At 35.5% G+C, this 288,358-nt stretch overlaps 2 protein-coding genes across 2 annotated transcripts; one reads left to right on the plus strand and one right to left on the minus strand.

The window, feature by feature from the left end:
• Positions 1-12,602: 12,602 nt before the first annotated feature.
• On the minus strand, positions 12,603-211,236 carry LOC135844993 (uncharacterized). Its single transcript, XM_065363419.1, has 7 exons — positions 211,113-211,236; positions 196,469-197,026; positions 132,405-132,610; positions 36,815-36,950; positions 23,973-24,106; positions 23,641-23,881; positions 12,603-13,573 (listed from the first exon to the last, which is right to left on the minus strand). The coding sequence occupies exons 2-7, from the start codon at positions 196,515-196,517 to the stop codon at positions 13,491-13,493; spliced, it is 849 nt and encodes a 282-aa protein (XP_065219491.1). The 5' UTR covers positions 196,518-197,026; positions 211,113-211,236; the 3' UTR covers positions 12,603-13,490.
• Positions 24,714-26,005, plus strand: LOC135844994 (uncharacterized). The gene is made up of 3 exons (XM_065363421.1): positions 24,714-24,865; positions 25,045-25,370; positions 25,597-26,005. Exons 2-3 carry the CDS (start codon positions 25,064-25,066, stop codon positions 25,890-25,892), a joined length of 603 nt encoding a protein of 200 aa, XP_065219493.1. The 5' UTR covers positions 24,714-24,865; positions 25,045-25,063; the 3' UTR covers positions 25,893-26,005.
• Positions 211,237-288,358: the final 77,122 nt, after the last annotated feature.

Consider the following 288,358-nt stretch of genomic DNA (forward strand, 5'->3'; position numbering starts at 1 on the left):
TGGAGTGCAGAGTAAATTTCGGCTTTCCATCTCCACTTGATGAAATTTTAGTTGAAGAGGTGAGGGGGTTAGGACATGCTGTCTCAGTCTGCCTTTGTTTCTTTCGAATCGTGGAGGGAGTTTCAGTTCAAAAGGTAGCACAGTGAAGTGATTTGAATGCACAATTCTTCATTCCTGGCGCAGAACCCGCTCACAAACATTTTAAGATTCGTGACGTTGAACTAAACATTTGATAGCACATTTCTCAATTTCTAAACGCATTATCCTTAGGTACTATACCTATACACAAATAACAAAAAATTATGGTTGGCCAAAGGGAAACTTGCTGGAGGCTTTATGTCCTGAAACGAACAGTTCTCGAACTGAAGAAATGGAGGGTAAATATTCGCACTCGTTCATTCCATTTTAAAATAAAAAAAATGTTTGAAAATATCTTATAAAAAAATCGCCATAGTTAGAAACATTCTTTTCGATTTTAAAAAATTTATCAAAAATCCAAAAATCTTGGCGAACTCTTCATTCCTGGCGCAAAACTCGCTTTCCTTAAAGTCAAAATTCCTCATCATTGCTCTGTGGACAATTGTGAACCAAGACTAAACATTCATTTGATAATACATTTCTCGATTTCTAAACATGCTTTCTCACATTCCTACCCAGATATAGCAAAAATATGTATAATCCTTGGAGGAGGGGGAAGAGTACCTAAATGAAAATTTCCAACATCTGAGTTTCAACTTGACGATCAATTTTTTATGCAAGAGGAAAAGCAGAACGAACGGTCTTTTTCCTTTTCTGTTTGTTCTGAGGCTATTGGTCTTCGAAGTCGAAATTTTCCTCCTGGCGCAGAACCCGCTTCCCTCTATGGAGAAAAATTCTCATCGCTTCCCCTCAGCAATAAGTGGATCATGACTAAATATCCACGTATTTTCTATGGTTACTTTTTCAGTGTGTGTCTCGCACCTTGATCCGTTTGAATTAACTATGTATTATAATATCTAAAATTTTAGTAATGAAGGTTTTTGAACACGCTCTTCTAATTTGTATCTCAGTTTCATTCTAATCACAGTGTTAGTTGGAGGTTTTTTCTTTAATTAGGTAAATAGGAAAGTTCGTCACTCTTTTCCTCTTATGTTTGAAAAAGTTTTCTTGAAAGAGTAATTTTTCACACTGTCTCTTCTCCAGATACTTCCATAAAAACAAAGTGATTTCCTGGGAACTAATCCTGTGATAACAGTTAGGAACGATTTAGAATGCATCCGTGTTCCACCTAATTGGCCAGTAATAGGTAGTGTAGGTACTCATCATTTGAAAATATTATCGGTCATCTTACTCTTCATTTTTCACCAATTGAACGCTCAATGCTGATTGAAAGAGAACCTAAGGAAATATATGGCACAATCTTCTCATATGTATCATGTTACGATAATCCGAAACGTTGATGTTCCAGAACGCGTGCAGGTGTATCTGGGCATCTACGCTATTCTCCGGCGTATTCGACGAAGACGAGAGGATGAAGAACGAGAAACCGAACAGTACATACGAATTTTGGTTCAATAATTCCGAAGACATGATTTCTCTCTCGCTCTCTCGTTTGTCCTTGCATGTACGATAGCCTCAAACCAACCACTTCATCAAAGTTTCAAACTTTCAATTAAAGTTTATATAAAAGTTGGATGTTAATGGTATTAAAGCGAGCTTCTTACTCGATTAGAAAGTTGCTGCAGCTCGTTGTTAAGTACCCCGTCGTCTTGCTTAAAAACAGATCTCAGCCTGTACTAACCTCCGCACTCTGCCATTGCTCCGGCTACCGTATCCACCTAGTTTTGCTCGTATCCAATTTATTACCAACTCAGCCGCTCACCGCTTTCGGCGCTTTTCATATTTTCTTATACGAGTTTAATAATCTTTCATAATTAGTTTCTTATTGAGGTATTTTCGAACTAGAGGCGTTTCTCGGCCCCTATTTCAAAGATAAGAAATACGCTAGATATACTCTCATCGTACTAGAGGCTGCTGCGTATTTGCGATGCTGATGCCGCTGCATCCAGACGTCCGTCCTCCTCCGTCCGATGTAAACTTTTAATTCGAATTTTTCTCGCTAATTTTCCCGTCTGATGAGAAAATTTTTTCAGTTCCTGTTTAGTATGCGCGCGTCTTGGAAGCATAATATACCTACCTATTAATAATTGTCTTTCCGGGATTCTTTTTTAAATTGATGAAGAGGGAATGGAAAACGACTACCAGGTTGGTCGTCGTGAGGATTTTTGTACTGTCAAAAAAACACAAAATGATCACTCGTTCGTTTCTGTGAATGTACCCACGCTAAAATATCTCGATGAATACATTTTTTCCCCATCACAAACACCATACTCGATATGTACTTTGTTATGCACCGTGCCTAAGATTTAAATATACATATTTGTATTTTAAATCAAATTCAATCTTTGTACGTATAGCATTCTTATACAAAATAATAATAAAGAAACACCGGCAAAACAGATAACCCCAGCGACATAAGGAAATTTCACTTTTCTGGCGCGAAATTCGACGCGTATAAGGGCGGAATAATATTGCAAATGTACCAAATACGTATATTAGCATTGCAAATCTCATCGCAAATTCGTTTCCAAAAGGTTTTAAGCGTCTTAAATCAATGAAAGGTTTTATAGGTGTATTTTGAATATTTTAAAACGCGCCCTCCGCTCTTCCATCATTGTACCTAGCACCCACTACCATACCTATTCCATCGCACAATCAGATTAAGCAAACGCGATTGAACGCGCACCTCCCACTTCGTCTTCGCACCCCAAACACACCGCCGCCGACAAGAAGCTAACATTTTCGTATACAAATTTTAATTATCCTCGGTGAAGTATGCTAATTACACAACGGGTACCCGGATGATACTGAAAAATTACCAGTCGACTAGAACCGTCGTCGCGAGGTATTTCGCCCAAATTCTACGTAATTTTCACCATTCTCGTCCTAGTTGTTCTTTTGTTTCGCTGCGGTGGTTTACACGAATTATATGTACAAAGACGAGATGATGCTATTTGTTGGAGAATTTTTTTCCACCAACGAAAAATAGTACGCGTAGCTGGGTATGTAGTAATATTTCTCTCGACGAGAGGTTGGTTTCACGTGTTTTTTTTTCTTTTACCTATTTATTTTGTTAGTACGGTTTTGGTGAGGTGATTTAATGAGGAGGATGGTATCGTTGCTTTAGTTGCAACTTAATTCAAATTGAGAGAATACTGGGATAGCGATTTTTATTGAAAAGAAAATTGTCGGAAAAATAACAACTCTTTTCAAAAAGGTCATCGCAGGATGAGGTAGGTGAATCAGCTTAGAAAAACCTGTTCAACCCATCGACTCCAATTGAGAGGGAATTTGGCGCACTGAACAGCACATCACTCACATCGAAGAATCAAATTTTATTAGCTGCAAAAGTTAATTTTTCAATTTTGGGTGAATTTCTCAAAATACTGGAAATATCATCTCATCAGTATGTCTCTATAAAAAGTGTAGAGAGACGATAGGTGGGATCTTAGTCCTCCATATAGGGAGGATTTAGTTCCTGGTACCTGTCCTGGGTATGCTCAGCTAATTAATACCCTTCACAATCCCTCATACAGGTTGTGCATATGTTACTTAGCTTCCTTACAATAACATAAAGGCGATAAATCACTTTCAACACTTTATTGGGGTACTTCAGTGAACATATTTAGGTAAGCACTGTCATCGTCGTGGTTCCTTGTCCTTAACAGGACATTGGAAATCACATTTTTGTGGTACCCTAACAGGGTGAGGTGAATGCCTATTGCCACAGAAATTATTCTGGGCAGACGCGGACTGGGTCAAAAGGGCTCACTGGAAAATCTCGAATGAGATTCGCTCGAGCGAAAATTTTTTGAAAAAAGTGGTCCAAAAAAATGGAAAAAGTCCATTTTTGCATGTTTATCTTAAGTTTTTGCTCGCGAGAGCCCATTGTCTACCCCAAGGACCCATTTTTTTTGGAGGGACCCACTGGGAAACTCCCGGTATCCCGGTAGGGCCAGTCCATGCCTGATTCTGGGGAATCGACATTGTTTTGAGCTTTCACGTAGTAGTTTCCTGTTGCTTTCAACGCTATCTACAAAGTAGCTCATACATCACTAGCCGGATTTTTACAACCCTGAGTTCCGTAATCACCTCTACCTATAGTTGCTCAACCAGTTACAGCTTTTTGATACCAGCAACAGATTGTGTGCATTTCTGTTGCCGCTAATGTTCTGGTGCTTGGAGCTTAACGTGTACGGTGTAATAGATGTTGAATGCACCTACAATATATACCTACATTACACATTAACGCCGGCGTCTCTAGTGGGATGTGAACCCAGAACCTCTGTTCAGAAGGCCATGGCTCAACCCACTATGCCACCGAGTGTCCAGGTCCAGGTAAGCACTACTAATAGGTAATACCTAGAGCTATAAGTACACAGTCACGCATCTGTGCAGTTCTACTCAAGGCTTGTTGTCCCAACATCATCCAGAGGAGCGATTACTCTAAGCGACCTAACATAAGACAACTGCGAAGCGGACACGGCAGGCTGTTTTGGTCGTCCACATTTCACGGAACTAATCCGCTAGATAGCACTGCACCAGCAGTGTTACCGACGACCAAGGACATAAATATTCCCTACTAAGCGGAGTACTTTGGGTCGTCATTTACCCTCTACAAAACAGTACCTAGTTAAATCAATTGAAACTGTATTGGGAATCAAAGTGGGATGTCACAATTATGTCACACTTCACAGCTGATTTTTACTGGATTTCACGTGAATCATTTGGTCCCAAACAAAACTGTAGTCCCATAAAGGCTGGTACACACGATCCAATATATTTGACAAACCAGGTTTGTCAAATTGATAAAATTTATCAAAATATATTTGGTTGCATGGAAAGTAGATCATGTAAACGCTCTGATAATCTAAGTTTTTTTTTTCAAATTTTCAACATTTTCTTGATTGATGACACCAATTCTGAAAATAGAAATTATTTATATTTTCAGAATTATTTTCAGAGTTGTGTCTATGGTGTCTCCGATCAACAAAACGTTAAAAATTTGAGAAAGACATCATCAGAGCATCCACACAACCAAATATGTTTGATAAAATTCGAATTGGATTTGACAAATCGAGTTTGTCAAATTTATTGGATCATGTGTACGCTCCTTAAGAAACCATGTAAAAATGGTATGTTTGTCGTTCAAATTTCTCAATGAATGAGAAACTTGTTGATAAAAAACTTAATTAAAACAAAAATTCAGACTTTCTAACATATATTATAAAACAAGCTTTTTTCAACACGACATTTCAGAGAAAATTGAAACAGAAAAGTAGCAAATTTACATGCAATCTTATGGAACGCTTCCGCAGGTTGGGACCAAATGAGATTGTTTACTTATGGGCACACAATCACATACGTACGTTTTACAGCACACAAAGATCCGCTTCGATTCCCAATAGGTAGTTGTTTTGTGCAATTTAGATTATGAAGTTGATCGTCTCCCCTCCCCATCGATTGTGACCATTCTGGGGTTGCAATCTAGTCCATCTAGCAAAAGTTGACTTTTCTCCAGTGATTTCAAATCGCTGCACAGGGTATCAGTAATCAACTTAGACTGCTGAGAATCAAATTTCAGGTATCGCATTACTCAAGTTTGACATTCTGAATCGCAAATCTGAGATGAACGTTAGAAAAGTGCATTTTTTCATAAGCTGAGAATCTCGTCAACTCTTTAAAAATTTGGAATCACTGTTAAGCTGATCTGGAGCCTCCGGACAAAATTGAATTTCATTTCTCCAGCTTACTGGAAAGTTTTCAGAAGATGTTAAACATCTAGATACGATACCTAAATACTACGTATAATCAATTTCATCTGCTGAAAATTCATTTCTGTCTCGAGTTTGACATTCTAAATAGGTAGATTAGAGTAGATTAATTTTTAAAAATTTCCAAAATTGTCCACTTTTTTCAGAAAATAATTTGAAACTTCCTCTAATACTTCACAAAGTCGCCCCTCCCCCACTTGAATTCAACTACTTTTGAGCTGATCGAGTGCACCCAGAAAAAAAATAGTGGATTCTTAAACGTGCTGGAAAATGGAATCATTTGCAAAACTGAGTGATTATGAACATTTTTGAATTCGAGATTTTCAAATTGGTAGAAAAAAATTACACCACTCAACCCATTCGCTTAAAGGTTCTAGTACAGCGGAAATTTCGATTTGGCCTTTGACCTGAATATTTTGAGTTTTATTATTCATGTTTATTTCTCAAATTTTAGTGCTACCCGAACGATGATTTTTGAGCCCATAAGCAGCTTTCCATCCAAACCCTGGTGGGTATAGTACCTCCCAAAATGTGTTTTTCAGAAGTTTCACGTTATCTCATACAGCCTAGTCCACAGATTGACTTGAAATAGCCTCAAATTAGGTATGAGCTGAACGTTGACCTTGAAATTTATTTTAAGAGTTCAAATTGCCGAGGAAAATAAGAAAACCAAAAATATTATCATTTTCATATTTTTTAGAATGTGTTCTACTATTGATAGGTATCTAACTACTTTTTTTTCCGAAATGTATTTTCCAAAATTTCAATTGTTCGTATCCAGGTTACTTTTGGAGCTGACAAGCTTGGAATCCCATGATGAACATCTAAAATGGCCGTCAGGATTCCCAATATAGCCAGAATGTAAAATGATGGGTGCTATAATTCATTTTAGTCTTTTCAGAGTTAGTGATAATAAAGTTCAAGAAATTAGAATTCATCTACAGCTCATAAATTCATTTATGAACTGATGAACATGGAATTTTGACAGTAACCGATGAAAATGGTCAATAAGTTCACCAATAAACTAGTTAGGTACCTATGATTTAAGTTATAAGTCTCAATATCTTCATTGAAATTCCGGAAGAAAATTGAAAATTAATTGCTGGAAGTTTTCGAGTCACCCTCACTCAAATTTGGTTATTTTCGAGGTGAGCATTTTCATAAACTTTACCTACCTAGCATACATTCCAACGAATAAATCACTTATAAAACATAGGATTTTCTCATTTTTTCAGGAAATTAATCCTAAAATTGATATTCTTGGGATTCGACGACAGTGGCTTAAAACTGGGTGCCTAAAAGATCACCATTGAATACCATCCAAAGTTACAGATGGTGAAGTTAATTTTTAGACTAGTTATTCCTTCACATTAATTTAAAACGATCGGAGAAAATTGAAAACCCGTTGGAGGCTTCACAATAAACTCCGGGCCTGAAATGTTGATTAGATACAGGATTTTTAGCGCATACCTGATCTTACAATATCACAGACTCACAGAGGTATTCAAATCAAAAGTTTTCGGTTCAAATGGTGTTAAAATGGTTTTATGAGACGATAGAGCAACGCTTGCCATTCAAAAAATGCTGAAAAATTATCAGTTGTAGAAAACATAACATAGCCTATAGGTACTTAAAAACGCGAAATTGATTTTTCAAACCTTCCTCCAGAATTTGGGCCTTCCCCCCCACAGGAATTAGAAATTTTTAAAAAGGGTTTTAAGGCCCAGTATGTTGAGGTTGACAAAATTCAGAAAAATTCAGAGTTATTGTCCTCTAAGGTACCTCCTCTTTTACACCAAAAGTCAATCCTTTTAGAACAGTCGAGATGAAACCCGCACAACGAGTGATTTTTTCTTCAATATTTTGTTGAGAAAGGGCAAAGCGAATATTAGGAAAACATTTTTTAATAACAGAGGCAATTTTTGATTATCATAGTAAAACTGCTAAAAATGCATTTTCCACTAAAACTTTCCAAGTAGTCTTCATTAGTATAGTATTGTTTAAAGTCCACTTTTTTATTTTTATATACGTAGATACGTCATACCTATCAAATGGTCCCTTTTTCAGTATTTTTACGGTTAAAAAAATAAAAATAATTACCTACAGGCAAAAAGAAAAAAAATCAATAAAATAATTGTACGAGCTTTATACCCATCTCACCATTCGACAACAGCGAATCGCGATGCAATAAAAGTTTAATCAGGTTTACAAATAATTCTTCAGGAATCACTGCATCCTCCTCTGAGAATAAAACTATACGTTTCTCGGAAAATGGAACGACAGAGCTAAGTAGGTACACCGAGTACCTACATCATGATGTTGGGAAAATCTACTAAACTACCCATACTTATAACTTTCAGGTCTCCGTTGCTAGACGATAGTTATACTTACCTACAATTGCAAAATTACTGCTTAATTTTATAATCGAGTCACAGATGAATGAATCACATATCTTGAAAGTTAAACTAGATAGTAGGTATATAAGACGATACGGAGAACGTTAGTCTCGATGGAGTACCAGCAACGTAACAAGTACCGAAGTATTTCCACGAAAGGGGTTTCAAAATTCGAATTGCTCGACGTTCACGTGGCAGTATAGTAATTTCTCGAGTACCTAGAAAGTGACCAGAGAACTTGAAAATTATGGGTACAGAATGTGGTAGGTATTTGGTACACTGTACATTACATTTTGAAGTACCTACTATAGGTGTAGGCACCTTCGGAGAAGTTCTCTATGCTTTCCCAATGCGAAGGTAGGTACCATACATAGATACCTAAGTTATAGGTGATGATACCGGTATAGTACCAGCGCTGTCAAAAAAACACTTTCAGCTGACAATATTGTGTCTGAGACTTATGAAGACAGTGACATTTAAAAGTTTTTTACGATATTGGTATTTGTTGTGGTACTGAGGTTTCATTTTTTGTAAATGATTTGGAGATTTTTGTGAAAAATAGCCTGCTTTGAAAAAGAGAACTTCGTGCTCTTCAATTTACCTCCATCTTATTTTTTCAAAGGAATAATAAATACCTTGGTACTGTTAGGTACGTTCTACATAGGCTGCAACTTGCAACTCCTAATAATTATGTCTTACTACGGTAATGACGTAGAATTTTTGTTCTGATCAAAACAATTCGTGGGAATGGGTTCGGAAATTCAGTATTCGGGGTAGCGTCATTCGGGTATTATTTATTTGTGATAAAAGTTTTTAGTACAAAAATTTGGCTCTTACGTTGAGGCCGAGACTTTTTTTTGAAGACTTGCTGCTCGCTTTTGTCCTATTGTGAAAATTAACTGGACTGTGTCAAAAGTAGGTATACGCTCCCCCCCCCAAAAAAAAAGAACTCGGTGAATGGGATGCTCATAAAATTATGTATTTAAATAATAGGTACGTAATAATAATTGTGAAATAAAATTATAAAATAACAACCATGCGTATTGCATATGTTGATGTAATATACTATTACTGATTATAATATAAACAAATATGCCTAAAAGTTGAATTTCGACCGTCCAAGAAAAAAGGCACCTTACGTTACTTTTTTATATTTTGAGAAAAACTGATTTAACGTTTTATCACTGTTCACTCTGAATTCACTCGCACGAAGAAACAATACATAAGTATATTTGACTGCAATTTGACACTAGGTCCTTTTCTTCGTGGGCATGAAAACACATTGGTCCCTCTTTTCACGGATTGCTCATTTTTGTGCATGCGACCTGGGGAGAGCTTCCACTGAAAGAGAAGTCTCCTGAAGGGATACCCTATTCGCTCATAATTCATTTTGGCTAAAGTATGACATAAGATCCCTTTCTTTGTGGACGGTCACAATGATAAAATAAAGTTAAAAAATAACAATAAAATAACCTAGAATTGAAAATGTTTTTCTAAAAATGAGGGTGAAGGAGGGTCTGGAGAATCTCATAGTAGGATGGTATGGACAAATTATGAAAGGTGAACAGAAATATTTCAGAGTATCGTAACTATGCCAAAATGTAGGGAAAAGTTCGAAGTTTCTGAGGGTATTATCAACATATCTAACTCAAAAACAATTATAGACTGGGTGATGTAGAGATGGAAGAAAATGTCCAGACCATCCTACATATTATCTCCTATACTTAGCAGTAGGTATGTAGGAATATATTTATCTCATTGAACTTGACCACAAGGCACGTTCTGTACTTGCAGCCACGTACAATAAGATAAATACATTTTTACATACTGCTATAGAGCTCCCAACTGCCCTAAAAAAAGGCCAAAATTTTGAAAAAATGTGAAAAGTCGAGTGACATAGTGAATGGTATGTTTTCGAAATCGCTGAGTACGAATATGAACTTATTTTTTGTCTACAACCCCTCAAAGCCTTTCTGTGCCCCGAAATGAGGGTCACAATTTTGAAAAATCGTGAAATTCCTCCAGGGGTAGGAGAGTCGGTTTTTTTTTGGTGGTTCAGAGGGTCCATCCGAACAAATTCCCGAAGAAAAAATTTATGTGCCAATTTTTTCCTTTTTAAAACCGCTATTTGCCCGCTCTATAATCAGTGTAGGCGAAATAGCATTTAAAAAAACATTTTTACCTATCCAAGATTTTTTGCGGGAAATTGTCGAGGATGACCTCCTGAATAATTTCCGAGAGTTACCACCCCGTACCCGTCTTGCTAATTTTTTATGGAGGGCTGAACCACCCCAAAATGGGTTTTTCGCAGATTTCTCCTCAGGGGTTGATTTTACGTCGAAAACAATTCAGTACTTTTTTATTTTACGTCAAATTTTCGATCTAGTGATATATCAACTGTCCTTCTACCCCCAAGTCTGAGGAGAAATCTGCGAAAAAACCATTTGGGAGGGAGGGTTCAGCCCCCATAAAAATTAGCAAGAGGGGTACGGGGTGGTAACTCTCAGGAATTATTCAGGGGGTCACCCTCGACGATTTCCCGCAAAAAATCTTGGCTAGGTAAAAATGTTTTTTTTTTAGTGCGATTTTTAAGCTAATTCGCCTACACTACCTAACTATTAACATTCTGAAAAAACGAAAATATATACCAATAAGATTGGCAAAAATAATAATGGTAAAAATTTGTATCATTTTTGAAAACAATTGACAAAATTTTAATTTTTGAAAAAATTGACAACATTTTTCTGTGAAACTCTTCACAGTGATGTGAAATTTTTTACCTCTCCAGAACGAGCATTTAGTCCAAAATTTTCTCAAAAAGTGCCGAACAATGTTACCTCATCTTTGTAACTGCGAAACTGTGACGATGCAATGTGATAAAAAGAAAAATTTTGAAAACTTTGGGTGCATTTTTTTTCAACATGGCAAACGGTAAACTGATAACACTGTGATGAAAAAGAAAAAGAAAGAAAAGCGTTGCCGATCAAAGTTACCCCCTCCCCATCCCATTTCAAAGTTACAACGATTCATTGGTATATAAAATGTAAATCGATGCGTATAATTATGAAGAACACTCGAGTGTGGTTGCATTGAATTACACAAGAACTATAAATACGAAGGGGAAGACAGTTTAATTAAAATTATTTTACCAAGTAGGTACCCGTAAAATGTAATTTTAATTAAATAGCTTTTCAATAATATTTCGCAAAAGAGAGGCGAAAAACCGCAAAGATATACAAGAGTGTGGTACCTACCTCCTATAATAACCACGATAGAGAACTTACCTGCCTTAATTTTCCAAGATTATAAATACTCTGAAGCTAAACCACAAGTGTAAAAGTCATCGGTGTTTACATATTCATCAATTTTTTTTTTTACTTCTGGTCACAATACATTTGTAGATATCTACCATAAAGCTCGTGTGCTTGATATATGTACCTGTACTACCTACCGTCGCGTCGTCGTATACGAAGTTACATAAGCCATCCAGACCATATCATACGTATATACTTTTTGCACACACGACCAAACTTTTCGGAGAGGTTAGGCAAAAAACGCATTTATAATTTTGCTCGTACAGCATACTTACATGTGAGTATTATATATACTGTGTGTGCACATGGTATCAACTATATACCCCTTAATAGAAAACAACGAAACACATTTTGCATAAAACAAACATCAGATTAGGATGTACCTACTATACCTGTACCTTTAGTGTAGCTGGTTCATTTTGAATTCCAAACACAGCGATGTGGCCTTTTTACTTCAAGTTTAACAAGGCCTTAAAAATTTCCCTACCGAGAGACTGTCTTCATTTTAGAGTTGAGAGTTGAGAATAGCGTAAATTTTTCTTGTATGTACCTACCACCTACCTAGTTATCTGTAAAGTTCGTGGTTGCAGGTTTGATATGAAAATTTTAAACCCATTTAATATCTCAATTTTGAAAACTTCACAAATTTGCTCAAAAAATTTTTAAATAAAAAACCCTTTTAAAATCAGAATTCATACCTAATAGCCAGGTGAATTGGCTAAAAAATATAAATTTCCAGATTTTTTTCCTGCCTTTTACTGGCAGTGGTGAAAGATGATTTTAAAGTTGATCAACATAATGTGTTATCTAAAAATGTAAGATTCTTACGTACTTTGATCGTTTCTTACATCTTTGGAAAGAATTTTAAAACAATGAAGAAGTAGATTAATATGGCTACAATGATGTAATGGTCACACACATTGTGTATTTTCGAAGGAAATTTCAATTCAATACTCCACGTACAGAACATCCGGCATATGTAACCATATTTCAAAATACCTAAATAAAATTCCAAAAAATAAACATGGCAACATCAATTTATTCGAGAATTAATGTTTTAAACCATTGTACACAACGACGAATCAATTAATTATAAAATACATAACCATTCGTAAATATTTAGGTAGGTATCATAGGTACAAATAATTTCATACTTGAAGTATGTATAGGTAATATTATTTCGAAATTACACGCAAAAAAAAAACTATAATACAAACGGTAATTTCGATAAATACCTACATTTTGTATTCCACGAGTACGAGAAAAATTCACAAGTAGGCATTAGAAAAATTTTGTTTCCCTTTTTTCGATAGGTAGGTAGCAAAATCTCGAAATAATTATCTATATTAATAACGACATGGTTACATTATTTTTTTCTATAACAAAAAAAAAAAAAAAAACTTAGGTAAAACGTTTTTGGAAAAATATATCAGAATTTTAATATACACATTGCACAATTACAACAGGCTATAAAAATCAAGTATAGGGAAAAGCTGTATAAAATCGCGCGCGTATAAATTGCGAATCTGCAACCTTGAAAAATAAATTGGTTACAGGAGTAATGACAGAGAATAACAAACCGAGAAAATTAAACAAATCACAAACATCGAATTGAAAAATAAAAATAATAATTATAAAAAAATCGAACAAAACTTTGTAACACTCGAAATAGGTACATTATATATTAATTTAAAGAAAACTGAGGGGAAAACAGTTAACATGGTAAAAATTTTCTTTTAAATTTATATCTTCGTACACGTATAGGTAAGGTAGTAGGTAAACCTCGTTCGACAGTTTGTTTGAATTTTTACTACAAAAATATAATACACGTAACCTTTATACACGAGTGAGTTCGACTGTCAATGTCGGTCGCAGGCTTAACTCATAAAACATCGCAACGTCTGCTGCTATCTTCCATAAATGAATTTTGAAATAAATAAAATATTGCATAGACGTAGAACCCTATTGACGTTTATTCTACTGCAACGATCTGTAACACAACAACATATATACACACGTAGAAAATAAAAATCTATAATATTATACAAAAGGGTGAGAGGAAGAGGGTAGAGGGTAGAGGGAAGAGAAGCTGGAAATAATATTTGCATCAGCCAGTCAGCCATCCAGCCAGCCAGCCAACAACAACATCATCATAATATACTCGTATACACAGCACACCGCATCGTATATGTTCCATAAATGGAATATGAATTCCTACAAGGCTAAAATGTCATTTGCAACTAATTTACTTTTCAATAACCGTTCACAAACGATTTATTTCACAAACGATTTAACATTTTTATTCCGCTTTTGAGAATATAGAGACGATGACGATGACGACGAAAGAGTATCCTTCTACCTACTCAACTCTTCTCTTCCCACCACCGTTGAACCTAAACTCTAGCCGACATGACATTTTTTTGCCTTTTTCTTGCTTGCTTTCTTCCATCTCCAGCAGTTAGTCAGTTTATTTGGCCGGATGCTGCGATTTTTCTCTTACCGATAGAATATACGATACTTTTTCTATGGGCTGCTTTATATTATTCGCATTCACACTGTCATCGGTGTTTCCGAAATCATCGAGTATGGATAAGAAACGCGATGCAAGCGTATTGTCGGCTCTTTCTTCTCAAGAAATGAGCGAAACGTCGTCGCTTCTTTCGATATTTCTCAATAATACTCTCGACTCAACAACTACCTATCTTCTGTACTTTTTCTTTTTATTGAGATTTCGCGAGATACTGTACGCGAATCGAATCGAATTGCATCATCGTTGTCGTCATCGTGCTATATTGTAGTGTTTTGTATACCTACTCGTACCTACCTACCTACCTACCTATCTATCTATGTAAAAAGCTTACGTTAGACGCGAGCTGTGTGTTATGTTGATTCAACGAATGAGAAAAGCGCGAGATTCGAAAAGGATGTAGGTGAATTTCTATCAGTATTACCAATAGAACGTAAAAGCATTTCATTTTTTTCGTAGAGAAAAAACGCATATTAGAACAGATTTACGCTTCGCTATTTTATTGCGAATTGTCAAAAAACAATTGCCTCATACTTGAAAAAAAAAATATCAAAGTAGGTATTTAGACCAAATCCAATGAAAACCTCCACTTTGAGTTGAAAGTCGTTCTGAAAAAATGTTAGCTCTGTAGAAGCCCATAGAGGAGAGGTATGAATCCTCAAAAAGAAGGCTTTTATGAGGGAGGGGGACTGTTTTTATGACTTTATCCCTTACCCAGTCTGTTTAAGGAAAAATAGTGCAATTCCAAAAGATATTATTTGAGATTTTACGCAGGGCCGTAGAGAAGGAGGGCAAATGGGGCAATTTGCCCCGGGCCCTCGTTTTTCAGAGGGTCTTCATTTTTTGAGAAAGCTTAATAAGTTGGCAATTGACAAATTCAAATGTTCAATGATGAACTGACGAACTCTAAAATTTGTAAATTGTGTCTAAGATTGCTAAAAACCATTATTTTTCAAACGTAATTTCCCAAAAAAATGTTCGCATTTTTGGCTTTTCTCTTCGTATTTTTAAATTTCAAAACACTCTTCACAAATCAAACTAACATTACTTGTCATCATGTTATTACAAATATAAGTTACTTTTGTTTAAACATATTGCATTGGTTGGGGGGGGGAGTGTGGAAATTTTTCATGAGGCCCTCATTTTTTTGCCCCAGGCCCTCGCTGGCTCTCTACGGCCCTGATTTTACGTCGAACTGTGCCATTGTAAATTTTCCATCAAAATCCAAGACCTCGTTTTGGAGATCTTTAATGAGCAGTTGAAAATGTGCAAATCGCTTATTCTAGGGTGAATTCGTGTTTTGAAAGTATTTGCTGATTGCTTGTAAGATAAGTATTTCGCATTAATTATGTCAACACATATCGGACGATGAATCATGACGATGAATCATTTTGAAGCTAAAGAATTATTTTACAGTGCAGTGGTGGTCATTTTTAGCACACTATTTTAGAGTTATTCTTGCAAAATTTGAAAAAAAAAAAAAAAAAAAAAAAACAGAATTCGACAATTATGGTCAAAAATTTAAAATAATTCACCCGGTCTACCCTTAATCATCTATAAATTTAAAAGAATTATTTAGTCACATTTTATAGTCATAAAACTTGAAGGTTCACGAAGGATTTGATTACTTGCTTAAATTTCACCCCCACTTTCTGTAAGCAAACTGAAAATTGAGCAGATTGAATCTTTATTGCTTTCAAATGTCTTGAAAGAATCAATGCTTGAAAAATAACCCATTTGAAGTTATGAATCGTGGGAAAAAACTGGAGGAGGTTAGGATGAAATTTTAAAGTCCCTTTTAATTCTTTTGAGGTGGATTTTTCTAAGACTATCTGATCCTGAAAATCGTAAAAATTGAAAATGAATCAACAACTCAGATTTTTTATGGTAATCATTTTGAAAGTGTTGCTTCATTTTTCAAAGTGAAAGGAACTGCTTATTTGAAACAATTTTTAGGATAGAAAATGTAGCACCAAATAATTGGTAAAATTTCATAAATTTGGATGGAAAATTAAAATACTTGATGAAAAAATATAAGCCTGAGTGTAAGCTGAACTTTCAAGTTATGCGCTACTCGAATTTTTAAAAATTGAATCCACATTTTGAAATAGGTAAGTAAGATTTTTTGGAAGTTTTTTTCCCCAAAATAATAATCTGAAAATTTCCAGTTGATATCGAATAACCAGAAAATTCTTGGCTCCTGGACATTTTATTGAGCATATGTTAGATTGGCAACCCTGAATATATAATGTATAACAAATCAAAGGGGTCATGCTTTGCCAACATACCTACTCATTTTGGTATCACAAAATCTCAGCAAAAAGTGTTCGGGAAGGGAACCTTCTTTTGCAATAATTCCTCCCCTTCTTCGCCCACAAAAAGTCCTAAATCAAAAAATAAAAGTATCTTAAACAGCTGACAATATTTTGTACGATAAGTGAAACAAAAGAAAATTGAAAAAGGAAATATACAACAATACTGCACTAAGTCAAATTTCAGTCACTGAATTCCATTTTAAAACTTTAGGTGTACATTTAAAAAGTCAAATTCGCCTTTTTCACAGAAGAATTAAGATTTTAAAAAGTCGAGAGAACTCGGAAAGCTGAATTTTTATTCATAGTCTATCTTATTTTTCATCTTTGTAATCGATTGGTAGTTGTATTGAGTGATTTTAGAGCCTCGAACAGTAGATTTTATAATTTCTTTTGATGAAACGATGCTGAATTTCATTTTGAAAATCTACTGGAGGAAAATCCTACAAGACTTAAAACATTCACCAATCGAGTCAAGTGATAAAAAACAAGACACGAACGATACTTTAATTTTATCAAATTCTGGTCTTTTTCACAAAAAAGCAAATAGATCATCTGAACTTTCAAAAATTTGCCAGAAACCTAAAAATAAATTTATCAGCTTAAATAGGACTTTGTGGTCTATTTTTAGACGTTCTCTCTTAACGAGAATAGCCATAACATTGACAACTTTATTGCATGTAAGTAAGCGACCTCATTTATTGAAGAAAGATCTGAGATTGTTTATTCAGTCTCTTATGCAGGAATGTTCGATAAGTTGCCTAATTTTCCCAGAAGTAGGAAAATGTTTGGAACTTTTTTTCACCAAAAAGTGCCAAAAGCATTGTAATTTTTCATTTGAAACTGCCTACCAAAAATTAGTGAAATTTCATCAAAGTTTGGGAGGATTCACGAAAAGTTGCTTGGAACATCCTTAAAAAATTGCAGGTAAAAATGACATAAAAAATAATGCTTAAAAGCATCAAAATCATTAAAAATTACAAAACACTGACAACATTAGAAAAATTTGCCAAAATTTGTTAAAATTTGCATAGAACATGAAAACGTTTTACAATGACATGAAATTGAGAAATGCATAAGTAAAAATCACTCAAAATCACCAAATTGATACATTTTAATTTCAGTCGTAAAAGTTTTGGAAATATGCCTATTGCAAGCTTCAAACTGGACGTTTAGATTTTAGTCAAGAATTTTTTTGCTTGCTAACATTTTTAGCTGGGTACCTACGTTTTTTCAATTTTCGAGGAATTAAGTAGGTATGCTTTGTTCAAATTGAAATATTTTTAAAAAATTGAGCCCCCCTCCCTACTAATGTGGTTTTTTTTATCATATATTGAGTATTTTTGAAGATTCGTGATACGTATTTTTGAACAAATTCGTTCAATTTGAAAAAGTCACTCCAAAAAAGTTTTCGAAAAATTCAAAATAGGTAAACTACTTTTTCTGATAGACACATTTTAGACCAGTAAATTTTGTAAACATTTTTGTAAGAACAGCGACCTCTGTGATGCTGCAAATGGCGTAAATTCTCAATTTATTTGGACCAAAAAAAATCAAATTAACTGTCAGTACGCACAGGTGATAAATGATTGAATCTACATATTTTGAGAGATCTATTTAATGAATTCTCCAAAAAATTTTCCCAATAATTTTTGCAAATTAATTCCCATTCTCTTTCACTTTTATTAATCCTGCAACATCTCAATTAAAAAATCACCTTCGTACCATCATTCGCTCTGCGAAACAAATCCAGCGCACGATATCCCACGTACTCGTACCTAAACCAACCTATCTCACTCAAATATACCGCAACACGAACCTAATGCGACCTTGTTGGCCGTAATCGTCCCCATAAAAAGACCTTTTTATACCGATACCACACACAGTTTATCCGTAGATAGGTAAGTTAAACACCGCGTATTCTGTTGGCGCGCAAATTACACGTATATTATCTAGACAAAATAAAAGTCAAACGTTCGAGCATTAATCACTAAAATGGAAATTAATTACCAACCATATACAAATAGCATATGGGAAAACCTTGGCTATCTCGGCTCTCACTCTTCGGTAATCTCGTACCTAAGTATATGATGCTAACTTAGCGTAAAAAGTCGCACAAATACAACGATTACATCGTAAAAGACGACTACGACTTGTACATACGTTTGCCCGGCGAAAAACACTTAAGAAATTAAATACGGTATAAAACGCGTCATGTGCCGCGCGGCGCACTTCAAGTCGACGATGAGAGGTAGGTATACACGCTACGATAACGGGAACAAACGCGCGACAGACAAAATTATACATCGTATCTCTATCTCTTTCTATATCTATTATTCCTTTATACGAGTACCTAACTCAGCTTTCCCTGCGTGTACTGTGTACGTGAAAGAGATTATGTAAGGGCACACGAGAAGGCAGTATGTTGGTCTGAAAATGAAATGTGTAACTTATAACGTCGCCAATTATCGTACTTAGTCGTCGTCTTCTTCTTTCGTATAGTCGTCATAAAATCCTTCGCAAACTGAATAAACGAATGACTTTATCCTTAATTTTCGTTTCGAGACAGCGTAATACTTGTAAGTACGAAGACATCCTTCAAAAATGAAAATAACACAATGACCTATATTTTTCTTTCTTATCCCCTTATAGATGCAGTAGGTGTACGTGTGCAATTCGTTCCACAAGCAAAGATTCCAAGAGAAGTCTTCAATTTTCCATTTGGGAAATGGTAGAAAAATGAATTCTCAAGGGAACCAATATCAATTGATTATTCAGGCATCGATTTTGATCATTTCTTTTACCACACAGCAAGAAGGCATGAGAACTGATAGGGGATTTTTTCAGACTAACAAAGGAATCTCTTGAGGTGTCACACTCCGATTTGAACGAGTCCGTGATTTTTGGAAAGAGCATAGTCTAAAACCCCCAAAACTAAATTTTCAGCTGCCCAAATTCATTTTTCGATTTTTGGCGAATTTTTGGAAATTCAAAATTTATTGTTTTTGGCGATTTATGCTTTTTTAAAAAAAAAGTACGTACTTGATCAATAAAAATGGTCAAAATAAGTCCCAAAACTAATATTAATTACCTAAATACAGATTTCGCCATTTCCAGCCATTCTGGAGGCTCCAGCGCAATTTTTCAATTTCTCCAGAATTTTCAATTTGCTCCCGGAGACGTGAATATGAAGTTGGGCAGCTAAAAATCGAGTTGAGTGTTACACTTGACCTGTTTAACGAGTTATCCACATTTGAGCCGATTCTGGAGGGGACACCTCAAGAGTGGTTTTTTGACCAACTTTTTTTCAAAATAAAAATACCTATCCAAAAATCAAAAATTTCCCGTTTGCGAGAAAATTTTTGAAATTTGCGCGAATCGCTGTATTTTATCACCAATCAACCCCACGAGAGCGAATTTCGCCATTTCCAGCCTTTCTGGGCCCTCCCTTTAATTTTTGGATATTTTTATTTTGAAAAAAAGCTGGTCAATACATAAAACACTCTTGAGGTTTCCTCTCCAGAATCGGCTCAAATGTAGATAAACTCGTTAAACACGTCGAATATAACACACAACTCGATTTTTAGCTGCCCAACTTCATATTCACGCCTTCTGGAGCAAATTAAAAATTCTGGTGAAATTGAAAAATTGCGCGGGAGGCTCCAGAATGGCTGGAAATAGCGAAATTTGGATTTATGGGGAATTGATATCAGTTTTAGGATTTATTTTGATCATTTTTACTGATCATGTACGTACTTTTTTGAAAAAAATATAAATCACCAAAAACAGTCAATTTTGAATTTTCAAACGATCGCCAAATATCGAGATATGAAGTTGGGCAGCTGAAATTTTGGGTTTGGGGGTTTTAGAACATGCTCTTTTAAAAAATCGCAGTCCCGCTCAAATCGCAGGCGGACACTTCAAGAGTTTCCCTTATTAGACTGAAAAAGAGCTTTTGGGCCTCCTTAAAAACTCAAAATGTGCGATTGGGTAGGTATGTAGTTACTGATTGAGGGATCTTCTCTTTCCAAGTCCACATTCTTACTTTGTACATTACAAAATGTGCCTCAAGGGTCCTTTCAGACATTAGTGAGATAGATGCGCATTTTTAGGCCCAAATTTTCCGAAAAATCAATAAAATTTCAAAGTGCAATTAAGTACAAATTTTTCTTTAAAAATGTCTTAAAATCTCGAAATGTGTATGATTGGGCATCTACAGTTCTGGAAATCTTCTTTCTAGACGTACAAGCAACACGTCTCAAGGGCACTTTTAACGTAAGTACCTAAGTGAAAAGAAGTGCAAGCACTTTCTGAATATAAATATTTCCCAAAAATTCCTTGAACTCTGGGAATGCACTCTTAAGAAACTACAATTGTAGGAATTTTTTTCTTTTTAGCTCATAGGCTCACATTCAACACAAAAAGTTGAAGGAAGTGCATTTTTCTGTATAGCTTAAATTTTTTCCAATTATGTGGAAGTCTTATTTTTAACAAGGGAACCATTTCCACTTTTGTCATGAATTTTAAAAATTCTTAGATAAGAATTTAGAAAGAGCACGTCAAAAAACCAACAAATCAAAAATTTCAGCTGCCTGAATTGATTTTCAAGTTTTTGACAATTTTTTAGAATATCAGATTGAAAAAACATTCTAAAAATATTTTTCCCAATCAAATCCCAATGAATTTATGAAACAACATACCTACCTAATCTGACGAAGGAATCTCTTGATATGTCTACCTCTGATTTGAATGGAACTAAGGTTTTTGAAAAGAAGATGGTCTGAAATTTCCATTACCAAAATTTCAGCTGCTCAAACAGATTTTTTTGATTTCTGTGAATTTTTGAAAATCCAAAATTTGACTGCTTTCGGGGATTTCTGCTGGTTTTTTTTTTCAGTTGTATCTATTTTCATTTAGTAAAAATTATGAAAGTTGGCCCCGAAATTAATATGAACTCCCCAAAACAAATTTCATCATTTCCAGTAATTCTGGATCATTTGAAGCGATTTTCGATTTTTCCAAAAAATTTTAATTTCTTCAGAATGCGTGGAAATTAATATTTAAGCAGCTAAAAATCGAGTTGTGGTGTATTCTTAACTCGTTTAACGAGTTTATCCACATTTGGTGCGATTTACAAGCGGACCAGCTCGAGTCTGTGTTTATAAGTTCAGCAAGAAAAAAATTCGAAAAAATAAAAAATTTTCTGTTCGTAAAGAATTTTTTTAAAGTACGAGGGGCGGTGTTTTATCTGAAAATAGCTCTTTAAATCCAAACTTCATCATTTAAAGGCATTTTAAAACCTTCAGCGTGGTTTTTGATTTCTTCAGAATTTTGAAATTTCTCCGTAAAGTAAGGAAATTATTGATTTTCGCTGATAGAAATTGAGTTGTGGCCTATCCTTGCACTGTTAAACGAGTTTATCCATACTTGAACCAATTTCCTGGTGGAATTCTTGAAAGAGTTTTATGATCAGCACTTTTTGATTTGGTACTTATTCACATTCTGCATCAAGTAAATATTGAAAGAAACAGGAAAAGTGTTGAACTGTGGATAAACTTTCTAAAGAGGCTATAGAATGTGCCACAACTCGATTTTAGTATCCAAAAACAACTTCCATACCTGAGAGACTCAAAAATTCTGGAGAAATCGAATGTAGCTCTGCGAATGCTCCAGAATGGCTCGAAATGGTGAAATTTGGATTTGAAGGGATTAGTTTTGGAAAATATAAAGCCATTCTTGCAAATTTCAAAATTCCCTACAAATGGAAATTTTTTGATTTTTTTGTTTTTTTCTCTGCTATGCTGAACGAAATTACACAAGTGCTCATCTGGAAATCGACTCACATATATAATGTATATGAATGAACTCGTCGTTATAATAGGTCAAGCATAAGCCAAAACGTTGATTTTTATCTGCCCACATATTCAATTTCCTCACCCTCTGGAGAAATGCAATACTTTTTTTGGAGAAATTGAAAATCATACTGGAGTTTCCAAAATAGTGAAATTCAGTTTAGGAGGGGGAGAATATTAGGTTCAGTACTCATTTCCATAATTTAATTTATGATGGATAAATATACCCATTAGTATGTACATTGTTTTAAGCATATACTTAATCGCGAAAATACATGGTTCGTTTTCAAACTTCAAAAATTTACTAAAAAATGAAAAATCAATTTTCGCAGCCGAAATAAGAGTTTTTATGAATTTTTTTGGGGATTGATTTTCAAAATTCATCGACGCATAATTTTTCAGGAAGTTGCTGAGCTCAAGATAGGTTACCTATGATACCGACAAGAGGGTGTGATTCTGTGATGGGACACCCAGTATACATTGGCCCAGCTGATTCTGATTTTTTAATACCGGTCATTTTCAAAGCAATCGACGATAACCACCAATTTGAAACCAAACTCGACCAAAATTACCATGGGCATTATTTGCTGAATAAATTTCAATTCTTTTAGTATCTACGTATTCTTCTCCAACGACTACTCCCAAGCCAGATGTTGATCTTTAGCGACCTCTTCATTACATTTTCTTTTACCACAGTTGCGGGCAAAGTATTCTACGTCACAATTTTGAGAGTTGTAAAACTTAGGAAACTTCGACGTGGCAACTTTGAACAAGAAAAGATCTCGGTTCGGCGAAACGTCAAAGAAGAGGGAAAGAAAGTGCCCGCGTTCAAGACGACTGTAGCTTTTTAAACCGTTGTCATATGCTTTTAATAGAACGTACATATAGCCTTTGGGTTAAGTACAAAACTTAGGACGAAGAAAGAGACATAGAAAACGACGAGGTCGTCTTAAAACTGACGAAATTTCTACTAAACTATTTAATTTAAAAAGAACTCCTCGACGTGTATCTACTCGTACTATTCGGTATTCGTTCGTCTCGATACCGAAAAAACCGCACATAACACGCGTGTTCGTCTTCGCCGAGGAGGAAAAGAAAAAAAGACAGCGTGCAAATCTGAAAAGTTACCGAAGCTCGCACAGCGATACCAGATAGCTCTTTTTCTTTTCACGTAGAGGAGAAAACTCGGCGGGATAAATTAAAAAGTTGGCGGGTTAGAGTTTCCTCTGTGAGAGTCTCTCTCTCTTTCAATGGGCTTCTACAGTGTTGTAATTCTGACTCGATTAAAAGGTACAATACGGAGAGGAAAAAAACACCCAATACACCCATTATAAAATTTATATAAAGTACATGGCGTACTACTTACTGTGAGAAGGCATCGAAGATGGACTAAGCACAGGAGCTAGCTGAGGTCTATCATCCTCTACTTCGATTACAGCAGTATCCTGGTACAGATCGTATTGATTTGCTAGGCATTTAATACGCATTTTACCTTCTTTGAAGTGTTTCGATTTCGCATATATTTCCAATCTGGATTTAATCGTTTCCAAGCCGTTGGCTTCTTTTAATATGGCGTGTGAAATGGTCGGCGAATGTGCGTCGTTCATCTTAAAAACCATTCAAATACACCAATATAAGTTTAAAGGTTCGACATGCCTATACCTAAAGCTCCGGGAGACCTTTAACACCATTACTCACCTGAACCGAGTTAATAAACCAGGTAATATTTGGAGCCGGATATCCATTATATGATGTACAATTGACCCGGACAAGTTCATTGATCGAGTACTTTGATTTCTCTATGGTCAATATAGGCTTAGATTTTGGCTCCTCTGCGAAACAAAAATAAAAACAAAGATATAAAAAAAAATAGATTACAATCATCAATAACGTAGAGATTGTAGACCGCACCTGGGCCCATATAAACTACACGTTTCTACATTTCCAGAGGGGTTTTTACTCGCTCGTATAGTACCACTTACTCACGTAGCAAATAAAAACACCTAATTTACGAATTTATATACCGAGGTGCACTTTAGACTTTTAATCTCTTAAACGAAGTTCCGGGTAATTTATTTCCATTTAGTAAAAAGTCCTCGTAGCATCAACTCGTCCCAAGAAAGGTTTTCTTTTCACTTTTGATAGGGTTTCACCTCGAGAGGCCTATTAACTTGTTCTGTACGAATGGAATGCTTAAAAGTTGTAGGTACAATTACCCATCAATTGAGAATCTACCGTGGCACGTACCAGCTTTAATTACTTTCCGCAATAATTATCGAAATTATTGATCAACGGGTTTGCTTCAGTGTGCAATTTTGCACCGTTAATTTTTGATTTATTTACATGTAGGTACCTATCTCGATCGTTGTCTCGATTACGGTTAAATACCGTTCTTCGGTATGATTTTCTAATTAGATACAGTTATGACGATGTAATGTAATTCGATGTTTTATGGGTAAATTTTTTTATGTCCTTGTTTACAGCTTCTGTGATAACCTAGTACGAAGCGAAAATCATTAGTCGATGAAATAAACGCATACGAGAAGTGATAGTGTACTAGATATATTTACTCCATTTTCTGCAGAAAACTGGTAAGTGGTACCTATCTTTACCATTTTATTTCATAGTCACGTTATATTACCTACCTGGTCCTACCTATCAAAAATTTGCAAAAAATATCCATCTTTTGGGTCTCTCCCTCCCTCTCCCCCCCATCCCAAAAAATCTTAAATAATGTAAGATTTTGTTTGACTGTTTTTTGAACCCACAGGAGCATAAAAAATTTCATCATGAATTACCTCATTTTCATAGTTATCTTAATAATACCAACCATAATTGCTGAAAATTCTTTGAAAAGAATGAAAAAATATGTGGATGAAGAATACGAGAATGTAATGCACCTGTTGGAATTATTGATCGAGCAAAAGATGCATGTGATGCCAGATGATCCTAAATGTTTATCACCTACAATTAAATTCGGAGCTCCGAAAATACGAGAATATCTGAACCGTTACACTTGTTGGAGATACGCCGAAGACGAACGATTAAACGCAATTCGTGATTCTGAGAAAATGGACGATCATCAAATCGAAGAAGGTTAGAAGTTTAAGAAATTATAAAAATTGATTTTTGGGCGAGTGTGTAGGAAGTATAGGTATACTTAGAGAGGGGAACTTGAATGCAAATGAATGTATATATTTGAAAAAAATAAAGGATCGACAGGTATCTTGGCCTGTTGAAGTGATTTTCGATGATTCTCAAAATTTTATTTTCCAAGTTCCAAAATTAATATCTGATCTAAGTACCTATTGTTTTTCTACAGAATTGCAGAATTTGAACATCACACTGCACAGATTACGAGACATATACGAATCTCTGCACATAGCAAAAAGCACTGTGCACTACATCAGAAACGAACTTGAACAGGATATACGTAAACATAATTTGGAAGAACAATATGACATCGAAGGTGAATTCAAAATGGAATGTGATTCGCTGAAAGGGATGTTTATTTCAACAGCACAGTTGGCGAGACGACTTGTGCCACCTTCATTGAAGCACTCGCTGTCGTCCATCAACAGTCCAATTATTCGATTAAAGCTTCCAAAGTCTAACTGAAGATCTATGAGAGCTCAAGTGAATATGAATCTAAACGTAGTTACAACTTATTTTTTGACATTTGAATGAAATTCAATTTTTTTATATGTATTAAAAAAAAAGATCTATTTGAAGTGATTTTTTTAAAATTTTTGTTTCTTTTGTTTTTTAAATTCAAGCAGAATACCCCTCTCTCACATCGAAGCCAAGAACTTTTTCATACCTGAGTATTAAAAAAGATGAACGAACGGAATCAAAAATCCGATTCATTTTTTCATGTTTTGATTTTTTTACGTGATTTTTTTTAGGTAAGTACCTAACTACTTGCAAAGCACATATTTGTAGAAGTAGTTTTTTCAATAGGTAATTAAAAAACAAAAGTTTTCAATTTCGAATTCATTTAAATGATTTAATGCATATTTTCCATATTTTTTGGGGGGGGGGGAGGAATATTTTGAATTTTTCAACTATTGTGTATTTAAACTTGAAATCATATTTCTAACCCTCCCAAGAACTTCACAATATTGACAAATGAAGTGAATATGGGTATACATCTGAATCGAACAATTCAATATCTTTCTTTTTCAAGAAATATTTCCTCAGCTTTTTATAGTTTTTTAGAGTATATTTTTTTTTGTTTTTTTTTTCCTTCAAATTTTTAAACAGTTAAAGAGGCATTACCTACTTAAAAAGGATGACGTTATATTTACGCCACTTTTTTTCATTTATATTCCCTTTTTATATTTCAATGAAATTCCTCTCATTTCTTCTCTCAATAAAAAAAAAATCATACCAACTTAATATGTATTCAGAAATTTTGAGCTGAAAGTCATGCAGTGAAATTTTAGCAACGCCCAGTTGACCACATGCTAGCAAAAAGCTAGCGTTTTATTCGCGTTTTGATAAGTTGCTAGCAATTTACTCGCTTTTTGTGGCCAGCAATAATTGTCTCGCTAAAAGTAAGCGATTTTCTTGCAGTTTTTCGCTAGCAAATTCAATTCTAGCAATTTTCGAGCTGTTTTCCAGCGACTCTCAGCTAGCTTTTACTTCACTTTAACTTGCTCGCCTTATGCTAGCGTATTACTGGCGGATACTTGCTCGCAATTCTATGCTAGGACAGTTCAAGCAATATTCTCGCATATCTCAGCTAGCTTTTACTTCACTTCATACATGCTCGCCTGATGCTAGCGTATCACTGATGGATATTTGCTTGCAATTCTATGCCAAGAAAGTTCAAGCAATATTCTCGCATATCTCAGCTAGCTTTTGCCTCGCTCTATACCTGCTCGCTTAATGTCAGCGTATCACTGACTAATATGTACCTGCTCACAGTTTCATGATAGGAAACTTCAGGTAATATTCTTGCATCTCTGAGCTAGCATTTACTTAGCCATCTGGCTCTAGAAAAATGTAAGCATATCTCTAGTTTCTGCATCTGGTGACTTGGCGTTTTTTTTGTAGTCAAATGATAGGAACGTGCTACCAGATCTTACGCATTTCTCACCAATAAACCTTTTTCTGCGTTATTTATTGTAGCAAAATGCGAGCAAGTATCTTTTACATCCCTCAGCGCGCATATAAAAATCATTAAAAATATTCCTGCATATGACAATAGGAGTAATTACACCCCCCCCCCCGCCGATCTTCCGGGGCAACTTTTTTCTTAAAGGGGACAACAAAATTTCATCAAATGGACATGGAAAGCTGTAATTTACTCTACACTCCAATTTTAACACCCTCTGAAGACGACTTCAGGTGGGTTCAAGTCATTTTAGAGCCTCCAGTAGGCTTTTGAAACTTGAATTAATTCCCACAACATTAATTTATCAATTGGAGTTGGCAAGCTGAAATTTACTTCGCAGGTTTCAAATGGTTTTGAAGCTTCCAGCTACTTTTAGGAAATTCCAATTTTCCAAAAAACGCCATACAACCTTCGAAAAGTCGCTGGAGGCTCCAAAACGACTTGAAATCCACAAGCAGTCGACTTCGTAGCGTATTAAAATTAGTTTGCAGAATGAATTTCAACTCTCCATCTTAGTTTGATGAAATTTTGAGTTTCAAAAATCTGCTGGAGGCTCCAGAACTGCTCAAAACAAGTTGAAACCGTTTCCCATCGATTTGGCATGTCGAAAATAGGGTATATCCCAAATTTCAGGTTTCTTGGTCAATTTGGTAAAATTTTGATTTTTTCTCACATTTTGGCCAAAATTTGATTTTTGAAAATTCACCAAAAATCGAAAAAGGTACTTTATTACCACTTGAAATTTTGACAGGTGATGAATTTTTGCATGATCTTTCGATCTACGTTTGTAAGGTTTGAAAATTTTCGTGCACGTCCTATGTTGAAACGCAAAATCTGCGATTTCGGCTGACCTTTCAATCAAAATGGCCGCCATTTTGTAAGTAAGGGCAATTTTTTTTCAGCAAGTTTGCTTTAAAATGTTCCTTAGGATGTCCCCTTATAAGGAAAAAGTTGCCCCGGAGGATCGGCAGGGGGTGCAATTACTCCCATTGCCGTAGACTAAAATGTTGTTCAAATGTTTTTGAAATTTTTCATTTTCATGGTTTGTTTGATACTTCATTTTCAAAGTTTAAATTTTGACAATTTTTCTATTTAAAAAAAAACGTCATTTTTTATTCGGGCCGAGCACTGTTATTGTGCTACAGTTTGCGTCCTCGTACCACACACTGATAAGATAAGGCAAGCGGGAGACCGCTTGAATTTTAACATTGCTTCTTATGGGACATTACCGTTTCTGTTCGATTTTTAATAAAATGCTGAAGAATGTTAGTTTTTCAGCCAATTTGAGTAGAAGTTTTGTATTCCTCTTGAAATTTAGTACCAGAATATGTACTTACTTCTTTGCTTTGTTTGTTATGAGATGCGTAATCGTTAATTATCACTCGTGATTCGTGATATTATTAGACTTTTATCGCCATTTTTCATCACATTTATGATCAAAGAAACATTCAGAGCCCATTAAATTACAATTACAATACGTCATTTTAAAGGTAATTTCACGAGGAAAACAAAAATTCAGATGATTTTCTTCCGAAAATCAACACTTTTGAAGATTTTATCGAAAAATGTATGAAAACTGAGCTCCTTCCATAAGAAGCAATGTTAAAATTTTACGTGTCTCCCGCTTGCCTTATCTTATCAGTGTGTGGTACGAGGACGCAAACTGTAGCACAATAACAGTGCTCAGCCCGAATTTAATAAAGAGATTTTTCAACCTAAGCGCTAGCATAATGCTAGCGAATTGCTAGCGTCGATCTCTCTCATGGTATAGTTTGCTACTCTTAGATAAAGTGTGTCATCAAGTTGAATATAAGCTCAAGGTGGTATCTTATTGAAAAGTAAGAAGAGTGACATCACTCTTCTTATACTATCCCAAGATGCTAGCGTTATGCTAGCTCTGAGCTGGAACAGTCGCCTAATTTTTGGAATTTCCTGGAAAACTACCACCTGTTAAAGGTAAACACCCAGAATTTTTAAAAATTAACTAATAGTAATTACTTTACTGATCAAAGTTTTTCTACGCTAGCAAATTGCTAGCTTCTTGCTAGCATAATTTGCGCTAGCGTAAATGGTGCCGGAATATGAGACACTTTTTGCAAAAATTTCTAGCAAATCAGTCGCGATTTAGTCGCATGTACATAACAGAATGCAGAGCAAAGTGCCAACAAAATGCTAGCTTTTTGCTAGCTTTGTGCCAGCTACGTGCTAGCTATTTGTGCGCAATTCTGCTACTCTAATGCGACCTAATCGCAACTGATTTGCTAGCATTTTTTAAAAAAAGTGTCTCAAATTCCGGCACCATTTACGCTAGCACAAAATTTGCTAGCATTTGGTCAACTGGGCGTTGGCAACCTGAAGAGGACATCGGTGGGTAATGGGTCTTCAAAAAGAAGTAATTTTCGAAAGAATTGTGTATTTTTGCTCTAGTCCCAACCCAACCTGCTTTGAAAAAAATGGTAAATTTTCAAAAAACCTACAAAACAGTTTTCAACGTAAGTAGTTATATTATTCATTTTTTGGTTCATTTTTCAAAATTAGATAGGTATTTAATTTTTTTCACAAAATCTGTTTGTACGTACTCAATCCTTTCAATTTGCTACTTGAACAAAAATCCATATCAAGACATTTTATTTTTTTGTAATATCTACCTACCTACCTACCTACCTATTAACCCACTCCCATGGTCAAAAATGAATTTCCACCATCAACCCCCCCCCAGATTTTTCGAAATATTGATAATCCTTTAAATTTCAAACACAGGCAACACCTTCACATGATAGGTTCCTGTTTGCATCTAGGCCATCCACTCACCGGGCACCCTGTATAAATGGCGTTCTAAAGATAACTGACTTGTCAACTGGTAAGTAAACAACTCACGCTGAAAACAAATACGTACCTACCACCTACCTACATACGTTTTCCTATACCTTTTGATTCAAAAGAACAATAAGTTCTGCTCCTCAAAAAAAAATCAATCTACCTCAAAAAGGGTCATACTTACCTAGGTATTCCCGGGTAAAATAGGTGAAATTCCTCTGTCCTTGGATTTTTGAAATTTTAATGAAACATTGTTGGGTACTTCTTTAAAAAATGTGGAGTCAAAAAAATGTTGCTGTTTGCCCAAAATTGTAAAAAATTCTCACTTTTGAATAAAATTTGTATTGGGCATCTCCCCTCTTTCAATGTGACCCTTAGGAGGGTCCAACTGCTAATCTAACTTCATATTATTCGTGTTCAGCTATTTCAATTCATGTGATAACGACACCCATGCATATTGTCGATCGTATTTCCACCCAAAATTGGGGAGGGGGGTGATGGCCCCAAAATTGGGGTTTTAAGAAACTGGTTGGTTTTCTATTGTTTTTGGAGACCCTCATGCAAAATTGCAGAGTTATATAACTGACAATATCACTTTTTTTGGTGGTGCCATGACACAAAAAACACAATTTTGAGAGTTCTTTGAGTTTTTGAAGATGGCCTACACGAAAGAAAAATTTGAAAAAAATACCAATTATGGAACTCATGCAGATATATTTTAGAAAGAAAACAAATTTAGTGGGAGAGCCAAAAAATTTTTTAAAAATCCACGTTGCTGGACTCATGTCTCTTCTATATATTTTGGGTGAATTCAAAATTTTTTATTCACAATTCGTTGAAGCATTCTTAAAGTAAAGGAAAAATACTCGTGTAACTATGTATTTCGAACAATTTTTTTTTCTCTCAAAAATTTACAAAACATCATTACCAAAAAAAATCTTTTAATGCATATACTTAATGTCTATGAATTTTAGAAGAGATTTTTAAAAAAATTTTCTTGACTAATTTTTTTTAGAATTTGAACACACATACCCTTTTTTAATTAATGAATTGAACTTATAACTTATAGCCCCTTCAATTCAAAAGGTAGTCAAGCATATTAACTAGTGCTCAGACCAAGTAGCCTACTCAATAATAGATGGAACGAGGTCAGTCACCTATCAAACTTCCTCTATACAGTGATTTTAAAATGCTGAAAATTTTTTCTCTACAGTTATCCGCCTTTTCATGATTGAAAAAAAATCTCTTAGCGATACTTTGTCACCCTCATCAAAATTTTCAACACCTCGATCTTCACTTACCTCCCCTTCAGCCACTCACTCTTATTTCCATTTCTGTAATCGTTCGTGTTGCCATTGGTGCGCCAATAATTTCCCAAATACACATCTCGATGAGCCGCTTCGATTCAACGAAAAGAACTCAGCCTCATCGTTCTTCTTGCTCTACAGTCCGACTTGATTTATCGATACACTCGACGAGTGCAATAAACAATATCATCTTTGCTATAAATATTACCAGCGTATTTCGACACTCGCAAAGGAATCAGAAACGCGAACGCGAACCATTAGTCGTACATATGAAAAAAATTCTACGCGCCGTTTTATATGGTGACATCTTAATCATAAATTACACAAGCTCGGGGTATTCTCTATGCTCTGCTTGCCATGTACATACAACCAAATACAAAGACAGAAACTACGAGATGTTTACTTTTTGCAGTCGAGAAAAACCACCACCACCATCTCCACCTGCACCCTTTTCTCTATCTCGTATCGATATTTAATTTTTCTAATAGAGGTAAAATTTACGACCTCGATGGAGTAAAAGCTTATCTATATAGCAGCCGAATCGATGATGATGATGACGACGACGTCAAATACTCGAAAAGCTCGGTTCGGCTTTAGATAGAAAAAAAAACACCATTAAATGGCAATTAAGAAAAGGAAAAAATCCTCCTGGGTGGTAATTACCTTTTTATACAGGCTATTTTCGTTATAATACCTCGATGACGCGTTAAAAATATGATCGAAGGATGGCTGGGTAGATATATGGGGAAGTTACGCTCTCTTTTTTTTTCTAATGGAATAGATTAGGTAGGTAGCATATAGCACATATTCAAACACATACAGAGCGAGAATGTCTCGAACTCTTCGTTAGGACTAAAGAAGAAGGATTTTTATTGAATTGTGCCACGAAAGCTAGCGTAATATTTTCCAAAACGGTATATGGTACTCAGATTGTCGACTTTTGCTCCATTATTCTTTTCTAACCAAACAGGAAACGAGAAAATCCATCGGTGATCTTTAATAGGTTAAGAAAAAGCCTCGACGTACGAGTAGGCCGAGGTTATCGACAATGAACCGAAAAATCAATCATTTTTCAAAACACAATAACTCGACTTTTATTTTCCTATAGTATACTCATTTACAGTACAATAACGAAACCAGTGACAGGAGATTGGAGGCAGAATTGTGGGAGAACTTCGACGAGCTATATTACCTAAAGAACTCAAATACGCGAACATCGAGAGAAGAGCCAGAAAAGACCGCAACCATAACATGAAAAACCTGCGAACCTCCATTGTACGGACGTTATTACCGTAAAGCTGGCTGCTTTTTTTTTCTTCACTCTACACCACGTTCGAATTTTTTTTTGCACGCGCTTTGTCCCTCCTCCGAGCTTTTTTTTCTCCTGCGAACCAAAATAATTCCACCGAAGTCCATTTTTCAAACCGAAAAAAAAATCCCTCGCAACAATAACGTTCGGAATTGGACGTTCATTAAGTGAAAACCTTTTATACGGCTGTACTTCGCATCGTCATCGACCCCCTCTGCCCCCCACACCTGCTACCGTCGCTGACAAAGCTACAAAAGCTGGTAAAATGAAACCAAACGAGCAATTAATACCCTTTTTGATTACTATTCTCTTTGAAAATCTCCCCCAGCAAAACAAGGACCTGCTCGACGTAATGTTACCCATCCTTCTGGTGCCCGTGGAACCTGCCCCCCTCACGTCGTCGTTCTTCTCGCGTATATACGAACGGTATTTCGAAGAATTACTCGCTGAAATCCCGGCCGCCGCCGGTGCTTTTGACCAGAGAAAGCCGATTTGTTAATTATTAAGGAACACGATGACGCTCGGTGCACATATTCTACAATAAATTCTGTCGCTAAAATCAACTCTCGAAGATTAGATACATGTAAAGGGGTGTGTAGGTGTGCACCTTGGGTATTTTACTCGCTAGGAAGGTATTTTTGTGTGGATTGTAGGTTATATCTTATTGTAGTATAGTTGAACAAGCACGTGTGTGGCGTATTTGTACAAATTGTAAAACAATTGAAAGACGGTTCATTCTAGAATCCATCATAGATTTTTGACCATGTCCATAGTTTATCTCAATTTTCAATCAATTTCATAGATACGTTCCATGTCGACCGGATACGAGAAAAAAAATCTCAATATCAAATTCAAATCTTGGACCCTTTTTTTTAGAGGTTTTATGTACCTACAACTAGATAAGTACTTGAAATACAAACATTTGACTTTTCCATATGCGTACTAAAAAGTTTATTTTCCAAGTGATGAAAGTTACCACTTTTGCTTCAGAAAGAACTTTCATGACACCTTGAATATGCATTTTGTTTTTTTTTAAGACACCCACACAAAACTCGAACTCATGCCAAGGAGGAAGTGCTCGCTATAGTCATCGCCCTCACCTATCAGAGAAAACGAAAGGCCAAATTGAAAATGAGAACAAAAATGACGTAAAAATATGAGATAAAATAAAATTAAAATCAAAAACTCAAAATTAAAAACAAAAAATAAAATCAAAAACTCAAAATTATTCTGAAAGTTTTGAAAATTAGATACTTACTATCTAAAGAAAATGAAAGTACGAGGTCTGACAATTTGAAAACGAGACTTTTGCCATTGCGCGAGTTGTAGTTACATTAGAACAACGGACGAGGTCTCATTTGAAAAAGGAGTGGATGTTCTATTACTGTACAAAATTTCAAGTTGATTGGATGACTTTTGCGTGTTTTACAGCCTCTCAAAGTTGGCAACTTTTTTACCCTTGTCGTGAAAATGAGTGTTGCAAATTTTTTCTTGAAGGAATTTTTGCCTCCTCAAGACATCTCAGTGCCTCCTCAGCATTTCTACTCCCCAGATTCAATTCCTAGTAACCTTTACTTCGTTCTCAGAAAGTTTTTACCTGAAAATCGAAATTCATTTCATTATTGAGCATGACTGAAGGGCCTCCACTCAAATTTTGAGGAAGCTGCCTCTGAATAAGGCCGTACAGATTTTTGAAGGACATTTTGGAGAATAATTGCGGGGCATTCTGTTGAAGGATGACTACGCTGAAGATATATGAGGCCAACCTCCTCCAAAAATTATTTTACACTCAGCTCAGAGGGCGTTTCCTCACAACCATTAAGCAACGATTTCCCCATGACCTACTATTTGTGAGGTTTTGATTGAGTGAGCTTCCTCCAACAGTTCCTTATCTCTTTTAAACATCATTTTTGACTTTTTTGGACTTCCACCACTCCTCTAATTCACAGTCGCATCTCCCAGAATCGAAGACCCTCCTCAAGACTTCCCTCAAAGTTTCACGACGAGGGTAAGAAAGTTGCCAACTTTGAGAGGCTGCAAAACACACAAAAATCATCCAATCAACTTGAAATTTTGTACAGTAATAGAAAATCCACTTCTTTTTCAAATGAGACCTCGTCCGTTGTTCTAATGTAACTACAACTCGCGCAATGGCAAAAGTCTCGTTTTCAAATTGTCAGACCTCGTAAAACCTGAAATTCAGAAATTATTAGATTCAAAAAGTTGAAATGAAAACCTAGATCTGTCAAATTAAAATTGAGAATTCAAAATAAAATCGAAAACCGAAAACTAAATTGAACATTCTGAAAATTGCATCAAAAAGTAAAATTGAAAAAAAAACTTGAAGTGAAACCAAAAACGCTAAAAATTGAATCAAAAACTGAAAACGAAATAGAAAATCCTGAAAGTAAAATTAAAAACTGGACATGGCCAAAATTAGGAGCTGAAACTGAAATTGAAAATTACTCGCTTTGAAAAATCATCATTTGCCAACCTGAAATGACTCAATGTGAGGCCTAAATTTGAATTTTTTTTACAACTTTCAATTTCAGTTTCAGCTTTTAACTTTGACTATTATCAGTTTTCAAATTTTATTTTCAGGATTTTCTCTTTCGTTTTCAGTTTTTGATTTCTTTTCAGAGTTTTTGGTTTATTTTCATTTCTTGATATAAATTTGACATTTTTAGGGTTATTTTCAGTTTATTAATCCATAAATTTCTGAATTTTCAGTTTTAAGGTCACTTTTATTTTGGGAGGATCTAATTTTTAAATTTTCAGAATAATTTTCAGTTTTTGATTTCATTTTTTGTTCATAATTTTATTTTCCGCTTTTAACTTCAATTTTGTTTTATATGCTCACCTATTTTATTTTACTTTTACAATTTTCAGTTCTATGTTCAGTTTTTGATTATAGTCCAAGACCTGTACCTACTGTGATTGCCCCGAAATAACTAAAAGCTGGGACTGGTCTCAAAAGTTGAAAATCATTTTTTAACCAATTTTATAGCTTTTTATGCAAATTTAGCACAAAAATATGAAATTTATTGCGAAATTTGACCCTCCTTTGAACCAGTCTGGCGGGGCTTTTTAGCAGCACTTTAGGGTTGGCAGACCTACATATTCAGATTCACCGCAAACAATTCTATAATTTGGCACCAATTTGAGCCATCAGTTTTCTCGGCCAAAAGTTCAGAAAAATTGTGAACTTTTGAGCTTTTGCTGAGCTCTAAAGCAGCAGCTGCGGATTGGCAGACCGAGTGCTTTTAAAATAGGGGTCTGTATACTAACTTTTGAGACCAGTCCCAGCTTTCAGTTATTTCGGGGCAATCGCAGTAGGTATAGCAGTTTTTGATTTAATTTTCGGGTTTTAATTTTATTTTCAGACTTGATTTCAATTTCAATTCTTCATTTTATTTTCAGCAATTCAGTTTACTTTCACAGTTTTTGATTTCAGTTTAAGGTTTTGATCCCACTCGTATTTTTAAATGTTCTCAGTTTCACTATTTTTGATTTTTGATCAAATTCTTGAAATTTTCCATTTATTTTTCAGTTTTCCATTTCATTTTCACTTCTTGATCTTATTTCAGGGGTTCATTCTCAATTTTCAATCCATTTTCAGAGTTTCTAGTCTTACTTTCATTATTGGTTGCATTTTCGGTTTTCGATTTTATTTTCAATTTTTGATCTAATTTTCACAAGTTTCAAATTTTATTTTCGGTTTTTGATATTAATTTACAATTTTTTATTTCTCCTTCAATTAAATCACATAAATATTTAATGTTGCTGTCAATAGGCAAGATCGAGGGTGGTTAGTTTGCGCCTTGCATAGTTTTAGTTATGCAACACTTTCAGCAAGGCAGAGTTTTCCTGTAAAATAGAGCAACCAATGAGACGTATCTCTTTTTTTTTTTAAATTTCGCACGCAATAAAATACCCATTTTCATTCTTAAACACTTAATCGTCCGATTTAAGTAACCAAGATACTCACCTATAACAACAACCAGTGCAGATTTGATATCGGTATGAAAACTAGGCGCATCGGCGGAAACTTCGCATTTGTAATATCCGGTCATCTCGCGTTGAACTTCATTCAGCGCTACCTGCTTTTCGTTCGATTTAGAAATCTGAAACGAAACACGTTAAACACATAACGTTAATTTTCGATTCGAATACTAGCACAGTGGAAAGTGAAGGAGAGAGAGAAACAGAGGGAGTCATTCGTCCTCATCCGCATATACGTAACTATACGGCGCGGTGTAAGTACTCGAATGTGCAGGGGGATGGCATCGGGATGGTATTTCGATAACAGCATAATTCCGGGTTATAAGTTGGTCGTCGGTTAAATCTGAAGGGAATAATACGAGGGCGATGAAAGATTATATCATTTTGACAATAAGCACGACGCTCGAAGCTTCTAACCGGGTCTTTTCTCGTTAGATTAGCTTTTTAGCTGGCGCGATGATGGATGTGGCACGTATATATCGCTGCACGAGTCCGCTCCCAACCTCGCAGCATCAGCGTCCACTATTCGCATATACATTCTCACCATACTACGAGTAGGTATACTCTACGAATACTGCTCGTATAGTATATATGTAGTAGTACACTACATACTACGAATATATCGAGGATTACCTTCTAATATTTGGAATTACAGCGTGTCCGCGCGTTTTCGTCTTTCTTTTCACACCATTTAGACATGTACCTAACCTACACACGTCCACCGATAATAAGTATAATCCGCTCAAAAAGCGGCACATTTTCCTTCTCTATAGCTTACAGAAATTCCGACATATACGTGGCATCAAGAGCGCCTTCTTCTTCAAATCGTGTTGCTCAGGTATTTTAAGAGGCATAGTTAAATTTTTTTTTATTGGGGTAAAATGTTGCGTTTGGTGGTCCTGAAATTGGGTGGAATTTTTTTCATTCAAAACTGACTGGAAAATTAAAAATTTGAAAGTCTGAAAGTTGAAAAATTCTTTCTTTTAAGTGAATGGACCATATTTATTTTTTTGCCCCTAAGTGACATCTAACGTGAGGCAGTGCACGCTGTAATTAAAACGCAATTACTCAAGTAGTTCTCTGAGTAAATATAATTAAATGCCAAAATTTGGACCAAAAAAAGACAAAAAAGGGGGGAAAGCTCACATCAAAAGCGAAGCTGACATCAATTTTATTGATTTTTTTTACAACCTTTGGAAAAAAATTTTGAATTTTAAAAATTGAACAATGGGAAAGATAACACTTTAGATGATGCATTTTCAAATTTTAGTTGAAAGGTTTTTATGACCCATTGTCAAACACCCCACTACCTACTTCATAAATTATACATAATAATAAGAAATTGGGAATCCCTGGTCTGTTTTTACCAATTTGCAACCAATGAATTTGAAAAGGCAGCGAGGTGAAGAAAGAGTGGAGGTTGAATAATTTTAAAAATTGAATTATGAGTAGGATAACTTTTAGATATTAGGATCCAGAAAACAGATTTTCACAACCCATCAGGAAAGATAGGTAAAACCCCCATGTTTACAGATTTGGGAAATTATGATGAATAAATAACAGAAACTCCTGGTGAACCTGTAACCAAGAAGTTGCCAGGAATCACCAAGGAGTCACCAAGACATTCAAAAACATTTTCAAAGGACCTGAGAACATTCTGGTGGTTTTTTCACCAGCCATTTCGTAGGTATTAAAAAAGACAATAAACCCACTTGGTGACTTCTGGTGAATCCGTCAACAAGAAGTCACCAGACATCCAATAAAATTTTTAAAAGCTCTAATGACATTCTAAAGTGGTCTTCGCCAACAATTCGTCATAAAAATTTTAAAAAACAACCTGGTGACTTCTGATGAATCTGTCACCAAGAACTCACCAGAATTCACTAAGGAGTTACCAGACATTCCAAAAAAATTTCAAAAGCTCTGAGGACATTCTGGTAGGTTTTTCACTAACAATTCGCCATAAAAAAGACAAAAAAAACAATTTGGTGACTTCTGGTGAATCTATCACTAGAATTCACAAAAGAGTCACCAGACATTCAAAAAATTGTCAAGTGACATGAGGATATTCTGGTGATTTCTTCATCAACAACCACCATAAAAAAGACATGAAACTCACTTGATGACTTCTGGTGAATCTGTCACCAAGAAGTCAACAGAAATCACCAAGGAGTCATCAGACATTCAAAAATAATTTCTAGGGCCATGAGGACATTTTGGTAATTTTTTCATCATAAAATCACTTATAAAAAAGTCAAAAACTCACTAGGTTACTTCTGGGGAATCTGTCACCAGAATTCACCAAGGAGACACCAAACATACAAAAATTTTTTTTAAGGGGCATGAGGACATTCTAGTGATTTCTTCAACAACAATTCGCCATAAAAAATACAAAAAAACCACTTATGGACTTCTAGCAAATTTGTCATCAAGATGTCACCAATATTCACAAAGGAGTCGCCGGACATTCAATAAAATTTCCAAATCTCTGAGGACATTTTGGTGGGGTTTTCATCAACAATTCGCCTTAAAAAAGACATAAAACTCACTTGGTGACTTCTGGTGAATCTGTCTCCAGAATTCATCAAGGAGACACCAAACATTCAAAAATGATTTCTAGGGTCATGAGAACATTCTCGTGGTTTTTTCATCAACCATTCGTATTTAAAAAAGACAAAACAACTTGGTGACTTCTGGTGAATCTGTTACCAGAATTCACCAAGGAGTCACCAGACATTCAAAAAAATTTTCAAAGGCTCTGAGGACATTCTGATGGGTTTTTCACCAACGATAATTCGCCTCAATAAAGACAAAAAAACAACTTGGTGACTTCTGGTGAATCTGTCACCAAGCACCAAGGAGTCACCAGGCATTCAAAAAAGTTTTCAAAAGCTCTGATGGCATTCTGAAGGGGGTTTCACCAACAATTTGCCATAAAAAGACAAGAAAGAACTTGGTGACTTCTGGGGAATCTGTTACCAGAATTCACCAAGGAGTCACCAGACATTCAAAAAATTTTCAAAGGCTCTGAGGTCATTCTGGTGGGGTTTTCACCAACAATAATTTGCCTTAATAAAGACAAAAAAACAGCTTGGTGACTTCTGGTGAATCTGTCACCAAGGAGTCACCTGACATTCAAAAATAATTTCTGGGGTCATGAGAACATTCTGGTGATTTTTTAATCATAAATTCACTTATAAAAAAGTCAAAAACTCACTTGGTGATTTCTGGTGAATCTGTCACCAAGAAGTCACCAGAATTCACCAAGGAGTCATCAGACGTTCGAAAACATTTCTAGGGTCATTTTATTCACGTTTTAAATTAACAAGCTGGCTCCTTGGTGTAGCAAGTTCTCTACCATAGCTGCAATCCGCCAATGTTTGATCAAAATGCTCAAGGTACATACTACTTATCTGGAAATGAATTTTATGAAGTTGGGTCAATCGAATACTTTTTCAAATGTATTGAAATAGGTGATCTACGTTATGTATTAACGAAGTTATTTTTGAATTTCTGTCAGTTCTGCTGCTTTCAATTGTCTGCAGCAATGTAAACTATGAATTGAGCAAACTAGAACACTCTATAATATATTATTCTTAGGCCTGTGTTCAATACAGTGTGACTAAATCGCATCATCATTTTTAACATCGAGCATATCCTCACAACTGAGTGATTTCCTGTGTTCATAATATGTTTAAATTCCATTCAGCTTACTGAGATATGCATTCTCGTTCATAATAAATGTATCTATATATTTTTTAAGTCCTCTCGTAAAAACTCCAGAATGACTTTGTAATATACGATCTTTTTTTACACGATGGCGTCTGGGGGACGTTTATAAAAGGTACAGCTATAACCTTCGGTAGCAGAAAAATGTACGAATGATATAGTATATTAGGGCACCCGTTCGCCGAAAGATGAAGAACGGCTGAGACGGCGAGGAGGAGCAGAAGACGAATTCGCGTCATCGTTGTGGCGTCAGCGTCAACGATGAGGGACCGCCAGTCATCGCCATCGGGTTGACGACGAGGTTTGGTGCGTGTACGCGATTACACCGAAATACTACGTATATGAGGGATTTTTATAGTGATGGATGGTTTGCAATACGTTTCGTGACTGATGACGTATAAAGCGTTATATAAGGCACAACATTTATACGTATAGGATGGGTATGAGGGGCGGCGGCGGTGAGAAATCGGTACTGTACACGTATATTTTCGTATTACACGCTGCCGGAGAGGAATATCCTATATATGTGGTGGAAACAAGATGATATGAGGAAGCTGGAGCAGTAGAGAGGACCAAAGGACGACGCCGTCATCGTGGTTCGTCGTCGTCGTCGTCGTCGTAGTCGTCGCGTTGTCGGTAACATATCATACGTTATGTGACAAACACGTCGACAGTGGTTGTTCTTAATTACATTCATATCACTGCGCTGCGTCGTCGGATGTGCGGACGACGCGACGTTTCACTTGCGGAACGTTTCCTTTCGGTTTAATTTGTCATTATTAAAGTTTAAAGTTATAGATGTCATTTATAGTGCAAATTTATTTGACGTTTTGTGTGATAGTTGATGGGATAGTGAGGCTGAATATCTTTTGTCGTTTGTGATACCACCTTCGTCGTAAGGTATATGTCGAGCATGAGAGTGGCTTTGTGCGGCATGTACATATGATGAGTACCTATGTCGACGACTGTACGTTGAGGAAGATTTCGTTCGTAACTTTCCATCAAAAGAAGGTTTTGTTCAGTGCTTCCGCCTGTTTTCATTCCCTCAAATTAATAAAATGTTTGTGGTGAAGTGTATCTGAGGGTACCAAATTAATTTCTTTTCGGTGGAACAGGAGCCCCCTCCCACAAAATACAATTCTGAAATTTTGAGATCTCGTGCACAATCTTTGATTTGATTTTTGTTTTGTTTTTGTCGATGATTTCATCGAAAAATCACGAATTAAAAATTCTTCATGAATTATCAACATTTAGCATTTGCGATTTTTAAAAACTTTTTTCCATAAAAAAATCACTGTCAATCAATTGTTTATTTGGAAATTTTTGCCAAAATTTGCCAAAAATACGTGGGCTTATAATGATTTTTTGCTCCAAATCTCTCTAAACGAAGATCAGCTCTAATTTTGCTTTAAATGGTTCAGATCTCAAAAAATCTTCAAAACGAAAAAAAAAGAAAAAATTGAAACTTTTTGAAAACATTTATTGCTTTTGTTCCTCCTTATTTCTCTATATTTTCTCAACAGGCGGGTGAATGAGATTTTTTGGCACGACCAGCATTACAAAAGAGATGCGCCATAATAGATTTTTTTTTTTGATTTTTTAGAGCAGGCAAATAAAAATGACAAAAACATCTACTGCAGTATAATACACCATCAAACGTTTCAGAAACTGAAATTCACTTTGCAATTTTTGGTGAATTTTTAAAAATTAAAATTTCGGAAATTTATCAAAATACTTTAAAACTATGACTAATTTGAGTTGGAACATTGAAATTTGGTTAATGCCTTAGCCTGTTTTTAATATTGGTTCTTAACCATCATTAATCAAATCGGAGGATCGAAGATAGGCTTCAAACAAAATTTCAGCTCTCTAGGTCAATTTTGTAAAATTTTAATTTTTCTCATTTTTGGGTTAAATTTGGATTTTTAAAAATTTACCAAAAATCGAAAAATGAATTTCAGCACCTGAAACTTTGGCTGGTGGTGTATTTTGAGATGCTATAAAAAAAAAATTAAAAAATGCACAAGTATTTTTGTAAGTTTTTTGAAGAAGTGAGGCTGTTACAAATTCTGAATCTTGCAGGTAGTTGACTATGAGAAGGCATTTGACAGTGTTAAGTGGAAGATCCTGTGACAAAACCTCAAAAAGCTCGGAGTACCAGTGCACCTTGTCAGTCTCATGAAGAGCTTGTAGGAGGACAATGTGGCGCAAGTAAGAGTAGAAGGAGAGCTCACCAATTAAATCCATACAGCAAAAGGAGTGAGATGAAGGTGCATAATCAAGCCAATTCGATCTTCAACACATGAAGAATGGGTAATGAGAACAGCCCTAGAGAATTGGGAAAAAAGTGTCACAATTAAAGGAAAGAAAATATCGAACATACAGTATGTGGGTGACAGCACCTTGCTAGTGAAGACATCAGAAGAGCTGAGGGAAATGCGCCAGAAGATTGGAAAAGCCAGCAACGAGGCAGGTCTGAAGGTCAACAAAGGAAAATAATGATAATTGATAGGAAGTGCAAGAACAGATCTGAAATTTTGGAGATAGATGGCATAGAGGTAGTATGGGACTTTGTGTACCTTGGTTCGTTGATAACGAGTTAGGAAGGCTTTAGCTTCCCTATTGACAATTTTACTAGCAGAATGCTAGCATTAGTAGCACCCACCTAGCATGAGTAGCAGGAAACTAGCATGATACTAGCGTTATGCTAGCATGAAATGAACTAGCATAACATGCTAGCAAAATGCCAGCTTATTACTAGCATGATACAAACTAGCAAGCAGTATGTTAGCAATGAGCTAGCTACATGCTAGCAACATAATTACCGAATGAAGCTAGCATTTCCCGCTAGCAAAATGCTATCATATATCTAGTATGAGATGAGCTAGCACAATGCATGCTAGCGATATGCTAGTTAAACCATTGCCCCTTAATTACCAAGTGATGCTAGCAGTTCATACTAGCATGATGCTATCATATCGCTAGCATGGGGTGAGCTAGCAAAATGTATGCGAGCAATGTGCTAATCAAACCCTTGCCTCATAATTACCTAGTAATGCTAGCTGTCCCTGCTAGCATTATGCTATCATATCGCTAATGTGAGATTATCTAGCAAAATGTATGCCAGGGATATGCTAGTTGAAACCCAGCACCATAATTATCAAGTAGGTAATCCCAGCAGCTCCTGCTAGCAAAATTCTACCATAATACTAGCCTGAGATGATCTAGCAAAATGTATGCTAGCAACATGCTAGTTATATCCTAGCATCATAATTACCGACCGATGCTGGAAGTTTCTCCTAGCATAAAGCTACCATGTTGCTAGCATGTTATGAGCTAGTAAAAAGTACACTAGCCATACACTAATTAATCCATAGCAGAATAATTATCTTATCAACAATTTTACTAGCAGAATGCTAGCATGGTGCTAGCATGCAATCAACTAGCAGATTACCAGTTAGAATGGTGTTAGCACTTAGCACTTTGCCAGCAGACATTTTATTGGAAAATTCATCCTAGCATAGAACTGGTATGATGCTAGCATGCGGTGAACTAGCAAAAGACAGGCCAGCAATTTGCTGGTTACATGCTAGCAGCATAACCACCGAGTAAAGCTAGCAGTCACTACTAGCATATTGCTAGTACATTGCTAGCACCCTGTACTGGTGCTAGCAAGAGGTGAACTAGCAAAAGGCATGCTAGCAATCTGCTAGTTACATGCTAGAAATACAATCACAGGTAAACTTGCACTAGTCTACTGCTAGCGCTATTCTAACCTTGGTAAAGCTAGCAGTCAAAGTACTAGCATGGTGCTGGATTTTTGTTAAAAGACATTCTTACCCAGGTGCTAGCAGTCAAGTGCTAGCATAATGCTAGCAAATTGCTAGCGTTGTTCTTTGTCATGATACATTTAACTTCTCTTAGATGAAGTATGTAGTCAAGTCGAATATAAGCTCAATACAGTTTCCTGTTTAAATTATAAGAAGAGTGAAGTTGGCAAACTATAATCACTCAGTTTATACTAGCACAAGATGCTAGTGCAATGCTAGTTCTAAACTAGCATTGTAGGGCAATTGCCCGATATTTTTGGGAAACTTACCATTATTAATTAAAAATACCCTATTCTTTTATAAAGAAATTAATACCTACTCTTCTAGCATTATACCTTATTATACTCATGCTAGCATATGCTAGCAAAAAGCTAGCAAGATCATACTAGCACCAGTAGCACCATTTTGAACACCTACACTAGCATATCTGCTAGCAAACTGACGCTAGCATAATGCTAGTCCCCCTGCTAGAATTATGCCAATTGTATGCCAGCATATGCTAGAAATATGCTAGCATGACTATGCTAGCACCAATGGCACCATTTTGAACACCTGTACTAGCATATCTGCTAGCAAACCATCGCTAGCATAATGCTAGAAAAATGCTGCTAGCGTGGTGCTAGTACCATTTTCCTAGCATTGTGCTAGCAACAATTTGCTAGCAGATATGCTAGGAAAGGTGTTCAAAATGGTGCAACCAGTGCTAGCATAGTCATGCTAGCACTGTTGCTAGCATTCTGCCACTTGAAATTGTCAATAGGGTTAGCTGGAGAAATCAGGCGAAGGTTGGCCATGCAGCCACGACTTCACAAACGTCACAAAACTCAGAATTGTAAAAACTCTAGTCTTCTCCATCTTCCTGTATGCGCCATAATGCTGGACAATACGCAAGGCACATCAAGACAAAATCGATGCATTTGAAATGTACCTACTGCTACAGACACATGTTAAGGATATCGCGGGTTCAGAAAAGAACAAACGCGTTAATAGACGATTTCAATGAAACGTCACAATGACGTCACTTGATGGACAGCTGCAACGTGATTGGCTAATAGTATAGTGACAAATGTTCGAAAGCGCTTTTGACAACATTTTCAGCCCTCAATTAGCATTACGTTAAATGGGGAATTTAAAATCTATAAAGAAATAAGGAGAAATCTTGTTCGATATTAGGGTCTTTTTCAACGCAGAATCCGAATTCAACAAGCGTTTTCCTTATTTCTTTATAGATTTTAAATTCCCCATTTAACGTAATGCTAATTGAGGGCCAAAATTGTTTGTTGATAATGAAACTGACCAATCACAGCACATGAAATCGTCTATACTCAAACAATTGGGAGTAAAGAAGAGACTTGGAACAGTCATCAAGAGACAGAAATTACACTATTTTGAACATATTGTGAGACAAGACAACCTGGAAAAGCTACGAGGTATAGTCAATAAGTAAGTTTCACATAGCTGAAAAATTATGAACACGCGGATATTTTTTGACCAAAATTGGAGAGAATATAGTTCAAACATTCAACCAGATCTTACAAAATTTATTTTGCATTTGAGTGTGTTGTTCGTATTTTACAGCTTGATTAGTAAAGTGCTGATAAAAAAATGTCGTCCAAATGTGGTGTTATTTGGCCGAAAAAAAATTTGTAGTTGTAATATTTATGACTAAACTTTATCAAGAATTACTCAAACCATATCGTAGGTACTACCCTAGTGACAAAATATGAGAGCGTTTCCGCTAGCGACTTTTTAGGACCACTTTGCTATAGCGTTTCCGCTAGCAGATAGCGAAAACGCTCTACAAGGTATGCTATTCACCGTAGGGGGTAATGTGTAGCTGGAACATGTAACCAAACAAAAGAAAAAGATTCCTTTTGTGACAAAACTACAACCACAATTAACAGAAATATGAATGTGTAGGCTAGGTGCCTAGGTAGTATGTTGTAGTTGCACAGAAAAGTCATTATCTCCCCCTTACACTCCAACTGACGAGTGATGGAACCTGTTTTCTTCTCTACTTTCTCTGGGATGTTTAGTTTGGTTCTTGCTGATCTCCTCCTACCCCGCGTATCTGGTACTGATGTAGGGATGTTTGTCAACTTCATTTACAGGAGTACACCACTAGTGCAGGTTTAGAAATTGGTATTAGATTAAGCATATATGGCAATCGATCCTTGTTCAGGGAGGTAATTTTTTTTGATCAATTTCGAGAAATTTATCCACCCAAACATATGTATGTGTAGCCAATAATTTTTCAAATTTTTTGAGATGTGTTTGAACAGTACGTGATATGTTTATGATAGTGAAATATTTTTTTTAAAAAGAAATTGATCATTTGTGAAACATTTCCAGCAAAAAGAAAAACATGCTGCTTTTCATGGGTTTCTGAAACTGAAAGTGCTTCACACTAATAAAAAGATATGTACTTACTTAATCGCATACCTAAGCACATATATCCACACAATCATTAAGAGGAAAAGACAAGCGATTTGGGGTACATAGCAGTCAAAATTTTCAGGTGTTTTTGAGTCAAAAACAATCTTCAAATTTTAGTCCCAAAAAATTGTAATAAATGGACAATAGTTTCACTTGAATTTAAAGGCACACAAAATCCTCACAAAAAAAGGATAGAGCTTTGAAATTCGCATTATCGGCTAATTCCTAATTCCTTGGATTTTTTAGTCAGAAAACTGTAATTTTATTTTTATCCAAAACTAAAGACTCAATAAATAAAATTTTTCAGGGAGGGAGATGGAAAAAAATGAAATTTTTCAACCCTGTTGAATGAAGCATCAAAATAAATGTTTTTCAACCTTCTAAATTTAAATCCATTTTAGAATTAATTATTTAATTCAAGTTCCTTTTCGCGAAAAATTCAACAGCAAAACGTTAAAAGATGTTTTCGTAGCTAAACTATTCCAAATTCTAACATGCATCATAAAAACGCCAGCGAAAAAGCGAAATGCTGAAGTAAATTAATACCTGAAATAGCGTTTTCGCTTTTCGCTCTCAAAAACGCCAGCGTTTTCGCTTTTCGCCCACAAAAATGCTCTGTGATAAAAACTGGCAGTAGCGTTTTCGCTATCCGCTGTCATTTCCGCCATGTGAAAAGAACTCCAGATAGCGTTTTTAATGGCGAAAAGCGAAAACGCTAGCGACTTTTTAGGACAAACTAGCTATCCGCCAGCGTTTTCGCTAGCGGATCGCGTTTTTCGTTGTCAATTGGGTAATGTTATTTCAAGTTAAGACGTTATTTGCCGCTGTAAATTGTCCATGTGATGGTCGCAAAATTTCTTGTGCTGAGTGACTCTTGACAATGCCGACATTTGGCAGATTATCACTGAACAATCTACTTCATTTGGATTTTGATTGAATCAAAATAATGTTACTATGTTATGTCTTGAGTGGTTTTCAATCAATTGAAAAAATTCTGAAACAAATAATTTTACCTACAATACTCATGGATACAGTTTTTCTCTGGGGTGTGAGGGGCGAAGTTCAGGCTCCAATTTTTTTTTAGAGATAGCCAACAATAATATTTTTTCTCAAACAAAATTGCCTAGGTAACCCAAAAATTCAAAAACAAAATAAAAATGAACTAGAGAATAAAAATTACACGTTTGATTACTATTATCCTCACCAGTATAAATTTCTCACCACTACCCAAGCACATTTCCATTTCACTCAATATCTATTCGATATCCATTTCGAAGCAGGAAAAACTTTAAACATCAAACCGCCGCATCAAATTTAGGTTATATCCATTTGGAAAACTTCTCCACAAATGAATATACCGCATCGCCACAATCAAAGCCAATGCTTCTATCCTACCATCATACAGCGAAAGCTCACCACGGCAAAGTGAATTGGCGCGTAAAACTTGCAACATTTTCAAAAAAAAAGTCTGTACCCGCAAACTATCGCGCCTGAATTCCACGCAAATTACCCCTAAAACCTTTACAATGCCAGTAAGCTAACAAATTAAGCGCACTTTTCTCTCATAAATGAAAAAGACGAAAAAAATTCTCAACGAAATAAGTCCTCTTATAACGAGCCTAAACGGATGATACAGCCACAAGGTGACGACGCAATTTCCACCCCCTCCTCCACGTCTGTAATACTTTTGCGAACGGAGCCTAGTTTTTTTTTAATTCAAAATCTTTTTACGCGTTATTTTAACAGGGTTTCCCTTCCACCTTCGTCTCTAAAAAAAGTCGAAAAAACGAAAGAAAAGAAGGAGAAAACTTTAACGTAGAAAATATATATCTTTAGTGAGCGACGGTTTTCAAACGAGTAGCAATATCATAAAAGTATGATTGGCGGGTTTCAGATGTCGCTTTTAACTTGTATATTAAATTTCTAGTTCTTTTCAGATTTCGCCTTGAAAAAAAAAGCGCCAGGGAGAGAGAAGTATAACGACGAAGAAGAAAAAAGCCAGCTCCGGTACCAAAAGAAAAACGTGATATTCATTCGCCAAAGAAGAAAGTAGCAAAGGAGTTTAAAAAGCTTTTTATTTCTTTTGATTCCGTTGTAATGTTTTCTTTTTTGTAATTCATTTTTACTCGAGGTTTTTCTTTTCTACGCCCCTTCCTCGTCATCCCCTTCACCTAAGTGTGTGTGTGTGTGTTTTTTTACGTTTGGGAATATTTTAGGCACATTTTACCTACTTCATTTTTTTTTTCAGATTCGACCGTATTAATTCTAAAGTGTTTTCGTTTTTTTCTGGTGTTGGTACTTGTTTGAGAAATTCTTCAACTTATTATTTTTCTCCCCTTTTTTTCATTCTTTGTTGGATATATTTTCTTCCTTTTTTCACTTTTTTCAATACCTGTAAGTTTTTCCACTTGATTTTTTCCCTCTTGTAAAATACTACGTTTTTCTAATATGGTTTAAAAATGTGTCGCAAATTTGTAATTGAACTCTTTTTTTACTGGTTTTTTTATGTTTGGGAGTCTGGAGAGAAGTAGAGATTTATTTTACCATCAATATAGTTTTTTCGGTCGATTATAAGTAGTTATGTATTGATAAAAAAGTACAAATGGTTCAATTTTCTCAACTCCTTCCTAATTGTAAGATGGCAAATTTTTACAACTCATAGGTGAAAATTTTGGATCAAAAATGAGAGAAGTAAAAAATAAAAATTTTGCCAAATCGACCTGAAAAGCTGAATCCGGAATATACCTACCCACTCGTACATCATATTTTCGACCTGCCAAATTGATTGGAAACAGTTTTGAGCCATTTTGAGCACTTCTGGCAATCAATTGGGTCACTGACAAGGACCAATTTCGAGCATAGGTACATGCTTAAGGTGATTTGAACAAATTTTATGGCATCTTTTGAGAACTGAAATTTTCAAAAAATCGCTGAAAGCTCCAAAACGACTTGAAACTTTTGTAGCTGATTTAAAAGTGTGTTGAAATTATTGTTTAGTGTAAATTTCGGCTCTCCAACTTCATTCGGAAAAAATTTGTAGAGATTTCAGTTTCAAAAATCAGCTGGAGGCTCCAGAACTGCTCAAAATGATTCAAATTCGTTTCCAATACATTTGGCTGCCTGGGAAGTCTAAAATAGGGTACATCTCAAATTTCAGCTTTCTAGATCAATTTGGTAATATTTTTTTGATGTGGCTTCGTCCGGTTCAAAAAGTTTTGTGTGAGACTTGTGTTGGACTGGCTTGTCAATCAAAATGGTCACCATTTTGTGGGGGATGGGGCGGTATTTTAAGAAATATCGAGACTCAGACTCACAATTGAATTCACTAAATTTTATCGAATCTGAAATAGGAACAAATAATAAAATCGCTTTCCATAATGAGTCAAGTTCTTTATTTTCTTTAGACCTTGAAAGTTGAAACAATTCATTTTGAAACACTTCCCTCTCACTTTTCTACTCTACGAGTAAAACGGACCAGAATATCTTAATATCTTAGCAAACTTTTCTGCCTTTATAGTTTAGCCATAGGCAGCCAAATTCGCATCCAACTTTATGGAAAAATTTCATCGATCAATCGAACGAGTTCGACCTACTCAAACGGTCATTCAAATTACCGGAGAAAATTCGATTTTGGCGCGCGTGTTGCGATTTAACTACCATGACTTCGAAGCTTGCCTGCCTACTTAACTACGTCAAACTATTGTATAACGACGAAGCAGCTCGACGCGATGTGTATTAATTGAATTATAATAAATTCGAAAAAGCCACCAGATCAATCAAGTTGTCGGGTACAAAAGAAATTATATAGACGTATTTTGAAACTTATCAAATGACCGAGTTGCGTATAGCTTTCTCTGTTTCAGAATGAAACGATGGGAACGCGAAATTCAGAATACCTCTATAAGAAAGAAGAGGTGGGGTGGTGGTGGCGGAGACAGTACGATGGCGATGCCTGCAGCTGGTAAAAGGGTGAGAGAAATCTTGGAAAACTTAGCTTTGTAGTATAGCTACCTGCGTTTAAAGGAAGGTTACACCACGTCTTCGCTGTACACAGCGTATTTTATACGCTACAATTTCCTTATTAAGACCATTTAGTGGAAATTTAGCTGTCGGCTCTGTAAGCTCTACCTTTTCCTTAACCGCGTACTTCTTGTAAACTTAGTCGGCGTGGCGATGGCAGAGGGAAAAAAAGTACGAAATATGTTCCAAAGGTGATTTTTTTTTCATACTCTTTCGTTATATTTTGTCATCACCTGTTTCATTTTTTTGAAAGCTGTGCGAGCCATTATGCGAAAAAATAAACCATTCGAGAACGAGACAACGTACACGACTCGTACAAATTGTGTAGACACATACTCTTACTTACGAATTACTACACATTGCACAGCGTTGAAAAAATTAATACCGAAATATCAACACTCTGGTATCCTCGTTCGTCGTTGCAAACAATGTACCATACGATACGAGTAGCTGGTGTAAGAAATATAACACGTTTACGATGCTTAAAAAAAAAGAAGTCGCGAGGAGAGGAGGTAGAAAAAAAGGTCGACTCACAATACACAAAAGGTCGACAACATTACGCTCTCGCCTCTTTACTACTTTATTATTATTTTTCTCTATGTAAAATAATAATAAAGAAAAGCGAAAAAACACACGCACACTGAGCAAGAGAAACGCCAAAACCGTCGTCCCAACACGGACATTAATTCTGGACCCTTTGGCTCTCGGTCTGTGTGTGAAAAAAAAAAAAAAAAACGAACAGCATCGCCACATTAAGCGTGTCCGGAAAAGGAAAAAAAGGGGGTTTTGGGAGTAGATATAAGAAGTTTAGATATATGTATACCAAAAATACACGCAATAAAAGTAATTCCGACCCCATAAATAAAAAATATTGTTCCATATGTATAGGCCCTGCATAGTGTAGGGTAATTTTGGCTATATAACTGAATATGAGAGAACCACTTCGATCCTTTCCATACGCAGTTGGACAAATTTTTGGAATATTGGAAAGACCTCGAAAAATAATATTTGATCAAATTTTTCAATGTTTTAGAGTTCGAGATCATTTTTCGAATTTTTAAGAAATACCCTCATTGCCCACAATACCCAAAATGGAGAAGAAATGTATCAGTTCAAAGTCACACTCAATTAGGCATGGAGCTGAAATGGAGAAATTTTGATTAAAGCTAAATAAAAATAACCAGATCGTTGATTTTCTTTTTAAAATTTTCAAATTTAATCTGGATTTGAAACAAAAAAATTGAAAATTAGATGCAGATTGTTCTTGAAAAATTTTCAAAATCAAACAAAAAAATTGGATTATTACCAATCTGAAAATAGGTACATCTTAAGGCAAAATTCCATGAATTGAAGTTTGTATTTTAATCAATGATAAATGAAAAATTCACATTTGACCCTCTTCCTGCGATTTTTTGAAATACTTTGCTTCCCAAAATTCCAGTTTTCTGATTTCAAATTGAGGGGTGAATTTTGATTTGTTTTGAAATGTTTATACAAGGAATAGGGACATTTTTGGAAATTTTTCTCTATAGCTTGGTGAAAACCCCCACTTACACCAACACTTTCGCCGGCCATGCAACCATTATCTGGAAATCAAAAAATACCCCAATCGACTAAAAACAATCACCGCCGCAGGGGTTCGCATGTGCCTAGACAACAGAATAGAGCAATGAGCTCATATAGTGTATCGAACCCGAACCATATAAAAAGTTGGCATTCTTCGATAAATTTTACACATTCAAATTAATTATACGTTCCATTATTCGGTACCTATTGAAACAATGAACAGATAACAATACGACGACTTCGACGCAGACTACAGGGCGAGAAAGGGTTATAGAGTGAGAGAGTGAGAAAGAGAGCCATTCACACAATGACGACGACGACGACAACAACAACATCGGCAGAGAGAAAAATCGTCAGTCGAACTTCTCGCCGTACAGCTTTCGCCGTCGCACAGTATTTCACTATACTATACGCTATATCGCAGTCGTCGGCGGCAACGTCCGATTGAAACTCTCTAAATTGCTTTCATTTACGCTTCGATTGGATTAGGACGAGCGGTCGGTGCAGGATTACCTAATATCGTCGACTTGTCACCCGCTGAATTCCACCATTTTGCGCACCGAATGAGAATAACTTCGTCGTAATAAATTACCGCCCACAAAAATATAATTATCTAACGTTGACTAAAATTTACCAAATCGAGGTGTACGTATACGATAGGCTAGGTCTTTCCTTTTTTTTCCTATTTCTATCTCGCTTTTTCTTCATTTAATTGAGAGTCCGAAAAGATAAGATGATCCGAAAAGGGGATTTTTTTTCTTTTTTTTTGGTAGTGTGTGAGGAGCTACAGAGTGTCACAGTCGTGGTTCGTAGGAAAGTAACTTAAAGGGTAATTAACTCGAAGGCCAGTTTGTCTTATTGATTTCCTATTTGTCTATATTGAACTCAATTTTGTGAGGTATCGTTGTCGATTTTCTTAATAATGTTGTCGAGCTATTTTTCATGTTTTTCTTGGGGGGATAGATTTTTGATACGTACATGTACCTACCTACTGGGTATAAGTCAACAAAAATTGATGTTAGATTATGTTCAGGGCAATGGGTCCTCTAGAGAAGCCATTTTTGAAAGAATTATGTTTTTTTCATTCCAGCTCCTACTCGACTTGCTATAGAAAAATGGCCCAGTCCTAAAAGATGGTACTTATTTGAGATTCTGTGTCGATCTATACCATTGCCATAAAAATTGAAGACTTTTGTTAGGATTTTATACTGAGCACCCTTATTTTTGGGTAAACTCGTGTATTGAAAAAAAAATTATCATTTCTAAAACTAAGTATGGTCATACAGTAGACTTCCGATTATCCGAACTAATTGGGGAATTGCGTTGTCCGGATAATTGAAAATCCGGATAATACGGATTAATATTTTTTTGGTTGAATTTCAGTGGAAAATGACTGTTTTTTTGATGATAATGGTGAATTTTTGTATTTTTTTATAAAAAGTGCAAAGGATAAATTTCATTTCTTCACAAAATAGAGAAAAACAAACCAAAAACAAAGATTACCAAAATTTTTGACCATGTACTCGTAAATAATTTGTGTATGTTTGTCCGGATAATACGGATTTTGTTCGGATAATCAAAAAATCGGATAATAGGGAGAATTTTTTTTCATTCGGATAATACGGCTGTTCGGATAATCGGAGGTCGGATAATCGGAAGTACACTGTAATTAGGTACCAATTTCAAAAAATAAAAAAGATAAAAAAAAATAGGTCTATTGATTCCAATTTTTTTTCAGTTCATTGAAAATTGATCATATTACTGAGGTAGTTGATGGTCTAGATGCGGGTGATAGTGTTATATACCTTGATCTCAGTAAGGCATTTGACATGGTTGATATTGGGATTCTTTTACAGAAGCTCTGGAACTGTGAGATAAGGGGCGTGCAGCATGACTGGTTCAGATCCTACTTGGAGGGAAGAACTCAAGCTGTTAAAGTTGGGAATAAAATTGGGAATTTCTTACCTGTAGTGCATGGGGTACCACAGGGCAGCATACTAGGACCAATCCTCTTTTTAATTTACATTAATGACATTTTCGAACTACAATTAAATGGGACATTATATGGATTTGCAGACGATACAACTTTAGTAAATAGGGCCAAAAATCAAGATGATCTTATTAAGTTTATTAATGAAGATTTGAAATTATTGGGAGGCTGGTTCTAGCAACATAAATTAAAACCAAATTCATCCAAATCAAAATTGTTAAGTTTTGGCTATAGGGGTTCCCCTGACCTGGGGGTCTAGGTGCTACATCCATGAAAGCCCAGATTGTGGGGCTCCATGTGGCTACACACCCCTGTCACAAGTTGAGTCAACTCGGTACCTCGGAATAATGATTGATTCTAAATTGATCTGGAAAGAACAGAGTTTATGCTTACAAACTAAACTTAGAAAACTAAACTACAGGGGGGGGGGGCAAAAGTCAGCTGGCGGCGATGCAAACGGCGCATGCGTCAGTTTTACTGCAGTGGCTTCGCTTAACACCACGTTACCTAGCAACGCGACTGGTTGGCAACATGTTTATTGTAATATCGGTGCTTTTTGTTGTGTTTTTCGTGTTTAAATGAGATTTCTTGGAAAAATGAGTTCTTAAAAAGGAAAAATTTCAATTTTTGAAAAAAATTTTGAGTTGTTTGGTTTCATTAAAAGTGATCTGGAGGCGGAAAAAAGCATTCTACGGGAAAATGAAGTCGAGGAAAATTGTAGAGAATTAAATTTCCAATCGACATAATGTCGTTAGATTTTTTCTAAAATGCTTAGTTTTCGAGTTTTTTTCAAAAAACTAAAATTTTGTGAAATGTGCGAATTCCATTTTTCTGTAGTGTTTCATTTTGATATGAAGACCACATGATAGTCACTCGCATTGTCAAATCCGTCGAAAAACATTATTTAAAGTGTATTAGGGTCAGTGGTGACCATTTTGAGCACTTTCACTAAACATTTTCGCGTTATAATTGAATAAAAGTGAAATTTTGGAATTTTTTTTTTCTAATTTTGCAAATTTGCCACCTGACTTTTGCCTCCCCCCCACTGTATTTGATTTGATTCCTGGCACAACATTTTGGCACTCAACACATGGTAAAAATTTATTATGCTCTCTATCAATCTGTGCTCTAGTATGGCTTGTTCATTTGGGGGGGGGGCAGCGGACTGTCACTTAGAACCTATCCATATTCTACAAAAATGGGCAGTTAGGAGCATTATAGGTAAAAAAAAGGGGGGAAAGTACAAAAAATGATTTTCAAAAACTAGAAATTCTGCCTATTCAAAAACTCTATCAAGTCCAGGCAATTGGCTGTATACAAAGGAATTGGTCCACATTTAGAGTTTATGTGAATGAGAGGGGGAGAAAAATTGATAACACCATTGCTCCCCTACCTAGGTACCGACGAGACAGATCTGGTGCCCAGGCTCTGTGGTGTTTGCCGAAGCTGTTCAATGCAGTGATGAGTAGAGGTTTGCATGGGCTCTTGGCTGGCACTAGTCCGATGGTTACTGGAGAGTGAAAACACCTTACAGACTACTGAGTAATATTACGTCACATGTCTGCCCTCTGTTTGCTTATAGTATGTGAGGTCCTGTTATTCTGCTGTGGATGTACTCATTTTATATTCTAGGATGATAAATGAATTTGTTGTTACACTTTCCTGTGTGTTCATTATTTTTATCTTTTAGTTTTGTTTTATACTCTTTCATTTGCTTATTTACGTATTTATTTTTCATTTTTTGGTTTGTTTTGTTTGTTTCGCTTTCTTTTTTCTCTCCTCCTTCAATCTATTAATTTTTTTTCTCACATGAACAATGTTATCATGGAGGCCCCCTCGCTCGCGTCATTGCGCATAGGGGGGGATATTTTGTAATTTTGAAAAAAATTGCTATAATTGGCCAAAAAATTGGCACCACTGTATTCTGATTTCATGAAATTTTTAGGAAACGGGAATTTCTAAAGGACCACTGGAGGCTCCAAAACGACTTGAAACCACTTTCTGTCGACTCAAGCATGTTAAAAAAATATTTATTTTAGAAAACAACACACAAATCGCCTGACTTGGTCAAATTTGTATTTTTAAAAATAGGCCCTAAACTTGTGGAGTGCAAAATTTTGGTTGTGGGAGTTTAAGACCATGATATTTCCAAAAATCTTGATCTTGTTCAAATCGAAGGCAGACTCCTCGAGAGGTTCCCTCATAAGAAGTTGGTGATTCGTGATTCGTGGATCATAATGAGTAGGTACCTACCTACGTAATTTGAGTAGCCTACGTCTACTTCTGTTTTTCCTATCCATGAACCGCATACCTACTTGTCAACGAGCGAGGACAACTTTTCGTCCAAGTGGATCTAAAAATTGTTGTCTTTCGAGAAAAAATTTTCATCAATAAAAAAAACTCATCAACATTTAGCATTTTGAGCAGACACAAAATACCCATTCTAATAAAAATTAAAATAAAAAGTTGTGACCTCCATTTCTGTTTTTTCGATTGTCTCGCACACCGTCATAATCCTACGTATTATTACACCGTGATATAAAAAACAAGAACAAAAAACAAAACGAAAATCGTTCTTAAAAAATATAATTTACGGTATTTCATTGTTTCATATCAATAGTAAAAATTAATTTAAGTTCTGGATAATTTTAAATCAAATATAAACGCAACCTCAGCTTTACCCGAATGTAAACAAAATAATTTCCTTTTTTTCCGGTTTATACTATACGAGTATACACCAAGTCCGCAAAACAGTTCAGTGATAGGGTTTATTTATATTCGTTCATAAACAAGGGAAAATACAATTTCTATAATACTGACCCTTTTTTTTTTTCAAAAAAAACCCCTGCGCGAATTCTCGTTCCAAAAAATCGCCAGTTCTTTCTCCCTTTGCTCTTGTTCAGTACACTTTTTTTTAATTTAGTGCCAGAATTACGCTTTTATGCAATACGCTATACCGCATAAAGTTCTATTTACATTTAGCTGCGCTTATTATGGCAGTTTTTATCAAACGTATTTTGTAAACATTTGAGCGAATGATATCACTTTGATTATTACTCTATATACAGCTTACGCCTATAGAAGAGACGGGGAAGAAAGGTGGTAAAAAATACAAGCATTTATTTTCAATATCCCTTCATACGTGTTGTATCAAAAAAGTAAAAAAAAGAGAAAAAAACACGCTACGGCTTTAGTAAATATTTTAATTTACTAAAGCTGTAATGAGAGAATCGCCATTTCGCTTATCACGGTAGCACGCATTGAAAAAAACGCCAGCCTCATCTCGTTTCATCCAGAGATTTGTATGGTGTACAAGCCGCAAAAAACAAATCACTTCAAAGCTCGGGTGAAAATTCGCCCCTTTTCACCTCTTCTACGGCATGTTGTTCAATTACTTCGCAAACAAAGAATCACCTAGATAGGTCTACGGCTTGCGCTTTGTTCAACACTTCGACTAACGACAAATTTTCGGGCCGAGTTGTTTGAAATGTCGCATTTCTATACACACAGACACACTCATACAAATGAAATATCCCCTTATATTCCTACACAGTTTTGCTTGTCGCTTGGTTTGCGAAGGAGAGAAAAGCAGGGCATGTTGTGAACATTTTTTTAAAAACACTCTTCTGTCGCATACGACGACCCTTGATTACCACCTCACACACGTCCAGACTATGGTGTGAAATACGTAGGTAGGGGTGTAGGAATGGTACCAGACGAGGTACCGCCAACATAACCACGCATTGGTCGTATGGTATCGGAAAGAGGAAAAAAATAAACACATTTTGGTTAACTTTGGCCCTGCGGCACATAATGAACAAGCTTTAATATGAAAAAGGATTTAATCTACAAAGGCCACTCTACGCTTTATGTAGCTGTTTCGAATACAAAACTTTGGTCCACTCTTTTATACCTATAATACTACCGTATAACTATACCATAATATAATGTACCTAGCTCATAGACATACCCATACGTTACGAGTTTTACTACACATATACGAGTAGTATAACACAAATTTAACGCAGTAAGAAAGGGACGTGTAATTCAACTCGAATACAACGATTTAACACGGTATGACGGGAATATTTAATTATTTCGAAGAAGCTTTTTCGGTCAGCCAATGTTCGCATCGCAGCTTGGCGACGTGTTTTTTCTCCTCATTTTCCTCTCCTGCAATTGTGCAGACCACGTAGAACGTAGGTATACCTATGTATGAAGTTTTTTGTTTTTACACGTGTAAGTATTATCTAACGAACAAAGCATTCACTCACTTTGTTTGTTCGTCGAAATTCAAAACGTTCAATTTATGAATCGATTATTTCAAAGATTAAAAATGCTAAAAATTAGGCAAAGAAAACAGGACAAAAACAAAATACAAGCTAGCAGAAAACATACCATATGCACTGGAGTAAGCCAACACCAGCGCAAAAACAGAATAATCAGGACCATTAGGCACCCTGTGATCGCATTTCTGCTCAATGTGCAACTTCTGAAAAAATTCTCTTCCAAGTTTTGAAGTTTACAAAGAAAATCGATTGATTTTTCATCGGGTATGGAAAAAAAATACAAAAAAGCTGAATATTATGAGTAGGTAGAGTTGTTGACTAAAGACAAATACCTATAAGAAATACTTAGGGTGGATCATGGAAATTTTTTTTGGAAGATTTTGAACAAATTCCTCGGAGACTTCAATTTCGAGTTTAATATCTATCAATCAGAAAATTTGTTGGCTCCGTAGGTGACTCTGGAAGGGAGCCATAAAATTCATCAAAGAGGAGGAATTTTCAAAAAAAAGTACTGTTTTTTCACTCTAGTCCCAACACAGCCTGTTTGAGGAAAAATGGACCCGTCAAAAAAGATAGTTCCTATTTGAGATTCTTCGTTGATCTAGGTCATGGTCATTGTCATCAAAATCCAAGACTACTAAAAGGTTCTACTGAAAGGTTGAAAATTTGCAAACAGGTATATTGCTTATTTTTGGGTGAATTCCTCATTGTGTATTTAAAAATTTGTTCTTCTCAATATAATTTTGCATTAATTAAGCCAAAAATGTCCCGCGAGGGCACAGGTTGTTGTCGCTAGAGGTAGTCTCTAGGTAGTAGCTCAGATCATCAAGAGAAGCCCATCCCCCAGGACAGATGAGAAGGTGAAGACAACACCAGGGGTATTCTGCGCGTCCACGTCATGCAGGGTGGTAACATGTTTCTGTTTGATGGACTTGGAATCCATAAACATGGCTAAAGCAGAATTCTCCAGTTGGTGGAACGACAGGGAGGGGTGGCAAATTGAAGGCCAAGCCTCTACATAAATACAGATTACAAACAAGAATGCATTCAGCTGCAGAACACTAACACACCTCACTCGTTCCAGCCCCAGGGAAGCGCAAGAGCTTCAGAGTGAGTAGGTGAATACCAGCACCTAAAAACTGGCAAATTTGGCTAAAGGAGTAAACCCCAACAGAAAATCATGGTGGAAGGCAATGGGAAACCAACACCGTTATATTTCCCTAGACTTATATGGACATCAATTTAGCAATGGCCTTAAGTCTCTGTCAGGCTGATCCTCATCTGCCAAGGCAGTCAGATAGAATGCTAAGAATACGTGGAGTCAAAACAAGGTGGAACAACATCAATGTCACAACCTGGAATGTACAAACTTTGTATAAAGTTGGACAACTCTCTAATGTAATTAAAAAAGCCAGGAGATTGCAAATTGACGTGTTATGCCTGGTAAACACGTTCCAATATATTTGATAAACCAGATTGGCCAAATTGAATAAAATTTATCAAAATATATTTGGTTGCATGGAAAGTCAAATATATTAGATCATGTAAACGCTCTGATAATCTACATTTTTTTTCTTCAGATTTTCAATGTTTTGTTGATCAGTGACACCAATTCAGAAAATAGGTAGAAATTATTTATATTTTCAGAATCATTTTCAGAGTTGGTGTCTATGGTGTCTCCAATCAACAAAATGTTAAAAATTTGAGAAAGACATCATCAGAGCGTCCACACAACCAAATATGTTTGATTAAATTCAATTTGATTTGACAAATCGAGTTTGTCAAATATATTGGAACGTGTGTACCAAGCTTTAGGAGTAAGTGAGACCCAATGGACTGGAAATGGTAGAAACTGGGTAGATAAAGAATATGAAATGATCTATGCTGGGAAAGACACACACGAACAAGGTATGGGTATTATAATTACATACCAGAATCAGCAATAAAATCAGTGCCATGATTCCAAAATCAGAGAGGGTACTACTCGTGAGATTGGAGGTCAAGCCAAAACCAATTGTGATAATTTATGTTTATCACAGATTGGAAAGGCAAAAAACGCTTTCAACAACCTTGCCAATGTGCTGGGAAATCGAACAATGAGTATAGATCTGAGGAATAGAATTATGCGATGCTGCATATGGACCGTTCTGAAGTATTCCTGGGAAACATGGACCATGAGTGCAGAATGCGAGAATAAAGTATCCGCTTTCAAGATTTGGTGCTATTGAAGGCTACTACGGATCTCATGGAAGGACTTCATTACCAACAAGGAAGTATTAGCAAGAATAGTAGAGGAGCAGAAAGTCGTAGTTGAAGATATCAAAACCAGAAAGCTAAAGTATATTACTAATAAAAAACGAGAAAATGGTATTTTCATGCTAGAGGTACAGGGGAAAATCCAAGGAAGATCGATGAGAGGGAGGAAACAATCGGAGCTGTTAACAACAAACTCACCGGCCAACTCTCCCTGCAAGACCCTGAAAGAAACGATTAGATATGCTAGATACCGGCTAATATAGATGGAAGTATACGCTATCTCCTGTAAAGGAGTGCGACTACGACAACAAAGCCAAAAATATGGAAAGATATGATTTCTGAAACTTGGTAGATATTTTAGATTGCAGTGATACCAATTTTTTGGCGATCATTTACGATTTCAAACAGAACAAAAAAAAAAAATGTTTTTGTGCATTTTTCCAAATCTTTTAAATTGACAATGGTACATAATTATAATGACCAAAAAAATTGGCACTACTGTGTTCCAAAATATTCCCTCAGTTTCAGAAATGATGTGTAATGGAGAAGGTGGGTTTAAAATTACAAGAATCCCAAATCACATCGAGGGGCTCCCTTGTAAATACAGAAAAGAATCTCTATACTGCCAGATTTCGTATTTCTATGTTGATATTTCTTTGGATTTTCTCCAAAACCATTCTGATCATTTTTTTATTCAAGATAATATTCGCTGCAATCCTAATAACGTAATAATAACAATTTTTGGGGTAAATGGGTACGATGGATGGATTGAATGGAATGGAAAAAATGAGACAATATATGCATTCGTATTCGGCGTTTTTAAAAACATGTGAAACGATATGTCACACAATTTTATACTTGAAAAAAAGATGTACTCTCAGCTATTTCATTTCTAAAAATCGTATTTTGCCCTTCCCCTTGGTAAATCTCATCTGCGTCATCTTCTGCGATCATAATGTACTTCTTTCATTACAGTAATGGATCGTGTAATTTCATCAATTTGCATGAAACCCGCAAGTAAGTATTTACTCGTGATAACCATGTACCTCCAGCATCAGCAATCCGGATGCATTTAGTTGTCCGAAAGCATTTACTTTTCAAATATAACTACTATTCTGTAAATAAAAAGATTTTCGTACGGTGTTTTTCATCGCGATGCTCGTATTTTCTTGCGAAAAAATAAAGAAGGTATTTGCGGTCTTAGGTATGGAGATATTTATGGGTTTGCGGGGTTTTAAGTCTGGATGTGTTTACCATGTCTTGTGTGTCCTTTTTTCGCTCTCTTCTTCACCCACTCTATGATATCTTTCCTCTTGCTGATATTGTAATGTATGTGAAAGTACCTACCCATGGTATGTAGTCTTCAGAATGTTGCCATGTTATAGAATGTAGGTAGTAGAGGTAGCTTGGTACTATAGGTGTACAGTGCACAGTTGTGAGATACATTTATGTGGTGGAAATTCACGGATCAAGTTGAAAATAATTCTTTGGGTAGGTATTCGCGCGAGGATGCGGGTTTTCTACCGCTTTCTTATATTGGTTCATTGTAACTTGTTTTATATGTGACCTTTTGTCACTGGGGTCAGAATGGTTTGTAGAAACTGCAAATAACATTAGCATATCTGTGACATGTGGATTTATTCAGTTTTATTACAGTATTCGAGCTTAGTATTTGTTTTTGTATCCTATATACCTAGTTGAAAATTGCCAGTGCAAAAGCAAGGTAGAGAAATGTTTGAGGACGAGGTTTATTTGACAGAATTGTCTTAGCTCAATATAATATTTTTCTGGGAGGTATCAATTACCTTTACCCAAATATTTCAGCTGAATTAGAACATCCACTAAGAAAAATTTCCTTCTTTGCTGTTTTTTTCTATGTGCTCAAACCCAAACAATGGAACTATTATAATCATCACTTCGGTTTATTCATTTATTCTGTTTTGGTTTGGCACTTGAGCTTGTGGTCAGATTCAAAGGATATACCTACTGTAGCAGATATGATATTAAGCTTACAACATTTAATCATAACGATGCAAATTTTCTCACTTACACAAATGTAAAGCCAACTTAGCTATAGAATTACAAAGTAAATTACACGAATAAAGTATACCGAATTACATAATGGCTAACGACGAGGAAGACGGCGGCAACTTCAGTGCAACGATTCCGTGAATACGACGAGAAATACGTTTACATGAGAAAATATGGACTTAACAAAATACAGGAAGCGTACTTACTCGAGGAACGAGCGAACAAGTCTAAAGTTTGACATTACAGATACAAGCAGATGGGACGAGAGATACGGTGTGTGGTGGTAGAAAAACGTAAATAGCGGAAAACCTATGCTGTACGATAAAATGGACATTTAATAGAGATATTTTCTAACGGCCAGAGCGTAGAAAAGTTTCACACTGTAAGTATATAGTGTACATCGTGTAGTCACTGGCAAACGGCTTTTTAAGAGCGAAAACTCTCGAGCACCTTAACATGTGCCCTGGATAACTGGACTTCTGTCAATAAAATGAAATATAACGCCTATTACCGAAGAGAAATGAGAACGATCTTGATATCGCCGTTCAAAAGGTACATTGAAACACTCTTTATAGTGCGCCTAAGAATTGCGCGACGCTCTGTGTGTGTGTAGCAATAACACAAAAGACTATTTTTTTTTCACTCTTACTCTTTTTTCTATCCGTATAAGGTACTATGCCGTACTGTGTACTTTATCACAAGTGTATATACAGAATCGATAAGTATTCTTGGACTAGTGAGTATGGTGTATGTAGACATATGAGAAAAATAAGGGAATTTTGAGCTTTTTTTTTTTACATTGAAGAGGTTTCGATGTGTAGAGAGAGTGTTTTGAAAAGAGGTGATGCCAAGAGAACAGTTTTAAATGGAGTGTAGTTCATATAGTGAATGAAGATACTAAAATGGTAGGTATTCAAATTGAGTCGGCTGTTGTGAAGAGGATTTTGTTTTGTTGTTTACCTGGTTGCCTCTCACCTTGATTTCATTTTATGGAAATTGAATACGTAGATATTATAATCAGTCTATACCTGTCTTTTTTTTTCTATATATACATTTTTTATTTGACCTCACAAGGAAGATACATATCTCAACTGGTACAAAATTTTTTAAACGGGATAAAGCTATAGATCGAAAGATCATGCTTACAAAAATATCATCAGCCTAAATTTCAGGTGCCAGAGTGCATTTTTTTAATATGAATTCCTGAAAATTAAATTCAGGCCATAACATAGGAAAACAACAAAATTTCATCAAATTGACCCAAAAAGTTGAAATTTAATATGTTGGTACCTTATTTTTGGCCCACTATAAATCGATTGGAAACGTTTTGAAATCATTATGAGCTGTTTTGCAGCATTCGGCAGATTTTTGAAAAGTCGACATTTCCACAAACATATTCTATATGTTTTACAGTTTCAACATGCTGAGTCGACCAGATGGGATCGCGGGTTCTGTTTTGATTCAGGTTCAGTGGAAATAATCGGGATCTTTGGGGGTCAGGGATCAGGATCGGGTTTGGACCACCATCTCAGTCAGTGGCCCCCTTTGACCAATCACACGCTATTTCTCTAAAATTGGTGTGTTTCGGTTCAAAATTATATTTTTATCTAGCGATTTCACTGAAAAAAAAACAACTTGAAAATCGACTCAGAACATTAAGATTAGGAAATATCAAAGAAATTTCGATTGATTTTTACCTTCTCAATTTCATAACATTGTGAATTTTTGTTAATGAAATCTCTAGAATTGCTTAGAATAATTTGTAACCGTTTCCAATCGATATTACTGCTCTAAAATATGGTATCTATACCTACTAAAGTCAGCTTTCTTGGTCAATTTTGCAAAATGTTGGATTCGTTGTGTTTTTGGCCGAAATTCTATTCTCAAAAATTCACTAAGAATCAAAAAATTACTTTTAGCACTTGAAATTTTGACAAAAAATAAATTGTTATTCGCATTCAGAGCTCCCAGACACGAGTCTTTTAATTTTCAGGAAATATATGGATCGTCAATTAAGAGGGTGGGGGGGGGTGTAGGAGTATAGAATCATAAAAATGAGATGATATTCATATTTATCGCTCCCAGAAACCTAATTAATTTCATGTCACACTATTTTTATAATTTTTAGTAAATTAAGATTACCTACCCATTAGAGAGCGTCAGCGCTTTTGAAAACGTATGAAATGCATTTTGACCAAAAGCTTTAAGCTTTGCACCTCCCCCCTCCCATAACATGAAATTTTGCTGTCTTTTTTATTTTCTGTTTTTAATCCTCAAACATCAGTATTTAGAAAATTTTCGAATTGAAGCTTCTAAAAAAGCTCAACTTGAAGCTTTTGAATTTTTTAGCAAGTCATTTTGCACCTACTCTGGTCATATTTATCTTTCACACGCTGTGAACTGCAACTGCATTTTTCCAAGTTGCCGCAGTCACGAGTAATGAGACTTCAGAGTTGGGCATTTAAGACGAGAAATTTCAATTGCTGACAAAAAAGCACTCCACATGTCTAAAGGTGGGTTCAGGAGCCAATTATAGAGGATTTATTTTTACTGATGAGTAAAAGCATGTATTACGTAGTATAAAATGAAATCACATAATTATTATACCTCTAAATCGATGGATGACCAATTTTCGAGTTGCTCTTATTTATTTGTCATTCGTGTTAATAAAATTGCATAACCAGTTTGCCGTAAAAACACTATCAAATTATTTTTCGTTACGTTCCCGCATTGCATACGACGATCAAGGGCGTTTCAATCGCTGTAAAACATTTACAAAATCCCTAAATTGTTGATTTTATGATTTATGGGTTAAAAATGTAAAAAATTATATTTTCTCGCTTAAAAAAAAAAAAAAATGAAGAATTCGTAAAAATTGTATAAAGGCCATATGGGATAAGAATGGTGATTTGGCCCCCGAAAGCTTTGAAATTGAAGATTGATATTATTTTGCATGGTAGATATGTACCATCGAAAAAACTTCATGTGCGAAATTTTAGACCCTCAGACCCCCCTTCTCCATCTTTAAGATATCCTCCTTTTTGTGAAATAGAGATAAAAGTGTTCTCAGCTCCATGAGAACCAATTTTTGCAATTTTTTAGTATGTGATAGGTATCTATGGGGATCATCTCTGAAAAAATGAACATCCCCCTCCACTAATAATTTCCCCTCAAAATGGTGTTTTTTAACTTTATCTATTTTCTGGGGGATGGGGGTATGATGATAAATGAGCACACCTACGAAACTGGCATTTTTAAACAGAGGTATTTTTGATCCTCAGATTTTTTCAGAAACATTTTTTGGATGGGCCGTGGTCAAAAATTATAAAAACTGGAGGGGGACGAGTAAAATAATCATTTTTTTTTGAAAAAATCAATTTTGATGACTAAGGTGTTCTTTTTGCATAATTTCATGCCTCTGAACACGAATATCAAGTCAATATTGAAATTGTACTTCTTTTACCCCCTCTCCCCACCAAAACCCATGTTCAAAGGGTATACCTACCCGAGGGTTAAGAGTGATGAACCGATCCTCGGCTCGGATTTTGAATATAATCCAAAGTTATCATTATAACACAAATTTTGTCCTCCCCTCCCCCTCCCTCTACATTTGAGAAAATCGCGATTTCCATGTTAAAAAATCCTATTCCTCGACCTCTTCCCCAAAAATGTTGAAATTTTGGTGGTGTGTTGGGAACATGGAGACTACTTCGTAGAAATTTTTTCAGATATTTTTTACACTGCATTCAAGCCAAAAAGGTCATGAGAAAACTTTGAATTTCCGTAGCTCAGCACCTAAAAGACTTTCAGGCAAAATTTCCCCACCAAAAACTGTGTTTTAGACTGTATTAATTTTCGGTAATTTTTTCCGATTTTTTTGAGTAGTGAACCTTGATTAAACATTTTTAAAAACCAGAGAAGAGACCAGAAAATCAGAATTTCTTGGAAAAATCAATTTTTATGAATAATGGGTGAATTGGCCTCCGAGATTAGCAACGCTGATTCATCATTCTTAACTCACTTAGCTCATTGTTCACAAAACTTCGTAATTTTCATAACTTAGGTTTTGGTATTTTCACATGAAAAATACCCCTTCTCCACACAATTCCGATTCCTCGTGTATCTTCCATGTGTCGTTCAACGCAGTACCTAATAAATTGTTTAGCCCTTGACCATGATCACGACATATTTCCCGCATCACAACTTCCTCTTCAACATCCTTGCAGAAAATTCGACTCTAAATCCGAGTACATCGATGCAATCTGCGATACACGTCGCAGCGGAAAGGCTCGACTCGTGGCGGTTTTTCCTCCGTTTTTTTCACCCGAAACGAAGCGATGCGACAGCCGCCGAGAGCGAGAACGTATTCGACGGTAATTTCGTCGTTTATTACTAGAATAAATAAAAACCCGTTATGTAAATAAGGACGTTTGTAAATGTGCTAGTTGGCGAGGCGACGAAAAAAAATTCTCTGCGGTGATGTTGCCGTCGTGTTCCGGTAAGGCAGTCGCGACCGCCCAAGGTGGGAGCATGGTAGCGGGGGAGACAGTTGGATGTACGATGAGTAAAACACCCGCCGATGATCGTAGAGCTGTGTGTACGTCTACGTAGGTAGTGTGTATTTTTAGTATGCAACCAATGAATTTTTACGTCGAGAGAGAAAAGTTTTTCTACCACTTTGTCGAAAGATATAGTACGGTGAAAGGCAAAAAAAAAAGGAGTATGGAAAGAAAAAAATTGTAAATACTACTCTCGGTACTACACCACCTAATTCGAAATTGCATATTTTTATGAAGGTGTTAGCAGATGAAGCTGCGAGAGAGATGGTAAAAATTTCCAGATATATATTGGTACGCTTTCAACGTTTCATACAATGTTTGTTTTATCAGCACTGTACAGATAATACAATTATTGCGTACGCGCGGGGAAATAGACGTAGCAAGAGCGGAATTTCAAGTTTCACCGCAGCAGCGCGTTCTTTTTAAATATAAATCAAATTTTATATTATTAAAGTTTCACTCGACGAATAGCTCGGTGCTCTTTCGAACCCACCACCACGTTGAACTACACGTCTCGACTCCAGACGTAGGTAGGTGCAGGTGGAACGAAGAGCAGCGCGAGAAGCAAAGGGCAGATTTATGTGAACGAACCGCCGGCGCGAGCTATATCTAATTGAAATTAATCTCAGCCACTTTGGTGTTTTCTTTTTAAAAAGCTTAAAGTATTCAAAAACTTTTGCACGTTTTCGTCATCGCTTCTACATACATACGTGTGTATATATTCGAAAGTAACTACGTACAAATGCAATGGCAGCTTCAACTATGGCTCTTGTTGCTTAAGATAGAGTTCATGCGTGTATTTTGTGTACACTATAACGAGTACAATGTGTTTGTTTATCGTTTATATAGATAGCTCAAAGCTTCGAGAAGTACTTCGATCAACTCGATAAAAACTAGAGTACCTATACAGTGTCATAGTAAAAAGGTTTTACATGCCATAGATCGTACTTATCGTACGTTAGAATCTAGATACCTAGACTACGACATCGAATAATTAATCCCAGCATACTAAAATTTAATTAGAAGTTGACAAAAGTTACCCATTTATATTTTTTTCTCCCTACTGAAACTATTGTATCATTGGTTCCTATCCAATATCCATCAGCTTCAAAGATCGAGTTCGATAATTAGCTATCGAATGGACTCTCAGAAGCAGAAAACTGTGTAGCAGATTCGCCCCGAAACAAAACGCAATGCGGACCAATGAAATATGCGAGAGAAACGACTATATAATTTGCATGATTTCCATAAGTTACATAAAGTTGGTAAAGTTATCGAGCTTTTAATTAGAATACACCGAGGGTAGGTACTAGGTAGCGCAACGGCCCTGTAGTTCGTAAGGTAGGTAATTACTACATAATAGCTGTTTTACGCGCTTAAATTCGATAAATGTTGACAAAATTCGCAGCTTTAAAACGGCGCCTGGCGCACAACTCCGTAGGTAATTATTGACTGCAAAGATTCATCGGTGAGGGATGGGAGGAGAGGAGAGCTTTTATCGAGTTAGTACCGGTGCTTGAGAACTGTGTGGGATGGATGATACGAATATTTATACGCTTAGTTTAAGTTTCGAAGATATAAAAACGATTGCCAAACTTGCCATATAAGGTCAATGTGGGGTGTAAAGGGGGCGGGGTAAGTAATTGTGAACGAGGCATTTTGCTTTTTTTAAAAAATTGTTCAACCACATGAAATTGATCCTTTACTATATTCTTTTGAACTTACAAATCCTTCAATTTATTCTATAATCCTTTAATGTAAAGAGAATTTTAAGTCAATCAGTTTTTATTAAATCAGCTGTTATACGTATGAGAGGAAATTTTGTAATTTTTTTAAAAAGAATATTCTAAAAAAATTTTAATAGGTATCAGGATTTTGTGCGAGCAGTAAATAGCTTTTCAAGCTGAAAATTGTCCAAGAACTACATTTAAAAAATGTTTTCTACTTTTTTGCCAAAATTTTGAAAAAATACAACTTGTTTGTGAAAACCAGTGCTGCGGAAACGAAACGGAAACGGGAAGAACGCCGAAATATGAGGTAACGAAAACGAAACGCAAATAGAAACAGAAACGGAAATCAAGTGGAGAGTGTTCGTTTCTGTTTTTGAACATTTTTTTCATTTTTTAGTAGGATTTTCATAAAAAATGTAAAATTTTCCCTCGCATTCTTGTTTTTTTTTGCACTTAAATTTTCTGATGTGAAAACTCGATCCAGCTACATTCATTCTTTTTCCTCCCATAAACACGTTATCATTACCTACAAAATAAGAAACATAACCTTTCGAATTCTACATAAACCTCCTTACGAAGGATGTAATAATCTAGTACATAGTTAAAAACACCCTCGCACCCCCCCCCCCCCAAAAAAAATAAAATAAAATAAAATTTTTTGACTTCGAACGGGATACCTAATATAAGTAGAAAAATATGGAAACGGAAACGGAAACGGAAACAGCAACGGAAATGGAAACGTTTTTTCAGAATTTTTGCAGAATTGGTAAAAATAAACAAAATCATGTTTTTTGTTTTGTCAAAATTGCCAAAAAAGCCTTGTGTTTTTTTTAAGCCAAAGTTGTAGAAAAAAAATCTTTTTTTTTGAGCCGCAGAAAGTCTTACTTTTTTGTTGCAAAACATTTTTTTTTTTTACAAAATCATTTTCGTAAAAATTGCCAAAAGCCTATTTTCTTGTCAAAATAAAATTGCTGAATGCGAAAAAATATTTTATTAGCCAATATCTATTTATTTTCAAAAAAAAAACTTCACAAAAAATCTGTATTTTGTCAAAGTGGCAAAAAAATGGTTTTAAATAAAATTATAATAAAATCCTATTTTTTTTTTTTTTTTTTTTTTTTTGAGAATAGCGAAAAATTTGGACCTGAGCAAGTGAGCACCACACACTGATTAAAATGGTGCCTGTCTCAAACACAGTTATATTTTTGGCCAGAATGTGGAGTAGGTTTCTTGTTTGTTATTTGAAAATATTGGAAATATTGAATTATTTGAAACTCCCACTGTGTTTGTTTCAACCACAGATCCATACTTGGGTCTAAAAACACCCATGATTGAAACCGTGTTTGTTTCAAGCACTGGTGTTTTCACTTCTGATTGTTTGATTTTGGCTAGAAAGTAAAGTCCGGGTCTCTTGTTGGTTTTTAAAAATTTTGGAAATATTGAATTTGAAACACATAGTTATGAATTGAAGAATGAATGGAAGAAAGAAAGAACAGAAAGAGCTGACGAAAAGACAAAAAGACGAAAAGACGAAAATACAAATGAAATGAATGAATGAATGAATGAATGAATGAATGAAGGAATGCACAAATTACCTAATGGAAAAATATTTTTAAAAAAAATTCAGAATTGAAATAAAATATTATAAAATTTTAGTATTCAGTTCAGGTATTTAGTTATGTATTCAGTTCAATTCAGTTCTGTACTTTATTCTGTCCAGTTCAGCATTCATTTCGGGTTCCAATGAAAGATGGTTAAGGGTTCAAATAAAAATTTTTAATTTTTTTTGAAAAATAATGTTTCTCCATCGCTTGATTGGTTTTTGAAAATTTTTGAAATAATAAATTTGAAATAACCACTGTGTTTGTCTCAACCAAAGGTCCATACCTACTTGGGTGTGAACACACCCACTGGTTGAAACAGTATCTTGAATCAACCTCTGGTGTTTTCAATTCTGATTGTTTGATTTTGGCTATAGAAAGTGAAGTGGGTCTCTCGTTGGTTTTTAAAAATTTTGAAATATTGAATTTGAAACACATAGTTACCTACCCAAGATATATTTTTTTTCCAAAAGTCTAGGTAGTTTTTTTTGCCAAAATCTGAAGAAAAATATTTTTTTATTCTTGACATGATTTGTTCAAAATTCTTATTGCCAAATTGCAAACAAATTTTACTTCTCAATCAAAACACCATTCAATTTTTCATGGGCAACCGGGCAAGGCTTTTCAAATTTGTTGACAAATCCACTTGTTAGCGTCGCATCATCCTTAATTACCTCATACCCAAAATTCCGAGTAATTTACCTGAATGAATCCTTAATATCTTAAATTTACAGTAGTTCACCTGAAATTTCCAGTCACTCCCCTGAAATTACCAGTTCCTAATTTACTTGAAATTACCAGTATCCAATTTACTTGAAATTACGAGTAATCTACCTAAAATTACCAGTATAGTTTACCTAAAATTACTAGTAAATTCGCTCACTAGTGCATCAATAAAAATAACTTTGATTGAAAAAGTTATTATTACGTACCTACATTTCCTTTCAGAAATGTGCGAGACGGATTTTTCATAATCATTCAAAATTCTTGTCATTGACAAAAGAAGAAAAAAAATCAGACTTGAAAATCTGTCCCAAGGTTTTTCATTTGCGATTGCGACCTTGCTTTAGGTACAAAAAAAAAAGGTAAGAAATCGTGGAAGTGTTTTATAATTGCGACAACTTTTGCGAAAATGTTACCAAGTTTTTTAATTATTAACGTTGTAGGTAGGTACCTAATTTCTAACTTAGCCGCGAGCCACCTATTACAATTTACTCGACGATGTTTTGGAAATAATCCAGCATGATTGTTCGCAAAGTAATATACTTACAAATGTAAGTGAAAATTTTGCCAGAGACTTGTTGCTTTCTCTTTGAACGATTTAAAGCTTGTCATCATTTTATACCTACAGAGCATATCCGCAAAATGATTACTTATGCAATCGAGTTTCTTTTATTATTGGGTAAGTATTATTAATCGAATCATGCTTGTTCATAGCTCTTTTTTCTACATCAATAACCATTTTTATTGTATTCGGTAACTGTACGATTACCATTTGTCAGAATGAAGCTGGATCTTATACAATGCTATACCATAATACTGATACCTACTATACCTATACTTGTGAAATACGCGTGCACAACTTAACACAATGTTCAAAAAGGGTGAATAATTTAATTACAATACGAATCGTTGGTATATAAAACATTGTATCGTGTTTTAGGGCTGCTTGACTTTTGAAAAGAAATAAACATAAAAGAATACAATATATATGCGATTGTACGAGACGATGAGGAAGGGATAAAGGTACAAGAGTAAGAATGACTTAGTACAGAAAGTTGCACCTACTTCAGTCTATCTATCCGCTCAACAGTCATAGGAAGAGCAAAGAGAGAGAATTCGTAGTAATTCTTTTCAACAGAAGACGACGAAAAAAAAAACACACACAGTAAAACGAAGGAGAGAAAAAAAGAAATGCTTAATACAATTTGCGGACGTGGCAAATGTGTCGGGGGGGGGGGAGGCAGGGAGAGTAGGAATAGGAGGTGTGTATTCTGTGCGACGGAAGTAAAAGCTCTTTCGTTCGTTTCGGTGCGGTAATTTTTTTTCTGTAGGTATTCGCGTTAGGTGGTTTTTTTCTCTCCTCCTGTTTCCTCCGCCTCTTCCTTATAGGTAGTATACAGCACCTTTCCAAGATGGCACAGAGCATTTGAGTTTTCAGCGGTTACGCGCCACGACGATGAGGAAGAACAATTTAACATTATTTCATTTGTATGGGTGCGCGAATGTGTTCAGCATAGAGTATACTCGGGAGGAAATTTAAAATAAGAGCTAAGTGTAGGTGTACAATACGTAAGGTTCAAATTTAGCGGCGGTTTTGGGCTCTTCGCGTAGTATTATACTGTATACGACGAGACTCTGTATGGAAGTCGAGTATTTCACGAAATAAACGTGTCAAACGCACACGCTTCCTTCGTCATTGGTATACAGTTTACACCTCAAAAATGGGGTTACACATAGAACAGCATTGCGTTGTGTTGGTACATATTTGCACAGCGAAGCAATGTGTAGGTTATAAGGTGCGACAAGAGATCGGAAATGTTGCGAGTAATGGCGGTAAGTGAGAAAGAAAGGGGAAAGAGGCCGCCATCGTCGTAATTGTTTTGGTAATTCTACTATGCAAAGGCAAATGCTCGGTGAATATGTTGTAGGTACGTCTACGAATATGCCCCTTATTGAAATTACGATGACGATACGAATTGTATAAACAATCTAGTTGACGTCTCGACGCGAATGTGAATGTGCTATGGCAGAATGAAACGATTTTTTAAGGTTTAAAACGTTTTAGCCGGATTTTCTTCGACTAAGAAGGTTATTGCGAGGGATCAATTTATGTGAGAGAAGTATAAGAAGAGGTGTCAGAATATTTGCAAATATTATTTTAGCAGATGGTTTTCTTCGCCTATTTCGTGTTTCAATGAAAATGATAAGGGTGTTAATAAAATTACATAGACAAGTTGCTGTAAGAAGATATCAAGCTGTTCTGCATGGCTCATTTTACATGGGATCGTGAGGTTTTGTTACCCCACTAATTAAAAAATCATTTTCATTCCCTCAGATTAGCTTGTAGAACGTGAGATAAGAGAGGGTTCTGTTTAACAATGACAATTTTTGGTGACATGGGTCAATTTTTTGATTCTCAATCCTATAATATATTCTAAACGACGAATTTGTTTGAGCCAATAGAACGAAAATTTATCATAGGAGACTTTTTTTTTTGGTGAGAGGGGGATAATTTTCAAAAGTTGAAGGCGAGAGTAAAGCTTATTGAATCTGACCTCCCGAGTAAAGATTGATTAGCTGAAGTACCATTTCCTCGAATAAGAATGTGGCAAAACCAGAGAGGGAATTACTGGTATTCACTACTTGGTGGACTTTTTTGGTAAATTACTGGTAATTTCTGGTATTACTACGTATAGTATGTTCTGGTAAAATACCCGGAAATTTTACTAGGTAAATAACTGATAATTTCAGGTAAATTACTGGTAATTTCAGGTACATTACTGGTAATTTCAGGTACATTACTGGTAATTTCAGGTAAATTACTGGTAATTTCAGGTAAATTACTGGTAATTTCAGGTAAATTACTGGTAATTTCAGGTAAATTACTGGTAATTTCCGGTAAATTGTTAGTAATTTCAGGTAAATTACGGGTAATATCAAGTAAATTAGTGGTAATTTCAGGTAAATTACTGGTAATTTCGGCTATTACTATAGCATGTTCTGGTAAAATACCCGGAAATTTTACTAGGTAAATAACTGGTAATCTTAGGGAAAATATTACTGGTAATTTCAGGAAAATTATGGATAATTTTGGCTCAATTACTGATAGCTTTCGCTGAATTACTGGTAATATCAGGTAAATTACTGGTAATATCAGGTAAATTACCGGTAATTTTAGGTAAATTACTGGTAATTTCAGGTAAACTACTGGTAATTTCAGGTAAATTAGGCACTGGCTTTTTTAGATAAGTGACTGGAAATTTCAGGTGAACTACTGCAAATTTACAGTAAGGTGCACCGGGGTAAGTCAGAAAACTTGCTCTAGCGCCTAGAGGTTTATATCTGCTGAAGTGCTATAAACTACCCCTACTTCATCATGATGTAAAAATTTTTGTGATCAAGTTTCATTTTAGATGTCTTTGGTTCAATTGTAGGTATTTTGTTGTTGTTTTGAACTCGTTTTCAAATACAGACTTTCTATCGCTTAGTTTTTCGCATATAGCGGACGAACTGTGCATCCTTGTGAAAATCTGATGAGAGTGATCTGAAAGGGAATTAAATTCTCTACTACGTAGTGTCCATGCAATTTTTCTAGGACGCTCTGTTTATGAGCTACACCTCTGAAAAGTTTAGCCTGTTCTGACTTCCCCCAATTTGGGGTAAGTCAGAACAATTTATATTTTATTCCACTAAGCGAGAGCTACTGTGTCAATCACGCTCAAATTTTTACCATAGGTTAAGAACCCTTATGGGAACCTACATAATAAATTTGATCCATATTGGTTCATTAGAAGGGGAGTAACAGCTGGTCAAAGTGACTTACCCCGGTGCACCTTACCTAATTAAGGATTCATGCAGGTAAATTACTCGAAATTTGGGTTAAGAGATAATTAAAGATTATTTTTGTTAAATTACAGGTGATTTCAGGTAAATTACTAATTTAATTATAACTTATTAAGTTATTGCCTTTTTTTGGTAAATTACAAGTATTTTTCTGATAAATTAAGCGAGTGCTCATTTTATATGGTAAATTACGAAAAATTGTCGATAGATAGGTACCTGTAAAACCAGTTTTATTTTTTTATTTTTTTTGAAAAGTACTAAAAAATTTTGGTAAATTACACGACGTTATTTTTTTTGTGGGAAGAGGGTCTATTAAAAATTTTAAAACGTTGGTTTCAGTTACGCTGATGAGTTTCTGAAATTACATATATGTATCAAACATTTCGTCAGACTTCTAAAAATGAAAAAATTCTGTAGAGTTCCCACGTATTAGTGCCATTTTTATGATCAAATCTTGAGCAAAAATATAGGCATCCATGATTGACTTACCTACCGTCATACCGTCAAGTTTTATGGGATGAGGTGAAAATTCAACAAAATTCAAATAGGTACTCGATAGTCTATTCTGCAATTTTCATCATAAAAATTGAGCTTTAATAATAACTTCTTCGATGCAGTTTTCACGAACATACTCCGCCCTTAATTTCAGATTTACTGATCTAAAAAAATCGTTTCTAAAATATTTAATAAGCACAGCAGGTATCTAAGACTTATGTACTATGCACTTTGCAGGTACCTAGGTAGTTATTCACCGACGTAACTTAATTTTAAAATTTCATTTATGCACCCAATTTTTCCTTTAACGATGACTTTTGGTAGGTAGTTCGTTGGCAAAACACAGATACTCCTACCTTAACTCGCCTATATTGGGCCGCCATACACCAGGCAACAGACATCGGTGACTTTAAACTAATATGCCAAGAGCATAAAATATTTTCTTATTTAAGAAATAAAGCACGTTTTAACTGCTCCGCCAGGTATGCGAATGTTCTTTATCATGGGAAGTATTTCCACATTCATGATTCTCACAGAACGACCTCCTTTTTTTCTCCTCGCTCCTCTTTTCGTTCTTTTTGTCTTACTGACATTAGTGTTGTTCCGAGCAAAATACGTGACTGAACTTCAAACTGCTATGTAGCCTTTTTTTTCCATTGGCTTTTCTTTTCCTCTTCGTCATCGTCGTAGTCGTCGCCGTGAAAAACTTTCATCTGTATAGTGCGTTTCTCGTGCTTTTTTTGTGTCGTTGTCTTTTTTTAACCAGCTTCTCTGTCTTACTGTCTCGTTCTTTATTATCATTCAAACTTCCTTTTTTTCTCTCCTTTTCTTCCTGCCAACTTTTTACCTTTAATAAGTTATTATTTTTGTTACTCGTTTTCTCTCTGATGCCGTATATCTTTCGCTATATACTTTTTCTCGACACTATAAAAAATATTAATAAATTTTTCATTTTACAGTTTTTTTGTAATTTTTATTTTATTTTTATTTGACGTTTTATAGTATTTAATTAATGTCAATTTTTTTCCATTTTCGGTCTCGATGTTATTAATTTGTAAAAGTGGCTAATGGTTCTTTTCACCCCCTTCTTCTCCATCCTTACTCGCTGAATCCCTTTTACGAGCTATGATCCTTTTCTATATACGAAGAGTGTGCCCTCTCTCTTGTTTTACATTCCGTCTGCCTTATTTCAGTTATGTCGTCCTGGTTTCTCTGTTCCAGTAACATTGTAATTATACGAGTTTTTAATTAAAAAATATTTATATTCTGTAATTTTTTTTTTCAATTTTACGTCGAAGCATCGTCGAATTTTATTGAACGATAGAGTGTATGATGTTTATATTTTGTAGGCTATATTACGCAACATTTGCGTTATTCCGATGGAAATACAGCGATTGTTTGTTCAAAGAATTTACCAATTGATTGATTTCCATTTTTTTTTTTTTTGCAACATAGTTCTCAGATATTGGGTGATTATCCAGTTGTTTTTACACAACTTACCTATTGAGTTTTTGAGCAAATTTTTCAGTCATTTTCTTAATGCAATAATTAGAAATCATCGAGAAAAATATTCCCGAAGGTCATTCCAAATGACACGTGTCCAGTGTATAATTCAAAACATACGTAGGAGTACATCGCGCCTACAATATCATTAAAACATCAAAACAAGACACGAGTATGATGAGATGACGCAAAATATTTTCCTCGTTCTTAATTTCAGATCATTTTTCTCAATTTTTCGTGATTTTTCCCCCTTAACCGTGTTCAATTACGATACAGTTACGTGGTAAACGAGGGAAAATCGCAGCAAGGTCGTCATTGCGTTGACCGAGGCGGAATACCATCGAGAAGGGAGTCGTTAAATGCGTACAAATTTCGACCTTCGTTACCCATAAAAGGCCTTGAACGACTGGAAAGCTAAGTGGCAATATCATTTGTACGCGAGTCGAAGAGAAAAAAGAACTACACTGTTGGATAAGGGTAACAAAACAAGGCGAAATTTCAACTTTGGTGTTAATAAAATCGCCCTCCAGGGATACGATAGTTTGCGGGGTAATTGAGCGATTCGTGGGGAGTGGTGGTGGCGGCGAGTTTTTAGTGCCTTGCGAATTGTCTCTTTAGTGTTGATAAAATCGTCTATACTCGAATGACGCGGCGCAGCGGCGGGTACAACCGAATGCCTATTTCCAGTTTAATAAAATTCGATATATACGAGTACGCTTCGTAGTATACTAACGAGAGACGCGATCTTTGCACATATAAGAAAGAGAAAACAACACGAGCAAAGCGTTACACCGCAACAAAGGCCAATCTTACGTAAAATATCTCAGCCATGATCAACATAGTCATGCCAGAATTAGCTTAAAGAAGCAACTCCGTTGATGGTAATTACAGTATTACAGTATATTAAGAAATGGGCTACGTAGTCGTCTTGAGGACTATGTCAAGGTTGAAAAACTTGTCCCAAAACTTTAATGCCTCTCGTATGTCTACATCTCTCTATAGTTTTCTGCACCCTTTCCAAGCTACTACGCTGAAAGACGTGCATCTAATTACCATCATTGCTTTACCCTTTTCGCAGCAGCTAACACACGACGTACGAGAAAGCCTATACGTACTATATCTACACGGTAATCTAATTTAGAAAGGTTTATTATTACGTTACGTACTGCAGTCGATGTACGATACAGTGTTCTAATTGTTTTATAAAAGTTACTAACTCGCAGGACGAGATACGTGTGCATTTTTACTCGCAATGATGGGATTTATGGTACCTACAATGTTGAAAAGAGAATTGCCGCAGCCTTTTACCGGCTCACTGTACTGTAGGCTGGATTAATGGCTGTAGGTGAGTTGATTCCCTCAGGAGTAGTCGAATTGATTCCCACACGTTGCTTCCGCCAGTGTCAAAATTGATTCCCAGGTCCTCTTTGACTGGGTACGAATTGATTCCAGCGTCGTTTTTGCCTGTTAATAAACTGATTCGATTTCACATACTGAACGTACCCATTCACACTCTTGATTTTTTCTATTGAGTAACGCTGGAGAGCCAGAATCTGAACCGTGCTAGTCAAATTTTGGTATTTTTTTGCTGTAATGAATTCAATCCCTAAAATGAATTTAGAGACAAGATGGGAATCAATTCCACCATTTTTCGTGTTTTGGGAATGAAATCACCAACTCCCGGATTAATTACAAGGGTTGTTCAGAAAATGACTTCTGAAAGTTCGAAAGTTCTTCTGCTCAATCGACTTTGGTCTTGGTGACGATTTACAACTTTATTTATTACTTTGGAATTTAAGCTCTGGCTCAAAATCATGCATCTAGGACTCGTCGATGAATACTGTTTGATCCAAAAATGTATTCAACTCCTCGATGCAGCGGTCAAAATACATTCGAACAATGTAGGTACGAATTAATGTGACGGTGCCTCTAATTTTAAATAGATTTTCTATATACCTAGGTAAGATCCATTCATAAGTTTTTCAATTTTTCCCCTGAATTTTGTTCACAAGAAAAATGTTTTCTCATAAAATGGTCGGGTCGAGAAAATTGAAAACCTAATCATTACTTAGGCCATGTGAAAAACCAAATATTCAGTAAAAAATTCTAGAGACCTTCTTTGAAGATTTTTTTCACCACTCGAAAAGTACTAAAAATTTTCAAAAAGGTATAGAATAGTATCTCAAAATTTCAGGGGAAAAGTAAAAAATGTGAAATTACCAAGGATGTGCAGTCTGAAAAATGAAAAGTACTTTTCTTTCACTAAAAAGTTGAAAAAAATTTCACTTTTCAGTTTTTACTAAAAAAAAAGCAAGTGACCAATCAACTTACTCATCAAAGAACACTGAACTCATTGATGAAGTCAACTATCAAGTTTCACTCTCTCCACTCCTCCACTTTCCCCTCAACCGAAAATACTAACGTTAGATTTGTAATCGATAGGTTCAAAAACGTATTTATCACACAGTATTATGGTCACAGTTTACATGTTTACCCCTTCCAAGTTTTCTACACTCCGATCAGATTTGTAATCTGTACTGTCAAAAACATGCATGTTCCAAGATTTTGGTCAATTCTTTTGATGACGTTGAATTATGCGTAGAAAGGGCTAGAAAAATGGATGGAACCTCAAGAATTCTTGGAAAAGGTGTATTTTGTATAGGGGGAGACAAGAGAGTTCCTCATCACTCGACCTCAGCGGCATTCTCATAACTACTTTCAAGCAAAAAGTATAAAATATGCACACCCAATTTGCCAAGTTCATAGCCATCCCAACTTACCTCAATTTTAAAATGCAATTCAATATTTTTCACAATTTTTTTTATCAAAACTGAAAACCCTAAAAATGTTAGAGACTCTAAAAAGGCTCAAAACCATCACCTATCACTATTCGACTAAGTAGATGAAAAAATATGATTTTGTTTTTTTGTGTGTTTTAGATACCTTAGGCAAAAAATACATCAATTTGAAGCTCTTACAGAGAGCTTTAAAATGAGACCACACGATTTACTTTTCACACTTTTTATAATTATCTTTTCACTTTTCATTTTTCCTGCTTCATTGATTATGAAAAAGCCTTTGACAATGCCAAGTGGAAGATATTATGGGAAAACCTTGGAAAAATGGAAGTACCAAAACACCTGATAAACCTAATGAAGAACCTGTACAGAGACAACAACACACAGGTAAAGGTAGATGGGGAATTGACTAATCACTTCATGACCTGCAAAGGAGTGAGACAGGGATGCATTCTCAGCCCAATATTGTTCAATGCATATGGAGAATGGATAATGAGGGAAGCTTTAGAGGGATGGAAGAAGGGAGTTACACTAGGAGGCAGGAAAATATTAAATCTGAGATACGCAGATAACACCACAATACTGGCTGAAAACATCGATAACATAAAGGAGATCATGGGCAAGATTGAACAAGTTAGTCTTGCCAGGGGTCCGAAGGTGAACAAATCAAAGATCAAGATGATGATAATAAACAGGGTGAACAACAACCAATCTGAGCTATAGGAGATAGATGGAATAGAAGTGGTACAAGACTTTGTGTATTTAGGCTCCCTAAAAACGGACACCCTATTGACAAAAATTGTGCATACAACATGCTGAAATGCATGCTTTTTTGCATATCACACGCATGCATGAATTAAAAGTATGTACAAAAAGTGCGGACATTTTAGCAGAAAAATTGCTCAAACTCACTGGCAATACCATCTACTGATTAATTGTGAATTTTAAGACATTCTAATAGATAATTTTTTCAAAAAAGTTGAAAAAAAATTTAAAAATTTCCGGAGGGTGCAGGGATTAATCCCAGATTCCTGCAATGTGCGACCGCTTAACTCACTCGGCCACCTCCCAGCTTAATAGATTAGAGGTTATTTTTGCATAAATGTTATCAATTTTTGGACTTGAAAAAATGTTTACTCACTGGTGCATTTTAGAAAATACTTGGTTGCTAGATTGCTTCTGTTTAGCATGCGAAAATGTACATTTTTAACGCAATAATGCACGCTTTTACACCAGTCCAAAATCACACACTGTTATGCATGCTTTTCAGCATAATTTTGTCAATAGGGCAGTGGAGGTTCAGAAGATGAGATAAGAAGATGTGCATCAATTGCAAAAACAGCTGTAGGAAAATGAGCTACCAAATCTTGAAAAGCCATGAAATCACCAAGAGAACAAAATCTAAGATTGTAAAAATGCTCATATTCTCAATATTCCTGTATGCCTCTGAGATGTGGACAGTGAAGAAAACAGACCAGAGCCGGATAGATGCATTTGAAATGCGCTGCTATAGACAAATGCTTAGAATCTCCCCTATTGACAAAATTATGCATAAAAACAGGCGTGTAGATGCGTAATGCGTGAATTTGGACTTTTTTCAAAACAAAACATGCGATTCAGCCTGCGATTAGCATGTGTAAAAGCAATGTTAAAGCATGTAAAATAACAGAAAAATTCAAAAAAATGTCTGCCCTGGGTGGGAATCGAACCAGGGACCCGCCGCGCACCATTTCCGTTTTTCCGCATCATATAACCAACTTGGCCACTTCGCCACTTGCGAAGAGTGAAGTTATTTCCGCATAAATGCTTGTGCGTTGTGAAATTATTAAATTTTTAAATTTTTCTTCCAAGTCTAAAAAGTGCAAACATTTATGGGGAAATAACTCCACTCTTTGCAAGAAGCGAAGTGGCCGAGTTGGTTAGGTGATGCGGTAAAACAGAAACTGCGGGTCCCAGGTTCGATTCCCACCAAGGGCAGAAATTTTTTTAAATTTTTCTTCTATTTTACATGCTTTAACATTGCTTTTACGCATGTTATTCGCAGGCTGAATCACATGCTTTTTTTGAAAAAAGTCCAAATTCACGCATGCTTGTGCTATTCATAAAAGCATGCGTTTTAGCATGCTATCGCATAATTTTTGTCAATAGGGTCATGGACTAAGAAAAGAACAAACAGGTCAATACTGGAAGAGCTAGGTGTGAAAGATAGATTCAGCGCCATTATAAGAAGGAGGATCCTGAGATATACTGTGACAAGCCAACCTAGAGAAGCTGACTGTACAAGGACAAATAGAGGGGAAGAGGTCGCGTGGGAGATCGCCCACAAGAAACCTTATCAAAAAGGCTACAGGGCTCACTCTTAGGGAATGCACCAGTTAGGCCAAAGACAGAGAAGGTTGGAGGCAGCTGATTGGGGAGGCTCCATAGTCACGATGCTCGGATATGAGTGAACGATGAAGAAGAAGAAACAATTGAGGACTTGTAGGACCATTTTCAATATTTCAAAATCAATTTTGAAAATTAAGAAAACGGAAAAATTTGGCAAACCTTTACTTACACGACAAATTTTATAAACAAATAAAAGCTCAAAATCAAACTACCTACATACTTAAGTGGAAAAGTGAAAATCAGTGCCATTTAAACTGTCCACAAACTTTAGCACATATATTGATCCACTTGACCATTACATATCATCCCATCTTTCCAAAATCATTTTTGTTGCTTTGGAATCGTAGGTAATACCTAGACATAGGTACCTATTTCCTCATCGATTTCATTATTGAAAATTAGTAAAATTCACATCTCGTTTTAAGAAAAAATTGAAAGTGCTAAGTATATATATTTTTGAAATAATGAGTTGACTGCAGATAGTTTCAAGCCTTTTTCGAGCCTCCAGCAACTATTTGGAAATTCCAGCTCTCAAAAAAAATCCCAAAAATCTGCTCAATCCAACTTTCGCATACAAGCAGCAACCTTTGAAAATCTTATAATTTCTCAAATATGGCCACAGGCTTCAGAATGGCTTGAAACCACTTCCAATCGATTAAGAATACTGACATTAGCAACTCATAGAGGAAATGCTTGTGATCCAACTTCATTGAGGAAGATTTTGTGGATATTCAAAACGAAAATCTTCCGAGCGAGCTTTAAGCGAACAGCTCAAAACGATTCAAAGTCGTTTCCAATTGATTCAAGGGAGGGGAAGGACAGCTAAAAATAGATCAGGGGTCAATAAATATCGGTAGTATACCTACGGTAATTTGGTAACATTTTTCATTTTTTGCTCTTTTGAAATTTAATTTTTGAAAATTCATTAAAAATCAAAAATGTACCTACTTTGGCTTCTAAAATTTTGGGATGGTCGTATAAGTATTTATCTGCATTGATTTTTCAACATTTAGGAATCTTTGTCGGTCTAAACAAATTTACATAAGGTAGGTAGGTAGAGGTACATATATATGTTGTGTACCAAGTCCGAAATTGTACAATTCGGGGTTGGTACAGCCAATTTTGTACCATCTCCGAAGTGTCCGGACCAAGCGTGAATATTACTTTTTCACCGGACTTGGTTTGTACCATGCCCGGAGAGTCCGGACAAAGTGTTCGACTTGGTACAATTGTGTTGTGCAAAGTCCGAAATATGGTTTTATAGTGAATGAATTCGAATTTTACACCCCTTTATACACCACACATATTGAACCAAATGAAAGGAAATTTAAAGATGACTCTAAAATACACCACCAGCAAAATTTTCAGGTGCTGAAATTCATTTTTGATTTTTGGGGATTTTTTCAAGATTCAAATATTGCTATGCTCACTTCTCAAGAAAAAAAATAAAGGGTCGTATTTATGCACAGGCAAATTAAAATTTAGCATAAACTCGGATTAGCCATCGATCTTTATGACCTTTTCGATCGATTTTTTCAAAACCATTTTTTACACTTCAAATCCAAAATTTTTTTAATTTTTTTAAAAATTAATGGAGAAATCAGCTATTAACTCAGAAAAATGGTACAAACCAAATTTCAGTCTTTCACGACAATTTGGTAAAATTTTGACTTCGAAAAATCCATAAAAAAATGAATTTGGAATCTAAAGTTGTAGTGCATAGTTTTCAAATGAGTAAGGTACGAGAATTTCACGACTCGAGAAGTTGAAAATAGAGAGTAAAAACCAAAAACCAAATTTCAGCATTTTAGTTGGTACCTCAATCTGATCTTTTTATTTTTTTTCTTGAGACGTGAGTGTAGCGATATTTGAATCTTTAAAAATTCCCCAAAAATCAACAAAAATGAATTTCAGAAAATTTTGCTGGTGGTGTATTTTAGAGTCATCTTTAAATTTCCTTTTATTTGGTTCAATATGTGTGGTATAAAGGGGTGTAAAATTCGAATTCATTCACTATAAAACTATATTTCGGACTTTGCACAACACAATTGTACCAAGTCGAACACTTTGTCCGGACCCTCCGGGCATGGTGCAAACCAAGTCCGATGAAAAAGTAATATTCACGCCTGGTCTGGACACTTCGGAGATGGTACAAAATTGGCTGTACCAACCCCGAATTGTACAATTTCGGACTTGGTACACAACATATACATAATTGTATTCTCAGTTCGGTCACTATCACTTCGAGAACACCCCCGCAGAAAAAATAGCGCATACCTACATACTTATCTCATTGTCAGAATGATATCTACTTACATATGGATAACCCATCGAGTTATATTCGAAGAAAATGAAAAAACGTAGAATACTTATATGACATTGGATGATGGTATAGCATTACAAAATAATCAGAATTGAATATTCAATAAAAAGGTACAACTACGAGTTTTAATGGAACAAAATGGCGAGATTATTTTACTCATCGTGACACAATAATGATCCCATACGACTCGAGGAGAGTAAGGAAACGGGTTAAAGTCCTGGAATATATAACCTGGAGCTTGAAAGTATGCAGGATTCATGATACCAGCATCATTAGTAGAAAAACATGGAATAAAGATGCGGATAATTGTTTCTCAAAACGTTGTAAAAATCGAATACTTTTACCGATAGTCATCGTGTTCACTTGTTATTCGATATTGAAAATGTTGTAAAAGAAGTGCAGCAAAAGGTATCCGAGAATGTTAGGTAAGTATCAGTAGGGCACGTTAAATTTCATTTTACTGCATGTAGGTATTACAAGATGATATTATGCATATAAACCCTGTTCCTTCTCTACTCGCTGCATCATGTTCGATAATGGGTCCGCTTATATGCAAATACCGCGAAGAATTTTTCATCGCGACGAAGCTATAGCTAAATTTAACTCGAGGGGGTTTAAGATTGGTTGGCGAATGCTTTATAAAATTGTACAAATATATACAAGTAAGCGGTGAATTTCTCGAGATGCGAGCATGCAAAGCAAACAAAGAGCGGATTTTTATGTTGGGTCGTCGAGCGAAAAGAAAACCACCAATTTACCCTCTCATTCGACGTGTTTTTCTTCTCTTTATATTTCGCAGTACGCCAAACAAAACTCAACAAGTGAACGAACCGAGGTTTTGTTTGACGAAAGCAATAAATTAATAGGCTTTATTAGTGTAGAGCGGAACAAAGTCGAGAAGAGATGAAAGAGTCGAGTGCGGAGCCCTGCAGTGCGCTTATATCGAAGAAAAGCTCTAAGATGAAGTCGATGCCCTGGAAAGATAACCTCGCCTGTGCGTTTGCTTTTGTCCACAAGCTGCTGGTGCTTTTCGTTAAACTAAAGACCAAAATCTTAGAGCGTTATTTGAGATTAAAAGGGAACCGTGACCAGTGCCGACCACGCTGTGGAAACCTAATCGCACAGCGTCTATATATAAGACTGATAAAGGCGTTCGATGATTCGTATATTTACTAAAATAAAACAGACGACCTTGATGAATTACCAATTCTTTGCAAAGAAGAAGACGAAACGCGATAATCCGTCGCCTGTGAAATTAGCCGAACATACGATGAAGGCGACGCGACGGTGGCCGTCAAACAGATGAAATAAACTCGGCAAATTGCACGACTCGAGACGAGACGATCCGATCCAAAACCTAAAGTAGATCGGATATCTTCGATACGATTTTATATGTTGTATGTATAGCGTACTTAATACTCTGGTGTGCTTTCAAACACTGAAAACTGGAAAACTGGAAAACTGCACCCTTGTAAGACGCTCTCATAATACGATAAAAGCATTTTTACGATTATAGAATATATATCACTTTCGTATAATCCAATTCTTCTCCATTGTTTAAGTTTATAGCCGCACAAAAGACGACAACGACGACCAAGACGTCGAGAGCAACGAATAAAACTTCCAAATTTACTCGCGAGCGCTCGTCAATGTGTATCGATAATAAAAATAACGAGGAAAAAAAAGTTGAACGGAAAAAATTAATTCTTTAAAGTGTACAAGACTTCCAAAGCGCTTTACTTTGAACTACTGCGAGTTTCCAATGTATCTACGTATTTGAAGAGCGAATGCCACCACTAACGATGAACGAAGACTGGAGGCAAATTTTGAGTCATGCTTGATTTGAATTGAAAATACGAAACATCCTGCCACTGCCAATTCCACTAAGAGTGAGTTGTGGATATTGCTCGAGCTGACTATCTAATCCAATTATTCCGCGGGGTAAATGAATTAATTTTTTTATCTAAACGCCAAACGGTGACCCGGTGCATGGTATTTTTCCAAATTTCAACCATTATCATGTTTTTATAGAGAGAAATTTATTCTTGTTACGGACCAAACGTATATTTCCAGTTTATAGGTAAAACACTCGGTTGAACGAACATATGTAATGAAATTGATTTTTCTTAATCATAATAGAATCTTATGGCAAAAAATCCCACTGGATTTCGAAAAAAATCATTGTTGTGATGACAATTACTCCAAAAATGTTTCTAAAAATCACCCCTTCCTCCCTAAGAAACAAACAAATAATTGTAGATTTTAAAAAAAAGACACACAATCATGAACAAAGTAGGTAGGTAGGTACTTATAATTTTTCTTAATTTACAACCTGTGGATAAACTTGGAAAAAATAAGTGAATAAAAATTAACTTATCTGATTTTGTGTTTCGAAAACAGTGATTTTATCATTTTATTTCGGTATCCTTCAGGCCCATTAAATTTTAACAAAAAAAATCCTTGAAGAAAAATCTTCAAAAGTTGTAACAAAGAGAGCCTTTTCGAATTCTTAATCATCATTTTCATTCATATATACAAACTACAAAGGTATAATTATGTTGCTGAGATGCGAACTAAGGTGCACGAGTGGACCGTATTTCGTTTTTTTTTGTTTTTTTCAAATTTATTGGAGACTGACAAAAAATCATGACCAATTAACAACCTCGCCAAACCGTCGAAAAAATTGAAAATTTTTAGGTTCACGTTCACTTACACCTTCCCGGTGAGAACTTGAAAGAAATTCTTCAAATGTTTAAAAAAAAATTTTAATAATTTTTCCTGACTCAAGTGGTTCCATGATGTCTGTAGTATTTTCACATCATCAAATTTAAATCATCAGAGAAGCTCAATGCTCAGCTCAGGAGTTCTCAAAATAGGTATGTGTAGGTATAAGTATTTGCTTATTAAAAATAATATACCTAAATGATAATTTGGGAATTATATTTTCCTCATGATGTCAAAACTGAGATTGAACAACCAGGTTCCTAGATTATGTTTATAAGTGATAGTGGACCTCAAAAAATCACTTGGAAAAGAATGACGATTTTTTTTTCAAACTTTCACTTTTCAGCTCTTACTGGGAGAGGAGAAAGAGTTGATCATTCGCCTACAGATTCGAATTTTTTCCACTTTCTATTGATGATCATAACTTTTTTCTATGCTTCGATCAAATTTTTAAAAAAAATTGAAAGAGACCCACCCTATAATGAAAACTTATACGCAGTACTGTAGAAAGTGGAGAGTAATTGATTCCAAGGGCCGGATTTGTAGAGGCATTGACAGATCGTACAAATATCAAATTTTCAAAATTAAATTAAAAATTTTAAAAAATTAATAAAAATAAGTGGTCAAAAAATATTACCTAGGTAACTCACAAGGGAGCTACTCAAGGTCTGACAAGCCGATCGAAAAAATTTTTTCACAGGCGGATAGAGCATCAAAAAATATATTATGAGCCAAAATTTTAGCTGCTGAAGTTGACGGGGGGGGGGGAGTTACGGGGGTTTGAATATCGAAAAATCACAAAAATATACAAAAATACACTGAAAAAAGTATAAAAATTGAAATCAGTCATTCGGCACCCTGTTCGCTTCAGCAGCTAATTTTTTGGCCATGATCTACCATCGATATATGCCGCCTTATAGTGGACAAGTCGCAGCGATCTGCGTGTAAGACCTTAGGGGTGAATTTTTCCCCACCCCCTAATTTTGGGTGAAACTTTCGAAAGAAAATCTGGGGCATGTGATATATCGAATTGTATGTTTTTGGTGACGCTGAACACGAATATGACGTCAGATTTTTGATTGAACCCCATCCACGGCCCCCAGCACCTCCCCAAGGGGGGTAAAAGTTCAAAAAAGTGATTTATTCGTGCGACACATGAAAGTAGTATGTTTCTTGTGACGCTGAATACGAATATGACGTCAGATTTTTGATTGGACAAGTCGCTGCGATCCGTGTGTAACACCTTGGGGATGAATTTTTCACTTAGGTATTAAAAAGAATAAAAAATGAAGAATCAAAATAACTCGCCACCCTATTTGCTTTGCAGCTAATTAGGCGTCATATATCGATGGTAGATCATGGCCAAAAAATTAGCTGCTGAAGCGAACAGGGTGCCGAATGATTTCAATTTTTATACTTTTTTCAGTGTATTTTTGTGATTTTTCGATATTCAAACCCCCGTAACTTTTCCCACCGTCAACTTCAGCAGCTAAAATGTTGGCTCATAATATATTTTTTGATGCTCTATCCTCCTGTGAAAAATTTTTTTTGATCGGCTTGTCAGACCTTGGGTAGCTCCCTTGTCAGTAATTTTCCCACGAGTGAATTTTGAGCCAATTACTAATGAAGGAGGGAGGAGGAGAGAAGAAGGGGCAAAATGGCATTCACTAGGACCGGTTTTGGCTCATGCTGGCCCTACCTGTTAGGCAGTTTACAAAAAAATAGCTGTCTGGCCAAAAAATTGAAGAGCCTGAAATTGCAAATTGATTGGCATTTTCATGTTCCTAGACAAAAAAATGTCCCCTTCTCCAAAAATCGTTCGCCGATCAATTTTCAAATTCAAAATTCGTTCCTAGGAGATTCTTTTTTTGAATAAGTATCTATTGATTTTTTCCAAATTTCTTTCACATTTCTGAAAAAATACACATTTTTAGAGGTTTTAGAGCTTCCAGTCGATTTTTGAAAGCTGAAACATACTCTATATACCCTAATTTTAACATGCTGAGTCCATCGGAAGCGATTTCAAGCTATTCTGAAGCCTCCAGCCTTATTGTGAATTATTCAATATTATGCATTTTCAAAAATTGCGATAATAACTGTTGAAATAAACTTTTTTCAAGTTGTACCTAATTTGAGCATGAAAATTGCCACCTGTGAAATCTGTCACTGCAGAAAACTGTCCGTTCCTGATCCGAGCTAATCTCCATTCTTCAGTCTGATTTTTTTCGTGGGAAAAATGCCAAATTTACAACACATATTTTCAGTTTTCTTTCAAGTGTTTGATCTCATGGGGAAAAAAATAAATTTCTCATTCTCGCTCGAAACTTGAAATAATAAAGTAACTTAGATGTAAAAAAAATCAGCTAGAATAGTTTTTGAAAAAAAAATGAACATTACCTACACCTTTTGCTGACAATTCCCACCAAAAATTTTTCAATTTTTTTATGATTGAAAATAAAGTTGAACGCATTTACTTAACTTAAGCTTTCTATCTAACGATTCGGAATATTCATTATTGTCAATCACGGCGGAATCTCCCCCTTCGACACATCTGCTGTCTCCTTTGATAGTCTGTTTGATTCTTACGTCTTTGAAAAAATTCAAAAACGCTGGGCTGAGAAGAATCTTCGATTGGAAGCAATAAACTACCCCCAAGAAGAATCGAAAGCGTGTGGTTATATTGTCGTTGTAATGAAGCTATTTGAAGTAATAGTAGCTATCAGTTTGCCACCCTTTTATCTTTGCCATGTCCCTTTTCCTTTTTGCGAGCATGGTAATTGATGTAGTGCCTTGCAGCGTGTGTCAAACTTCGCTCCAGTGTGATGAAGTTCTCGGTAAGTTGAGATGTGTCCCTATATTTTGTGGCATGTTCATGAGATAAAAGTCAAACTAAATCTTAGAGAGAAGGTAGATAGCTGGGAATCTGTATAGGGTAAGTATCCATAACTTTGCACAGTAGGTAGTATAGTTTTGTTATAGGTGGGTATACCTTCGTTTTGGTATTTGGATGGGTAGGATATGGTGGAAATATTGTTTTAGTGAAAATTGAGACGTAAAGACTGAAATGAAAGAACTTCTTAATAATTCATACCTTTTTTATTTCAGCTTTCATGAATTTATAGTAATATAACATCTTAAAATGTTCATGAAGCGAATTTTTCAAAGCATTGGATTCTTAGATTCCTTCCTCTCGCCCTCTTTTCGTCTTTGAGTGAAAAAATTGCATAAGAAACCGTGAAACGTTTTTCAAGTTATCCTTTTTTCTTCTGAGTTTCAAAAATAATTAAAGTCAATTGTCGAAAATCACCCATCCCCTTCCCTCTCCTACTTCATGTATCTCTAAACCATCTTTAGCACATTTTACAATTAAATTCTTCGCTTTTCATCCAACCATTCGAACCAATTCCGTATCTAGTTGGCGTCTTGGCTGCACATTAAATAAAGTACTCGTATCTCGTTGGAGGATCACCCGATGTCAATACCTATTTCCAGTTACTGTCGCGAATAAAAATAACACTAGAATCGAATCAAAGGCAAGATACCCAATAAGATGAGAGTAGAATAGAGAAACGTCGCGTTGCATCTCTTATAAGAAAAAACCAATTTAGAATCCGTTTCGAATTAAAATTACCCGGCGAGAATATTCATTTTTCGAAAACTCGACAATTTCCATTCCCCTAGAAGAAAAACATCCAAGAAGACGAAACGTTCCAAGGGGAATTTTAAAAAGACGCGACGACGACGTATCATTTACCTATCTACTCTTACTCGGGCTACGAAAAATTCCCCGGTAATTACCTTCTAATTGAAAAATGTTTGTTTTTACGAATAATTCCGTAATTTCAACCACCCCTCCGTCTCCTTCCAGCAACGAGGCAATGTGAGCCGCCACGAGACACACGAACGAACGCAACCAGAAAGAAAAACACACCATCTCTGGTAATTAAAAAAGTTTCTCCAACGTCGAAAAACGCAAAAGGTACATAGCAAGTTTTGAAGTTGCTATTTCATCGCAGTCATTTGTTAATTCAACTTTTATTTACGAGTACCTCCTCCCACGCATCTGCTGCGGGGTCCTTTTCTACCATCTTGCGGATGCAGCTCGGTTTCAATGCAACATAGTCGGCGTATTAGGTAGAGGTACCTAACCTACGAATACTGGTGCACTTGTATACAAATTCGCTTCCTATCATCTTCCCAGCTCCCCCATCCGCTTGCCTTTTATTTCATTCTCCTCTCCTGCTCATTCTCGATGTACTTTTGGGTTCGAATACCGGTATATATGTGTACTTTATACACACGTACATGGCAGAAATAGCGCACCGAATGCGAATTGGCGCAGTGGCTAGCCGCTTGCAAATGAAAATATTTAAACACTGTAAATAGGCTGAAGCCAGCTTCATTGCTCTTTCAGCATACACTTGTTCGGTCCACACACAGGCACACTACACTTGGAAAAACACATCGAGCTCTTTTTGTACTTTTCTATTCACCGCGAGCTTCATTTTACTAAAAACCACGTCCACCTAGAATACGAATCCGCCACTTATTTACCATTAGCTGGTATTCGTATATTAGTTAAATTACTCTGACCTCTCGTATACAACATAGCTACATCGGCTTAATCGCATAAGTACTTTGCACGTTGACCAGAAAAAAAAAACTACCAAGAAAATTATAGGCAGTAGGACATTTATCTTAGATTTTCAACTTTCCAACCTCCAACTCTACACTTCTGCCCCTGTTACTGATAAACTTTCATTCCAAGAACGCATCGAACTACTCTATAAACACAAACGTCCAAACCAGGCTCGATAAATTTAAATTTCCCCTTATCCACTTTATACTAACGCGAGCTTTCAATTTCTCAACATCGTAATTTATAACATCGTTTTTGGCTCGTGATGAATTGTGAAAGTTTTTAAAGTATGAAAAAAAAGAAGAGGTCGAAAAGCTGACGTAACTTTTCGGCCGAATTTTCTTATACTAAATAGTTTTAAATGCGAAGATTACGTGACGTGATATTTTATACGCCCAATTAGGTGAAAAAATGACAGTTTGAAAAATTAATTTGAAAAGAGAGAGATAGCAGGATGGTGGGTTGTGAACGTGAATTTTTTTTAAAAGCTTATCAAGGACGTTTCATCAAATTTCAGTTTTCTCGAAACATTTGAGTGAGCTTCACGGAGAAGGCAAAATATTGCAAACTGAGAATTAATTACAATATTATTTTGAAAAAAAAAAAAATTGTAAGAGTTGTGAAAGGAAGGACCATGTAAATGGCTGAGGTGAAATAGGATTGTCAATTTACAGACCACCTGATTTCAATTTGAGAAAAACATGGATCTTATTATTGATACCCATTAAACTCGAAATTCCAAAATTTTTGTAAAAAATTCAAAAAAATAATGTGACTAGAAATTGACTCTAGAATTTAGATGAATTATTTGAAAATTTCTGGAGAAAGAGAATATACTAGCAAGAAATTTCCTATTCTTTGGAATTAATCACAGTGAAAATTTTTCGATGTTTGTAAAATTTTGGAATTAATGAACTCTTGTCGCTGGAAATTGGTGATTATTTGTTTGTTTCGAGTGAATTTTTGTTTACATCTGTGAATAAGAATCCAAAGAACAACGAGGCAAATATTGACAATTTGAGAAATATGGACTATATACCTAATCTTTAATAAAATAGGTGAACTGAATTGGGAATTGACTGGCAGTAAACTACTTAATTCATCGTCTAACAAATTGACCAATTAGAATTCTCATACGTTGAAGGGTGGGTAAAATCACCAAAAATGGTGAAGTCAAAGAAATTGACATAGGAGCCTCTCTTTCACAGTCATCAGGTAATTGTCAACTAATGGGGGGAAGGGGAGGCGGGAAAATATCAAGACGACTCTTACTTTAATACTAGGTGGTAAAATAGCACATATATTACACATCAAGGGAGGTAAAATAAATAATGTCTCAGAGCGCATGTAATTAACTTTTTGCCCCCACCCACAAACTTCTTGGTTTCGATGAAAAAAAGATCCCCGAATTTCAGCTCTCCAGCTTGAAATTTCCAAGTTGAAAAAATCAAAAAATGAAAAAAATCTATCCAAGAATTTTTCATTTATGCTTCAGAATTCTTCAAAATGATCCCTTTTTCAAGAAAAAACCTCCCTCAGTCCCCAGACAACATTGTTTGGTTTGTATAGATCCCCACAAAGTTGAAAAAATATTGTTGGGGGGGGGGGAATCAAGTGAGAAGTTTTCTTAAAAAGAGATTAATAAAAAGGATTTCTGAACAGAAAATATTTTTTTTTCAATTTTTAAATTTTTATTTTTTTTCAATTTTTCTAATTTTGAAGGGCTTTATGCAAAGGAAAAAATTCAAACGGTTTTCTCTCAAATTACTGTAGGAGGCTTATTTTATTTTGATATGTTATACACTTTTGATTTCCTATCAAACTGATTCCTAGTTTGAGTTTTTTCCTCGTCTTCTTCACCCCCACCAACCTCTTCTAAAAACTTGATCATTCGCAAATGTAGAGTCAAGGTCATCTTCACTAAAGGCTCTTTAATCCAACGTCAAATCCAAGCCCAAATATCAAATTTGAGCAGATTTTGTTGAACTTCCTTCGGCTGAAATGACCTTAGCAGTTAAATGAAAAAATAAAATGAATTTTGAAAAATTTTGACCTGCCAACATGATGAAAATCGAAAATCAGACTAAAAATAAAAAATGAGATATCTATCAATATTTTCTGTGTTCAACTAAAATGCTTCGTTAATTTCCCAAAAAATCCACACGTTGGCTTTGAATAGTGCTACATACAAATGAGTAAAAACAAATTTTCCAATCGAGCTTTTATTTATGAAGTTCTATCACTCTAAATTTCAAACACATTTTTCTTGAAACTACAAAATTTGTAGAAGTCTCTTTTTTTATTTGCAGGACTAAGTTTCTGTTATTTTTATTATAAGTGCCAGGGAGCCAATAGGGAAGCCTACAAAAAACTATTTTTTTTCGGATTTGAATTACAGTTGCATTTGAGGCCCAATTTTGACATAAGTGGGAATAACTGTAATTTTGAGAGGCCCAACCATTTAAAAAAATTGCCTCAAAACATCAGAATGTATGATTGGGCAGATATCAATCTATTTTTTTCTTTCAAAATCTTATGCTAACTACATCAACTTATTTTGAAGACTCCTTTCGACATTATTGAGAAAAAATCTTTTGGACCCGCATTTTTCAAAAAAAAAATTCTTTTATTTGTGAATCTCATTTCAACAACATGCAAACAAGTTTTGAGAGCCCTTTTTCACATTACATAGTAGAAAAAGTGTATTTTTGGGGTCGACATTTTTTTCAAAAAAGGTCCTCAAGTTTCAAAATATGGGATTGGATATATCTACTTATCACAATTTTAGGAACCTTGAAGGCAACTTCCGACAAAAAGGAGAAAAAAATGCATTTTTGGCCCACATTTCCTCAAAGAAAAATTCTAAATTCATGAAAATGTGTGATCAAATCTGATGATTTTTTTTCTACGTCATGTCAAGTGAGTCCTCTCTGATCGGATACAAAATCATGCACCCACTCATGTATGGGGCACATTTACGCTTCTCTCCAACCATTCACATTACAACACTTCTATCACAACTCCATCCATCCCAATAGCCTCACATCTCGGAAGAAAATCCATCCAACAAATTCTTCGATATAGTTCGAGGCTTTTAAATTCATTTCGCTGGTTTATCTCGTGCGCGCACCAGCCTCTCTCTCTCATTCTTTGCCACAGCACAGCATTGACGATCTCGTCATTCTAATGAGTTTACAAATTACCCGAGCTCGGTTCCGGTATACTCGTTCTATCTTTCTCGAGACATTTCCACGATACAGACGAGAGTGAAATAGAGCCAGTTTCGCGCACCGATGCTCCCTGCTCGTCATCGTCGTCGTTCGCTCGTCAATCTAAAAGATACGTCTGCTCGTGGCTGGTACAAAATACGCGTTATAATAAAAAAAAAAGAACGAAAGAAAGAAAGCAGCTTCGAATTTCAACATTAATGAAATTACCGCCGCTCACGCCGACAATAAAAGTTTCTTTCCCATTGTACCGAGTATTTTGTCCATTTAACCTCGTGCCACCCCAATTCTTACGAATAGCCTTATATAGTATACCTTGGCTATACTCATCCATCTGCTGTCTTCGGATGGTCGTAAGCTTTCAAACGCAATTACCTCTCGGCCAGTAAACGTAAAGTATCGAATGATATTAAAAATTACTCGAGTAAGTATTTACACTGGCTCGTCTTAATAATACCGTCACTCGTAGTCACCCTCTTACTACACTTCCCCTTCTTCGTCTCCGCGTCATAACTTATCCACTTCCGCGAGAACGTTTGGTAACCGTTCTTCTCGCTCGTTCCTTGTATATCGCATCCATATCTACGGCAAATTAGTTAGGCAACTTTATCAACATCGCGAATAGTAATATTTAAACGGCAACGAAATACGCAATTCATTTAACGCGCCCGCTGAAATGCTGTGTAACGAAAATCGCTCGTTTGGTGAACAACGTGGTCGGGGCGAAGAGGCGCCGCTTCTCCAGACCGCATTTCAGTCATCAAAATAGGATTAGCAACAAAAGGATTAGTGTAGCTATTAATATACGCTATATATATGTATACTAGAGAGAATCAATGGTGGATGCAGACACAGCAACGAAGAGAAACAGCAGGGCACAAAGTATATCGGGATCGGGTAGGTATACCTACCTACAATTTTATACTATGAAATCTTCTCGAGCCTGCGACCCCTCCTCTTCACCTTATCCACTTCCTGTTCCTCGTTCGCATCTCTCATCTGTGTATACTATAGCGTTTTCGATATCATCGAAACGATTCGGTGGCATATTTGGAAATTTTAGTACGTTTTAATAAACCGACGACGACGCCGACGATTCGTTTACGCCACACCAAATTCGCGTATGTGTAACTTTACGCTTATTAATACTAAAGGGTTTGAAAGGTTGTGAAAGGGAAGGAACAGCAGAATGAACCTGCCCACACTCAGTCTCACCGTCAGTCAAGTTGAAATCCACGTTTTCATTTTGGTCGATGTTAGCGAGAAAATACTTCTACGAGTTTTGTATTTTGTGGGGTCAAATAATTGATTGTGGGCGGATTTCGAGTACCTATGGATAAAATTCTGGGATGGAGTAGGTATTTATGTATTTTCAATTCTGTGCGTTGATTTTCTTTTCTGAAATTTTGGAAAAATTTTGCTAAATTTCAGAAATTTCATTGTAATGCTACTTAAATTTGTGAGCTTTCTTGAACGAATTTATCAGAGATCCTTGGATCAATGATTTTGAAATTAGTTTTATTTCACAAAAGAATTTATAAACACACTTTTGGGCAGTTTTAATGAAAAGTAAGATTTTTTGACAGTTATTTTGGCAAAGAAAAAATACAATTTTTTTAAAGTATCGCTGAAAAGCAAAATTTTTTGGCGAGGAATCATTTATTTTTCTAGGCAATAATTTTTTTGTTGGTCAACATTTTATTTGGACGTGGATTACATTTCTTTAACCGCTATATGAAATTGAATTGTCATTTGTATCAACCCGTAGAATAATTGTCGACGTCAACATTTGCATCAACTATGTTTTTTTCCAACATAATGATGGAAAAGTGACCGATTAGTTATCTAGTAGGAATCTTCTGTCCGTAAAGAAGTCGGGCTAATGAAAATCTCCGAAATTTTTTCATCATTTCTGATACCTTGACATACCATCTCGACACGTAAATGTTAATTTCAATGCTCAAAATTTGCATCTACAACTCGTATGTTGACCAATTTTTCAGAATTGAAATTTCTGTTTTAGTGCTTAAAAGTTTGGCAAACATTTCAAAATATTATCTTGTTTAAAGAGAAAAACAAAATTTTAATGGCATTGATAAAAATACTTATTCACTTTTCCCTAGTTTGGAGTCGTCGATGTTATGTCACTGTGAAAGTTGATTATCCAAAAATACATCAACACCAACATGGACCAAATTTTTAAAGATTTCTCAGGAAAATTACGTTGATATTGTGGATGTAATTTGTTGATGTCAAATTTCACATCAACATTAACATCGACATGTTGTCAACATGAAAATGTATTAGTTTAGTAGGTACTCTTAGATAAAGTATTGCACCTTTCTTAATAATAAGGACTTTAATGATCAACTTCTAGATTGTACAGACTTTCTGTCTGAACTTCTCGGAGGTGGCCTCTGCATCGATGCTACTTTCAGCACTAGCAATAACTACCTAAGAAAAATCATTTTTGGAAAAAAATTTTCAATTTTGAAACTAAAATTTCATAACTTTATGTAGCAGGAGGTCGATGTAAATTTCAATGCCAATGTCGATCCATCCACATCCGTCACATTTGGATCCTACATCACATCGGTGTAAATTTCAACCCTGTGTAGAGCCAGTTGTTGACAATGTTGATCAGCATTGGTCGACAATTGCATTGACAATTGGCTTGACATAGGGTCAAAATTCACATCAACAATATGTGGAATCTAAAAGTGACAGATGTGGATGGGTTGACATTCACATCAAAATTAGCATGGTCATTGTTGTACAGGAAGTACATACCTAAATTGTCCTGTTGAATTGTTAACAATTTTGTCATTGAAATACTATATTTGTGATTTGATGCAAAATCGACTCAATATCTGTTTCGATGACTTTGAGTACTTTCTATCAACACTTTCTTCTAATCAATCTTGTGTCAAGCTTATGAAAAACGACATTAAATCTTCAAAAAATCACTCTTCATATTCTAGTGCATATGTATGCAAATTTATTATGCGAATTGATAATTAAAATGATTTGATGGGAAAATCCCTGCAACTCAACTCTCCCACAACACAAAAATTGAGTTGAGATGGCCCCTTACTTGGCTGTTGCCAAACTTTAGGCCAAGGTGGACAGCATTGCTGAGTGGGCTCATAATTGGAAAATCAAGCTGAACAAAGTCAAGTCTGTCAGAGTGGATTTTGCTCTGCGGAAGCATAGCTACTGCCCCACAACTATTGAAGGAAACCCAGTTCCTCTCACCTCCAGTGCAAGGTACCTAGGACTACATCTTGACTTCAAGCTAAACTGGTAGGAACGTGTCAGAAAAAAGAGAACACAACTAAACCTACTTTTAAAGAACTTCCAGTGGCTCACTGGCAGGCGCTCCCTAGTGAGCCTGGCCAATAAGAAACTCATCTACACATCTACGTTCCTACCTATGTGGACTTATGGGTGCGAAATCTGGGGTACTACAAAAAAGTTCAACAGACTGGCCATTGAACCATTCCAAAACAGAATTATGAAATTAATGTCTAAGTATTTTCAAGACACAATCAATAAATATTTCACATCAAGTTTTCACAAAAATTTTCGCTTTTTTGTCAGAAATTTCTAAAAACCATCACTTTTTCACAATAATTCCCAAAAAGTCCTGCTTTTTACATTTTATCATTTTGACAAAAAATCAATGAAAAATAGATCCAACTTCTGATTTAAAAAGTTGTCGATTAGATATATGTAATATGTAGGTAAGTACCACAATTTTGCAACAACTTTGAATCAATTCTTGACATATTTTCATTTGAGCAAAAAATTGATAAAAAATGAATCCAACTTCGAAATTGAAAAAAAGGCATCAATCTCATGATTATTACAAATTTAGAATAATTTTGAATCTATTTTCACATAATTTTTATGACTTGGTGAAAATCGACCTACAACTGACTTCAACTTCTGTATGCATAATTGATGTCTATAGAGAAAGAAAAAGCAACCAACATTTGAAGTCAAGTTTAGGCCTTGAGCAAGAAATCAACCTCAAATCGACTTGAATTTTCAACATGAAATCGTCACCGATTAAAGTACTACAATGTAGGAAGATGATTAAGTTTCCATCAATCTTACATTTCGTTTAAAATTCTTGAAAACTATCAGTCGATTATTTTGATATTTGATATTTTTTGTCGATTCTCAGAACTCAACACAGAGTAATGAGTGGTAGGGGGAGAGGGCTTAAATGCTCCAAAATTTCAAAAATGCGTATTTTTGTAATTTATGCATGTATACCTATTGTCATCACATTGACTTCTCAGACTGCTAATTTGAAATTTTAATGAAACATTATTTTTTCGCTCTTTCCAATCCTCATTCCTCTTTTTTTTTTTTTACAATTTGTATTTCTGAGGATAACAAAACAAAGAGTAGACTTGAATCGGTCCATTATCTTACACAGTTACATCCATCTCATACAGTCAACCATTTATATCACGAGATATTTCGCCAGCCAAAAACGCCGGCCGCATTTCGACTAAATTACACTCGGCAAGTATTCCCAGTATCCCAGACACGCTGCGACGATGACGACAAGCCTTCAAAGCGTCGCATCGGAACGCGACATCCGGCTCGACAGTATCATTACATCAGGGTCACAAACCAGCTCTCGCAAAATCCCATCTAATCTAAATCAACTTAATAGCAAAACTTTTTCAATCTTAACCCCGGCCAGCGATGTAAATAAAAAGTAACCTCGACGACACCATCATTACTCACGTCAAACTTCAGGTAAAGAAATCGTCTCCTAATATAACACATTAACGTAAACTCAGCACATAATTTAAAAGCGTGGAGTGGCGCATGGCAGCGGGAGGGGGGTGGGAGAGCGCCGCCGCCATAGTCGTATTTCGAACTGTAGAATAGAGAAGGAAAAAACAAGAGTCAGCATCGTACTCTTTTCCTCCTCACTGTATAATGTTTATCGCTCGGCTTGTGCTTTTTAACAGTAAAAAAAACCTCGCTGATCGTCGTCCGAGAGAGCTCATCAATTAAATCATATAAAAAAACATTAAACAAAAGCTTTGAATTCGATAACGATCTTAACCTGTCAACGGTACAAAAATTAAGCTGAAATCGTTATTTTTGCAGCTTCGAACGAAAGAGAATTATTTCTCTTGAGAAATTTTTATACTCTGTTTCGTCCGAGTTGAAAAACTTTTTAAAAACATCGTTTACTCCCGGTTCTCTGCCTTTCTCTTTCTGACTCTGTGTCGTGCCCCTCTGGACCTTATAGTCGCGTCTCGTCTGCACCTCCTCGGCGCTCCTTTGCTGTTCTATACGATCTCGTAACTTGTATTATATACGAAGAAATATTTGATTTCATTTGTTAAATCACCAAAGAACTGGATTTAATGTGCTGGAAGAAAGCGAAGTACAATTTCCTCTTGCGATTTCTTTTTTTTTTCGACCATCTCACTCGCTCTTTCGAACCCATCGCCTATCGACCAAACTCTACAACTGAAGAAAGAATGGCGAAAAAATCAAAAAACAAAATAACAAAAGAACGCGAAGCGAAAGAAAGAAAGAAAGAATGGGAAAAAAAGAGGAAATTTTCTTAACTAACGCGGACTTAGTTAACTAACATAACTTAGTAACATAGATTTATGGCGTTAAGTTTAGACTTTAAAAGGATCTTTATGTTTAGACCTCACAACCTTTTTTATACAAAAAGAAAGCGATACATATATATAAACGTTCGTATCCGCGAAATGAGCCAACCGAACAACCAAAAGAAGTAAAAAAAAAAAAAAAATACTCACATATACTACACAGCCACCACGCCACGAAAAATAAGAACAACCAGGCAAAGGGGGTAAAAAAAAGACGACCATATAAAACACAAAACGAACAACCATCATCGTAGCAACGTCCTCTCCACCCGGACCCCTCGAACCAGCGAAGTTTTTGTTTTGGCGCCGTCATAAAAATGGAAATTCTGTAGAAAAATGTGGAAAACTACCTTCGCGAAGAGAATGTTCGCGATGGAAACAATGGTACATGCAACTTTTCTCTATTCCTACTATAGCAAAAACCGAAAAACTTTCGAATATACTTTAAAACATCGAAAGCAGTTAAATGGGACACAACGCAACGTTTTCAGATTGTAACGTGATATCGTAATTTGAACAGTTTTCCAAGCCCAGAGATTTTCACTAAACGATAATATTTTAGATATGGAACATTACTTTTGCCAAGGGCAGCGCCTTTCCGCCTTTCTTCTGCGCTTTCACGTTCGCTATCTGTTGTAGAAAATCTTCTGACAAATTCCTCCAGCATTTTCGAGCCAGAAGAAAAAAATGAAAGAAGATTGTATTAAAACGAGACGTTATTTTATAATCGTCCGATTAAAAACGCGGTTTCCTTTTTCATGCGATAAACGTGGTATCTCTATAAGAGGATATCAAGTTGTACGATCATCTGTAACACGTGGTTGAAAAGTAGCCAAAGTGGTCGACGAGTAAAAAAGAGCGTTGTAATTGTAATCGAATAACACGAAAATGGACACCTTTAACACTTTCTTTTTCCTTTCTTTTTTTTAGAACGGTTTTTTGTGTAAAAAAAAAAGAGGATTAAATGCCAAATAAAAGGGCGTTACGTCTATCATCGGTTTATTTTCTGCTTTCTAGTTCGAGGAAAAATAACCATGTTTTGTTATTGTAGCAAGTTATGTGTAGTTATACCCTTGATAACATGACGATCTTAACAATAAAAGTATTTTTCTCTGGTTTGAAAAAAAAATTAATAATGACGGAAGGCTTTTCTTTTTTTTTATGCGTTAGAGAACAAATGTCTGAATGTCTCATAAAGAGGGAAAAGTTTATGGATCAAACAGTATACTTACGAACGGGATTAAAGAAATTTCGCTTTTTTAAAATCCGTTGAATAATGATTATTTTTTCAGATCGTTTGATGACTTCCATATAGATTTTGAAAATTGAATCACAATCACATTAAAAGCCAACCAATCAATTTAATTTTGTCAAGTACCTTCTTACATATTTTCCCACCCTTCAGCAGGACCAAATCGAGATATCGAATCCAAAAAATATAGAATGAACTGAGCGACTTCAAATTAATAGGGATTCACATGCCACATCATATTTTCAGAATTTTTCGATTTTTTTTCTTCAAAATTTCAGGTAGAAGCAGTATGAGAAGGCGCATCTACGTATTAGCCACTCAAAAATCTCAAAAGTATCGTCACACGTCCCCTCCTCCTTTTTCCGATGTATTAACCACGTTTAAGGGCACTATGATGAGAGGCTTAGAAGAGATTGGATCGAAAAATAAACCAGTATTCGAACTCAGCTTCTTCAAATTCATTTTCATAACTTTTAAAATTATGACAACCTTTCATCTTCTTTAATTGTATCTCCTGGGGTGAAAATTATGTTCCAAGGTTAACCACTTCACTGACTTCACGATAGATAATTTTCAGGTATTAAAAAGCCCACATGACAAAAAAGTATCTGATAATAAATCAAGTAGGTACCAATTTTTTCAACAATTGAGAAATTTCACCGGTTCCTCCCTACTCATCTCACATACTTAAACCCCTTATGCTTGAACCGTTTCTAAATTATTAATTTCAATTTCAAGTCGATTTTTTTGGTGGAACGAAATTTTTGGTTGCTAAAAATGTTGGATTGCATCAATTTAATCCTTTTACCTCCACGAACTTTTATACGGTTAAAAATTAAGGGGTCCCATGGAAAAGGGGCCTTGGTAATTTTTTTTGTTTTTCTGATTTTTACAATTCTGAATTATATTCAAAATTATTTTTCAAATAATTCCACCATATTCAGTGATATTGAAGCGTTCTTCCGTGAAAAAAAAAATAATTAGAGAATGTTTGCTTTACAGAAAAAATTTCAAGTCCATTTGAACTTATAAAAATCAGTAAAAAAATTGACCAGGGCCTCTTTTCCATGGAGCCCCTCAATTATTAGCTCTGAGGTTTTCTTCTTAATTACACATTTATTTTCCTGTGTTAATGTCTAGGAAGCCAACCCGAGATGAAACCTGCAGAAAGAATTGGAATAGGTGCTGATTTTCAAAATTTTGGGATGTTAGCTTTCTCCTCAGGTTATCTCTAAAACCTTTGTCTTCTCTAAATTTTTGAAAATTCAACATGATTTAAATTTTATTTTTCATGTTTGAATACTAACCCTTGACTTTTCAATAAAATAGGTAGATATAAATAAATTATGATAACCCAGATTGGGGAAGAAATTCTCTCAATGATCTACAATTCCAGAACCAGAATGATATAGGTAGGTAGGTGTAACTTTTTGAGAAATTGAGAAAATTTCATGCATTTTTTTCAGCTTTCATTGAAATTCTTCTTCTAAATATTTAATGTCACGCATGGAGAAACAACAAAAATAAGGCTCAAAAAGGGAATAAGACAGGGAGATGCTCTTTCACCTAAATTGTTCACAGCCACACTCTATAACAGCATCAGAGATATACTATGGGGAGAAGGAGGACTGGAGATCTCTGGAGAAAAGTTGACCCATTTGCTATATGCGGATGATGTGGTGCTGATAGCACAGGATATGGACGAACTTCAGGGAATGCTGGACAAGGTGAGAGATGCATGCCTAGAAGTAGGACTGAAAATTAATAAAGGGAAGACCAAGACTATGTGCAATGGGTTTGTAACTGATAAAAAGTGTGTCCAGCTGGAGGATGATGAAATTGAAATGGTAGATGGATTTGTGTACCTCGGCCAAGATATGACTATGAATAATGATTTCAACAGAGAGATATCCAGGAGAATAAAGGCATCATGGGCAGCATACTCAAGGCTGCGAGGAATTATCAGAGAGAAATCAATACCAATGTGTCTGAGAAGGAAGGTAGCCAATCAATGCATCATCCCAGTGGCCTCATATGCTAGTGAGACATGGGCATTGACAAAGAAGCTGGAAGATCGAATTGTCAAGATGCAGAGGCATATGGAGAGGTCAATGCTGGGGATAACGCTGCGAGACAAATGGACAGTGGAGAAAATTCGGGAGACCACAGGGGTGACTGACATTATGGAGACAGCTAAGCGGAGTAAGTGGCGCTGGGCTGGTCATGTTGCCAGGAGTGGGGGTCAACAATGGGTGGTAAAGACTACTCAGTGGAGACCAGACAGAAAGCGGGCACTGGGGAGACCGAAACGGAGATGGGAGGATGAGATATGGACATGTGATGGAGAGTGGTGGAGTACAGCCCAAGACCGAAGCTCGTGGAAAGAAGTTGGGGAGGCCTTCATCCAGCAGTGGATTGATAAAAAGGGCTAAAAAGAAGAAGAAGAAGAAGAAGAAGAAGAAGAAGAAAAAATTCCATAGAAACTCTACCCATTAAGAATGTTGTTCCAGGAGCATCCATAATATAGAATGGAACGCTCATTAATGAAGGTCCCAATCTCATTAGCACTTGGACAATATGAGTAGCAGCAGTAATTAAAGAATTATCTGCGAGTTTGAGTTGGACTTTCTTTTGTACCTAATCTAATGAAATTGATGTAATGGAGGGCTTCCTTTAATAGCGTTTTTAGTACCAATTTTGTCATAACGTTTGGAAGTGCCCTAGTATTCAATTGCAATGCCATTTTTCTTTTTCCGATAATTACAGGCACGACGCACGCAGGGTCATCTGTGCACTGTGTTACTATTTGACGTGTGATATTTGGTTCAGGTTCATTACTGTGAATTATCGCATTGTCAATTGCATCAATGGATGTAAGATTTTGTTTTTTTGGATTCATGAGAGGTTCTTTATTTTTACGTTTTTTAGCATTTCTTTCATTTAATCGATATTCATTAATTTTGGATGTGAATAATTCGCCTAAATTTTGAGTGGATATCGCTCAAGGGTCGTTTTGTAATTCTTTGAAAGCAGCCCTTATGATTCTAAACCCCACTAGAATGTGTGTTGTATTTTTTCGATAACCTAAGTGAAAGTTTTCCTATGCATGAAGTTAAAATTTTTACTTAGACAAAAAATGCAATACACCTTCTTACCACATTTTGATGCTATTTTGCCAACAACCGATGTCAACTCAGTGTCAAAATGTGACTTGCGTTGTACTTAATTTGGGAGGTTATTTTTATGCTTCATCCCCTTCTTCCAGGGGCAAAGCGACCAGGGTGTGAGGGGTTCTATCCCCTCCTCCTAGGCATTTTGTAAGTTGGTAAAAGTTGGAAAAAGTTGGCAATTTTGAATGTTCAATGATGAACTGGCAACGCTTAAATTGTAAATTGTGTTTACAATTTATTGTTAAAACTACAAGTATTATTTTTCAAACTAAATTTCTCAAGAAAATTTCGTTTTTACTCCACTTAGGCAATATTTTAGGCTTCTCTTGATATTTTTTAATGTTGAAAAATTTTTCATAATCATTTTTCAATTTTGCTTGCTTCTTAATGAATAATAAAAAATAAATTACTTTCAACACAATTGAAAAATCTGAACAAATTATCAAAACCTTTTTCACACCTTCAAAGTAGAGGAAAAAATTCAGGGTGTATCTTATGGAAATAGTAACCAGCTATCTTGGTGGAAAATTTGCGATTGTACAGTTGACATTTTCAAGATCTCCCCCCCCCTCTGGTGAAATTGGGTTGCTCTGCCCCTCCCTTCTTTCATAAAAATACTGCTTTGCTTTTCCAAGGGAACATTTACAACTCGTCAACTCCAATTCAGAGTTGAAGTTTGGCTCATTGAAAGATCATTTCACACTGACCTCAAGATTATGATAAGTATGTAGGTAGGTAATTATTGATTAAATCCTACAAAAACAGCGAATTGATTGTCACCAATTTAGAACCGATCTGAAGGAATCTAGCCCAAGTTGACTTTTCTCCAGCAACTTCAAATCGCTCCACGATGCATCGTAATCAACTTCAGCAGATAAAAATATAACTCTGTGGTAAGTTCGAATTTGCGAATCTATTAGGGCAGGCAAATCAAAAAACCGAGTTGACAAGTTGAAAAATGCCAAGGTATTATAAATCAAAATTCAGGATTGGATTCACATTTTCTAAACTATTTCTTCTCACATTACCCTCAATCCATGTGCGTTTCTTAGATTTTCGTGACGAATAATTTCATCACCAGTTGCCGGCTCGACGAATCTACCAAGACATAACCTAGAGCACAAATGATAGATATACGCTGCCAAGGGTTCAAGGGTGTAAATTTGTAATCATATTTTTACGTGGAATATTCGTCGTCTCATCGTCGTAGGTGGTTTCATACGTGCATCTAGTAGTAGGGCTACAAGGATGGCGTATACTTTAAGTGGCATTAGGATGGCAATAACGATCGTATTTGTGTATGCATTAGGCTTTCTAAATCGTGATTAATGGCGTGTACACGAGCCAAAGGTGGCGCGTAGCGTAGCTGCTATCTTTTCTGCATGTAGTACCTAGACCTACCTACTCGTATGCATATCGTACAAGAAAAGCACTAGAGAAGAGATGGTCGTCCTTTTTTCATATATTATTTTTTTATTTATTTATTCGAACGCGAGGCTACTGCCACATACTAGTCGACTTTCTGGTGCTGCTGTACTCGTATACGTATATGTTTTGCCATGCACGAGGATGACAGTGTACGTACCTCACTGCGATGTCGTGTAATAAAATAAATGTTTTATCTACATTGAAAAGGTACACCCTCTGTTGTTACATCCCTCAGTTCTTGGATGCTGGGTATTCGGGTACACGGTCTGTAGACATGTACGTTGAAGGTGGTAAGCTCTATACCCGTGTCCAAATGCCAGGATATCTCCGCACGATGCTCATATAGTTCATAGCTAGGTACTCCACACTCGACATTGTTGCTGCGTTTTTTTTTGCGATGGAAAATTTTTTAATATGCATGGAAAAGGTCGTCAGTGTCGTCGGTTTGTGTGAGAGCGTGCACTGGTGGTTTTTTTCCTTTTTCCCAAACGAATGCGTGGATAGATATAGCTGGGTACTATACGTATTTTTGGACAAGACACGTGCGACGTAATATCAACGATATTCGAGTCACAACAGCCCTAAGACTATTCAACGGTGATGGATATAAAAGCAAGATTTATGCGTTTGAGGTGACTCGTGAGTAGTTACGTGTGTAGCTGTAGAGATTGGAAAGAGGATAAAGCAGACGAACGCTGGAGGAATGGAGGTTTTTTTCCCGGATTTTTTTTACTGCGGCCTAATCAAATGAAAACACTGTTTTAAATTGGAATTGTTGAATGAAAAATTTCGTCGCCCTGGGTAATTATAATTGAATACTTGCTTATTACAGCGAGTTTCATTTTTCTTTTCATTCTTTTTGTTATAAAAAAAAAAAATGCTAATTAAAGGCTGCCGTGTGTGCCAAGGTCAAGGTTATTCATTTTGTAAATTTGAAACACGAAACAAGCTTCGTTTTTATTATCGTCGAATAATTATACTGAGATGGTATTCTTTTATATTGCCTTTTTTTTTTTGTCAATTTTGAGATGTTTTTATAATGTTGAAATTTTTTGTAGCAAAGGTGATACGAAAGAAGCAGCGTTATTTTTGGTGAAATTGACTTTTGACTTTTTTCTATTTGAAAAATAAAGATAACAATGATGTAATTCTTTGTTCAGCTCTGTAATATCTCAGTCAATACGTTGCCCTATCTGGGCCAAAAAATTGTAAAAATACAGTAAACGCTGATTTGAAACGACAACAAAAAAATTTAATATGAACTTTCTTATGATTCGCGCCCAGTTGTGAAATTTGTCTTGAAATTAGTAGGTATATCTACTCAGTAATTTAAAAAATATATATATTTTGTCGATTGTTTTCACAATGAAAATAAACCGTTCAACTTTCGAATGGCTGCCTCTGTAATTCTTTTCAAAGGGGTAACTTTTCAACAATGAATCTCTTGAAATTTAAACAAAAAATTAACAGTTCCATTGAAAAAAAAAATGTATATTTTGATAAATTCTATAATTTGTACCTATCTTTTCTCTTCATTTTACAGAAATGGATCACAAAAAAAATATCGAGAAATTTTGGCCATATTTCTTGAGGGTTCTGGGAAATATTTATTTCGAGTTGAAAATAACCAAGAAAAAATTTCAGCTGCACAGGTGCCCTTGAAAAGGAGGAGGTATTTTTGGAAAAATCTTGGTTTTTTCGCTCAATAGCGTCTACACTCAACCTGCATTTAGAAAAATGGCCCAGTTCCAAACGATGGTGTTTAAGATTTTGCGTTGAATTGGGTTATTGCCATCAAAATCCCAGACCACTTTTGGAGTTCTAATGAGTGATTAAAAATTTGCAAATCGGTATTTTTCATGTTTTGTCATATTATGCCAAAACATCAAAACATAATTTTTTGAACAGGGGAAATATTTTGGAACGCAGTAAAGCCAGTTTTTTGATTATTATTGCACATTTCAAAAATAAAAAAAATGATAATTTTTGGGTATGTTGTATGTAGTTTACTTCATCTGTTGAAATTGGCAATTATTATTGACCGAAAAATTGGCACTACTGCGTTCCAAAATATTGTCCCAGTTTCGAAAAAGATGTTTCGTCAGGTTTTGACATAATTAATGCTGAAGATTCAAAAAAAAAGAAAAATTTGGGGTTGAAAGAAAATTACTCAGTTTAAAAATTTATCTAACAAAAAAAGTTGAACCAAAAATGAAAAAAAAATCAAAACCACCGAATTGACCTAGAAAACTGAAATTCGAGATACACTCTATTTTTGATCCGCCAAATCGATTGGAAATGGTTTCGAGCCGTTTCGGGTAATTTCTACTAAATGAATGAAATTGAATCGGTCAGATGTGTAATCGGTCAAGTAGATCATCAACAAGCATCAACCACGAGCATACAAACTAAAGTTGATATGACATATTTTATTTTTTTTTGATTTTTTAATTTTTTTTTTGAAAAACTGTAATTTGTAAAAGGTTTTTGGAGGCTACAAAGTGGCTTGAAACCACCTGCAATCAATTCAGCATGTTGGAATTAAGGTGTAAAGTGTTTTTTAATTTTCCAATTTCATTTGATGAAATTTTGGGAAAATTTCAAGTTTCAAAATTTGCTGCAGGCTTCAGACTGATTGAAACTACTAGAAATGGCTCGAAACCAATTCCAATCGATTTGATGGGTCAAAAATAAGGGACACTCATTATTTCAGGTTTGTAGGTCAATTTAGTGACATTTTGATTTTTTCTCACTTCTGGCTCGAATTTGATTTTTTTTTTAAATCACCAAAAATGAAAAATGCACTTGAGCATCTGAAATTAGCTGAGACTGATATGAGGAAATATGCCTTCATCGCCTAAGCGATGATTAAATTAATCATCACCATAGAGATGATGAATAAAATAACTCCCTTAAACTGCAAGTTCGGTAATGTGTTAACTCCTACTACTGTGCTACTCCTACTACGTAGCTATAACGTAATCGCGCGCAGCAAACGCATAGAACGCATCCGATGCACCCAAAAATAGTATAAATAGAGCAACACGGACGCGAGCCAAACTAGTTGTATTTAAAATGGGCTGAACTTCCAAATAAGTTGAGCTTCCATACGATCTTGGACTCGGCGATCCGGATAGCTGGTTCTTGGTCAAAAGTGTACTTATGTAGATACGAGTAGATGAAGTCCTCTATAGGGGGTTCATCCCTTTTATTCAGTCTTCGCCCACTTTTAGTGGTTAATATGTTTCTCGTTTTCGTGATTTAAATTATCGTATACGTAATTAATCGCGTCCACACCGGATATCATCTGATTATGCTGGCCATCGGAGATAGTCCTAGAAGAATAGGTACCTCGTGTATTACATTGCTGTCGACCGGCCTAGTATTAGTGAGCCACCCTGAAAGAGACAGTAGAAGCGGACATTATGTGAGCCTTGGTGAGTAAATCTCACTACTATTTCCGAAATTGCATGCAATTTCTAGGGTATCTAATTACCCACCTTCAGTAATCCATTAACGCGCGTCGTAAGGTATAAGCTTGTGCATGTACCTATTATAGAACAACCCTATAGTTATTCTATACTTCTTTATCTTTGTACCCGTTTTAATATGCATTTGATTTTATTATGTCTAATTAACAATAAACATATTATCACTTTAGTGTAATTAATATGAGTTTTATTGGTAATTAGAGATTTTACTGTGAAGAATGAGCTGCATGACTGAAACCTCTCCGATATTTTGAGCTAACCAGGCGAGGCAATTATTCACTACCTTAGGGAATATTTCTTGACTTAATCACGTAGGTAGGAATTCTAATAAAAATCATCTATATCAATCCTGTAAGATCTCACTCTATCATATTGGCGCCTAACTTCCGCGTAATTCTCATGAAAATTGCAAAATTTTCATTCCAACTTACTAAAATACCCACCCTTAAAAATCTAAATTTTTTCCAAAATCTTCAAACTTTTCGATTTTTTCAAATTTTGTCAAACTCGAATTCCAAATGGTTCTCCTAAAGAACACAATTCGAGTGAAAAAACATGATTTTCCAAGATATGTTGCATGTCAAAATTGACTAATCACTTAGTCTGGCGCCTGACGTGGATGAACCTCTCTAGAAAAAATCATACATGCCACAAATCTTCGAAAACTCATAAACTAAAAAATTTAAATTTACCAAAAATTAAATTTTGATCTTTCTTGAATCCAAAAAGCTCGAAAAACGAGCATAATTCAAGCCAAAAATTACGTTTCAAGGATAAGCCTTTGACCTTTGAATCTCAAAGGCCACAGTGTCTTACAAAAATTAAATTTTGACCTTTCTTGAATCCAAAAAGCTTGAAAAACGAGCATAATTCAAGCTAAAAAATTACGTTTCAATGATAAGCCTTTGACCTTTGAACTCAAAGGCCACTGTATCTTAAAAAATTAATTTTTGAACTTTCTTGAATTCAAAAAGCTCTTGAAAAATGAGCATTATTCAAACTAAAAATTACGTTTTGAATTAATCTAAATTATAACCTTCCAAAATTTTTGATTTTTTTTTTCGTTTTGATTTTTTTTAAACTCTTGTACTCCACTAAAAATACGTTTTTTGCCTCGAAGTCTCGTAGATAGGTCTTTAGGTAAAATGATAGCTCATATTTTAGTGAGAAAAGTTTCAGTACATAATGCTTACTAACACAATGCTAAAATAATGTAGTATATTTCTATGTACATAAAATGAATTTTTCCAAACACTCTTTCGTGCATAAATTGCGAATAGGGGCAGGAAAAGATTCTAAAATACTTTTCGATTCATGATTTGTAAAAATACAAGTCCGAGTCAAAATAATAAATTCTTTTAAAAAACGAAAGTGGTTACTACTCACTGACCTACATGGTGGGTAGGGTTCCGCGGCTATATCATGCCAACCGAGAAAAAACTCCCTGCTGAGCAAGGTGTAAAACCTGACTAGTCTCGAGGGAGATAATTATCTCGAGAATCATGGTAGAATCGCGGTGCCCTGGTCACTGTGTGTTTCTAAAGAATATCATTCATAAAACAATAACCAAAATAAAATCTACGTAAAATTTTGGCTTTGTAAAAAATTAATCTCTGACTTACATGGTGGGTAGGGTATTGCAGCTATATTGTGCCAATTGAGAAAAAACTCCTCATGAGCAAGGTGTAAAACCTGACTAGCCTCAAGGGAGACAATTATCTTGAGAATCACAGTAGAATTGTGGTACCCTGGTTACTGTGTATTTTCTGAGAACATTAATCTCGAAATTATCACCAAAGTTTCATCTAAATAAAACTTTGGCTTTATAAAAATTGCTAGTCTCTGTCTCACGTAATGAGTAAAGGATCGCAGCTATATTGTGCCAATCGAGAGGGCTTCCCCCAATGAGCAAGATGCAAAATCTGACTAGTCTCATGGGTGATAGTCATCTCGAGAATCACAATAGAATGGTGATACCTCATTCATTGTGTACTTTTGAAAAGTCTCAAATTAAAATTCTAAAAAATTGCTACTCTCATAAGACTCTCATGAAGGATATTTTACCCACAGAGAATCATGGTACTCCCCATGAGCGATTGGTAAGTTTGTCTCCTAAAGTGGATACTCTACCATCATGTGGGTCTAACCTTGAGAAATAGCAACCTAAAAATTTCCATAAATAACATAAAAACTTGAAAAACGTCTATATAAACGATAGAACAAATTTTTTCAAACACCTTTGTGTGCAAAAATTTAGAATAGGGACTAGAAAAAAAAAAAAAAAAAAATTCTAGATAAGACCATTTGACTCGCGATTCGTAACAGTACAAGTCCGAATCGAAATAGTTTAAATATTTTTAAAATCAATTTACTTGTTTCTGGACCTAACTAACACATTTGTGGTGTATTTTCGGACATTTCTATGAAAGTTACGATGACGAAAATCTGAAAATACAACACAAATAAGAAAAAAAATTCTTCTGAGGCTAATTTTGTTCCAAATGGAACAGATTAGCCATCTGACGAATTCGGACCTAAAATCAGGGCAAAATTGCTATTTTTTGCCAAGTTCGAAGATGAAAATCTGACAACTTGGCAGAAAAGTGCAAAATTACCCACAAAAAAGCAAAGCATAAAACTTTGATCTTTTTATGCTCATAGCAAAAGTGTTCAAAATTCCGAAAACGTCAGTATAGTTAGGTTGAGAAGAAATTCACTCAAACTCATTCCTCCCATATGGAGTACAATGACAACTTGAGTGAGGCCAACCAGTTTTAAACTCATCAAAATGTCATAATTTTGATGAAAATTTTTTGGCCACTTTAATCTAGTTATTCTATGTACCTAGTAACATTTTAACAGCTTGGTGTATAGGTAAAATAAGCAGTCTAGCTCATTTTATTCAAGTAGGTACCTAGAAACGAATTTATTTCTTCCTTTTTACAGACGAAAATCTGTAGAAAAATGGAATAAGTTCAGATTATAAATAGTTCGTTGATTTTCTTTCTGTAAAAATCTTCTCAAGTTACCAGTGAGAAAATGATCAAATAGCCTGCATGATTTGGGTCATTTGATCGAATTCCACACTGGCTACGTTTTATGTAAAAAAGTATCTATCTGCTCACTCTATTTTGAATCTCTGTAAGTTCAAAATTTCGAAAATCTAGCCCAAAAAGATCGTTGCAAAGACTCGAAATCTCCGAGGAAACTTTTTAAAAATCATAGGATAAAAAATATCTAAGTTCTCAGTAGAAAAGAGCGCGATCTTTTTCCATATAAAATGCATAGATATCATACCTATAGAGAATCTTCTTTGTATCCAGCTCATATAGCCGCATACACGTGCCATGGCCTTACAGAGCCTTTACTTTTGAATAGAATTCTTTGTTTAAAATCTCCGAGCCGAAATATTCTCACGAAATCATAGCGCCAGTAGATAGTCATAAAAATTAATAAGCAAGAGACTCGAACATCTTTCGTTCAAGGCGTTGACATTTATTGCTTTAGCAATAAAAACTATCACTATTTGGTCACTTTATTACACCTATTTAACCAAAACATACAGAATCTTCTCGGATACCTGAGAACACCTTTTTGATATAATAAAAATGTCATCATTTGATTACATTTTTTCTTACCTATTTTTTGGATATAATAAAAACGTCTAGATTCAACTACTTTATTACACCTGGTTGCTGGAGCATATAGATGCCCGGCAACGAATACGTAAACGACTACTGTATACAGCATAGATACATAAAGGCTACCTTTATTTTCTCACATGTAAAAACTAACCATACTAATAGCCATATAATTGATTGAATTAACGTTTTAATATTTTTTGCTTTTCTATACTGATCACATAGGAGACTGGAGAATATTAACATGCAATAATTCAAATATTCTGCTTGACATTTTGACAGTTTTTTACAATTTATTACCATTCAATATTTTTCTGACATTTGTATTATTCTTATACCTACAAGTATAAGAAAACGAAAACAGACATAAATACAGTAGCTAAATGCTCCGATTCATTTTTCAAAATCTATTAATTCAATCATTAATCTGTCAGCCTGATTGTTCTATGCATGTGTACATACTAACAATAGACAAATACTCCGAGTAATTTTTCCAAAATTCAATAAATCTAGCCATTAATCTGTCAGCTTCATTGTTCTATGCTTACACATATACTAACAACCCTTAAAATAATCCAATTAACTTCTCAAATTTATTGATTCTGTCAGTCTTTATTTTTCTATACTTACAAATAGAACCAAATAGAAATCACATGCTAACAATAGTTAAATAGTCAGATCCATTTTTTGTGCAATTAATTCATATTTTTGATTGTTTTCTGACAGATTTATGTTTCTTACAATTCAGCCAACTTACACATTTACAATATTCTTACTACCATAAATTGCAGATACCAGACATTAATTGCTACTATTTCTGACAAAAATACAACATCTTGACGGATTTATTGGTCAAAAATAGGGATGATCCAATATAAATCAAGTAGCTAAATGCATCAGAGCTATAAATTTCATCCAAAAATGAGAAAAATGAGCTTGAAATAGACTTTTATAACCCAAAGCGAGAAAATTTAGCGTGAGAAAGCACATAGAGCTTAATTCTCACGATCTTTTGTGGGAAAAGGACTACAATGAAGTTCCCACCAAACCTCCAGATTTCCACTTCTCTTTTTTGTCAAAATAGGCATCCAAAAACACTATATAAACTCAAGCTATTTGATCAGTTCAACTATTCTCTGTGTGACTTTTGAACAAGTTAGACTTTCGCGTTGGACTTTCGTTCGCACTTAGTATTTCGTGATTCTATGAACACTCCTCCAGCTTTGAACACACGCAGTAGGGTGAGTAGAAAACCTTGTAAATTTTTCGAATTTCGTAAACGTGATCGGAAATCGGTTTTAAATAACATCAGTGAAATGGAACAGGAAAATAGCCAAAATTCCACTCACTCCGTCTTTAGTGATCATTCTCAGGCATATGCTAAAGAGCATGTATATGAGGATATGAGTGACTTACAAACCCCAAGTGACGAAGGGATAGGTACCCAACAGTACTCTCGCCCCTTTGAACCAGAACTTTTTAAAGATACTACCAACGAGCAAGTATTTGCAATTTTTCAAAAAACTTGGGACTGGAATGAAAAAATTGATACCGAAGTGAAAAAGAATTTTGAAAATCAAAAAGATAAAATTCAAAATGCCACAAAGGTAGCATGCGAGGCAAAGGGAATTGGAATTTATGTCAACTCTAAGCTTGCTGATCTCGCGACGCAAGCTCATAACAACCTAAAAGAAGCAGGAACCTGGGTTGATGAGTTGAAAGAGAAATTAAAATCTACTCGCGTTGCTCTGATCGAAACAAATAATGCCACGAAAGGGAATACTTTGGACTTGCAACGAATTTCTGAAACAATTGACAAAATTTGTCAAGAAACTAAAAAGCGTGACGAAGGTTGTGCTCAAATTGTCGAAGAAATTAATAACATCAAAGAGAAAATCCAATATACTCCCTCGGCAAGTGGCTCAAAAGTTAAATCTCTCGCGATTGATGCAGGATCTATAAAAAGTGCAGGTATTACTTTCACAGACGACCAACTGCACTTTCCGCATGAATTCTTAGACGAATTTGATGCGTATTTTTCGGAAACAAATGTAGCTGAAAGACATAAGATTCTGGCATTTAAAGGGGTGATTAATACAAAAACTCGTAAATCATTTCTTGAGACTGTACGAAACGTACGAAATTACCGCGAATTGAAAAATAAATTTCTGGACTTCTACTGGGATCGCAGAGCTCAAAATGAAGCAATGAAAGCTTGCAGATATGAGTTCAACTCTGCGGAAGACCTCAAAGATATGGCGAATAAAATGGCCAGATGGGCGAAATCACTTCGAAATCATCGCCATAGAAGTGAGGATGAAATTATCGACATCCTGATAGGGAAAGCTCCAGAAAATTACCAGACTAGACTAATGGAAGAGGGACAGTCTATGGATGATTTTCTTGAAAAATTGTCCAATTTGGCTAGAATTCAATACGATCCTGAAAATGAAGTACCTGTTAGGTTTCAACGAAATTATAGACGTAAATTTGATGACCCTCCCGTACCCGCGCCTGTAAATAATTCGCGATACACTAATAAGGGCACACCTTCAAATGAGCAGTTACTGGCAATTTATAATCTCATCTCGCAGAAGGGGATTCCGAAAAATTTTAATGAAAATTTCACCAACAATCGCCAGCCAGTTCAAAATGAAAAACCATTTACGTTCTCACCACCAACTTCGTCGAATCTTCCTGCAACGACTTATCCTCCGAAGGATAAGCCAGAACAGAAAACGATACTTCAAAACCCCAATCAAGTAAAAAACCCAAATACGACTACTTCAAATCCAACACCCAAGCCATTTGGTATCGATAAAAATGGCAATTTGACAATTAACAGATTTAGACCAAAAACTCAATCTAACACACCCGCGGCTGCCGTACAAGCAGTAGAATTTGATCAAGATTTGGATGAATATGTTGTAAACCAACCACCCCCAGAAGATTTAAATGATCAGGTGGCGACATGCAACATGTTGAACACAATCTTCGCAGATGCGCCGGAAGAGTTAGATTTGCAAACGATTACTGCTGCCTTGCAATTAATGACAACCTCTCCCTCCGATGATGATGAAAGCTCTGCTTCGGGAAACGAAAGCCACTAGGTAGCCGAGGGGCAACTCCTAGTGCCTTCACAGCCCCCTCAGAATTAATTTTGGAAAAATATATTTGGGTTGGTGATGGGTTGAGCCATTATATAGCACGCGGCGAAGTAACGTTATCAAACCATTTACCTGACCATTTACGCGATCAATTAGCCCTCGAAGAATTACACCGTAGGTTACAGAGGGCTAATTTCCCGAAAAAATCTCACTTTATAGTCTCTGCAGGTCAGTTAGAATTCAATTTTTCGCGCAAACCGTATCACATCATTGAAAAACAGCTACACAACATAACCGACTTATTACTTGACAAGGGTGCACAGAGCATAATTCTATTATTCCCTCTGGTAAAACCACGCACACCAGATGAATATGATATAAAATTGTCTCGTTATGTCGACTTCAAGAACATATATGTACGTGTAGCCAACAATCCTAAGATAAAATTCTTACGTATGCCAGCTATGAGCTTTTTGGAAACAGAAATTATTCATAGTCAGGGTAAACAATACACCAGACCCAGAGTTGGTGCACGCAAAGAATTACTGCCAATAGAACAAAAATTTCACTATGTCTCCGCAATAAAACGATATTTCCCTTCAATCACGGAATACCGCGACGTCCGCAATTTACTCATCTCAGAGATAGCACGAATCGAATCATTCAAAGAAAGAATGGCGACACTTCCCACTCAAGCAGAAGTAGAATACTTGGGAAGTGACACCAATGAAAACACAACAGAAGCTCCAATTTATCAAATTTTAACGCTCAAAATCACAGATTTAGGCAATAGACTCAAACCAGAAAGAAAAATTAAGAACGCGATTCGCAATCTCTATAACGACCCTGCAATTCTATCAGATTCACCAACAGCTATGAGTTTGGGTGAAATATTAGTCGCAAAAATCAATGAACAACGTTTCCATAAAATGAAGAAAAAACAAAATATCAAGTTCATTGATGCGATAGACAACACTTCTCTCAAGAACGAGGAGCCTGACCCAACAACTTCCTCTCAACTTGTGACTCAAAAAACTAATGACCCTGCGTGTGTCATACCAGTCACCATTGGCGCAAGAAAGGTTGCGTTACAACTTGATACAGGGGCACTTCCCAATGTGCTCTCTCGTTTAATGGTCAAAACATTCCTTGAAGAGGCTCCAAATTGGGTGAAATTCATCAAACTCAAAAAACAAGTCCAACTCAGATTGGCCAATAATTCGCTAATTCCATCTGCGACACATATCATTGAACTTCAAATGATACTTGGAAACGAAATGATAAAGGTGCCATTTTACATCATTGACGCACCAGGTCAGACATTTATTTTGGGCAGAATTACAATGGATTACTTAAAAATGAAATTGAATGTCCCCAAACGACTCGTAAAATGTAGACCAGAATTTTGTGAAAGATTCACAATACCGTTCATGCACACTGATGAATTTCAAAGTGCATTGACGGTATTCTCGTTGGTTACTAACGAACAAGAATATGAAACATTTTCCGAAGATATGTCTGACACTCACTATACGATCATTGAGCAAGAAATTCATGAAGAGCGTAGATTGGCTCAACGTACTTTTAAAGAAAACCTACGGGCTGATCTGAATATGGCTCTTGAAAATGGATCAATTACATTACAACAAGCGATCCGAGGATTCGATAGACTGCAGCACTTTGCCGATATTTTTGACCTCAACCCTGGTAAATACACAAGAGAGCAGGTTAAATTCACGTTTCAAGAAGGAAACACACACCTGCAACCATGGAGAGGGGAAAAATTTCGACCTAGCAAAAAATTATTGCCTGCTTTACGCAAAGCAATAACTAAAATGCTCGCTCTCGGTATCATCGAGTATTCACACTCATGCTATATTAACACCTTAGCACCTGTAGTTAAGAAAAATGGAGATATTCGCTTATGTCTCGACGCTGACGAACTCAATAAATTCCTAGTCAATGTCTTAACTGAGCCAAATACAATCGCAAGCATGCTCTATGACAATGCTGGCGACAAGTTCTTTTGCACCCTCGACTTCACCGCAGGCTTTTGGCAACTTGAACTTGATTTGGAATCACGTAAATTTACTGCTTTTCAAGTTGAAGGGCAAGTGTACGAATTCACCAGGCTACCTTATGGGCTCAAAATCTCATCAGGTGAGTTCGTACACATGATTAATCAAGTCATTGAAAATGAGGACGGAATTACAAAATACATCGACGACATAAAAATATCAGGAACAACTTTTGAGGAAACTATCAAAAGACTTGAAAAAGTCTTTCACCTCATAAGAGAGCACGGTCTGAAGCTAAATCCAACAAAAACTCAATTTTTCAAAAATTGCGCTGATCATCTTGGTTTCGTAATTTCAGATAAAGGAATTGGAAAACAAAGTGAAAAAATTAGAAAACTAGAGGAATTTGAAAAGAAACACACTAAACGAGGAAAATTCTCTCTATCCAAAAAGAACGACATTTTGGCTTTAGTTGGCAATACCGGCCTCTACAGGGATTTTATTCCTGAATATTCCCAAATTGTAAACCCCATTTACCATCTTACGAAAGGTGATGTACCTGTCGAATGGACAGAAAAACAACAAAAAGCCTTTGAGACCTTGAAAGCTGAATTCAAGAAGGACTTCAAACTACAACAAGCTCCAAAGGAAGGTGATCTGTTCTTGGACACCCAACTCTCTGATGACTCGATGAACGGAGTACTATTTTATATGGTCGAGAATGACAAACGAATCATCATGTTCATCTCGATAGCATTTAAAGAGCACCAGAAAAACTTCACCTTATTTGACCGAGAAATTATGTGTTTGGTAAAATGTGTTCAAAAATTACAAATGTGGCTACATGGTCGACGAGTCCATGTCAGATCTAACCTTTTACCAATAATCAACCGATTTCGAGAAATTGCTCAAACCCACCGAAAGGCGGCTCACTGGGTAACTGTTCTAAATTGTTACGATATTATTTATGATATGAATTTTTCAAACAAGGCCCTTTATAAAATAAAGGCACCTGAATTAGAAGTTCACAATGTTGAAATTCCGGATGACTCAGATCCAACAGAGCTGGAACCATTTGAACCTCAAACTGAGCCATTGGAACCTCACTCACAAGAATTTGAGACAGGAATTGCACCCCTGGAAGTCAAATTTCTTGCTGAAAATATTCCTGAACTTCATAAACGTCTCAGAAACATCTCGTCATATCAACAGACAGACACGACGTGTAAAAAACTCATTGAAATTCTTGAGGAAAGTATCCCGGCGAATAATAAAAAGCAAAGAGATGCTCAGAAAAACAAACTTTCGAAATTTGAAATATTCAAAAATGTCAGAGGGGAGAAAATTCTCATGAAAAAATTAGAAAACGGTTCAAAAGTGCCCTGCCTGCCTAATGAGCTTTTCTATGACACTGTTGATTACCTACATTGCGTATATGGCCATGTAGGATCTACCAAACTTGACGTAATATTTCGCAGGATATTTTATCACAACAATTCATTGGCGTATATTCGCGAAATTTGCAACGTATGTATTGTCTGTAAGGTCAATAAGAACTACGCAAATCATAAGACTATTGAATATGCACACATTGAAGCATACGCACTCGGAGATGTTCTATCAGTCGATTTGCTTGGACCTTTACCTGCAATGAAAAATGACCCAAAATACCTCTTGGTCACAAAAGATGTTTTCACGAACCGGACGTGGCTACGAACATTATACAATATCAAGAAAAAATCAGTCTGCCAACAAATGGCTACGGTGATTTTTGATATTGAAAGCCACAAGGTAAACATCAAGAAAATAATAACAGACAATGGCTCACAATTCATCTCCAGTTCCTGGTACAATTTACTCGAAGAACACCAAATTCAAGCGGCTCACACCAGTACATACAATCCACAATCTTCATCCGTGGAAAGGACGATGCGCTGGATTGGAGACAAACTACGAGTAAAAATTAATAAGAACCACAATCCTTACCGTTCACATCTTGGATGGCAAGATATTATCTCTGAAATTGAGGATGAATTGAACAATACACCAACTTCATTTGGATTTAAACCCAATGAAGCCTGGGGCATCGCAGATGTTATTGGATTACAAATACCCCAGACGTGTGTAAAGTTCAACTTCAGGAAAGAACTCATCAAAATTCATGAGAAAATGATCAAACGCGAAATTCCATCTGTCTCGACTGAAAAATGTCTCGAGGAAACGTTAAATCCCGATATTGACTTGATATTTGACACAGATGGTTACGTCCGTGTTACAGCGGATGGAGCCTGTTCAAAAAACGGTGACGCGAATGCAATTGCTGGAATAGGTATTTGTTTTGCGCCAGACTCAATTTTAAATATTTCAGAACGTATAACGAGCACTCAATACCCAATTTCGAATAATCTTGCTGAATTAATTGCAATCCGTACCGCTTTGCAAGTACTTAAAGAAAATGATATCCAAAAAGTAAAATTATTGAGTGACTCGAATTACGCAATAAAAGCGCTCAACAATACCTGCTCATTATGGCAAACCAACAACTGGAAAAATTCCCGGAATAAACCAGTTCACCATGAACATCTATTCAAGGAAATTCTCGAACTTCGTAAAGAGTTCGAAAAAGTCGAATTCATCCATGTTTTTGCAAGAAAACATGAGTTTACCAACATCATCGCTGATTCATTAGCTAAAAAGGCTGTCTATACTATCGAGCAAGACAACCAAAAGATAAATGAAATGACCCCCCGTCAATTAGTTGAGACTTTTATTCGAGAAAAAAGAAGGCTGAAGAAAATAGAAGAAGAGTACGCCTTCAATAAAAGTCACCCCGACCCAACATTCTTTAAGAAAGGAGATTGGGTTTTAATGGCCAATCACAAACAATCATCTTTCGCCAAACAAACTTCCGGCAAATTATATGAAAAGAAAACTGGACCATACATCGTTGTCCAAAGAAATGGCCATAACTGCTATCTTTTGGAACCAACTGATGACGATGAAATTAACAGAGTAGCAAACATTCGCCAATTGACTCTTTTTATTACAAAAGAGAACTTAGAAAAGTTGAGAAGCGAAGTTTGCCTTAAATCTAGCATTGACTCTCGCTCATTAGAGCAAAGAATCAAAGAATTTCTTACTGACTATCGAAATGAATCTGAAATCGACAGTGAAGATGATGAACTATACCTCGATTCAGATCAAGAAGATGACACTGAAATTGTAATCAGTAAGAAAGACTTTCGAAAAGCGTCTCAAGTGGTCTTACAAGAAGTAGCAAAATCAGCTCGTGAAAAACGTGCTGAAGCACGAAATAAACGACCTGAAAAGGCGCAAGCTACAACACATGCGTCTCAAGACTCAATTCTTTCGCAATCCCAACCCTCTACTTCAGGGGCACAGGATGAACCCCCCAGCGTAATAAAAAGAGCAAGAGGTCGTCCACGTAAGAATAGGGCAATTGAATCTTCGTCTCAAGAGACTATTTCGACAATCGATGATAGCCAAGACAGTCAGGATAGCCAAGATTCTGACGATGAAATATTTTTGGATGCTCCTATGACGCTCCAAAATTCACCTGATAATGACCTCTCCAATGCTCAAAACCCATTGGACACCCCACCTGACTCTGTAATTCCAGAATCGCAACCTAGCGAAACTTCAAACGTTCCTAGGGCAGGGGCAAGTGCTCAAAGGCCTACCTCATTACCAACTAGGACACGATCTGAACGAGTTCTCGCTAGATTACGGACGAAACCAGCGACACACTGGAAAAAACAGCTCGAGACAAAATTCCTAAATTACGTATCTGATAGCGATCAAGAGCCTATTGCTCGTTTTTATGAGATGGTTCCTGATGAAAAATCAGACGATGAAGGAAACCAACCATGGAAAACCTAATGCTTTGCAGAAAATCCACCACTTTATCGTTGTGAATTGAAAGATGTACAAAAATTCCCCTATCATATGTCCTGCTACATCTTTCGACCTCAACAACAACCACTCATTAAGACTGAAAAGTGTACAAAAACCCCAAGATCATATGTCCTGATACACTTTTCAGCCATAACAAAAACTCAAGAGATGAAAAATAATCTCACCAATAGTTAATCATTGCAATTAAAAATGCGCAAGATCACAAGATCTATGTCCTGTGACATTTCTTAATTACAACATACACCCAACAAGCAAAGCATTAAGGATAAGTCAGTGTAAATATTTTTTTTTTTGAGTCTTATAACCCTTTCTACTATCCTATTGTGGTATGTATACTTTTACAGATAGAAAATTACAATCTAAAATTGCTTGGAAGTACACCAAAAAATACCTTATCATATGTCCTCGTGCATTTCCAAGTGAAAACATTTTCTTTTCCTCTAAATTCAAAATTATATTCGATCATTAATTCATTTTTTGTCCTCGGTACCTTATCTATAAGTAAGTATTCTAAGACATTTACCAAGATCGATGTTTTGAACTCGTAATTTGGACACTAAGTAAAATACTATCTTACATCGCTTGGAGATACGCTAAATACCCTATCCTATGTCCTGACGTACTTTCAAGCTATACTGCTCTTTTAACGTAAATGTAAAAATCACTTGATTTCATTATCACAAATACACACAATAACCGATTCCTTTTTATGTTAATCGTAGTTCTAGCCCTTGGTAAAATACACCACGGATACGTAGCAGGTAGACGAACCCGGAACCCAACTGTGTCGTTTACGTACACAAACATCAACAACGCATCTTCACACCCCGAGTTTGTTACTCCAAAACGGTCAGCGAGTGTGACATTGACCCTACTACATCTCGTCAACACAGAGCGCAGACACCCGCATATGACAGCTGGAGAAGAATACGCAAACGAACCCAAATAAACATGTACACAGATTGGTCCGCGATTTGCTACCCGATGACTTGGGAAAAGAATACGCTTATCAAGTAAATTAAATACGATTCACGAGTATTCCATGAAATAATTCTCTTCACAATAGCCCATATACCTATCTTCTTTTCATAAAATACGAATTCAAATACTCGCAAACATACCTAGATCTAGGTCCTGGTATGTTATAGAATGATATTTCTCCTAAACTTATCCATATAGTACACCCTTGTTCAAACACACCTTACAATATACCTACTTCCACTCAACCCAGAAATCATTTTTTTTTTTTTTTCCTTTTCCTATTAAAATCTTCGACTCGTAATCGTAGGTATAATATAAGCTGTACATATATGTAACCTTAATTAAAAATCTCTCGCACACAGCATTTACTGCCCAACAACAGTAAATGCCCTTACGTAATATTCTACACAGTGTGTTTATTGTTTCAGTATACGCCACAATATGTAAATATCATGCCACTATAGGATACTGTACCATGTCCCCTAATAAAACCAGAACGATCTTCTCTAAAAATTGATAACCGCATGGTTCCCAGCGCAGCACAGAAGACAATTTTGGTCAACGGCGCGAGTAAATAGGATTGCTAGCTGCTCATAAAAACGTCAAATAAGTTAGTACCTCGTTAAGATATCAAGTAAGGTACAAAAATTCGAGCAACACCGGCAGCATTATAGATGAAATAATCGTCTACAGTGCAAGCGATAAGCCTGCATTACTTCGACGATTCATAGCGATCTCTACGAATTCGCTACTTTGAAAACTGAACGATGTGCAAAATTCCATGCATTTTATTCGTCTGGCAATCTTGATTTTTTTGTATAGTCAGCTTTTTTCGGAAAATTCAGTTCATAGAAACTTAGAATGAAGTCCAGACGAAGCGCTACCACATCCAGAGAAACCATTCGATAAAATAGTCAAAAGCCATAAAAACTTCAACAGACGGCGATACTTGTCACTCATATTTTTCTCTCTTATATTCGATTATTTTATTTTTTGATAATTACCTCGCCTTCTTATCTACTTCTCACACACAAGTGTTCTTACAATCATATACGCACCAAAATTTTATGGATTTGGAGGTGGGGACGATTTTTTCACCTATCTGTATCATCCAAAAAGATAGAAAACTGAAATAAAGGTGCTACCTTTTCTCGAATCTCACCTCATTATATGTAGTGCTGGGATCCATACGACACCTCTCGACTTAGCTGTGGTAAGTTTTGACTCTACTTTACCTATTCGATCCGAGTTTGCTTTACAGTTCAACTTGATCTGACTGGCTTATATTTGAGTAGGTTAGTTGGATCTTTTGCATCGAATTCGCGAGTGATTATTTGTACCTTTGCACCAAAATATTCAGTTTTGTTATTTTCTCCAATTTTTTCCTCAAAAATCTAGATTTTGAATACAATTCCACCCGATCAATTTTCGATCAAATTTTTTAAAAATTTCCTTGTTGACAATCTCTTGTTTCAATCGAATTATTCAGATTAATTTTGTATCGAACCACTTCAACTAATCTTTGAATTTTTCGACCAATTTTGATCAGATTTTTTTCGACCATTTTTCCAAAAAATTTATTCGATTATTCGAATATTTTCCCGAACAATTTTCAAATCTTTAATCATCGCAGTTTGATTTCCTAGAAATCATGTCGTATTGCGAGATTATTTGCGACCAGTGCAAGCTATCTTTAGCACTGCCTGGACCATTTGCAAGGGCAATTCATGACGATATTTACATAACAGCATGTAGACACCTTTTCCATTTTGGATGCCTATATCGCTTGTATATAAATTCCACTACTAGAACAGAACAAGGTGCACAATGTGTCCCCTGTCCTCATCCGTCATGTAAGCAAATGATCTTAGGATCTGATTCTTTCTTTGTGGACCAATCCTTACGAATATTCCAAGTACTCAACACTGACTCTAGAGTCCAGTCTCTCGTGAATCAACTCGCATTACAACGAGATTACATCACACGTATCGAGATGGTGATGATTAACGAGAATATTGAACTAAAAAATCAGCTAGAGGAGTATCGACGAGAACACTTCAATTTAATGACTCGATACAACTTGCTCCTAGATCATCAAATAGGCAACCTATTTTCGAACATACGCCCGAGAATAAATTCGTCAAACAATCCTCAACCCTCTTCTTCTCAAACTGCATCCGTCATGCCACAATCTTCGACTTCAAATTCCGATGTACCGCAGTTTACATCCCCCCCACCACTGTGGCGAAAATTTCAAAGTTCAGCACAACCTCTCTTCGCAAAACCACAAGCTTCTTGTGATTCTGCACTGATTCAAAGACCAGAGCCTGTAGAGACCCCAATTCCAACGATTGTCACTCCTCGACAACAAACTGTCCACGCTGGTTCATTAACCCAACCCATAATCTCTCAGCTCAAATATGTAGACGTAGTTGGAACACCTTCCACTTCGTCAGACAGCTCTAGAGCCTCAGGTTCCGGCATTAGTACGACTTCGGATCGCGTAGCTCCTACGACACTACGATCCAAAATTTTCCCCCCAAAGCCAAAAAAGGGCACTTCTGCTGACAAGCGCCTTTTTCATAAAAATTATAGAGCCCGGTTCGGCTCCGATTCAGCTGAAATAGAACCTTTCTATCCCATTAATTCGTACCCGCATGGCTTTACGGCAGCAGGATACGAAATTTTGGACGATGCTTATATCATCGTATTTTTGGCCTATAATATCCTAATTATGGGGGATGGACACGCTGATGGTATCGCAAGATACTTAAGTGTATCTAAACCCTATGAAAACCTGGTTGACATAGAAATGTACCGTAGAGACCTTCTAGCTTCTGAATTACTCTTATATCTCGAAACGTTCTTAAAACTCCCAAAACGAATTATGATGTCAATTGGGAATTTTGACGTACAAAGAGGTACGTCATATGGACAATTCTTCAATATATTCCAAGCTATTATTCTATTATTCAAAAAACTAAAAGTGCAAGAACTCATAATCCTTCCACTTATCCCTCACAAGAAAGTCAATCAGGAACAATTTTCAGAAATTAACAGAGCTTTAAATTACGATTGGGAAAGAACTCTTGGAGCTAGAATAACTAGAATTCCACATATTTTCGAAGAATTCCATACAGATAGGGCAGGAATCGACCAATATGGCCCATTCTACCCATCCAACCAATATGCCAACGTGCTTCTAGCCCTCAGAAATGAGCTTATCCCAGACGTACTTCCCAGACACCCTACAAGCCAATCTCCCAGACCCCCTACACCTGATGTTGAAATTCCTCCAAATAATACTCTTCCTTTACTACCACTGGATCTTCGAATTCCCAGAATTTGCTTGACCCCTGTTAAAATAGATCCTCCTCCTACCACGACTTCATCTACTAAATTATCCCAAACTACAACCCTTTCCACCCCCTCTACCTCTTCTTGTTCAAGCAGAACAGATCTAGCGGTGCAAAGTGTACAAATTTCCACCGAAAAGAATGCAAACAATCTCGGAAAGAAAGGTAAACCACGCCGTGTAGAACGTCGTAAACGCGATGAGGAGGAAAGCTTAGTTCGAAATGTACGACGACGCACCGATCCCATCGTGCGTATGGTAGAAGAAGCTATAGAGCAGGTGGAAAAAACCAGCATGCCACCAGTTAATGTGCCACGCGACCGCGCGGCTCGTATGTTTGCTTCTGATTCCAGGTCATCTTTAAATGATCAACGAACGCCATCACGAGATGATGAGACAGAGAAAAAGGAGGCTGAGAAAGACATCAATTCATCAGGCCAAAACCAGTAGAGCTCTGGATCACTGGGATTGGATCGCAGTTGTAAAAATTGAATTTTCCATATACTTATTAACCGATTATATTTAACCCTAGATTTAAATATAAAAGTAGAACATTACTAACGTTTCAGACGCTCATCTATAAACAAGCTACACAAGTGAGTATTTTTCGAAAAACATACTAATAGTTTGCTTCCCCACAGAATTATTATGACTCGAAAACAACACAGTCCAGAGTAATGATCCCATGCTAATTGACGACTTTGAGAGATGTTTAACTCGAAAAAAGCTGAGATTCCTTGATAATGATACTGTTGGTGACCAAACAACTACAACTTCCCATCACACAATACCACTACTTCTTCAACAAATAATTTTCACAAATCAACATTATTCAATAGTTCATATTTTTGCATTCTTTACAATATTTGTCTTTTATATGCATTCATATTCAAATTCTGTATCACGTGTCTACTTTTATACATTTAGTTTTATGCCATGCACATATATTATCCCTTTAGAATTAGACGAATATCTTAGAATTACGCAAAACAATAGAATTAAGCAAAATCCTAGGATTAAGCAAAATTTTTCTTTTCTCCCTGAAACTTTTCGCAATTTTTTCATACAACTTTTTACATTTATTCTCTGTTCTCTACAATGTTAGATTCATGTTTTTACACATTTATTCTCATGCCATGTACATATAGTATGCCTTTAAAATTAATCTTAGAATTACACAAAACGGTAGAATTAAGCAAAATTTTTGAAACTACATGCACTTTCGGAAAGATAGGGCCGCATAATGTACAAATTAGAACACACAGTGACGTTAATCAACTTTTCTTAGCTTTCGAACTTTTTTCAACTTTATACTTTTGGTCGTCACATCTGAACAAAAATTAGGGAACAAAAATTTAAAATCTGCAATATGACAATTGTAAAACTTTCTATAAAAGAAGCTAGCTTTTCGTCTCCGTCATATTTGCAAGAAATAGGAAATCTTCAGAAATTTATAGGTCAAATTACCATAATGACACTTAATGACCAAGAACCACTCACATTAGCAGAGCACATACTTCGCGTATTTATTCTATCCAGTTATAAGGAAAACCTTCAGTTCATACCCATTAAGACATTTAGGATACATTTGGCTACATAACAAAAAAGAGAAGGGCCATTTCGGAACTCAAAAATTTTAGAATTTTCTGTAAAACACATTACCATTTTTCGATCCTGTTGATTGGTTATAAATTTGAGTAAACGATCCCTCATTATTGACTTCAAAAATTATAGACACCTTTAGTAGTCAGAAGCATATTAACGACTTTTCCACTTGAAAAATCCCACCCTCCGACCCATCTCTTGAAAACCTGTCACCTCAAAATAGTCTGCAGATCAACGCAGCAAAGTACGGAGGGGCAGGGTGGTGGAGCCTCCCTTGTCTTGGAAGGGAGGGGAAAGCGGGGTTACGGCATATTTTTCCTCTTATTTTTCGTGATCCGTGCTTCCCCCCGTGACCTGCTGTAGGGGTCAACCCCCGGAAGGGCATATGATATGAGGAAATATGCCTTCATCGCCTAAGCGATGATTAAATTAATCATCACCATAGAGATGATGAATAAAATAACTCCCTTAAACTGCAAGTTCGGTAATGTGTTAACTCCTACTACTGTGCTACTCCTACTACGTAGCTATAACGTAATCGCGCGCAGCAAACGCATAGAACGCATCCGATGCACCCAAAAATAGTATAAATAGAGCAACACGGACGCGAGCCAAACTAGTTGTATTTAAAATGGGCTGAACTTCCAAATAAGTTGAGCTTCCATACGATCTTGGACTCGGCGATCCGGATAGCTGGTTCTTGGTCAAAAGTGTACTTATGTAGATACGAGTAGATGAAGTCCTCTATAGGGGGTTCATCCCTTTTATTCAGTCTTCGCCCACTTTTAGTGGTTAATATGTTTCTCGTTTTCGTGATTTAAATTATCGTATACGTAATTAATCGCGTCCACACCGGATATCATCTGATTATGCTGGCCATCGGAGATAGTCCTAGAAGAATAGGTACCTCGTGTATTACATTGCTGTCGACCGGCCTAGTATTAGTGAGCCACCCTGAAAGAGACAGTAGAAGCGGACATTATGTGAGCCTTGGTGAGTAAATCTCACTACTATTTCCGAAATTGCATGCAATTTCTAGGGTATCTAATTACCCACCTTCAGTAATCCATTAACGCGCGTCGTAAGGTATAAGCTTGTGCATGTACCTATTATAGAACAACCCTATAGTTATTCTATACTTCTTTATCTTTGTACCCGTTTTAATATGCATTTGATTTTATTATGTCTAATTAACAATAAACATATTATCACTTTAGTGTAATTAATATGAGTTTTATTGGTAATTAGAGATTTTACTGTGAAGAATGAGCTGCATGACTGAAACCTCTCCGATATTTTGAGCTAACCAGGCGAGGCAATTATTCACTACCTTAGGGAATATTTCTTGACTTAATCACGTAGGTAGGAATTCTAATAAAAATCATCTATATCAATCCTGTAAGATCTCACTCTATCAAGACGATTTTTATTTTATTTAATTTTTCTTGAAAAAAAGATCGCTGAATTCCTAGTATTTTGAAGATCTTTGAGTAAATATTTTCTCAGCAGCTTCTCATTCGTGTGTACTCATTCCTCATATTTTTTTGTAAAAATACAGTTGAAAAACTTACTCAAAATTTAAGGTTTCATTATCGAGGCAGGTACATTGTAGATAGGTATTTTCACATAACACATGCTCAAGTACTATTTCTCTCCCTTGACGACTCAGTATCTTCATGAAAAAAAGGCCAAGGCCTGGAGAAGGATGGATCTTCATACAATAACCATCAACATGTGGCATCTCATCCTATGAGAACCCCAAAGATAACTTACTTTTTTCACTCTTTCTCTCACACACACCTTTCGAATAATTAATACACAACTACGCCGCAAACACGAACGATGTCCTCGTCACAACGAAACCTCCTTCTTGCGATCCTTCCTCTCGCCACATCACACACTTAAACCATACAGACCGCGGACGTCATAACCACCAAAACAGAGAGGCAGATGGAGAGAGATGTGACATTTAAATCATTAATTTATTAGTTTCCATCGTTTCGCTTCGTCTCACCTCTCACAACCATAACAATTCGCTTAGGTAGGTAGGCCATTTATTTTTCATTTTATCTTTCCAAGAGTAAAATGTCACGAAAGAAGAGAGCGCGCGAAATAATCCCCGAAAGAATAAAAGGGATATGATGAAAATAAGCTCGAAGAGGGTAAATTTTTTTTTGTTGTTTTGGCGCCGTCATAAAAATGGAAATCCGGCACAAAACGCGGCAAAGTGAAAAACTATTTTCGCCAATCTCCCTCCTTCTGTGCATCCCACTCACCCCAAAATCCATAATAAGAGGGGGCACAAAAACAAAGACCTCTCGCTGAGCTATACAGAGAGTAAAAAAAAAACGAAACTCACACACATATACACTAGAACCGAGGCATCATCCAGCTCAGCATCAAATTGCACACAAACGCGTAGAGAAAAATGCGTTCTATGTTGTTGCCCAAGTCAGCTCATCTATACGTTTTTTTTTCTCTAACAATACACACACAAAAAAAACAGTATACACGTAGATAGCAGCTAGGTACCTACACATTATGCAAGCGGCTTTTTCGACAAAACGTACTCGCAGCTCGAAAAAAAAAACTAATTCTACCGAAAAGGTAATATTCGTTAAGGTGAAAGGAGCTTTCTGGTTGGGGCGAATGAGCAAAAAAAAGAGAAGAATACAACGAATGTACGCGTGTGTTGTACGTGTTGAAAAATACTAAAAAGTCAGCATGGTACGCAGGGAGACTTTCAACAAAGAGAATAGATGCTGCGGAGAGACGCGGGTATCGGTATTTGAAAATTTACCAAGACCATTATCAATTTAATTAACCAGCTTAATGACTAAACAGATCCCTAGCTGGTATGCCCAACCCTACGATAGTACTTCTCTCTCTTTAAAACATTCTACACGTAATTAGTTCGAATTAGAAAAAATTAACATTTCAAAGGAATTTCTCCGCAGCACAGGGTGGCGACGAGGGGAGCCGATTAAATCGTTTCACTGTTCGTGCACAAGGCGCTCCATATCGTATACATGTTAACTCGAATGCAAAACATTCGATGTAGTAGACCCCGCTACCCACTTCTTAATCCGCACAGTCTCCAAAAATGCAAGATGAAGCCAAGCAACGATAATGAAGAAGACGGTGGGGAAAAAAATTACATCCACATAGCACCGAAATACGCTACACACTAAGCACATAGAGCAAGTATAAAAGTACAAATAAAGGGATAACTTACATCGACGATAATGCCAGGAAGTGGAAACACCCTGGTGGGTGGCGATTCCTTCGGTACATATCGATAAAATTCATTGTCTCCGAAGTACCATTTAATCGAGTATAAAAGCGCTTCTTCTAAATCGTAATTACACTCTAAATGCAACGTTTCGCCGGTCCGGATCGCTTCTGCTGCGCGTAATTCCACGTTCTTTAAACACGTTATTTCTGCACATACGCAAAATAAAATCATAGATAAGTAAAATGAGATTTCAACTCGACCCAACCCGCTCTACATACTATACTGAAGCTTAACTTAGACTCGTTCGTGTAAAGGCAGCAAATACCCTATTCCCCCCTCGCCACAATGTCGTCGTATCTGAGCAACTATTAACCTAACCATTCTTCGTCTATTAAGCTGTACTCGATTTGAAATCAACTACGTTTAATGTGTTGTAAATGTTTCACGATGTCGTCGTGTCTTATAATAGTTCACGTTAAGTAGGTAAACTAAAGTCAGACAGTCGATGAAAATCAACATTGTAGAAATTTATAAGCTCGAATAAAATAATGATTTCATGGAATAGAAATTAATTGATTTTTTAAAAAAAATTGTTGTAGGGAAACCATTAATAAACTATCGATCGACTCGAAAATTTGATTGGACATTGGAGATTAAAAATTTAATTTTCTGTAGATATGTCTTCTCATCACAAATTTTTTCCTAAAATGCTCATTTTTCTCTTGAAATGGCAAAAATTCCTGAAAGTAAAAATCAATGATGCTTGTAAGTAGGTAGAAGTTGATCATTGTGTTTTAAAGCTTTCAAGGAAAATTTTTAGTTCACTACCACACCTTTAACTCCTTCGAAGGGAGAGAAATTGCAATCTTATTAGGTATAGGTAGGTACTTAAAATTTTTATGAATGGATAATTATGAGTGTACGTTTTTACGGCGAACTGGTTATGCAATTTTATTAACACGAATTATGATGACGAAATAAATGCAAGTAATTTGCAGGCTCTCTTCGTCTACAGTTTATTACAATTCATAACCCTTCAACTGTGATTGAGCTGAATGGCTACTGAAAAAATATCTATGTTACTCTGACCTCTGAACCAAATATACCTATAGAGATAAGATTCTGATAATCAATTCATAGGAATATTGAAGTCAACCCCCACCACCCCAAATAACATAATTAATTTCCATTTTCGAAAATTTGAACCGATTTGAAGCTTCCAACAAAAGTTTACTGATCCCCAGCAGCAATTTCAAAACGTTCCAGAATGCGATGTAATAAACTTCGACAACTGAAAATCCAATCCTGTCATACGTTCAACAATCTGAATCGATTAGGGCACAAATTAAAAACGTTTTTTATCGTTTTAATTTTTTTTCTTCAAAAATTGGAAATCTTAAATTCAAACAGGACTTAAATTTCATACAGACAGAAAATTAGCCACAACTCTATGATTTTCAGTTTACCAAATTAATTTCCGCACATTCTGGAGACATTTTACTGATCTAGAGAAATCGAAAACTGCGCTGGAGGCTTTAGAAGTGTTCGAAATCGGGAAATTCTGGTGGTGGGGGAGAGAAACAGGTTTAAAATAGACCCTTTCCAAATTAATTTCTGCGTCTTCTGGGGAAATTTTAAAATCCTGAAGGAATCAAAAACCGCGTTAGAGGCTTCAAAATGGCTCAGAATTTGTGAAATTCCAATTTGAGAGGTCGCATGGTCGGTTTTCGACAAGATATAAACAGTCATTTATGCAAAATTTTAAAGTTTTCCTCAAGAACAGAAAACTTTATTTTCAATTTTGCCAACTATTTTTTCAGTATGAAGCATACGTTTCCAAAACGCACTAAGTCCAAAAAAATATTGATAAGAAATTCATGGTACTTAGTACAATTTGGAAACGTAGAAATGGCCCAAGTTGGCTGATTTTTTGATATGTTGTAGCCAAGACCCTTGGGCACAACATATAAAAAAATCAGCCATTTTGGGCCGCAACTTTATGCTAGATGGCCTTGTAACCTCAGAATCTTTGAAAATGGACTTAGTGCGTTTTGGAAACGTATGCTTCATCGTATGTAAATGATTTTCTGAACTAAATCACAAGTTGATAAATATGAGGGGAGGGGGTTGAAAATTTTTGTGGGGATACCTACTAAGGATATACATAACATACTGAAAAACTTTCAAAATCGGTTGAAATGGGGCTGAGAAAAGTGGTATTGAAATTTCAGAAAAGGGGGGTTCTCCAAAAAGGGGAGGTGGTGCCGATCTGAAATTTTTCACGGTGAAGTTTCTCGATGGAACCCATCTTCCATGCTAGTATCGACTAGAACGCTCTCGGGGGCCATTTCACCCCTCTTATGGGCCGATAGCTTTTTTGTGTTTTTTAGAAAACCCCTTTCATTTGAATCGTTCTAGCCCCACCCCCCTGAGAGGTAGAAGGACAGTTGATATATCACTAGATCGGAATTTGATGTAGAACAACATTCTACAACCATTTTTGGGCTATAGTCAATACTTTTCGATACATTGGCCAAAAACCGATTTTGAGGGGATAAGATCCACAATTTGGGGGAAAGCACACCCGGGACAGTAGGGGACTCATCGGATTCGTTTTCAGGACATCAAAATGGACCAGTATACCAGAAATCAGCTTGCCGCCTCGATTTGCACTATAGACCAGAGTATTGCAGCCGAATTTTTGGGCTTCGGCTTTTAGCTAAAACTAGTGACCTTCAAAAATAAAGATTCAGCTTTCAGCTATTGCCTAGCTTAAACATTGAGCTAGCTAAAAGCTAACCAAATTTAAAAACAATATACCCCTCTATGAGCATTAAAATTTCACACTGAGCCCGAAAATAGCTTTGAAAATGACATCAGATTCATTGTTTAACAAAAATTTGGGAAAAACAACATAAACAACAAAAAAATTTTATTACATGTGAAAAATTGGAAAAATAAAAATGAAAATTTTAAAAGCAAAATTGCTCCAGATTTATTAGAATTTCACATGAAATTATCACAAATGAAGGGAGTGGGAAAAGCGGTAAAATAGCTGAATTTTTTTAGCTATTGGCTATTTAGTCCTAACAAATTTCAGCTTCAGATAGCTATTTTTTTCTAGCTTTTTGAAGGAAAATTCGGCTAAAATTCGGCTTTCGGCTTTCGGATTCAGCTAGCTGCAATACTCTGCTATAGACCCTACTTTTATGCTAATTTTACTGGACTATAGTCAAAAAATAACATTAATATTGAACCCTCCTCCTTTTATTCAAAATATAAAATTTGAGAAATTGTCCTGCTTTTGTCTTTTCTTTACTATTTTCAAATCATGGAACAAAAATTTGGAGGCTCCCCCCTCTGACAAGTATTGAGGTAGGTATTTTTGGAAAAATGGCTTGTTTTTTCATATTTTGAATCCAAAATTTTCGAACTTCTGCTTATTCTTTTTCTACTTTGAAAATTTCAATTTTTTAAAATTTCCACTTAAGTGATGATAAATTTGGGGGGAAAGATCTAAACATTTGAAAATTTTGAATTGAAAAATAAATTAAAATATTTTCTAAAGTAAAGAAAAAAATAGATTGCAATAATATTGAACACCCCTTACCTTCCTTATAAATAAAATGTGAGAAATTGTCATGCTTTTGTCCTATTTTTTTATGTTTTTCCGTTTTTTTGGACAACTTTTCTTATTGAAAATCGCAAATAGAAGCAAATAACATCCATTGTGGAATTTGCGAGCAAATGCGCGCATTTTAACATCACTAAGCTGTGATCAATTTTCAAACCGTTTTAACAAAAATTTGTTCAAAATACAACTTTAAAATTAAATCTGTTTATCCCCACCCATCTCTGTCATTTCATCATTTTGTTCAAAAGAATAAGAAAATTGTCAAAAAAAATTCACGCAACTTCTAACAAGGTTCGTACAGTTCATTAAAATCCAGAGTGAAGGCATTTTTGTGGTTCCTTATCGTATGCTACCTATTTTCCATCAGATCTTCAGATGCATTTTAATTTGACTTCTAAATTCACAAATATGTAACTATGATTAGATCATTGATACCAAAGAGTCTAAGAAGAAACCATATAATAATTTTTTAGGAAACCCAATTTGCCAACCCTGGCAATTACAATCATTCCACTCAAAAAGGGGAATCCCCTATTAGAAGATTTTCCTTCAGAAACGGGAGGGATTTTTTTTAATGGCTCATTGCGCACTTAGAGGCTCGAGTATATCACAGAGGGATGTGCTATATATTTTGGAAAAAGTACATATAATATTTTTCGTTAATTCTGGAAACGATTTCCGGTGACACGTGTGTTTTCATTCCCAGGAGAGATCACTTTCTATATGGGAAGTTGAAAAAGGGGTCTTAATATAAGTTCTCTTTTTCCTTTACCTTTTGACAGTAAAATACCGAAGAATTATCGTCGTTGGAATTTTTCATTTATCAAACGCGGGCCGCCTCGTAATTACGAGTATTCAAGATATTCGACAATAATTGGAAAAAGCAAAGAATTTCTTAGAACGGTGCAACGCGCCGTTGAAAGCTCATAAATTATATTATCTTATTCGGAAACGTTGCGTTGGCAAATAATTCTCAAAAATCAACGTTTTCAAGGAGTTATTTACACGTACGGATATTTCTAGTGATACTATTCAAGCTATCCTATGAGCTCCTTTTGGGAAAAAGGTCATTCAAGTCTACCTGCTTTTTTCTTCTTTCTTCTTTCATATTGAAACAATTGTAAAATTTGTAAAGTTATATTTTTTTATGCTTCCTACAAAGTGGAAATTTTAATTTGCATAATTCTCGTCATAAAAATGATACGAATGAGGCCACCACTGCAGCCATCGGGTAAAAGGTGAGCCGACCTCGACATAATTAAAAATTTGGCGAATTGCTGCTCTCTGCTTTCCTCTATAGTTCGTAGGAAAACATCGTCGATGGTAGTAAAATTTCCCTTTTATACATTTGGCGGTCACGATGATGATGACGACGACGACAACGTGATAATGGTGGCACAGAGCGAGAATAAATTGCGTCTTTTTTTTGTTCACTCGTTCTCGTCGTCGTGGTGGTTTTTTCAGCTCATTTTTTTCGTTCGAGAAAATGCGACGACGAAACAACTAGGAACGATGGCAATGGCGCGCTAAAGCGAACAAAAAACCAGACCGTATAGCATTTAAAATAACATTCATATTTAAAGGGCTTTATTATACGGGTCGAATAATTCTTGCGAGAGTGAAAGAGAGAGGCTGAAAAAAATAACCTCGACGAAGAATAGGCATAGTAGGCTACAGGTTAGTGATAGCCGGAGGGGAAGCGGTGTAATAAAATCCGGCGAGCTTGGTCAAATAACCGGAAAAAATTTTAATTTGATATTCTCAATTGTACAAAAGACGACTGAGAATTCGCTATAAAATTTAATTTCTTTCTCTCTTTCGTATACGTTGAAAAAAAAACACCGACCGCAAATACGCAAAGCAGTGAGAAACTGCGCGCAGCGAATCAACGATGTAGTTTCGGGAGTTCGTTAATAAAGAAATAATTTACCCGCGTATAAGAAACCCTGCTAAGTTTGCTATTCGTCGTAATTAAGACACGTTCGTGTTATACCGGAATGGAACTATATCGATAAAATGAGAATCTGTAATAATGACGAGGCGAAATTTTCAAGGTTTTCTACGGGGGAAATAAAATTTTCCACGATCAGGTATATTGAAAGAAAATTTGTCCGAGGTTTTGTTACAAGTGGTATACAATATCAAAGAAGTCTGTCAATTGGAATTTGTATGGATTTTCAAAGACACACCTGCATGTTTCAATATTCGGTAGAGTGGTGATTTCGAGTTATTTCACTTAAAACCATCGAACAAAAAAAGTACTCACTTAAAATAAAAATTTGTAACTTTATTCAACCCTAATTGAACTTTAACACAGTTTTTCGGGCGATAAAATGCCATTAACAAGGCTTCCTGAACAGATGTCAAATTATTCGCCAAGTACCATAGTTCAGTAACCCAAACTGCGTATTATTATCGTAAGTTGCAAATTGATCTGCCAATCCCAGAAATTGAAGAGGAAAAATTATGGAACATTCACGTGAAAATTCTTCGTGGTTTTATGGACTTAGATACAGATAAACTTTAATGTGATCAGGTACTTATCGCAGTACCTACCTACATTTTTCTTAAGTTTTTTTTTAGTTTCGGTTCGACTTCAAAAAAGGAGCAATGATTGATCAAGTTTTTGGAGTACTCCGATGCCTTCAATTCTGAAAACCAGACACAAAAAAGTTCAAAAGGAATTCAAATTTACACAATAAGATAGAATTTGAGAAACTAGGCACATATTACTTTTTTGATATTTAAACGTTGAAATGTGGTTAAATTCATTTTTAAAAAATGATCAAATCAAGTTCCAAAGTTAAGATTCAGTTCATGAAAAATTCTGGAACTAAATCAGATTCTGAACTTAGGTACAAAATTTGAGTAATAGAGCGCTTAAAAGTTCCTGATATTGCTTGTGGCTAAGTACTGGTCTTCCCAGATTCTAACAGGGGGCATGGTTGCTTTAGAGACTACTTGTATACAATTGATTGAACTTTAGTCGTAATTGCCCCTGTGGTAGTAAGGTCCCACACAATGATTGCATAGTTTACGAATGTCTGTATTCTTTGCCTATTACATCCAAATACGAGTTTATAGAGTGAATAAAATAATAAGAAGATAATTTTTGACTATAGGCACTGGACCTGCGGAGTAAGACAACCAACTGCAGGCTGAGGGGAATGGAAATGGTAAAGAAAAGTTGAGTAACGCCAATTTATCCCGCTGGGTGCTCTTGGCAGCGCTGTACTTCAATTTTGCAGGCAACAGGGAAAAGGGTGGGTTGTGTAGTCTGCGAGGTACTCCTGACTGCGCGTGCAGCCAGGAGTTCCTTCCAGACTTTCTTTATACCTTGTTGATTCTACCTAGTTTTCCTTTGTCAGTCTGGCTAAGACTCTGGTAGGTTTTATCATTTATGATTGGGAATATGAGGGCAAGATCAGATGAGAGTTTAGCTTCATGATGCCTCTCGATTTTGATGTATGCTGTCACACATACTACAACCATGATGTCTTAGTGGAACTTACATCCCTCCTCACCATCTTTATTATCCGGATGGTGTCTGGTGCTGCTGCAGTTATACTCTGGCTGTTTGGACCACACAACGATAGGCGTTCATGTATTGCCTTTACTTGTGGGATACGTGTATTAGGGTGACAATGAAATACACAGGGGAAAAATTTTTCATTATTTTTTTTACAGCACACCTGAAAAGTGTGCTATGTGGTATCAAAGTTTCATCCCTCCAACTTGATTTTAAACCGTGCCGCAGTGGCTCCAAAGTTTGGAACATAACGTCCAAGCGCGACCTTCCGAGTTTCACGGCGTCGCGTGGTGGAGAAATCGCTGAGTACTCGCTACACGTACGATGTGGAATAGAGTAACGGACACTTCAAATTTTTTTTTGGTAATGATTTGATGTTGTTTTTTTTTCGTCACAAGCTAACTCTAAAACATTTGTTAAATTATATTTATGGCTAAAAACCCCGATTTTTCTATTTTATTTTGCTGTAGAAAAAGATTGAGCCTTTAACGCACGTTTTTGTACGTGGAATTAGTTTCTAGCTAGTATATAAGGTAAATGATGGCCATTGGACATGGATGGTGAGTGAAGAAATATCGAATAAGCATAATAAGTGAATTTTATATCATTGTAACCTTTTGGTATAAAGAAACGTATAAAAACGAGAACATAGGTAATTGCGTTAAAAGATCAATTTTTTCTCAGGACGGAATAAAATTTAAAAATTGTGTTTTTTTGTAGAAAATATAATTTAAAAACTGTTTTAGAGTTAGCTTATGACGAAAAAAAAAATCATCACATTATCAACAGATAAAAAAATACAGGATACGTTACTGTATTGCATTTCGTACATGTAGCGCGTACTGAACGATTTTTCCACCACGCGTCGCCGTGAGACTCACAAGGTCGCGCTCGGACTTTACGTTTCAAATTTTTGAGGCATTGCGGCACGGGTTAAAATCAAGTTAGAGGGATGAACCTTGGGGGGTCATTTTTTGATACCTCATAGCACATTTTTCAGGTATGCTGCATTCAAAAATCCGTTAAAAAAATTTCATTGTCACCCTAATGTGTATCTTTGTGCCAAATTAGCGGCTGATCTGCAACAGGGGCCTTCAGGATGCTGGAACTCACCATCCATCTATTCCATCTCAATTTTTGACAACCTGTTGATTTACCTATTAATGTGGAGCAAACTAGGACAAATATAAGAGTGCATTGCTTGACCAAACCTGTGAATCTACCTTGTGCTATATATTACTACCTATTTTATGTTATATATTTTACCATGCCTGAAACTAATACAATATGTCAAAGTGTTTCAGATACTCTTTTTTGGGGTAATATAGTGCAATGGTGTCCTTTATTGTAGCAGTACCAACAAACTTTCCCCTTCTGCCTGTAGGCAAGACACCGCTGGTTGGTAGCCACCAAGTGGGGCCCCTGTTCCTGACTGTCTCTGCTGGGAACCTGATCAGGGTTCATGTAGGCTCCATTCTGTCCTAGTTTAAGATTGTATATGTTTTTATATTTATTTTTAAAAAATGAAATGAATGTGGAAATGTATTAATCTGTCAGGAACATGTGAAGTGGGGCTTGTAGTGATGGTGTGAATGGCTTTTTTCAGAGAGGCGTGTGTGGGAGTGGGGAGTGCAAAGTTTGGTGAGAGATCTTGGTAGGTAACTTATGGTTGCCGGGTTCACTTGTTTGAAGCTTGCTTCAACTACGCCCCTTCCACACAAAAAACCCTTTGATTTATTCAGGCACAATTTTCCAAAATCTGCGGTAGGTAGGTACCTACCTTTTTCTCATTTGAATTCATATTCCAACATATTTTTTTTTTATATGAGAAAATTTTAAAATTTGTTCAAACTCCAGAATCGGAATGTTGTGAAGTTACCATATAAACGAACTTGGAAGATCGAACATAAAATAGAAAATTTTTCATCAAATTTTGATATTTTTGATCAATTGTGCTTACCTACTGTTAATGACTTCCAGTTGATTTTTCACCGACTTTTTGATGATTTTTCAAGCGGGTTTGATTTTTTATTAGCTTTTTTGTACATTTCCCCTCCCCATTGTTATGGGATCATGACTCATCGTTTGTTAGAGTTTTGAGGGAGCGTTTACAAAAAGTGGCTAATTTAATTTCTTTGAATGAAAACTAAACATTAAAATAGGTATCTACTTTTTTTTTTCTTTTTTTTTCTTTTTTTCATAGGTAGGGATACAAAAACCAATACCTACATTAACGATCACAATCAACTTCAAATGGTAAATTTCAGAAAAAGATAGTCAATAAACCATTGCTTTAAATGAGGTATTTTAAAACACTTTGGTAACAAACGAACGTAAAATTTCAAGTTCAAGGGCAATGACTATAATAAAATACATTGAAGAGCTATTCTCCTACCAAATGTCTAGATGTCTGGACACTAGCTCGGAGTCAGAAATAGAAAAACCTTAAAATCAAATCACTTAAAACGACCTGAAAATACTGCAGAGATGGCTTACGTGTCTGAAACACACGCATTCGCATTTATATTTTATTTGATCTTCGTGTACTGCCCTCGTCGGCTATTTTTTCTTGATTTTTCCTACTGGGTATAAGTGTATAAAGAGGGATCAAGAGACAAGTACACGTTATACCCTCCATTTAGAGCATTTACCATGAAATATATTTTGTATCGAGGTTTTCTCTCTTTCTCTGTCTTCTTTCTAGTCGATAGACGTGTATAAATACCTTCACACAGACACTAGGTAGTCGATACGATGAAAGAAGAGGTATCTGGGAAGCCGGAGCAATTCGTTATGCTTCTTCGTTCTCAATGTATTCGCGTGAGTGTGTGTTTCTTTTTTCATCCCTTTGTGTGTGCGGCACTACGTAGGTATCTACTGTATAAGGCACCCTTCGAGATGTCTCTCCTCTGCTTCAGCAAGTGCTTTTTTCTACGTTCATAAAGTGCTCCTCGATACGATAAAATAGTGCATCGAGAGACCTTATGGATAAAACTGTTCGATAAACGATGCGTGTGTATGTATTTTCCTTTCGATAGATAGCGACTTTTCGATTAGGAAACAGAGAAATGTATATAAAATATCTGAAAATTTCAATGATTCGACGGAGAGTAAGAAACCAATGCTTTGCGAAAGTCGTCTGAAGTGTTCGTTTGAAAACGATAATGAAAGGAAGATGAGACTGGAGACTGTGATTTTAATTTCGAGAAAACATAACTCGAATTTTCTAGTTTAAAGCGAGAGTGGGAGGAGGTGAAAATACTTGAAATTTTAATATTTTACACGAGATAAAAAGAGATTAAGTAAGTACGAAGCAAGTGTCGATGAGAAAGCAGATGTTTGTTTTTTCACCTGCCCTATTTCAGATTCTTTAGAATAGAATTCCATCGATTTTCTCTTTCTGCTCTAAATTATTCGGTGACGATTTCGTGTTATTGTTTGTTCTTGTCTGCTTCTATTACTGAGGAATATTTTTTTTAACGAGGAATCGTTTTGCGGATTTTTTTTTGATTTCTCATTTTGGAGAATTCTTTTGAAAAATCATCATTATTGATAGTTTTAAACTAGAAATAAAATAATATCAAAATTCAAAATCCGAGTTGAAGGCCGAACAACCACGTTTTCTGGATTTTGGCCAAATTGCGTACAGACTTCAATATTCAAGTTGAAAGTTACCCAAAAAAAATTGTATGTAGATGCAAAGGTTCCCCTGGAGGAGACATAATATGGGTCTTTCAAAAAAAAAAAAACGTTGAAAAAATTGTGAGTTTTTTGCTCCAGCTCTTGCTCCAGCTTTGGTAAAAATGACTCAATTCCTAAAGATAGAAATCCGAGACCACTTTTAGGATCCTACTCTTGAGCAGTGAGCAGTTGAAAAGTTTCAAATTGCAAATTTCTGGTTAAATTCGTGTCTTGAAAACATGTTTGTCTTAAATGCTCTAATGATGCCGAAATATCGAAGTAGGTTGATACCTGTATTGTTTCAAAAACAGACAAGGGAACCTCTCGAGATGTCCACCTCTGATTTGACGGGAATCCTGATTCTTGTAAAGAACGTGTTCTGAAATTCCCGTAACGAATGGCGAAATTTAAGCTGTTGAAATTTGATAAAATTGATTTTTTGATGAATTTTTGAAAATTTTTAACTATACCTACGTACTCGTATGTACCTAACACACCTAGGTAATCATTTTTGGCGGTAAATTATGTTTTTTTTTATTTTTTATTTTTTTGTTTTTTTTACAAAAAACTCTTATTTTATCCATAAAAATGAGGAAAATCAGTCTTGGAACCAATACCGATTCTCCAACCGTTCACAATTTACAACTATTCGGAAACCTCCAGCGTGTGATTTTCGATTTCCCCAGAATTTTCAAATTTTTCCACAAGACGTGAAAATTAACTTGGTCAGCTGAAAATTGAGTTGTTTCTTATTCTTGACCCTTTCGATGAGTTTATTCTCATCACTGGGCTGGACTCCCAAGCGGACGCCTCAAGTGTATTTTTTTGACCAATGAAAGGAAAAAATTCTAAGAGTGAAATAATCTGAATTTCACAAGTTCCAGTAATTCTGGAGCCCTAAGAGTGATTTTAGATTTCTCTAGTACTTTGAAATTTTTCCAGAAGGCGTGCATATTCATTTGGGGGTTGGGGGAGGTCGTAGTATAGTTCCAAGACTTGACGTTTTAAAAAAAACTGTATGATTTTCTAAAAAAAAAAAATAATAAAAACAAACAAAACAAAAAATGCTGAGAACGGTCAATTTTGGATTTTCAAAACTTTTCCAAAAATTAAAATATCAATTTGGACAGCTGAAATTTTGATAGTAGAGATTAATTAAGATGCATTTTCTTTCCAAAAATCGTGATTCCGTGCGAATCGAAGGCAGACACCTCAAAAGATTCTCTTATGAGGCAATATTCTGGAATGCAGTGGTGCCAATTTCAAAAACTCGAAGAAATTTGCTAAGTTTTTGGCTATTTCTCTCATTCAAAAAAAAAAGTTGGCAATAGTGAACAAAAATTTGACACCACTAAATTCCAAAATATTGGGTTCAAAGAACGAATTTACACAGAAATTGATGATTTGAAAATTTTTAACCAATTTTCAACTGCTCAGTAGACCTCTAAAAGTAGTCTTCGGTTTTGACCTCAATGGTCTAGGTTAACGCGGAACCTCAAATACCAACTACAGCAGGTTAGGTACGGACTAGGGCGAAAAACACGATTTTTTTGAAAATGCTTCTTCTTTGAGGATTCATATCTCCCCTTCAGAAAATTTTTCTAGGCAATTTCCAACTCAAGATGGAGGTCTGCCCTAATTTTTGTCAGAATACTCCGACATTTTTGTTTTTTTGTGACCCACTCTAATGACCATATTGAGCCTAAATGTAATAAGAAGAAAAAGACCTCTCATATTTTGATCGTGTCAGTATTATTGTTTTCGTATTAACGAGTAAAACAAAAAAACATTTAACAATTATAGGTAATGCTTTTGTTTTCGTTTCAAAAACTCAAAAACCAGAAAAAATGCTTCACTATGTAACGTGTACTCTAAAATTCATCTGCAAATTGATTTTCAAATTGACACGAAATTCTCAACCACTAATGATGCTAGTTTCAAAACACCCACGTGAAAATAAAAACCGCAAAAAACACCTATAATGTATTAATTCTTCTCCTCGCCTCACCTCAATAGTTCTTCGAAATTCCATCACACGACACGATGATTGTAATTACAGGTTATTCCCACCCCCCTCACTCGTAACCGTTTCGTATCCAGTCGCCTATGACGCCGATTTCTTCTATGCTTTTGCTCGTCCTCTTTATCACTAATTTCGAAACATTTACAACGCGAAATTAGAATACACGAGAGAGATAAAATTAACGACGAATAGGTACATAAAAGCCGTCCATCACTGCAATTATTTTATTTTTTAACTTGTCAAAATGATGGATGAAAGTAATATGTAATTCGTAAATAGCTAACGATGTAAAACACGCGTGATCGATATTTTCCAATACCTCTCTCTAGGTATATACTCTTTTTTCCCACTATTTCTCGTTTTCTCGCAAAAATTTCCCGTTCGCTTGGCTGATTCCGCACGTCGTAATACCTATACCTCTACTTGAAAAAAGAGAAAGAGAGAAAATACTAGAAAAAAAACAGCCTCGGCATTAATTTCGGGGAACTCTTTTTTAATGGTTTTTTATCCTAATAATTGCTATCGTTTTACCGTATATACGCGCGACGTGTTTCCTGCTCGTACATTTTCAATATATCTGAAACCTATTATAGCTAGGTACACACCGTAGGTAGGTATATACACTATAGAATCGAGCCAAAAGAAAAAAATCTACGCTACTTGTGTTAAATGAATTGCGAATATTTAACGACGCTACGCCAAAGTGAGATAGAAAGGTAGGCTTAGGTGCCTTGTATATAGTTTAGCACATCTTGTCACGCAAATAAAGAAAAACATACTCCAAAAAGTGAGGTGCCACGGAGAACGGGTGGTAACTCAAGGGTAGCTCTTTTTCCTTTACAATATTACACGAGTTTTTATACTCGTACTACCACCCTGCCTCCTTCTTAACCACGTTCATCCCTCCTGCGAGTTATTTTTCGTTAAAATTTATAATCTGCGCGTCTTCTCTTCGTATAAGTATATCTCGTACTCGTATATAGTTTCTGCTGCAGCAGGCGAGACGAGAAGATACACATACAAATCTTTATTTTGCTCGGCTTTGCGAAAGCAAAACAAAAGCCAACGTGGCATTATTTTATACACACAACGAAAAAGTCTCGAAGAAAATTTGTGATTTATATCTGTAAAGATAAAAGATATCGAACAAGAGAGGTCATTTTACGTAGAAATAAATTTCAAATTAAGTGTAGAAAATTATTCCCGCTAAAGAGAAAGTGATTTTATATACTTTCTTAGCTGCGCTGCGCTATTCCAGCCGCTCAACATCTCTACGCTTCTCCCCTGTATACTTACTGCTTAAACTTAAACCCAACCAAAACGGTCCCTAAGGACTTAAAACTTTTGATAACGGTATACCGCGACTACAGTCCATTATAATTCAATATTTTAATGGTTACTTGGCGTAGAATTATAGGTCTGAGCTTACAAATTACGCCGCGTTTCTACTCTCTCTTACTCTTTTCGAGAACCCGCCCGCCATTCTAACGTAATCTTTAACGTTGGTTCTATGATTTGTACGTTGAATTGTACGTTTCCACCAACACACTCACTATATTGAAAGATCAACATTTTAGATTCCCTGTTTTGTATCGATGCTCGTGTTGCCCTCGCTGTTACCGCCCCAAGAGTCAATTGTACCAGCGAACGTAGGTATCTATTAATTTTTCTACCCCTTTTTTGTAATTGAGTCGAAATAGGTACTCGTAAATTCATCCGAGTACTTATGTGAATTGGTTCAACGACTTGAGCATTATAAGCTGAGGGGGGTGAAAAATAATATTTACGAATCAAAGTTTGAAAATTAGTAAGTACTTGAATTTTTATGTCGATTTTATCATTTTTCAATCGTTTTAATCGTTTGCATTTAAAAATGAGCTTCAACTTTAAGTGACATTGTTCACAAATGGATTCACAAATCAAGTGCGTGGTTCGAAACGGACACTTCAAAATGACGTTACTCACTTATGGGTTCGCGGATCATTTACCTATTGGTGGAAAACATGTAAGAGAAAAGACAAGAAGAGTGGAAATTGTAACATAAATCTTGAAAAAATCATCAGAAAAGTTGGTGTAAAAAAACTTTTTATTCATAAAATGCTGGTGTCTATAGGCTTACATATTCGAATCTTCGATAAGAAAAGCGAGCAAGATTGAGAGGTTCCCATACTTGTTGTATTTAACTACTTCAAAATATGAAATAAGTGTACATCTGCAGTCTGTCTCAAAATGTTTCCAAAAAGTAAAAGAATAGAAAGTCAGTAAAATATGCATTGAATTTGAAAATAATTGTTTGCAAAATCGTCAATGAATTATGCCTATCCAGAATTATTGTCCACTGATCATAGAGAACTGGAGAATTGAGTCAACGTACGTTCTTTTTAATTTTTTTGGCACTTTGGCCATAATTAAGCAAGATACGTAGAGGAAAGCGCAGACAGGTTGGATTAAAAAAAAAACGAAATTTGAACTTGATACTTTTAAATAAGTACTAATAATAACAATCACTAATTTTTGTAATTTCATGTATACATGGATTTTGTAAAATTTTGATTTAAATTGTAAAGTGCCCTCAAGGGGTGTTGAAGTCCCATCTCCATTATTCCCCCCCCCCCCCTCGAGGAGAGTTTGGACGAAAATGAAAGTGGCTACTTTGCAGTGCCGATGCCGTTTGAAAAAAAAATCGTAAAAAAGTGCAACATAAATTCTGGAGATTAAACTCATCCTGCCACTGCATTGATTCACTTTAGTATTCTTCGTGTTAATAAAATTGCATAGCCAGTTTGCCGTATAAGGGCTAATTCATGTTCCCTCGGCTAATATCTGTTTGCAAGGGATGATCATGGACCATTCCATTGTGCTTAGAATTTTTCAACTCAACTAGCGTTGGCAATTACTTTTTCTTGGGTACTTAAGTATCCTACAAGGAAGATCATCTAAAAGAACTCTTTATAAAAATGTGAGCAAATTGTTGAAAAAAGTAAGCTTAGAAATGGTTGGATCTCCTTGGAATGGAATGATCCACATGCACATGTTGAATTTCATTTAGACCTTTTCAGTGACATTTTTTGAAAACCAGATAACCATTGTTGTAAAAATACCAGTATTTTATTTTTCCATATACCTAATGCAAGTATGCTGGTAGTTGTAAAAATACCAGTATTTTATTTTTCCATATACCTAATGCAAGTATGCTGGTATTATACCATATAATACGGGTTGGTACTTTATTTTGAAATGAAAATTGATACTGTATTTTTGTAATTTCTCCCCTAGAACCAAAAAAACCATAAAATTAGCGAGAAATACAGTAAAATACCATATTTTGTATAATATGGTATTGAACAATGAACACATATAATACGGGAATAAAATACCTTACATCTCTCTGCTATTGCTTGCTTAAGAAGTACAAAATGATTTGACACAAGTGTCACGACTCTTTTCATATATTTTTCTTGACTGATTTACCGAATTGGTATTCAATTAGTAATGCAGAACTTCAATATTAGTAGAATTTTTTTTAGCAAGTAGGTAATAAATCACATTATGCTTTTTACAGATCACAGTAGGTAAAAAGTAACCTCTACTACAAATTGGTCGGAACTAAACTTATGGTGGATTTTTTTCACCAAAACTACTGATTCATTAGTTTTGTGGAAAGTGGTGGGACACATGCCTGGCGCCCAACTTGGGGCGCCATTTTTATGACACCACACAAGCGACTGATCAGTTTCAGACAAGGTAACCGGTTGGAAATAGGGTATAAAAAATTTAATTTTTTCCCATTAATTTGATGAAATTTTAATTGGTTTCCATGAAAAAGGTGCTAGATTTAGTAATAGAAAGAATGACATGAACCCGTAGAACAATTGTCAAGGTCGACATCTAAATCGACTATGTTTTTTTCCAACATAATGATGGAAAAGTGACCAATAAGTTATTTAATAGGAATTTTCTGTCCGTAAAGAAGCCAGGTTAATGAACATTTTCGAAAATTTTCTCATTATTTCTGACACGTTGACATACCATCTTGACATCTACAACTACCCTCACAACAATTGTCGACGTCGACATTTACATCAACTACGTTTTTTTCCAACATAATGATGGAAAAGTAATCAATTAATTATTTAGTAGGAATCTTCTGTCCGTACAAAAGCCAAATAAATGAAAATTTTCGAAATTTTCTCATTATTTCTGATACCTCTACATGCCAGATTGACATGTAGATGTAAAATCCGATGCTCGAAATTTACATCTACAACTATGTCGATCAATTTTTCAGAATTAAAATTTCTGTTTTAGTGTTTAAAAGTTTAGTAAACATTCAAAAATATGATCTTGTTCAATGAGGAAAACAAATTTTTTAGGGCATTGATGAAATTATTCACTTTTCCACAGTTTTGAGTTGTAGATGATATGATGTTGATATTGTGGATGTATTTGTTGATGTCAAATTTCACATCAACATTAACATCGACATGTTGACATGAAAATGGATTAGTTTAGTACTCTTAGATAAAGTATTGCACCATCTATGATATAAGAAATTTCTGTTCAGGTTTTTGATTATACAGACTTTTTGTCTGTACTCCTTCGGAAGTGGACTTTGCATCGATGCTGTTTTCAGCACGAGCAATAGCCACATCAGAGGAAATCATTTTTGGAAAAAAATTTAAAATTTTTAAACTCAAATTTTATAATTTTACAAAGTCGGAAGTCAACATCGACCTTTTATTCCCTATCTGGACAGCAATTCCAATCGGAATTCAAGCAAATATCTGATGCAAACCTCCCAATTTGAGTTTGTAAGGAATGCCTCTGCACATTGCGCGAACTCGTCTCTTACCTTACCCCACTTACCGCACGTATGATCCTAATCCATCATGATCGCGTGTGGAAGGAGATAACCACCTTCCACACGCGATTATGATCGTACGCTTGGTAAGTGGGGTAAGGTAAGAGACGAGTTCGCGCAATGTGCAGAGGCATTCTTTACAAACTCAAATTGGGAGGTTTGCATCAAAATGAACCCTTCGAATCGCGGTCCAGATGAGGAGAATAAAAGGTCGATGGAAGTCAACATAAATTTTGATGTGAATGTCGATCCATCCCAGGGATGGAAGAGCCGGGAGCGAGCCGGAGCCAGAGTCTGAAAGAGCCGGATTTTTTGAGGAGCTAGAGCCAGAGCCAAGAGCCAAATAAATGAAAGTGCAGAAAAACATCACGAGCTCTCTTGCAAAAGAGCTCCTTATTTTACTCAAGAGAGCCATCATCATAAGGAGTCTTTAACCTGGAAAGAGCCAGAGCCGAGTGGGAGCCCACAAAATTTTTCAGGCTCTTTGGCTCCCTAAAAGTAGAGAAAAAAGTTGAAAAATGCGCACAATTTTATCAAAAATTCAACTTTTAACTCACATTTGTGAAGAAAATGAAGAATTTCTAAGTTTTTTTCCTCATTGAGAAATGAAATGAAAATAAATGCAGTGTATTTTCATTTTTTTTCATCGTTTTTCACGAATTTTGAACTCTAATTTAAAGAGCCAAGAGCCAGAGCTGGAGTGGGAGCCGAGAAATTGGAAGAGGGAGTCGAGAGTCAAAGAGTGGAGTCGGAAAGAATTGAGGAGCGAGCAAGGAGCCAAAGAGCTCATGTAAAGAAAAAGTGCCAAGAGCCAAGAGCGAGCCAGAGCTGAAACTTGCGGGGAGCTGAGCCAGAGCCAAGAGCGGGAGCCCTGAATTCAAGGCTCTACCATCCCTGATCCATCCACATCCATCACTTTTGGATGCCCCATGTCGATGTGAATTTTGACCCTGTGTCGGACCAATTGTCAACACGAATGCTGATCAACATCAGTTGGCAATTATTACATCGACAATTAGCTCGACACAGGGTCGAAATTCACATCAACATGTGGCATCCAAAAGTGACGGATGTGGGTTGACATTCACATCAAAATTAGCATGGTCATTGTTGTACGGGATGTCTACCAATTTTTCAGAATTAAAATTTCTGTTTTAGTGTTTAAAAGTTCAGTAAACATTTAAAGATATGATCTTATTTACAGAGAGAAACAAATTTTTAATATCATTGATAAAATTATTTACTTTTCCATAATTTGGAGTTGTCGATGTTATGTCGATGTGAAAGTCGATTGCAGGGATGGAAGAGCCTTGAATTCAGGGCTCCCGCTCTTGGCTCTGGCTCAGCTCCCCGCAAGTTTCAGCTCTGGCTCGCTCTTGGCTCTTGGCACTTTTTCTTTACATGAGCTCTTTGGCTCCTTGCTCGCTCCTCAATTCTTTCCGACTCCGCTCTTTGACTCTCGGCTCCCTCTTCCAATTTCTCGGCTCCCACTCCAGCTCCAACTCTGGCTCTTGGCTCTTTAAATTAGAGTTCAAAATTCGTGAAAGACGATGAAAAAATGAAAATACACTGCATTTATTTTCATTTCATTTCTCAATGAGGAAAAAAACTTAATAATTCTTCATTTTCTTCACAAATGTGAGTTAAAAGTTGAATTTTTGATAAAATTGTGCGCATTTTCCTACTTTTTTCTCTACTTTTAGGGAGCCAAAGAGCCTAAAAAATTTTGTGGGCTCCCACTCGGCTCCGGCTCTTTCCAGGTTAAAGACTCCTCATGATGATGGCTCTCTTGAGTAAAATAAGGAGCTCTTTTGCAAGAGAGCTCTTGATGTTTTTCTGCACTTTCATTTATTTGGCTCTTGGCTCTGGCTCTAGCTCCTCAAAAAATCCGGCTCTTTCAGACTCTGGCTCCGGCTCGCTCCCGGCTCTTCCATCCCTGGTCGATTGTCCACATGTACATCAACACCAACACTGAACAAATTGTCAAAGATTTCACAAATTTGAAAAATTAAGTTGATATTGTGGATGTATTTGTTGATGTCGAATTTCACAATTAACATCGACACATTGTTGACATGAAAATGTATTAGTTTAGTACTCTTAGATAAGTTATTGCACCTTTCAATATAAAGGGTTTAATGTTCAACTACTGAATTGTATTGACTTTCTGTCTGTACTTCTCGGAGGTGGCCTACGCGTCGATGCCGCTTTCAGCACGAGCAATGGCCTCCTGAGAGTGTAAGAAAAAATTAATCATTTTAGGCAAAAAATTTTCGATTTTGAAACTAAAATTTTACATTTTGCGTAGCTGGAGGTCGACGTAAATTTTGATGCCAATGCCGATCCATCCACATCCGTCACATTTGGATCCCACATGTCGATGTAAATTTCGACCCTGTGTCGAGCCAATTGTCGACATAAATGCCGATCAACATTGGTCGACAATTACATCAACAATTGGCTCGACACAGAGTCGAAATTCACATCGACATGTGGGATCCAAAAGTGACGGATGTGGATGGGTCGACATTCACATCGAAATTAGCATGGTCATTGTTGTATGGGAAATCCCATTAACAAAAATTTCAGATGCACAAATTGATTTTTCAATTTTCTGTCAAATTTTTAAACATCCCAGGCTGATTTCAAAAACTGAGAAAAATAGCCAAAAACTCATGATTTTTTCAGTTTTTTTTTGAAAAATGATTAAAAAGTTGGCACCACTGCATTCCAAAACATTTTTCCAGATTCAGAAATGATATATATTTTGATGTTTTGACATAGGTAATTAAAGCGAAATATTTGAGAAGAAAAAATTTTCAAGATATGAATTTACTCAAAAATAAACTTTTCACAAATTTTAAATCGGTAATTATTAAGACTCTCAAAATGATCTTGGATTTTAATGAAAATGACCTAGGTCAATACAGAATTTCCCATACTGCGTTTGGGACTGGACCGTTTTTCATGAATATTCCACCTGCATTTCTTTGCAAAAATTCCAACGCATAAGTACGTATGATCCTTCATTCGATTTTCTTCTAAGACATTTTGAAAAATTTATTCATAAAATTACGTGTTTCCAGGTGTCGAAAAGTTATCCTCATACCTAATGCGATTGCAATCTTGCATTTTCCGTTCATCGAAACTTCCATAATTTGACCTAATTTCTGCACTAACTTCATGTATCTCGCATCATTTTTCATTGGTAATACATCTAGAAGTTTTTTATCTTCAAAAGCTGCTTTCGATCTGCTCTATTTTCTTTAATGGAATGCGCTTTGAATAAAATAACGCCAAAGATGATATCTTTCGGCAGATAGGTGGAAGTACGTACTTCTTGACGTAAATTTTGAACAATCCGACTCCACTATAGCCTATCCACCATTCGTCATAAGAAAACATCTAAAACAACTTTACGAGTTGACGGCTCGTACTTTGCCTGTGAGAAGAAAATATAATCAAATCTTAGCTCAGAGAGATGCGTGCAAAAGTGTAGGAGGAAGAAGAACCTGTATGTAAAACCAAAAAATGCGAACTCGACGATGGCAGTATATCGCGAATATCTCGACATTTCGAACGAGTACCTACTACGACTTTTTTTTCTTTTTAAGAAAAAGCAGGAGTGGTAACTTTGGTAGCTGGCATGTCGCATATTCTTCCCCAAAAATATGGATAGAGTAAAGAGACAAAGAGCATCGGATTCGGAAGAGGTGTTAAAATAATAACACACATACATACGCGGGCAAAGAAAATGAAGCTAGAGAAAGCCTGCGAATTTCACCGCCACCGAAAAATATAGAAGAGAGGTGAAAATTTCCGCATTCACGTTCGCGTTAGAATGAAATCGGTGATCTTAAATTATTCAAATCCCTTGTTATAGCGTACGCCAAAGGTACCTATGCGAAGTATAGAAAGAAATAGAGAGAAAAGTTTACGTGTTTTTTGCTTTTTTTTTTTTTACTTTAGCTCTTTGGCGTGTGCTTTTTTGCCTTTTCACCGAAAAAGGAAAAACAGTCAGAGCCAAGTTTTAAAATTGTCATCGTTTAACATAAAACAAAGAAACGCTCTTAACGGAAAGTCTTCTTATTTTTGGGCTATGGAAAATATAGGTAGAATTCGTATAGCTTTAGACTCCCCTCTACTGCCCCTTGCAGCTAAATCTTCTCATAAGACGTTGAGGGAGATCAGCAGTAGGTACTGATTAATACGCACTATGGGCTTTGAAACGTGCCAGGATCAAAAAGGTTAAAAAGTAAAACAAAGTAGGCTTAGATATTTTGCGTAATGGAAAGTTTATAACTTGAAGGGAGTCGAGTCTGTGCGATGTGCGGTTTTCATCTCGATATCAAATTTAAAAAGTAGAATTATAAATCATCGTTTTTCTCATCGAGCGAGAGAGAGTGTGAAAGGATCAAGAAGCAAATCGTATTTAAAACTTGATTAACTCGTATATTAAGAAGGAAAAAAGTTGACGAGATTGGTATCGCGAATATTGTAGAAAACTGTAGGAAGGAAGGTGGCGTCGTCATTTCGAGCTTGAGTTGTTTTCATGCTTATTTATACCTGCGATGCGAGTACATTTGAATTAAAGTCGACTCCAACTACAAGATGAGAGGGTATAAGAAGAAAGCCTGGTAACACGAACAGGTCTTTCTCACAAGTAGCAGACGCGAAGCGAAATTTTCGTATACAAACTTCGCTAATACTTTTTAATCAAACTTCCGAATAAAATGTTTTTAAAATTTTCTATATAAAGATACTTTTCGGTTATTTCTCGTTATACCTGGTTCGACGTGCTTTTAACCAGGTGGACGTGGAAAGGGATCGCAAGCGAGTGTAAGAGTGTATATAAGAGGTATGGTATTTGAAAAAAGATACAGAGCTGGAAGAAAAACGCAACGTAAGCGTTGAGAATTTGCACATTTGTCTTGACAAAAAATATCAGCTTTTTATTCGGTTTTATATTCGGAACTGGAAACTTAAGACTGATTGCTTTTTGCAGAATTTTTCGCAGCGAGTTTAAGCAATCGATTTTGTTCAAGTTTGCTTTCGTTACATATGTAGGTACACACGGGTAGGTAGGTAAAAAGGTAGGTAGGTAGGTGTCTACACTCTGCAATATGTATGGTATATAGAAATATACAACGTAATTTGCCAACTGCTGCGTCAGTTGGTACATTTTGCTATGTTAAATGTTCACCATTCAAATGGTGCGAGCAAAAAAGGGAGAAAAAGTGTTGAGAAAATTTGTTTTTTATTTGTTTACTTAGCCAAAGAAACCGTACACATTGCGACTGTAGGAAACAAGGTTGGTTTTAATTGGGACGAAAGACTGAACGAGCAAAGCAATAAGAGGGTAGGAAATTTCCAAATTTCTTCGAGTATTGCTTTTGTTTACTTGTCGATTGGTTCATTAATAGGTTTGCTTTATTGATTCGCGTGTTGCTGCGTCTTATTCTATATAGCTGGGGTTCGGTTCTTGTCACTTATTTCTCGTAGTTTCTCTCTTTCCCCTTGGGCTCTGTCTCTGTTTCTCTCCATTACCCCCTTATACACAGAGATAGTACAAGTAGTACTACGAGAGATTTTATGCCGTCGCTTCGAATTTATTATTTGTTGATAAGAATTGAAGATAGTTTTGATCTCGCAAGTGCTTGATGACAGATGGAACGAAGGCAGAGGGAGATGTTTGAAGAAAATTCCCATTTTGTTGGCGCGGTTCTCCAGATGGTGAAAAGCGTTTCGAGAGTGATCGGCGGTATTTTGTTTGAAAATGAACTGGAATTCGGAGAAAATAGAAATACGTGGTTTTAATCGTTCGCGAGGCTTTAATTCGATGGTAAAAATAATTTCGTGCGAACGAAGACCTAGATATTTTCAGTTCAAAAGCCAAGTGTTGAGCGATGAAATGGCAAATAAAGATGGTAATTCGAGCTTTTACGAATATGGTACTTACTGTACTTTAGATTCTATCTGAATGCCAATGTGAGGCATCAATGTTAATCTTATGATTTCAATTTTGAGTTTTTTCATCCAATTAACAGAAGAAAAGTTGAACGAGACTACCATTTTTGGTAACACCGTGGTCTGAAACCTCATAACTAAGACTTCAGTTGTATGTACCTACAAATTCACAAATTGATTTTTCGAGAGTTCTGGCAAATTTTTGAAAATCCAAAATTTACATTTTTCGAGTTGAAAAAAACATGATAAAAACGACGATGAATTATTCCTGAAATCGATATCAGTTCCCTTAGACTGGATTTCACAATTTCGAGCAATTCTGGAGTCTCCAGCTCAATTTTCAGTTTTCTCTGAATTTTGAAATTTCAGATCAAGCTGTGACTCATTCTCGTCCTATATATAATGAGTTTAGCTACATTTAAGGCGATATATGAGGCAGACATCTCAGGGGTGTTTTTTAAAACCATACTAATTAAGCTAATTATGTAAGAGTTGGGAACAGTACAAGAAAAAAATTCAATATTTTCTACTCGCTGGAGAATTTTTGAAATTTGAACGAATGGCTGAATCTCGTCAAAAATCAACCCTTCGATTGTAAATTTCACCATCTTGAGTTATCCTGAAGCCTCCAGCGTGATCAATTTTTCCAGAATTTTAAAGTTTCTACAGAAGGTGAGGATTGAAACTTTCCTTGTAGGAAAGACTATATCCCCATTTCCCCCCTAATTTTTGGTCTAAGAAACACCCGAGCTGTCCCCCTGGAAATCAGACTAAATGAGGGTCAACTCGTGAAACAAGTCGAGGATTATTCAAGTCAGAACTCAAAAACTCGATTCTTGGCTGGCCAAATTAATTTCAACGCCATCTGGAGAACTTTTAAAAATTTTGGAAAAATTGAAAATGGTGCTATAGAAAATTCAGAATTGATCAAAATTGCAAGATTCGGTTCGGGGAAGGTAGTATTAGTTTTAAGACAAATTTTCGTCTCTGAAGCTGAAAAAAAATTTTCTTTCTTGAAAAAAAATGTAAAATGCTTAATAAACGTTTACCTAAGTAAGTACCTATGTATGTACATAATATTTAAAAATAAAGTCATAAAAAATACATTAAGTAAAATAAAGATTTGAAATTTTGTTTATTTTATTGTTCATCTATTTTCCAAGCTTGTGGCAAATGAACATCAGAAAAACAAAATGGACTGTAAAGACACCTACCCATTGGAAAGATCCCCTCCTGAGTAGACAAGTTAAATAATTCTGCCAAGTAGATTATATAAAAACATTATTGACCAAAAAACACGAACACACAAAGAAAAAATCGAATTTTTTGGTAGAACTGAAAATTTGTGTGAATAAATAATGAAAAAAAGTGAATCTTTTTTATGAGAAACATTTTTTTTTTGAAAAAAAAAAAGTTTCAAAAACAACAAAACAAGGGTTTAAAATTTTTTTAGCTAGGTATTAAAAATTCAGTTCTGTTTTTTTTTGTTTTTGTTTTTCAGTAAAAAAAAAAACTTGCCAGTTTAAAACGATACTATGGCTGATATCCCACCATTTCTTGATGGAGAAATTTGCAATTTGTGACCTCGAAAACATTTTTATCGATGAGTAATACATATCTTCAAAAACTACCAAAATTTATAGCCAGCTCCCCTCCTCCTCTTCTTTCTCCTACAGGAATTCTGCTTGCAATCATCTTTACAATATAGAATCGACATACATACAGATTTGACAATGTTTTTACGGCAAACTAGTTATGCAATTTTATTAACACGTGTGACGACAAAAGAAAACACAGATAATTGATGGAAAATTATAACAAAAACATCATCAAGAAACAGGTATAGGGTAACTTATTTTCCTTATCGATGGTCTCGTAACAATATTCCAGGGCATGTGAGGGTCGGAGGGGTCTGATAGACCTCGTAATGTTTACAAATTTGCGATTTTTTTGCAAAATCATCAAACTTTGAAGGCTTAAGACTGCTTAAACTCAGAATAAAACTGTTTTGTTGTGTTTTAAACAGAATAGGAAAGAGATTAAAAATCAGATATAGGAATTCAAATTTGAAAATCTCAGAACTAAACTCAAAAGAAGAATGCTCGACTTTCAATAACAAAATCGGAAAGTGTTCCTCAAAACTAAAAAAAAAAAGTATATATGTACAATGAAGGCCTTCTTTCTCCCTTTGTTAAGTAAACCAATTTTCGAAATGGAATTCACATTGTTGGTATGTTGGTGGTGGTGATAGTGGGGGGAAGAAGGGGGGCAAGTTTGAAAGGTAGACTACTAAATTTTGTTTAAAATTCGCAAAATATGTAGGTACCTATCTAAATAGATTTGTAAGTAGGTAGAAAGGCATAGGTACCTAGTATTACTGATATGAATTCCACATTGGTGACAAAATATCGTGATCTTTTGGCTTTTGAAGGTGCTACTTTCATTTTTGATCGCTCCTCCCTTTTGATGGGATTCCTTATTTTTGCTTTGTGTGACGAAATAGTTGATGATGTCAAAAGTACAAATATAGACCTCTCAAAAAGTATATTTTGATAGATACCTACCCAAGTGTACTAACATTTCCAAAAAATTTTGATTTTTTTACCTCCTTCGCTTTTTAGAGGAACTATTTGCTATCTGTGTTTGTTAAAATCATGCTGTTGCTGGGTCTGAAAAAAAATCGATTAGAAACCTGAAAATCATTTTTCACTAAACACTCGCAGAAAAATTAAACTTCCGAGTTAATAAAGGGAAAATTTGCACTCTCAGCCTGCTGTTGCCTTTAAGGAACGTCTTGAATTTCAATTTGAAAATGTTTTAAACTTTTTTTACTCAATTATTGGTAATAGCTAGATGGCCATGATACTATTGGAACCCCCTTCTCATAGTTTTATTATTAAAAGAAGGGAGCACTATCCAACTCTATAATTCCATTTTTTGAAAGATATCACAACAACCTACCTTTATAATCTCTCTCGCCACATCATTCTCTTGGAAAACTTACACTATAAAATTCGGCCGGTTACTATCGTTTATCAAATAGGTACATTTCTTTTATAGGTACGCAAGAGATCGGTTCTTTCGTAGCCTTTACCCGAACATATTATTACAGAGGCAAAAAAAAATATATCAAACCAATTGAATAGCTTTGCAGGGCAACCTACACACGAGAATGGCTATTTGTGAAAAGAGTGCCTGAGTACCTATATACGTGGGAAATGACGATAGAAGAAAAATTTTCATAACTTTATACATATTCTCTCGCAAACGTCAAGCGTAATACTTTTTAAAACTGCTTTTTCCCACACATAACGATTGTAGTAGTACAATTACTCGGGCATTAGAATGGACTTGATAATTTTATACGTACTACGAGTAGGTAGGTAAAGGTATTCATGCATAGTATTTCGAGGGCTAGACATTCCATTAGGCGCGTGTTACAAAATGTTGCCACGTATGGTACCTTCACCTTTAACGATTCGAATCCTTTCCCCTCGTACACCTCGTAGAGGTTCTAAAGCAATGTTATTTTTTGATATCGTTTCTACGTGCAAAAAAACACCCTGCTGTTGCCTCGCGAACGAGAGATATAAATGAGGCTGCCATATCGAATAAGTATTTTACATCACCCTTTAACTAAAGTGAAAATAAAGCGCTTATGTAAAAAAAAAAAGTATAAAAATGTAAAAAAAAAAGTTCAAGGGCTCGACGAGAGCTGATAAATGTACAACGTTGAAAGCAGAATCGAATTTCGATTGAAATTTCGCTGTACGTTTATGCGATTTGTTATCGAAATCGATCATTAGGTATTTACCGAACGTAGAGTCCCCATGTCGGGACTGCATCGTAAAAAGTTGCCAACTTTTAACACGCCGATAAAAATGGTAACACTGTGAATACGGAAATGAGAAGGGAAACACCGACAGGCTTGTTTCATAATGTATGCTATTTACGAATCATATGTTACTTTCATCTGTCATTGAATGCTGACAGTTCGCTACCAAGTGAGAGAGAAAAAACAAATGGATTTTAGAGCGCGAATTTTTATGTTACACGATTCTCTTCTCGCCCTTACACCCTCTTCTTTTGGTTTCCTTCAACCTCTCGCATGTCGCATGTTTTTCTCCAGCATGCTGAGAGTTCTTGCTGTGATAAATAGCATTTTTTTTTGTCGCCGATATTCAAAGTCGAAATTAAAAAATAGCAACGAGCTTATTAAGATGAAATTTTTCAGATTTCATTTTGATGTTTTTACTCAACTATAAGTCGAAGGTTTTGTTGTCACGTGCGCGAAAATATCTGCAATTTTGTGGGGAATTTCTCCCTCAAACCTCCATTCGTTGTTTGATAGAAGTTTATAAAGTAACACGTGGGATTTTTTATTTGAATTTTCTGTCACGAGGTTAAACTCGAAAAATTTAGATACTTTTTACTATATGAAAGAAAAATGTATAAACGATGCTAAAAATAAAGCCACCATATTACTTTGTAAAGACAACTTTCGATCCGCACCTTAGTACAGGTGTCATGGATGTGGGTAGGGAGAATGACAAAAGTATAAATTTTTACTCTCATCGTGAATATTTTTTAAAATTGTAAAATTTACCAATGGAGATCTTTGATCAAACGTTCATTTCTTCTTTCGGTTTCTTTATTCTGAAAAACTGCGAAAAATTCTCAATCTCATCCATCTCGTTCCACTTCTCGGTAACTTAATTACCAACTACAAATGGTTCCGAAACGAGACATCACATCGGTGAATAAACCTCCAAAAAAGGCAATTATCGTTCACAAAAGCTTATATAAAAAAAAAAACTACGAACCCTCGCGAACAATAAAAGTAACTAGACTACAAGGAAAAGGGGAACGAAAGAAAATACTGGTGAAAAAAAAAGGCCAGCAACGGAAACTGTCCTCTGCAACAATATGAAATCAAAAATACTACATACCGAGGGTTAATAAACACCACGGTAACCGAGTCGCTTCTTCAAGAAATTAGGGGGTTATTCTTCATCATACCATATATTTCCTACCCTATTTCTTAGCCTATACTTGTATTATAGTTGCTGCTCGTCTTCGAAGTATATACTTGTATATCTACCGTATAGGTATACCATGCACTATATAATACCCATACTTTAGTATATTGTTACACTAACGTAGTATAAGGCATGGCATCCGATGATGAGAGTTTATTACATTACTTTCTCTCCCTTACGCTATATCTTCTTTCACCACTCTTTATGTGTTTAGCCCTCTCCAAGAACGTTCGTCTTGTATCCTTTAATCCTTCTTCAACCGTCTCTCGTCTTGCCTCGTCTCTTGTGTACCTACTTCCAATGTCGTAATTCTAATTAGTGCAGTAATCATTTTTGATTCAAGGAGAGGATTATTTCTATTGTGTAATTTTTTCCCTACTCCATTAGGGCTACGAGTATATGTCCGGTGCTCGTAGGTATACTCTAACGTAATAACATCCCTCGTACATCGAGCACGAAAATGTTTAGTTATTTTTGTATTTTTCCTCTTGGAATTTTTTTTCTTTTATTGTTTACATTTTTTTGGCCGGATTTTTCATCATAAGTTGAAGAAAATCTGGAATGCAATCAGCTTGATTTGATGGTCACAAAAATTATAGGTCAAAGATTTCTTCAATCGTTTATGAATATTACCCACTCAAAAATTAAAATGTAAGCAGCACATACATTAATAATTATTTTACACCAACTTTTCCAAAAATATGAACCTATGGTGTAAAATTGATGAAAATTTATGTCAATCTCGACATCTTTGACCTTTTAAGGAACGAAATTGTATTTTCTAGTAATCTTCGGAATTTTTAAAGTCAAGAAAGAAATATCTATTTTCAATTTTTTCACTTAATTTTTGGTGCTCAAAAAGGTGGCAATACTGATTTTTACCACATCTCCAAAAAGGTCTTCAATAGGCCCACAAACTGGTAAAAGTTCCAAAAGTGCACCATTTGTAGTTTTTAAGTTGACCTAGCTCAAACTCTTCAATATGTACCTATCCCTATTTTCCTCGAAACTTTGAGAACCCCCTTAGGTATTTCCCTTGCAATTATGTATGTACTTTGAGAGCTGCGGTTTGCGCCAATCGCCATTTCTCACAGAGATCTTACCACATAAAAAATATTTTTTAAATTGTCTACCCAAAGTGTAAAAAGCCTGGCAATTTGAAACGGAATGACCTATTATCAACATGGAATAGCTTCGATAGTGTTTTTACGGCAAACTGATTATGCAATTTTATTAACACGAGTGATGGTCCAATGAAATGAATACAGGCGCATTTATACATTATTCAACACAAAGTTTGATCTTTTAATTTATTTCAGATTTAAAAAAAAATTACGAGTTGATTTTCACTGTTTGGTGAAGTACTACCTAACCTCCAGCATTTTTATCAGCTTATTCTCCGAGTTGCTGATGGGGGGCAGTCAGATGTGATACTCCTCTAAATTCAGAAAGGTTGCTTTTCAAAAAGTGGGCAATTTGTAATAAGTGTTTCAACTTCTTGAGTTCATTTTCGACGTTTTTTTGGCCATAAACCGAAATAAGAGTCCAAAACAAGTGGCAAAATTCAAAATTTTGAAAAATTTTGTGTGATGTGGACATCAAATTTGAAATATACTTGTATAGGTATGATCAATACTTTTTGACCCCCCCCCCTCCTCCTCGAATCTGAACTGAGCATAGCTAGATCGAAAAATCATGTAAAAATACATCATCAGCCAAACCTTTAGATGATCAAGTGTATTTTTCGATTTTTGATGAATTTTTGAAAATCTTCAGGCCAAAAATTGAAAAAAGTCAAAATGTGAGTGAATTCACCTTGAAAGCTGAAATTTGGTGCGTACCTTATTTTCGACCCACAAAATTCATTGGAAAAAGTTCCAAGCCATTCTGAGCAGTTCTGATGGTGCCTCTAGCAAATTATTTGAAACTTGAAATGCTCACAAAATTTGACCATATGAGGTTGTGGAAAGCTAAAATTTTTTGTGTTTCCTCATTCCGGCATTCTAAGTTAACTTGAGATAGTTTCAAGGCGTTTCGAAGCCCAAAGACATTTTTGGTTTTCCAGCTTTTTTTTTTAATGACGGAATTGGGCGGATTTTAATGGCATTTTTTGAAAATTTTGAGTTTTCAGAATGTGGCTAGAGGCTTCAGATTGCCCTGAAACTACCTTCAATTGACTGAGCATGTTAATTAGCGTATTATAGTGAATTTTAGCTTTTCAACTTCATTGGGTAAACTTTTCGTTGCGAAAATTGCTACTCTCAAAAATCTTCTGAAGGCTCCAAAATGATTCGAAACCGTTTCCAATAAATGTCATGGGTTGAAAATAAGATATAAATTAAATTTCAGCGCTCAAAGTCAATTTGGTAAAATTTTGATTTATTCCTGCTTTTGAACTAAATTTGATTTTTAAAACTTCGCCAAAAATCAAAAAATGCACTTCATTTTGGAATAGGTTTTTAACATTCGAAATTCTGTAAGACACTCATTTTTTCATTTCGGCAGCCAATTTTCTTTAGATCTACTCCCCCCCCCCCACCAAAGGCTTCGAGAGCTTCTCTTGTTTTCTTGCTGCACCACAAAATGATCCAATGTACGTGTAAGATTTCGATGCCAAAGGCCTGTTTATGATTCTGGAGCATTATCCTCTGTCAAATTGAAACTGTTTTAAAGCTTTTGAGACTCCAAAAATCCAAAAAGTCGTCTTGGATGACTTTTTGTGCCAAATCGGAAAGTTTTGACCAAATTCGACAGAGACCTTCATTTTGAGTTGAAAGTTACCTTACCCTAAACATTTTTTAGCTCTGGAGATGTCCTTGGAAGGACGATTATAAGGCCATTGAAGAAAAAACATATTTTTCAAAAAAATCGAGATTTTTTCGCTTCACTCACTACACAATCTGTTTTGGGAAAAATGGTCTAGTCTGGTCCAGTCTCGAATAATAGTACGAAACAGTCGATAGGAGCATAGAAAAAGGTGAGACATATCTATGTATTTCGGTGGCGGGTAAGAAAACACGTAGGTATACGCTCAATTTAGGGATACTATTTTACGCTCAAGCGCTCGTCGAGCAATATATTCACACGCGAAATCCATCGCGTAAGCAATATTATAATACTTTGATAGTTTCTGATGTAAGTTGGAATTTTTTCATCGATTTATTTCTCTCCGCGTCTCTCTTTTACCTTACGCGTGGCAGACTTGTGTAGCTAGGCAGGCAGGTAGGTAGTTGGTGTGAAATTTGCAAAATGCTTGTCAAAATACTTACGGAGCAGAGTAAGTAGATATGTGTTGGGTGTTCTATATGTAAAAATAGAAGTAGTTCCAACACATGCATATAGATATTCCATAGAAAATACCAGACTCGTTACCGATGAAAGCAATGAAAAAGGAGAAAAGTCTGTTCAAGGAGAAGAGGGATCACTGTGGATGTGGAACAAAACCAATGCTCTTTTATACGCATTTGCTGAAGAAAAGAGAGAGAATCTCGTCGGAAGGGAGACGAGTACGAGGTAAATAGATTTCGCTGCCGCCACAACCACCTTTTAAATTGGGCGAAAATGTACAGAAAAGCTACTTATTGACAGACTAATACGATGAAGAGAAAACGAGATTGAATGTGTTTTACCGAGTTTTCTCGACTCGTGTATGCGAGCTTTTTCTTGTATCGTGTCGTTGTCTCTGTATATGTTTGAGACCGCGTTGAATGCTGAAAACGAGATAGAGCGAGACAACGAAACATAAGAATAGGCGAAGACGCTGAGGAAAAGTAACCAAACGAAACGAAACAGATCCGAGAGATTGAAAAATGCGATATTAGTAAACCGAATGCGCGGATTAAATGTACCCGTCGTCATCGGTCGATCTTCGGGCGAAGAAGTGACGAAGAGCAGTGGCTGGAGCTGCTTCGTCGGAGACAGGCCAAGCTCTATATCAGCATGGCTTTTTGTTTTTACGATTGATAATTGGGAGAGATGCTGCGGTAATAGTCGCGACCCAGCCAGAGACGTCGAGAAAATAAAAACCTGCTGAATTGTGAAGCAGCGCGGGGTGGCGGGACGGGGTCGTGGAATTATTGTACAGATCGGAGGTCGTTTTTCCTCTTCGTTTGGTATTGTAGAATGAGTTTTAATAAAGTTCGAGTAGCCTTACAAAATTATCCGAATGTATTTTTTTTCTCTACTTCTTTCTCTTCTTGTTCTTCTTTTAATTTAATAACCACTTGGAAGAGAGAACGGTACAAATCGATGAAGCGAAACGTAGTTGTAGACGACGTGTATACTAAAATTTGTTGTAAAAGTTTTACCAAAGAGAAGTTTAAGTTTATTATCGGATGTAAAATTTACTTAGTTTGAAATTTTTGATGAAAAGAGGTTTTTTTCTGCCAGTGTTTTTCGCCTATATCGGAATCGAACCTTCGCTCTGGTTCGTGTCCACTAAATTATCTACTACGACTATGTACGTAGTTTAGCATCTAACTGATTTGCAACTTTTGCCAAAGCGTATAAATTTAATTAACCGAATGAACGACCGTTATTAGAAAATACTCTCGGTGTTTAATTAGCATCTATATATTTATCTGTCTCTACTCTATACGAATTATCGGTATATTACTATCCTATACAACGTGGAATAGTTTTTGAAAAAGGCAATTCTAATTTCTATCCCGACGAGTGTTTCATTATACACGCTGGCGTAGGTAATATTATAGAAACAGCGAAGAGGGAAGAAAAAAGCACCGCATTAAATTGTAAAATTTTTCAACGCAAATGGAACTACGCTGCTCAGATGGTTAATAACCGATGAACAAAAGTATAATTGGTTCACCAGTCGAAATGAAAAATTACTCGGGAGTGGTTGTCGTCATCCCTACGTGCGATTGCCTCATATTTTGGTCCTCTCTTTACAAAACTGTTGGCACTCTATGGGTAGAACCCCTTTTTACACGCTTAACAATACGTCTTCATATTGTCGCTACGCGTTTAATCAACACAACTTAACCGAGCGATTAATTTTGTTTGTTTTTTAGCAAACTGAATTGGACTATCGCGTGTCCATTATTTATAATTTTTCTTCGAGGGTTTTCTGCTGAGAGCTTCTCTTTGAACTTGTAAAGAGGCTTGTAAGACTTGTGCAATGTGGGATTTTAGAGGACGTGCGAGTTTTCCAACACAGAGCTCGTTGTGAAGAAAATAAATAAGAAAGAGAAATGACGATTTTTCTGAGTCCATGGTATGCTAAATTATACCTACCTGTGAAGATTTTTTTTTGAGAATGTTTTCGGTCCTGAAATTGTTTGTTTTCTTGGTGAGAAAATCCCTGAAAATTTTAGCTCCCTCGAGTGAAAATTAAATGTTGCCGGAAGCTTTTAAAGTTGAAATTTTTTTCCAACATATACTTGAAAAACTTTGATTGAAATTTCTAAATTTCTGCGTCAGCAATCCCCGATGGTAGAGGTGTCCCAAATAGCGTTTCATTTCTCTTATGCATAACTCTCCAAAATTGGAAAAAAAAATCAAGAAATTCAATAGACATAGAGCAATTATTGATTGTAACAGTTGGTGCATAACCAATCGTTTGCCTGAATATTATAAATTTGGTGGGCGATATTCTTATCAGTCCTTAGAAACGTTGATTTAGAAAATTTGATTTTTTCATTTAGCTACATTAGATAATGGATGTGAAAATTCTTGTTTTTTTACCGACTTTGCCGTGAAACGGAAAAGTAAGGTATTGTATTTGTCATGATGGTTGAGGATTTGGGTGGGGGTGGGTTTTCTTGACGTTTTGGAGTGTGCTGATCACGATAAGACGTATGGCGCAAAACGAGATAAGTTTACATATATATTTATATATTTATATATAGGTATATCAATTTATGTATAAATTTGTGTCACGCTGAACTCAAAAGCTCCGAACTTTAAGTCGAAACTGATGATGGCAAAATATTGCTTTGATACTGAACTAGAGAAATTTTTAATTTGGTCGAAATCGATTCAGCCGTTTACGAGATATGAACGTTTAAGTGTGTTTCAACGTTATGGATAAGCAGAAATTTGTGTAAACCCTTATATCTCGCAAACGGCTCACCCCCAACAAACAGATGGGGTGGTTAGGGTGTGTAGGTTGCAGATTGGTGCGCCGGAGGTCGGGTGTTCGAATCCCGCGCGAGTCAAGAGGAGAAAATTTTTTGTTGATTTTTTTGTTATTTTTTTGTTAATTTTATCCGTTCAAAATTTTTTTGCCATAAAAAATCAACATTTTTCAAAAATTTCCAGTGTAATTTTTGTTTCAACAAAAAACATCTAAGTTTTTGGTAAATAGCCAGTAAATTTTGATAATCTTTTTTTTTTTTGATGAATTAATAGTAATTTTTAGTAAATGAAATGATTAGTTATTTTTGGTGAATTACTCGTAATCAAAGTTGGTCGAAAATTTTGGTACATTGCTTGAGTAATTTTTGTTTTGGTAAATTAATGGCGTAATTTTTATTGGTAAATTGGTATTCCAATTATTAAATTTTCGTAAATTGCTGGGGTTATTTTTGGTAAATTGGTTAAAAAAAACCTTTGGCAGTAAATTACTGGGGTAACTAAAAAAAAGTCGGTAAAAATTCGGTAAAAAATAGGTAAATTAGTGGGGAAATGTCTGGTAAATTACTGAGGTAAATGTTGGTAAATTGCTGGGGTAATTTTTGGTAAATTGGAAAATTGGTAAACCAACCAAAAAAAAAAAAAAAAAAAACTTGCAAAAAGAATTGTTAACAAAAATTTGTTCATTAAGTAACTTTAATGAAAAAATTCATGATATCAAAACATCGCCAAGCAATTTTCATTCAGCAGTTGTGCTCAGGAATTGATATGGAATTTCAAATTAATTTGGTACTTACTGAAATAAAATATCCATAAGTTTGAGAACTGAATTGAAAAACCGGACCGATAAATCCGCCGGCGCTTGGCCCGGTTTTTCAATTCAGTTCTCAAACTTATGGATATTTTATTTCAGTAAGTACCAAATTAATTTGAAATTCCATATCAATTCCTGATCACAACTGCTGAATGAAAATTGCTTGGCGATGTTTTGATATCATGAATTTTTTCATTAAAGTTACTTAATGAACAAATTTTTGTTAACAATTCTTTTTGCAAGTTTTTTTTTTTTTTTTTTGGTTGGCGGTAATTTTGCTTTTTAAAAGTATTTTTGATGGATATCACGACTTTTTTTTTAATGTGTACATATTGTAAATTGTTAATGCGAATCTGGGTACATACTCCAAGAAGTTGAGAATATCAGATTTTTGTTGACAATTCTTTTTGTTTTTTTGTAGGTAAGTTTTTTTTTTGGTTGGCGGAATTTTTGCTTTTTAAAAGTATTTTCGATTGATATCACCACTTTTTTTTTTTTTTTTAAATAATGTACATTATTATAAATTATTAATGGGAATTCGGGTACACCAACAATTTTAGAATAATTTGTTGATTAAATCACAAAGTTTCTCACTAGAAGAACACTACCGAACTGATATGAGTCAAATTTCGTACAGTGATTTAAATTAGGGTATTATTTCAAAATATAACGTTAGTTTTTTAAAAAAATCATTTTTGACTCCCTTTTTCACAATTTGAAAATTGCTTTCCCCCATAAAACCCCCCAAAAATGAAAATTTCTCGTTGTACCGTAGAAAAGGGTCATCTACATTATATTCGCTATCATTTTGCAAAATTTCAAGCAAATCGGTTCATTTGGAGAAGCTGTAGCCTTGTCAACGGAAATTTAAGCATGAAATTTCATGAATATTTCCATTTTTCACCCTCAACCACCCTAAAAATGAAAATTGTTTGCTGTACCATAAAAAAGGGTCATCTGCATCACATTTAATACAACTGTGCCAAATTTCAAGCAAATCGGTTCATTTGGAGAAGCTGTAGCCTTGTCAACGGAAATTTTCATGAATTTTCATGCTGAAATTTCCGTTGACAAGGCTACAGCCTCTCTTAATGAACCGATTTGCTTGAGATTTTGCACATTGATAGTGAATATGATGTAGATTACCCTTTTTTATGATACAGCTAACAATTTTCATTTTTTGGGTGGTTTAGGATGAAAAATGGAAATAGTCATCACGAAATTTCATGCTTAAATTTCCGTTGACAAGGCTACAGCCTTTCCAAATGAACCGATTTGCTTGAAATTTTGCACAATGATGGCGAATATAATGTAGATGACCCTTTTCTACGGTACCGCGAAAAATTTTCATTTTGGGGGTGCTTTAGGGGGGAAAGAAATTTTAAAGTTGAGAAAAAGGGGGTCAAAAATAATTTTTTTTCAAAACTGACGTTGTATCTAAAAATAACTCATTAATTTACACCAGTGTACGAAATTTGACTTGAATTGGTTCAGTAGTTTTCTCTTGACACGAAGATTAGTGATTTCAAAAATTGCCCCAAAATGCTAACTTTGGGTATTCCAATCTACATCATTTTTTACCGTAGAAAGTTTGTAAGCATACCAAATTAAAGCTCTCGTTGATGCCAACAACATATCAAAAAATCAGATTCGTGCGTGTTTTTATTCGCGAGAAATTCATCATCAAAAATACGCTTAGTTGTTCAGGGAATATAAGCAGTAAGTGGCCGGACTGTCATCACGTTTGGTATTATCGGTTTTTGTTTTTTTTGTGTTCGTTTTTTTTTCTTGCTTGGCGGGGCAGTCCGACCGGACTGCTTGATTAGTGGGTAATGTCTGGTAAATGTTAGTAAATTGATAGAATGATAGGGTAATTTTTGGTAAATTCATAAAAAAATGTTGGTAAATTGGTAAATTTTGGTAAATAGGTAAATTTTGGTAAATTGGTAAATTTCGGTAAATCGGTAAATTTAGGTAAATTGGTAAATTTTGGTTAATTGGTAAATTTCAGTAAATAGGTAAATTTTGGTAAATAGGTAAATTTCAGTAAATAGGTAAATTTTGGTAAATTGGTAAATTTTGGTAAATCGGGAAATTTTGGTAAATTGGTAAATTTTGGTTAATCGGTAAATTTCGGTAAATTGGTAAATTTTGGTAAATAGGTAAATTTCAGTAAATAGGTAAATTTTGGTAAATAGGTAAATTTTGGTAAATTGGTAAATTTTGGTAAATTGGTAAATTGGTAAATTTTGGTAATAATTTTGTTTTTTGTCAACAATTTTCCTGATATATTATTCCACTTGTAATATGACGGTTACGTCTTCAAAAGTACGCTAATTTTTATTTGAAAATCAATTTCATAAAAGTGTAATATGATGGCTACTTATGATTGACTATTTTATTTTGTCGATGTTTTCGACTTTTCGTATTCATTAAATCGGTAAATTTGGGTACTTCCGCGCATTTTGATAAATTGGTAAATTTTTAAGTAATGTCTGGTAAATTACTGAGATAAATGTTGGTAAATTACTGGGGTATATTTAGAGCAAAGTCGGTTGATCTTGCGAACTGAGCAAGATGTTTTTTTTTTTTTTTTTTGCTTCTGGAACTTTAAAAAGTGAAAATCTTAGATAATGTCTTTGCAAGCATCTGATCTTCCTGAACTCTCAATTTTGGACAAGAGTTTAAATAAAGAATTAAAAAAAACACTCATGTTAATGCGTGAGGAGACCGACTTTTCTTCAAATAAAAATCTTTTACGAACGAATTGATTCACTTTTTTTTTGAAAAATTTGTATATCTAGCTATTAATTAATCTGTTCACAAATCGAATCAAATCATTCACGAACGATTGGTGATTCAATAAATTGATTGATTTCCTGGTGAATCATTCGCAAACGAAATTATTGATTTTTAAATGAATCATTCGTGAACGAAATGATCAATTGTTGGTGAATCATTCGTGAACGAATTGAATAATTTTTTAGTGAATCATTCGCGAACAAATTGAATAATTTTTTAGTGAATCATTCGCGAACGAATTGATTCGTATAAGTGACTCCTTCATGAACGAATTGATTCATTTATGTACTTAAATTTTGGTGAATTATTCGCGAACGAATTGATTCGTATAAGTGACTCCTTCCCGAACGAATTGATTCATAAATTAAAAAATTGAGCAATTTGTTGGCGCATTGTTTACTTATAAATTTGGTTCAATTCTGAGTGAACTGTTCATGAGAGTATTAATTCATTTAAGGGAATCATTCATGAACGAATGGATCAATTTTTTGAAAGAACCATTCGTGAACGAATTAATCAATTCTTCAATTTTATGAATCATTTCGTTCGCGAATGATTCACCAAAAGTTATTCACTTCGTTCGTGAATTATTCATTAAAAATTAAGTACATGAATCGATTCGTTCACAAACGAGTCGCTTATTCGAATCAATTCGTTCGTGAACGAGTCACCAATACAAATCAATTCGGTCGCGAATGATTCACCAACTAATAATCAATTCGTTCACGAGTGATTCACCTAGGAATTAATCAATTTGTCCAGTCGCCAATCGCTTGTGAATGATTCGATTCGATTCGATTCACTTCACTTCACTTGAAAAAATATCAATTCCTGGCTATACAACAGTTTCACAAAAACCGAATCATTCGTAAATTAATTGATCTGTTTGCGTTTGCGAACGATTCACCCAGAAATCAATCAATTTATTTAATCACCAATCGTTCGTATACTTAAATGATTCGATTCGATTGTAAACAGATCAAATTCTCGAGAAACAGCTTTCCTGCACCGCTCAAACCCTCTTACGAGCTCTCACTTGAAAAACATCACAAATATGAACTGAAACATATTTTAAACAATTTTCTGAATATACTTTGAAGAAAAAACTTCTCTTAGTCTCGATCGTGTAAACAAGTTGGCCTCCAAGTATCAAACCCCCAAACAGGAAAAAACATCAAACAAATTTTCAATTTTCATTTCTTTATTTGAGGAAGCAGGAAGAGATTTTACTCACTTATAAGTATATATGTAGGTATCAAGGAATTTTATTATAGGAAATGAAAGTTTTGAAAAATGCTCACATCCCTATTGACAAAATTCTGTAGCATTTTGCTAGCAGTGATTCTAGCATTTTTGCTAGCACCTCTGGCACCATTTTGAACAACTTACTAGCAAATCAAAGCTAGCATTTTTTGCTAGTATTATGCTAGCTCATCAGCCGTGCTAGCAATTCATGCTAGCTTGTCACTAGGATTATGCTAGCATTTTTCTTGAAATGTCAAAAATTTCAAGTTCGACCTTCTTCAAAGTTGAACTATTAGAAAGTGATCTAATCTTCACGACACTGACTTTTTTATGACTTTTTGTGACTTTCATGACCACCCACCTGCTAGCATTATTCTAGCAACATGCTAGCATAATAATGCTAGCATTAGTTGCACCATTTTGAACAGGTGCTACCAAAATCTGCCAGCCATGCTACTCTCATGCTAGTTACGCTAGCATTATGCTAGTAAAATTGTCAATAGGACAGACACTTCTTCTGGTTCATTTTTTTATTTTCTCGGTTTCGGGGTGTTTTGTCGCAGTTTTTGTATTTTTTCAAAATTTTGGTGAGTTTTGGCAGCAGTGTATCATAGGGTAAACTATGATCGATGAACCAAAGAGCTCTCTCAGACTAAAAAATTTGATGGATTATGTTCATAATAATATTATACTTACTTAAGTAGGTAATAAGTATAAAGGGTACTTATAAGTACATACATGGGATAAGTTATTATCGTATCATACGATACAACTAAATGGGTTAAAAAGTAATGCGAATGAAGAGCAATATATATTATAAAATGACACAAAATTCATTTCGAATGACAAGTGATTCTACGTAAATGTATATTTGAGATTTTATCTCGCATGTGGTTGAGTTCGTCTTTTCCACTTATGTCACTTTTAGTACTTCCGCTTATGCGAAGCTGACAAATATGAGAGAGGGAATATCTCTTACTATTCTTCCAATTAACTCGAATATATGTATATTATGGTCCTTTGCTCGCAGATATGAATCTGAAACGCTTATTTAAATTATGATTGCGAAAGTAGGTACCCATATCGAGTATCTTTCAATAATATATGTACTTAGTGTCGAAGATGGTTCGTGTTTGGCTATACCTATTTGTTCATTTTTAAATTGAAAAATGAGCAAATTTTGTGGAATATTCAAATACCTACAGTCGTGAACATGCATGAGTTCGATTGGTGAAATTTAATCATGAGACCTGGAGTAGGTACCTATCAAAAATGTTCGATCAAAAAACAAGTAGGCTAAAATTAATTGATCTGAATAAAAAGTTATCATGGACTACTGAAAATCTTCATTAAGGTTCTCCAAAGTACATACCTACTAAAAATGTGACTATATTTCAAAAATTAAAATCTGCAGGAATGAAAGGGGATTTCCTTTGATCAGTTTGGATAATGTGTAGGTCGTATTTTACCAATAATCAAAATCAGCCTACGTAGAAATTCGTTCAATGTATAAGAGAAATTAGGTACAAACCATTATTTAGGCACCTAGTTATCAAAAAATCTTCCACGTTTGGCAAAAATTTAAGCAAAAGCTACCGAACGAAGTAAGCACATACATATCCAATACGTGTAGGCGAATCAGCTCTTGATAAGTTTTCCTTCTGCTTCGTCGTCGTTTGTAGAGTGAAAAATTTTATTCGACAACTATGTAATCCGTTTTACCGATTGTTTGGCGTAAGTTCGTGATTTTTGTGCTGCTCGCCTAAGAAAAATAAGTCTGATCTTTTTACGCTGCTTTTGTAACAACTTCGTTATAATTAAATTAAGAAACTTCAATGAAGACATCAACATCGTAAAAGAATAGAAAAATGAAACAGTCTGGCACGAGCCGACTAAAGAAGGCTTGCTTCGAACTTAGAATGGGTAAGAGCTTGGGGTGGGGGTCGATGGTATGGGTATAAGATACTCGTATATAAGTATAAGAATACTCGGGCGAAAGTTTTCGTTCGCTCTGCTACTCACCTACTAGTCCATAAATAAAGGAAAATCTCTTATTATTCTTCACAAGCATTTTGAAAGTGCGCCTGTGAGTCCTTTTTTCTTACCCCTTTGCTTGTGCGAACTCTTTGCTGATGTGCTTTTGCGAGAGAATAACTAAGAAATAAGAAGGAAGTCGACGAAGACGAAGCAGCTATAGGTAGGTATACTCGTACAACACTAACGAAAAAGCAGCAACGAACGTTTAAAACCTTCACTTCAGATTACGAATAAAAAATATCTTGCATCAGTTAACGTTAATGAAGTTTGTTAAGAGTATTAAGTTTGTTTAACTTATTAAACTGTTCCTTTTTTTGCAGTTTTGCTGCTTTTAAAGGTTTTTCCGGCTAATGTGTTTTTGTTACCAGTTATTCCTCGTATACTACAAGTTGGAATTATACGAAAACGTGGCGCAAAACGTCTTACAAATACGCAGATTGCATAATCGACACCGGCAACGCGTTTAGCTCGAAAAAGCAAAATTTTCACGATCAGCGCGGAGCAGAGTAGGATGAGGATGAGGGCAAAGATGGAATACAAGTAAGGGGGCAAGCGTGCGGAAATTTCAAAGGGTAATTTTTCGCCTTCTCTCTTTGTTGATTTACCTCGAGCAACCCTTTTTCGGTAAATTTACAGTCGTTTAGGAAAACTACGTTTATAACATCAATTAGTTCGTTATAGTCGAACGTCTCTCTTTCTCTATCAGCCGGCTTCACTCGCTGTGCTGTGCACGCTCAAAAGACACCGAAATATAATTCCGGGCTCCTTTGCGGTATCTCGTCGTGTAAGCGGTATTATGGGCAAAGGCGAACGCGAAGGCGAACGACGAACGTTTTTATCGAGGTGATTATTCTGCGTGATTTATTCGAACGTAGTTTGATAAAAGCGTCACAATTTGACGCTGTTTTTAATACACCCAGCAAACGCCAAATTCACCTCGGATAGATTTAACCCACAGATGCTAGTCTTCAAGGCAGGTAGATGGGCGCGGTGGCATCGAAGCACGAGCAGGGTGTCTCTTCCGATATTTTCCAAAAAGAGCAAAAAAATGTATTTCGTGACGAGATTGTTTCTTGATTTGGAGATGAAGTGGATGAGTTCGCATGGAGTATTTTGCACCAGCAAGGTTTCTCTCACTTGAATGATCTCTTGCTTGAAAAGGTACGAAGTACATTCTGCTTCGTAAATACGTACAACGGTTGTATTTATTCAGGTTTACAATCCATTTGTTGATCTTTTCGGTTTACCTACTTTTTTCAAACGACTTTTATGGACTTTCGTCTTTGAAAAAAGCGTGCATAATTCATTTTAAAAAACAAGTAAATTGTACATGTAGGTATTTGGCAACTAAAAGGGGATTGGCGATTGAAAATTTTTATTCATCTTGGTTCAAGGATGTGACGATGAAGAAATAACTTGCTTTGTTTAGTAGATATTCGTTGATTGTCAATGTTATTGGAAATATTTATCAGTGATCGAAATCATGTCAAATGAGTTTGAAGAATCATCACTGAGCTTCACCTACTATTGTGTAGATTTCAAATTTCTTTCTTTCGATCTACATATATCTTTGTTGAGAGTAGTTATAGGTACCAATTGCTCTAATTTCCGGATTCGGTAAAATCACGAAAAACATTATTCGAATCAGAAAGGAGTCGACTCACTTTCGCCAAATAGTTGGTAGATACAAGAAGTAAAATACATAATTACCTTCTTACTGAATTGAAAAAAAGGCTATTGGCGCATTGGAGGGGTGAAATGGCCCCCGAGAGCTTTCGGATTGAAATTTGCATGGTAGGTGAGCCTAGACCCCCCCTATCCCCGAGTTTTTGAGACCTCACTCCTTTTTCTGAAATTACAATAAAAATAATTTTCTCAGTCCCATATACTACCTGAATCGATTTTTTTCAATTTTTTAGTATGTTTGTGGACATTCATAAGAGGTAAGTATCCCCACAAAAATGTTCAACCCCCTCCCCTCATATTTACCCCTCAAAATGGCGTTTTAAACTTATTTTATGCTTTCAAACAATGAAGATTACAAGGTACAATTTTCTAAACACGTTTTTTGGAAGTAGGTACGAGTATTTTTGACTCCTAAACATCATATATTTTTTTCGAAATTTTTGCTTTGGTACGTCATGGTGAAAAATCGAAAAAACTTGTATTAGAGGGGGTAAAATGAGGATTTTGAGAAAAATAACCATTCATGAGTAGGGTGTCGTTTTTGCATGATTCGATGCCGCTGACTACGAATATGACGTCAGATTTTCTGCTACACTCATCCAACTCCCTCCAGAGCCATCAGACCCTATCCTCAATTTTTACCATTTTTGAAATAAGTAAAGTTACTTTGATGATATTGGTGTCGTTTCCATATGATTCGAACCCAGGTGAGCACAAATATCGCATCAGATTTTGTTTTAAACCCACATAGCCCCTCTAGAGCCTCAGCCCCATCCTCAATTTTCACTATTCTTGAAATACAAGTACGTCTACTTTTACAACATTGATGTCGTTTTAATATGAATCAAACCTCCTGAATACGAATATATGACGTCAGATTTCGTTTTACCCTCACCCACGTCTTCCGGGGCTTTGGCCCCCTCTTTAATGTCCACTATTTTTGAAATTACCTGAGCTACTTTTACAGTAGCACAGGGATTATTTTAAGGATTTTTTGGAGCTATACAACCAGAATAATTTTCAGTATCAAGATTCCCCCTTATTTTTCTAACTCTTCCTAATTTTCTTACACCTCCCCCCCCCAGACAAAGTTAGTCGAAAAGTATTCTATTCTGTTTTTCTGATTTCAACTTTTTTCAAATAATTCAATCATAGGTTTTTTGAAATTGGAACCCTGCAGAAAAGAACCAAATTGGCCCGAGCGAAGTGACGACAAAAGATTTGAAAACTTTGTAGTTCGAAAAGTGGAACAATATCAATTTTAATGTAAAAAATCAGTTTTTCTAACTCAACTTTTAAAAAATGTCATCAATTTGTTTCTTGAAATTTTAAGTGTGAAGAAGAGAATCAAATTGACCCATTATGAAATTTGTAGTTCCAAGAAGCAAAACAGCAGCAATTTTGATGTGAAAAGTCAGTTTTAAAAGTTTGAACAAAATTTTTTCATTGAAAAACTTCCAAGCAAGTGAGTAAATATTTTTGGGACTACACAAATATATTGGTGCTGCACAACAAATTTTTAAAACAATCCCTGGTAGCAAAAATAGCCAATTATCAAAATAATTATGGAAAATTGTAAAAAACTGATGTAATATTGTCAAAACTGACCGAAATTTTGAAAAAATTAGGTAGGTACACGAGAAATTAGATACAATCAATAATCTATTAAATTGACGTGAAAGTTGCAAAAATAAATGGTCGAAAAATTGATGAAATTTCAACAAATTTAGCAATACCGAATCGTATAAAGCAAAATGTTACAACTTCCAAAAAATTGTAAACATAATAATAATAAAAAATTATCATAAATTGGTAAAATAAATCTACCTATCTCAAAATTTGAGCAACATTTCTTCCCAAAAAATGTATTAGGTAAATATCACCAAAGTGAATATTTCGCCAAAATTTCATGAAGTTTCATAAAACTCCCAGATAAGGATGAAAATAGGTAAGTAACTAAAAATTGCCGAAATTTGATGAAATTCAAGTAAAATTGAAGGAACTTGTGAACAAATGCTGAAAACATCATTTGACGTATCTCAAAATCTGAGTGAGAAAGTGAACAGGTTGTAGGGAGAGGACGTTGAGGGGGTAAATTGAAAAAAATTGACAGTAAGAGTTTTTTGTTGGAACGTCAGAAAAATGAAGTCTCTTTACAATTTACAAACATAACAAAATAGTACCACTTGAATCATGTGGTACAATGTTTTGGAAGGTTTAAATCAGGGGTGGTTTTACACCAACTTTCAAAAAAAACAATTATGATCTGAAACGATAAAAAATGAGTGATTAATTGTCAGTGATACCATTTTGGAATTTTTGTGCAAAATTTGATAGCTTTGATAACATTTTTGAACAATTTTTGTGAAATTTTGATTTTTGATGATTTTCTTATTTCTCTTTGATATGTTTTTACAGAATTTTCAGCATTTTCCACCCAAATTCGAACATATCTACGACACTTCGCACAATTTCCGCAGTGCTTAAACAATATTCATGCAATTTCAAATAAATCGACCCTTTATTGAATCAATTCATATCATCTGATTTTCACAACAATTTTACGCATTCAAGGCCATTACGAAAACTGCTCATCTATTAAATCCAACCCCTTTAATAGATATAATATGCAGTGTCTCATAACTTTCCAAGTCACAAAGCTTTCCAGGCCATTTTTTTGCATAACTACAATGGTAAATCCCAGCGCGTAATCTAGCGAGGGGAGAGTCACAAAGATACATAAAAACTCACCGGATCGTCATCCATAGCGAGAAAATTCCAACTCTGCCACTTTTCTACGCCGCAATCAATCTGCCCCAGTCGAAAGCCGGCTTTACAATTACGCCACTTTAGGAAGGATCAAAATACCATTTAAATATTTTTTTCTTGCTTTTAGGGAAGCGAGACCGACGTGGAAAAAAAAGGTTAAGTACGAGATCACCCTTTGACGTGCGTTGGCTTAACCCGATCAACTAAGTTCACCTTAGGATGTTCTATATCGCGATCACGTTTCGCTTTTTTATCTGATTTACATTCGGAAATGTCTTCCTTATTGTAAGATTTGCGTTGTCGTTTCAGTTTCACTCTATGGTATGGACGAAACAGCATAATATGCTCGGTTTGTTGGCGAAGAAGGTAAGAGGGAGGGTGAAAACCTTCGTGAACGATACCGTCGAGGGTTTTATCAGTTTGTTATTGCTCGTTTATTGTATATTTCTTAATTTTATTCTCTTTTTAGAGAAAGTTTTTCTTGAAAGCAAAAAAATAGAAAAATTGAGCATGGAAGAGATATAACGATTCAGCGAAAAAGGTAAGTAGTGAATAGGTACCTACATGAGTTATTTAAAAATGAGTTGAAATTTGGAAATTTTGTGGAATGTGTGATGATAAATTGCAATGCATATTAAAATGATTTCACTAAAATTTTCTAGGAAAGATACCGCTCATTTAAAAAGACAAGTACGTAGGTACCCTGTTAACTCAAAGTTTCGTAAATACAAGTTGTATAAATTTTGTATGTAGATGTTTTACAGAGCAGCCTATATGGGTAGACGAATTTAAATACTCCGCTTCGCTAGCCAACTGTCTGTGATGCCAATGGCATGGCATATAACGCAGGAGAACCCTACTCTACCTCCCCCAGCTACCATAACGTAATCAAAGGTAAAACCGATACAGAAACAGCGCCTCTGATGAGGAGGAAACCATCCGCAAAAAAATTCCAATAGATGACGGGTGAGGTAGTAGAGACAAACGTAATGAATTTTTATGTAGTTTATAATTCGCATTCGTACATTTTTATACCACGCGTACCAGTCATACGATCACGCAAATAGCAAAACACCAGCCAGGATTATAGAGAAAAAGTGAAGGATACACGCGATAAACGTATAGTGGTAGGTGGGATGAAAAAAATGTAATGTAGGTACAGCTCTCTATGACGTATGCGATGCTCGCAGAATCGCAGTCGTCGTCGTAGCGTATATTAAATTTAATATAGGAGCGATTTTTACGAATTATTCGCGATATGGAAAGCGCAACGTTTAACAAAGCTTGTTCGAAATTGCCTTATTTGATTTTTTTTTCAATTTATTGACGATTTTTATCAACCCGAAAAAAATAGCTGAAATAGTACACTGAACGATGGCAGCGAAAGAGGTGGAGGGTTAACAGCTTTATGTACGCGTATCGAGTGACTCTCGAGCTGGATTAAATAGTAAAATAGAGAGATATATTTTGGCTCCAGATAATGTAAAAAATTTACGACATTTTACCGCATTTAAAAGAAAGATGTGTACAGGGATAAGGGGCACTCACGCAGGGTGGCCAACCAGCTCAAAAAATTTATTATTTTTATTTTGTTTTAAAAACTTGCTATATTTTGAGGAATACATTTTTATTAAACGTAGTTGTTCGAATACACGAGTAAACCGCAGCTCGCAGTTCGTGTGATAGTTAATTTCATGTCGAAAAATGTCTCGTCTCAGTTGATTTGAACCGTTTAGAGGTTTTTTGTTTTACTATTTGTCGGGATTTATCTTGAAAAAGAAGAAAGTTGGCGTCTTCGTAGTTTTACTTCGCTACTCGTATAAGTAACGTGAAAAATGGACTGGACAGAAAACCTACGAACGAAGTTTTTCTCTAGATTGTGGGAAGGTATTAGGAGTCGTTTTTTTCTTCATCTGTACTTATGTTTAAAAGCTGTTGAAACTACTTAATTGTCTACCGATTCGTGATTTATTTTTTTACTAAAAAAAAAGATTCTGAGATTTGTTTTGGAATAAAGAAGTTTTTGGGAGGGAGAGTGGGCTGATCTTTATTTTCAGAAGTTTCTGCTGAAGAGAAGTACTTATATCAACCCTTTCCGCACATCTGGGATCGCATCACGAATAATTATATGATTCTGACAAAAATTTATCAACTAAAAAAAATAAGTATTTCTGTTTAGATTATCATTATTTTTTCGGATTCCGGAGGGTGTGAGACTCAGAAGAGCTTGAGTACAAAAATAAGTTGAAACTTGAACATAATTCCTCCAAATCAGTAACAATCAATGTATTGGTTAAGTTGGTACTTGTGCCACTTCACTTTTGATTTTTTTAATTTTTTAAAATTTTTATTTTTATTGAATCACGCAAGCAGGTATTTTTACCTACACACACATTTTTGAACTGGACTGAGATGAATGAAAAGAAGACTCCAAAATACACCACCGATGAAAATTGCGGGGGCTGAAATTAGTTTTTCGATTCTTGGTGTATTTTTAAAAATTCAAATGTTGGTCCATTTCTCATGAAAAAAAATCAAAATTTGATTCAACTGTCATCAGATCTTAGCTTTGATTTTTACCCTATTTTTGACCTCCAGAGTCAATTGGTGATTGTTTAAACCCGTTCTGGAGTCTCCAGCGAAGTATCAGATTTTTCAGTTTTCAAAAAAACGCTGTGAGTAGAGTGGAAAATGCAATTCAGCACTTATGAGCTTGAATTTGCAATGTGATCCTTCTAATTTACAAGTACCTACACAATTTTAAAATATTTTTGCGCAGCTTCAAATCCAAAAATTTTTCTTGCAGCAATTAGGTGCAAAAGTAGGCATTTTCGAGAGAAAAAACATAAATTTGAAAATTTTGTACTCGAACCGGCGCAAAAGTATTTCAAAAACATATGTTCAAATTCATTTCCTTTCAGCTTACAGCATTTTTTCAAGAACTCGTGAATCTTAAAATCCACTGGAGGGTTCAGAAAGGTTTGAGACCAAATTTGAATTTTTTCAAAATTCGGCAAAAATCTAAAAATGAATTTCGTCACCTGAAGTTATTGCTGTTGATGTATCTTGGGGTCTTTTTTTTTGGTACTTACTATTCATCGTGAGAAGAAATAAAACCTTATTTCAAGAATTGGTTTGTCAAAAAAAAAAAAAAATGGAAAGTCTTCTCCATAATTGTAGACTTAGGTATAAACAGCAGATTCTTTTGAATGGTCTTCGGACGTTCAGCTCAAAAGTTTATTCAACTTTAAGATTTTGAAATTTTGATTGCTGATTTTGAATCACTGGGTAACTCTTTAACACCGGAAATAAATTTCTTTCAAGTTCGACTTTGATTTTTGCACTTGCTATGAGGCTTTGCCTCTTCCTCTTTCCTGCCCTCCAGAACATTGCAATGAAACTGATGATCGCCATTTCATCAGAGCTTCTAAAAAAAATATTGTTTAGCACTATTTACAATAATTTTTGACTTGGATGCCCTGCAAATCATCTGCACTCATTTTCTCGTCATTCGTGTAGATAAAATTGCATAACTAGTTTGCCGTAAAAACGCTATCAAACTATTCTTGTGATTTGGAGGTTCAGCTTCGACATGTTGAATGGCTATGATGGATTCTTTGTGTGAAGCGAAAGAGCGTGATTTTTTCAAAATAACGTCTCAAAATCCCAAAATATGCAATCTATTAAAAATTCTTTCAACCTTATCTAAATAATCTGTCGTATTCTTTTTTTTTTATTGATTTATTTTTTTTTTAAGAGAGAGAGAGAGCAACCTTGTCTGGTCCCTCTATGATTCTCATGGTGGAAAAAGTGAGCGAAATGGATGGTTGAGTTAGCAAGAAGCTTCTTAGTGAAAGATCGATTTCAAATTTTCCATAGGGATGCCTTCATTATTGCTATAGGGAAAGATCAATTTCAAATTTTAAGGCCAACTTGATGGAAAATTGCTATAAAATTTTATCATCTGAAAATTTTCCCCCCTTTTCTTCCTAATTTTTTTTAGGACTCACGAAGAGAAAAAATGCAACATACCTATGATTTCTTTTTTTTCTAACAACATCGACGCCTTGAAATTTGAATGGGATGAGGTCAAAATACTGCAGTATTTGATTTTGAAAATTTTCACTTTAGAATTTTGAAATTCAGAAAAAGTTCGGGGGGTGAAAAACGAAAATTTTTGACTAAAGAGATTTTCATGTCCTCGAATTTGATAAAATTTCCATTTAAAAAAAATAAAAATTTGTGTGATGATGAAAATCGCAAACAATTTGGAAAATTTGTTTAAATTGTATTTGAGAAGTTGTAAGAGAAAATGAGGTGTATGTACTTTAAGCATCCTATTCCAATGTAAAATATTAAAAATTGCTCAGTTTTCAGAATAAAATTCCAAAACTAATTATTAAAAAAGTTGAGGTGGAAAGTCTCTTCAAAATGAGTTGAATCGATTGAACAGTCGACTTATTCCCAAAAAGAGTTTGCTTAACCTCGAATACGTAACTATTTTTGACCACCTTCCCTTTGAATCAGTTGGGAACTCTTTCAAACCGTTTCAAGCAATTCTAGAGTTTACCCAATCAAATTGAAAAGCTAAAATTGACGTTAAATCCCAATTTCAACATGTTGAATCCATTGTAGATGGTTTCAAATCGTTCCAGAGTCTCCAGTCATATTCTGAAAATTCCAGATTTTCACGATAAGAACGCGGTCTACTATATTTTTTTGGTGTGTATCTGTAATGATAAATTTAATCAATACATATTTTAGACCAGGATACTTATCTGCAGTCTACACTCCATAGCAAGGAATTGTACATTGTAGCAATAAAAAAAAAATAAGAATAATAAGATCAATGATTTTCACTCAATTTAGTGAGCTGCAGTTTAATTGCGTCAAAAGGGAACATAGGCATTTTTTACAAGGATTTTTCAGGATAGGTATCTTGAAACTTTTCTAATTACCATTTCCATCAACACCATTTTAAATCAAAAATGAAATAATACACACGAGAAAAGGCTTTTCTCTTCACCATACAGTCAATAACAAAAGAAGCTTATATGCTAAATCTGTGCCAGTTTAAATACCCTATAATTGCTACAAACATATTTGTACGTCGAGTCCCTACGTACACTTCCAATTCAAATTACATGCAGCTTCATTCACAGCAAGTTCCTCTCTATTTCGTTCATGTTAGATAAAGACAGGTATCTGAGTCATTATACAAAAGGGTTTACTTATGGACTCGACACATACGCTCGTTTCTCCCTAACAGAATTCCACTTCACACGACGAATTCTCAAGCTTGTCGAGAAACTCTCGTACCTATACGTACACCAAAGCTAATCCATCTTTTAGGTAAAAACACTCCTCATTGGCGTAGTTCATCTTCGGGCAGGTACTCGACATAATACACGTCGACTGCTACAGCACCGCGAGAATAAGCAAGAAGGGCTAATTTTCTGCACCATGTGCTGCAGCTGACGTTGAATGTCGTCTACGTTGGTAATTCCACCTCGACTCGTCTCCTCGCTATAGTCGCTACCTAAGCTAAATCTTATGTAGCCCGAGTATAGAGTCGACACCCGGTTACATATATTATTTAAATGCCAACAACGATATTATTTTGAGTATCACATTAAAGTGGCACACTCTCGGTTTATGGTACGTCTCGTAAAAAGCAGCCAGAAAAGATTTTTTCTTTCATTTTCACCCGTGTGTAGCCGGCTACTGGGTACTTTGGATTCTTGAAAATGTTTTCCACACAGCAGAAGTGATGACGACGATGCAGAAGGAGAGTGGCAACAACCACACGAACGTCGAGTATAAAACTACATAGGTAGCATACAAAACCAGGATATACTTCGTATACACTTATACGTGTATACGTGTACGTAAGAGAAACAGCACAACATAGCATCGAGTAAGTGAGCGAGCGTAAATAGTGTATAATAATAATTTAAGATAGCACCACAACTTGAATTTATGCATACTTGAAGTTTTCACGAAAGCGCTTGAAAATTCAACTTTAAACGATGCGCGCATCAAATGCAAGTCACCACCCTCACTCTCTCTCTCTCCCATCGTCATCATCATCGACAATCATTCTCGACGGCACGCTAACCACCACCTCTCACCCTGTGGATCGGTTGGTAGTCGCATACTCAAAAGTTGAAAACATTGTTTGCAGCTACAGTGTGCGTGTGTGTTCTACCCCTTACCCTGTATTCTCATTCTTTCCTCAACAACATAGTCGAGTACGCTGCTGATCTTTCGCGTCATTTTCTCAAACCTTAATATCTGCTGCTCTCCGGCGGTACCGGCCGCGTTGCTCTCTCTCTCTCTTGCTCTCTCGATGTTGGAAATTTTAAAAGGGTCTGCATCTTGAAACGTTCTTCCGTTGTAAACGCTCTCCACACAAGCAGAGAAAACAAAGGCCGCAAAAGTCTTGATATGACAAAAGAAAGGACTTTCTCTCTCTGTTTCGAGTGCTCTTTGGTAAAACGCTCGACGTACTTCACTTTAATGGCACCGACACGGCATTAATTGTATTTAAATTTCCAAAACAAAACCTCGCAATTAAAAAAAAAAATTGCTTTCTCTTCACCTGCTCTTCACCAGAAACCGCTGTAAATACTACAGCTGCTCTTTGCCTCTCTTCTTTCCTCCTGCATCTGTCTCTTTTTCTCCGGTGAACACAAAATCCTCATCGTGTATATTTTTTCTATCTCTCTTCCTATGTCCTTATCTCACCGCCAAATTCCATTTCTCGCTAATTGCGCGCGTGTTTTTAGAAAAAACACACCAGCGAATGCTCGTTAATATAACATCTCATCATCTCTCTCCAGCCACGTCAACACTGATTTTTGCTCAAAAAAATTCACAACGCAATCGCGTATTCTACGCTTCTCTCATTAATACTCACAAAACAACCCATCAGCAACAAGTATCTAACAGATTTTCTAAATGCGAAGGCAACGCGACTCGATTCGACTTCTGTGCTTTGGTCGAAATTTTCTCGCTCCTTTTGTCAGATTTTTCCCCTCGAAGAGAATATTTTATTCGCGATTCTGAAATACTTACATGGGTGTCCCATTACCTAAACGCCTGAAGACCACTAGGAAAGTGAAACAAATAATTTCTAGGTATTTACGAACAATAATATGATGGATTATTGGAATTTTTGCAAAGTTTACGAAGTGCTATTCCATAATTTAATGCTCATTGCTCACCTTTCAGGGCTAAAAAGGGTATTCCCGGGTAAAATAGGTGAAATGCCCATGTCCTCGAATTTTTTAAATTTTGGTGAAATATTGTTAAATGCCTTTAAACAAAATTTTGGAGCCATAAAATTTCCCCACCTCACCCCCTTGCCCAAAATGGTCAAAAGACTTTTTTTTGGGGGGAGGGAATCATACTCCATCGAGTTCTACATAAAAAAATTTGAATTCACCCAAAATATATGGAGGGAACATGAGTTTATCAACGTGAATTTTTTGAAAAATTTTCGCCCTCTGTCCCCAGGGGGAGATATTTACAAAAGAAAATTTTAAACTGCCGTATCTCCAAACCTAATTTTTGTAAAAAAAAAAATGTTTTCTTTCAAAAATATATCGTATCTGCTAGAGTAGCAGTACGTACTATAATTGGTATTTTTTCAATTTTTTTCTCCAGGATACACAAAAATCTATTCAAAATTTATTTTCTCAGGAACCTTTGAATCAAATTTGATCAAATTTAAAATTTCAGCGCTCAGCCACTAGCCGGACATTTGTCATCATCATCATCATCATCATGTTTCAAAAGTTCAAAGTTTCTAAGTTTATCGAGCGACAAAATTTTTCAAAACTTATTACCTACCCAGAAAACGGCTGAACCAATTTCAATGAACTTGAAATCTCACAAAGCCTCTTACCGCCCCTCCTAACAAATCGTTTACTAACTAGTGGATCTACTTTCAAACGAATTGTTTACCTATAAATTGATTGAATCATCAGTGAATTATTTGAGAGAATATTAAATTCATTTTTGATGAAATCATTTATGAACGAATTGATTAATTTTTCGAAAGAACCATTCGCGAACGAATCGATTCAATCTTCAATTTATGAATAAATGTGTTCTTCGCGAGTGATTCTCCAAGAATTAATTGAGGAGCTTGGTGACAAAGTTAGACAAACGCCACAGGGTTGATTCTGAGAAAATCTATGTTTTTTGTTACAAAAATATACAGCATTGTAAAGGTGGGGGATATTTGACAAATTGTAGTGATGATACTGAGTAACAAAAATACAAAAAATATCCTTCCACCATCACCCCCTACCACTAATAAAAAGAACCTGAAAATGCACTTGTCTGATTTTGAAACCAAGATGAAGATAATTTGAAATTGAAGCTGTCTAGATCAGTTAGGTTTTGATACGTATAGGATTTTTAACCCTCTTTCCATTTCTGAGGTCCCTTAGTTTCAAAATAGTACATAAAAGGTCAAAAAACGCGATCAAAGTTGCGCCTTAGTTTCAAACACGGACATGTGAACATTATCTTAGTTTCAAAATGAGACATATCCTATCATCTTAGTTTCAAAAACAGACATACTTATCCTGGATATGTCTGTTTTTGAAACTAGACAATTTGCACATGTCTGTTTTTGAAACTAAGGCAAAACTTTGAGCACGTTTTTTACCCTTTTACGTACTATATTGAAAATAACAGACCTTGGCAATGAAAAGAGCTTTAAAAATCCTATAAAAATCAATGTCTAACTCGATTTTTGTAGAAGTGGCGTTTGTCTAACTTTGTAACCAACCTCCTCAATTAATTCGTTCGCGAACGATTCACTAAAAATTATTCAATTCGTTAGCGAATGATTCACAAAAAATCAAGTAAATGAATCTATTCGTTCGCGAACGATTCACTTACACGAATCAATTCGTTCACGAACGATTCACTTACACGAATCAATTTGTTCGCGAACGATTCAGTTACACGAATCAATTCGTTCACGAACGATTCACTTGAACGAGTCAATTCGTTCGCGAACGATTCACTTGAACGAGTCAATTCGTTCGCGAACGATTCACTTGAACGATTCATTCGAACGAGTCAATTCGTTCGCGAACGATTCATTCGAACGAATCAATTCGTTCGCGAACGATTCATTCGAACGAGTCAATTCGTTCGCGAACGATTCATTCGAACGAATCAATTTGTTCGCGAACGATTCACTTGAACGAGTCAATTCGTTCACGAACGATTCACTTGAACGAGTCAATTGGTTTGCGAACGATTCATTTACACGAATCAATTCGTTTACTCATGACTCACCAAATATTATTCAATTTGTTCTCGAATAATTCACTAAAAAATTCAATTCGTTCGCGAGCGATTCACCAAGAAATCAATCAATTTGTTCAATCGCCAATTGGTTGTGAATGATTCGATTCGATTTGATTCACTTCGCCTGAACACAGATCAAATTCTTGAACAATAGTTTCACAAAAAAAAACCGAATCAATTGTAAATTAATTGATCCGTTGCGAATCATTCGCTAAGACATCAATCAATTCATTTAATCACCAATCGTGATTCGATTCAATTGTAAGCAAAATCAATTGCTATACAAATGTTTCAAAAAAAGGGACTCAATTTGTTCGTAAAAGATTTCTCTTTCTTAATTTCTTGTTTTTTTTTGGGGGGGGATCATTGAAAATTTTAGCTCACTCCCCCAATTGAAAATCAAGTCGTGTCGGGAGCCCCCCGCCCTGCCATACTTGAGTACATATTAAAATGTAATTTGAGTAGTAAAGGCCTTAATATTATTATTTCTTTTTTAAAAATTTCAATTACTTTGTCTGAGAATTCTTCTAAATAAGCCCTTTTTCTAGAAGAAACTCGTTTCATCCTCCATTGAATTTTCAAATATTAAAAATTTTAACAATTCCTGGTGCCATGCCACTGTGGTAAAGATTATCTGCACTTAACTGAAAAACACTTCATTTTAAAATACGTGCTTGGTATCAGATCTATAATTCTGTATACTTAGTCTACCATTGGAAGATGAAAAAACAAACGTCACCTTACCCCAACTCACGCCCCTTCAATTTCGCAGTATCTGCCACCATTTCGCAGCTACACCGCAAAACAGCAGAAGTTGCCTACTTTACCTGTTCGTAGGAGCCAGACCCTTTTTAATCATCTCGTATAAATAAAAACGACAATTTTGACAAGAAGAGAGTTATGTACTGCTGGTGGGTGGAAACGAGTTATCTGGCCCCTTCGAGGCGTACTTTTTCGAGCCCTTATTTAATTTTTATTCTCGTAATAATTGGAAATTAAATTACTCGCTGAGTCGTGTCGCAGGGAAACGTGAATTCGCTTAATTTTTCGAACCACCTGGCTGGTTTTTGTTCCGTAGGCTTAAAATTTCTATAATGTAAATATTTACAACGAGCAAAGCTAGAGATGTTTTTACTCTTTTGGGCGATTTCTAGATGCTCGAGGTAGACCCATTTAACGCAAATGACTCGAAATGTCGGCTAAAGCTAGAGGTACCTGCGTTGTTTTCGTTCTCTAAAAAAACACATCGTCGAAGTATTTTAAAAGACCGCGATTCGAATAGGGTAAGTAAAGTAGTAGAGAAGGGGCACGAAACAGCCTTCATTTCACGCGCTTGATTATTGAAATTAATTCGAGTAAGAATCGCGTATAAAAATACGACAACTGTACCGTGAAGGGAGGGTTATAAAAAAGAAAAAAAGTTAAAATCAATTCGACACGATAGAAAAACACTTTGGTAATCGTTTATGGAGAAATACGACGATGAAGCAAAAAGGCAAACACTCGCCTTGCCACGAATTGAGGTTGTTGGAAAAAGGAGCGGGGGATCTTTTTCATCTGGAGTAATAATACGACGAATTTGTTCGCGTAGGTAGGCTTTTAATTCGTTGTATAAAAGTAGGTATTTTTTTTATTCTTTTGCAAAGTATCAACTTATATTATAGGCTAAGATTGAAGTCTTGGGTAGTTTTTAAGTAAAAAGTTATGTTACGCATTTATTAAACTGCGTAGAATTTTCAACAAGAGGAGGTGCATGGAATTTCGGTTTTCGTATATATAAGAAGTTAAATGCTATCGGTATGGTTAACTACTTGATGAAATTTAAATTTTTACGACTTCGATGGTAAAATGAATTTGGAAAGTTGACGAAGTTTTTTCTTTTTCAATTTTTATACAGGGTGTCCCATTAATATCTGCCATATTTCCGTTTGAATAGGATCGGTTTAAAACTAAAATTTATTGCGAATAAATAATTATTTTCGGCGATTTCAAATCACTCCAGAAGGTGTTTTAATCAGCTTCGGAGTTGAAAATTTCACAATCTAATGAATTTGGCCTTCTGAATCGATTAGAGAAGAATTCTAGAGATCAAGTTCAGATCAAAGTAAAATTTTTGCGAAGATAAAACATATTTTTTTTAGAAAAATTTCAACTTGTAAAAAAAATACATTTTTCAACTCGTTACCTCGCATTTTCGGTTCACCAGCTCTGTCCTAATTGATTCAGAAGGTTGAATTTATGACAGGATCATATTTTTAGCTGCCGAAGTTGATTATTACGCCCTCTGGAGAAATTTGAAACTGCTCGAGAAAATTCAACTCTTTTTTGAAGACCTCAGATCAGCTGGGAAATGGAGGCAATCGATTCTGGAGGTTGACTTTGTTGGCCGAATTTTTAGATCATTAACTTATCAAGAATATAGAAATACAATGCACCATTAAACTTAACTAAAACATAAAAAAAGAACAAATCAAAAGTAATTTTTCTTAAATTTTTGATTTCAGAGGGAGTAAATTAATCGAAAGCTCAGATTCTTTTATGAAAATATAGAATAAAGACAACAAAAATCTGAAAACTAAAAATTAAGAAATCAAGAAACATTTTCATCACATACATACATACCTACTTTGTTTCACACAAAATGTACCTACCAAATTTCATTTTGATTAAATTGTACCCATACAGTAAAATGCCACATCGTCTTCCCTCCACCTCTCTCCCTCGTCTATCACGTGCTAACTAGTTCCTCTTTGAATGTAACACAATGACGAAACAATCTCTTGTAATAATTCAGCAAAGGAGAAAAATTAGAGCGGAATAACTCCATTCGACAGCGTACAAGAGTGTAGAAGAAAAAAGCCATGTAACTTTTTTCTGTTCGCGAAAAAATTCTCCAAAACGAATAAAATTGTTCAATATGTTTTCTATTAGCATTGTAAAAATTCTTTTCCGCCTTATCGGAAAACTTTTCAAAGTAAATACACGACTACACGTCCTTCTATCGGGATTTTTTCCCTCGTGCTCTCTTTCGACAGAGGCGAAATTATAAAAGATTAAAATGGTTTTCTCTCGTATATTTCACGAAAATTATATACAAACTGCTGATTAAATTTTCTCGCGACAACATTGATTTTAAATTTCGAAAAATTCCCGTTCAAAACTTTTTACAAAGTGGAAATTTTTACTTTGAGAGAAATTTTTGCGTGGAAATACTTACACCAACGTAGGCTCTCGGAATATTTTGTATTTTTTTTCTGCGTAGAAATTTGAATAATTTTTCTGCGTTGTTATAGTGTAAGTATGGATAGATATGTAATACAGAGGTGAAGGTGAATATTTTTTTCCAATTTCTTTTATATTTTTCATCCTGCTGGGTTGTCGACGAAGTGATCGTAAGGCTTAACTGGACGAAAAACCCTTTTCGGTATAGGATATGTTTTCGGGGCAGCGTAACTTGGCATGTGGAAAGGTACATATTTCGTTGTTTCCTGTATTATATTAAGTCGACCGGGTACGAATAATTTTACACACGAACACAAAAAAGATCTTAGCTTTTGAACAAAAATTCTTTTATAATGATCGGCTAAGTATTTTGTTTCGAAATTCGGCGCCAAAAAAAGAGTATCTAATAAAGTGAGGGAATTTAAGGGATGTTGGATAGGTTTTCTTTTTTCTTTTTTGTTTCGGTTTCTTTAAAAAATCATTTATGAACAATATGAAATGCGTAGTTTGAAGTTCAGTTCGTTCACGAAATGATTTTCTCAGAATAGACTATAATCGTAGGTGTGAAAAAATCCAAGGCCAGAGGAAGAAGCAAAATTTTACTTTTTCAAATCCATCAGCAAGAATATGAAGATGACTTTGATCAAGAGTAAATCAATCGTTCGCTAAATAAATCACTGATCTATTCATCCGTAAATATCTTAAATCTAAGCTCCGGGAATTCGGTTGAGCTGTGCTGGCCATCATCAAAATCAAATCAATCTCGTGTTAAAATCTTTCAACACTCCCACGGTGAAATTTTCAGCTACGCATTACGTACGCACGTATAAAATCGCGTAAATATCTACCGACGAATAACTAATTACATGGCATATGGTGGCGATGATTAAACCAAAATGAATTTTCCATTAGTTCCTGAATCCTGACACGCGGAATGTGAAAACTCGACACGGTCAAGTAATCATTATAAATAATTAATTATATCACATCTGCAAGGGAAAAATTCTACATATACGACTTTGGTAGGTACCTATATGACGAACTCAGGTAGGTACTACAACCTTCTTTAATACATATTATGATATAGGCATATATGTACAACATAACATAATAATATCACATGTAGCATGTGTGTAGGAAGCTACTCTATGAGTATCGTAGGTATAGGCATACACGACACGCATATGAACCTAGGCTTGGTGTGTATAGGTAGGTATTCCATTGAAACCAATCATTCATTCGAAAAACTCGTACATTTCGCATCACTCATATATTTTGACACGTATGTAGTAGTTGTGCCATCGATAATTTTCCAATTTTTATCCTCCTCGTTCTTTCAAAGTTGAACCACGTAACATTTTTCGGCTTCAGTGGGGACAGAGATGAAGAGACGGTAGACAAAATCAAACTTGGCAAGATCTGCGATACGTACGACAGGCGAAGCACCTTCGTAAATATACCGTCGGACCATTCGTATATATATAGAAAGTATAAAAGTCTGACCTAAATCCGTAAGCTTTTTAAGCAGCACTTGGGGATATAGGAATACGCGAGAGCGAGTAAATCCTCGTTTAAAATTCTACCCTCCTTCGACTCCCAGTCTGTTTGCTTCAGCCCTTGGTACATAATAAAAATAAAACTCGACATGAAAGTGAAATAAAAGAATAATTACAAATTCAATTTTTGGTGCGTTTCCAATCGCGTTTAGTTTAAAATGTTTCCTATTCTTAGGCCGCACATTATGTTTGGTGCATTTGTATACCGGGTGTCACACAAACAACGACGAGTTTTTGGTGAGTGATTGAACGGAAGAACTCATCAAAGACAACGTAATTGATTTAAATAAACGTCTTTTAATTTCAATCGAGTCAAAACAAAAATCTAGGTTACTAAAATGATAAATTCGAGCAGTTCATTTATCCCTCTTCCCTCCACTCTTAAAAATTCAGATACCAGAAAAAATCTGGAAATGGGCACGAACTTTACCTAAGTATTTCACGTGTTCAAGTTTAAAGACCAAAGACACTAGAAGAATAGAATAATTGATAGGGATGAGGAATAATAAAAAATCGCTCCCCTTCTCACAATTGTTTAGGCGGATTGCACGCATGAGCATTGGACCAACTCATGATTTGGTGACTTTTCTTAAAGCCATGTTTTGATCCTGTTTTCCAACAATTTTATTTATAAATAAAAAATGTAAAAAAAATTCATCAACTAAACCTCTCTCAAGTGAAACATAATACATTCTTAAGTCGTGTTCTTAAACTAGGAAATAACGTTTGAAAATCTGAGAAAAATAGTTGTGCTGTTTGTACAACGATAAAAGCTGAAAACGAGTTCGGAATTTTGACATTTTTTCGGTTTTTAGAACTGTTACTTTTTTCCTTATTCAATTTTTGGACATTTTAGCATGTGACCAAACACAAAATTGAAATATAAATTCTGAATGATTAAAAATACCCTTTACATTTTCGGTTTTTCATGGGTTTTTTGAAAGTGCTAGAAGGGCAATTAATTCTGCTCTGTTTTGGTTTTTTTCTCCTCAGAAATCCTATCAAAATATGTAAAATATAAAAATGAAATTCATTAGTGTTTCCTGTTTGTTAAAATTTATTATTATTTTCTAAATCAACTGGAATTTTTCAGAAATTTTTCTGCAGAACTAGTCGAACAACAATTTGATTGATATCCTGTACAATCTTTACAATTCTGCATTTGGCCAAACTGTTTTTTTCCCGCATCCGACTCAATTTTTAGGACAATTTTATCGCTGCATTTCCAACAAATTTTATGCACCTAACTACCTAAATCAGTAAAAAAAAATCAGCTGATTTTCTGTAAATCTAAGATTTTTACTTAGTATGCATCTTTCAAAAATACCTAAATTTGACACATTTTTGACTGATTTTTAAAAATATTTCATTTTCAATTATGCCATGTTTACTTTTACATTTTTCTGTTATTTTCAAATAATTTTGCCAAATTTTGATGAATTTTTTGCAATACCTAAAATTTTATAATTTTGTTAGGTACCAGTTTTTTGCCATTTTCAATGATTTTTACGACTGTTCTGATGGATTTATGATCAGTCTAAATCATTAAGAGAATTCCTATTTTGCCAATTTTAAATAGGTGAAGGGTAAGGGAGTGTAGTGTAGAACGAATAGATTCATTTGATTCGATGTCATTTTTTCTTTCTGTGATATTCGAATTGACCAAAGTTTTTCAAAAAATTTTCTGTGAAATACAGCTTGACAAAGTAAGATTTAAATTTTTTAATTTTATAACTTTTCTGTGATTTTTTATTTTCTTTTTTTATGCATTCATTATCATCATTGTTCTTGGTTTTGCCAAAAGGTAAAATGAAATGTAAGGAATTATTTCTTCACTATGAAGAAAAATTTCAAGAGTTTGGATTAAAAATAAAGAGAATATCAACATAATGATTTTTATTCACGTTTTGAAAATTTTTTCGTTGCAAAGTAACAGATTTTCATTTGAAATCTTGGCGTGTCTGGCCAAGATTGGTAAACACCAAAAAACTCCCCAATTTGTCAAAAAATTCAAAGACAGATATTTTCGAATTTTTATGTAGATTTTTCAAGACCTTCCATCAATTTTCACAAAATCAAAATTGCCAAATTGTTAGTTTGGTTCGATTTATTTCATTTTTTTTATTTGCATGGTTTTACTCGTTGAAATTCACTTAATTTTTGTTATCATCCCTTCTTTTTCTTTTTTATCATATTTTTTGAAATAGGTACCTGATTACTTCTGCTTTTGTGAATTTAAATAGACCATATATTGAATGTCCATCTTCATTAGGATTCTAACTAAACAACAAATTATCGCTCATTCAAATTTTTACTCATGAAATCGCTGGAGAAATAATTATTTGGGCAGTTTTTACAGCACTTTTTGAAAATATGGAATTTCCAAAATTCAATTGGAAGCTTCAGAATGGAACCAAAGCAGCCCAACATGTTGAAATTAGGCTATAGAGTAAATTTTTGATTTTCAGTTTCACTGGCTGAAATCCTGTTGCAAATTTCAAAAATCTGCTGAAGGCTCCAGAACCGCTTAAAATCGTTTGAAACCGTTTTTGACAGATTTTTTTGGAGAGAAGGGGGTTTCAAAAAAGAATACGCATCAAATTTCACCTTTTCGAATGAATCTGTTGAATTTTGATTTTTTTCATTTTGACCCAATTTTTATTCTCAAAATACCGAAAATCAAAAAATTTGCACTTTAAGCTCACGAAATTTTGGCTGTTGGAATATTTTTGTACGCTCTTCTCCAGTTCAAAATATTTTCTGTCCATTAGGATATCTCCCTTCGAGTTTTTTCCACTAAAATTTTAAGGTACCTTCTTTGATCCACTTTTACTTCTCATTAAAAGAATTCACTACCATTGGAAATATTTTTCCATCAATACAAATCATGTCTAAGACTGGACCATCTGAATTTAATGAGAACCTATAGTAGTTATATTCGTTTAACTTGACGCGCGACAAGATAATTATGTAGGTATTCACTCAAAAATTAAACTCTTTGAAACCAGAAAGAAAAATTTCAATACTTGAATCTAAACATACCCCTCAAGGTGAGGCAGACTACTGTTTCAAAGTGCAGAAGTAAATAGTTTTTCACTGCGCTAATAGAGAAATTTTCAATACTCGAGCCGATAAACTACCTACACAACAGCCAAGTATTGAAAATAGAAGCTATACCATCTATAATACCAACGATTTCTATTTCCGCATTTCTCAGCTCGTTGGCCTGAACCGGGACACCCGGTATATTTACAAGTCGAAGCAGCAGGACAGAGGGCAAAAAAGAGGAAAGTCGCAGTAGCCGACGACAAAGGGAGAAAAAATTTTATTAAGACAAAACGACGCAAGGCGACGCAGCGTGTTGAGCGTTTGCTAACGGCTTCCTTTATTTTTTTTCTTCTCCCTTCGGATTTTTTCCAATATACTTTAATATATATGGTTTTACTTAATCTATTTTTATGGAGTCGAAGGATTTTCCCGCCTACATCACTTTACATGTTATTTATTTCTATTTTTTTCTCTCCTCGCTCGCTTTGTTTTCCGCATTTTCCCGCCAAAGATTAAAGAGAAAAGTCGCTCGCGTCTTTGACGATGTAAACATGTCTCCTTTTTTCAACCCCTTCTCTGTCTGCTGTATACTGTTCTCTCATTCCGAAGACGACGACGACGACGACTTGGACTCGGGTCGGGCGTTAGAGAAGGGAGGTGCAAAAAACATACATATTACGATTATCGACCTATACACTATACACACATATCGTATAGTCACTTACCGCAGATTTTCACCACAAGAAACACAACCGCTGGCTGTATCCCGATCATCGTACACTTTGGCGTGTGGAGGGTAGTTGACGACGATGGCGACGGGGCTCGAGCGAGTAGGTGAAACTACCATATACGCCGGTTCAATTCATTTCTTGCACACGCTGTGCCGGCAGCTGCAGCAGTCGAGGTGGTGGTGGCGGCGAGACCAGAAAACTCTCCAAGATTTACCGTTTATAAAAGCGCCACACCAATCTGTATGCTCACACGAATAATTTATTTTCTGTAATTTATTTAACGTGTGCTACGCGCCAAACGATCGAAAGCAAAGCGACGAGAAAAAGAGAGAAGAATAATAAAAACGCACCGACTAAGGAATTTTTAATCTTCCATTCCTTAGTAGCGCCGCATCCGCTCCTTTTCCACAGTCCGCGCTTATAACATCGATTCAATTTACCACCACTACGGTGCAATGTAAACGTCTTTTACCGAAAAATTTCCGCCGCGAAATGTCTATACACACGCACACAGTCACAAAGCAGCTTCTCTAGTCGATGGTATTGTTCGTTCTGTAAAGAACAAAAAAAAAAAAAAGAAAAAGAATAAAAAGAAAAGTCGAATAACTATTTAAATTAAATAACTATCGAATGTATCTCTAAGTATGCGTTAGTACTGAAGAGAGATTTATTTCATTGCGCTTATAAAAAGTACTGCTGACGCGTTCTCATGGAAGATCAAAAGGATAACACGATACGAGATGATGTGAAGTTAGGGTTTTCCAAATCGTCTCGTTATAGAGTTAAGAAATGAGGAAAACAATCAGGAGGACGACATCGGTGAGATTTTTAATTGATCAATGAGCTAACCAGATACGTTAGGTATACTTGGAGGTTAAAATTTTATATGCATTAACTGAGGACTTTTGGTCATTTCATCCCATTTGGGGGGGGGAACACCTTTGGTACGTTTATTCACTCAAAAAAAAAACTATCATCATTCCTTGTTCGAAGATTTGATGACTTGTAAGGACCTAGCTCAAAAAAACTTTACCTATTGCATGTGATGGAATTCTGAAGAGGGTTTCACGTCAGAAGCAAGCCAGAATTGAAGGTACCTAATATCAAGTATAAGTACCTACATATTCACGTTCATTTTTGACAATTTCATGAAAAAATAAATACCCCACCTCGAAAAGTTGGCCTGAATCTCTTGCAGCGTGATTAGCGGGTTCTGCGCCAGGAGCTGGATGAAATCATGGGCATGTAATTTCATTATTCACGTTTATTTTCGATGATCTTTTTATGAATAGGAGGGTGGCCTGGCTCAAAAAATTGACCTACCTACATCCATTGCTGTGATTAGCGGGTTCTGCGCCAGGAGTAAGTCAAAATCGTACTTACTTATCTAATTTCAGCTAAGTGCATATTCACATTCATTTTTGACGATTTTATGACAAGGAAGATGGTCTGGCTTGAAAAAAGTTGGCCTGCATCCATTGCAGTGATTAGCGGGTTCTGCGCCAGGAGCGAGTCAAAATCTGATATAATTTCAACTAACAAGGGAGGTGCCCCAGGTGACATTCGCCGATTTCAACGATTCTTGCATCATTGGATAGAGGACATCGAACATAGTCTAACCCCAAATTTTCAGCTGCTGAAGTTGATATTTCAGCCTTTCAGGGCGATTTTTCGATTTTCACATTGCAATTTTGAAAAAATCGAAAAATCGCTCTGGAATGCTGAAATATCAACTTTGGCAGCTGAAAATTTCACCATAGGCTAGTCTTATCATATGTATTAAAATGCCCAAATAATATGGAAGGTTTCGGTATGCAACCTTCGCCGACTATTTTTGGTCAATTTTTCAAAATTGCTATGTGAAAATCCCTGTAAGGTTGAAATATCAACTTCAGCAGCTGAAAATTTCGTGGTAGACTATGTTCGATGTCCTCGATCCAATGGTGCAAGAATCATTGAAATCGGTGCATGTCACATGGGGCACCTCCCTTGTAAGTACATACCTATTCACATTTATTTTGAGTGATTTTCGACGTCTTCATGAAAAGGAGGGTGGCCTGGCTAGTGGCTCAAAAAATTGACACACATGTGATTGGCGGGTTCTGCGCCAGGAGCAAATCAGAATTGTATTTAATTTCAGCCAAGTGCAAATTCACTTCTATTTCCAACGATTTTATGACAAGAAAGATCGGCTTGAAAAAAATTGGCCTGCATCCATTGCAGCGATTAGCGGGTTCTGCGCCAGGAGCAAGTCAAAATCGTGAATAATTTGGACTAAGTGCGTGTTCACATTTATTTTCGACCATTCTATATCCATGAAGATGGCCCAGCTCGAAAAAAGTGGCCTGCATCCATTTCAGTGATTAGCGGGTTCTGCGCCAGGAGCAAGTCAAAATAGCATGTGGTTAGCACAACAACGATGTTGAGTAATAAAGGCCCATCTGAATTTTTCACGCTTTTTTTCACTTTTGGCAAAACTGCTGAACAGTCAGACTTTCGCCTTTTTTACCGTTCCAAATCTGACTATTCATCACGTAGTTTTGCTCTAAGTGTAACATTTTTTGAAAAATGCAGATTGGCCATTTTTTACGAAACATCGTCGAAATATTATTCACGTTTATTTTCGACGATTGTATAAGAAAAGGGAGATGATCTGGAATGAAAAAATTGATCTGCATCCTTTAAAGTGATTAGCGGTTTCTGCGCCAGGAGCGAGTCAAACTAATGGATTATGTCACTCAGATATACCCGAATTTCATTTTTTTCTTTTTTTCGAGACCAAAACTATTTGTAAGGAGTAAACTTTTGGTTTTCTACTCGTATTTTGATCAAGCTCAAAAGAAGTAAGTTCAAGGTTGAATAATTTGGATATTACAACTGATGATTTTTTCTTTACACCGAATGTGGCAAAGGAAAATTTTAAGAACATCCAAAAATATGCCATCAAACACCAAATCAAATTTTAAATTTCATTTTTAAATTTTGATAATTCAAATAACTTTATTACTATTTTCCATGAAGAAGATTAGAATTTGAATCAAGGCATGGAATGAATCTTCTGAATCGATCGTTGGTAGTTTTAAGCATTTCTGGATCGAGCTCAGCAGAGTTCTAAATTTTTCCATTTTTTGGAAAAATGTCAAAATAAAATTCAGTGTTCTTGCAAGACAAGAAACTAAGAATTCCGCTGGAAGCTCTAAAAAGACTCAAAACCTTCATCAATTAAATTAACAAGTTGAAAATAATATTTATGTACTCAACTAATAAATTCGTCAAATTTTTGATTTTTTTCGTGGCTATTCTGCATTCAGTCAAAAAGTTTTAAAATAAAAAAAATAAATAAAAAATTGAATTGCAGCATTTTATTAGATTTCTTTTGTTCGGTCCAAAAAGGTTTTTGCTGGTTAGGAGGCACTTTTTGAGGAGGAGGAGGAGAAAGTAGAAAAATTTAAAGTGTTCAATTTTAAAGCATCAAACAAATTGTAGGTATGTACGTGAGTGAGGTAACACTTTGATATTACAAACTTTATGTCCACAAGAAATCAGTCCTCCCATGGAAACATTTGCACCTCTAAAATATGTAGATCAGAAGAAATTAGGTATTACTATCCCTCTAACAACTGGACACACTGAACCAACTCTCAACCACTTATCGTATGTACTACATATGTACGTACAACAAAGCACGTAAACCTACAGACCAATTCTGCAACCGAAATAATTGCTACTCAACACCTTCTCTTCCACTGCTCTTCCCTCAAACAGAAACGCCAATCCTTAAACATTTCATACAACAACCCTACCGTTCCAGACAACATTAAATTGATTTCTTTGATAAAACTTGAAATGTTTTCCATCTGTTTAACAAACCATAATTCTGTACTCCAATGCAAAAAGGATGGAAGTCCAATGACCTGGCATAAGGAAAGGAGGTTAGTGTGTTTAATGCAGTTTGATACAGGAATTTTAAACTTTTCAGGTCAAAATTTAAAATTCCTGTTTCTCAAAACTGCACTGAACACACTAACCTCCTTTCCTTATGCCAGGTCATTGGACTTCCATCCTTTTTGCATTGGAGTACAGAATTATATACTGTATCTAAATTGACCCCTCGAAACTGGGTATAAAAAATCTCGTAATTATACACGCCGGATATAAAAAAATGTATATAGAATAGAAAAGGCTGAGTTTTAAAATGTTTCTTTCAGATTGTTGGAAAAAAAGTGGGTACAAAAGAACTGTTCAAAATGTGAGATAAGGGCGGGGTTCTACAGCCTTTTTAACTTGACAATGATCATCAAAAGCTATTTTCTCTGTTTGTTTCTCATTCTTTTCATGGGCGTGAAATCTTGAAGAATGACTTGAGCATAGAAAATTATTGAGAACCTGAACACAACATGGGGGGGGATTAAGTATGGCTAAACACCATCATGATGTTAAATTTTATTGTTTAAAATTTCGGTTACTTTCAAAATTTCAATTTGGCGAATAGATTCTATCAAAATTTGATCCATCAAGGTCGAATTCAATGGTGATTCAAAATATGTATCTATACATAATTTAAAATTTAAAAAAAATGATGATTCTTTTTCCATCTTCAAAAGCCTTTAAAAATTTAACATAAATAGGAACTCGAATCAGCCCAAAATAAGAAAAGCTGTACAAATTTGACAGTGACTAACCGAGTTATTAAATGCATTATTTTCTAAATGGAAAGCTCAAAAATACATTCATAAACTTTTTGAGCCTTTTTAAAAAATTGTCCTAGCGCAACATCAACATCTCCCTAATGCTTTTAAATCATCTCGCGTTTTTGGGAGTCTCTTCATCTTCAACACTCTATTAAATTTAACTTTATGCATAAAGCCGAAAATTTCGATCGCCTTAGCGAAAATTAATTTTCCCTGATATTGAATCGCTAAGAAGAGAGATGAGGTAAAACTTTCTCAACTTTTTTTCTCTACCAAGCCCAAGACATACGACCTAAAGTGCCAGTAAAAGGAATAATCGAAGCGAAGACCGAGCGACATCATCTACTTATTCGGTTCAACCTTTTAGTAGGTTCGAAGTTCATTAAACCCTTATCACGGTTACATTTTTTTCAACGTATTCGAAGAGCCTTCAATTGATAAGATATGCAAATCGATTACATGAGCGTTATACCGGTATATACGAGTAAGTTGCTATTGCATTTCACACGTACATTTTTTTATTCGAATTACTCGTCGGTATATTGCTTTTATACGATCTTTTTACTTTGCAACGGGGCACGGACGATCTCGTGACGTCTTTTTATTCATTTTTTTTTGTACTTTTATCGCATTTATTAAGTTTTCTTTTTTCGTATACTTATACATTGTATACACTCTTACAAAATGAAGAAAATCTGCGTGCAGATAGCTACTATATTATATAATAGTATGGAAGAAAGTACCTACAAAAAAAAAAAAAATAGATTCATGATAACTCAGTATTTAGTCGTTTAGTACCAGCAAAAGCGAAATACCGTGTTATATGGGGCATTAACCGAGCGCCGATGTATAATGCCGAAATAACGAGCAGACGACGTGCGATAGTCTTAATTCATAATCAACTATATCATCATTGGTTTTTGATATTTCACCAACAGTGGTCGTACCATGGTCGAGTAGTCGTCGCCGTTCTACTGCAATGGTACATTTTTACTGCTTTAGAATCCTTTCTTGGCTATTTTATCGCGCCCTCGGAGCGCTTTAATGCAATTTTTATTCGACTCTGTACGGTTTCGGTTTGCTCGCTAGTGCTAGTCGTATTTTCACGTTCTTCGTTACATGGTTTGGTTTCGCCACCTCGCCAGTTCGCCGTACACTTGGGGAAAAGCATTAACCAGCAAATGGAAATAATTCGATTTTATTCAAATTTACGAACTAAATTAACGTTTTGATAACCGAAAACAACAAAGTTATACCAAGGTTTACACCAGAAAGTTTATAGTATTGTATATGCATGCGTGTGCCATTTAGGTACTATGGTACCCAAACCAATATGCGAATGGGATGCAGGGAAAGAGCACAAGGAGGAGTAGGAAGAGATGCTGCTGCTGCTGTACCCCATAAGCATACACAAACTATGGAGAAATGAGAAAACGAGCTTAGCAAAAGCAGACCTGTGAGGGGAAGGTATTGTAAAGAGACCGAGGTGGACGGATATGTACGACTTGCGGTACACATTTGTTACATATTTATTGGTTAAATTTCACCAATAAATGCCAATTTAATTATGTTTTTACAATACGATATAAATTTAAATACGCGAGGGCGATTTCTAATACTGTACTATTCGTATACATACATGCAGTGTGTTCGCATACGCGTTCGACAAATTCGCGTATTTATGCGTTACTCGCATTAGTGTTTAGTTTGCTCGCCGCCATGGTACAAAATATCTGCTCTTATTTATGAGAATTGCATGTACTCGAACGTGTAGTACAGCTTGTTATTTAATTACGATGGAAAGAGTTTTGTGAGAAGGTTTTCGATGTTTGGCGAATATGTGGACGTGGAGGGTAATCGGAGGTAAGGGGAAGGGTGGGCATTAAATTTTATCGCATGGAGAAGATTCGAAATGGTGTATTAAATTTGTGAAGAAGAGGTACAGATTAACGCTATAATTTTATACAAATTGGTCTTCTATCTGTTGAAAAAAAAACTTTTCAATCTTACTAGACTCGGATCAAATTTTTTGTCATTTTTGACCCACAAATAATCGAGAACCTAAACGAAGTTATTCAATTTTTTACATTGGCACGATTTTTAAACTATGATTAATTATCTTTTTTTTTTATTGTAGAGGAAAATTTTGGATTTCAGGTAACAAGAACAGTATTTGAGAATTTCCACCTAATTTGATCAAAATGATCACAAATACGGTAGGTCTTAAATACCAATTTACAGGCGTTGAATTTATTGTTTTTCTCTCAATTTTTGCAAATCTGAAAAATCCGAAATGGAGGAGTCCCAATATAAAATCATTTTCTGGCACCAGATAGTTGTCGACTTCACCCCTCTTAACATGTTGTACCTATCTGATATATGTCCCAAATACGAATCCGAGGGTAGTTAGCCCACAATGACCTTTTTTGGGTTCCAGGGGTTCCCAATTGATTTTTTTTTAATTTTGGAACCACCGTTTTAAACCTATCCCTTTGAACCCCCATAAAAAGCTTATCTGAAAGACCTCCATCCTAACAAATTTTGAGTTCAATAAAATTTTTTGCAGGTACTCAAAAATCCAATTTTTCAATTTTTCAAAATTTTGATATTTTGGGAACCCCTGGAAAACTAGAAACCTGCAATTTGCGCCAAACGTAACGTGTTGAGGTATTCAATTATATATAAATGGAAAAGTTTAATTAAGATCCCTCGTCGTCGTCGTCGTAGTCGCGCTCCTTTACAGGAGATAGCGTATATGTCCATCTATATTAGCCGGTATCTAGCGTATCTAATTGTTTCTTTCAGGGTCTTGCAGGGGGAGTTGGCCGGTGAGTTTGTTGTTAACAGTTCCAATCGTTTCCTCCCTCTCGTCGATCTTCCTTGGATTTTCCCCTGTACCGCTAGCATGAAAATACCGTTTTCTCGTATTTTATGAGCTAAATACTTTAGCTTTCTGTTTTTGATGTCTTCAACTACGACTTTCCGCTCCTCTCCTATTCTTGCTAGTACTTCCTTGTTGGTAACGAAGTCCTTCCATGAGATCCGTAGTAGCCTTCGATAGCACCACATCTCAAAAGCGGATACTTTCTTCTCGCATTCTGCACTCATGGTCCATGTTTCGCAGGAATACTTCAGAACGGTCCATACGTAGCATCGCATAATTCTCTTCCTCAGATCAATACTCATCGTTCGATTTCCCAGCACATTGGCAAGGTTGTTGAAAGCAGTCTTTGCCATTCCAATCCGTGATTTGATTTCTTTATGATCTCTAGCATCGTTGTTTATCAGTGCTCCAAGGTACCTGAATTGCTTTACATTTTCAATTTCTTGTGATCCGATGTTGATTTTGACCTCTTTATCATCTCCTTTCGTAAATCTCATCACCTTGGTCTTGCCTGCATTTATTTTCATTCCATATTTTAATCCAGCACTGTTGATTTGGTTGATCATTTTCTGCATCTGCGCCTCTGTCTCAGCAAGGATCACTTTGTCGTCTGCATAACTTATTTCATTTATTCTCTTGCCGTTGATCTTGAATCCCATTCGTTCGATTCGCGCTTCTCTCATTATTTCTTCTGCGTACACGTTGAACAACCTGGGTGAGAGGGGGCATCCTTGCCTCACACCTCTCTTTATTCCACATCCGTTCTCCGAGTACTCAGTTCCAATCTTGATGTTAGCGCTTTGCTCCCAGTACAGGTTCTTGATTATTTGCAGGTCTTTGTTATCGATATTGTATTTTTCCAGGATCTCCAACATCTTCTCATGGTTGACACGATCAAATGCTTTTTCATAATCGACGAAGCAAGCAATGATTTCCCTATTTGCATTCAGTGCTCTTTGAATGATCACTTTCAGCAGGGCAATTGCATCTCTCGTCCCTTTTTTTGCTACAAAGCCATATTGTGTTTCACTTAGATTTTCATCTATCTTCTTTTCAATTCTGGCATTTATGATGGAGAGTAGTAGCTTCAGTGCGTGGCTCATCAGTGCGATGGTTCTATATTCAGAGCATTTTTGCGAGTTGTTCTTTTTTGGTATTGGTACAAAATTTACTGCTTTGAAGTCCTTAGGCAGAGTGCCTTCATCGTATATTTTGTTTATTATCTTCAGCAAATTGAGCCGGACGTGTATCATCTCCATACAGTTCTTGTATATAGCTGATCCAGACCTCTTCAGTTTCTTGATTGGTAACACAGTACTTTCCGTCTTTTCCTCGCATATATGCTATTCCACTTCTCCTTCTCTTGTGGGTGGCCATCATCTGCTTCACTTTGGTATGCATTTCTCTAGAGTTGTGCCTTTTCTCCAGATCTTCTATTTCTTGACACTTCTCCTCATACCACTTGTTTTTGGCCATTCTGCACATTCCCATGATCTGATTATTTATCACTGTGTATTCATTACTTGGTCTGTTTGCTTGTCTTCGTTCTTCCATCAGATCCAGTATCTCTTGAGTCATCCATGGTTTGTGTTTTCTTCTTCCTTTGAATGGAATAGACTTTTCTGCTGCTGTTTTAACCTTTCGCTTCCATGTTTGCCACTTTTCCTCGATACCTTGTTCTTCTTCCAACCTGTCTTCCTTTTGCTTTTCCAGTTCTTCTTGGAATTTCTTTTGAACTTCTTTTGATTTGATTTTTGCAATGTCAAGTTGTTGGTATCGTTCTTTGCTCTTCTTCTGGCTCTTCAAGACTAGCTGGCATTTTGCAGCCAGTAGTTTGTGGTCAGAGTTGCAGTCAGCACCAGGATATGTGTGACAGTTCTTCACTGTGTTCCTGAATCTTCTTTTTACAAGTATATAGTCTATCTGGTTTCTGACTCGATCTCCAGGACTGACCCAAGTGTATAATCTTCTTTCATGCTGCTTGAACCAGGTATTGCATATTACTAGATCGTGTCTTTCAGCAAACTCTACGAGCATTTCACCTCTTTCATTCTGCTCTCCAAGTGCGTATCTCCCTGCAACTTGGCTGCCATGATCCTTCCCAACTTTGGCATTGAAGTCTCCCATCAAAAACACAACATCATTGTTTTTCGAGCATCTCATCACTTCTTCTAGGTCGTTGTAGAAGTTGTTGATTTCTGCTGTACTGCTTTCCGCTGTTGGCGCATAAACTTGAATTATCACCATTGGTTTTGGCTTGACCTCCAATCTCACGAGTAGTATCCTCTCTGATTTTGGAATTATGGCACTGATTTTATCGCTGATTCTGGTATGTATTAATATACCCACACCTTGTTCGTGTGTGTCTTTCCCAGCGAAGATCATTTCATAATTCTCATCTACCCGGTATCTACCGTTTCCAGTCCATCGGGTCTCACTTACTCCTAACACGTCGATTTGCAATCTCCTGGCTTCTTTAATTACACTAGCAAGTTGTCCAATTTTATACAAAGTTCGTACATTCCAGGTTGCGACGTTGATGTTGTTCCGCCTTGTTTTAACTCCGCGTATTCTTAGCACCCTATCCGGCTGCCTTGGCGGATGAGGATCAGCCTGACGGAGACTTAGGGCCATTGCTAAATTGATGTCCATATAATTCTAGGGAAATATAATGGTGTTGGTTTCCCGTTGCCTTCCACCATGATTTTCTGTTGGGGTTTACTCCCTTAGCCGAATTTGCCAGTTTTTAGGCGCTGGTATTCGCCTACTCACTCTGAAGCTCTTGCGCTTCCCTGGGGCTGGAACGAGTGAGTTGTTGGTGTTCTGCAGCTCTTATGCATTCTTGTTTGTAATCCGGATTTATGTAGAGGCTTGGCCTTCGACTTGCCACTCCTCCCCGTCGTTCCACCAACTGGAGAATTCTGCTTTAGCCATGTTTATCGATTCCGAGTCCATCGAACAGCAACATGTTACCACTCCGCACGACGTGGACGCGCAGAATACCCCTGGTGTTGTCTTCGCCTTCTCATCTGTCCTGGGGGACTGGCTCCTCTTGATGATCCGAGCTACTACCTAGAGACTACCTCTAGCGACAACAACCTGTGCCCTCGCGGAGCTAAGATCCCTACATATTCGTAATTTTGAACACTTTTTATGGAGCTCCGCCCCTCCACTTTAGGCACACCTGAAACAGGCGTTTTTGCATATTTTTTTCAAATACCTAAATTGAATAATTCACATTTGAAACAACCTAGCAAGTGCTCTATAACTTTTCATTTGATTTTTTCGCTAACTTTCATGATTGAGCTTTTTTGTGTCAAATTCTGAGATTCAAAAGAGTAGGTTCAAATGGTGGTTCCAAAATTTTTCATAAATTGAACCCCCATCTCCATTTTTGCCCCCCCCCCCGAATGTCAAAACTAGGAAAATCACCTCGCGTAATGTTTATCGGGTTCAAACAGATATTTTACCCTAAAAAAGTTTTGAAAATAATACTCGGTAGTTCCTAAAATTATTTTTTATTCACAACTTTGGGAACCCCTGGAGTCCAAAAAATTGTCATTTTGGATTAACTAGCCACGGATTCCTATTTGGGACATTTATTACAACATTTTAAGAGTGGTCGAGTCGATGGTGCCAAAAAATGGCCTCATCCGTACTCGTCCTTTGCTGGAGGTTTCAGAGACCACTTCGAATCAGCATGAATCAAATTGAATGAGATCAGAAATAGGGTGTGAAGCAAAGTTTAGATTTTTAAGTCAACATATTTGCAAACAAGAATTGTATTCAAACAAACAAAAAAAATCCTATAGAAAATTTTGGATTTAAAACTGCAGAAATATATTTTGAAAATTTATACTCATCGATCAAAAAAGTTACAAAGATGGCAAATTTAGTTTATAATTTTTCTGAATTTCATTTTGGTCTTTTTATTGTAATTGTTTAAGAACTAGAAAATTCAAAAATCTATCACTGAAACTCTATATAAAGTGACTGAAAACCATCGATGGCTGATTCAAGAAGTGAAAGTACCCAGAGAACAAATCCAATTTTAGCTTACTTATCTCAATTTGATTATATTCTATTTTTCACAAAAAATGGTTCAAATTAGAATTTTTACAAAATTCTTTAAAAATCGAAAAATGAAAATTCAGCTACTGAAAGACGTTGTTTTGAATTTTTATCATCATTATAGTAAATTTGTAAGTCAATTTGAAATCAAATAAAATTTTAACTACTTCTAAATTAATTTGGGACAAATTTTCATCACAATTTTGAAAATGTGTTAAAATTTTTACCAAATTTATTTGCGATGTAAATTAATTCTCACTATGAGTAGATTAAAACAGTTTGGGATGTAGGTATTTCTAATTTTACAGACAAATTCAAATTTCCACGATTATGACGAATCTCTTATTCAATTTCAAAACAATCAAGTTAGGTATGTTTTTACTGAATTACGTATTTGGGATGAATTATTGTTTAAATTTTGATTTCAATCTAATTTTTGAAATTCATTTATGACCAATTTTCATTTCTATTCAAATTTGTTTAATTTTCCTCAAATGAAAGGATACCTAAGTACCTACTTATATTTGAATGCATTTTTCATTCAATTTACATCAAATGAGTTCTAAGGTACTACATGAAATCTAAGACATACGCGAGCAAACAATTCTGCAAAAGTCTCTCATAGACTTTGAAATCTGGCAACACCTGCTTTGAGAAGATGATTAGTCAAATATCTTTAATGTCTGAAAAATATTTTTTTTCTTAGGAGTGTCAAAGCTCATTTGTCAGGGTTTTATAATTCACAAAAAAAAAAAAAAAAAAAAAAAAAACTCAAAGAAATTACATTTTTTAAGCATTTTTTCAAATCATAAAAAGTGGAAACATGAAACAACAATAACTATATGAAAATTCACATCACAAAACTCGAAAAATAATTTAAAAATTCAATTTACAATTGATTAGTTGAGTTAATAAATTGCATGAAGGAACAAGAACATTAGTGAAACTTTTCAGAATGTAATTAGGGAAAAAATTTATCGAATGATGCAAAATTGATCACTTCAGTACATCAACATCACGATTCAGCTCACTAATTGGATGACCGAGTGTGCAATCTTTTCCAAAAATGAATAATCAATTTTACCAAATCATCTTTTTGAATCCAACTTAAAACCCAATCACTTCATAAAACGTCACTCCAACAAAAAAAAAATACTTTCAAAAATCTTGAAAGATCTGCAAATATCTGTCATGTATCGATAAAATTATTCTATTCTCATACGTGGTAAAAATTTCTTCACAGTAAAACCTACAGCTGGACGCGTTAAGGGAATATATTTCAAGCCTACGTAAAAAGTACCCCATAAATATTACCATATCATTTTTCAACTTCGCAGGTGACAATGGCGAGAAATTTTCACCGGCTAAAACTCCCAATCCCAAAAGTGGTCACTTAGATAATAATTTCGCCAAGAAAACTCTATACCGCTTGTAATATAACCAACGAAAACTTTCACAAATGTCTCTTTCTCGTACAAAATGTCGATTTAACACGAACCCATTTTAAAAAGACGACCGTCGTCAGCTATAATCTTCTCAACAGTATCGAAATTTGTTCCCCAATGTTTGGAAATTTTGCAAAAAATTAAATTTTTTTCTCGTATCAACACTCTCAGCCTGGGCTAACTTTGTCGTGTAGGTATACATACCTATAGACATTCTATGATATCGAACAGATCCAACCACTCGAAATTTTCATTTTCAAACAGGCGTAGGTAATATCTTTCTGTTTTTCATCCCAGAGACATTTTCAAATACGAAAATAGCTTTACCAATTAGGAGCAAATATTTTCTGCTTATTGGTAGCAGCGATTTTCCACGTTTAGTTTATCGTGTTTATACTTCATCGATGAAATTCAATAGAAAATATTTTGCTTCCGATGCCCACGCAGAAGCCACTTTCGAATCACCTTTCGTTTTTGAAAAAAAAAAAAAGTTGTACCTATAGAAATCGAACCACACAGGAGGAAATTTTAGACCGGAAAACTTACTCGTGTTACCCTAATTTTTTTCTTTTAATCCTTCAATGAACATATTTCCCATCATCCTCCTACACACGCAACTAAATAATGCATTGAAGAGGGAAGGGGTCCGAGAGAATTTTATTTCCAATGTATTTGTCTATACGTTATTGGATCGTCGATTCGGTATATTAAAAGAGTTCGCCACTCGTTTGCCTTAAGGTCTCAGGTCAGAAATGAAATCAAAATAAAAATCTCCCATATTTTTTTATATTATTAAAAAAAGAAGAAAGAAATGGTCTCCTTTTTTTTTACATAAAAGAAGATCGTACTAGATTTGTATTTTTTTTCTACGACATTAATTTTTATGAAAGAGTCGCATCATCGAACTTCTCGCTCTGGCAGGTTTTTCCATCTTTTGAAATGTTTTTACAAAGGCATCTCGAAAAATGCCGACAAAAAAATCAATTTTTTCGAAAATTCAATTCGACAAAGTAAATTGTTTGTTTACACAAAAATCGTACTTCCAGCCATTATTTTCATAACGAGCCTCTTTATGAATAATTTTTTGCTCAACCAAGTGCGAGAATTAGTTGTGTTCTCCTTGGAGAATTCAAATAGGCAACTTATATTACAATTACGTAAATAAAGTTGCTCTTTCGTACGTTCTTCTACCTACCATATTCGTACCCCGAACGTAAGTTTTCTCTTTATAAAGTAAATAAAACGAGGTTGGTATTTTGTCTACAATGAGAAAGCACGTTGTGTTTTGAAAAAAAAAATATAATATATCTTTTACTGGGTCGATTCAGATTTCTTAATTAATTAAAAAACATCCTCTCGAGAATTTAAAAATTTTAAAACAGGTAATAAAATTTAAAAAACTTTGAAAAAAATTCCAAACAAAATTACGAAAAAATTACGTTTTTGAAAAACAAAAATTAATTCTTCGTTAAAAATTACTAAAATTTCCTACTCGTCAAAAAATTATCTAAAAAATATAATAAAATAATGGAAAAAAAAATAATTACATCGAATCCACGATCCCTGCAGTCGTGTTGAAAACGTAAAAAATTACGTAAAAAACCACGCGAAATTACGTACGAAAATACGATGGAAACTTTAAACAGGCAACATGCTTGCGATCTCGACGTCGCGACGTTCAAAACTAACCCACTCGAGGTTGTTTTTGCCATTCTTGTTGCATCGTTTGGCTTTTCCTCCCTATTTTCATCCCTTCCCTTCCTCACTTGTCCGTCTATAAAGCCTCGCGACGTTCTATATGACCATACATAGCGTTCAAACTACCAAACTATACTGTTCTTATCAAATGTCATTCATCAATCAATTACATTCTGGATGTTTTTGCGAGCAAGAAAGAGCCGGTTTATCGTGCTTATAGTTTCACCATATCATAAGAACACCGGCTGTTTAGCTCCTTTATTTTTTTTTCCTTCACCTTCGTGCTAACCCTTTTCTATACCCTATGATATCTTTATCAAAGAATTTCCGTTTCATTCAACAATTTGAAAATACACCAGGTATACATCGAATTTTATATTCCAACATTTTTACCCTCGTTTGGCTCTCGTTTCAAAACAAAAATATGAATTTTACGAGGAAATTCTTAGTCAGTTTTTTATCATTCTATTGGCAAAATATTGCATACGTACAACTCTCTACGTGTAGGTACTTGAACGATACACTATTCGAAGAGATGAGAACTATTGAAAGGGAAGAGAAGCTCTCTATGGCATAAGGGTATGGACACGTTCACGTATAAAATTTCATACTACACTGATTTGCGCATATTACTGTGCGAAATTTCACGTCTTTTGATCTATCATATAGGTATAGGTACCCAAGTTCATCTAATATGTACCTCACACGCGATCAAATACACGTTTTCCCTGTTTCAAAATACTTTCCCCTCGGTTGTCTTTCCTATTCGAGCATCAATAAGGAAAAAACACACTCTCGCGTCGACTTTATACCTCCTCATCTCTTATTCTGCAGTCGATCACCACCGCAACAGTAGGCAGGCAAAATCCACTCAGTCCTTTATCTTTTGAGAAGTGGAAATGCGTCTGAAAGGAGGGGCAAGTACGCGAAATTACGACCTACAAATTTACATATTTATTTAACCAAATCGTAAACGTAGAAAAAAAAATCGACTTCTTAAAAAGCGCAAAAATTATAACTTTTCGTCGACCTTATAATATTAACTAGATTTACAACCGTGGTCGTCGTAAATAACCCATCCCCACCTCGGTGCTTTTATCGAATACCAATTTTACGCGTATACGTCGACTTTTAAGTACCATTTTGTACTGTTACCCGTCCGGCTTAAAGTTTTTATAATTTTATAGCAGCTTTTATGAGCTCCACGTAGGAAAAATTTATCATCCAAGATTGGGGATCCACGCCGTTTCTCCTTCAGATGTTGCCCGTCGCCTTGGCTTCCGCCGTTTTCGTGGTCTTTTCTAATCTCTTATGGTACTTTTTCCAGTTCCCGGGTCCCACCGCTCTGTCTTACCTCTTCCCTTTGTGCTTTCGGTGGTCCACATACCGGAACAAGTTTTACCCAGAAAAGTACATAGGTACAATGGATAAGTAGTATATTGTAATTTACGTGACAACCGCGTTAAAAGGTCTCGGATCTTATTTTCTAGGTCATATTCTATCTGCTATCACTTTTTCAGGACAGTTTTAACGTCGGTGAGAAAACGTCTATTTTTGGACTTGAATTTTTTTCTCAATTTTTTTTTTTAAATCTGAAAATATGTGATTAAACTGCCACAACTCTGGAGCTCTTCCATTTCATCTCATTATTAATTTTTGTGTTTGTTTGGTTTCAGATTTTTTGAAGATAATGTAACCTTCAAAGAAGACCATCATCAGCAATCAATGAGTTCAATTCAAGGCGATGTCTCAGTTTCTATATACCTGCTCATTTATTGTGCATCAAGTATTTTGAGTTATGTTGCATTTGTTTCAGATTTTATTGATTTTTAAGAAGACGAGTGTCAGTTGCATAATAATAATGGTTTTTTCTTCCACTGCAGAGTGCAGACCATGAAGATGGGCGCAAAGATTAGGTACAAATGGGACGGAAGCTTCAAAATCGTGTTCAAGGATTGTGTATCTTGTCTATTGGAATGGGTTCCAAGTATGGAATGGTCGTTTTTATCGGTCGGTAATTAGCACAGCCTATCGGTAACGATTTTAACTTGAAGAGCGTCGAAAAAAATTCAGGGTTATCAAAAATCAGCTCGTTGTCTCAATACTTAACATAAAAAGTTCTGAGTGAAAAATTGAAAAATGCAAATTTCTATCTAAAAGTTGAGTTTGACCAGTGTTGGCAAAACGAAATGAAATTCGTTTTATAACACGTTAAAAAAACGCAAAACGAAACGAAATATGGACCATAGGATCAAGAAAATAACGTTATGAGGAAAACGAAACGATTTAAAAACTTCGTTTTGAAAATGGGTTTCCCTGGATATTTTCCAAGGAAAACGCTATTTTTTTCGTTTTACCTGAGATTTCGAAGTGAAAAATGGAAGCGTGGGAAAAAGGGAAAAAAATGGGAAATTCAGTCATAAAATGCAAAATATGAGAAAATTTGAGAAAAATTTGGGAAGTATGAAAAACCACTCAAAAAAAAGTTTTAATGTCGTGTTTTCCTCACATTTTCATTTTTCTGATCCTTTGTTTTGTGTTCTTGACCATATTTTCCCAGGGATGGAAGAAATTTTTGGCTTTAGATTTTAGTCTTGTTTTTTTGATAACTTTTTTTTAATATTTGAAAGCTTTTGTTTCATCATACATTCTAAAAGGATATAAAAAAATTTTCAAAAAGCCGTGGGGAAAAAGAGGAATTCTCAAAGTGGGGAAAAATGGGAAATTTCAAGTTCCAGGATGGGAAATTCCGTTTCTAAGATATCGCAACATTGGTTTAGAATCTTTCAAAATTGAAACATGTAAAACAACATTTGAATGAAAAACTGAAATGTTTTTACTTATGACTTATTTGAAACCAAAATGGTATCCCTGATTGAAATTTGAAACATAATTTTTAGCAAAACTGTACGTATTTGAAGGCCTGAAACGTTATCGAGGCAAAACGTTATAACGAGGAAAAACTTTATCCATTAGCCAAAACGTTTTTTCAAACCATAACGAAATTAAAACGAAAAAAAAATGATCATAAATTGAGAAAAGCAATTTTTTTCTGGCAAAATAAAAAAAAAGAAAAAATAAAGGCATTAGGTACCTACTCGAAACGTAACAAAAAAAAATTGTGTTCCCTTTTTATATACATAACGTTACGAAAAAACGAAACGAAATTATTTCGTTCTGCCAAAACTGACCATGAGTTTGAGTTTGTTTTAAAATTTCTCGAAGTGGTTTGAAGGTGAAATTACGAAAGAAATATTAAAATGTTTTGAAAAATATGTAGTTTCATGCTATGTTATTTGATTTCATGATATCATTGACCAAATTTTGTGATAATTAAAAATGTCATGAGAAACAAAGACCCAAAATAATGTAGGTCATCAAATATGGAATGACTTGATAATAGTGGTTTTCTTCATTTTAGAAACGGAAACAATACGAGGAAACGAATGTAGAAATCTATTGGATAATTTAATGATGTATGATGTATGTTCTCATAAACTTAGTTTTGCGAATTTAAGATGAAATTTTGTGATTATGAAACATTTTACGAAAAACAAAAACCCAAAATGGGTCGCCAAATATGGAATGACTTGATAATACAGTCCTTTCTTCATTTTAAAAATTGAAATAATATATATGTAGAAAAGAATAATTATGGAGAAAGCTATTTAATTGATGATGTAGGTACCTATACATTCTCGTAAACTTAGCATTGCAAATTTAAGACTTTTTTGTTCATTTTTGGCATCTTTTAAAAAATAAAAACAAAAGGGTAATTCTCAAAAAAAAGGTCAATTTTGATGTGCATAATTTTGAAAAACAAAAATCATTTTTTTGGAAAATTTCAAGAGGGAATCATTTGTATAGGTGTCCCAGATCCCTTTTCTAGTGTTAATCTCAATTCAACCCCCCTGGTGGGCCCTGACCCCCCCCCTAAAACGGCGATAATTAGGATTCGACCCTCATCGATGTGTATTATGTCGATTGATATGTTTTCGATGTCGTAGAATTCGAATCTGGAGTTATTTTTTATGTAGAGGTTGAGGGTGAGGCGTGGGGAGGAGGAAAATGTCAAATTTTGCTTATATTATCGTGTAATATTTCGATTTATGATTTTCAGGCCGCAGAGTTCGAATCTGGACTTATTTTTTTGGTAGGTGAGGAGGTGAGGCGTGGGGAGGGGGAAAATGCCAAATTTTGCTTGTATCATCTTGTGATATGTCGATTAGCGCGATAAAAGTACAGCTGTCTGAAATTTGGCCAAGTCGAAGGACAAATGGACGCTGGACAAGCCAAAGGACAATGTCAACGTTTTCTCGTTTCTAGCTTTACTTACTGGACATTATTCGATTTTTATCACGTAATAAATGTGTACTTATCATGTAGAATAACTTCCCTTTCTTAATTATCGTTTTTGGCGGGTTCATCGTGGTAAATAAAAAGGCAAGCCGAAGGGCACCGATTTTTCTAAATATCAAATTTTCAGAGATAAGTACGATCAGAATGAGCCATTGCGTAGGTTTTGAACTTTTGAAAATAACATTGCGGGGTAACATTTCTATGAGAACAAGGAACCAGTGCAGCCACTCACCAGAAAAAAATGTTGGATTGGGAAGCTAGCAAAAATAATTGAAAATTGCTCTAAAATTTGCGCAAAAAGTGTGTGACAGTTTTCAAAGGTGAAATTTGAGCTTCCTATGGACTTATTGCAATTGCAATTTGCACAATTATGGACCTTCGTGTTCTATGATAATGATAATGTGTGAATTTTTCCCCCAAGAAAAATGATTTCATAACACTTCAAGTATAACATTCATTTTCAAAAACATGGCGTGTGACAGCCAAGTCGAAGAACATTTGGGGTATAAAATGGAATGTACACCAATGAAAGGAGGGGCTGACAATCTAAATACCATATGTGAAATGTGTGGGAGATGATCCTTGAATGGACCAAAAAAAAAAAAAAATGTCATGCAAGAACCTTTGAGAAATTTGCCATGTACTTACACGAGTTTTACCTTTTTTTGAGAATTACCCAAAATCATTCCATATTTGGGTACCTTGCTGTTCCAAATTTGGAGCAAAAAAAATTTGAAATTTTGACTTTTTTTAGAAGAAAATTAATTGCGAAAAGGGGGATGAAGGTAACGAGGTGAAATTTCAGGGGTAGAAACTAGATAGATTGTGCATGGGAGACTTTATTTCAGTAAAATCGAGCCGATAGTTCGCGCTACAATGCTTATTGATTTCCAATCTTACCCCATTCCAAAGTCATGATCTTGGATCTAACCACAAAAACTCATAATTTTGACCACCAATTTATTATTTTGGAGTAATTTTTATGATTTCACTGAGAGAAACTCAAATCAAAAATCAATATTTCCAGAACTTAAGCACATCGTTATAGGTAGGTATAGTCTAAAGTTAGAAACTCTTCAAAGTATGTACTGTAATTTTATCTTAAATGCAATGGAAAAGTCATCATTTTGAATCAAGGACCACAGAAAAATGTAATCTGGGTGAATTAAGAAAAAGAAGAAAAAAACATCTACAGTAAATTGTGAAGATGATGGCCTCTTCTTTTTTTGCACCATTGTACATTCATCTGAGTGAATTTTTTTGGGAGGGGGGGGGTAATTTGCTCAAAAAGTACAGCGATGTGGTGATTATTTCATTTTTTCTGCTTGGTTAAAAAAAATGAAATCCAAAAACTAGTTATCATAATAGTAGTGAGATGGTATGGTCATACATTATTGATTAGTTACAATTTATAAATATGATCAAATCAGCCTTGTAATTTATTCAAGTACAAAAAGTTCAGAACGGAGTCTTTTAAACGCAGATTGGCCCTTTAGCCGCAGAATCGTCGAGGTGTTGATTTGATTTAATTTTTATACAAATTGGCTACCCTCGTAGAAGAGCCCATTCTTCTTATCAGAATTTTCAAAGTAATTTCAGAACTACTTGGAATGTGGAAAACGGCTCGTTAGACTATTAGGTCAGGTAATCTGACCATAGGTGTGGAAATCTCGTATTTTTATTAGTTTTTCACCTTCTGCTTAAACAAATCATCCACCACGAACACGTGTCCAACATCAAGGGTAAAATTGAAACCGTAAACTTTACTACACCATATAGTACAACTCTTAGATACCTACGTATATTATGAGAAGCTGCATCGTAAGTATAGGTAGGCAGGCAGGTAGGTAGGTAGGTATATACGAGTATATTCGATCGTTAGCCGCGAAAAACAAGGTCATAACACCGGCAAATTACCTCAGCTGGGTTGGAATTTTATCGAAGAGTTTGATTGTTTATCACGAACAATTAACGAACTGTAAACATCTAAGATAAACAATGAATTTTCGTCACCGCCTTGTGCACGGGACTTTAAACCTTGCCGTGGGCCCTTCGCCCCTCGTTTTTTGGTGGTGGTTCCTCACCTTGTGTATATAGTTCGCGCCGTTTTGGATGCGGCGACGATGGTGGTTCTATGCGGTATTAACGTCGCTCCGGTTAAGCTTTGCGGATACCTGAATTAATGAATATTTGGTTTTATCGCATTTTTCAAACACTCTCGCGAATCTGTCTCTTTCTATATACTTTCGTCGTCTTTGTCGCCTTACGTAAATGGAATAAAATCTTGAAAATGTACTATATAGAAAAGCGAAAAAAATTGGAGCATCGTCGTCGTCTTCGTTGCGAACCACCACCCTGTCGCTTGCGCCTTGGCAAAAGCAATAGTAAACTTGGCGTGTTCTTTGTATAATGCCGAGGATTACTCTTAAAATAGCGCGTAAAATTCGCGGGTTTTAAATCACTTTAGAATACACAGCGACGACGGTAGCGCGGTAGTGGTAGCAGATAGATACACACTCGTTTGATACATTTACAGCTTCCTCATTCCTCCTGCCTTTACTTTCTGCTGCTCTGCTTCATCATCTCGCGCTCCCAATATACCGCCGACTTGTATCAAGCACCAGTACCACCTTGAAATTAAAATATCGTTTCGTAATAAAATTCGACGAATCGTCGACAGCACCGCGCCCACTCTCGGCATCCCAGCTAATATGGTATGCGATTTATCCGCGTGAAAATGTATTCCCAAAATACACCTTATCCTGCCGTCGTCGCTGCCGCCGAGCAGCCGAAATAATCAGCAACGAATAATTTGCTCCCGCTTTCGTCGTCGACTTGAAAGCTAATTAAATTAACGATGCTCGGTAATCGCGTACTTGTAATTAAACCTCGTAGCCGCTGTTTGTGCCACACCATCGTGCTCGCGCTTCATACCACTGCACCGTCGCGCCGCCTTCGTGTTCCCATTAATAATACCAATGTTTCATTTTTAATCAAAAACTTTTTAATTCGATTAGAAAATCGCTTTTTCCACCATACCCATCTATGGTTTTGGGCTTACCCTTCGCGTGCCTTACCTTATTCCAGGCACCAGACGCCTGAATTTACCTAGCGTGGTTATTTGTCACCAGTATTAAAGCGTTATTTGATTTTATTAACTAATAAACACTGATTAAAGCACCCGTACCAATCAACAAAGGGTTAGGCTGTCGTCGCGATCGACAAATTCAGCTTTTGATTATAACTGCGTGACTGCGTTTCTCAAGCTCGTTTTGTAATAATTCAAATGAAGTACCTAGGTAAATTCTGTGGCATTGATTTACGAACCACTTGGTTCTCTCGTAGAATTATGTAGGGTGTCGATTATGCAGAGCTTGAAGCCTCAGGTGACAAAGTGCCCCACAGCCAAGCAGTGGCGGACTGGTTTACGATGTTGACTGGTGATCGCCAGGAGCTCCATGTTACATAAAACCAAAAATATAGAGTAGGTACAAATATGGATCCCCTCTAGCTTTTTAGCTTTAAAGGGTAGAAAAAATTATCAATATTTTTTTCGAATATACCATTCAAAACGCCAAAGACTCTAGTATATTGTGTAAAAAAAAAAATGTTTTTCGTTGAAAACTCACGGAGAAATTTGAAATTTAGAAAAGTGACATAAAGTGGTACAAATATGGACTCGGGTGCAAATATGGACCCCCTCAAAAAATGAATAAAAATTTCAGAAAATTGTACAAAAATTTATTTAAAGTTTTTTTTTGATGCTTTGGACTTGTCTTCTTTTCTCGGTATTCTAAAAACCATTGAATCAAAATTAGATGGAAAAAAAATTTAGGGGTCCATTATTTATACCCATGCAAAAAATTGGCCAAGTTGATGAAAAATGAAAAAATCATGGTCTCATTTTTGACACTTCGGACTTGTCTTCTTTGTTAATACCACTTTTCTCGACATTCTAAAAAATATTGAATCAAAATTACGTAAAAAAATTTAGGGGTCCATATTTATACCCATGCAAAAAATCGGTTCAGTTTATGAAAAATGAAAAAAATTATGAAAATCAGTTGAAGTAAAGAGCTAATAATTTTTTTTCCAAACTTTATTTGAAGTTGATGAATTACCGAATGAAAAACTTGTAAAATTTTCCATTGGGAAGAAAATAATGCGCAAAAAAAAAACAATTGCAGATGAGAGACACCCAAGTATGCATGGATCCGAAATAAGTACTTGGATCATCGATCCTACTACACTACTAGTATAATTTTTAGTACTCAGCATGACCGTAGCGCTAGTAGTCGTACACTAAACCATGGGGGGGTCCATATTTGTACCTGGGTCCATAATTGTACCTTCTCCTCTACTATTTTCACTCTTTCTAAACATGAATTTTGGCAAATTTTTGTTCTCACTTCGCTCGGGCCTGTTTTCTTTTCTTTTTTTTATAATTGAAATTTTTAATTACCCAATATTCAAATTCTAAAATTGTGGAGTCAAAAAATAAATAGACTCGTCATTTAAAAAAAAACATTATTTTTTATCTCTCAAAATACGAATTTTTAAAATCTTTTACCCTCGTTCGATTTCGGCTCCTGTGTTTGTTTTTCAACTTTAATTCTTAAAAAAAATATATCCTTCAAATTTCAAGAAATGTGAAGCCCAAAAACGCATTTTTCGTCTGAAAAAGCTACATCTACTTCTCGAAACAAGCTTTCGCCCTCACTCAGAGCTCGTTCTAGGTTATACTCTCAAGTAACTAAGTTACTCAAGTTGTTCCTCAACTGATTACAATGCAACTTTTGTCAAAATTTCCAAACAGCCTCATATCTTGGCAAAAATTTAAGGATTTCCTAAAAATTACCTATAAATCCCGCTTTTTTGCTTAAAAATAATTATGCCAATGACCAAAAAATTTCTCCCATTTTCAACGAAAAATACTAAGATTGCGAAAAAATATCTATCATTTTTTTGGACAATATAACTGCCAAAAATTCGTGCTTTCCCCAAAAATACCTAGTCAAGTCTTTCTTTTTGCTAGAAATTGTCAAAAATCTACAGAGCAGTTTTATTTTTCCCAAAAATTGTCCAAAAGTCTTTCTTATTGCTGAAAATTCTACCTTTTTCGCAGTTGAAAAGTCTTTATTTTTTACATAAAATTGCCATTAGTTCTTACTTTACATACCTAACATTCTTATTCTCACAAATTGCTAATTTTCACTAAAATGATCAAATTTTTTCATTAAAACTTTTTTTTTTCAAAATTAAGTACATAAATGAAAACCTGGCTTGAGTGTTCGCCAAAAATTTCCAAAATATCTCTTTTTAGGATTTTTTGATGACAAATGAATTTTTATGGGATGATTTCAAGTGATTTTTTTATGATGGTTAATTATTTTTTAGTGTTAAATTCAATGAATTTTTGTTTTTCTTGGCAATTTTAAATTTATTTTTTAGTGTTGAATTCAATGAATTTTTTGGGAATGATTCCCGGTGAATTTTTTTAGTGCTGAATTCTGACATAATTATGAGTTTTTTGAGAATAATTTCAAGTGAATTATTTGTGGTGATTCAGAATAAATTATTCAATGATAATTATTAAATTGATGAATTTTTGATTTTTTTTCGGCCTTTTTGTGTTTATCTTTTCCGTGATAATTTCAAATGAAATTCTTGTTGTAATTTTTTAATAAATTCTTTTCGTAAGGTATATCAACTTCTGAGTACTAATAAATTATGAGCATAGAGTTCAAATAAGACTCTGAATACACAGTGCCCAATTACCTACATACATTCAACAGACTGTTTAATGAATACCTATAGATCAGTGGCGTAGCCAGGATTTTCTCAAGGAGGGGGCAAAACTAGATTTTTAGGTATGAAAAATCGAAATGAGGGGTAATTTTCTGGAAATCTATTGTAATGTGTGGTGATTTCATGAAAAGGAACGCAAAATCACTGCTCGAGCGAAGCGAGAGCGAAAATTTTTGGAAAAAATGGGTCCACACAATGAAAAAACGTCCATTTTTGCATGTTTTCTTTCAAATTTTTGCTCGCAAGGAAGGGGCCATGGCCCCCTTCGCCCCCCTTGGCTACGCCACTGCTATAGATAGGTATATAAGTAGGTAATAGGTACCTACTGTGTATTCGGGGTTCAACACGACATCAAAATCGTTTTCACATTTGACTCAGATCAAACTAAATCACCAGGTTTTTAGGCTCAAAATAGAGATGAAATTTAATACCGTTGTTCGTACACATCTTCTTTAAACATACTGTCAGAATACTCGCCCCGCTGCATTCACTCAAGAAACACGTACCGTACCATACTGTACCAGTACCCAGCAGATTTAAGCTCTGTGACCCTCATCTTGGTGATCTTGAAACCGCTAAATCCTGGTGTCCATTTTAATCCATTTTACCCTGTGCGTTTGTTCCTCGTGAGAAACCCTTCGGGCTTCACTTTATGCAACGCATACTGGTCGCGGCAGTGAATAGGCGGAAGCCCGGCCACGTAAAGCTCCACATGTACAATCACCTAGAGCGTCGCAGTTGCGAGAGAAAAAAAAATATGCGACAGTTTGTACAGCAAGACTAAAACAAAACGAGTATTACATTCACAATATATGTACCGACCAGACCCTTCGCAAAAGGGAAAAAAATCCCTCCGGATATTTCCTTACTTTTTTTTGTCTTTTTCACAAAAGGGAGAAAACTTATCGGAAGCGCCTTTTGATACAGTGATTCGCAACTTAATGTACCAGCAATGAAAATTTTCTCAAAGTTTCTCTCGCAACAATCCTTCAATCTGTAAACGAGATGCTCATCAGGTTTTCGAAAAGTGGAAGAGAGCATGAGGTAGGTCGTTGGAAAATTTTTCCCGCGTCTTTGTTCTGCTCATCGTTATCCTGCTTTCAATTGTGAATGCTTCTTAGCGGAAAGTATAGAAATAAATTAAAAAATAATCCGTCTTTGTTTAGCTTCATTTTTTTCGTTAACGTCAATTTACTATCGTTGAGAAAATTTATTCCAGTTTTTTTTTTCTTTCATTTCTAAGGTTGTCACGATGTTTTATTGTAGGTGTTCTTGCTAAAAAGTGTACTTAACACTGGAAAAGACATTCGAATATTTGAGGCCGCTCTCACTACCAAATAAGTTTGTTCCCAGGATTGGAAAATTAGGAGAGTCTTGTGTAAGACGGTGACTTGAGTTTTTAAACGTTATGAAATTTTTATGGAACGTAGCCTCAACTAAGTATCCCCTACATTCACCAAAAATATTTTTTTCTTCAGAAAAATCAAATCATGGTACATCCTTAACATGAGAAAACCTCCTCCCCCCACACTAGACTTATTCACCTTAATTTGAACATACGTAGGTAGCATATGAAAAAATATTCCATTCTTGTTGGCTTCTTTTTTTTCATTTATTATTCTAGAATAAAAAAAGAACAAATTTAAACGAGAGACTATTTTAGCCTAAATGTAAACTTAGAGAGAGGAACGAAGGAGAAAAGAGGAGGAAAACTCAACACCTTATATTTGAGAGGATCGTGCGTTGTTAGCTACCTCTGGAATTTAATTCTTTCAACAAATCGGCTTCCATTTTTTCTAGCTCGGCGTTTTCCTTTTTTAATTCCCTTATCGTATAAAGGTTACGTATATTTTCGTATTCTAATTTCATTTTCACTTTTTCCAAGCGCGCTAATTGTTCCAATATTTTCTCTATTATTTGCTTTTCTCTTTCGTACTGTTGGTATTTCTCGTTGTTCGTCGCCTCTTTACCGCCAACGCCACCACCATCCAAGTTCTTCCTATTTTTCAACATGTTATTAAACAGTTTCAAACCAATGGTACGAATTTCCCTCGAATGTTCGAGTCTTTGTTGCTCTTCGCTCAGCAATGATACCGATAATTTCAATTTATTCAATTTAGTAATCAATTTACCGATCTGGTTTTCATTCTCGGTCGATATTTTCTTCAGCTCGTCTAGTTCCATCATCAAAACAGATTTTCTATCTCGTGTACTTGTGCTGCTGATTGGCATATCAGGTTTTGCTACTTTCTCAGGCGAACTTTCAGATTCTTGAGCAGTTAGATTCAAACACAATATGTCTGGAGCGCAGATTTCGATATTTTTCTGATAAAATTTAGGCGCAGGCAGAGGAGCGTTGCATCTTTGAAATATGATGGATTTTGGATTATTTTGTGTTGCTGGTACTCTTGATTGAGATGTGGTCTCGATACGACGGCGTTTCGATTCCGAGGATGTATCTTTGGCTGGAATATTTCCTTTGATGTATTGTTCAATTATCGACCTTGCTGATTTAAAACGTAATTTTTTTCCTTTTAAGGCAAACTTTTTGGCCAACTTTTGTGATTCGTTCGCGTAGTTCATTATTTTTCTCGTGTGTCACGAGTCGTTGATTTGTTGTAATGCACTGCGAGTAAAACATATTTTTCGAGATAAATACATTTCCTTGGAAATTGAAACATCGTTAACCTAATCGCACTCTATCCTGAAATTGGTGTACTATTACGTTGATCGTTGCGTTATCTAGTTGCTCAAAATTGAACCCTCTACTCTGAAAAGACTCTAATAAAAATATGTAGAAGGCGCTCTGTGTAAATGCTAGCGATCCTCGGTACACGTCGGATTAATTTGGCAAATGTGTTCGCATAATCCCAGGTCGTTAACAATGTTCCCGTACACCTGCAACAGCGATATAGTACCTACATGCACCAATGTCGTACAAGTTGACTAATCCATTTCTATGTCAATCAAGGAGCACCTGTTAGTTAACTCACTAAAATGTAACAGACATGCATCTAGGTATGTACCTAACGTCGTAACGACTCACGAACAATAATTTCCCGAATTCATTTGCCCTAACGGATTTAAGTCCGATTGACGTTTGTCCCGAATTCCGCTACCCCGAATACTTCCTCGCATACCAGTGGTTTTTTTCGACATGCGGATGACCATGAGGACAATTTACTCGAACAAAGATCTCATGTAACAAAAATTTTTGATATTGGGGTTGAAAAATTTTACAAGAGCATGTAGGGAGTCCCTAGTTGAAGTCATTTTCGTTGAGTTTGTGCTATAGGTACTTCTTCTTGTTGAAAATCACCTACAAAATCAGCACCACTCAATGAGTGCTTCCTAGGTTGACGTTTCAAGTTAATTTTTGATAATCACATACGAAGTCTCCATCAATCATGCATGAAAAAATATCAAACCCTTGCCTCCTTCTTGGTTATGTAAAATTTTTCAACCCTCATTAGAAAGACTCCGCAAAAATTTCTCAATCCCTTGCCTCCCCCCTGGTTAAGTATGTAAAAGCGTGTTTCAGACACACGCCATATCGATATGTCTTCTAGAAAATCACTGACCAAGTCTCCATGAATCATAGGTGCTTCCTACGTTGAAATTTTCACATTATTTTTGCCATTCACAAAACGCTGTACTCCACACATACGCCATTTTGATATTTCTTGAAAATCACCAGATCATAGGTGCATCCTAGGTTGAAATTTTCACCTTTTTTTGTCATTCACAAAAGGGCGTATTCCACACATACGCCACTTTGATATTTCTCGGAAAAATGAAAGAAGCACCTATTATGATTCATGGAGACTTGGTCAGTGATCTTCAAGAAATATCAAAATGGCGTATGTGTGGAGTACGGCATTTTGTGAATGATGAAAAAATCTGAAAATTTCCACTTATCAAGCACCTAAAGATTCATGGATTGGTCAGTGATTTTCAAGAAATATCAAAATGGCATATGAGTTGAGTATGGCATTTTGTGAATGATGGAAAAAGGTGAAAATTCCCACTTATCAAGCTCCTAAAGATTCATGGAGACTTGGTCAGTGATTTTCAAGAAATATCAAAATGGCGTATGGGTTGAGTACGGCATTTTGTGAATGATGAAAAAATGTGAAAATTTCCACTTACCAAGCACCTATGATTCATGGAGACTTGGTGAGTGATTTTCAAGAAATATCGAAATGGCGTATGGGTTGAGTACGGCATTTTGTGAATGATGGAAAAAGGTGAAAATTTCCACTTACCAAGCACCTATGATTTGTGGAGACATGGTCAGTGATTTTCAAGAAATATCAAAATGGCCGTATAAGTTGAGTACGGCATTTTCTGAATGATGGAAAAAGGTGAAAATTTCCACTTACCAAGCACATATGATTTGTGGAGACTTGGTCAGTGATTTTCCAGAAATATCAAAATGGCTGTATAAGTTGAATACGGCATTTTGTGAATGATGGAAAAAGGTGAAAATTTCCACTTACCAAGCACCTATGATTTGTGGAGACTTGGTCAGTGATTTTCAAGAAATATCAAAATGGCCGTACCAGTTGAGTACAGCATTTTGTGAATGATGGAAAAAGGTGAAAATTTCCAATTACCAAGCACCTATGATTTGTGGAGACTTGGTCAGTGATTTTCAAGAAATATCAAAATGGCCGTATAAGTTGAGTACGGCATTTTGTGAATGATGAAAAAAGGTGAATATTTCCACTTACCAAGCACCTATGATTTGTGGAGACTTGGTCAGTGATTTTCAAGAAATATCAAAATGGCCGTACAAGTTGAGTACAGCATTTTGTGAATGATGGAAAAAGGTGAAAATTTCCACTTACAAAACAACTATGATTTGTGGAGACTTGGTCAGTGATTTTCAAGAAATATCAAAATGGCCATATAAGTTGAGTACGGGATTTTGTGAATGATGGAAAAAGGTGAAAATTTCCACTTACCAAGCACCTATGATTTGTGGAGACTTGGTCAGTGATTTTCAAGAAATATCAAAATGGCCGTATAAGTTGAGTACGGCATTTTCTGAATGATGGAAACAGGTGAAAATTTCCACTTACCAAGCACCTATGATTTGTGGAGACTTGGTCAGTGATTTTCAAGAAATATCAAAATGGCCATATGAGTTGAGTACGGCATTTTGTGAATGATGGAAAAAGGTGAAAATTTCCACTTACCAAGCACCTATGATTTGGTGAGACTTGGTCAGTGATTTTCAAGAAATATCAGAATGGCCCTATAAGTTGAGTACGGCATTTTGTGAATGATGGAAAAAGGTGGAAATTTCCACTTACCAAGCACCTATGATTTGTGGAGACTTGGTCAGTGATTTTCATAAAATATCAAAATGGCCGTATAAGTTGAGTACGGCATTTTGTGAATGATGGAAAAAGGTGAATTTTCATAAAATATCAAAATGGCTGTATAAGTTGAGTACGGCATTTTGTGAATGATGGAAAAAGGTGAAAATTTCCACTTACCAAGCACCTATGATTTGTGGAGACTTGGTCAGTGATTTTCATAAAATATCAAAATGGCTGTATAAGTTGAGTACGGCATTTTGTGAATGATGGAAAAAGGTGAATTTTCATAAAATATCAAAATGGCCGTATAAGTTGAGTACAGCATTTTGTGAATGATGGAAAAAGGTGAAAATTTCCACTTACCAAGCACCTATGATTTGTGGAGACTTGGTCAGTGATTTTCATAAAATATCAAAATGGCCGTATAAGTTGAGTACGGCATTTTGTGAATGATGGAAAAAGGTGAATTTTCATAAAATATCAAAATGGCCGTATGAGTTGAGTACGGCATTTTGTGAATGATGGAAAAAGGTGAAAATTTCCACTTACAAAACAACTATGATTTGTGGAGACTTGGTCAGTGATTTTCAAGAAATATCAAAATGGCCGTATAAGTTGAGTACTGCATTTTGTGAATGATGGAAAAAGGTTAAAATTTCCACTTACCAAGCACCTATGATTTGTGGAGACTTGGTCAGTGATTTTCATAAAATATCAAAATGGCCGTATAAGTTGAGTATGGCATTTTGTGAATGATGGAAAAAGGTGAAAATTTCCACCTACAAAACAACTATGATTTGTGGAGACTTGGTCAGTGATTTTCAAGAAATATCAAAATGGCCGTATAAGTTGAGTACTGCATTTTGTGAATGATGGAAAAAGGTGAAAATTTCCACTTACCAAGCACCTATGATTTGTGGAGACTTGGTCAGTGATTTTCATAAAATATCAAAATGGCCGTATAAGTTGAGTACGGCATTTTGTGAATGATGGAAAAAGGTGAAAATTTCCACTTACCAAGCACCTATGATTTGTGGAGACTTGGTCAGTGATTTTCAAGAAATATCAAAATGGCCGTATGAGTTGAGTACAACATTTTGTGAATGATGGAAAAAGGTGAAAATTTCCACTTACAAAACAACTATGATTTGTGGAGACTTGGTCAGTGATTTTCAAGAAATATCAAAATGGCCGTATAAGTTGAGTACGGCATTTTGTGAATGATGGAAAAAGGTGAAAATTTCCACTTACCAAGCACCTATGTATGATTTGTGGAGACTTGGTCAGTGATTTTCAAGAAATATCAAAATGGCCGTACAAGTTGAGTACGGCATTTTGTGAATGATGGAAAAAGGTGAAAATTTCCACTTACAAAACAACTATGATTTGTGGAGACTTGGTCAGTGATTTTCATAAAATATCAAAATGGCCGTATAAGTTGAGTACAGCATTTTGTGAATGATGGAAAAAGGTGAAAATTTCCACTTACCAAGCACCTATGATTTGTGGAGACTTGGTCAGTGATTTTCATAAAATATCAAAATGGCCGTATAAGTTGAGTACGGCATTTTGTGAGTGATGGAAAAAGGTGAATTTTCATAAAATATCAAAATGGCCGTATAAGTTGAGTACGGCATTTTGTGAATGATGGAAAAATGTGAATTTTCATAAAATATCAAAATGGCCGTATAAGTTGAGTACGGCATTTTGTGAATGATGGAAAAAGGTGAAAATTTCCACTTACCAAGCACCTACGATTTGTGGAGACTTGGTCAGTGATTTTCAAGAAATATCAAAATTGTCGTATAAGTTGAGTACTGGAGACTTGGTCAGTGATTTTCAAGAAATATCAAAATGGCCGTATAAGTTGAGTACTGCATTTTGTGAATGATGGAAAAAGGTTAAAATTTCCACTTACCAAGCACCTATGATTTGTGGAGACTTGGTCAGTGATTTTCATAAAATATCAAAATGGCCGTATAAGTTGAGTACGGCATTTTGTGAATGATGGAAAAAGGTGAAAATTTCCACCTACAAAACAACTATGATTTGTGGAGACTTGGTCAGTGATTTTCAAGAAATATCAAAATGGCCTTATAAGTTGAGTACGGCATTTTGTGAATGATGGAAAAAGGTGAAAATTTCCACTTACCAAGCACCTATGATTTGTGGAGACTTGGTCAGTGATTTTCAAGAAATATCAAAATGGCCGTATAAGTTGAGTACGGCATTTTGTGAATGATGGAAAAAGGTGAAAATTTCCACTTACCAAGCACCTATGATTTGTGGAGACTTGGTCAGTGATTTTCAAGAAATATCAAAATGGCCATATGAGTTGAGTACGGCATTTTGTGAATGATGGAAAAAGGTGAAAATTTCCACTTACCAAGCACCTATGATTTGGTGAGACTTGGTCAGTGATTTTCAAGAAATATCAGAATGGCCGTATAAGTTGAGTACAGCATTTTGTGAATGATGGAAAAAGGAGGAAATTTCCACTTACCAAGCACCTATGATTTGTGGAGACTTGGTCAGTGATTTTCATAAAATATCAAAATGGCCGTATAAGTTGAGTACGGCATTTTGTTAATGTTGAAAAAGGTGAATTTTCATAAAATATCAAAATGGCTGTATAAGTTGAGTACGGCATTTTGTGAATGATGGAAAAAGGTGAAAATTTCCACTTACCAAGCACCTATGATTTGTGGAGACTTGGTCAGTGATTTTCATAAAATATCAAAATGGCTGTATAAGTTGAGTACGGCATTTTGTGAATGATGGAAAAAGGTGAATTTTCATAAAATATCAAAATGGCCGTATAAGTTGAGTACAGCATTTTGTGAATGATGGAAAAAGGTGAAAATTTCCACTTACCAAGCACCTATGATTTGTGGAGACTTGGTCAGTGATTTTCATAAAATATCAAAATGGCCGTATAAGTTGAGTACGGCATTTTGTGAATGATGGAAAAAGGTGAATTTTCATAAAATATCAAAATGGCCGTATGAGTTGAGTACGGCATTTTGTGAATGATGGAAAAAAGTGAATTTTCATAAAATATCAAAATGGCCGTATAAGTTGAGTACGGCATTTTGTGAATGATGGAAAAAGGTGAAAATTTCCACTTACAAAACAACTATGATTTGTGGAGACTTGGTCAGTGATTTTCAAGAAATATCAAAATGGCCGTATAAGTTGAGTACGGCATTTTGTGAATGATGGAAAAAGGTGAAAATTTCCACTCACAAAACAACTATGATTTGTGGAGACTTGGTCAGTGATTTTCAAGAAATATCAAAATGGCCGTATGAGTTGAGTACGGCATTTTGTGAATGATGGAAAAAGGTGAATTTTCATAAAATATCAAAATGGCCGTATAAGTTGAGTACGGCATTTTGTGAATGATGGAAAAAGGTGAAAATTTCCACTTACCAAGCACCTATGATTTGTGGTGACTTGGTCAGTGATTTTCAAGAAATATCAAAAAGGCCGTATGAGTTGAGTATGGCATTTTGTGAATGATGGAAAAAGGTGAAAATTTCCACTTACCAAGCACCTATGATTTGTGGAGACTTGGTCAGTGATTTTCATAAAATATCAAAATGGCCGTATAAGTTGAGTACGGCATTTTGTGAATGATGGAAAAAGGTGAAAATTTCCACTTACCAAGCACCTATGATTTGTGGAGACTTGGTCAGTGATTTTCAAGAAATATCAAAATGGCCGTATAAGTTGAGTACAGCATTTTGTGAATGATGGAAAAAGGTGAAAATTTCCACTTACCAAGCACCTATGATTTGTGGAGACTTGGTCAGTGATTTTCATAAAATATCAAAATGGCCGTATAAGTTGAGTACGGCATTTTGTGAATGATGGAAAAAAGTGAATTTTCATAAAATATCAAAATGGCCGTATAAGTTGAGTACGGCATTTTGTGAATGATGGAAAAAGGTGAATTTTCAAGAAATATCAAAATGGCTGTATAAGTTGAGTACGGCATTTTGTGAATGATGGAAAAAGGTGAAAATTTCCACTTACAAAACAACTATGATTTGTGGAGACTTGGTCAGTGATTTTCAAGAAATATCAAAATGGCCGTATAAGTTGAGTACGGCATTTTGTGAATGATGGAAAAAGGTGAAAATTTCCACTTACAAAACAACTATGATTTGTGGAGACTTGGTCAGTGATTTTCAAGAAATATCAAAATGGCCGTATGAGTTGAGTACGGCATTTTGTGAATGATGGAAAAAGGTGAATTTTCATAAAATATCAAAATGGCCGTATAAGTTGAGTACGGCATTTTGTGAATGATGGAAAAAGGTGAAAATTTCCACTTACCAAGCACCTATGATTTGTGGTGACTTGGTCAGTGATTTTCAAGAAATATCAAAATGGCCGTATGAGTTGAGTATGGCATTTTGTGAATGATGGAAAAAGGTGAAAATTTCCACTTACCAAGCACCTATGATTTGTGGAGACTTGGTCAGTGATTTTCAAGAAATATCAAAATGGCCGTATAAGTTGAGTACGGCATTTTGTGAATGATGGAAAAAGGTGAAAATTTCCACTTACCAAGCACCTATGATTTGTGGAGACTTGGTCAGTGATTTTCATAAAATATCAAAATGGCCGTATAAGTTGAGTACGGCATTTTGTGAATGATGGAAAAAAGTGAATTTTCATAAAATATCAAAATGGCCGTATAAGTTGAGTACGGCATTTTGTGAATGATGGAAAAAGGTGAAAATTTCCACTTACAAAACAACTATGATTTGTGGAGACTTGGTCAGTGATTTTCAAGAAATATCAAAATGGCCGTATAAGTTGAGTACGGCATTTTGTGAATGATGGAAAAAGGTGAAAATTTCCACTTACAAAACAACTATGATTTGTGGAGACTTGGTCAGTGATTTTCAAGAAATATCAAAATGGCCGTATGAGTTGAGTACGGCATTTTGTGAATGATGGAAAAAGGTGAATTTTCATAAAATATCAAAATGGCCGTATAAGTTGAGTACGGCATTTTGTGAATGATGGAAAAAGGTGAAAATTTCCACTTACCAAGCACCTATGATTTGTGGTGACTTGGTCAGTGATTTTCAAGAAATATCAAAAAGGCCGTATGAGTTGAGTATGGCATTTTGTGAATGATGGAAAAAGGTGAAAATTTCCACTTACCAAGCACCTATGATTTGTGGAGACTTGGTCAGTGATTTTCATAAAATATCAAAATGGCCGTATAAGTTGAGTACGGCATTTTGTGAATGATGGAAAAAGGTGAAAATTTCCACTTACCAAGCACCTATGATTTGTGGAGACTTGGTCAGTGATTTTCAAGAAATATCAAAATGGCCGTATAAGTTGAGTACAGCATTTTGTGAATGATGGAAAAAGGTGAAAATTTCCACTTACCAAGCACCTATGATTTGTGGAGACTTGGTCAGTGATTTTCATAAAATATCAAAATGGCCGTATAAGTTGAGTACGGCATTTTGTGAATGATGGAAAAAAGTGAATTTTCATAAAATATCAAAATGGCCGTATAAGTTGAGTACGGCATTTTGTGAATGATGGAAAAAGGTGAAATTTTCCACTTACAAAACAACTATGATTTGTGGAGACTTGGTCAGTGATTTTCAAGAAATATCAAAATGGCCGTATAAGTTGAGTACGGCATTTTGTGAATGATGGAAAAAGGTGAAAATTTCCACTTACCAAGCACCTATGATTTGTGGAGACTTGGTCAGTGATTTTCATAAAATATCAAAATGGCCGTATAAGTTGAGTACGGCATTTTGTGAATGATGGAAAAAAGTGAATTTTCATAAAATATCAAAATGGCCGTATAAGTTGAGTACGGCATTTTGTGAATGATGGAAAAAGGTGAAAATTTCCACTTACAAAACAACTATGATTTGTGGAGACTTGGTCAGTGATTTTCAAGAAATATCAAAATGGCCGTATAAGTTGAGTACGGCATTTTGTGAATGATGGAAAAAGGTGAAAATTTCCACTTACAAAACAACTATGATTTGTGGAGACTTGGTCAGTGATTTTCAAGAAATATCAAAATGGCCGTATGAGTTGAGTACGGCATTTTGTGAATGATGGAAAAAGGTGAATTTTCATAAAATATCAAAATGGCCGTATAAGTTGAGTACGGCATTTTGTGAATGATGGAAAAAGGTGAAAATTTCCACTTACCAAGCACCTATGATTTGTGGTGACTTGGTCAGTGATTTTCAAGAAATATCAAAAAGGCCGTATGAGTTGAGTATGGCATTTTGTGAATGATGGAAAAAGGTGAAAATTTCCACTTACCAAGCACCTATGATTTGTGGAGACTTGGTCAGTGATTTTCATAAAATATCAAAATGGCCGTATAAGTTGAGTACGGCATTTTGTGAATGATGGAAAAAGGTGAAAATTTCCACTTACCAAGCACCTATGATTTGTGGAGACTTGGTCAGTGATTTTCAAGAAATATCAAAATGGCCGTATAAGTTGAGTACAGCATTTTGTGAATGATGGAAAAAGGTGAAAATTTCCACTTACCAAGCACCTATGATTTGTGGAGACTTGGTCAGTGATTTTCATAAAATATCAAAATGGCCGTATAAGTTGAGTACGGCATTTTGTGAATGATGGAAAAAAGTGAATTTTCATAAAATATCAAAATGGCCGTATAAGTTGAGTACGGCATTTTGTGAATGATGGAAAAAGGTGAAATTTTCCACTTACAAAACAACTATGATTTGTGGAGACTTGGTCAGTGATTTTCAAGAAATATCAAAATGGCCGTATAAGTTGAGTACGGCATTTTGTGAATGATGGAAAAAGGTGAAAATTTCCACTTACAAAACAACTATGATTTGTGGAGACTTGGTCAGTGATTTTCAAGAAATATCAAAATGGCCGTATGAGTTGAGTACGGCATTTTGTGAATGATGAAAAAAGGTGAATTTTCATAAAATATCAAAATGGCCGTATAAGTTGAGTACGGCATTTTGTGAATGATGGAAAAAGGTGAAAATTTCCACTTACCAAGCACCTATGATTTGTGGTGACTTGGTCAGTGATTTTCAAGAAATATCAAAATGGCCGTATGAGTTGAGTATGGCATTTTGTGAATGATGGAAAAAGGTGAAAATTTCCACTTACCAAGCACCTATGATTTGTGGAGACTTGGTCAGTGATTTTCATAAAATATCAAAATGGCCGTATAAGTTGAGTACAGCATTTTGTGAATGATGGAAAAAGGTGAAAATTTCCACTTACCAAGCACCTATGATTTGTGGAGACTTGGTCAGTGATTTTCATAAAATATCAAAATGGCCGTATAAGTTGAGTACGGCATTTTGTGAATGATGGAAAAAAGTGAATTTTCATAAAATATCAAAATGGCCGTATAAGTTGAGTACGGCATTTTGTGAATGATGGAAAAAGGTGAAAATTTCCACTTACCAAGCACCTATGATTTGTGGAGACTTGGTCAGTGATTTTCATAAAATATCAAAATGGCCGTATAAGTTGTGTACGGCATTTTGTGAATGATGGAAAAAGGTGAAAATTTCCACTTACCAAGCACCTATGATTTGTGGTGACTTGGTCAGTGATTTTCAAGAAATATCAAAATGGCCGTATAAGTTGAGTACGGCATTTTGTGAATGATGGAAAAAGGTGAAAATTTCCACTTACCAAGCACCTACGATTTGTGGAGACTTGGTCAGTGATTTTCAAGAAATATCAAAATGGCCGTATAAGTTGAGTACGGCATTTTGTGAATGATGGAAAAAGGTGAAAATTTCCACTTACCAAGCACCTATGATTTGTGGAGACTTGGTCAGTGATTTTCAAGAAATATCAAAATTGTTGTATAAGTTGAGTATGGCATTTTGTGAATGATGGAAAAAGGTGAAAATTTCCACTTACCAAGCACCTATGATTTGTGGAGACTTGGTCAGTGATTTTCATAAAATATCAAAATGGCCGTATAAGTTGAGTACGGCATTTTGTGAATGATGGAAAAAGGTGAAAATTTCCACCTACCAAGCACCTATGATTTGTGGAGACTTGGTCAGTGATTTTCAAGAAATATCAAAATGGCCGTATGAGTTGAGTACGGCATTTTGTGAATGATGGAAAAAGGTGAAAATTTCCACTTACAAAACAACTATGATTTGTGGAGACTTGGTCAGTGATTTTCAAGAAATATCAAAATGGCCGTATGAGTTGAGTACGGCATTTTGTGAATGATGGAAAAAGGTGAATTTTCATAAAATATCAAAATGGCCGTATAAGTTGAGTACGGCATTTTGTGAATGATGGAAAAAGGTGAAAATTTCCACTTACCAAGCACCTATGATTTGTGGAGACTTGGTCAGTGATTTTCATAAAATATCAAAATGGCCGTATAAGTTGAGTACGGCATTTTGTGAATGATGGAAAAAAGTGAATTTTCATAAAATATCAAAATGGCCGTATAAGTTGAGTACGGCATTTTGTGAATGATGGAAAAAGGTGAATTTTCAAGAAATATCAAAATGGCCGTATAAGTTGAGTACGGCATTTTGTGAATGATGGAAAAAGGTGAAAATTTCCACTTACCAAGCACCTATGATTTGTGGAGACTAGGTCAGTGATTTTCAAGAAATATCAAAATGGCCGTATAAGTTGAGTACGGCATTTTGTGAATGATGGAAAAAGGTGAAAATTTCCACTTACCAAGCAACTATGATTTGTGGAGACTTGGTCAGTGATTTTCATAAAATATCAAAATGGCCGTATAAGTTGAGTACGGCATTTTGTGAATGATGGAAAAAGGTGAAAATTTCCACTTACCAAGCACCTATGATTTGTGGAGACTTGGTCAGTGATTTTCATAAAATATCAAAATGGCCGTATAAGTTGAGTACGGCATTTTGTGAATGATGGAAAAAGGTGAAAATTTCCACTTACCAAGCACCTATGATTTGTGGAGACTTGGTCAGTGATTTTCATAAAATATCAAAATGGCCGTATAAGTTGAGTACGGCATTTTGTGAATGATGGAAAAAAGTGAATTTTCATAAAATATCAAAATGGCCGTATAAGTTGAGTACGGCATTTTGTGAATGATGGAAAAAGGTGAAATTTTCCACTTACAAAACAACTATGATTTGTGGAGACTTGGTCAGTGATTTTCAAGAAATATCAAAATGGCCGTATAAGTTGAGTACGGCATTTTGTGAATGATGGAAAAAGGTGAAAATTTCCACTTACAAAACAACTATGATTTGTGGAGACTTGGTCAGTGATTTTCAAGAAATATCAAAATGGCCGTATGAGTTGAGTACGGCATTTTGTGAATGATGGAAAAAGGTGAATTTTCATAAAATATCAAAATGGCCGTATAAGTTGAGTACGGCATTTTGTGAATGATGGAAAAAGGTGAAAATTTCCACTTACCAAGCACCTATGATTTGTGGTGACTTGGTCAGTGATTTTCAAGAAATATCAAAATGGCCGTATGAGTTGAGTATGGCATTTTGTGAATGATGGAAAAAGGTGAAAATTTCCACTTACCAAGCACCTATGATTTGTGGAGACTTGGTCAGTGATTTTCATAAAATATCAAAATGGCCGTATAAGTTGAGTACAGCATTTTGTGAATGATGGAAAAAGGTGAAAATTTCCACTTACCAAGCACCTATGATTTGTGGAGACTTGGTCAGTGATTTTCATAAAATATCAAAATGGCCGTATAAGTTGAGTACGGCATTTTGTGAATGATGGAAAAAAGTGAATTTTCATAAAATATCAAAATGGCCGTATAAGTTGAGTACGGCATTTTGTGAATGATGGAAAAAGGTGAAAATTTCCACTTACCAAGCACCTATGATTTGTGGAGACTTGGTCAGTGATTTTCATAAAATATCAAAATGGCCGTATAAGTTGTGTACGGCATTTTGTGAATGATGGAAAAAGGTGAAAATTTCCACTTACCAAGCACCTATGATTTGTGGTGACTTGGTCAGTGATTTTCAAGAAATATCAAAATGGCCGTATAAGTTGAGTACGGCATTTTGTGAATGATGGAAAAAGGTGAAAATTTCCACTTACCAAGCACCTACGATTTGTGGAGACTTGGTCAGTGATTTTCAAGAAATATCAAAATGGCCGTATAAGTTGAGTACGGCATTTTGTGAATGATGGAAAAAGGTGAAAATTTCCACTTACCAAGCACCTATGATTTGTGGAGACTTGGTCAGTGATTTTCAAGAAATATCAAAATTGTTGCATAAGTTGAGTATGGCATTTTGTGAATGATGGAAAAAGGTGAAAATTTCCACTTACCAAGCACCTATGATTTGTGGAGACTTGGTCAGTGATTTTCATAAAATATCAAAATGGCCGTATAAGTTGAGTACGGCATTTTGTGAATGATGGAAAAAGGTGAAAATTTCCACCTACCAAGCACCTATGATTTGTGGAGACTTGGTCAGTGATTTTCAAGAAATATCAAAATGGCCGTATGAGTTGAGTACGGCATTTTGTGAATGATGGAAAAAGGTGAAAATTTCCACTTACAAAACAACTATGATTTGTGGAGACTTGGTCAGTGATTTTCAAGAAATATCAAAATGGCCGTATGAGTTGAGTACGGCATTTTGTGAATGATGGAAAAAGGTGAATTTTCATAAAATATCAAAATGGCCGTATAAGTTGAGTACGGCATTTTGTGAATGATGGAAAAAGGTGAAAATTTCCACTTACCAAGCACCTATGATTTGTGGAGACTTGGTCAGTGATTTTCATAAAATATCAAAATGGCCGTATAAGTTGAGTACGGCATTTTGTGAATGATGGAAAAAAGTGAATTTTCATAAAATATCAAAATGGCCGTATAAGTTGAGTACGGCATTTTGTGAATGATGGAAAAAGGTGAATTTTCAAGAAATATCAAAATGGCCGTATAAGTTGAGTACGGCATTTTGTGAATGATGGAAAAAGGTGAAAATTTCCACTTACCAAGCACCTATGATTTGTGGAGACTAGGTCAGTGATTTTCAAGAAATATCAAAATGGCCGTATAAGTTGAGTACGGCATTTTGTGAATGATGGAAAAAGGTGAAAATTTCCACTTACCAAGCAACTATGATTTGTGGAGACTTGGTCAGTGATTTTCATAAAATATCAAAATGGCCGTATAAGTTGAGTACGGCATTTTGTGAATGATGGAAAAAGGTGAAAATTTCCACTTACCAAGCACCTATGATTTGTGGAGACTTGGTCAGTGATTTTCATAAAATATCAAAATGGCCGTATAAGTTGAGTACGGCATTTTGTGAATGATGGAAAAAGGTGAAAATTTCCACTTACCAAGCACCTATGATTTGTGGAGACTTGGTCAGTGTTTTCATAAAATATCAAAATGGCCGTATAAGTTGAGTACGGCATTTTGTGAATGATGGAAAAAGGTGAATTTTCATAAAATATCAAAATGGCCGTATAAGTTGAGTACGGCATTTTGTGAATGATGGAAAAAGGTGAAAATTTCCACTTACCAAGCACCTACGATTTGTGGAGACTTGGTCAGTGATTTTCAAGAAATATCAAAATTGTTGTATAAGTTGAGTATGGCATTTTGTGAATGATGGAAAAAGGTGAAAATTTCCACTTACCAAGCACCTATGATTTGTGGAGACTTGGTCAGTGATTTTCATAAAATATCAAAATGGCCGTATAAGTTGAGTACGGCATTTTGTGAATGATGGAAAAAGGTGAAAATTTCCACCTACCAAGCACCTATGATTTGTGGAGACTTGGTCAGTGATTTTCAAGAAATATCAAAATGGCCGTATGAGTTGAGTACGGCATTTTGTGAATGATGGAAAAAGGTGAAAATTTCCACTTACAAAACAACTATGATTTGTGGAGACTTGGTCAGTGATTTTCAAGAAATATCAAAATGGCCGTATGAGTTGAGTACGGCATTTTGTGAATGATGGAAAAAGGTGAATTTTCATAAAATATCAAAATGGCCGTATAAGTTGAGTACGGCATTTTGTGAATGATGGAAAAAGGTGAAAATTTCCACTTACCAAGCACCTATGATTTGTGGAGACTTGGTCAGTGATTTTCATAAAATATCAAAATGGCCGTATAAGTTGAGTACGGCATTTTGTGAATGATGGAAAAAAGTGAATTTTCATAAAATATCAAAATGGCCGTATAAGTTGAGTACGGCATTTTGTGAATGATGGAAAAAGGTGAAAATTTCCACTTACAAAACAACTATGATTTGTGGAGACTTGGTCAGTGATTTTCAAGAAATATCAAAATGGCCGTATGAGTTGAGTACGGCATTTTGTGAATGATGGAAAAAGGTGAAAATTTCCACTTACCAAGCACCTATGATTTGTGGAGACTTGGTCAGTGATTTTCATAAAATATCAAAATGGCCGTATAAGTTGAGTACGGCATTTTGTGAATGATGGAAAAAGGTGAAAATTTCCACCTACCAAGCACCTATGATTTGTGGAGACTTGGTCAGTGATTTTCAAGAAATATCAAAATGGCCGTATGAGTTGAGTACGGCATTTTGTGAATGATGGAAAAAGGTGAAAATTTCCACTTACAAAACAACTATGATTTGTGGAGACTTGGTCAGTGATTTTCAAGAAATATCAAAATGGCCGTATGAGTTGAGTACGGCATTTTGTGAATGATGGAAAAAGGTGAATTTTCATAAATTATCAAAATGGCCGTATAAGTTGAGTACGGCATTTTGTGAATGATGGAAAAAGGTGAAAATTTCCACTTACCAAGCACCTATGATTTGTGGAGACTTGGTCAGTGATTTTCATAAAATATCAAAATGGCCGTATAAGTTGAGTACGGCATTTTGTGAATGATGGAAAAAAGTGAATTTTCATAAAATATCAAAATGGCCGTATAAGTTGAGTACGGCATTTTGTGAATGATGGAAAAAGGTGAATTTTCAAGAAATATCAAAATGGCTGTATAAGTTGAGTACGGCATTTTGTGAATGATGGAAAAAGGTGAAAATTTCCACTTACAAAACAACTATGATTTGTGGAGACTTGGTCAGTGATTTTCAAGAAATATCAAAATGGCCGTATAAGTTGAGTACGGCATTTTGTGAATGATGGAAAAAGGTGAAAATTTCCACTTACCAAGCACCTATGATTTGTGGAGACTTGGTCAGTGATTTTCAAGAAAGATCAAAATGCCCGTATGAGTTGAGTACGGCATTTTGTGAATGATGGAAAAAGGTGAAAATTTCCACTTACAAAACAACTATGATTTGTGGAGACTTGGTCAGTGATTTTCAAGAAATATCAAAATGGCCGTATGAGTTGAGTACGGCATTTTGTGAATGATGGAAAAAGGTGAATTTTCATAAAATATCAAAATGGCCGTATAAGTTGAGTACGGCATTTTGTGAATGATGGAAAAAAGTGAATTTTCATAAAATATCAAAATGGCCGTATAAGTTGAGTACGGCATTTTGTGAATGATGGAAAAAGGTGAATTTTCAAGAAATATCAAAATGGCTGTATAAGTTGAGTACGGCATTTTGTGAATGATGGAAAAAGGTGAAAATTTCCACTTACAAAACAACTATGATTTGTGGCGACTTGGTCAGTGATTTTCAAGAAATATCAAAATGGCCGTATAAGTTGAGTACGGCATTTTGTGAATGATGGAAAAAGGTGAAAATTTCCACTTACAAAACAACTATGATTTGTGGAGACTTGGTCAGTGATTTTCAAGAAATATCAAAATGGCCGTATGAGTTGAGTACGGCATTTTGTGAATGATGGAAAAAGGTGAATTTTCATAAAATATCAAAATGGCCGTATAAGTTGAGTACGGCATTTTGTGAATGATGGAAAAAGGTGAAAATTTCCACTTACCAAGCACCTATGATTTGTGGTGACTTGGTCAGTGATTTTCAAGAAATATCAAAATGGCCGTATGAGTTGAGTATGGCATTTTGTGAATGATGGAAAAAGGTGAAAATTTCAACTTACCAAGCACCTATGATTTGTGGAGACTTGGTCAGTGATTTTCATAAAATATCAAAATGGCCGTATAAGTTGAGTACGGCATTTTGTGAATGATGGAAAAAGGTGAAAATTTCCACTTACAAAACAACTATGATTTGTGGAGACTTGGTCAGTGATTTTCAAGAAATATCAAAATGGCCATATAAGTTGAGTACGGCATTTTGTGAATGATGGAAAAAGGTGAAAATTTCCACTTACCAAGCACCTATGATTTGTGGAGACTTGGTCAGTGATTTTCATAAAATATCAAAATGGCCGTATAAGTTGAGTACGGCATTTTGTGAATGATGGAAAAAGGTGAAAATTTCCACCTACCAAGCACCTATGATTTGTGGAGACTTGGTCAGTGATTTTCAAGAAATATCAAAATGGCCGTATGAGTTGAGTACGGCATTTTGTGAATGATGGAAAGAGGTGAAAATTTCCACTTACAAAACAACTATGATTTGTGGAGACTTGGTCAGTGATTTTCAAGAAATATCAAAATGGCCGTATGAGTTGAGTACGGCATTTTGTGAATGATGGAAAAAGGTGAATTTTCATAAAATATCAAAATGGCCGTATAAGTTGAGTACGGCATTTTGTGAATGATGGAAAAAGGTGAAAATTTCCACTTACCAAGCACCTATGATTTGTGGAGACTTGGTCAGTGATTTTCATAAAATATCAAAATGGCCGTATAAGTTGAGTACGGCATTTTGTGAATGATGGAAAAAAGTGAATTTTCAAGAAATATCAAAATGGCTGTATAAGTTGAGTACGGCATTTTGTGAATGATGGAAAAAGGTGAAAATTTCCACTTACAAAACAACTATGATTTGTGGAGACTTGGTCAGTGATTTTCAAGAAATATCAAAATGGCCGTATAAGTTGAGTACGGCATTTTGTGAATGATGGAAAAAGGTGAAAATTTCCACTTACCAAGCACCTATGATTTGTGGAGACTTGGTCAGTGATTTTCAAGAAAGATCAAAATGCCCGTATGAGTTGAGTACGGCATTTTGTGAATGATGGAAAAAGGTGAAAATTTCCACTTACAAAACAACTATGATTTGTGGAGACTTGGTCAGTGATTTTCAAGAAATATCAAAATGGCCGTATGAGTTGAGTACGGCATTTTGTGAATGATGGAAAAAGGTGAATTTTCATAAAATATCAAAATGGCCGTATAAGTTGAGTACGGCATTTTGTGAATGATGGAAAAAGGTGAAAATTTCCACTTACCAAGCACCTATGATTTGTGGTGACTTGGTCAGTGATTTTCAAGAAATATCAAAATGGCCGTATGAGTTGAGTATGGCATTTTGTGAATGATGGAAAAAGGTGAAAATTTCCACTTACCAAGCACCTATGATTTGTGGAGACTTGGTCAGTGATTTTCATAAAATATCAAAATGGCCGTATAAGTTGAGTACGGCATTTTGTGAATGATGGAAAAAGGTGAAAATTTCCACTTACAAAACAACTATGATTTGTGGAGACTTGGTCAGTGATTTTCAAGAAATATCAAAATGGCCATATAAGTTGAGTACGGCATTTTGTGAATGATGGAAAAAGGTGAAAATTTCCACTTACCAAGCACCTATGATTTGTGGAGACTTGGTCAGTGATTTTCATAAAATATCAAAATGGCCGTATAAGTTGAGTACGGCATTTTGTGAATGATGGAAAAAGGTGAAAATTTCCACCTACCAAGCACCTATGATTTGTGGAGACTTGGTCAGTGATTTTCAAGAAATATCAAAATGGCCGTATGAGTTGAGTACGGCATTTTGTGAATGATGGAAAGAGGTGAAAATTTCCACTTACAAAACAACTATGATTTGTGGAGACTTGGTCAGTGATTTTCAAGAAATATCAAAATGGCCGTATGAGTTGAGTACGGCATTTTGTGAATGATGGAAATAGGTGAATTTTCATAAAATATCAAAATGGCCGTATAAGTTGAGTACGGCATTTTGTGAATGATGGAAAAAGGTGAAAATTTCCACTTACCAAGCACCTATGATTTGTGGAGACTTGGTCAGTGATTTTCATAAAATATCAAAATGGCCGTATAAGTTGAGTACGGCATTTTGTGAATGATGGAAAAAAGTGAATTTTCAAGAAATATCAAAATGGCTGTATAAGTTGAGTACGGCATTTTGTGAATGATGGAAAAAGGTGAAAATTTCCACTTACAAAACAACTATGATTTGTGGAGACTTGGTCAGTGATTTTCAAGAAATATCAAAATGGCCGTATAAGTTGAGTACGGCATTTTGTGAATGATGGAAAAAGGTGAAAATTTCCACTTACCAAGCACCTATGATTTGTGGAGACTTGGTCAGTGATTTTCAAGAAAGATCAAAATGCCCGTATGAGTTGAGTACGGCATTTTGTGAATGATGGAAAAAGGTGAAAATTTCCACTTACAAAACAACTATGATTTGTGGAGACTTGGTCAGTGATTTTCAAGAAATATCAAAATGGCCGTATGAGTTGAGTACGGCATTTTGTGAATGATGGAAAAAGGTGAATTTTCATAAAATATCAAAATGGCCGTATAAGTTGAGTACGGCATTTTGTGAATGATGGAAAAAGGTGAAAATTTCCACTTACCAAGCACCTATGATTTGTGGAGACTTGGTCAGTGATTTTCATAAAATATCAAAATGGCCGTATAAGTTGAGTACGGCATTTTGTGAATGATGGAAAAAAGTGAATTTTCATAAAATATCAAAATGGCCGTATAAGTTGAGTACGGCATTTTGTGAATGATGGAAAAAGGTGAATTTTCAAGAAATATCAAAATGGCTGTATAAGTTGAGTACGGCATTTTGTGAATGATGGAAAAAGGTGAAAATTTCCACTTACAAAACAACTATGATTTGTGGAGACTTGGTCAGTGATTTTCAAGAAATATCAAAATGGCCGTATAAGTTGAGTACGGCATTTTGTGAATGATGGAAAAAGGTGAAAATTTCCACTTACAAAACAACTATGATTTGTGGAGACTTGGTCAGTGATTTTCAAGAAATATCAAAATGGCCGTATGAGTTGAGTACGGCATTTTGTGAATGATGGAAAAAGGTGAATTTTCATAAAATATCAAAATGGCCGTATAAGTTGAGTACGGCATTTTGTGAATGATGGAAAAAGGTGAAAATTTCCACTTACCAAGCACCTATGATTTGTGGTGACTTGGTCAGTGATTTTCAAGAAATATCAAAATGGCCGTATGAGTTGAGTATGGCATTTTGTGAATGATGGAAAAAGGTGAAAATTTCCACTTACCAAGCACCTATGATTTGTGGAGACTTGGTCAGTGATTTTCATAAAATATCAAAATGGCCGTATAAGTTGAGTACGGCATTTTGTGAATGATGGAAAAAGGTGAAAATTTCCACTTACAAAACAACTATGATTTGTGGAGACTTGGTCAGTGATTTTCAAGAAATATCAAAATGGCCATATAAGTTGAGTACGGCATTTTGTGAATGATGGAAAAAGGTGAAAATTTCCACTTACCAAGCACCTATGATTTGTGGAGACTTGGTCAGTGATTTTCATAAAATATCAAAATGGCCGTATAAGTTGAGTACGGCATTTTGTGAATGATGGAAAAAGGTGAAAATTTCCACCTACCAAGCACCTATGATTTGTGGAGACTTGGTCAGTGATTTTCAAGAAATATCAAAATGGCCGTATGAGTTGAGTACGGCATTTTGTGAATGATGGAAAAAGGTGAATTTTCATAAAATATCAAAATGGCCGTATAAGTTGAGTACGGCATTTTGTGAATGATGGAAAAAGGTGAATTTTCAAGAAATATCAAAATGGCCATATAAGTTGAGTACGGCATTTTGTGAATGATGGAAAAAGGTGAAAATTTCCACTTACCAAGCACCTATGATTTGTGGAGACTTGGTCAGTGATTTTCATAAAATATCAAAATGGCCGTATAAGTTGAGTACGGCATTTTGTGAATGATGGAAAAAGGTGAAAATTTCCACCTACCAAGCACCTATGATTTGTGGAGACTTGGTCAGTGATTTTCAAGAAATATCAAAATGGCCGTATGAGTTGAGTACGGCATTTTGTGAATGATGGAAAAAGGTGAATTTTCATAAAATATCAAAATGGCCGTATAAGTTGAGTACGGCATTTTGTGAATGATGGAAAAAGGTGAATTTTCAAGAAATATCAAAATGGCCATATAAGTTGAGTACGGCATTTTGTGAATGATGGAAAAAGGTGAAAATTTCCACTTACCAAGCACCTATGATTTGTGGAGACTTGGTCAGTGATTTTCATAAAATATCAAAATGGCCGTATAAGTTGAGTACGGCATTTTGTGAATGATGGAAAAAGGTGAAAATTTCCACCTACCAAGCACCTATGATTTGTGGAGACTTGGTCAGTGATTTTCAAGAAATATCAAAATGGCCGTATGAGTTGAGTACGGCATTTTGTGAATGATGGAAAAAGGTGAAAATTTCCACTTACAAAACAACTATGATTTGTGGAGACTTGGTCAGTGATTTTCAAGAAATATCAAAATGGCCGTATGAGTTGAGTACGGCATTTTGTGAATGATGGAAAAAGGTGAATTTTCATAAAATATCAAAATGGCCGTATAAGTTGAGTACGGCATTTTGTGAATGATGGAAAAAGGTGAAAATTTCCACTTACCAAGCACCTATGATTTGTGGAGACTTGGTCAGTGATTTTCATAAAATATCAAAATGGCCGTATAAGTTGAGTACGGCATTTTGTGAATGATGGAAAAAAGTGAATTTTCATAAAATATCAAAATGGCCGTATAAGTTGAGTACGGCATTTTGTGAATGATGGAAAAAGGTGAAAATTTCCACTTACAAAACAACTATGATTTGTGGAGACTTGGTCAGTGATTTTCAAGAAATATCAAAATGGCCGTATGAGTTGAGTACGGCATTTTGTGAATGATGGAAAAAGGTGAAAATTTCCACTTACCAAGCACCTATGATTTGTGGAGACTTGGTCAGTGATTTTCATAAAATATCAAAATGGCCGTATAAGTTGAGTACGGCATTTTGTGAATGATGGAAAAAGGTGAAAATTTCCACCTACCAAGCACCTATGATTTGTGGAGACTTGGTCAGTGATTTTCAAGAAATATCAAAATGGCCGTATGAGTTGAGTACGGCATTTTGTGAATGATGGAAAAAGGTGAAAATTTCCACTTACAAAACAACTATGATTTGTGGAGACTTGGTCAGTGATTTTCAAGAAATATCAAAATGGCCGTATGAGTTGAGTACGGCATTTTGTGAATGATGGAAAAAGGTGAATTTTCATAAATTATCAAAATGGCCGTATAAGTTGAGTACGGCATTTTGTGAATGATGGAAAAAGGTGAAAATTTCCACTTACCAAGCACCTATGATTTGTGGAGACTTGGTCAGTGATTTTCATAAAATATCAAAATGGCCGTATAAGTTGAGTACGGCATTTTGTGAATGATGGAAAAAAGTGAATTTTCATAAAATATCAAAATGGCCGTATAAGTTGAGTACGGCATTTTGTGAATGATGGAAAAAGGTGAATTTTCAAGAAATATCAAAATGGCTGTATAAGTTGAGTACGGCATTTTGTGAATGATGGAAAAAGGTGAAAATTTCCACTTACAAAACAACTATGATTTGTGGAGACTTGGTCAGTGATTTTCAAGAAATATCAAAATGGCCGTATAAGTTGAGTACGGCATTTTGTGAATGATGGAAAAAGGTGAAAATTTCCACTTACCAAGCACCTATGATTTGTGGAGACTTGGTCAGTGATTTTCAAGAAAGATCAAAATGCCCGTATGAGTTGAGTACGGCATTTTGTGAATGATGGAAAAAGGTGAAAATTTCCACTTACAAAACAACTATGATTTGTGGAGACTTGGTCAGTGATTTTCAAGAAATATCAAAATGGCCGTATGAGTTGAGTACGGCATTTTGTGAATGATGGAAAAAGGTGAATTTTCATAAAATATCAAAATGGCCGTATAAGTTGAGTACGGCATTTTGTGAATGATGGAAAAAAGTGAATTTTCATAAAATATCAAAATGGCCGTATAAGTTGAGTACGGCATTTTGTGAATGATGGAAAAAGGTGAATTTTCAAGAAATATCAAAATGGCTGTATAAGTTGAGTACGGCATTTTGTGAATGATGGAAAAAGGTGAAAATTTCCACTTACAAAACAACTATGATTTGTGGCGACTTGGTCAGTGATTTTCAAGAAATATCAAAATGGCCGTATAAGTTGAGTACGGCATTTTGTGAATGATGGAAAAAGGTGAAAATTTCCACTTACAAAACAACTATGATTTGTGGAGACTTGGTCAGTGATTTTCAAGAAATATCAAAATGGCCGTATGAGTTGAGTACGGCATTTTGTGAATGATGGAAAAAGGTGAATTTTCATAAAATATCAAAATGGCCGTATAAGTTGAGTACGGCATTTTGTGAATGATGGAAAAAGGTGAAAATTTCCACTTACCAAGCACCTATGATTTGTGGTGACTTGGTCAGTGATTTTCAAGAAATATCAAAATGGCCGTATGAGTTGAGTATGGCATTTTGTGAATGATGGAAAAAGGTGAAAATTTCAACTTACCAAGCACCTATGATTTGTGGAGACTTGGTCAGTGATTTTCATAAAATATCAAAATGGCCGTATAAGTTGAGTACGGCATTTTGTGAATGATGGAAAAAGGTGAAAATTTCCACTTACAAAACAACTATGATTTGTGGAGACTTGGTCAGTGATTTTCAAGAAATATCAAAATGGCCATATAAGTTGAGTACGGCATTTTGTGAATGATGGAAAAAGGTGAAAATTTCCACTTACCAAGCACCTATGATTTGTGGAGACTTGGTCAGTGATTTTCATAAAATATCAAAATGGCCGTATAAGTTGAGTACGGCATTTTGTGAATGATGGAAAAAGGTGAAAATTTCCACCTACCAAGCACCTATGATTTGTGGAGACTTGGTCAGTGATTTTCAAGAAATATCAAAATGGCCGTATGAGTTGAGTACGGCATTTTGTGAATGATGGAAAGAGGTGAAAATTTCCACTTACAAAACAACTATGATTTGTGGAGACTTGGTCAGTGATTTTCAAGAAATATCAAAATGGCCGTATGAGTTGAGTACGGCATTTTGTGAATGATGGAAAAAGGTGAATTTTCATAAAATATCAAAATGGCCGTATAAGTTGAGTACGGCATTTTGTGAATGATGGAAAAAGGTGAAAATTTCCACTTACCAAGCACCTATGATTTGTGGAGACTTGGTCAGTGATTTTCATAAAATATCAAAATGGCCGTATAAGTTGAGTACGGCATTTTGTGAATGATGGAAAAAAGTGAATTTTCAAGAAATATCAAAATGGCTGTATAAGTTGAGTACGGCATTTTGTGAATGATGGAAAAAGGTGAAAATTTCCACTTACAAAACAACTATGATTTGTGGAGACTTGGTCAGTGATTTTCAAGAAATATCAAAATGGCCGTATAAGTTGAGTACGGCATTTTGTGAATGATGGAAAAAGGTGAAAATTTCCACTTACCAAGCACCTATGATTTGTGGAGACTTGGTCAGTGATTTTCAAGAAAGATCAAAATGCCCGTATGAGTTGAGTACGGCATTTTGTGAATGATGGAAAAAGGTGAAAATTTCCACTTACAAAACAACTATGATTTGTGGAGACTTGGTCAGTGATTTTCAAGAAATATCAAAATGGCCGTATGAGTTGAGTACGGCATTTTGTGAATGATGGAAAAAGGTGAATTTTCATAAAATATCAAAATGGCCGTATAAGTTGAGTACGGCATTTTGTGAATGATGGAAAAAGGTGAAAATTTCCACTTACCAAGCACCTATGATTTGTGGTGACTTGGTCAGTGATTTTCAAGAAATATCAAAATGGCCGTATGAGTTGAGTATGGCATTTTGTGAATGATGGAAAAAGGTGAAAATTTCCACTTACCAAGCACCTATGATTTGTGGAGACTTGGTCAGTGATTTTCATAAAATATCAAAATGGCCGTATAAGTTGAGTACGGCATTTTGTGAATGATGGAAAAAGGTGAAAATTTCCACTTACAAAACAACTATGATTTGTGGAGACTTGGTCAGTGATTTTCAAGAAATATCAAAATGGCCATATAAGTTGAGTACGGCATTTTGTGAATGATGGAAAAAGGTGAAAATTTCCACTTACCAAGCACCTATGATTTGTGGAGACTTGGTCAGTGATTTTCATAAAATATCAAAATGGCCGTATAAGTTGAGTACGGCATTTTGTGAATGATGGAAAAAGGTGAAAATTTCCACCTACCAAGCACCTATGATTTGTGGAGACTTGGTCAGTGATTTTCAAGAAATATCAAAATGGCCGTATGAGTTGAGTACGGCATTTTGTGAATGATGGAAAGAGGTGAAAATTTCCACTTACAAAACAACTATGATTTGTGGAGACTTGGTCAGTGATTTTCAAGAAATATCAAAATGGCCGTATGAGTTGAGTACGGCATTTTGTGAATGATGGAAAAAGGTGAATTTTCATAAAATATCAAAATGGCCGTATAAGTTGAGTACGGCATTTTGTGAATGATGGAAAAAGGTGAAAATTTCCACTTACCAAGCACCTATGATTTGTGGAGACTTGGTCAGTGATTTTCATAAAATATCAAAATGGCCGTATAAGTTGAGTACGGCATTTTGTGAATGATGGAAAAAAGTGAATTTTCAAGAAATATCAAAATGGCTGTATAAGTTGAGTACGGCATTTTGTGAATGATGGAAAAAGGTGAAAATTTCCACTTACAAAACAACTATGATTTGTGGAGACTTGGTCAGTGATTTTCAAGAAATATCAAAATGGCCGTATAAGTTGAGTACGGCATTTTGTGAATGATGGAAAAAGGTGAAAATTTCCACTTACCAAGCACCTATGATTTGTGGAGACTTGGTCAGTGATTTTCAAGAAAGATCAAAATGCCCGTATGAGTTGAGTACGGCATTTTGTGAATGATGGAAAAAGGTGAAAATTTCCACTTACAAAACAACTATGATTTGTGGAGACTTGGTCAGTGATTTTCAAGAAATATCAAAATGGCCGTATGAGTTGAGTACGGCATTTTGTGAATGATGGAAAAAGGTGAATTTTCATAAAATATCAAAATGGCCGTATAAGTTGAGTACGGCATTTTGTGAATGATGGAAAAAGGTGAAAATTTCCACTTACCAAGCACCTATGATTTGTGGTGACTTGGTCAGTGATTTTCAAGAAATATCAAAATGGCCGTATGAGTTGAGTATGGCATTTTGTGAATGATGGAAAAAGGTGAAAATTTCCACTTACCAAGCACCTATGATTTGTGGAGACTTGGTCAGTGATTTTCATAAAATATCAAAATGGCCGTATAAGTTGAGTACGGCATTTTGTGAATGATGGAAAAAGGTGAAAATTTCCACTTACAAAACAACTATGATTTGTGGAGACTTGGTCAGTGATTTTCAAGAAATATCAAAATGGCCATATAAGTTGAGTACGGCATTTTGTGAATGATGGAAAAAGGTGAAAATTTCCACTTACCAAGCACCTATGATTTGTGGAGACTTGGTCAGTGATTTTCATAAAATATCAAAATGGCCGTATAAGTTGAGTACGGCATTTTGTGAATGATGGAAAAAGGTGAAAATTTCCACCTACCAAGCACCTATGATTTGTGGAGACTTGGTCAGTGATTTTCAAGAAATATCAAAATGGCCGTATGAGTTGAGTACGGCATTTTGTGAATGATGGAAAAAGGTGAATTTTCATAAAATATCAAAATGGCCGTATAAGTTGAGTACGGCATTTTGTGAATGATGGAAAAAGGTGAATTTTCAAGAAATATCAAAATGGCCATATAAGTTGAGTACGGCATTTTGTGAATGATGGAAAAAGGTGAAAATTTCCACTTACCAAGCACCTATGATTTGTGGAGACTTGGTCAGTGATTTTCATAAAATATCAAAATGGCCGTATAAGTTGAGTACGGCATTTTGTGAATGATGGAAAAAGGTGAAAATTTCCACCTACCAAGCACCTATGATTTGTGGAGACTTGGTCAGTGATTTTCAAGAAATATCAAAATGGCCGTATGAGTTGAGTACGGCATTTTGTGAATGATGGAAAAAGGTGAAAATTTCCACTTACAAAACAACTATGATTTGTGGAGACTTGGTCAGTGATTTTCAAGAAATATCAAAATGGCCGTATAAGTTGAGTACGGCATTTTGTGAATGATGGAAAAAGGTGAATTTTCATAAAATATCAAAATGGCCGTATAAGTTGAGTACGGCATTTTGTGAATGATGGAAAAAGGTGAAAATTTCCACTTACCAAGCACCTATGATTTGTGGAGACTTGGTCAGTGATTTTCATAAAATATCAAAATGGCCGTATAAGTTGAGTACGGCATTTTGTGAATGATGGAAAAAAGTGAATTTTCAAGAAATATCAAAATGGCTGTATAAGTTGAGTACGGCATTTTGTGAATGATGGAAAAAGGTGAAAATTTCCACTTACAAAACAACTATGATTTGTGGAGACTTGGTCAGTGATTTTCAAGAAATATCAAAATGGCCGTATAAGTTGAGTACGGCATTTTGTGAATGATGGAAAAAGGTGAAAATTTCCACTTACCAAGCACCTATGATTTGTGGAGACTTGGTCAGTGATTTTCAAGAAAGATCAAAATGCCCGTATGAGTTGAGTACGGCATTTTGTGAATGATGGAAAAAGGTGAAAATTTCCACTTACAAAACAACTATGATTTGTGGAGACTTGGTCAGTGATTTTCAAGAAATATCAAAATGGCCGTATGAGTTGAGTACGGCATTTTGTGAATGATGGAAAAAGGTGAATTTTCATAAAATATCAAAATGGCCGTATAAGTTGAGTACGGCATTTTGTGAATGATGGAAAAAGGTGAAAATTTCCACTTACCAAGCACCTATGATTTGTGGAGACTTGGTCAGTGATTTTCATAAAATATCAAAATGGCCGTATAAGTTGAGTACGGCATTTTGTGAATGATGGAAAAAGGTGAATTTTCAAGAAATATCAAAATGGCTGTATAAGTTGAGTACGGCATTTTGTGAATGATGGAAAAAGGTGAAAATTTCCACTTACAAAACAACTATGATTTGTGGAGACTTGGTCAGTGATTTTCAAGAAATATCAAAATGGCCGTATAAGTTGAGTACGGCATTTTGTGAATGATGGAAAAAGGTGAAAATTTCCACTTACAAAACAACTATGATTTGTGGAGACTTGGTCAGTGATTTTCAAGAAATATCAAAATGGCCGTATGAGTTGAGTACGGCATTTTGTGAATGATGGAAAAAGGTGAATTTTCATAAAATATCAAAATGGCCGTATAAGTTGAGTACGGCATTTTGTGAATGATGGAAAAAGGTGAAAATTTCCACTTACCAAGCACCTATGATTTGTGGTGACTTGGTCAGTGATTTTCAAGAAATATCAAAATGGCCGTATGAGTTGAGTATGGCATTTTGTGAATGATGGAAAAAGGTGAAAATTTCCACTTACCAAGCACCTATGATTTGTGGAGACTTGGGCAGTGATTTTCATAAAATATCAAAATGGCCGTATAAGTTGAGTACGGCATTTTGTGAATGATGGAAAAAGGTGAAAATTTCCACTTACAAAACAACTATGATTTGTGGAGACTTGGTCAGTGATTTTCAAGAAATATCAAAATGGCCATATAAGTTGAGTACGGCATTTTGTGAATGATGGAAAAAGGTGAAAATTTCCACTTACCAAGCACCTATGATTTGTGGAGACTTGGTCAGTGATTTTCATAAAATATCAAAATGGCCGTATAAGTTGAGTACGGCATTTTGTGAATGATGGAAAAAGGTGAAAATTTCCACCTACCAAGCACCTATGATTTGTGGAGACTTGGTCAGTGATTTTCAAGAAATATCAAAATGGCCGTATGAGTTGAGTACGGCATTTTGTGAATGATGGAAAAAGGTGAAAATTTCCACTTACAAAACAACTATGATTTGTGGAGACTTGGTCAGTGATTTTCAAGAAATATCAAAATGGCCGTATGAGTTGAGTACGGCATTTTGTGAATGATGGAAAAAGGTGAATTTTCATAAAATATCAAAATGGCCGTATAAGTTGAGTACGGCATTTTGTGAATGATGGAAAAAGGTGAAAATTTCCACTTACCAAGCACCTATGATTTGTGGAGACTTGGTCAGTGATTTTCATAAAATATCAAAATGGCCGTATAAGTTGAGTACGGCATTTTGTGAATGATGGAAAAAAGTGAATTTTCATAAGATATCAAAATGGCCGTATAAGTTGAGTACGGCATTTTGTGAATGATGGAAAAAGGTGAATTTTCAAGAAATATCAAAATGGCCATATAAGTTGAGTACGGCATTTTGTGAATGATGGAAAAAGGTGAAAATTTCCACTTACCAAGCACCTATGATTTGTGGAGACTTGGTCAGTGATTTTCAAGAAATATCAAAATGGCCGTATAAGTTGAGTACGGCATTTTGTGAATGATGGAAAAAGGTGAAAATTTCCACTTACCAAGCACCTATGATTTGTGGAGACTTGGTCAGTGATTTTCAAGAAAGATCAAAATGCCTGTATGAGTTGAGTACGGCATTTTGTGAATGATGGAAAAAGGTGAAAATTTCCACTTACAAAACAACTATGATTTGTGGAGACTTGGTCAGTGATTTTCAAGAAATATCAAAATGGCCGTATGAGTTGAGTACGGCATTTTGTGAATGATGGAAAAAGGTGAATTTTCATAAAATATCAAAATGGCCGTATAAGTTGAGTACGGCATTTTGTGAATGATGGAAAAAGGTGAAAATTTCCACTTACCAAGCACCTATGATTTGTGGAGACTTGGTCAGTGATTTTCATAAAATATCAAAATGGCCGTATAAGTTGAGTACGGCATTTTGTGAATGATGGAAAAAAGTGAATTTTCATAAAATATCAAAATGGCCGTATAAGTTGAGTACGGCATTTTGTGAATGATGGAAAAAGGTGAAAATTTCCACTTACCAAGCACCTATGATTTGTGGAGACTTGGTCAGTGATTTTCAAGAAATATCAAAATGGCCGTATAAGTTGAGTACGGCATTTTGTGAATGATGGAAAAAGGTGAAAATTTCCACTTACCAAGCACCTATGATTTGTGGAGACTTGGTCAGTGATTTTCATAAAATATCAAAATGGCCGTATAAGTTGAGTACAGCATTTTGTGAATGATGGAAAAAGGTGAAAATTTCCACTTACAAAACAACTATGATTTGTGGAGACTTGGTCAGTGATTTTCAAGAAATATCAAAATGGCCGTATGAGTTGAGTACGGCATTTTGTGAATGATGGAAAAAGGTGAATTTTCATAAAATATCAAAATGGCCGTATAAGTTGAGTACGGCATTTTGTGAATGATGGAAAAAGGTGAAAATTTCCACTTACCAAGCACCTATGATTTGTGGAGACTTGGTCAGTGATTTTCATAAAATATCAAAATGGCCGTATAAGTTGAGTACGGCATTTTGTGAATGATGGAAAAAAGTGAATTTTCATAAAATATCAAAATGGCCGTATAAGTTGAGTACGGCATTTTGTGAATGATGGAAAAAGGTGAATTTTCAAGAAATATCAAAATGGCTGTATAAGTTGAGTACGGCATTTTGTGAATGATGGAAAAAGGTGAAAATTTCCACTTACAAAACAACTATGATTTGTGGAGACTTGGTCAGTGATTTTCAAGAAATATCAAAATGGCCGTATAAGTTGAGTACGGCATTTTGTGAATGATGGAAAAAGGTGAAAATTTCCACTTACAAAACAACTATGATTTGTGGAGACTTGGTCAGTGATTTTCAAGAAATATCAAAATGGCCGTATGAGTTGAGTACGGCATTTTGTGAATGATGGAAAAAGGTGAATTTTCATAAAATATCAAAATGGCCGTATAAGTTGAGTACGGCATTTTGTGAATGATGGAAAAAGATGAAAATTTCCACTTACCAAGCACCTATGATTTGTGGTGACTTGGTCAGTGATTTTCAAGAAATATCAAAATGGCCGTATGAGTTGAGTATGGCATTTTGTGAATGATGGAAAAAGGTGAAAATTTCCACTTACCAAGCACCTATGATTTGTGGAGACTTGGTCAGTGATTTTCATAAAATATCAAAATGGCCGTATAAGTTGAGTACGGCATTTTGTGAATGATAGAAAAAGGTGAAAATTTCCACTTACCAAGCACCTATGATTTGTGGAGACTTGGTCAGTGATTTTCAAGAAATATCAAAATGGCCGTATAAGTTGAGTACGGCATTTTGTGAATGATGGAAAAAGGTGAAAATTTCCACTTACCAAGCACCTATGATTTGTGGAGACTTGGTCAGTGATTTTCATAAAATATCAAAATGGCCGTATAAGTTGAGTACGGCATTTTGTGAATGATGGAAAAAAGTGAATTTTCATAAAATATCAAAATGGCCGTATAAGTTGAGTACGGCATTTTGTGAATGATGGAAAAAGGTGAAAATTTCCACTTACCAAGCACCTATGATTTGTGGAGACTTGGTCAGTGATTTTCATAAAATATCAAAATGGCCGTATAAGTTGTGTACGGCATTTTGTGAATGATGGAAAAAGGTGAAAATTTCCACTTACCAAGCACCTATGATTTGTGGTGACTTGGTCAGTGATTTTCAAGAAATATCAAAATGGCCGTATGAGTTGAGTATGGCATTTTGTGAATGATGGAAAAAGGTGAAAATTTCCACTTACAAAACAACTATGATTTGTGGAGACTTGGTCAGTGATTTTCAAGAAATATCAAAATGGCCGTATAAGTTGAGTACGGCATTTTGTGAATGATGGAAAAAGGTGAAAATTTCCACTTACCAAGCACCTACGATTTGTGGAGACTTGGTCAGTGATTTTCAAGAAATATCAAAATGGCCGTATAAGTTGAGTACGGCATTTTGTGAATGATGGAAAAAGGTGAAAATTTCCACTTACCAAGCACCTATGATTTGTGGAGACTTGGTCAGTGATTTTCATAAAATATCAAAATGGCCGTATAAGTTGAGTATGGCATTTTGTGAATGATGGAAAAAGGTGAAAATTTCCACTTACCAAGCACCTATGATTTGTGGAGACTTGGTCAGTGATTTTCAAGAAATATCAAAATGGCCGTCTGAGTTGAGTACGGCATTTTGTGAATGATGGAAAAAGGTGAAAATTTCCACTTACCAAGCACCTATGATTTGTGGAGACTTGGTCAGTGATTTTCATAAAATATCAAAATGGCCGTATAAGTTGAGTACGGCATTTTGTGAATGATGGAAAAAGGTGAAAATTTCCACTTACCAAGCACCTATGATTTGTGGAGACTAGGTCAGTGATTTTCAAGAAATATCAAAATGGCCGTATAAGTTGAGTACGGCATTTTGTGAATGATGGAAAAAGGTGAAAATTTCCACTAACCAAGCAACTATGATTTGTGGAGACTTGGTCAGTGATTTTCATAAAATATCAAAATGGCCGTATAAGTTGAGTACGGCATTTTGTGAATGATGGAAAAAGGTGAAAATTTCCACTTACCAAGCACCTATGATTTGTGGAGACTTGGTCAGTGATTTTCATAAAATATCAAAATGGCCGTATAAGTTGAGTACGGCATTTTGTGAATGATGGAAAAAGGTGAAAATTTCCACTTACCAAGCACCTATGATTTGTGGAGACTTGGTCAGTGTTTTCATAAAATATCAAAATGGCCGTATAAGTTGAGTACGGCATTTTGTGAATGATGGAAAAAGGTGAAAATTTCCACTTACCAAGCACCTATGATTTGTGGAGACTTGGTCAGTGATTTTCATAAAATATCAAAATGGCCATATAAGTTGAGTACGGCATTTTGTGAATGATGGAAAAAAGTGAATTTTCATAAAATATCAAAATGGCCGTATAAGTTGAGTACGGCATTTTGTGAATGATGGAAAAAGGTGAAAATTTCCACTTACCAAGCACCTATGATTTGTGGAGACTTGGTCAGTGATTTTCATAAAATATCAAAATGGCCGTATAAGTTGTGTACGGCATTTTGTGAATGATGGAAAAAGGTGAAAATTTCCACTTACCAAGCACCTACATATGATTTGTGGTGACTTGGTCAGTGATTTTCAAGAAATATCAAAATGGCCGTATGAGTTGAGTATGGCATTTTGTGAATGATGGAAAAAGGTGAAAATTTCCACTTACAAAACAACTATGATTTGTGGAGACTTGGTCAGTGATTTTCAAGAAATATCAAAATGGCCGTATAAGTTGAGTACGGCATTTTGTGAATGATGGAAAAAGGTGAAAATTTCCACTTACCAAGCACCTACGATTTGTGGAGACTTGGTCAGTGATTTTCAAGAAATATCAAAATGGCCGTATAAGTTGAGTACGGCATTTTGTGAATGATGGAAAAAGGTGAAAATTTCCACTTACCAAGCACCTATGATTTGTGGAGACTTGGTCAGTGATTTTCATAAAATATCAAAATGGCCGTATAAGTTGAGTACGGCATTTTGTGAATGATGGAAAAAAGTGAATTTTCATAAAATATCAAAATGGCCGTATAAGTTGAGTACGGCATTTTGTGAATGATGGAAAAAGGTGAAAATTTCCACTTACCAAGCACCTATGATTTGTGGAGACTTGGTCAGTGATTTTCATAAAATATCAAAATGGCCGTATAAGTTGTGTACGGCATTTTGTGAATGATGGAAAAAGGTGAAAATTTCCACTTACCAAGCACCTATGATTTGTGGTGACTTGGTCAGTGATTTTCAAGAAATATCAAAATGGCCGTATGAGTTGAGTATGGCATTTTGTGAATGATGGAAAAAGGTGAAAATTTCCACTTACAAAACAACTATGATTTGTGGAGACTTGGTCAGTGATTTTCAAGAAATATCAAAATGGCCGTATAAGTTGAGTACGGCATTTTGTGAATGATGGAAAAAGGTGAAAATTTCCACTTACCAAGCACCTACGATTTGTGGAGACTTGGTCAGTGATTTTCAAGAAATATCAAAATGGCCGTATAAGTTGAGTACGGCATTTTGTGAATGATGGAAAAAGGTGAAAATTTCCACTTACCAAGCACCTATGATTTGTGGAGACTTGGTCAGTGATTTTCATAAAATATCAAAATGGCCGTATAAGTTGAGTACGGCATTTTGTGAATGATGGAAGAAGGTGAAAATTTCCACTTACCAAGCACCTATGATTTGTGGAGACTTGGTCAGTGATTTTCAAGAAATATCAAAATGGCCGTATGAGTTGAGTACGGCATTTTGTGAATGATGGAAAAAGGTGAAAATTTCCACTTACCAAGCACCTATGATTTGTGGAGACTTGGTCAGTGATTTTCATAAAATATCAAAATGGCCGTATAAGTTGAGTACGGCATTTTGTGAATGATGGAAAAAGGTGAAAATTTCCACTTACCAAGCACCTATGATTTGTGGAGACTAGGTCAGTGATTTTCAAGAAATATCAAAATGGCTGTATAAGTTGAGTACGGCATTTTGTGAATGATGGAAAAAGGTGAAAATTTCCACTTACCAAGCAACTATGATTTGTGGAGACTTGGTCAGTGATTTTCATAAAATATCAAAATGGCCGTATAAGTTGAGTACGGCATTTTGTGAATGATGGAAAAAGGTGAAAATTTCCACTTACCAAGCACCTATGATTTGTGGAGACTTGGTCAGTGATTTTCATAAAATATCAAAATGGCCGTATAAGTTGAGTACGGCATTTTGTGAATGATGGAAAAAGGTGAAAATTTCCACTTACCAAGCACCTATGATTTGTGGAGACTTGGTCAGTGTTTTCATAAAATATCAAAATGGCCGTATAAGTTGAGTACGGCATTTTGTGAATGATGGAAAAAGGTGAATTTTCATAAAATATCAAAATGGCCGTATAAGTTGAGTACGGCATTTTGTGAATGATGGAAAAAGGTGAAAATTTCCACTTACCAAGCACCTACGATTTGTGGAGACTTGGTCAGTGATTTTCAAGAAATATCAAAATTGTTGTATAAGTTGAGTATGGCATTTTGTGAATGATGGAAAAAGGTGAAAATTTCCACTTACCAAGCACCTATGATTTGTGGAGACTTGGTCAGTGATTTTCATAAAATATCAAAATGGCCGTATAAGTTGAGTACGGCATTTTGTGAATGATGGAAAAAGGTGAAAATTTCCACCTACCAAGCACCTATGATTTGTGGAGACTTGGTCAGTGATTTTCAAGAAATATCAAAATGGCCGTATGAGTTGAGTACGGCATTTTGTGAATGATGGAAAAAGGTGAAAATTTCCACTTACAAAACAACTATGATTTGTGGAGACTTGGTCAGTGATTTTCAAGAAATATCAAAATGGCCGTATGAGTTGAGTACGGCATTTTGTGAATGATGGAAAAAGGTGAATTTTCATAAAATATCAAAATGGCCGTATAAGTTGAGTACGGCATTTTGTGAATGATGGAAAAAGGTGAAAATTTCCACTTACCAAGCACCTATGATTTGTGGAGACTTGGTCAGTGATTTTCATAAAATATCAAAATGGCCGTATAAGTTGAGTACGGCATTTTGTGAATGATGGAAAAAGGTGAATTTTCAAGAAATATCAAAATGGCCGTATGAGTTGAGTATGGCATTTTGTGAATGATGGAAAAAGGTGAAAATTTCCACTTACAAAACAACTATGATTTGTGGAGACTTGGTCAGTGATTTTCAAGAAATATCAAAATGGCCGTATAAGTTGAGTACGGCATTTTGTGAATGATGGAAAAAGGTGAAAATTTCCACTTACCAAGCACCTACGATTTGTGGAGACTTGGTCAGTGATTTTCAAGAAATATCAAAATGGCCGTATAAGTTGAGTACGGCATTTTGTGAATGATGGAAAAAGGTGAAAATTTCCACTTACCAAGCACCTATGATTTGTGGAGACTTGGTCAGTGATTTTCATAAAATATCAAAATGGCCGTATAAGTTGAGTACGGCATTTTGTGAATGATGGAAAAAGGTGAAAATTTCCACTTACCAAGCACCTATGATTTGTGGAGACTTGGTCAGTGATTTTCAAGAAATATCAAAATGGCCGTATGAGTTGAGTACGGCATTTTGTGAATGATGGAAAAAGGTGAAAATTTCCACTTACCAAGCACCTATGATTTGTGGAGACTTGGTCAGTGATTTTCATAAAATATCAAAATGGCCGTATAAGTTGAGTACGGCATTTTGTGAATGATGGAAAAAGGTGAAAATTTCCACTTACCAAGCACCTATGATTTGTGGAGACTTGGTCAGTGATTTTCATAAAATATCAAAATGGCCGTATAAGTTGTGTACGGCATTTTGTGAATGATGGAAAAAGGTGAAAATTTCCACTTACCAAGCACCTATGATTTGTGGTGACTTGGTCAGTGATTTTCAAGAAATATCAAAATGGCCGTATGAGTTGAGTATGGCATTTTGTGAATGATGGAAAAAGGTGAAAATTTCCACTTACAAAACAACTATGATTTGTGGAGACTTGGTCAGTGATTTTCAAGAAATATCAAAATGGCCGTATAAGTTGAGTACGGCATTTTGTGAATGATGGAAAAAGGTGAAAATTTCCACTTACCAAGCACCTACGATTTGTGGAGACTTGGTCAGTGATTTTCAAGAAATATCAAAATGGCCGTATAAGTTGAGTACGGCATTTTGTGAATGATGGAAAAAGGTGAAAATTTCCACTTACCAAGCACCTATGATTTGTGGAGACTTGGTCAGTGATTTTCATAAAATATCAAAATGGCCGTATAAGTTGAGTACGGCATTTTGTGAATGATGGAAAAAGGTGAAAATTTCCACTTACCAAGCACCTATGATTTGTGGAGACTTGGTCAGTGATTTTCAAGAAATATCAAAATGGCCGTATGAGTTGAGTACGGCATTTTGTGAATGATGGAAAAAGGTGAAAATTTCCACTTACCAAGCACCTATGATTTGTGGAGACTTGGTCAGTGATTTTCATAAAATATCAAAATGGCCGTATAAGTTGAGTACGGCATTTTGTGAATGATGGAAAAAGGTGAAAATTTCCACTTACCAAGCACCTATGATTTGTGGAGACTAGGTCAGTGATTTTCAAGAAATATCAAAATGGCTGTATAAGTTGAGTACGGCATTTTGTGAATGATGGAAAAAGGTGAAAATTTCCACTTACCAAGCACCTATGATTTGTGGAGACTTGGTCAGTGATTTTCATAAAATATCAAAATGGCCGTATAAGTTGAGTACGGCATTTTGTGAATGATGGAAAAAGGTGAATTTTCAAGAAATATCAAAATGGCCGTATGAGTTGAGTATGGCATTTTGTGAATGATGGAAAAAGGTGAAAATTTCCACTTACAAAACAACTATGATTTGTGGAGACTTGGTCAGTGATTTTCAAGAAATATCAAAATGGCCGTATAAGTTGAGTACGGCATTTTGTGAATGATGGAAAAAGGTGAAAATTTCCACTTACCAAGCACCTACGATTTGTGGAGACTTGGTCAGTGATTTTCAAGAAATATCAAAATGGCCGTATAAGTTGAGTACGGCATTTTGTGAATGATGGAAAAAGGTGAAAATTTCCACTTACCAAGCACCTATGATTTGTGGAGACTTGGTCAGTGATTTTCATAAAATATCAAAATGGCCGTATAAGTTGAGTACGGCATTTTGTGAATGATGGAAAAAGGTGAAAATTTCCACTTACCAAGCACCTATGATTTGTGGAGACTTGGTCAGTGATTTTCAAGAAATATCAAAATGGCCGTATGAGTTGAGTACGGCATTTTGTGAATGATGGAAAAAGGTGAAAATTTCCACTTACCAAGCACCTATGATTTGTGGAGACTTGGTCAGTGATTTTCATAAAATATCAAAATGGCCGTATAAGTTGAGTACGGCATTTTGTGAATGATGGAAAAAGGTGAAAATTTCCACTTACCAAGCACCTATGATTTGTGGAGACTTGGTCAGTGATTTTCATAAAATATCAAAATGGCCGTATAAGTTGTGTACGGCATTTTGTGAATGATGGAAAAAGGTGAAAATTTCCACTTACCAAGCACCTATGATTTGTGGTGACTTGGTCAGTGATTTTCAAGAAATATCAAAATGGCCGTATGAGTTGAGTATGGCATTTTGTGAATGATGGAAAAAGGTGAAAATTTCCACTTACAAAACAACTATGATTTGTGGAGACTTGGTCAGTGATTTTCAAGAAATATCAAAATGGCCGTATAAGTTGAGTACGGCATTTTGTGAATGATGGAAAAAGGTGAAAATTTCCACTTACCAAGCACCTACGATTTGTGGAGACTTGGTCAGTGATTTTCAAGAAATATCAAAATGGCCGTATAAGTTGAGTACGGCATTTTGTGAATGATGGAAAAAGGTGAAAATTTCCACTTACCAAGCACCTATGATTTGTGGAGACTTGGTCAGTGATTTTCATAAAATATCAAAATGGCCGTATAAGTTGAGTACGGCATTTTGTGAATGATGGAAAAAGGTGAAAATTTCCACTTACCAAGCACCTATGATTTGTGGAGACTTGGTCAGTGATTTTCAAGAAATATCAAAATGGCCGTATGAGTTGAGTACGGCATTTTGTGAATGATGGAAAAAGGTGAAAATTTCCACTTACCAAGCACCTATGATTTGTGGAGACTTGGTCAGTGATTTTCATAAAATATCAAAATGGCCGTATAAGTTGAGTACGGCATTTTGTGAATGATGGAAAAAGGTGAAAATTTCCACTTACCAAGCACCTATGATTTGTGGAGACTAGGTCAGTGATTTTCAAGAAATATCAAAATGGCTGTATAAGTTGAGTACGGCATTTTGTGAATGATGGAAAAAGGTGAAAATTTCCACTTACCAAGCAACTATGATTTGTGGAGACTTGGTCAGTGATTTTCATAAAATATCAAAATGGCCGTATAAGTTGAGTACGGCATTTTGTGAATGATGGAAAAAGGTGAAAATTTCCACTTACCAAGCACCTATGATTTGTGGAGACTTGGTCAGTGATTTTCATAAAATATCAAAATGGCCTTATAAGTTGAGTACGGCATTTTGTGAATGATGGAAAAAGGTGAAAATTTCCACTTACCAAGCACCTATGATTTGTGGAGACTTGGTCAGTGTTTTCATAAAATATCAAAATGGCCGTATAAGTTGAGTACGGCATTTTGTGAATGATGGAAAAAGGTGAATTTTCATAAAATATCAAAATGGCCGTATAAGTTGAGTACGGCATTTTGTGAATGATGGAAAAAGGTGAAAATTTCCACTTACCAAGCACCTACGATTTGTGGAGACTTGGTCAGTGATTTTCAAGAAATATCAAAATTGTTGTATAAGTTGAGTATGGCATTTTGTGAATGATGGAAAAAGGTGAAAATTTCCACTTACCAAGCACCTATGATTTGTGGAGACTTGGTCAGTGATTTTCATAAAATATCAAAATGGCCGTATAAGTTGAGTACGGCATTTTGTGAATGATGGAAAAAGGTGAAAATTTCCACCTACCAAGCACCTATGATTTGTGGAGACTTGGTCAGTGATTTTCAAGAAATATCAAAATGGCCGTATGAGTTGAGTACGGCATTTTGTGAATGATGGAAAAAGGTGAAAATTTCCACTTACAAAACAACTATGATTTGTGGAGACTTGGTCAGTGATTTTCAAGAAATATCAAAATGGCCGTATGAGTTGAGTACGGCATTTTGTGAATGATGGAAAAAGGTGAATTTTCATAAAATATCAAAATGGCCGTATAAGTTGAGTACGGCATTTTGTGAATGATGGAAAAAGGTGAAAATTTCCACTTACCAAGCACCTATGATTTGTGGAGACTTGGTCAGTGATTTTCATAAAATATCAAAATGGCCGTATAAGTTGAGTACAGCATTTTGTGAATGATGGAAAAAAGTGAATTTTCATAAAATATCAAAATGGCCGTATAAGTTGAGTACGGCATTTTGTGAATGATGGAAAAAGGTGAATTTTCAAGAGATATCAAAATGGCCGTATGAGTTGAGTATGGCATTTTGTGAATGATGGAAAAAGGTGAAAATTTCCACTTACAAAACAACTATGATTTGTGGAGACTTGGTCAGTGATTTTCAAGAAATATCAAAATGGCCGTATAAGTTGAGTACGGCATTTTGTGAATGATGGAAAAAGGTGAAAATTTCCACTTACCAAGCACCTACGATTTGTGGAGACTTGGTCAGTGATTTTCAAGAAATATCAAAATGGCCGTATAAGTTGAGTACGGCATTTTGTGAATGATGGAAAAAGGTGAAAATTTCCACTTACCAAGCACCTATGATTTGTGGAGACTTGGTCAGTGATTTTCATAAAATATCAAAATGGCCGTATAAGTTGGGTACGGCATTTTGTGAATGATGGAAAAAGGTGAAAATTTCCACTTACCAAGCACCTATGATTTGTGGAGACTTGGTCAGTGATTTTCAAGAAATATCAAAATGGCCGTATGAGTTGAGTACGGCATTTTGTGAATGATGGAAAAAGGTGAAAATTTCCACTTACCAAGCACCTATGATTTGTGGAGACTTGGTCAGTGATTTTCATAAAATATCAAAATGGCCGTATAAGTTGAGTACGGCATTTTGTGAATGATGGAAAAAGGTGAAAATTTCCACTTACCAAGCACCTATGATTTGTGGAGACTAGGTCAGTGATTTTCAAGAAATATCAAAATGGCCGTATAAGTTGAGTACGGCATTTTGTGAATGATGGAAAAAGGTGAAAATTTCCACTTACAAAACAACTATGATTTGTGGAGACTTGGTCAGTGATTTTCATAAAATATCAAAATGGCCGTATGAGTTGAGTACGGCATTTTGTGAATGATGGAAAAAGGTGAAAATTTCCACTTACAAAACAACTATGATTTGTGGAGACTTGGTCAGTGATTTTCAAGAAATATCAAAATGGCCGTATGAGTTGAGTACGGCATTTTGTGAATGATGGAAAAAGGTGAATTTTCATAAAATATCAAAATGGCCGTATAAGTTGAGTACGGCATTTTGTGAATGATGGAAAAAGGTGAAAATTTCCACTTACCAAGCACCTATGATTTGTGGAGACTTGGTCAGTGATTTTCATAAAATATCAAAATGGCCGTATAAGTTGAGTACGGCATTTTGTGAATGATGGAAAAAGGTGAATTTTCAAGAAATATCAAAATGGCCGTATGAGTTGAGTATGGCATTTTGTGAATGATGGAAAAAGGTGAAAATTTCCACTTACAAAACAACTATGATTTGTGGAGACTTGGTCAGTGATTTTCAAGAAATATCAAAATGGCTGTATAAGTTGAGTACGGCATTTTGTGAATGATGGAAAAAGGTGAAAATTTCCACTTACCAAGCACCTACGATTTGTGGAGACTTGGTCAGTGATTTTCAAGAAATATCAAAATGGCCGTATAAGTTGAGTACGGCATTTTGTGAATGATGGAAAAAGGTGAAAATTTCCACTTACCAAGCACCTATGATTTGTGGAGACTTGGTCAGTGATTTTCATAAAATATCAAAATGGCCGTATAAGTTGAGTACGGCATTTTGTGAATGATGGAAAAAGGTGAAAATTTCCACTTACCAAGCACCTATGATTTGTGGAGACTTGGTCAGTGATTTTCAAGAAATATCAAAATGGCCGTATGAGTTGAGTACGGCATTTTGTGAATGATGGAAAAAGGTGAAAATTTCCACTTACCAAGCACCTATGATTTGTGGAGACTTGGTCAGTGATTTTCATAAAATATCAAAATGGCCGTATAAGTTGAGTACGGCATTTTGTGAATGATGGAAAAAGGTGAAAATTTCCACTTACCAAGCACCTATGATTTGTGGAGACTTGGTCAGTGATTTTCATAAAATATCAAAATGGCCGTATAAGTTGTGTACGGCATTTTGTGAATGATGGAAAAAGGTGAAAATTTCCACTTACCAAGCACCTATGATTTGTGGTGACTTGGTCAGTGATTTTCAAGAAATATCAAAATGGCCGTATGAGTTGAGTATGGCATTTTGTGAATGATGGAAAAAGGTGAAAATTTCCACTTACAAAACAACTATGATTTGTGGAGACTTGGTCAGTGATTTTCAAGAAATATCAAAATGGCCGTATAAGTTGAGTACGGCATTTTGTGAATGATGGAAAAAGGTGAAAATTTCCACTTACCAAGCACCTACGATTTGTGGAGACTTGGTCAGTGATTTTCAAGAAATATCAAAATGGCCGTATAAGTTGAGTACGGCATTTTGTGAATGATGGAAAAAGGTGAAAATTTCCACTTACCAAGCACCTATGATTTGTGGAGACTTGGTCAGTGATTTTCATAAAATATCAAAATGGCCGTATAAGTTGAGTACGGCATTTTGTGAATGATGGAAAAAGGTGAAAATTTCCACTTACCAAGCACCTATGATTTGTGGAGACTTGGTCAGTGATTTTCAAGAAATATCAAAATGGCCGTATGAGTTGAGTACGGCATTTTGTGAATGATGGAAAAAGGTGAAAATTTCCACTTACCAAGCACCTATGATTTGTGGAGACTTGGTCAGTGATTTTCATAAAATATCAAAATGGCCGTATAAGTTGAGTACGGCATTTTGTGAATGATGGAAAAAGGTGAAAATTTCCACTTACCAAGCACCTATGATTTGTGGAGACTAGGTCAGTGATTTTCAAGAAATATCAAAATGGCTGTATAAGTTGAGTACGGCATTTTGTGAATGATGGAAAAAGGTGAAAATTTCCACTTACCAAGCAACTATGATTTGTGGAGACTTGGTCAGTGATTTTCATAAAATATCAAAATGGCCGTATAAGTTGAGTACGGCATTTTGTGAATGATGGAAAAAGGTGAAAATTTCCACTTACCAAGCACCTATGATTTGTGGAGACTTGGTCAGTGATTTTCATAAAATATCAAAATGGCCGTATAAGTTGAGTACGGCATTTTGTGAATGATGGAAAAAGGTGAAAATTTCCACTTACCAAGCACCTATGATTTGTGGAGACTTGGTCAGTGTTTTCATAAAATATCAAAATGGCCGTATAAGTTGAGTACGGCATTTTGTGAATGATGGAAAAAGGTGAATTTTCATAAAATATCAAAATGGCCGTATAAGTTGAGTACGGCATTTTGTGAATGATGGAAAAAGGTGAAAATTTCCACTTACCAAGCACCTACGATTTGTGGAGACTTGGTCAGTGATTTTCAAGAAATATCAAAATTGTTGTATAAGTTGAGTATGGCATTTTGTGAATGATGGAAAAAGGTGAAAATTTCCACTTACCAAGCACCTATGATTTGTGGAGACTTGGTCAGTGATTTTCATAAAATATCAAAATGGCCGTATAAGTTGAGTACGGCATTTTGTGAATGATGGAAAAAGGTGAAAATTTCCACCTACCAAGCACCTATGATTTGTGGAGACTTGGTCAGTGATTTTCAAGAAATATCAAAATGGCCGTATGAGTTGAGTACGGCATTTTGTGAATGATGGAAAAAGGTGAAAATTTCCACTTACAAAACAACTATGATTTGTGGAGACTTGGTCAGTGATTTTCAAGAAATATCAAAATGGCCGTATGAGTTGAGTACGGCATTTTGTGAATGATGGAAAAAGGTGAATTTTCATAAAATATCAAAATGGCCGTATAAGTTGAGTACGGCATTTTGTGAATGATGGAAAAAGGTGAAAATTTCCACTTACCAAGCACCTATGATTTGTGGAGACTTGGTCAGTGATTTTCATAAAATATCAAAATGGCCGTATAAGTTGAGTACAGCATTTTGTGAATGATGGAAAAAAGTGAATTTTCATAAAATATCAAAATGGCCGTATAAGTTGAGTACGGCATTTTGTGAATGATGGAAAAAGGTGAATTTTCAAGAAATATCAAAATGGCCGTATGAGTTGAGTATGGCATTTTGTGAATGATGGAAAAAGGTGAAAATTTCCACTTACAAAACAACTATGATTTGTGGAGACTTGGTCAGTGATTTTCAAGAAATATCAAAATGGCCGTATAAGTTGAGTACGGCATTTTGTGAATGATGGAAAAAGGTGAAAATTTCCACTTACCAAGCACCTACGATTTGTGGAGACTTGGTCAGTGATTTTCAAGAAATATCAAAATGGCCGTATAAGTTGAGTACGGCATTTTGTGAATGATGGAAAAAGGTGAAAATTTCCACTTACCAAGCACCTATGATTTGTGGAGACTTGGTCAGTGATTTTCATAAAATATCAAAATGGCCGTATAAGTTGAGTACGGCATTTTGTGAATGATGGAAAAAGGTGAAAATTTCCACTTACCAAGCACCTATGATTTGTGGAGACTTGGTCAGTGATTTTCAAGAAATATCAAAATGGCCGTATGAGTTGAGTACGGCATTTTGTGAATGATGGAAAAAGGTGAAAATTTCCACTTACCAAGCACCTATGATTTGTGGAGACTTGGTCAGTGATTTTCATAAAATATCAAAATGGCCGTATAAGTTGAGTACGGCATTTTGTGAATGATGGAAAAAGGTGAAAATTTCCACTTACCAAGCACCTATGATTTGTGGAGACTAGGTCAGTGATTTTCAAGAAATATCAAAATGGCCGTATAAGTTGAGTACGGCATTTTGTGAATGATGGAAAAAGGTGAAAATTTCCACTTACAAAACAACTATGATTTGTGGAGACTTGGTCAGTGATTTTCAAGAAATATCAAAATGGCCGTATGAGTTGAGTACGGCATTTTGTGAATGATGGAAAAAGGTGAATTTTCATAAAATATCAAAATGGCCGTATAAGTTGAGTACGGCATTTTGTGAATAATGGAAAAAGGTGAAAATTTCCACTTACCAAGCACCTATGATTTGTGGTGACTTGGTCAGTGATTTTCAAGAAATATCAAAATGGCCGTATGAGTTGAGTATGGCATTTTGTGAATGATGGAAAAAGGTGAAAATTCCCACTTACCAAGCACCTATGATTTGTGGAGACTTGGTCAGTGATTTTCATAAAATATCAAAATGGCCGTATAAGTTGAGTACGGCATTTTGTGAATGATGGAAAAAGGTGAAAATTTCCACCTACCAAGCACCTATGATTTGTGGAGACTTGGTCAGTGATTTTCAAGAAATATCAAAATGGCCGTATAAGTTGAGTACGGCATTTTGTGAATGATGGAAAAAGGTGAAAATTTCCACTTACCAAGCACCTATGATTTGTGGAGACTTGGTCAGTGATTTTCATAAAATATCAAAATGGCCGTATAAGTTGAGTACGGCATTTTGTGAATGATGGAAAAAAGTGAATTTTCATAAAATATCAAAATGGCCGTATAAGTTGAGTACGGCATTTTGTGAATGATGGAAAAAGGTGAAAATTTCCACTTACCAAGCACCTATGATTTGTGGAGACTTGGTCAGTGATTTTCATAAAATATCAAAATGGCCGTATAAGTTGTGTACGGCATTTTGTGAATGATGGAAAAAGGTGAAAATTTCCACTTACCAAGCACCTATGATTTGTGGTGACTTGGTCAGTGATTTTCAAGAAATATCAAAATGGCCGTATGAGTTGAGTATGGCATTTTGTGAATGATGGAAAAAGGTGAAAATTTCCACTTACAAAACAACTATGATTTGTGGAGACTTGGTCAGTGATTTTCAAGAAATATCAAAATGGCCGTATAAGTTGAGTACGGCATTTTGTGAATGATGGAAAAAGGTGAAAATTTCCACTTACCAAGCACCTACGATTTGTGGAGACTTGGTCAGTGATTTTCAAGAAATATCAAAATGGCCGTATGAGTTGAGTACGGCATTTTGTGAATGATGGAAAAAGGTGAAAATTTCCACTTACCAAGCACCTATGATTTGTGGAGACTTGGTCAGTGATTTTCATAAAATATCAAAATGGCCGTATAAGTTGAGTACGGCATTTTGTGAATGATGGAAAAAGGTGAAAATTTCCACTTACCAAGCACCTATGATTTGTGGAGACTTGGTCAGTGTTTTCATAAAATATCAAAATGGCCGTATAAGTTGAGTACGGCATTTTGTGAATGATGGAAAAAGGTGAATTTTCATAAAATATCAAAATGGCCGTATAAGTTGAGTACGGCATTTTGTGAATGATGGAAAAAGGTGAAAATTTCCACTTACCAAGCACCTACGATTTGTGGAGACTTGGTCAGTGATTTTCAAGAAATATCAAAATTGTTGTATAAGTTGAGTATGGCATTTTGTGAATGATGGAAAAAGGTGAAAATTTCCACTTACCAAGCACCTATGATTTGTGGAGACTTGGTCAGTGATTTTCATAAAATATCAAAATGGCCGTATAAGTTGAGTACGGCATTTTGTGAATGATGGAAAAAGGTGAAAATTTCCACCTACCAAGCACCTATGATTTGTGGAGACTTGGTCAGTGATTTTCAAGAAATATCAAAATGGCCGTATGAGTTGAGTACGGCATTTTGTGAATGATGGAAAAAGGTGAAAATTTCCACTTACAAAACAACTATGATTTGTGGAGACTTGGTCAGTGATTTTCAAGAAATATCAAAATGGCCGTATGAGTTGAGTACTGCATTTTGTGAATGATGGAAAAAGGTGAATTTTCATAAAATATCAAAATGGCCGTATAAGTTGAGTACGGCATTTTGTGAATGATGGAAAAAGGTGAAAATTTCCACTTACCAAGCACCTATGATTTGTGGAGACTTGGTCAGTGATTTTCATAAAATATCAAAATGGCCGTATAAGTTGAGTACGGCATTTTGTGAATGATGGAAAAAAGTGAATTTTCATAAAATATCAAAATGGCCGTATAAGTTGAGTACGGCATTTTGTGAATGATGGAAAAAGGTGAATTTTCAAGAAATATCAAAATGGCTGTATAAGTTGAGTACGGCATTTTGTGAATGATGGAAAAAGGAGAAAATTTCCACTTACAAAACAACTATGATTTGTGGAGACTTGGTCAGTGATTTTCAAGAAATATCAAAATGGCCGTATAAGTTGAGTACGGCATTTTGTGAATGATGGAAAAAGGTGAAAATTTCCACTTACCAAGCACCTATGATTTGTGGAGACTTGGTCAGTGATTTTCAAGAAAGATCAAAATGCCCGTATGAGTTGAGTACGGCATTTTGTGAATGATGGAAAAAGGTGAAAATTTCCACTTACAAAACAACTATGATTTGTGGAGACTTGGTCAGTGATTTTCAAGAAATATCAAAATTGCCGTATAAGTTGAGTACGGCATTTTGTGAATGATGGAAAAAGGTGAATATTTCCACTTACCAAGCACCTATGATTTGTGGAGACTTGGTCAGTGATTTTCATAAAATATCAAAATTGCCGCATAAGTTGAGTACGGCATTTTGTGAATGATGGAAAAAGGTGAAAATTTCCACTTACCAAGCACCTATGATTTGTGGAGACTTGGTCAGTGATTTTCAAGAAATATCAAAATGGCCGTATAAGTTGAGTTCGGCATTTTGTGAATGATGGAAAAAGGTGAAAATTTCCACTTACCAAGCACCTATGATTTGTGGAGACTTGGTCAGTGATTTTCATAAAATATCAAAATGGCCGTATAAGTTGAGTACGGCATTTTGTGAATGATGGAAAAAAGTGAATTTTCATAAAATATCAAAATGGCCGTATAAGTTGAGTACGGCATTTTGTGAATGATGGAAAAAGGTGAAAATTTCCACTTACCAAGCACCTATGATTTGTGGAGACTTGGTCAGTGATTTTCATAAAATATCAAAATGGCCGTATAAGTTGTGTACGGCATTTTGTGAATGATGGAAAAAGGTGAAAATTTCCACTTACCAAGCACCTATGATTTGTGGTGACTTGGTCAGTGATTTTCAAGAAATATCAAAATGGCCGTATGAGTTGAGTATGGCATTTTGTGAATGATGGAAAAAGGTGAAAATTTCCACTTACAAAACAACTATGATTTGTGGAGACTTGGTCAGTGATTTTCAAGAAATATCAAAATGGCCGTATAAGTTGAGTACGGCATTTTGTGAATGATGGAAAAAGGTGAAAATTTCCACTTACCAAGCACCTACGATTTGTGGAGACTTGGTCAGTGATTTTCAAGAAATATCAAAATGGCCGTATAAGTTGAGTACGGCATTTTGTGAATGATGGAAAAAGGTGAAAATTTCCACTTACCAAGCACCTATGATTTGTGGAGACTTGGTCAGTGATTTTCATAAAATATCAAAATGGCTGTATAAGTTGAGTACGGCATTTTGTGAATGATGGAAAAAGGTGAAAATTTCCACTTACCAAGCACCTATGATTTGTGGAGACTTGGTCAGTGATTTTCAAGAAATATCAAAATGGCCGTATGAGTTGAGTACGGCATTTTGTGAATGATGGAAAAAGGTGAAAATTTCCACTTACAAAACAACTATGATTTGTGGAGACTTGGTCAGTGATTTTCAAGAAATATCAAAATGGCCGTATAAGTTGAGTACGGCATTTTGTGAATGATGGAAAAAGGTGAAAATTTCCACTTACCAAGCACCTATGATTTGTGGAGACTTGGTCAGTGTTTTCATAAAATATCAAAATGGCCGTATAAGTTGAGTACGGCATTTTGTGAATGATGGAAAAAGGTGAATTTTCATAAAATATCAAAATGGCCGTATAAGTTGAGTACGGCATTTTGTGAATGATGGAAAAAGGTGAAAATTTCCACTTACCAAGCACCTACGATTTGTGGAGACTTGGTCAGTGATTTTCAAGAAATATCAAAATTGTTGTATAAGTTGAGTATGGCATTTTGTGAATGATGGAAAAAGGTGAAAATTTCCACTTACCAAGCACCTATGATTTGTGGAGACTTGGTCAGTGATTTTCATAAAATATCAAAATGGCCGTATAAGTTGAGTACGGCATTTTGTGAATGATGGAAAAAGGTGAAAATTTCCACCTACCAAGCACCTATGATTTGTGGAGACTTGGTCAGTGATTTTCAAGAAATATCAAAATGGCCGTATGAGTTGAGTACGGCATTTTGTGAATGATGGAAAAAGGTGAAAATTTCCACTTACAAAACAACTATGATTTGTGGAGACTTGGTCAGTGATTCTCAAGAAATATCAAAATGGCCGTATAAGTTGAGTACTGCATTTTGTGAATGATGGAAAAAGGTGAAAATTTCCACTTACCAAGCACCTATGATTTGTGGAGACTTGGTCAGTGATTTTCAAGAAAGATCAAAATGCCCGAATGAGTTGAGTACGGCATTTTGTGAATGATGGAAAAAGGTGAAAATTTCCACTTACAAAACAACTATGATTTGTGGAGACTTGGTCAGTGATTTTCAAGAAATATCAAAATGGCCGTATGAGTTGAGTACGGCATTTTGTGAATGATGGAAAAAGGTGAATTTTCATAAAATATCAAAATGGCCGTATAAGTTGAGTACGGCATTTTGTGAATGATGGAAAAAGGTGAAAATTTCCACTTACCAAGCACCTATGATTTGTGGAGACTTGGTCAGTGATTTTCATAAAATATCAAAATGGCCATATAAGTTGAGTACGGCATTTTGTGAATGATGGAAAAAAGTGAATTTTCATAAAATATCAAAATGGCCGTATAAGTTGAGTACGGCATTTTGTGAATGATGGAAAAAGGTGAATTTTCAAGAAATATCAAAATGGCTGTATAAGTTGAGTACGGCATTTTGTGAATGATGGAAAAAGGTGAAAATTTCCACTTACAAAACAACTATGATTTGTGGAGACTTGGTCAGTGATTTTCAAGAAATATCAAAATGGCCGTATAAGTTGAGTACGGCATTTTGTGAATGATGGAAAAAGGTGAATTTTCATAAAATATCAAAATGGCCGTATAAGTTGAGTACGGCATTTTGTGAATGATGGAAAAAGGTGAAAATTTCCACTTACCAAGCACCTATGATTTGTGGTGACTTGGTCAGTGATTTTCAAGAAATATCAAAATGGCCGTATGAGTTGAGTATGGCATTTTGTGAATGATGGAAAAAGGTGAAAATTCCCACTTACCAAGCACCTATGATTTGTGGAGACTTGGTCAGTGATTTTCATAAAATATCAAAATGGCCGTATAAGTTGAGTACGGCATTTTGTGAATGATGGAAAAAGGTGAAAATTTCCACTTACCAAGCACCTATGATTTGTGGAGACTTGGTCAGTGATTTTCAAGAAATATCAAAATGGCCGTATAAGTTGAGTACGGCATTTTGTGAATGATGGAAAAAGGTGAAAATTTCCACTTACCAAGCACCTATGATTTGTGGAGACTTGGTCAGTGATTTTCATAAAATATCAAAATGGCCGTATAAGTTGAGTACGGCATTTTGTGAATGATGGAAAAAAGTGAATTTTCATAAAATATCAAAATGGCCGTATAAGTTGAGTACGGCATTTTGTGAATGATGGAAAAAGGTGAAAATTTCCACTTACCAAGCACCTATGATTTGTGGAGACTTGGTCAGTGATTTTCATAAAATATCAAAATGGCCGTATAAGTTGTGTACGGCATTTTGTGAATGATGGAAAAAGGTGAAAATTTCCACTTACCAAGCACCTATGATTTGTGGTGACTTGGTCAGTGATTTTCAAGAAATATCAAAATGGCCGTATGAGTTGAGTATGGCATTTTGTGAATGATGGAAAAAGGTGAAAATTTCCACTTACAAAACAACTATGATTTGTGGAGACTTGGTCAGTGATTTTCAAGAAATATCAAAATGGCCGTATAAGTTGAGTACGGCATTTTGTGAATGATGGAAAAAGGTGAAAATTTCCACTTACCAAGCACCTATGATTTGTGGAGACTTGGTCAGTGATTTTCAAGAAAGATCAAAATGCCCGAATGAGTTGAGTACGGCATTTTGTGAATGATGGAAAAAGGTGAAAATTTCCACTTACAAAACAACTATGATTTGTGGAGACTTGGTCAGTGATTTTCAAGAAATATCAAAATGGCCGTATGAGTTGAGTACGGCATTTTGTGAATGATGGAAAAAGGTGAAAATTTCCACTTACAAAACAACTATGATTTGTGGAGACTTGGTCAGTGATTCTCAAGAAATATCAAAATGGCCGTATAAGTTGAGTACGGCATTTTGTGAATGATGGAAAAAGGTGAAAATTTCCACTTACCAAGCACCTATGATTTGTGGAGACTTGGTCAGTGATTTTCAAGAAAGATCAAAATGCCCGAATGAGTTGAGTACGGCATTTTGTGAATGATGGAAAAAGGTGAAAATTTCCACTTACAAAACAACTATGATTTGTGGAGACTTGGTCAGTGATTTTCAAGAAATATCAAAATGGCCGTATGAGTTGAGTACGGCATTTTGTGAATGATGGAAAAAGGTGAATTTTCATAAAATATCAAAATGGCCGTATAAGTTGAGTACGGCATTTTGTGAATGATGGAAAAAGGTGAAAATTTCCACTTACCAAGCACCTATGATTTGTGGAGACTTGGTCAGTGATTTTCATAAAATATCAAAATGGCCATATAAGTTGAGTACGGCATTTTGTGAATGATGGAAAAAAGTGAATTTTCATAAAATATCAAAATGGCCGTATAAGTTGAGTACGGCATTTTGTGAATGATGGAAAAAGGTGAATTTTCAAGAAATATCAAAATGGCTGTATAAGTTGAGTACGGCATTTTGTGAATGATGGAAAAAGGTGAAAATTTCCACTTACAAAACAACTATGATTTGTGGAGACTTGGTCAGTGATTTTCAAGAAATATCAAAATGGCCGTATAAGTTGAGTACGGCATTTTGTGAATGATGGAAAAAGGTGAAAATTTCCACTTACAAAACAACTATGATTTGTGGAGACTTGGTCAGTGATTTTCAAGAAATATCAAAATGGCCGTATGAGTTGAGTACGGCATTTTGTGAATGATGGAAAAAGGTGAATTTTCATAAAATATCAAAATGGCCGTATAAGTTGAGTACGGCATTTTGTGAATGATGGAAAAAGGTGAAAATTTCCACTTACCAAGCACCTATGATTTGTGGTGACTTGGTCAGTGATTTTCAAGAAATATCAAAATGGCCGTATGAGTTGAGTATGGCATTTTGTGAATGATGGAAAAAGGTGAAAATTCCCACTTACCAAGCACCTATGATTTGTGGAGACTTGGTCAGTGATTTTCATAAAATATCAAAATGGCCGTATAAGTTGAGTACGGCATTTTGTGAATGATGGAAAAAGGTGAAAATTTCCACCTACCAAGCACCTATGATTTGTGGAGACTTGGTCAGTGATTTTCAAGAAATATCAAAATGGCCGTATAAGTTGAGTACGGCATTTTGTGAATGATGGAAAAAGGTGAAAATTTCCACTTACCAAGCACCTATGATTTGTGGAGACTTGGTCAGTGATTTTCATAAAATATCAAAATGGCCGTATAAGTTGAGTACGGCATTTTGTGAATGATGGAAAAAAGTGAATTTTCATAAAATATCAAAATGGCCGTATAAGTTGAGTACGGCATTTTGTGAATGATGGAAAAAGGTGAAAATTTCCACTTACCAAGCACCTATGATTTGTGGAGACTTGGTCAGTGATTTTCATAAAATATCAAAATGGCCGTATAAGTTGTGTACGGCATTTTGTGAATGATGGAAAAAGGTGAAAATTTCCACTTACCAAGCACCTATGATTTGTGGTGACTTGGTCAGTGATTTTCAAGAAATATCAAAATGGCCGTATGAGTTGAGTATGGCATTTTGTGAATGATGGAAAAAGGTGAAAATTTCCACTTACAAAACAACTATGATTTGTGGAGACTTGGTCAGTGATTTTCAAGAAATATCAAAATGGCCGTATAAGTTGAGTACGGCATTTTGTGAATGATGGAAAAAGGTGAAAATTTCCACTTACCAAGCACCTACGATTTGTGGAGACTTGGTCAGTGATTTTCAAGAAATATCAAAATGGCCGTATGAGTTGAGTACGGCATTTTGTGAATGATGGAAAAAGGTGAAAATTTCCACTTACAAAACAACTATGATTTGTGGAGACTTGGTCAGTGATTTTCAAGAAATATCAAAATGGCCGTATAAGTTGAGTACGGCATTTTGTGAATGATGGAAAAAGGTGAAAATTTCCACTTACCAAGCACCTATGATTTGTGGAGACTTGGTCAGTGATTTTCATAAAATATCAAAATGGCCGTATAAGTTGAGTACGGCATTTTGTGAATGATGGAAAAAGGTGAAAATTTCCACTTACCAAGCACCTATGATTTGTGGAGACTAGGTCAGTGATTTTCAAGAAATATCAAAATGGCCGTATAAGTTGAGTACGGCATTTTGTGAATGATGGAAAAAGGTGAAAATTTCCACTTACCAAGCAACTATGATTTGTGGAGACTTGGTCAGTGATTTTCATAAAATATCAAAATGGCCGTATAAGTTGAGTACGGCATTTTGTGAATGATGGAAAAAGGTGAAAATTTCCACTTACCAAGCACCTATGATTTGTGGAGACTTGGTCAGTGATTTTCATAAAATATCAAAATGGCCGTATAAGTTGAGTACGGCATTTTGTGAATGATGGAAAAAGGTGAAAATTTCCACTTACCAAGCACCTATGATTTGTGGAGACTTGGTCAGTGTTTTCATAAAATATCAAAATGGCCGTATAAGTTGAGTACGGCATTTTGTGAATGATGGAAAAAGGTGAATTTTCATAAAATATCAAAATGGCCGTATAAGTTGAGTACGGCATTTTGTGAATGATGGAAAAAGGTGAAAATTTCCACTTACCAAGCACCTACGATTTGTGGAGACTTGGTCAGTGATTTTCAAGAAATATCAAAATTGTTGTATAAGTTGAGTATGGCATTTTGTGAATGATGGAAAAAGGTGAAAATTTCCACTTACCAAGCACCTATGATTTGTGGAGACTTGGTCAGTGATTTTCATAAAATATCAAAATGGCCGTATAAGTTGAGTACGGCATTTTGTGAATGATGGAAAAAGGTGAAAATTTCCACCTACCAAGCACCTATGATTTGTGGAGACTTGGTCAGTGATTTTCAAGAAATATCAAAATGGCCGTATGAGTTGAGTACGGCATTTTGTGAATGATGGAAAAAGGTGAAAATTTCCACTTACAAAACAACTATGATTTGTGGAGACTTGGTCAGTGATTTTCAAGAAATATCAAAATGGCCGTATGAGTTGAGTACTGCATTTTGTGAATGATGGAAAAAGGTGAATTTTCATAAAATATCAAAATGGCCGTATAAGTTGAGTACGGCATTTTGTGAATGATGGAAAAAGGTGAAAATTTCCACTTACCAAGCACCTATGATTTGTGGAGACTTGGTCAGTGATTTTCATAAAATATCAAAATGGCCGTATAAGTTGAGTACGGCATTTTGTGAATGATGGAAAAAAGTGAATTTTCATAAAATATCAAAATGGCCGTATAAGTTGAGTACGGCATTTTGTGAATGATGGAAAAAGGTGAATTTTCAAGAAATATCAAAATGGCTGTATAAGTTGAGTACGGCATTTTGTGAATGATGGAAAAAGGAGAAAATTTCCACTTACAAAACAACTATGATTTGTGGAGACTTGGTCAGTGATTTTCAAGAAATATCAAAATGGCCGTATAAGTTGAGTACGGCATTTTGTGAATGATGGAAAAAGGTGAAAATTTCCACTTACCAAGCACCTATGATTTGTGGAGACTTGGTCAGTGATTTTCAAGAAAGATCAAAATGCCCGTATGAGTTGAGTACGGCATTTTGTGAATGATGGAAAAAGGTGAAAATTTCCACTTACAAAACAACTATGATTTGTGGAGACTTGGTCAGTGATTTTCAAGAAATATCAAAATTGCCGTATAAGTTGAGTACGGCATTTTGTGAATGATGGAAAAAGGTGAATATTTCCACTTACCAAGCACCTATGATTTGTGGAGACTTGGTCAGTGATTTTCATAAAATATCAAAATTGCCGCATAAGTTGAGTACGGCATTTTGTGAATGATGGAAAAAGGTGAAAATTTCCACTTACCAAGCACCTATGATTTGTGGAGACTTGGTCAGTGATTTTCAAGAAATATCAAAATGGCCGTATAAGTTGAGTTCGGCATTTTGTGAATGATGGAAAAAGGTGAAAATTTCCACTTACCAAGCACCTATGATTTGTGGAGACTTGGTCAGTGATTTTCATAAAATATCAAAATGGCCGTATAAGTTGAGTACGGCATTTTGTGAATGATGGAAAAAAGTGAATTTTCATAAAATATCAAAATGGCCGTATAAGTTGAGTACGGCATTTTGTGAATGATGGAAAAAGGTGAAAATTTCCACTTACCAAGCACCTATGATTTGTGGAGACTTGGTCAGTGATTTTCATAAAATATCAAAATGGCCGTATAAGTTGTGTACGGCATTTTGTGAATGATGGAAAAAGGTGAAAATTTCCACTTACCAAGCACCTATGATTTGTGGTGACTTGGTCAGTGATTTTCAAGAAATATCAAAATGGCCGTATGAGTTGAGTATGGCATTTTGTGAATGATGGAAAAAGGTGAAAATTTCCACTTACAAAACAACTATGATTTGTGGAGACTTGGTCAGTGATTTTCAAGAAATATCAAAATGGCCGTATAAGTTGAGTACGGCATTTTGTGAATGATGGAAAAAGGTGAAAATTTCCACTTACCAAGCACCTACGATTTGTGGAGACTTGGTCAGTGATTTTCAAGAAATATCAAAATGGCCGTATAAGTTGAGTACGGCATTTTGTGAATGATGGAAAAAGGTGAAAATTTCCACTTACCAAGCACCTATGATTTGTGGAGACTTGGTCAGTGATTTTCATAAAATATCAAAATGGCTGTATAAGTTGAGTACGGCATTTTGTGAATGATGGAAAAAGGTGAAAATTTCCACTTACCAAGCACCTATGATTTGTGGAGACTTGGTCAGTGATTTTCAAGAAATATCAAAATGGCCGTATGAGTTGAGTACGGCATTTTGTGAATGATGGAAAAAGGTGAAAATTTCCACTTACAAAACAACTATGATTTGTGGAGACTTGGTCAGTGATTTTCAAGAAATATCAAAATGGCCGTATAAGTTGAGTACGGCATTTTGTGAATGATGGAAAAAGGTGAAAATTTCCACTTACCAAGCACCTATGATTTGTGGAGACTTGGTCAGTGTTTTCATAAAATATCAAAATGGCCGTATAAGTTGAGTACGGCATTTTGTGAATGATGGAAAAAGGTGAATTTTCATAAAATATCAAAATGGCCGTATAAGTTGAGTACGGCATTTTGTGAATGATGGAAAAAGGTGAAAATTTCCACTTACCAAGCACCTACGATTTGTGGAGACTTGGTCAGTGATTTTCAAGAAATATCAAAATTGTTGTATAAGTTGAGTATGGCATTTTGTGAATGATGGAAAAAGGTGAAAATTTCCACTTACCAAGCACCTATGATTTGTGGAGACTTGGTCAGTGATTTTCATAAAATATCAAAATGGCCGTATAAGTTGAGTACGGCATTTTGTGAATGATGGAAAAAGGTGAAAATTTCCACCTACCAAGCACCTATGATTTGTGGAGACTTGGTCAGTGATTTTCAAGAAATATCAAAATGGCCGTATGAGTTGAGTACGGCATTTTGTGAATGATGGAAAAAGGTGAAAATTTCCACTTACAAAACAACTATGATTTGTGGAGACTTGGTCAGTGATTTTCAAGAAATATCAAAATGGCCGTATGAGTTGAGTACGGCATTTTGTGAATGATGGAAAAAGGTGAATTTTCATAAAATATCAAAATGGCCGTATAAGTTGAGTACGGCATTTTGTGAATGATGGAAAAAGGTGAAAATTTCCACTTACCAAGCACCTATGATTTGTGGAGACTTGGTCAGTGATTTTCATAAAATATCAAAATGGCCGTATAAGTTGAGTACGGCATTTTGTGAATGATGGAAAAAAGTGAATTTTCATAAAATATCAAAATGGCCGTATAAGTTGAGTACGGCATTTTGTGAATGATGGAAAAAGGTGAATTTTCAAGAAATATCAAAATGGCTGTATAAGTTGAGTACGGCATTTTGTGAATGATGGAAAAAGGAGAAAATTTCCACTTACAAAACAACTATGATTTGTGGAGACTTGGTCAGTGATTTTCAAGAAATATCAAAATGGCCGTATAAGTTGAGTACGGCATTTTGTGAATGATGGAAAAAGGTGAAAATTTCCACTTACCAAGCACCTATGATTTGTGGAGACTTGGTCAGTGATTTTCAAGAAATATCAAAATGGCCGTATAAGTTGAGTACGGCATTTTGTGAATGATGGAAAAAGGTGAAAATTTCCACTTACCAAGCACCTATGATTTGTGGAGACTTGGTCAGTGATTTTCATAAAATATCAAAATGGCTGTATAAGTTGAGTACGGCATTTTGTGAATGATGGAAAAAAGTGAATTTTCATAAAATATCAAAATGGCCGTATAAGTTGAGTACGGCATTTTGTGAATGATGGAAAAAGGTGAAAATTTCCACTTACCAAGCACCTATGATTTGTGGAGACTTGGTCAGTGATTTTCATAAAATATCAAAATGGCCGTATAAGTTGTGTACGGCATTTTGTGAATGATGGAAAAAGGTGAAAATTTCCACTTACCAAGCACCTATGATTTGTGGTGACTTGGTCAGTGATTTTCAAGAAATATCAAAATGGCCGTATGAGTTGAGTATGGCATTTTGTGAATGATGGAAAAAGGTGAAAATTTCCACTTACAAAACAACTATGATTTGTGGAGACTTGGTCAGTGATTTTCAAGAAATATCAAAATGGCCGTATAAGTTGAGTACGGCATTTTGTGAATGATGGAAAAAGGTGAAAATTTCCACTTACCAAGCACCTACGATTTGTGGAGACTTGGTCAGTGATTTTCAAGAAATATCAAAATGGCCGTATAAGTTGAGTACGGCATTTTGTGAATGATGGAAAAAGGTGAAAATTTCCACTTACCAAGCACCTATGATTTGTGGAGACTTGGTCAGTGATTTTCATAAAATATCAAAATGGCTGTATAAGTTGAGTACGGCATTTTGTGAATGATGGAAAAAGGTGAAAATTTCCACTTACCAAGCACCTATGATTTGTGGAGACTTGGTCAGTGATTTTCAAGAAATATCAAAATGGCCGTATGAGTTGAGTACGGCATTTTGTGAATGATGGAAAAAGGTGAAAATTTCCACTTACAAAACAACTATGATTTGTGGAGACTTGGTCAGTGATTTTCAAGAAATATCAAAATGGCCGTATAAGTTGAGTACGGCATTTTGTGAATGATGGAAAAAGGTGAAAATTTCCACTTACCAAGCACCTATGATTTGTGGAGACTTGGTCAGTGATTTTCATAAAATATCAAAATGGCCGTATAAGTTGAGTACGGCATTTTGTGAATGATGGAAAAAGGTGAAAATTTCCACTTACCAAGCACCTATGATTTGTGGAGACTAGGTCAGTGATTTTCAAGAAATATCAAAATGGCCGTATAAGTTGAGTACGGCATTTTGTGAATGATGGAAAAAGGTGAAAATTTCCACTTACCAAGCAACTATGATTTGTGGAGACTTGGTCAGTGATTTTCATAAAATATCAAAATGGCCGTATAAGTTGAGTACGGCATTTTGTGAATGATGGAAAAAGGTGAAAATTTCCACTTACCAAGCACCTATGATTTGTGGAGACTTGGTCAGTGATTTTCATAAAATATCAAAATGGCCATATGAGTTGAGTACGGCATTTTGTGAATGATGGAAAAAGGTGAAAATTTCCACTTACCAAGCACCTATGATTTGTGGAGACTTGGTCAGTGTTTTCATAAAATATCAAAATGGCCGTATAAGTTGAGTACGGCATTTTGTGAATGATGGAAAAAGGTGAATTTTCATAAAATATCAAAATGGCCGTATAAGTTGAGTACGGCATTTTGTGAATGATGGAAAAAGGTGAAAATTTCCACTTACCAAGCACCTACGATTTGTGGAGACTTGGTCAGTGATTTTCAAGAAATATCAAAATTGTTGTATAAGTTGAGTATGGCATTTTGTGAATGATGGAAAAAGGTGAAAATTTCCACTTACCAAGCACCTATGATTTGTGGAGACTTGGTCAGTGATTTTCATAAAATATCAAAATGGCCGTATAAGTTGAGTACGGCATTTTGTGAATGATGGAAAAAGGTGAAAATTTCCACCTACCAAGCACCTATGATTTGTGGAGACTTGGTCAGTGATTTTCAAGAAATATCAAAATGGCCGTATGAGTTGAGTACGGCATTTTGTGAATGATGGAAAAAGGTGAAAATTTCCACTTACAAAACAACTATGATTTGTGGAGACTTGGTCAGTGATTTTCAAGAAATATCAAAATGGCCATATGAGTTGAGTACGGCATTTTGTGAATGATGGAAAAAGGTGAATTTTCATAAAATATCAAAATGGCCGTATAAGTTGAGTACGGCATTTTGTGAATGATGGAAAAAGGTGAAAATTTCCACTTACCAAGCACCTATGATTTGTGGAGACTTGGTCAGTGATTTTCATAAAATATCAAAATGGCCGTATAAGTTGAGTACGGCATTTTGTGAATGATGGAAAAAAGTGAATTTTCATAAAATATCAAAATGGCCGTATAAGTTGAGTACGGCATTTTGTGAATGATGGAAAAAGGTGAATTTTCAAGAAATATCAAAATGGCTGTATAAGTTGAGTATGGCATTTTGTGAATGATGGAAAAAGGTGAAAATTTCCACTTACCAAGCACCTATGATTTGTGGAGACTTGGTCAGTGATTTTCATAAAATATCAAAATGGCCGTATAAGTTGAGTACGGCATTTTGTGAATGATGGAAAAAGGTGAAAATTTCCACTTACCAGTCACCTACGATTTGTGGAGACTTGGTCAGTGATTTTCATAAAATATCAAAATGGCCGTATAAGTTGTGTATGGCATTTTGTGAATGATGGAAAAAGGTGAAAATTTCCACTTACCAAGCACCTATGATTTGTGGAGACTTGGTCAGTGATTTTCAAGAAATATCAAAATGGCGGTATGAGTTGAGTATGGCATTTTGTGAATGATGGAAAAAGGTGAAAATTTCCACTTACAAAACAACTATGATTTGTGGAGACTTGGTCAGTGATTTTCAAGAAATATCAAAATTGCCGTATAAGTTGAGTACGGCATTTTGTGAATGATGGAAAAAGGTGAAAATTTCCACTTACCAAGCACCTATGATTTGTGGAGACTTGGTCAGTGATTTTCATAAAATATCAAAATGGCTGTATAAGTTGAGTACGGCATTTTGTGAATGATGGAAAAAGGTGAAAATTTCCACTTACCAAGCACCTATGATTTGTGGAGACTTGGTCAGCGATTTTCAAGAAATATCAAAATGGCCGTATAAGTTGAGTACGGCATTTTGTGAATGATGGAAAAAGGTGAAAATTTCCACCTACAAAACAACTACGATTTGTGGAGACTTGGTCAGTGATTTTCAAGAAATATCAAAATGGCCGTATAAGTTGAGTACGGCATTTTGTGAATGATGGAAAAAGGTGAAAATTTCCACTTACCAAGCACCTATGATTTGTGGAGACTTGGTCAGTGATTTTCATAAAATATCAAAATGGCTGTATAAGTTGAGTACGGCATTTTGTGAATGATGGAAAAAGGTGAAAATTTCCACTTACCAAGCACCTATGATTTGTGGAGACTTGGTCAGTGATTTTCAAGAAATATCAAAATGGCCGTATGAGTTGAGTACGGCATTTTGTGAATGATGGAAAAAGGTGAAAATTTCCACTTACAAAACAACTATGATTTGTGGAGACTTGGTCAGTGATTTTCAAGAAATATCAAAATGGCCGTATAAGTTGAGTACGGCATTTTGTGAATGATGGAAAAAGGTGAAAATTTCCACTTACCAAGCACCTATGATTTGTGGAGACTTGGTCAGTGATTTTCATAAAATATCAAAATGGCCGTATAAGTTGAGTACGGCATTTTGTGAATGATGGAAAAAGGTGAAAATTTCCACTTACCAAGCACCTATGATTTGTGGAGACTAGGTCAGTGATTTTCAAGAAATATCAAAATGGCCGTATAAGTTGAGTACGGCATTTTGTGAATGATGGAAAAAGGTGAAAATTTCCACTTACCAAGCAACTATGATTTGTGGAGACTTGGTCAGTGATTTTCATAAAATATCAAAATGGCCGTATAAGTTGAGTACGGCATTTTGTGAATGATGGAAAAAGGTGAAAATTTCCACTTACCAAGCACCTATGATTTGTGGAGACTTGGTCAGTGATTTTCATAAAATATCAAAATGGCCGTATAAGTTGAGTACGGCATTTTGTGAATGATGGAAAAAGGTGAAAATTTCCACTTACCAAGCACCTATGATTTGTGGAGACTTGGTCAGTGTTTTCATAAAATATCAAAATGGCCGTATAAGTTGAGTACGGCATTTTGTGAATGATGGAAAAAGGTGAATTTTCATAAAATATCAAAATGGCCGTATAAGTTGAGTACGGCATTTTGTGAATGATGGAAAAAGGTGAAAATTTCCACTTACCAAGCACCTACGATTTGTGGAGACTTGGTCAGTGATTTTCAAGAAATATCAAAATTGTTGTATAAGTTGAGTATGGCATTTTGTGAATGATGGAAAAAGGTGAAAATTTCCACTTACCAAGCACCTATGATTTGTGGAGACTTGGTCAGTGATTTTCATAAAATATCAAAATGGCCGTATAAGTTGAGTACGGCATTTTGTGAATGATGGAAAAAGGTGAAAATTTCCACCTACCAAGCACCTATGATTTGTGGAGACTTGGTCAGTGATTTTCAAGAAATATCAAAATGGCCGTATGAGTTGAGTACGGCATTTTGTGAATGATGGAAAAAGGTGAAAATTTCCACTTACAAAACAACTATGATTTGTGGAGACTTGGTCAGTGATTTTCAAGAAATATCAAAATGGCCGTATGAGTTGAGTACGGCATTTTGTGAATGATGGAAAAAGGTGAATTTTCATAAAATATCAAAATGGCCTTATAAGTTGAGTACGGCATTTTGTGAATGATGGAAAAAGGTGAAAATTTCCACTTACCAAGCACCTATGATTTGTGGAGACTTGGTCAGTGATTTTCATAAAATATCAAAATGGCCGTATAAGTTGAGTACGGCATTTTGTGAATGATGGAAAAAAGTGAATTTTCATAAAATATCAAAATGGCCGTATAAGTTGAGTATGGCATTTTGTGAATGATGGAAAAAGGTGAATTTTCAAGAAATATCAAAATGGCTGTATAAGTTGAGTATGGCATTTTGTGAATGATGGAAAAAGGTGAAAATTTCCACTTACCAAGCACCTATGATTTGTGGAGACTTGGTCAGTGATTTTCATAAAATATCAAAATGGCCGTATAAGTTGAGTACGGCATTTTGTGAATGATGGAAAAAGGTGAAAATTTCCACTTACCAAGCACCTACGATTTGTGGAGACTTGGTCAGTGATTTTCATAAAATATCAAAATGGCCGTATAAGTTGTGTATGGCATTTTGTGAATGATGGAAAAAGGTGAAAATTTCCACTTACCAAGCACCTATGATTTGTGGAGACTTGGTCAGTGATTTTCAAGAAATATCAAAATGGCGGTATGAGTTGAGTATGGCATTTTGTGAATGATGGAAAAAGGTGAAAATTTCCACTTACAAAACAACTATGATTTGTGGAGACTTGGTCAGTGATTTTCAAGAAATATCAAAATTGCCGTATAAGTTGAGTACGGCATTTTGTGAATGATGGAAAAAGGTGAAAATTTCCACTTACCAAGCACCTATGATTTGTGGAGACTTGGTCAGTGATTTTCATAAAATATCAAAATGGCTGTATAAGTTGAGTACGGCATTTTGTGAATGATGGAAAAAGGTGAAAATTTCCACTTACCAAGCACCTATGATTTGTGGAGACTTGGTCAGCGATTTTCAAGAAATATCAAAATGGCCGTATAAGTTGAGTACGGCATTTTGTGAATGATGGAAAAAGGTGAAAATTTCCACCTACAAAACAACTACGATTTGTGGAGACTTGGTCAGTGATTTTCAAGAAATATCAAAATTGCCGTATAAGTTGAGTACGGCATTTTGTGAATGATGGAAAAAGGTGAAAATTTCCACTTACCAAGCACCTATGATTTGTGGAGACTTGGTCAGTGATTTTCATAAAATATCAAAATGGCTGTATAAGTTGAGTACGGCATTTTGTGAATGATGGAAAAAGGTGAAAATTTCCACTTACCAAGCACCTATGATTTGTGGAGACTTGGTCAGTGATTTTCAAGAAATATCAAAATGGCCGTATGAGTTGAGTACGGCATTTTGTGAATGATGGAAAAAGGTGAAAATTTCCACTTACAAAACAACTATGATTTGTGGAGACTTGGTCAGTGATTTTCAAGAAATATCAAAATGGCCGTATAAGTTGAGTACGGCATTTTGTGAATGATGGAAAAAGGTGAAAATTTCCACTTACCAAGCACCTATGATTTGTGGAGACTTGGTCAGTGATTTTCATAAAATATCAAAATGGCCGTATAAGTTGAGTACGGCATTTTGTGAATGATGGAAAAAGGTGAAAATTTCCACTTACCAAGCACCTATGATTTGTGAAGACTAGGTCAGTGATTTTCAAGAAATATCAAAATGGCCGTATAAGTTGAGTACGGCATTTTGTGAATGATGGAAAAAGGTGAAAATTTCCACTTACCAAGCAACTATGATTTGTGGAGACTTGGTCAGTGATTTTCATAAAATATCAAAATGGCCGTATAAGTTGAGTACGGCATTTTGTGAATGATGGAAAAAGGTGAAAATTTCCACTTACCAAGCACCTATGATTTGTGGAGACTTGGTCAGTGATTTTCATAAAATATCAAAATGGCCGTATAAGTTGAGTACGGCATTTTGTGAATGATGGAAAAAGGTGAAAATTTCCACTTACCAAGCACCTATGATTTGTGGAGACTTGGTCAGTGTTTTCATAAAATATCAAAATGGCCTTATAAGTTGAGTACGGCATTTTGTGAATGATGGAAAAAGGTGAATTTTCATAAAATATCAAAATGGCCGTATAAGTTGAGTACGGCATTTTGTGAAT

Source organism: Planococcus citri, chromosome 4 (assembly GCF_950023065.1).
Source record: "Planococcus citri chromosome 4, ihPlaCitr1.1, whole genome shotgun sequence".
NCBI lineage: Eukaryota > Metazoa > Arthropoda > Insecta > Hemiptera > Pseudococcidae > Planococcus > Planococcus citri.

Bases quoted from the DNA above. Each gene is read 5' to 3' on its own strand.
- LOC135844994 (XM_065363421.1), top strand. From the start codon at position 25,064: ATGAATTACCTCATTTTCATAGTTATCTTAATAATACCAACCATAATT. The intron at 25,371-25,596 runs GTTAGAAGTTTA...GTTTTTCTACAG, and splicing joins CGATCATCAAATCGAAGAAG to AATTGCAGAATTTGAACATC.
- LOC135844993 (XM_065363419.1), bottom strand. From the start codon at position 196,517: ATGATCGGGATACAGCCAGCGGTTGTGTTTCTTGTGGTGAAAATCTGC. The intron at 23,882-23,972 runs GTGAGTAATGGT...ATGGTTTTTAAG, and splicing joins GGTTTATTAACTCGGTTCAG to ATGAACGACGCACATTCGCC. The intron at 13,574-23,640 runs GTAAGTAGTACG...GTTGTGTTACAG, and splicing joins ATCTTCGATGCCTTCTCACA to ATCGTTGCAGTAGAATAAAC.